This window comes from Eublepharis macularius, chromosome 13 (genome assembly GCF_028583425.1).
Source record: "Eublepharis macularius isolate TG4126 chromosome 13, MPM_Emac_v1.0, whole genome shotgun sequence".
In the NCBI taxonomy this organism is placed as follows: domain Eukaryota; kingdom Metazoa; phylum Chordata; class Lepidosauria; order Squamata; family Eublepharidae; genus Eublepharis; species Eublepharis macularius.
The window spans coordinates 52,861,846-53,146,324 of record NC_072802.1 but is presented as its reverse complement, the minus strand read 5'-3'; the positions used below and the strand labels follow the sequence as shown (position 1 = coordinate 53,146,324).

General features: G+C 44.9%; 10 protein-coding genes across 16 annotated transcripts in view; 5 read left to right on the top strand and 5 right to left on the bottom strand.

Annotated features, from left to right (window-relative positions):
* Positions 1–13,654, bottom strand: part of LOC129340865 (serine dehydratase-like) — a 14,465-nt gene extending 811 nt beyond the window's left edge. Inside the window, exons 1-8 of the mRNA XM_054995717.1 lie at positions 13,597–13,654; positions 11,923–12,108; positions 11,147–11,186; positions 10,118–10,257; positions 8,883–8,971; positions 6,967–7,194; positions 5,388–5,512; positions 1–2,444 (exon numbers count right to left, since the gene is read on the bottom strand). The exon at positions 1–2,444 is cut by the window's left edge and continues 811 nt beyond it. Of these exons, the coding sequence (XP_054851692.1) occupies positions 2,251–2,444; positions 5,388–5,512; positions 6,967–7,194; positions 8,883–8,971; positions 10,118–10,257; positions 11,147–11,186; positions 11,923–12,081 (975 nt within the window). The 5' untranslated portion in view covers positions 12,082–12,108; positions 13,597–13,654 and the 3' untranslated portion in view covers positions 1–2,250. The remainder of the gene's footprint in view (positions 2,445–5,387; positions 5,513–6,966; positions 7,195–8,882; positions 8,972–10,117; positions 10,258–11,146; positions 11,187–11,922; positions 12,109–13,596) is intronic.
* A 14,399-nt stretch (positions 13,655–28,053) lies between these two features.
* Positions 28,054–36,117, top strand: LOC129341637 (L-serine dehydratase/L-threonine deaminase-like). Its single transcript, XM_054996918.1, has 7 exons — positions 28,054–28,209; positions 29,321–29,360; positions 29,593–29,732; positions 30,270–30,361; positions 30,775–31,002; positions 33,526–33,650; positions 35,909–36,117. Exons 1-7 carry the CDS (start codon positions 28,054–28,056, stop codon positions 36,115–36,117), a joined length of 990 nt encoding a protein of 329 aa, XP_054852893.1.
* A 5,260-nt stretch (positions 36,118–41,377) lies between these two features.
* Positions 41,378–60,762, bottom strand: PLBD2 (phospholipase B domain containing 2). Its single transcript, XM_054996659.1, has 12 exons — positions 60,508–60,762; positions 58,085–58,178; positions 57,329–57,487; positions 56,419–56,519; positions 54,683–54,897; positions 53,553–53,647; positions 51,887–52,047; positions 49,847–49,942; positions 48,666–48,737; positions 47,259–47,411; positions 46,855–47,017; positions 41,378–44,085 (listed from the first exon to the last, which is right to left on the bottom strand). The coding sequence occupies exons 1-12, from the start codon at positions 60,723–60,725 to the stop codon at positions 43,918–43,920; spliced, it is 1,695 nt and encodes a 564-aa protein (XP_054852634.1). The 5' UTR covers positions 60,726–60,762; the 3' UTR covers positions 41,378–43,917.
* A 4,536-nt stretch (positions 60,763–65,298) lies between these two features.
* On the top strand, positions 65,299–103,178 carry SLC8B1 (solute carrier family 8 member B1). The gene is made up of 16 exons (XM_054996880.1): positions 65,299–65,377; positions 66,893–67,290; positions 78,470–78,622; positions 82,284–82,336; positions 84,341–84,397; positions 86,185–86,291; positions 87,705–87,872; positions 89,234–89,341; positions 90,072–90,128; positions 90,713–90,843; positions 93,414–93,555; positions 94,985–95,106; positions 95,640–95,793; positions 96,202–96,282; positions 97,347–97,411; positions 98,755–103,178. Exons 2-16 carry the CDS (start codon positions 67,129–67,131, stop codon positions 98,953–98,955), a joined length of 1,761 nt encoding a protein of 586 aa, XP_054852855.1. The 5' UTR covers positions 65,299–65,377; positions 66,893–67,128; the 3' UTR covers positions 98,956–103,178.
* Positions 103,179–103,714: 536 nt separating this feature from the next.
* Positions 103,715–156,267, bottom strand: TPCN1 (two pore segment channel 1). Of its 2 annotated transcripts, XM_054996803.1 has the most exons (28): positions 156,238–156,267; positions 155,120–155,547; positions 142,043–142,167; positions 140,688–140,864; positions 139,082–139,195; positions 133,974–134,104; positions 132,414–132,502; positions 131,339–131,373; positions 130,826–130,884; positions 129,026–129,125; positions 127,327–127,443; positions 125,091–125,215; positions 124,190–124,238; positions 123,922–123,985; positions 122,226–122,270; positions 121,028–121,084; positions 120,887–120,937; positions 119,954–120,026; positions 119,757–119,864; positions 118,544–118,615; positions 117,229–117,318; positions 114,429–114,544; positions 113,115–113,161; positions 111,280–111,348; positions 110,366–110,450; positions 108,520–108,656; positions 107,382–107,462; positions 103,715–106,546 (listed from the first exon to the last, which is right to left on the bottom strand). In XM_054996803.1, the coding sequence occupies exons 2-28, from the start codon at positions 155,214–155,216 to the stop codon at positions 106,424–106,426; spliced, it is 2,436 nt and encodes an 811-aa protein (XP_054852778.1). In that variant the 5' UTR covers positions 155,217–155,547; positions 156,238–156,267; the 3' UTR covers positions 103,715–106,423. The 2 variants fall into 2 exon arrangements, with proteins under 2 accessions (XP_054852778.1, XP_054852779.1); XM_054996804.1 differs by lacking the exons at positions 142,043–142,167; positions 155,120–155,547; positions 156,238–156,267 and having other exon boundaries at positions 139,071–139,195; positions 140,688–140,779.
* A 2,345-nt stretch (positions 156,268–158,612) lies between these two features.
* On the top strand, positions 158,613–166,938 carry IQCD (IQ motif containing D). Of its 3 annotated transcripts, none has more exons than XM_054997017.1 (5): positions 158,613–158,696; positions 160,180–160,992; positions 162,757–162,990; positions 164,699–164,770; positions 166,545–166,938. In XM_054997017.1, the coding sequence occupies exons 2-5, from the start codon at positions 160,282–160,284 to the stop codon at positions 166,815–166,817; spliced, it is 1,290 nt and encodes a 429-aa protein (XP_054852992.1). In that variant the 5' UTR covers positions 158,613–158,696; positions 160,180–160,281; the 3' UTR covers positions 166,818–166,938. The 3 variants fall into 3 exon arrangements, with proteins under 3 accessions (XP_054852992.1, XP_054852993.1, XP_054852991.1); XM_054997018.1 differs by having other exon boundaries at positions 158,628–158,696; positions 160,177–160,992; XM_054997016.1 differs by having other exon boundaries at positions 158,632–158,696; positions 159,854–160,992.
* A 75-nt stretch (positions 166,939–167,013) lies between these two features.
* RITA1 (RBPJ interacting and tubulin associated 1) lies at positions 167,014–171,718 on the bottom strand. 3 transcript variants are annotated; one of them, XM_054997020.1, is made up of 3 exons: positions 171,598–171,718; positions 169,525–169,881; positions 167,014–167,746 (listed from the first exon to the last, which is right to left on the bottom strand). In XM_054997020.1, exons 2-3 carry the CDS (start codon positions 169,812–169,814, stop codon positions 167,215–167,217), a joined length of 822 nt encoding a protein of 273 aa, XP_054852995.1. In that variant the 5' UTR covers positions 169,815–169,881; positions 171,598–171,718; the 3' UTR covers positions 167,014–167,214. The 3 variants fall into 3 exon arrangements, with proteins under 3 accessions (XP_054852995.1, XP_054852997.1, XP_054852994.1); XM_054997022.1 differs by lacking the exon at positions 171,598–171,718 and adding an exon at positions 171,089–171,115; XM_054997019.1 differs by lacking the exon at positions 171,598–171,718 and adding an exon at positions 170,994–171,042.
* Positions 171,719–171,976: 258 nt separating this feature from the next.
* On the top strand, positions 171,977–197,532 carry DDX54 (DEAD-box helicase 54). The gene is made up of 20 exons (XM_054996340.1): positions 171,977–172,154; positions 173,517–173,643; positions 174,203–174,273; positions 174,812–175,000; positions 176,026–176,075; positions 177,069–177,110; positions 181,951–182,046; positions 182,436–182,557; positions 183,241–183,302; positions 184,802–184,933; positions 186,486–186,696; positions 188,557–188,691; positions 189,641–189,862; positions 190,182–190,255; positions 192,047–192,247; positions 192,654–192,796; positions 192,874–192,987; positions 194,535–194,639; positions 195,479–195,576; positions 197,202–197,532. The coding sequence occupies exons 1-20, from the start codon at positions 172,077–172,079 to the stop codon at positions 197,441–197,443; spliced, it is 2,514 nt and encodes an 837-aa protein (XP_054852315.1). The 5' UTR covers positions 171,977–172,076; the 3' UTR covers positions 197,444–197,532.
* A 2,096-nt stretch (positions 197,533–199,628) lies between these two features.
* Positions 199,629–211,957, bottom strand: CFAP73 (cilia and flagella associated protein 73). Of its 2 annotated transcripts, none has more exons than XM_054996861.1 (8): positions 211,877–211,957; positions 209,071–209,176; positions 207,967–208,071; positions 206,900–207,100; positions 205,531–205,752; positions 203,969–204,127; positions 201,298–201,428; positions 199,629–200,014 (listed from the first exon to the last, which is right to left on the bottom strand). In XM_054996861.1, the coding sequence occupies exons 1-8, from the start codon at positions 211,933–211,935 to the stop codon at positions 199,966–199,968; spliced, it is 1,032 nt and encodes a 343-aa protein (XP_054852836.1). In that variant the 5' UTR covers positions 211,936–211,957; the 3' UTR covers positions 199,629–199,965. The 2 variants fall into 2 exon arrangements, with proteins under 2 accessions (XP_054852836.1, XP_054852837.1); XM_054996862.1 differs by having other exon boundaries at positions 205,531–205,746.
* Positions 211,958–233,366: 21,409 nt separating this feature from the next.
* RASAL1 (RAS protein activator like 1) lies at positions 233,367–281,829 on the top strand. The gene is made up of 19 exons (XM_054996239.1): positions 233,367–233,430; positions 238,836–238,897; positions 242,077–242,206; positions 247,520–247,601; positions 249,826–249,963; positions 251,165–251,253; positions 251,586–251,703; positions 252,623–252,779; positions 253,372–253,436; positions 255,287–255,399; positions 259,563–259,755; positions 260,221–260,358; positions 262,536–262,680; positions 263,471–263,646; positions 265,490–265,627; positions 269,041–269,176; positions 273,250–273,370; positions 275,809–275,873; positions 279,441–281,829. Exons 1-19 carry the CDS (start codon positions 233,381–233,383, stop codon positions 279,569–279,571), a joined length of 2,247 nt encoding a protein of 748 aa, XP_054852214.1. The 5' UTR covers positions 233,367–233,380; the 3' UTR covers positions 279,572–281,829.
* Positions 281,830–284,479: the final 2,650 nt, after the last annotated feature.

The window sequence follows — 284,479 nt, the reverse complement described above, 5'->3', positions numbered from 1 at the left end:
GTTGCCGGGAGTGCTGTATTTAGGTCTTTATTCTCTGCTTGGAGGGGATATTCTTATTTATTCATTGGACTATTTATATGCTCGTTTTCTCCTCAAGAAAGACCCAAAGCAGCTTACAAAAACACAATGGAAACAACCAAACAAGAGAAGGTAGAAAAGGCCTACAAATACTAGGGTTGCCAGGTCCAGGCTGGAAAACTCCTGGAGATTTTGGGGGTGGTGCCTGGAGAGGGTGGGGTCTGGGGAGGGGAGGGGCCTCAGCATGGTATAATGCCATAGAGTCCATCCTCCAAAGCCGCCATTTTCTCCAGGGGAACTGATCTCTGTCACCTGGAGATCAGTTTTAATTCCGGGAGATCTCCAGCCACCACCTGGAGGCTGGCAACCCTACAAATACAGAACTCCCCCCACCCAACAGCAGATCTTCCTCCCAGCTCCAAGCGATAACTTCCAAGGCCAAGACCCCTTGGGCTTGTCCCTCTGGGCCAGCTCAAGCTTTATAAAGTTACCTGCAAGAAAGGAGCAGTGCGGGGGCTCTGCTACAAGGCCTTACAGCAGCTGGGAGATGCTCCTTCCAATCCCCTCCCTTCCTTGCATTCCATGATCATGTTGTCTACCTGGTAGGGGTGTACTCCAAAAAAAAAAAAACCATTATAATTTTGGATGTGGAGGTTACTGTGATTGCTGATTTTCAGGTAGGACATTTCTGGTTCAGGATTCAAATTCATGTGGCTTTTCAGGTCCATTATTTTCAAGGGGGGATGTATTTGAGGGTCTGGGGCAGATGTTTATAAAGATAATGGCTTCAAATTTGCACAGGACACAGTCCTCCTTAATTGAAAGATTCCCCAAATTTCAAAAAGATTGAGCATTCGGTTTTACAGACCCTCAGTGTAGGTGCCTTAGTTCTAGGGATCCCAGGTCCCCTGGTGGGGATGGGGGATCCCCAGCTCCTACCCTCCACCACCCCACCACCATTCACCTGGCCAGTAGGTGGAAAGGCAAGGGAACAGGCCTCCCAGGTGTACTCCTGGGGTGGTGTGACGTCACTCCTGGGATGTTTGGAGCCCAAATCAGTCCACTGCAAAGAGCAGGAGGGTTCCCAGGGTCCTGATGATCATATCACTTCCCAGAAGTGACATCATCATGCTGCCCCAGGAGCATGCACGGAAAAAGAAGGTGAGTGCCAGGTGGGAGGGGTAAGGGGACCTGGCAATAGTTCAGGCACACTTCTCTCTACTGATTCCTATGGAGGAAAAATGGCGGTCAAGTGGTGGCCTAGCCGGAGAGTGCTAGCTAGCCACAAACTTTTATATAAAAAACCCCTGCCTGTATCCATTTCATTTTTCTACTGTTATAGTGACTGGCTCACAATTTAAAAAGTTACCTCTCTATGCGCCCTCCTTCCTTGTTGTGGTCTGCTGTTGGTTTGCTTTCACAAAGTGAGCAAGGTTTCCTTTGCAAAGAACCTCTTCATCCTGTCCCATCCAGCAGCTCTGCCATTATTCCTTATGGTAGACTTGGGTATGTGTGGAGTGGTGTTTTTCAGCCAAATGACACCAAAGTTGCTGAGGGGCTGCCTGTCCACTAAAAACTCTCCCGAGTTTCAAGTGCATTGAACCAAGGGGTCCAGTTCTATGGGCCCTTGAACAAGGTGCCCCTGTCCATCCTACTTGCAGTGGAAGAAGGACTCCACCCCCACAAAGGAGGGGGGAAAGGAGAAGGGACAAGCCAGAACCACACCTCTTCCAGGCTCTGCACATGGCTTGCACTGGCTGAGAGCTGCCTTCCCTGGGCCACTGCCAGGGAAATCATTAGAATCAGAGAAAAACAATATGCCTCCTGCACTGCTGATGGTAAGCACCCAAACACAAAAGACAGCACTGATCTTTTTGCAAGGGGGCTTCATAACTCCTAAGCATCTTGGATTTGTGTTACTGTTTAAGAAAATCACAGTAATGACCAGAACTTTTATGTATATCTTATGTATATTTTAGACTTGGGGATTTCATGATCCTTGGTGGAAAGTAGTGGATTAAAGCTTAAGAACTACACCATGTTGGACCTTGATGGCTTGATATTAAGAAAGGATTATTCGTGAATTAGAATTGCAGGGGTGAAATTTCTTCCCAGCCCCAAATATGGCAATAAAACCACTGGGAGCGGCAATTATCTAATCTGTAAGGAGACTGAAGTTTCCTTGCTGGAGAGGTACTTGCCACCTGCTGGCTATTCTAGAGAGTCTGTTCTTCACTTCATCCCCAGCTGGTTCTTCATGTTCCAGAGCCCCTCCATCTGGATACTGCTTCCTCCGCACACAATGACAACAATAGAGTCCAAGGTCCGGCTCAAGCGTCCCTCCTCCTGCAGCCGCTGGATGTGGCCAGAGTACAGCAAGGCCAGAGATGCTCCACAGGCGGGCTCCACGAGCATCCTCTCATCATCTAGGAAAGCCAAGGATGAGAAAGGATCATCATGGTGGCCAGTTAGGAAATGCTATGGCCAGACGTGCTTAATGTAAGAGCCACATAGAATAAATGTCAGATGTTTGACAGCCACAAAACATGATGCATTGAAATGACTTCAGAGGAAGAGGCGGGTTTGGGGGAGTGTCCTGAAAGTGACGTCACAGGAAGGGGTGGGATTTTAGTGCAGTATATGGGAAGTGACATCATTGGAAGGAGTGGGGCTTGGGAACAGCCATCACCTGACCTTTGACCTGGAAGTGACATCACAAAAGTGATGTCAGTCCCTTGCTAGATACAACCCCCAAAGTCTCCTGGCTCCACCCCAAAGTCCTCAAGTATTTTCAGAGTCAGATCTGGCAACCTCAATGTTTTTACTGAAAATATGAAAGACATGGAAAGAAAAAAGGAAAGATAGAATGGGAGGGTGGGAAAGTCATGGAAAGAAAGAAAGAAACTAAAATAAAATAAACTTTAGGGCCACGGCAATGCTCAGAGACCTCCGGGGAGCCACATGATATGTACAGAAGAGCCACAAGCGGCTCCTGAGCCACAGTTTGGCCACCCCTGTGCTAGATCCTGCCTCCCGGAAGTGTTCAGAAGCATCACAGATGAACTATTACTTTTTTAAATAACCATTTATTTGTGTATTCACATCATTTTTAATCAGACTGTCTCCTCTGACAGGCTCAAGTTTATTGTACAAGTCTAAAAAAAACAACACCGAATCAATTAAAACAGTCATCACAGACTAATAATTTGTTGAAAACAACAGTGGTTGACTGAAAAAAAAAGAACTAACAATTCACCAAAAAGGGATTCCTAAAAATTTCTGCCTTAGGCTACTTCTAGCAGTGTAACAAAATAAATGCCTCCCTGACATGTTCAGCGAGGCCATTCCATAAATAAGGAGCAATGATCAGAAAAAAGAGGCTTACCTACAGGAGGGAATAGTGAGAAGGCACTGGCCAAAAGACCTGGCCGCACTGGGAGTGATAGTTCCTAAGTTATGTGGAACCCACGCCAAGAAGGGTTTTAAAGGCAAGCGCCAGCATCCTGAACTGGACCCAGAAACACACACATTACATCGAAGTAGAGTAATCACAGAAATCAGTAACTAAACCAAGAGTCCGATACCACAAATCTAAAAAAGGCTGCCAATTGCCAAAAATCTAAAAAAGGCTGCAAATTGCCAAAGAAGAGAGGCCATTTTGAATGGAAAGGAAATAATTCAGTCACCCTCTGCACCATTTTCTTCCCCCTGTCTGAACCTCTTATCCCATTTTTCATTTTAAAAAATAAACCTTGAGACAGTTCCTATGTCTACCATACAACACTGAGTTTGGTTTGCAGACCTCAACCCAAGTGAAACAAAGTTTAAGGACAATATGCCTGTATCTGCCTCTGTCGATGCCAGGAGGGGGGGAAAAGTCCCATCCTTTTAATGGGATGTTATTTACCAGGGGACATTTACCTCCATGGCACGAGAAGCTTCAGCTGCCCATTTCCCCACATTATTTAAGACACAAGACATATCCCTTTAGGGATGTTGGCAAACCTAGCAAGATTTCTCTTGTTGTTATTCTTCACAAGTCATATTGATCTAGGGAACGTATGTTTATCTAGGGAAGAGTGAATTCCACCCAAAGAGAATCACAACCCCAGATCACACTATTGTTCATTTCTGGAGGAATAAAAAATAAATCAAGACACCCTTGTCATGCAACTGTAGATCTTCAGTTGCAAAGTCTGCAGTTCCCAAAAACAAAACATGAAGTGTGAAGCTGGCCTTTAAAGAGATGAATGCAAGGTACAGACAAGAGCAAGAACCTCCTTTGGCCACTAGGAGGCGTTGTCCACCTGCAGTTGTCAGTTTAGATGGCTTTCTTTCTGCCTGGACTGTATTACCAATACACTTGTGCACTGCCCAGAGATTCTCTAACAATTCAGAGGAAAACCAAAGCCCACTAATTTGCCTCCCCCCTATAACAGAGGGCGTTAAATGGGATATTTCTATGCTCCTCTTCCGAATCCTGCTTGAGATGCCTTGCAAATATCCCCTATAAACAAACAAGCAGTAACTTAATGCAGTTTTGTTGAGATCAGAGTAAGCCTGTGCAATTTATATCCTAAGCAGTAAGGACAAGGCATAGACTGACCTACCCACTCCCAAATGTTTTCAGTACTTTTTCCTCACTCCCTTTGGAACTTCATGAAATACTAAAGCAATCCTGCATTTAGTCGACAGGCAAGATTTCTCTGTTATTTTATGAGGCTCCAGAGGTATGACCGAGTCACTCCTGAAGCAAAGATGCAACAGAGGAGGCTGCCTATTGCAACTCTGTATGGGACACAGCTCTGGACTTTCTAATAAAGGCACACTCTCAGATCAATGGCTTATGACAGAGTAACCCTAAACCTTTCTGAGCTATAAGATGTGCGATTTTAATTCTATGGGGGGGGGTTAATCTATCAGAAATGTAGAGAATACTAGAATAGAAATAGCATTCCTTTAAAAAGTCTGTTGCAATTGATTGCACAACATACAGAAGTGCTTCTCTGCCTTCTACGTCACAAAACAATTTAATGGTGTTTTCCTTGGCCCAGGGAATTCTGGGAGCTGTAGTCCTGTAAAAAGGTCTAAGGAGTTTACACAAAGATTTTTTTGACATCTTCACCAAATATAATTTTCAGGACTAGGAGGTAGGGAAGAAAACCCTTACAGTCACATTAGCATAAAACTAGCCCTTTGGAAACGTAGACATGTTTTTGGACTGGGACAGATTTCTTTTGCCCAAACACAGAACATGCCCAGATTAGCTATGGAATCTATTACGCTTACCTTAAGCGTAATAGATTCCATAGCTAATGCCAATGCCTAGATCACTATTGACCATGCTGCTATAAAAGGAAGAAACTTACCCAGAAACTGCTCCACGGCTTTCACAGCTTCTACATCATCCAACACATGTGAGATGATTGGCCACTCGCTGGCGCATTCCAATGCCCGTTGTGCCACTGTCTTGGCCCCCAAGCACTTTGCCACACTGCATGGATAGTAAATAATGAGCGCATTTGCAGCCATGCCCGGGAGGAAGGCAAGAATTAGTGTAGTTGAGCATCAGTGCCTAGATATTCACTGCAGTCATGATGAAATGAAAAATCTATGGCTCAAATTGGAGTAGACCATGTGGTAAAGGTTTGGTTCACATAGACGTACTTATTACATGGCAACTGAAGTGCCTAAGTAATTACTTGCATGTGTAAATAGGCCAATCACCTATCTTAAACCACAGAGATCTTTATTATCACCACACACACACTGCATCAGATCCAGTGTGTTTCAATTGTAGCAGCTGAAACATCAAATGATGTAGAAACCTGGACAGGTTTGGAGTGAGTGTGTGAATTACGTATACTTTTTTTCATTTTCTATTCCTAAATGCATGCTGAAAAGCGAACCTTGTTACGCTGTTAGGACGAATAGTTCACTAACAGTGTAATCCTAAACAGAGTAATTCCAGTTTAAACCCATTGGAATAATTCTGTTTAGGATTGCACAGTAAATGTTATTATTTGGCTGCCTGTGTGAATTCTAAAGCAAGCATCTGCTTAACTTTCTATCTATTGGGCTAAGGTTCTGCAAAGACTGCTTCTGAGGCCTGATCTGTCTAGCAGCTCAGGTTTATCTTGATTCATTTGCAAAAGAGTTGGAGTCTTGGGAAGAACTCTGATTTGATCTAGCAGCTCAGATTCTACTAGTCTTATTTTAATTAATTAATTTGGAAAGGCCTGAGCTGATTTACAAAGGTTTTGGATCTTATCAAGCATACCCAGGTCTGATTATTTGGGAACACCCAATGCAAAGTCTAGAGGCCAGATGAGATAAGTACTTAAGGAAATGCCTTTGCCCCTAGGAGGTGCTCTATTTGCTGGGGTCACTGAGGCTTGAAAGATGGTGAGAAGGAACATAGTCTTGTGAGTGGTAACCCCCCTTCATTGCTGGAGCTTCCTACACAGTCCATGCATTTTATGGGGGAAATTATGAGCAAGGGAGCACCGAAATAAAGAATTGCAAGTTTGATGTGGTGAAATTCAGGCAGGGATTTCCAGCTCAAAATAAATGGGAAGAATTGTGAAGTCACCCCTGCCAGGGACAGACGAGAAAATATGGAACTGTCCTTGACGAGTAAGGGAACGTATGTCTCACAGCGGAGTGCTGTCTGACTCCTGTTGTGATCTTTTAATGGACGTTTGAAAAGATTCTTCTGTTTTAGAGTGGCTCTGACTATATTGCTACAGCGTTAATCTCCAAATTCCCTCTCTTCCTCTAGGTTTTAACTGCCTTTGGTGTTTATTTTCAATTTGGAAGCCTATTTGGTCATGGCCAGTCTTCTAGTGAATGATAAACAATCTTGCTAGGCAGTGAAAGATCAGCCTCAACATCCAAGAGCTCTCCCTCAATGTAGGAGAACTGCCTGCTCCATCCCAAACAACCCACCTGGTTATATCAGGCAGAGTGACAAGTCGACCGGCCTGGATGGCTGCGCTGAAGCTATCCGCCCCTCTGGTCTCCACAGCAACGATGGGCACATCCAGCCATCCCCCCTCCTGCAGGCCAGACACCACACCAGCCAGCAGTCCGCCTCCTCCCACTGACAGGATGATGGCTCCTGGCTTGGCATCCAGGGAGTCCTTCAGCTCCTTGACGAGGCTGCCATGACCTTTCCTGTGAGAGAAGGAAACATCCTAAATTTTTAAAAAGCTACCTCCTAACTCTCATCTTGGCGCATTTAGGCAGGGCCAGGATCTGCCTGCGGGGCCTACAGCCAACCTCCAGCTGTTTAAGTTTACTGTTTGCTCGGAGCCTTAGAGCAGATACCTGAATGCCTTTTTTTAAAAAAAATATATTGTATTATAAAAGGGTTAGGAAACCAAATGACAGTGGACATTTTGCCCGTGTTTTTAGAAACTTCTGAAATTTCATTAAACCATTAATCAGCCTAACCCAGCATTGTCAGCTGATAGCTGCTTTTCCAGGATCTTAGACTATCTTTCCCCAGCATTCCAACTGGAGATAGCAGAGACTGAATCTCGAATGCATGCAAAGCCAGATTGTCCAGTCCAACTACAATGCTTCAAGGCCTTCTGTTGCGCTGCAACCAGGGACACTTTGGAATTCAGTTTGAAGCATGTGGTCCACTGCTATGACGCTACATTCTACTGAGTCAAACTGTTCATCAATCTCGTCCAGTAATGTCAGCTGTGATAGGCTCTTCCTCATCACTGCTAAGCAAGATCCTTTTAACCAGAAGTGACAGACTAAACCTAGAACTCAGAGCTTATAAAACAGAGGCACTACCAGTGAACTGTGGCCCTTGCCATGTTTTCAGTGTTGGTGGCATATGTGAATCATAATGAAAATGGAAAATGAGAAGGGCTGAATCCACATGAACCGGCATAGTGCTAAACTGTCAGAATGCCAGCATCTTCCTGGCGCGATTTCTGACATCATCGCGCCACGAGAGTGGCATCATGGCGTGATGACATTAGAAATTGCGCTAGGAAGATGCTGGCATCCCAACAGTTTAGCATTATGCCGGTACGTGTGGATTCAGCCAAGGAGGGAAAATACCTCAAGAACTGGAAAGACCACAGGAAATCAAAGTGGCACCCCAACAAGAGCTCTTAAGTTGGCTAGAAGAGAAAGTGTAGGATCGAACCTCCTAGTAAGGAAGAGAATGCATAATAACTTTATGTATGATAGCTCTAAGAGATATAAGAGGAAGTAAAGAGTAACATATAGAGTATAAGTTAAATTGGTTGACTTATAAATGTATTCATCACTTATGAGTACTCAAGTTATGTATAGGGAGGGATAAATTGTTTGTCCCATATTGATGACATTAGAATGAATAAGTTAGAGTACAGGATATTGAGAATATTACCAGTATTATTACTATTGAATAACATGCCAGGAATGTATTAGTTAGTTGATAAGTGAAGGGAAATTGACTTAGCACTGTGTTATAATAGACTAGCTTAGAAGAGTGTGAAAGTATATGTTTAATTGACAAAATAAGTTGAAATGAGTAGGGGAAGAATAGACAAAGGGTTGGAAAACTGTTGGAAGTCAACAAACGGGGGGGGGAAGGGAGGGGGTTAGAACTGGAATATTAAAGTAATTTGATTGTTATAAATGACAAAATATTTCTAATTCCAATAAAAAAAAATTTTTTTTATGTATGATAGCTCATCCACGAAATGTGTTTATTATTAAACACACTTGTTGGGCAGATGCAATGGAGGAATGGAAAACAAAGAGTTTTTGTGTCTCCACCGGGGAGAAAATCAGAACGTAAATACTGAAATCAACTCATCATTGCTTTGTTAAGGAAATGTAACAAAGGTTCTCACCACACTGATGGGTGGTCAAAGGGGTGGATGTTGACCCAGCCACCTTCCTTGGCCAGCGCCAGGGCTCTGTCATTGGCATCATCCCATACCTGCTCAAACAAGAAGCAAGAACACTCTCAAGGAGCTGAAAGTAACTGCTAAACTGCAAACTTGGCACACTGGCAATCATGGCTCAGGCTGAGGAAATCCCACCTCCCCCCCCCCCGGCCATTCCACTGCTTTTTTATATTCCTTTCCATCAACAGTTGCACTTCTCTCTTGTTTTTGTAGATTCATTGGCATATGTTACAATATATCCAGCATTTATATGCACAGCGCATATCAGTGATACATATGAAGTTTAATACTCATTTATTGGATAAGGCCTACATTTTATGGGGAAATTTGGACAAGGGAAACAAAACAGTGTAAAAGGACTCACAATTTATTCAAGGCAGAAAACTAAAATCAAGCAGGAGGGTTTGGCTAAAAAACCCCCCAGCAGTGATGAGAAATGTGAAATCGTCCATCATCGTGGGGTCACACCATAAGACATGTGCAGTCCTTTATATCAACTACCAGTCAATAGGTTGGGATTTCCAGGAGCTATCATGGGCAGCTGAATGTTCTGTTTCACTACAGAGGAAGTTACCTCAGCTTGAGAGCTGTTCTAACCTCTGCCTCCTGGCATGGGGGCTGGTGGCATCGGAGGACTGGAATCCTGGGAACTATAGTTCTGTGAAGGAGCCTGAGAGCCAAGCTACAAGTAAGGAATGACACTTGAACGGCAAGTGAACCGACTCACGTGTATTCCTCCCTGTTCACTTGTGATCAAGTGGAGCGCAAGTGAACAGGGAGGAGTACACATGACATGAGTCTGTTCACTTGCCGTTCAAGTGTCATTCCTCACTTGTAGCTTGGCCCTAAGATTCTCCAGAGAATCAGCATCCATGGCAAACTACAATTCCCAGGATTCTTTGGGGATGCAGTTAAAGTTGTATAAAGTTGAAGCTGTATAATGATGAGCTACCTTTGCAGTACAGCTGTATCCCACATTGGTAGAGACAAGGAAGTGGCAAGGGGAATATTATTTCATATTTAAAACTAAACCATTACTGGAAACAAGTTCTTGGGCAATGATTTGCTTAGCCCTTGCTCTGTGGGCTGGTTGTGTGTAAGTAATATCTTTTTAAGAGGAACACCTCTCGTGCTGTCTCCGATCTATCCTTAATTCCAAGACATTCTTTTCCATTTACCTTCCCAAAGATCTCCACCTCTGCTCCCAGTTTCTCCAGTTTCTTCACTGTGGATGGTGCAGAGCATTCCGGCACAATGATGGTGGCTGGGATACCAAGTTTTTTGGCAGCATATGCAGCCGCAAGGCCAGCATTACCACCTGCAAGGGCCAGATGATGGGAGGAAAAAGCATTTCTCCAAATCTACACAATGGCTCTCCAGTGTCTCCCTCCCACACCCAAAAGTTGCAGGCATCCCTTAAAATGTATCCCTCCCTGTCATGCCTCAGGTAGGGTGAGCTACTGTATGCTGCCACCACTCTGGGATTTAGGGTCCCTTGGGAAGGCCCAGAGTACCCTCCCAAACCTTCTGACCTCAGTAGCTTGACCAACAGGCGTAAGGAACCAGCAGAGTAACAACAAACAAAATAGTTTATTTACAAGGAGGTCAGTTAATATCAAGCAAACAAGAAGCAAGGTGCATTAGCAACAATAGATGGGTGAAAGCGAAATAAACAAAAGGCCCTAGCATGATTGAACTCACTGTCCCTGTCTGCCAGGCCTGCTTCTCACCCTGCCTGGATGAGGGCCTCTCCCCCTAGCAGAAACCTCCTCTGGCCTGCTCCCTGGGAGAAAAAACACAGCCTCTTTTCCCTCCCAGACTTATATAGCACCAGCCCCCTGTGTTCTGATTGGCCAAAAAGAGTGCCAAAGCCCAGGGGCTCCTGGGAATCGTCTGCAGGCCTACTCCCACTGCTAACAGGCTTCTGAGGCCTTGCTAGGCCTTCCTGGCACAGCCAGATCATGACACTCCCTGTCAGCTCTCAAATGATACTGTCTTACCAATCATACTCATAGCAAGCACAGCAGTTTAGAAGAAGGAAGTGGACCAATGCATGCACAAATGTGCCTGGACTTTTATTTGGAGTCAGGTTGTCCATCAGCCAGTATTATACCAGGTAGGTCAGGGAATTATAAATTGCTGGATATTCATCACTTTACTAAGGGGGAAAAAAGAGACAACAAGAAACATTTCAGGTGAGCGTTTACCTGATGAGCAAACCAAGTGCTGACACCCCTTCTTGGCAACCTGAAAAGAGAAACATTTGCATTTCAGGGCTGCCTGTCTAAAATGTCACCTGAACTTGAAGTTCAGGGCCTGATAACCACAATGCAGAAAGTAGTAGCCCCAACCAGAGAGGACTTTGAGGTGATCCCAAAAGAGTTTCCAGGGCAGAAGTTCCTAAACGGCCTGCTGTGAGGGAACTGTGAGCATGAAGCAAGAAACAAATTCATTAAATAATTCATGGTTTCTGGGAGTCCGGAGAATGTAACTATGAAAGATCTTCCTGCTATGTCTCTGCAAAGTTTACTGTTCTGACGTTGCAATCACCCTCTGCTGAATGTGGGTAAATCCACCTCGTCTCTGTATTGGATATGATTAGATGAGTCAATCACACCCAACACAGAGACAGAATAAGTCCCTCTAGGATGAATCAAGCCCTTGCCCTGAATTTTCATCTGTGATTTAGGATTTTTACTAATAGGACAATTGGGAAGGGAAGGTGGTGTGGTATTGCCCAATCTTGTCAGATGTTGGAAGCTAAGCAGACTTGGATGGGGGAACCATGAAAGAAGACTCAGCAGAGGAAGTCAATGGCAAACCATCTCTACTTCTCACTTGCCTTGGAAGCCCCTGTCTGGGGTCGCCATAAGTCACTTGCAACTTGACAGCACATATGTAAGTAATGGGACAATTATTTCTGCATGTATGGGTATCTGCAGGATTCGTTGCTTCTGTTTCTTAGCAAATCTTTACAACTCACCTCCTGACAGAAATAGCCAATGCCTCGGATCTTGAAGGAGCCCGTGGGCTGCACGTTTTCCATCTTCATGTAGACCCTGCTGCCAGCAGCCTGGGACAAAGCCACGCTCTCCAATACAGGAGTAACAACATGGAATGGCCTTTCATGACCAGCAAACATCGTCTCCGTTGATATTTCAGAGACTGCCTAAAAGGCAGTAACATTCCGAAGGTAAGAACAAGCAAATGGGCCATGCAGCCCAGCATCTTGTTTTCAACAGTAGCCAGACAGATGTTTTTAGGACATTTACAAGCAGAGCATGAAGGCAGTAATGTCTCCACTCTCTCTCACACACATAAACACAAACACACATACACATACAACAGTCATGATGATTAATATGTGGAACTCCCTGCTGCAAGATAGGATGATGACCAGTAGCTTAGCTGGCTTTAAATGGGGATTTGACATATTTATGGAGGAGAGTCCATCAATGGTTATTAGCTGTGATAAATGGACAGTATGCTACTAATACGACTTGCTAGGGAGCATTAACAGGGGAAGGCCTCTGTGCCCTGCTAGTGGACTTCTTGGAGCCATCTTGGAAACAAGCCATTGGATGTACATTTGGTTTGATCTAGCATGGCTCCTATTATGTCTGTGTTGCTTCCTCTGCATATGAGGGCTCCATTTAGATATCATGCCAAAGAACAGTCAATAGCCCTATTGTCCATAAATATATCTAATCCATTTTTAAGAGGAACATCAAAGGTACAGCCATCTGAACTAGCGGGCATCAACATGGGCTACATTTTGAGCTCTGCTATATAAAATATATAAAATATAGTGCTGCTGTATAGTATTAAATGCCTTGACCTGGATAGTCCAGAAGAGCCTGATCTCATCAGATCACAGAAGCTAAGGAGAGTCGGCCTTAGTTAGTAATTGGATGGGAGGCCTCCAGCAACCAGAGGGAGGCAGTGGCAAACCACCTCTGGTAGTCTCTTGCCATGAAAACCCCACCAGGGTCTCTGTAAGTTAACTATGACCTGAGGTCAAGATTTCATTTCTATAGTATTAAATATAGTACAGTATATTGGAGCCAATGTGGTGTAGTGGTTAGAAAGTGTTGGTCTAGGATATAGGAGACCAGGTTCAAATTCCCACTCTGTCATGGAAGTTTGATGGGTGAACCTTGGACCAGTTACACACATTCAGCCCAACCTACCTCACAGAGTTGCCGTGAAGATAAAATGGAGGAGAGGAGTATTAAGTAAGCCACCTTAAGTCCCCGCTGGGAGAAAGGCAGGGTATAAATGATGTAAGTAAGTAAATAAAATCAAAGGAAAATTTGATTGAGGGAGAAAAAAAATCACTTGTTATTCAGATATGAGGAAACAAGTCAAAATATAAAATGATCTGCACTAGACAAGAACATCAGACTACCTCTTTGGCTGTTTTTTGTATCTTGTATTTGCCCTGTCAGGAAAAAAGGAGGTCAGCCATTTTTAAGAAAATCAGCCCATACCAGTGTACGTAGCTGAGAATACCAAAGCCCTGTCTTAAGAAATACACAGCCAGTCTACCACCAGAGTTGTCTCCTGGCAGGGTCCTAGAAGCATCATCCATCAAGCAGATGACAGACACAAACACCTCTTTCAGTTCCTGTTTTTGAATTCTTTAAGAAATGGTTACCTCCTCTCTTTCAGCCTCAAGAGCTATCCACCTCTTCCCTGGAAGGCATCTGCAGTTCTCACTACGGAGCAAAGTTTAGAACTGGAGGAGCGAACTGGGAAAATTGCCAAGGAGGATGACGTTAAAAAGAGGGAAGGACTGCCGCTTAGGAAATCATTCTTCAATCTGAATAGCCTTGAAACCTCAATTTCAAGTTGGTTCTCAGAAGACTGTAAAGTTTAAATGAAAGCCAAAGAAAAAGATACACCAGAACGCAACAGCTGGGTCTGCATCTTGTACATTTTAAAGAAAAAAGTTTGTGACAGGCTCCTCTATAAATCAAATGAGAGGACCCACCTAGCCTCAAGATTTTGGAGGGCTGTGCTCTTTTAAAATTAACCCTTCCCCTCCCTTATAAGGTACAGTTGGGGTAGCAGGTGTAGCACTTTGGAAATACAGGCTGCTGGGCCAAGCGATGCAGATATTTAATTTGCATGTTCGGTAGAACATATATAGCTAGTTTGCTCACTGCTGTCGTGGTGGATTGTGGATTATGACAGGTGCTCATTCCTAAATTGAGAGGGAAAACAAGGAGGGAATCCTTTTAGAAGTTCTTGTATTTGGTCAAAGTCGTGGCCTTATTATTGAAAGACAGTTCAGCAAAGCTTCTTCTCTGTTATAATAAATATTAGGGGGAGAGATAATCCAGGTATTGAAACAAAGGCAAGTTTAAGGTCTAGAGACTACGTTCTCAAAGCCTCCCTCCCTTTCTACTCACGCACCTTGATTAAAGCAAAACAAAAAATACATTTTTGGCTGCTGAGTGGCTGTATGTCCCATTGTTTTTTGTATGTATTTTATCATATTCTAGAAATGTTGGATGTGTATGATAATAGTAACCAGTTTTACCACATTTTCCCCAACATAAAGTGGGATATTGAGTATAAATAACTTGCAATCTATCTAGTGACAAGGATAATCAATGTAGAAATCTTAAACAGCAATTCATAGATATTTAAAGAGTACAGTGAATGGAGACAAGGATTAATATGGGACTATGTTTTGGGGTTTGAAATAGCACCAAAGTCTTTCCCCCAAGTGTTGACATAATTTCGATTCAATTTCCATTGATAAGAATATAACATTTTGCAAAATTCTATGTAGCTTAAATATATAGAGATGATTTTTGCTTCTAATTGTAGGAGTATTGAAAAATATATCTGTCTGTATGGGAACCATGAGATATTATGATTTCCCCTTTTCAGTAGCAGACAGATTTTCATTTCTGCCTATGGTTTAAAAGAACCTGAATGCCAGTAATGGTAGAAAGTGCTTGTAGCTTTTCAGGTTGACTCATTTGAAGTTAATAAGCTCCAGTTCAGATTTCATTTTCTGTATCAAGTGGGTACCACAACAGGTGTCAACTAGAAATACAGAAATCATTCTCAGTATTAATTTCGAGCCCAGGACTGCTCAGCTAGTGAAAATACCTGATATGTATAAAACAAATAGAAAATCATGGTTGCCAGCAACTCAGGAAAAACTCTATAACAAATTTGTTCTCATGCCCTTCAAGGTTGCTTAACACTGGCTGATATAGCTGGAGGGAGATCCAGACACTTTGATTCCTTTGTGCAAAATCAAATCTGTTCTGTTCAGTTCAGCTGAGACACTAGATGGTGCCAAATGGCCACCAGTCAGAATATTGTGGGTTTTTTTTTAAAGAACAGCAACTCCCACAGAGTTGGGTGCTAGAAAAGTACAAGCTGTGTACCATAAAAAATGTATTCAGTACTCTGGCTGTACTTCTATGCAGTTTGCTTCCTCGGCCTTTACACTTTCTAATCAGTCTCTGATGAGATCACATAATTCTGTTGAGACTACACAGCATGTATTTAGACCATTCAATTTCTCCTAATCCTCAGACACAGAAGAATTCCTTGATTACCAGAAAATTCCAGAGGGTAGTCGTGTTAGTCTGTTGTAACAAAACAAAACAGAGATCCAGTGGCACCCTAAAGATGTGGGCCTTTTTTGCACAGGTGATCTTTGCCACTTTTGGCCCCATACTTCTTTGGGTTTTCTTCTGAATTCAGCTTTGCGCAGGCAGAAAATTTGGAAGAGAACCCTTAAAACACCACACTGAAATCTGAAGGAGGAGTTAAGCATTTGGAATTCAGAAGAAAACCCAAAGAGGTATGTGGCCAAAAGTGCAAAAATTGTGTGCGCAAAAAAGGCCTAACAACATTTATTCCAGAATGAGTTTTGACTCATGAAAGCTCAGACTGGAATAAATGTTGTTGTTAATATGTGTCTGGACTTCTGTTTTGTTTTGCCTCCTGGAGGCTGCCTGTTGCATCTCTTTATGAGTCACTGCTCTGAGCCGAGATTAATAAATCATTCTTAAACATGGGAGGAGAAAGCTCCTTTGAGAATGATACGTTTATACACTTTCAAAATATTTTTCCCTGAAATAATAAAGAATGTCTTAAATTTTATTGACAAGTCTGCCTCAAACTAGATGTTACTCGTATCTTTCTTACTGTGTGAGAGAGGCAGTGGGGGTGTGGGGGGTTATTTTATCTGTCTATACAGTTTTCTCCCACCTTTCCCCTAAGGAGCTCAGAATAGCATAGATGGTTTTAACACACACTTTATCCTCACAACACTCCTATGAAGTAGATTGGGCTTAGAGAGTGACTGGCCAGAATCACCCAGTGAGTTCTATTACTGAGTGTGGATTTGAACTCAGGATTTTCTTTAGTCTAACACTCTAACCACCACACTTTTGCAGAAAAAGAAAAATTCTTGGCAAGCAGCACAGAGCCAGGCCACTAAAAGCATTGAAACTGGGGTGTCTGGTTTGGATAGAAAAAGACCTGTGATAAAAAAAAGATGCAGTGCAGTATAGTGGTTAGCAGGGCTTTTTTTCAGCAGGAATGCAGTGGAACGGAGTTCCGGAACCTCTTGAAAACAGTCATGTGTCCAGTGACCCCGCCCCCTGATCTCCAGATGGAGATCAGTTCCCCTGGAGGAAATGGCCATTTTGGAAGGGGGACTTGGAAGAGGGTGTGCAAGTTTAAAAGTTAAATCATCCCTTTCTGCTCAACTTGGAAGCTACACGGAAAGAAGCACATTAAACCCTCATGGCTTGCTTCAGCTGACAGGAGGCTCCCTGCTGAAGCAAGTGTGGGGATTTTAAAGCTAAAGTGCCCCTTTCCCCGCAGCTTGCAAGCTTTAACTTTTAAACTTGCACATCTCCTTCCAATTACCCTTCCAAAATGGCCATTTCTTCCAGGGGAAGTGATCTCTGCAAGATGCATCGGGTGAAGCCGACGGCAGGACATTTGAAACTGAAAGCGCCCATTCTTCTGCCACTCACGAGCAGCAGGAAAAGGGAGGGCTTTAAAAAAAAAAACACTGCACCGGCTTCACCCAGTGCATCGGATGTGTTTCTTCCTCATTTGAGAGTTCCCCCTTCTCTTTTCCCAGAAAAAAAGCCCTGGTGGTTGGAGTATCAGATTAGGATCTGGGAGACCCAAGTACAAATCCCCATTATGGCAGGAAAGTTCACTGGGTTACCTAGGGTTCCCAGTCCCCCAGTGGGAGCTGGGGTTCTCCTCTCTGCCTCCCACCACCTCTTACCTGGCCGGCAGGGAGAATAAGGTGAGAGAATGGGCCTGGGAGCTCACTTCCATCAAAAGCATTCACCTCTCCTCATTTTGAACCCCTCCTCCTATCCCTATGCTGTCTTTCTCTCCCCTCTTATAAGACCAAATCTCTCTTCTCAAGAAACCCAAGGAATTATACTGCAGGTGAGAGTTGCCAACCTATAAGTGGAGCCTGGAGATCTCCAGGAATTACAATTGATCTTCAGACTACAGTGATTGGTTTCTCCATGGGAAATGGCCGGTATGGAGAGTAGACTCTATGGTATTATACCCTGCTGAAGTCTCTTTCTTCCCCAAACACTGCCGTCCCCATGCTCTCCACCCAAATCTCCAGAAATTTCCCAACCTATAGTTGGCAACCCTAGGCAGGGGTAGGGCTCTCTAAGGAGTGAAATAACAGTACTGCATCAAACTACAGTTCCCATGATTCTTTAGAGAAGGCCATGACTGTCCAAGTGGCATTAAACCAATATAAGTTTTGAGAGTACAGAAAGAGTACACAAAGGCCTACGAAGAGTTTAAAGTTTTAATTGCATCAGAAATGCCTTGTTTGCTTTGTTTAATGTGTGCTGCTTAGAGCTTTAAAAACGCAAAATTACCAAAAAAGCCCTCTTCTAAATAAATAAATCACTCTAAAAACGTCACAAAGACACACACACCCTGCCTATACACTATTCAACCATTGTGGAAACATTTGGCAGGGATTCCCGTATCCCAGGGTCAGCAAAAGGATAGTCTGTTGTGCCATGTCACGTTTCAGCCCAATTGCCCATGTGGTGTGCCTGCTTATGCAATCCATCAAAAAGTAATTAAGCGGGCTTTGCATTTGTAAATGTTACCATCTTGTTAGGCCTTTAAAGGGAGGATTTCCAAAGACCCGGAGTGTTTGTTCATTGGCATGCTGTCCCCAACTTCTTAGGGTTGCAATTTGCCAGTCTCACCATTTTCCAATTTATTTCCAAGGCTATACAGCACAGAGCCCTAAAAACTCTCTGTAGAGATACATTGAAAAATGACCAAAGTATATCTTAAAACTCCCAAAAGAATCCAAGCAGCCTCCAAATTAAACCAGGAACGCAGAGTAAGCACTCGTCTTTTTTGGTTTTTTCTTTTCATCTCTGAGTTTGAACTTGGCAAATCTTCCAAGACAACATGAAAGGTTCAACCCCACATTTAAGGCTGCTGAAGACTTGGCTCAGATTTTGCTGTGCTGAAGATGTGGTGCTCAATAACTCCTCACATCCAATGCCCAGCATTGCACTCTGCTCTGGGGAAAGCTACACGATACGTTCTGCACGTGAATGAACACGAATTCTTACCTACATATGTTCCCCCTGTTCATGCAGACACAAAGCCACACAGCTGTCACTCACGTGCTCAGAGGAACATGAGTTGTTTTGTTTTTTCTCTGAGTCTGCAATCACTATCCCCTGGTGCGCTCAGATTTTGAGCTTGAGCAAAGTATTTTAAATGAAAATAAGTCCTTTTCCATTTGTTTTATGATGAACACCAGATGGCGCTCAAACTTTCTTTGTGCTGCCACAGGAGACTCAGACACTTGCATGAACTCAAGTTCTCCCGTATTGTGTAGTGAGGCCCTCTGGCACACTGCATACTTTTAGTGGAGAGTAAATCAGGACACTGGTTTCAATCCAGATTCAGTAAGACCAGGCATAAAAGTTTTTCCTGGAGTGTACCATGAATGCTCCTTCATGAAAATGTCCCTGCTCATAGCAAAATCCAGAAGAATACTGGGATGTGCATGTCCCTGATAGGTTACTTTTTGCGTGCAGAGAAGTTCTTTGAAGAATATATCTGTCCTCTTCCACTGTTTCTCTCCTTTAACAGGCTTCTTCCTTCTGCTATTTTATCCTTTTGCACAGTGCAAGGCTGATAGTATGTGCTGATGACCTTCATTCAGTCTTTCTTTTTTTTAAAAAAAATCAGGTATGTATTTGCTAAGTTTGCCAACCTCCAGGTGATGGCTGGAGATTTCCCAGAATTGCAAGTAAGCTCCAGACCACAGAGATCAGTTCCCCTGAAGAAAACAGGTGCTTTGGAGAGTGGACTCAATAGCTTTATAACCTACTAAAATCTCTCCCCTCTCCAAATCCTGCCCTCCAGGCTCCATGCCCCAAATCTCCCAACCTGCAGTTGTCTACCCTAAGGTTAATCAGGTATGCTGTTTAGAATGTTTAGCTTAAGTAGGCCTGAGAATCTTCTTTTTACTTTCTGTGCAAAATAGCAAGCACAGAATCTCAGCCCTGGAGATTCAGAATCTCAGCCCTGGCTAGGCAGCTCACAGACCAATAAGAACTAGACCTTCTGTTTCATTTTAGAAACTTGTTTAATGTTGCATTGAGTTAATAGCTGGATTTATGCCTAGAAAAATCTCAGGATGGACAGAATGAAGTTTGCTACATGCATTCAGTTGGGAAAGTATCACTGTATGTTCTGAGGAACATCACATCACACTTTTGGAGGGTATGAATTAGAAGGTTCAATAAAGTTGTGTAGTTGTGCATGTAATTGTGTCTATAACCACTCCGTATAACCTCTGAATTACTCAAAGCTGGAAGTTAGTGAGACTACTTTTATCTTTTCTACAATGGTAAATCTTAGAAATTACCATTTGTTTTGAATTCAGTTTACATAGAACAGGAAATTACAGACATGTTTTTAATTTCACTGACCTATGCTAGGGTTTTCTGTACATTCGTGATTCTTGTTTATGTAATTATATTGAGAATAATTAGATTGAAGTTAAGTTTTCACTAAATCACTGAATGACTTTTAGCAGGAGATCTAAGGTTTTCGTTCTAAACCTGAAATAAATAAAGTTCTGATATCCTTGGTCAAAAGGCTAGGACATGTTAAAAGGCTGATAATCATTAGAAGTCATAATCATATCTCAATGCAAAGCCTTTAAAAGAACTCATTCATAGCTATGGAACTGGATACCATCAACATGCGGATGACACCCAGCTCTATATCTCACTATCCAAATCACTGCAGGATGCAGTAGAAATCTTGAGTCACTGCCTGACAAATGGCTGAAAGCAAACAAATTGAAATTGAACCGAGACAAAGATAGAAATGATGCTTGTTGGGAAGGCAGAGATATTGGAGAACATTGTGCTCCCCACTTTCTATGGAGTTCTTCTGACCCTTGCAGACTCAGTACAGAGTGTAGGGGTTATACTGGATCTAGAAAAGCAAGTTAAGTCAGCTGCAAAAAAAAAAAATGATTTCTACAACCTTAGTCTAGCCTGGAAGATGGCACCTTACCTCAACATGGCCAGTATGACCACCGGAATCCATGCCATGGTAACATCATGACTTGACTACTGTAATTCATTACACATAGGTCTCTCCCTGAGTTAATTTGGAGAATCCAGTTGGTGCAGAACTCTGCAGGTCAGTTATTATCAGGTGCTAGCAGGAACATGAATATTATTCCCATTCTGCAGTCGCTCCACTGGCTACCTGTCACTTACTGGCCTCAATTCAAGGTATTGGCTATCACATACAAAGCTATCAAATACAAGAGGGATTTTTACCCAGAGAGGAGGGCTGTACTGTAAAGAAGCAGTCTCAAAGAGATGCAGCAGTAAAGAGATAGGGACCATAGGATTTACTGCCATGTGCTACTATGTACTATCTGTTGCTTTAAGTACAATCCTGCTGGGTAGTTCTATGTTGTTTAATATGTCAGTCCTAGAATTGCTTATGATCTGTGTGAGCAGTTCTTCAACTCTGTATTGGATTTCTGCTAGTTTTAAATCTTGAAAATTTGCATTTATATATCCTATTACAGTTTATTTGAAATATCACTGAAATTGACTCAGAGTCAAACTAAAAGTGACGTCTTACACAGGTTGCACACTAGTCGGCTTCCCTCAAGTTTTGATGGGAAATGTAGGCATCCTGGTCTTGCAGCTGTAATGGAGAGCCAAGCTGTAAAACCAGGACGCCTACATTTCCCATCAAAACTTGAGGGAAGCCAACTAGTGTCCAACCTGTGTAAGACGTCACTTGTAGTTTGGCTCTCACACTGTATGATCTGCCTTCAGTCCTAGTGAGAAAGGCAGACTATAAATAATGTAAATAAATGAAAATAAATATCCTACACAGTGCTGTGGTTAAGGGCCAAACTAGACATGAGGCTGTTCATGGGTCCTGTGGATGCTGCCTCCATTTTAAAGTGATTTAAAAATGCCACAGGGGCCTACAGCGGGGCCGGCTGATGCACTCTTGCTCCCCCCCCCACATGCCTTTTCAAGTGCCAGAACAGCTGGCTAGATGTGCATTTGGAAGGAAGTAAGCTGGAAACTGTAACGTCTACAGAGACTATTGCTACCTCCTCTGAGAATGAGGGCATCTGTTGCATCTCTGCTTCAAGAGTGTTCAATGCAGAGGAAGGACAGTTGCCTGCCCTTAGCATAGACTGGTTGGAAGAAGGTTGCCCAAGAGTGATGACTCAGGCAGAGATGCAGCAGGCAGCCTCCTCTGTGGGCTGATGGAACCTTGAATTTTTATGTAATTGATTTACTTCTGATAGCACTCTAGAAGTTCACCATCTGTCTCACACCATCTTCCTCTATGTTGTTGCTGCAGAAAACTGAGAAGCTAGAAAGAGCTGGGTAAAGAAAGCCTCTAGTGCCAAAAGAAATGTAGGGCCTTACAGCAGGCTGGACCAGTCTTCGAATTAGTCAAAAGGCATGAGATGAAGAAGAGGCTGGGAAGGCACAGCCATTCCCAGAGTCCTGGGAACAAAGAGGTAATTCTCCCTGGGCAGGCAAGCAGAAGCAGTGTTTGCTCTGTGCCCATGGGTGGAAAGCCCTGCCATTTCTCCCCTTCATTCCCCTCTCGGCAGCCCAGCAGCTCTTCAGAGTTTATCTGGTCCAGAAAAGAGAACTCGAGGGGCCCCAGTGCATTCCATTTGGATGAAATCAAAGAGCAGGATAATCATGCTTGGCATTTGATCGTCACTGCCACCCTATTCAAGAGGCCTTTGATCGTAAAAGTTTTACATGGTTAAATCTGCATATACTGGCACACAGATAAAACAATAGCTCTGGAGCCATACAGATGTTGCTCAGGTATTGCAGAGGAATATCTTATGGCCAAACTATACAGGACATTCAAGTTGCAAGGATGGGATTACTTCCATTTGGGGTGCCTTAAAGAAGCAACTGCAAGCTGGGATGGGGGAGCAGATATGATAGGGTTGCCATTGCCAACACCCAGGGAACGGCTGGAAATCTTCCAGAATTATGACTCATCTCCAGGCCACAGAGATCAGTTCCCTTGGAGGAAATGGTTGCTTTAGAGGGTGGACTTTATGGCGGTATATCCCTCTGAGTATACCCTGTCCTCCTCAAACGCCACCCTACCCAGTCTCCACTCCAAAATCTCCAGGAATTTCCCAACCTGGAGTTGGCAGTCCTAAATATGGATCAGGGCCACACTTGAACATTTTCTCTGACTGAAAATGCCCACACGTTGAAGTCCCTTAAAGCCCTGGTAGAGCAAAAAGACAGGAACTTGTTTTGTGTAGCTCTTCTTTTTCTACCAGCTTTAAAGTCAGGCTTTTAGTCAGGGAAACAACAGATAGGGGAAGAGTTCCCCCATTTCCTCAGTGTCACAGTCCTGATTCAAACTGGATCACCCCACACTCATACACACAGAGAGTTTTTTAAGGGTCAAATATCCGGAATTGCAGTCATGGAACTCTAACATCATCAGGTGTCTTATGGTCAGTTCAGACATAATACCAAATGATGTTTCGGTCGGTGCACCATGAACAAACCTTGCACTCACGCTCTTCCTCCTCCCCTCATGTGCTCAAGGTCACTGGTTCCCGGTTCAGCAGCTCATCAGCTAAAATGGCAAATCAGTTTGCGTTGATCCTCCAAACCAGGATTGCAAACCAGTTTGAGCTTGCCTTATAAAGGTGCTTCAAAGAGCAAACTGCAGTTTGCTAGAGCGAAAGTAACTTTCAAAATGTAGCTTCTGAAATAATGGCATTCTGCATACTCTCAGAAGCACCATTGCCTAAGAATGTCATTCTCTGTGCATGTTCAGAAACATTCTACCCAGTTGAAATAGCAACTGTAAATGGCATTCCCCACACTCAATAGGGCATCCATTGCGCTGCAGCATGCCAATATGGAAGTGTGGGCAATTATTGTTTATTGTGGCCTCTAAATGATGTTGTTAGCAGCCTAGCATATTGCGTGGAGCCATGCATGGAAAAATAAACATGCCAAAAATCAGGGCTTTTTCATGGGGAACATGGTGGAACGGAGTTCCAGAACCTCTAAAAAATACTTGGTAATAGTGCTTGAAAATAATATTTCAAAGAATCCCGTGTATTTCTTCCTCATTTCCCTCTTGAGAGTTCTACCACCTCTTTTTCCAGAAAAAAAACCCTGCCAAAAATAATATAATATTAGCCACAATAGCTAAGTTGAACCTCCATGTTCAAGGGCAGTATACCTGTTTTCAGGGTGCTGGGGGCTAGAAATAGGATGTCAGAAACTTTCTTTGCCCCACTTCCCCTCCATACATGATTTGCAGGGTTTAGTTCTCTCAATGGCTATTAGCTATGATAAAACATATAACTTCCATATTCAGGGTTAATGCATTTAATCCTGGGGGCAAGGAAGAGGTGTTGGCCGTCTCTGAGCACCCCAATACCATCTGGCCACAAAAATGCTAACCGTGGAGTGGGCAATTTTAAAAGCCCGATTGAAGCCCCTTCAACTTCTTTCCCAGTGAAGCTGTTGCATGCTTCATCTCGAAAAGAAAGTCAGATAGTGGAGAAATGAAAAAGCAACATGGAAAATGACAGGCCTGGTAGGGCAAGAGGCAGCCCCCACCTGCTCAATCTCTTTATCTAGCTGGGGTAGACGTTTGCTTCCTTCCTTGCCTCATCATCATTCCAGACTCAGCTCTCCAACCTGGTTTGAGCCAGTTCTGAACCGTCAGAATGAAAGGCCCTTTGTCTGAGACTGTTGCCCCTGCCTCTCCCCAGCCAGCTCGCCCATCTCTCCTTTTGGTATCAGAGGGACTGAAATAGGTCCTTTCCCTTTTGCAATGCATCTGCTCCCCGCCTCCCTCTTGCAAACCCCTTCCCTTTTGGTATCGCCGCTGTTACTTTCCCTTTAGTTGGAATCTTTGGTTGAAGCAGAAGGGGGGATGACATCAGAGCCGGGGTGGTGGTAGTGACAAGGAGTGCCCCATTCCCTACTCCAATTGGCCACTAAGCCAAGACCACTAGCCTATAAAGTCCAGTTGAGAGAGTCCAGCATCTTCCAAAGAGACAGTGATTCCAAAGATCAGTTTAGCCAGGGACCACCCCCCAGAAGAAGCAAAGTTCTATCACAATAGATCGCTTCCACTGCTCTGCACTCTGAGGTCTCCATTCAGGCATTCAGAGGTAAGTGTGCATTTTTCAGTATCTCATGAAAGGTAACTTTGTTAGCATCATGCTGTATATCTTTGCTGTTTTGATCAACAGGATTACAGGTGAACTTGGATAATCGGGAAATTCCAATAATTTAGGTTCAAGGAGGGTTTAATTGCCTCTATGAATTATTAATGGTATTTTGTTTGAGAAGACACTGGAGCTACATATACAACTGGTACATGCATGTGTGTGCCATCAAGTCAAACCCGACTTATAGCAACCCCCTCAAGGGGCTTTCAAGGCAAGAGATGAGTGGAGGCGCTTTGCCACTGCCTTCCTCTGCGGAGCAACTCCAGCCTTCCTCAGTGGTCTTCCATCCAAGTACTAACCCTGCTTAGCTTCTGAGAGCTGATGAGATCTAGCTATACCATGCCATTCTACCACCCATGTACAACTGCTATATACTGTGTCAAATTGCCACTGGTCCATCCTGCCTAAACAGGCTAGTACCAACTCTTTGGAGTTCCAGGCAGATATCTTTCTGAGATATTGTCAAAGGCTTTCACGACCGGAGAACGTTAGTTGTTGTAGATTTTCCAGGCTGTATGGCCATGGTCTTGGCATTGTAGTTCCTGATGTTTTGCCAGCAGCTGTGACTGGCATCTTCAGAGGCACCGAAAGACAGAGATCTTTGTCTTTTGGTGCTACACCTCTGAAGATGCCAGCCACAGCTGCTGGCGAAACATCAGGAACTACAATGCCAAGACCATGGCCATACAGCCTGGAAAATCTACAACAACTAACTATCTTTCTGAGACTTGCTACCCAAGTTTCTATTTAAATTGTTAGACACCAGCCAAGAATTCCCAGGTTCGGTCAAACTCCAGCAGACTCTCACTGGGCATGTAGTTGACATTGCAAGGAATCCCATGGAAATGCTTCTGCTTGTTCTTCCAGACTGATAAGAAATTGCCATAGCTGGACGAGTATGAGGGTTTAGTCCAGCATTCGTTCTCCCAGTAGGGGCCACTCACGGGACTTGAGAAGCTTACAAAGAGATAGCTGGCCCCTGTTGCTTGTCTCTCAGCATCTAGTAATTGGAGATACACTGCATTTGAATATGGAAGTTCCATTTTAGTTATAGTCGTTGATAGCCCTGTCATTCAAGAATGACATCTAGAAGAGAAAAGGGACAATGAGATAAGTCACATTTGCACAGGTTTGTGAGTTAGGTACATCTAATCCCTACAGAGGGGGAGAGACTGAGAGTTTGTGGCGGTGGGAGGGGAGTGATTCAGCCAGTACTGATCTATGTCACCCATGAACTATGTCACCCTATGTCACTCCACTGGCACTTTCCCATAGTGTGTAGGCTGCTGGACTGAAACCCAGAAACGAATGTTGGACTTCCAATGCAGAAGGGCAGACACAGAGCAATTGGAGTTCTCTGTGTGTTTGTGTTTTAGAAAAAGCAAAAATGCCACCACCAACTGTTCGATGGTGCAGGGGGGAATCTTGCTTTCTGCTCCCCCTCCCCAAACATCTAAGAGGAAGAATTTCAGCTTTGTTTAATGGGCTGCGCATCGTAGATGCAAAGCTCCAGCTGTTAGATCAGAAAGGGGGATTGTGTGCGAAATACCTGCCATTGGCTACTTTTGCCTGCATATAGCAGCCTGCAGCTCATGGGTCTTCAGCCAGTGGGGTTGGGACCATGAAGGGGGTACTGGAAGCCTACGGTTGCTGACAAGCTTGGAGAAAAATGTCCTGCATCTTTAAAAGAATATTAATGTAGAGAAATGGGCAGATGAAGCTTTTCAGGGCATGAAGGTAAATAACATCACCTGGTAAATAACATCTCTATTAAAGCTTCTACTAAAGGGGCAGGACATTTTTCTTCAAGCAGCTGGCAACTCTGTGACCTGGCCAAAGGTGAGCCACAGCAATGGGACTACTCAGCACTGCTTTCCTTTCCAGGGCCTATTATTTGTTTTGACAACAGAGGAAAGCAAAGATAAGAAAAGGAGAATAAGTAAAGCAAACAGAAGAGAAGATCAGGGCACATATAATAGAAAAAATTAGCTTGAACCTACTTAAATGGAAATCAGCCCCCCACCCCACCCCGGAATGCAATGGAACTTACTTCCAAATGATTGCTGATCTATGATCCTTTTGTAACAAATAAACTGAAACTTCCAAATGAACCTGCCTATGAGGGGGCTGCCCAAGTAGGTCTCAAGTTGCAAGCTGGGATACAAAGTGAATCTCAGGACCTATACAGTCAGACTACCGCTCTAGATGAATCTGGGAATTCACCTGAATTTGGGCAGCTCATTGGGAGATTTAGCAACCACTGCTTTAGCTGCCAGTTTTTCCTCTGGTCTTTTTGTCCACTACCTCTCATCCAGCACTACGCAGGCAGCGCTCCCGGTACGCCACAAAGCATGCAGAGTGAACAGCTGCAGCGTGACAATCTTAACCATACCAGCGGTACACACTTTCTCCAAGAGTGTTTCCCCTGAGCCTGGTAGTGTCTCAGGCTTAGCCGCTTCCATCCATCCGTCCACCTTTCTGCCTGTTGTCCATTTCGCTCCCAGACTCATTAGCAGATGGGGAATTCTGATGAGAAGAGGGAAATGGTGTACATCAATGCTTTTTATGAGCCCCTCGAAACCAATGCAGCCTTTTATCCCAGCTGTCCAGCCAAAATGTAGGCTAATGAGTTTGGCAGGAACCATCATCTAATTGTAAGATGCTGCATTTGCATGAAGAGCCTGGGGTCAAAGGAAGGAGGGATGTTATCATCCCAGAGGAGATGGTGGTTAAGATAGAGATGCAGGCAGCTGGAAGAAAGGATTAGGGCGCCCGTGTAAGGAGGGCATGAAAAGCAAGTTGCTATTAGTAGACAGTGAGTTCCAATAAGCCAGGGGCAGGAAGGAAGGATATTTCAACCTGGTTGGGGGGGATGGATTCTGCTGAAGAGTCACACACAGTTGGAGGGATGGAGTGAGGAGCTGGGCTGAGAGAAGTGGCTTCCCCAAGGCCACCTGCTGAGTTCATGGCAGTAGTGAGAGCTGAACTAGCAGAGTGCTGATTCGCAGCCCAGTCACTTAACCACTAAATAAGCATTTCAAATGCCAAGAAAATGTAATATTCACACAGAATATTTCTTGAGAGAAGAAATCTGGATTACCTGCAAAGATTTAATAACAAATAGAGAACTGTTGTGTGAGAGAAAGGCTCAGATTATGTGACATCAAAAAGGTGCCACCGAACTCACTGCTGATCAAAAATCTGAGCATCTCCCAAACTGCTGACTGAAAAAGCTATATAGTATTTTCTCCCTTGCCTCCAGTTATTTAGACTGAGTAATTGCCCTTCTACCCTCAGCCCTCAATGATGACCACTGCCCAAAGCCTCCATGTCAACACTCCGCTGCGAGAAAGCATCCCCCTCTCCAAAGTGGCTGGCACCAAGGTCTACTTGAAGCTGGACAACGCACAGCCCAGTGGCTCTTTTAAGATACGAGGCATTGGACATTTCTGTAAAACGGTAGGAGAGGGGAAAAGCTGCATGGGATGCAAGAGGATGAGTATCTGTTGGCAGGGAAGAAAACTTGTGCACGAAGGGTATTGTTTCCACTACAAACTTAAACTGGTTCCAGATCTGTGCAACAATCATGGCTTCCTCTCCCAAAGAACCTTGGGAACTGTAGTTCTAAGAAGGAGCTTGCATTCTCTAACAAAGAATTCCAGCACCTTCATCCCAAAGGGAAATTCCCAAACATTCTTCAGGGAAGGCAGGAGAATAAAAATGAGCTTGAAACTGATTCCAAAGTGGTCTATATTTGTAGTATAGATCTACTCAAGGATGTCACCCACTTCTGAAGAAGCAAGGTACATGTCCCAAGACGCACCTGGATTTCCTTTTCAGTTCTCTGAGATATGAAATCCAGAATTTTCTGTGGGGCAACTTGTATATTATTGAGGTATCTTCAGTATAGCGTGCAGTGATTAACATTTCTAGTAACAAATAAGGGAAATGAGCTCATTTAGCTATTATTAAATCTCTAATCTATTTAACTTGATTTGGCTACACGATTGATTCTATATTCTCATGATGCTTCCAATTGTAATGAAGCACAGTTTTGGAAATGTATACATCTTTCTACAAATATGTGACTGTGAAGTCACAGTGGCTTACCACTCAAAGAATATTAGTAGGTAGCCTTAGAGTTTAATAACACAGATTTTTTAAAAAAGACTCTGATTATTAATCAACACCAAAATAACATTTTGCTTAAGGAAATGTATACTTCCATACTAACTACATTAAAATGATGCAACAGTGCAACCCAGATTTTGCAGAAAGCTGGATTACCTGATCCGCATAAATTATACTAATTGAATATATGCGCATAATTTCTCTTTTGCTTAATACATGCTTTGGAAGGTGGACTCTATGACATTATAGCCCACTAAGGTCCCTCCCATCCCCAAACCCAACCCTCCAGGCTCCACCCCCCCCCCCCAAATCTCCAAGAATTTCCTAACCCAGAGCTGGGAACTCTACAAGTTGGCCTTGAACTGCCTGCTGAGACCTAATCTTTCTCGGAGTTCAGAGGAGCTCTTCCTAACTCATTCCTCTTCTTTTGTCTTTGCAGTGGGCTGAACGAGGCTGCAAGCACTTTGTGTGCTCCTCAGGTAAGGGACTTCACTGTGGATACCTAGAGCTCTGGGGCTGAGGGCTGGGAGGGAGACATAACCAGCCGTGGCTTATCCACGCCAACTCTTCTTGTACATTTATGCAGCATCATGCTGGGGTTCGTTGTGCATCCATCTCTCTCACAGGCATGGTCAGTAGGGAGAAGATGAGCAGGGGAAGCTGTCTTCATGAGGTCTAGTGTCATGTAATGCTGAACAGGCTTACTTTCAGGAGGAAATGCTGGCCTTGCTGCTGCTTATGCTGCCAGAATGCTGGGCATCCCTGCTACCATCCTTGTGCCCACTTCCACACCAGCCTTTACCATAGAGCGTCTGAAAGATGAGGGGAGCACTGTGTGCATTGTGGGAGAGGTAGGTATCTAGAAAGGAAGGGGGTGCCAAAGAGACCTCCAGATCTGCTTTTCCTTGCAATCCTTTTGATTGCTCTTGTTCTTTTACCAGTTGGCATATGTATATTGTTATTTATCTCTATGTATGATTTGGTTCTTGATTGATGGTTGTTTTAACTGTATTGTATTACTTGGGTATTGAGAATTGCAGGACTTATATTTTGCACTTTGCTGTTTAAAAAAATTGTTAAAGATTTTGGATAGATACTTAAATTGTGTATACATTTTTGGTTCTACTGCTTTGATTTTGTAGTTTCCTTTTCCTGAGATCACAGCAAAATTCAGATGGCCTTGCTCTGCATATGAATCTAATAAAATGGTTTCCAGGGTATGGCAGGGAGATATATGATGTAGCAGCCTTGCTAAATTTAAGCTGGGCTATATCTGTGCCTCAGTGGGAGATCTCTTGTGAGCCCTATGTGGCCGCTTTGAGTTCAGTGCTGCAAAGAAGGGGAGGCAGAAACACAATAGTAAATAAATCATTTTCCCTTCTCCCCAGATGTTGGATGAGAGCATCGAGCAAGCCAAGGAGCTTGCGAAGAACAACCCAGGATGGGTCTATGTGCCCCCCTTTGATGACCCTCTCATCTGGTAGGTAACCTAAAAGAATGAAGTAAGGTGAAGCAGAGTAAGAGGGCCCTTTTTTGCAAGAGACACTTTAAAAATAACTATACAACTCTCACACCAACCTGAATTAAGATTTTTTAAAAAAAAAAATTAACATTGGCCTAGTTAACAAGAAAAGGACTGCAATTTTTCCAGGATTTTACCGTTTGAAACAAATGCACACTCTTATATCCCTCTTGAATGCCAATTTTAAATCTTTACAAACACGGCTAATACAACATACTACACCCAGGAAACAGTGCTTTTTTCCCTAGCAATGTTCTCTTGATGTGTAATTTAAAGAATTTGGTGTATGTCCTTGTTCTAGCATTCTTCCCCCATTACTCTTGTCTCTTTGGTTCTGATACTGACCTGCTGGCCTCCCCTTCTTCCTACAGGGAAGGGCACATGTCTCTGGTCAAAGAGTTGAAGGAACAGATGCCTTCCAAGCCTGGGGCTCTGGCTCTCTCGGTAGGAGGAGGGGGGATGCTGTGTGGGGTGATTCGGGGCCTCCGTGCAGTGGGCTGGGGCGATGTGCCCATTATTGCTCTGGAGACCAAGGGAGCCCACAGTCTGAATGCTGCCATAACATCGGGGAAGCTGGTGACACTCCTAGAAATTACTAGGTGAGTGTGAGAAACAGGTTTGTGTGGCAGATTTACAAAGCATTGCTCAGCTCTGGGATGAAAACCACATCAGTGTACAACTGGCATTAAGACCATTGATGTGGATTCTCCCTGCCATTCAGAAAACTCAAATGGTGCCTCCGTAGTGCTGCTTGGAAGATCAGCCCCCTCTTTGATACACAATTTTTTAAAAACCCTTTTCTTGAAAGATTGCATCAGTAATTGAATCAGGGCTTTTTTTCAGCAGGAACGCGGTGGAACGGAGTTCCAGCACCTCTTGAAAATGGTCACATGGCTGGTGGCTCCGCCTCCTGATCTCCAGACAGAAGGGAGTTTAGATTGCCCTCCGTGCAGTGGCGCAGAGGGCAATCTAAACTCCCCTCTGTCTGGAGATCAGGGTGCGGGACCACCAGCCATGTGACCATTTTCGCTGAGGGCAATTTAAACTTTAAAAAACTCCCCCCTTGTTCCAGCTTACCCAAAGTGACGTCATTGTGCGGTCCTGAGTTCCATCACTGAGTTCCACCACCTCTTTTCCCAGAAAAAAAGCCCTGAATAGAATAATCTATTCTGCAATTTTTTACCCATAAAGAAGCAGAACTTTGCATAGTAAACTTTTCTCACAATGGCTTTTAAAAGAAAATCTCATTGATATTAACTTAATGATCTCATAAGACCCATAAACGCAGGAAGCTGCCTTATACAAAGTCAGGTTGTTGTTCTATCAAAGTCTGTATTGTCTACTCTGACTGGCTGCATCTCTTCAGGGTTTCAAGTAGAGATCTGCCACATTTCCTACTTCCTGATCATTTTCACTGGCCATGCCAAGGATTGAATCTGAGACTGCTGCATGTCAGCAGATGCTTTACCACTAAACTCTGGTCTCACTCATACACTGGACATCATCGCTATGGCCTGAATTTTGTCTAATATAACTGTCAACTTGATACCATCACCATTTCTCTAAAAGTTTTTCTCAAACTCATTTTTAGCCATCTGTGACTACTGGGAGCATTTCCCAAAACCAGGGCTTTTTTTCTGGGAAAACAGACGGTGGAACTCAGGAGGTTGCCCTCGGAGAAAATGGTCACATGGCTGGTGGCTCCACTCCCTGATCTCCAGGCAGAGGGCAATCTCAACTCCCCTCTGTCTGGAGATCAGGGGACAGGGCCACCAGCCATGTGACCATTTTCAAGAGGTTCCGGAACTCCGTTCCACTGCGTTCTGGCTGGAAAAAAGCCCTGCCTATAACGTATAAAGCCACTCATTTTTGAAGGGCTTAGAGGTAGCTTTCTGATACCTACCATATTTTTTAAAAAAACCATCATAACGCTCAAGGCAGAATGATATGGCACAGAGAACACAGGACTGCAGCTGAAAACGACAGTCATATGTCAAATCTACTTTTCCCATCCCATAATGTCTATTTGTGTTCTGAAAGCATTTACACTAAACATTTCACTACCCATGCCCGTTTGAAACAATTGTGGGGTGTGGCCAGAGGAGATACAACATAATGATATCAGGACACAAGACAGGAGTCCACAAGTTTCCTAATCAGCTCATCAGGAACGAACTTTTCCTTCTTTCCTTCCTTCCGAGTCTGGATGTGAGTGGAAGGGGAGGTGCCCCACCAGGCACTCTGGGCTTGCAGTTGCTTAGGAGAGAAGACATGGTTGATGGCACAAATATTGGCTGCCTATCAAGATCAACCTAAAATCTGTGCGCCCCTGGCCTGGGGTCAATTGAACTAAATGCTAAAGGGATTAGGGAAATAATTCAATCCCAGGCTACTAATTTTTGCAACAGCCTCATGTTCTCTGCAGGAGGTATCCTAGTAAATTTAAAGGTGTCTCCTGGTAAGCAATATCTGAGTAGTTGCCGGTTGGTATCTTCCTCTTTCAGATAGTCAAACAGCTGTACCGAAAGCTCATATGGCATTATTAACTTTCAGCACATTCTGTATCTCGCTAATTTCCATTTTCCTACATACAAAACTACAGTCTTGTCTGTGCATACTTTGTGATAGATAACTAGATCAGGAAATTGCTATTTGTATATGCTAAATATTTGGATATAATGGCATACTTCACATGGCTCAACCTGCTTCAGATGGACAGAGCAGAGGGACAAAGAGCTCTGTAGAGTGCTTAAACACCTTGGTCTGTTTTTTCAAGTGTGCTCTCTCTTTTTTAGAATTATTCTTGTCATAACGTATCTCACAGACATTTATATGGAAAGGTGTGGTACAAAGCTTTCAAACAAATAAAACCACATACACACTCTCACACCCACACACTCTGCTTTGTCAGGTACTGGCTCATGAGGACTGGAAACTTGTGTATTTAAGTAGTGAGACTACAAGGATGCATGCTTGCCAGATTCCTTGCTCGCTCTACAGACCAAATTTTATATGAATAGGTGGGACTTGTTACTGCCACCTAGCATGTGGATGACCTGAGCAGATTTGTTTTAAAAGGGGGTGATCAGTGGATAATTTTATTTTTTTTCTTATGAATCCAGCGTTGCTAAAACCCTTGGGGCGAAGACTGTGGGAGCAGAGACTTTGAAACTAGCTCAAGAGTACCCTGTCTTTTCAGAGGTCATCACAGACCAGGAGGCAGTGGTAGCTGTTGAGAAGTTTGTGGGTATGTTGTACAGCTGTCATTTGCACTAAATATATGTTTGGTCATGCTCAGGGCTTTTTTTCTGGGAAAAGAGGTGGTGGAACTCAGTGGGTTGCCCTCAGAGAAAATGGTCACATGGCTGGTGGGCCCGCCCCCTGATCTCCAGACAGAGGGGAGTTGAGATTGCCCTCCACGCCGCTCGGCGGCATGGAGGGCAATATCAACTCCCCTCTGTCTGGAGATCAGGGGGCGGGCCCACCAGCCATGTGACCATTTTCAAGAGGTTCCGGAACTACCTTCCCCTGCATTCCCCCTGAAAAAAAGCCCTGGTCATGCTAGTGGTAATAATAGAAGCAAGAAATATTCACCCTATCTCATATAGCCAAAGGAAAGTCTTACTTATATCCCTTTCTGATATTGATTTGGATTTAAACACACTGTAGAGGCCATAGAGTATTGGAGAAATAAATTCATATGTAGTAGATTCCAAAACTTTGGAAGTATAACCTGCTATGAACCCGAGAGTAAAACCCTACCAAACTGCATGACCCAGGAATGCATGCATCAACTGATGAACTGCTAAAATTTTACCCCTAATCAATTGACATTGCTTGCAAAACTCTCTTGGTCTTTTAGAGCAGGGGAGGACATGGACCACAGGCCAATTTCAGTGCCTGCTAGCTGCTCCAAGTCTTGTAAATCCTGGACTGGGTGGACCTTGATCTGACCTAATAAAGCAATTTACATTTCAGATCACTTCCCTTGAGAAATGCCGAATGTGCATTCTTGCTTTGTCAATTTAAAATTTGGCAAAGGATAATGGAGATGGTAGCAATAAACAGCAGTAGACCATGCAATAGTGAAGCCATCCTACTCCTCTTTAAAGGAACTAGAACCATCAAGGTTGCTAGGTTTAAATTCAAAGGCGTTGCATATGGATGTAAAATGTCCCAATACAACAGCCAACACTGTCTCATTCCTTCACAGATACCTTTAATTACTCTTCTACACTGCTTACTGACTGCAAGGCAAAACATAAGAAGCTTCTTGTTGGATCATATCAAAAGTCTCGCTAGTCCAGCATCCTAAGTCCCACAATGGCCAACCAGCTGCCACTGGGAATCCTGCAAGCAGGACCGAAAAGCCACCATTTCCCCCACTCATTTGCTCTGAAGTACAGGGTATTTTGTATGGGTTCCTATGAATCTCCCTACACAAGATATGTACGAGGACGCTCAAATGTAGGGAGATGCAATGTTAGCCTGGAAACCTAATTTAAAAAGACAGAGCCAAAGGGTCTGTCAATTTCATCTCTCTACACAGCAGGCCAAGAAAGCTCCTCAGACGTTTTGTTAATTTCATCTTCCCCTCCCCAAAATGGGAGGTGAAATTGACAGAGCTGTCAAGCAAGCTAAAAAAATGTACATGTGATCTAGCCATATTTATCCATGGAGTTACAAATTACTTATAAATTACTTGACCTATGGCTTGTAGGCTGTTAAGTTACAGGGAAAGGAAATTGACAGAGGCTTCTGGGAGGTGAAGATGAAATTAACAAACCCTCTGAGGAGTGATCTCTGTCAGCTCTGTGTAGAGAGGTGAAATTGACAGAGCCTTTGGTTCTATCTTTTTTAAACTATGTTTCCCGGCTAACATTGTGTTTCCCTACACTTGAGCTTCCTCGTGTAAGATGTCTCGTGTAGAGAGGCACACAGGAACACTCAAGTGAAAGATCTTACACTTGTTCTCCCATTGTGGATACACATGCACTGCTAAGGAGACAGAGTACGCTTGAATATAAGACCACACAGAAAGTAAGTCATTTAAGTAAGTCCCCGTGTAAGATGTCTTGTGAGGGAGACTCTGAGACTAACAGCTGTTGAAAGACCTCCCCTTCATTAATTTATCTAATCCCCTTTTAAAACCATCCAACCCAGTGGCAATAACTGCATCTGTCAACATATTCTGCACTCAGGGTGAGCAAAGGGACTGGTAAAAGAACTGGACAGGAGACAGAGCAGCTCTGCATTCACACACAGCTGCACCAATGTTACCAAACTGTTCCTTGCAGCAAATGCATGAAGCATGATGGGCTAGCACACATTTCTAGCACTTGGGTGTTCAGCAGTATTTGATCACAAGCTGACCCATACAGTTTGTGGACTGTGGATAAAAAGGGATAAAACAGTGCAGAACTTGATCCCTCTTTCCTCCCTGACACTATCAAGCAGTGGTATAACTAGCTGCATTTCCCCTCCCCCGTCCTCTTTCTCTTACAGATGACGAGAAGATCTTGGTGGAACCAGCATGTGGGGCCGCCTTGACAGCAGCCTACAATGGGGTAGCACAAAGGCTTAAAGCAGAGGGCAAGCTTAGCCCCCAGCCAGACTCTTTGGTGGTTATTGTGTGCGGCGGCAACAACATCACATTGGCACAGTTACACCGCCTGAAGGAGCAGTTGGGTATCCAGAATATCATGGCTGCTTAAACAGACTGGGCTATGACTGAAGGGAACTTCATAGTACTTAGGCAGAGATAGATACAGCTTATGTGGTGCTCCAGGCAACACTGGTGTTTTATCTTTGGCGCTTCTCCAAGTCTGTAGGGCAAATACCCTGGGCTTCTTAAAACATAAGCATCTTCGCCTCCCTCACTCCAAGCTCTGTGACATGCATGGGTGCGAGAGCAGGAACAAAAAAAGAGGGGGGACAATAATGTATGCCCTGTCACCTCAGGACTTGGCAATCACTGGCAGATAAGAATCACTGGATCCCTGGTTTAATCCCAGTCAAAGAGATCTAAGGCTACAATAGCAGTGATCAGATCTCCAGGATATTTTATCTTTGTTACTAGCAGCTGTGTGAGGCTTTTGTGTGGATGAGAACTGTTGCATGAGGGGGGAGGGCAGAATAAGTTTTGCCTCTGGCGTCATTTTCTTGGCCTCAAAGGCCCTAACCCCGAAGGCATCGCTGTTATTTGTCTCATTGGAAGAAGCATGCAGGTTGCCTTTATGTTTTGCCCAGTTTTACCAGGTATTTTTTTATTTAAAATATATTTTTTTAAAAGTGGAACGTCTTTTTCCTTGATCAAAAGATGGCTCATTGGATTAAACTAAGCTATTTATCAATAGTACATTACATTTTTCAAAGGAGCTGTGGTTTGAACAAAGCAAGGGCCAAAAAACAAAACAAAAAATTAGCTTTGCCCACTGACTCCCACAGAAGACAGGGAACTTTTCACTCCATACTCCTTCCTAATATGGAGGATTGGGTTGTGTTTCCCTTTTAGGCATCTTCGCTTCTGTTACCCACCCCCCTTTCTAGTGTGTTTTTACCTCATCTTTCCTTGAAGGAGCTCGGGTGCATACAAGTTTCTGTCCTCCCTCATATTTTCCTCACAGTAAATGAGAGTAACTGGTCCAGGGTCACCCATCGAATTTTATGGTAGACAGGGGTTTGAACTCAGGTCTCTCTGGTTCTAGCCTGGGCCACTAACTACTCCACCTTACTAGCTGTCTAAATTGTTCTTCATGTACCATACTGGCTCTGAGCTGGGATGATTTCAAGAGTCTCAACTCTGTTCTTTTGACTCCAAAATCCACAGTTTGATTTTGCTTCTCCCTTGTGCAAACTGAACCTGTGATTCTTTATTTTTGTGCTATTTACATGTTTTATGTATTGAAAAATGCACACATTTTATGAGAAAAGTTCAGTTTTGTGCATCAATAAACAATTATTATATGTATATTGTGCAAACAAATTGTGTACACTGTAGTGTAAATATAGTTTTAACTGTACATATCAAAACATACAATATGCCTGCACAATAGAAACAAATCCATAAAACCATACAGCAAAAACTACCAAACTGAAACCGGTGAGAAGAGTATGAACAAATATTTTTTAAAAATTAAATCTGGAACATTCACTTACCTCTAGATCTGAGGAACATGTTAAGGGACAAGCTTCATCTAAATATACGAATATTATGTTTTATCATTTTTGCGCTTGCTAATGTTATGTATGATGGGTGACATTTTTAGTGTTTGTCAATGTTTCATCTGTTGCGGGGAGGTGTATATTTTTGTTATATTGTACAGAAATTGTTTGCTTGTAAACTTTGCTTTGGAAAAAATCAACATGAAGAAATATTCAAACAGGCAAATTATTGCTGTTTAGACAGGGAAGGGGATAAGACTTCTGTCCGAGGATCATCTCACAAGAGAGACAACAGCTGAAGAGCACTAGGCATGATCCTTGGGATCAGGGGCTATGGACGGAAGTTCCCAAGAACTATTTTTGGATTAACATAAGAACAACCTTTCCGCATCAGACCAAAGTCCATCTAGTACTGCAAAAGTAGACGGTGAATGATTCCACATGGGGATTTTTCCTCAGGTGGAATACAATATCTCAGTCATGCTCTTTCCCATGGCTTTCCTCTTTAAATTGGAGCAAAGAAAAATCTTCTTTGCACCCACTTAAAGGGGGAAGTGGCATGTCTGAGCCCCATCCATGCCAATGTGAATGATCCTTCTGTGCCGAACCACTGTATCCTGCTGTAACTCAATGTCATTTTACCAATAAAATGACATTGAGTTACAGCATAAGGATGTCATGATGTCATTCCTATCAAAATGTCAGGCTATGGATGACAGGATATGGCAGATAGATCCCTGGACCATTGCAGCAAGACACAGGTTCTTGGTTAAATGGTTTTTATTCAGAAATCAGATCATTTCCATATATATGTCCATAGGACTACTCAGAAGCAAGGTAAGCATCTGAGCAGCAAGAGCAGAAGTTGATAGGAATGACATAATGTGAGAGAGACTTCTCTTTTAACATTCAAGTCTGCTCTTTCCCCCCTTCCCAATCATAAACAAGGTTTTGGCGCTCTCTTGGTGTGAGAACGTTCCACATATTTGTAATATTAAAGTGAGTCACTAAGAAGCAAGACGTAGCAAAGGCTGAGAATACAAGGTCATAAGCACTGGAAGCTGTTACAGTCCATTAGATAAACACCTGTGGAAGCCTGTAAGAGAAATAGTTATAACACTGGTAAAATGACATTGAGTTACAGCAGGATACAGTGGTTCAGCACAGAAGGATTGTGCCACATTGGCATGGGTGGGGCTCAGACATGGCAGAAATGGCAGGATGACTGTAGACAGAGCCTCCATATGGAAGGTCTAACTGCAGCCAGTCCTTGTAGGGGGGCAGAACTAAGCTCCAGAATGTTGAAGCTAAACTCTGCTTTTGTCTTCTGTGCCCCGCCTTTTATTATGAAAGCTCTGTTTCATCATCACAGCTAACCGCTATCATATATTTTTTTGTCAAATCTCTTGTTTTATCCTCAAAATGCTGCAAACTCCTTTATAGACATAAATAAAAACCAAAGGAGGAAGTGGAGGAGGAGTCAGGGAAAAGGAACAGTATTGTCTCCTGAAAACAGTCCTCTTCAGCCTAAAGTGGGTGGGTATGGGATGAGAAGACCATGAACTAAGCAGTCAGTATAAGCAGCTCCTATGGCCGGCGGCTTCTCTGCATTGTAATTGCTGAAGAATACCATGAAAAGGGGAAACGGAGCCCTGTGGCAAATCTAAGGATGAACATTCCAGTTATATAAAGACTAAAGAAATCCTGTTTCCCTCATACTGTCTAGTTCAGCCATTGTTTCATGGACAATTCCGTCCAACAGAAACCAAGGTCAGGCCGTGGATAGGAATGCCTGGGTATCATGCAACCAAGCAGTCCAAATGCAGTTTTGAATGGCAACTTTTTAAACTCTCGTTTTCATTAGGCAAACTTTGCCAAAGCAAAAAAAAAGACAACGTTCTTGTGGAGTGCAAAATGCCCTACAACTCTCCTTTTATTATTTTGTCATAGCTATTCACAGCCACAGCATTCCCTTTTCCTCTGGAAATGTTTCATCTCCTTTGTTTTCGGATTATTCTAGCCAATCAAGGATTGTACAATGAATGAAATACTGGATGACATAGTTAATCAGGTTGGCTGCATATTGGTGTGACAAGAGGGAGCACTGAGTGGTTGTTTAGGGAACTGCCAACTTCAGGATAGCCCTGACCTGGACAGCCTAGATGAGCCTGACCTGATCAGAACTCAGAAACTAAGCAGGGTCGGCCTTAGTTAGTAATTGGATGGGAGACCTCCATCGAAGCCCAGGGTTGCAGAGGCAAGCAATGGCAAACCACCTCTGTTAGACTCTTGCCATGAAAACACCAACAGGGGTTGCCGTAAGTCAGCTGTGACTTGAGGGCACTATCCACCACCGCCAACTCCAGGATGGGGAAATTCCTTCAGATTTGTAGATGGTGTCTAGGGAGGGTAGACTCTGGAGATGGAAGGGAACTGAATGGAGATGTGACTCCATATAACCCATCCCCTGAAGCTGCCATTTCCTCCAAGGGAGCTGATCTCTTCTACCTGGAGATGTAATTCCAGGGGAACTCCATAGTCCACCTTAGAACTGGATGACATGGCCTCTTGCCATGTTTGCAGAACATGAAGAGAGCTTTCCTGGTGGCCTAAGGACCACTATCACATGGGTGAACTGTCTAGACAGAACAGAAACGCAGACAGGCATGGGACAAAGGAGATAACTCCCTCCCCCAAGAAACAGCCCATCTGCTCCAATCCAGTCCTTTCAAGGACCCAATTAACAGCAGGCTCACTGGAGAATGAAAATATGGTTTTGAACTGAGATCCATGGCCAAGCACAGATCCTCAGGAACCCCTTGCCATATTCTTAGAAAACATCTATTTCCAAAACTTCTGATAGAGGAGGCACTTTAAAAAAAAAAAGGAAGCAAATTCATACTTGCAGCCAAGCAGTTTGACTTTTAGAGAGGCTATTTTCACATCAATCCCTGTTTGTGGAAACAATCAAACAGAGCTAACAGGTAACTTCTAAAGGTAGAAAATATATCCAATCAAATCCATCAAAAACACAGCATCAAGATGTTTACAACTAGACTCAACAAATAAAATCAAGAATTATCAGCCCCTGCCCCAAATGGCTTGCAGCAAATAAAAAAACAAATTCATTTGTTAAAATAGAATTTTTACGAAGTCTCAGACTGAGGGCCAAACTACAAGTGATGAATGACACAGGTTGGACACTTGCCAGCTTCCCTCAAGTTTTGATGGGAAATGAAGGCAGCTTGGCGGAATGTTGGACAAGTGACAGTTGAAAAATCCATTGGACAGCAGTCGGAGAGCCAAGCTGCAAGACCAGGATGCCTACATTTCCCATCAAAACTTGAGGGAAGCTGACAAGTGTCCAACCTGTGTCATTCGTCATTGTAGCTTGGCCCTGAGGAAGAATGCCTGGCTACTTCTGGCCTCACCTATTCAGTGTACTTCTTGTCCCGCTTTTCACCCCTATGGGAGCCCAAAGTAGCTTACAAAAAAAAAAAAAAAGGAAGCTCTCAACTGGAGGTAGGTCCAGACATGATGGAAGGATGTCAGGCCGCTGTTTCTCCTCTTACCAGCTTTTATACTTCAGTTCTTTGGAAACAATGGTCCTGAGAGTCAGTCAGCCACAAATAAACAGAACCAGGGTTTTTTTTCTGGGCTGATGTCCCTGTTTCAACAGATAGCATTGGCTTTATATTCAACAACTCTTTTTGTTAAAAAATGAAATCAAATCCAGGAAATTTAGATTATCCCAAGAAAATCCTTTAACTGAAGAGAGAAAATACAGTTTAGAAGCACAACTCACATAGGCAAGTTTGTTTAGATATTTATTAAGGGGAAAAAATCAAGTGTTCTTTGATTTTTTTTTAACATGAGAGACAGAAATTCCTTCATACAGCTAATGAACCCATACCCTGATTTACAAGGAAGGTCCTGGGCTGCCACCAGCCGGATCCATTTCCCTTTGACCGGAGGCAGGCGGAAGACACAAACAGCCCACATAATTGCACACATTTTGAATAAATGCTTTCTTGCATTTCTCCTTCCAACAATTAGAATATAAAACCCACACTGGCTAAAGCATTTGATCAAGTGAAAATTGGCCCTTTTCTGTTCTGCACTCACATCCTCCACCTGCATATGCAAGTAGACCCAAAAAGGTTCAAAAGGTGCTCTAAGCAGGTCTGATTCACACATTCTAAAGAGGCAAATCCCAGAATATTGCTAAACATATGATTAAGAGGGAGCTTTAGCCAACCCTGGCCCTTTAACGTGGATATCCTGCTTATATAACCTGCTTGCCAGAAAACCTCTCTCCCTCCTTCAGCTTTTAGTGACACATTTTAAAATAACGCAGGTGTACTACTGAAGCAGCCTTTGTTAAGTGTCATGAATAAAAATGCCTTAACAAAATGACAGCATGGTCTTCCCTCTACAGACCACAGGAAATGATCCTTCTCAGAGGGCTTACAGTCTGCACTGGACAGATAAGACAGGAGCTCAGCGGGAGAGAAAGAAGCGAGGAAGGGGTTGGGATAGAGAGGGTATCTTAAAGGGCAGGCAAAGCGAGCCCAGGTTCCTCCATATATTAAAGATGAGAACAACGGGAACTGCCAAGCGGCCTTCAGTTTAGCTGAATTTCCTTTTAAATTTGCTTTGCCCCAGAAATCAGCAAAGGACCACAAGACTCTGTGAGCACTCTGAGAAGTTTCCTGCCAATGTCAGGAATTGATAGAAACTGACATCATCATCAGTGGAACATTCCTTCCAAACCCATACCCTGAGGTCTTACAGAATGACCTTAGCCAACAATTCAATTTTTTTAAAAAGATGCTGGCATCCAGATCTACCTAACAAAGCTAGAATATGGTTTCATCCAGACACTCTGCCTATTGACCCCAGATATTTCGAGGGGACGCTATTCAGAATTGCTAGAAAGGCACTCTGCACATGCTTAGTACAACATTTAAAATTAAACTCAGACACTCAACAGGGACAATAAACGCAACTCTAATACGAGGCAAAATAATTTCTAGAAAGGGCAAATATTTCTTTCAAGCCTAGAGATTGCTTTTCAGGTGAACAGGAAAATTTGTTTGTTTTCATACATGCACAAATGCAGAGAAGCATAACTCACACACAACAATCAAAGAGGAAACGTTACGTGAAGATATGAGGAAGAATTAAACAGGTCAGGAAAAACTAAATGGAGGAAAAGATGGACTTATCTGCACTAGAAATAGAAAACTAACTCTTATGGTTTTTTTCATAAGTATTCTGGAAAATTTGGTACCTGTGTGTGCACTGTGCATTTCTAAATGGAGGATTCCTGAAGCCATGACATTTAAGCCAACTTAAAATTAGTTTAAGTTTGCATCATATATGGACTCAAATCTTTGGTTAATCACATTCAAGAGAGAATTCCCTAGCTTGGAATCTCCAAGGCTTCTCGTGACCTTAAATCTGCATACCTTGCTACAACAGGGCTTCTTGTGCGATTAAATCCGCATACTTTACTACAATACAATTATAGGAGTTGCAACAAGATTACTCCTTCGGGGGCAAGAAATTGATTTGAAATCTTGAATGGATGCCACTTTCAGGGATATTGCTGGAGCTTCTTAAGTTCAGGACCAGTAGCAGAGCCAAACAGGAAAAGCAAAGACAGAAAGTGTCGTCTTGTTCTCTTTTATCAGGAAAGAGAAAGGAGAAGAGAACATCTCTCATTGGTAACAATTTTTTTTATGTACCATATTTGATCTAAGTAGTATTAAAATTCTGCATCAAGCAATGCTGAATTCAGTGATTTGTGTAGGTTATGCTAACCAGTAGGATTCTTCTCATTTGCAGTGCAACCCTAAATTACACTTTTCTACGTCTGCTGATTTCAATGGACTTTGAAGGGTGTAACTCTGCCCAGAACTCTGATCAGGTTTGGTAGAAATAGGGAACAACAAAGGGGTAGATGGGTGATGTAGCTCCACACCCTGGGAATCTTATTCAGCCACCTCTCTAGTTTCTGAGATCTTCATTTGCCAACAAATTATCAATCTTATCTTTGTAGTCAATACAGGCTAGAAACTTGTCCTTTAAAAAAAAGCTAAGATTCTCAGGCATTCTGCACCCTCAAACCACATTCTGCATTACTTTCCCTGTACATAGCAAACCCTGATTATGTCCCATCGTTATCAAATGCTCTCACCCTTTCAAGAATAAAAAACAGTGCATCCATTATTCCTTCAACGAGAGCCAGTCAAGGGTGCAGCACCCACTTCTCCGCTACACCACAACAGCTCGTATTGCACTCATAGAGCCCGGAGTAATGAGTAAAGTCCAACCCCAGCAGGGCATCAGCCCCAGCGGACTTGGATGGGGGAGAATTTCCACTGGTCAGGATGACCCATGTGTAGCAGATTGATGAAGGGGGAGGTGCTCCACTGGAATGGAGGGAGGTAATCCCAGGTGGGCCCACTGGTGGCGATGAAGCTGTAGTTCTTAGCCATCTCAAAGGAAGTGACCTGAGGGAGAAGAGAAAGAGGGGGGGGGTCACCAACAAACACAGGCCTACTGCTTCCTGTCTCGGAAGAATTTAACCCCTTGATCCACAGAGGTGGAAACCAAAGGGAAGCCAGAACATGGATGAGTGTTCCGGCTTGGCAAGACAAATGGTGAGGAACATAGCCATGTTTTACTTCTCATTAGGTCTCCAAGGTACTCTGTGCTGCACATGTGGCTCTCCCTTACACCATTTTACTCTCATAACTACCCTGTGAGGTAAGAGTGATTGGACCAGAGTCACAGCCACCCTAGACAAAGGTGGGGCTCCAACTAGCTATTTCTCTCCGTTTCTCTCATGGCTTTTGCGCTCATTACAGAGGCCTTCTGTCCATGTAGATACCACAACCCACAGCATAATCTTTGGTGGTCAAAAGGGACCATTCCTTCCTTTTTCATTAGAAGACCTGGTTGGATCCACTCTATGTAACACTAACCAATATATCATATACTGGCTCTCCTTTTGAACCTCAGAAAGCTGCAAAACCAAACAGTTCTGTTTAACTCCTGAACTGAAACACTCTCAATATTCTTGCCTGATTTGTTGTGAATATCATACAGTCTTCCTCCTCTTGAGTCCCCCCTCCTCCGCCCCACATACACACACTTATGAGAAAATGACAAAGAAGAAGAACTGTTGTGTTTAGGGCCTTTCAAGGTTTGCCTCTTGTTTGCTGTTCAGAAGATTGGTGCTGCCCTCTTTCTCCCCTGGACTGCACAGACCTAAGCAGGTCAGGGAGAAACCTGTCAAACAAGAGACACTGGGTATTGGAGGCAAGAAAAGCAATCAGATAGGCAGGGCTGTGCGTTTGCCACATTACTGCCACAGAATTCTGCCTCAGCTTCCGCCAGAGTAATTGCAGCTTTTGTTTAGAAAACAAGGCCCTCGGAGCTGCAAAGATAACCTTGAAAACACAAGAAAACACTTCATGGGATCTAAAAAATGTATGTTTCAAGGACTCTAAAAGATTGGAATGCTGCTGAAGATGGAGACTTGCATTGTTTTCCTGGCTGTCTCATCTCCAGACCCAACATAATTAGCCACCTATCCAAGCCACCAAAGTAAACTGTCTTCAACATCAGCATGACAATAGCCTCGTTCCTCAGCATTAATTAACCACATGCTTGAGAATATACCTGTTTTTTGAAGGTTGATAATGGGCTCAGTTCACACAAAACCAATGGGTTGAGTGTAGCAAACTTTTCCTGTTAGTGAAAGAAAGGGAAGAGAAGATCCCCTCTCCAGTCAAAAGGCCATGCTGGGCATCATGGGATCTGCTTGAACAAAAGCCATGTATGATGTGGGCTGCAGCAAGGTAGGGAATTACCTGAGGTTCAGTGGGAAAAGCTGGATGGGTCCAACCTATGGTTTATTGATAGTTTGTGAAACCAGGATTCTGCTCACAGTCAATCACTCCAATGCCCATTTGCTTCAACGAATGATATGGGGGGGATGTCAGGAAAGAAGCCAGGATTAAACTGAGAATTTTGAGTTCCTGCACCATGCAAAAGTGCAGTGAAACTAATGATGGTTAATCAACTCCAGGTCTTGGTTTGACAGACCCAAATACTGCCCCGTGGCGCGGAGTGGTAAGCTGCAGTACTGCAGCCCAAGCTCTGCTCACGACCTGAGTTCGATCCCGGCGGAAGATAGGTTCAGGTAGCCAGCTCAAGGTTGACTCAGCCTTCCATCCTTCTGAGGTCGGTAAAATGAGTACTCAGTTTCCTGGGGGTAAAGTGTAGATGACTGGGGAAGGCAATGGCAAACCACCCCGTAAAAAGTCTGCCAAGAAAACGTCGTGGTGCGACGTCCCCCATGGGTCAGTAATGACTCGGTGCTTGCACAGGTGCTTGCACCTTTACCTACCTTTACTTAAGTAAGCTTATTATTTCTCCCTTATGGAAGGCAATTTTCAGAGGACTAAGTCCTCTGCCCACTGTTTGGAAGCAGGCTGGATGAAGGGGGGCATGTGATTGTTGTCCCCGTGTGATGACATCACTTCCGGTGCAAACCGGAAGTGACAGCATCATACCAGGACTGATTCTTTAGCACTCAACCCGAAATACAGCGTTGAAATGAATAGGCTTAGAAGAGCATAACTCTGCCTATGATGGCATTATTAACTAAACATAGGTAGTGGGGCAGCTTGCATTCCGACAATCACACTAAGTATAGTTAGCATTCCATGGTTTTGTGCAATGTTAGAATTCGGTCAGAGGGTTGAAGATGGTTTAAATGAGGGATGGCACAGATCAGGGTTTGTACAACTGTCCCACTTTGCCTCTGTTAAACAGAGCGGGCAAGGGTAGTGTTTCAAAAACCTTTCCAACAGGGCAGCAACAGGGCACAAAAAAGAAGTCAGGGGAATTGAAAGCACTCTCAAAGGGTCTACAATCAGATGTGCCAGATCATAGCAAAACGTTTACAATAAAAAGAATTTAAAACCACCATACTAAATGAATTAACAGCAATCCTAAAACCTAACATTATCAAAAGCAACAGTGCAGTATTTTAAAAAACCCTCACCCTTGCAAGACAAGTAACATTTCTTCAGAAGGCAAGAATAAAGAAGGCATGAGATGCCTCAAGCAGCAGGCAAAAGGCTAATAGTAAACTGTTGTCCATTTCCAGCCAGAGAACCTGCTCAACACTGAAACTGACTTCTCCCAACACAAAATCTGCCTGCAATTCTAAGGTTATCTCTCATGAACACACATGCATGGTCCCTTACCTTCATGTCGGTGCCCCCGTGCGGTCTCTGGCGCAAGGCCCCAAAGGGATATGTGCCATTGGCAGGGTTAAGATCCGAGCGGGCAGCAATCGAGTTCTCCCCGTTTTGTTGTGGGTAGCACTCTTGGCACCGGGACAGCGGATCCATTAAAAAGTTGTTGAATCTACATGGAGATAAAAAAGAGGACGTGAATGGAGAAAGAGGGTGCTGTTCCTCACGCAACTGTGAATTTGTGGCCACAATTAAATGCTAAATGAACACCTAATCTCTTGGTCCAAGGAGGCATTGCCCCACTCACCGTACTTGCACCTCACCCAGCCTTCTAAAATCAAGAAAAGAATGGGAGAGGGGGACATTCTCTCCACAAGTAAAGCCCAACCCACAGCAGACAGTAAATATCTCACCTCATGAGACGGATCATAGAGTCCATGTCTGTTATGAGAGTCTGGTTGCGACGGAAGATCTGGGCTCTGGGGTTTTTATCATAGGTGAACCAGTCGCCATACTTCTTCACCAGCTCAGGAAGGCCGCTGGCATTGAAAATCTCTTTAAAATACCTACAGGTGGAGAAATAAGTCACTCAGATATGGCTGGAGGACTTCCATTCCACTTTAGCGGAGGTCGGAATTGCTGAGGCTGGAATCTGAATGTGGCATGCAGCAGCTATCCATAGAACAAAACACCCAAATATGCATGCATTCATAGGTGGGCTCAGACATATCCACCAGCATTTTTGGAAGGATTTGATGCTAAAGTACTCTGCGGAAAGCCATCTGAGATAGCAAGCGAAGCACGAAACTACCACCAAGCCTTGCAGGGACAGTTTTTCTCCTTCCTCATCAAGAAATAGAGACTGAGGGAAAATGGCAAAACTTTGCAAAACTGGGCAAGAGGAAATGAGGAGGACTTCCAGTTCCCATTCTGCCCCATCCCCTTTGCCTATGAGACAATCACTGTGTGGTAGAAAGCAACCTCCAGACCAGTGATCTAAGCCCCATTCTCAGAAAATAAATGTGCATGTAAGAAAGCCTCAGCCCATGTATCTGCTCTCACATTTTTGAGTAAAACATCCAACAGACTGAAATGTCTGTGATGTTCTGGTGTGAAGAATAAGGACTGGAAGACTGACAGCATGCTCTGAGAGGATGGACGCGGCAGGAAAAGGGAACGTGGTGTAACAGAAAAGGAGATGAAATAAGCTTTGGTAGAAATTATCACCACAAAATATTGCCATGGCCACCATCTTTGAAGATGGATTTTCATCCTCTATTTATGCTTGCTAGCTATAACAGCAGTAACATGGAACCTCCATATTTGGCAGCAGTTTAACTCTGGATGCTGGTGCTGGTGACAAACAAGATGGGGTGGTTTGTTCAATCAGATTTTGGTTAACACTGTAATCCTGAGAAGATTTATAGCCTTTTAAGGGAGCCAGACAACTAACTCCGTTTAGGATTGTACTGTAAATCTGGTCCAAACTTCCAACCCCAGATGAAAAGGTATGATATCTATTATATTTTCTTATCCACGTCCAGCATTGTACACTTGTCATTTGATTTGGCATTTCAGTGAAATCGTGAGCATCCCAGGGACACCTGCTGAAGATGCCACTGCATGAGACCAAACTTTGGCAGAGAGAACAGGGCAGGACGGGGAAAGGCTGCTGACCTCCAAAGCCTGTTTCACAGCTCTTGCGCTGCCCCTGTGGCCCTCCATCCCAGAAAGCAAAGGTGATTTTTCCTTCTGAGAAAGCTGAAGAGGCAACATTCAATGGAAGGGGCTGGGATGGTGAGGGCTAAGGAGATGCTTACGGCACATTGTAGCTTGCCCAGTAACCCTGCTGATATAGCTCCCGAGTCTTGTCATCTGCAATCATCATCCCACTAGAGAGAGAGAAAAAGAAAAACGGGGGAAATGATTTGGGTTTCAGTACAATTTTTTAAACAGCCATTTTAAAAAAAATTAGAAATTTTTTGGCATACACATCTGAGTGCTGTGGCAAAGCCCAACCTCCCCACAGATGGAGAGTCAGGAAGTATCTGATTGGAGCTGAAATGGCTTGGGGTCCCACCATTCTGCACTGCATGACCTCGAGGCAATTCGGTGTCTACTGAAGAGTTGATGTGTGTCTTTTTGGAGCAGCATTTTGTAGAGGAGCTGACATTATTATTATTATTATTAATTTTTCATGTGTCGTAATGTTGCAGAGTTGGAGCCCATCCCCCCATCCCTGTATTTACTGATTGGGCTGATTGGCCTGTCCTGTGCCCACTGGAGAGGCAATTGGTGGTGGAGTTCTTGGGAAAAAATGTACTTTTCACGCTTGTTCCACTCTCATTTTTTTAAAGCCAAGCCAGGAAAGGGTTAAAATGCTGCTGCTTCATTCCCTCCCGGCAACCATTTAACCCTTTCCTGGCTTTTAAAGCCAGCAGGGAATAAGCAGCAACAATAGGACTAGTTCCTGGCTTTGAAAAAAAGAGTGTGTGTGCATACTTGGGATGAGGGAAGTGAATGCAGAAACAGCCTTATGACCCTTACCTCACTTTACTGATAAAAATGGCAGAAAAAGAGTTCAAAGAGCTGAGGGGGGTAGGAGTGGTTACTGGCAGACAGACCAATCAGCTCCTGGGGGAAAGGAAGAGGGAAGAAGAGGGAGGCACGAAAAGCAGAATGGGAGTTTTTGATTCTGCATGGACATAACACACTCCAGTAGTGACTGGGCAATGGCTTCAAAAAAGTTGAAGAATGTGTGCAGGGGAAAAAATGGGGAAAAGATGGACAAAATTCGTTTCTGCTTCCCATGACATCCTTGCATGTGCAGAACTCTGGGGAATATGGGAAGCAGAATAGATTCTGAAACACTGTAAAGCGACTGTACGGAAAACACCATTATCAAAGCAAAAACTCTGCAAGAGGGACCAAGGTCTTAAAGGGGTGGGTGGGGGAACAAAGTAGGCCATTTTGCAAAGCAGATCTCTTTCATATCACTCACGGGATCTGTTCCAGGACAGTCAGCACGCCCTCCTGGAGACTGGACTTGCCTGGGATGAAAGACTTATAGTCCACAATCATCCACTGGTTATTGTATCTGCACCAAAAAAATGACAACAGGTGAATAACTCGGAAGCACAATGTATTCAAATTAGGAGTCGGCAGCTAAGATAATGTCATTCTGAGCAGCTCCTAACCCCAGCCCAAAGTCCCCAAACCAGATGCCAGGCATGAGATGTGTGGAGGCTGAACTAGACATGGCATCTGTTTGGTCTGCGGTGTGGGGGGGCACAGCCAAATTTTACTATCATGAAAAAAAGTCTACTAGTGCATCATGGCCCGATTCAGATCATGTCTAGTACAAGCCCGAGAATAATATGTCAGATGTTATGATATGTACTAGATTTGTTACTGACCTGAAATAAAGTTTGCTTGTGTGCCAGGACTTGATTCAGATCATATCTAGTTCAGTCAAAGGATTCAATATGCCAGCTGTTATAATATGTATTAGATTTGTGTATGTTGCTCTTACCTGATATCTGGCATCTTATTTCTTCTCTTTCTTTTAGTTTTTCATTCTTAGTAGAAATGTCTATTTCAGTTTCTCTTTAGAGTTTTCAGTGCAGAAATACACCCAGGCATCCAGTGGTACTGAAATTCATCACCCCCACCCCCACCCTGGCCAAATATACAAGAATCATCTGTTTACTTCTACTGGAAAAGCCACTCTGCAATTTGCACGTATCTCCCATTTCTGATCTGCCTATGTTCTAAGCCGGGATTTGGCAGCAAGTTACAGCCCACTCCTATTCCATTTCCTTTCCAGCAAACTACCTGCTGATCAGAGATTGAAATACTACAGTATGATAAGTGACAGGCAAGGCAAGGCATATTTCATGATTCTGCAGGAGAGCAAGAAAATGCAGAATGCACTTCTAAGGGCATTCAGTTTCATGAGGAACCCTTTTCTTTCCCAGTTTTGACAGCTGAGAAGATGCACTTGAAAGCATATGAATAAGATCCACTTACATGTAGGAAGCCACAGGGATGGTTAGAGGGAAAGGTTCAAAGCCTCCTAGAGCTCCCTGATCTTCCCCACAACTAGCAAAACCAGCTTAGGCAAAACAGGGAGCATTGCAGAATTATGCAAAATAAAAGCTACGCAAATTTGTGTAATCTAGATGGAGGTTGGATCCAGACTAAATTTTCTGCTAATGGAAGGGGTGGAATAATTTCCACCAATTTCCCTTTTCTCTTGAAGGTCCCTCTCATGCTGCTCCTGGGGATTCCCTGTTCCCCAGGGGCAGCATTTTGGGGAGATCACTGGGTCACAACGGGAGTGGGGTGGCAAGAACATTCTGTTCCACCAACAGAAGCGCCTTACATGTGCTGAAAACTGTGTCTGAATCAACTCAAGATGCAGAACTCAGCTTTTCTATGTGCAGAAGTTTGGACCGGACTGGGGAAAAATATTTCTCAGCATAGAATGGACACAGCCTTCGTTATAGGCTGCATGGCATATGCAAATACTGTGCGGGACCTTGACGGCAACAAAGGGTGAAGCTTAAGATAACAGTCACAAGACCACAGAATTCCAACGCCTTCTAACCTGTGCTACTCAGCAGAAGGGGCAGCTCACCATGCAAGAGAGCCAAGCAGCTGCCTGGGGCACAAAAACTGGTAGAGGGCAGCAGTGAAAGGGGTGGCAAGGGGTGTGGCTCATCGTCCATTGCCCCCATTACATCACCTGGACCCAGGTCAAAAGGGGGTTGCTTGGGGTTGCCTCCAGAGTCTATCTTGGACCCCACCAGGATGACACAGGACAGGGCACTTGGGAGAGACAAAATGTGTTGGACTGCCCCTGTGTGGCTGCCTGTGAAAAAGCGACCATTAAAAAAAAAGCTTCAGGCTGGTCTAAAGCCATCTTATGGTTCTTCAGCAGAGGCCCTAAAGAGTCACTTTGTGTTTCTCTCTCTCTCTCTCTCACACACACACAGTTACCAATGCACACACATACATACATGTGTAACACTTCACTCACGTGCCGCTGTTGAACTGCTTGAAGAGGAGTACCCATTCTGCTCCGCTTGTGGCCAGTCGATTGGCCACTATGTTGCGTAGCCATTCCAAAACACTGCCTGAGGGCTGGATATACTTCCACAAATCATTGTTGCTGTTCCCAATTGTGGTTTCCAGAGCCACCTGCCGAGAAGAAAGTTCTAAGCAGGTTGTGGCATTTCCTCCACAAGCAGGGCCATCTGTTGGCCTTCAGGCATCTGGTCAAAACAATTCTACCTCAGAGGGCTCTTGACAAGCACCAGGGTGTTAGAGTTTAGGTTTTCTATGCTTGGCTGGACATTACCAGCCTTTTATGTGGTGGCACCCCACTTATGGAATACCCTCCCCGGAAATATTTACTTGGCGTTAATTCATACTTTTTAAGTACCAAGTACAACTCTTGAATTTTTAAAGCATTTCATGGATACAAATATGGTTCTTTGTAGTTTCCTGTTGTGTCTGGTATTTAGTGTAGCTTTGGTTTAGTTCTCATTTTTCTTTTTCTTTGAGTGAATTGGGATTTTACTGTTAACATATTTTTATCATCTATAAGCCACTGAGGCTGGGAAACAAAATAAGTGTTTTAAAGAAACAAGTGTGACCAGTTGGTTTCTCTCTGCAACGCTCTAGCAAAGAGGGAATTCAGCGGAAATACATGGAGGAGTCCTGGGCTCAGACTACTGACAGTAGGTCGATGCCTTCCACATTTTTCAATGGGAAAATATTTTGGTGAGGTGAAAAGGTCAAAACAATTCTACCTCAGATTGGCAGAATTAACGCCTGGATGACAGACCACAAAACCCGGGGGCTGAAGCTCTGCTTCCTTGAGTCCTGGTGACTTGACCAGTCCACGTTCATGTTATAAAGACCCTGTAGAGGTGCTGCACCATCATTCAGTGGAAATTTATTCTCCCCTGTCCAAAAGAACTATGGACTCCTGAGGGAGCAATCTGGGACTACTTTCCCCCCTGGCCAACACACTATCAGTGGAAATGACAGTTTCCCTGTAGAATCAACTGGAACATGAACCAGGAAGGCCTCAGTTCAAATCTCACCTCAGTCCAGAACGCACTAAACAATCACTGTCTTGGCTGCCTCAGAATCATATCTATGAGCCAAGCTACAAGTGACGCCTGACACAGGTTGGACACTTGTCAGCTTCCCTCAAGATTTGATGGGAAATGTAGGCATCCTGGTCTTGCAGCTTGGCTCTCTGACTGCTGTCCAATGGACTTTTCAACTGTCTCTTGTCCAACATTCCACCAAGCTGCCTACATTTCCCATCAAAACTTGAGGGAAGCTCACAAGTGTCCAACCTGTGTCAGGCGTCACTTGTAGTTTGGCTCTAAGTGACCAAGGTGGTTTATCCTTCCAACCCCAAAGGCTGTTGTCTTGGTAAACTTTAAAGTGTACATGAACCAGCAAGTACTAAGTTCTATTATTATTAGGCACTGACTCTTTTTACAGGAATTTTAGCAGAAGAAAAGCAAAAGCCTTGGAGGCCAGAGATGTAGGCCCCAGAATAAGGCTCAGCAGATGGTCCTCTAATTCAGCCTGAGTTCAATGCCGACTGCAAACCCAAGGGACAAGCCTCTCCAAAGCCCATCCAAGACAGTACACAAAGGGAGGCAAGGAAAGACGCCACTCACCAAGTTACTACTCAAGATGTAGAAATCATCTCCAGAGAAAATGGCACCTGGATATGAGGAGAAAGCCTGGGTGTAGCCGGGAATCACAGTGTCACCTGCAAGGTCCAATTCGAAATTGCCATTAGCAGCCATCTGGTAACGAGACACATTCCCTGCTCCTGCCTCAAAGGATGGGATGAAATCTCTATTGTCCCAGCTTTTACCCCAGTACATGAGATCCATGAAGCACCTTGAAAACTGCCAGTGGTATGCACACAGAAATTTTATTAGCAAGAATCAAAAAAGAAATGTAGGTACGCTAGGGTTGCCAGGTCCAGGTTGGGAAATTCCTGGAGATTTTGGGGGTGGAGCCTGGAGAGGATGGGGCTTGGGGAGGGGAGGGACCTCAGCAAGGTGTAATGCCATAGAGTTCACCATTCATAGTAGCCATTTTCTCCAGGGGAACTGATCCCTGTTGCCTGGAGATCAGTTGTAATTCCGGGAGATCTCCAGCTACCACCCGGAGGCTGGCAACCCTAAGGCACACCCAATGTGATTTCTGACTTTTTCCTCTTTTAAAAAGCAACCCTCCCCCAAGACTTCAGATAACAAACTGCTTTTGAAAGTCTCTTCAGCTTCCAAAGCGATTCGCGATGGAGCACTGCAGCATCATTCTTAGGATTTATTTATCCATTTAGCACATTATTATCCTGCCCTTCACACAGGGTAACAGACACAATTCTCTCCCAACCTCCATTTTACCCTCAGAACAACCCTGTAACGTAGGGGTAGACTGAGAGAGAACGGCTAAACCAAAGTCACCCAGTGAGTTTCATAGCAAGTGTGGATTTGAACCTAGGCCTTTGTGGGCCTAGTCTAGCACTCAAACTACTATACCACACTGGCTCCCTGGATTCCAGCCGTCACTACTAGTGGCAACACAATCCGGCTCCACAAGCTTTCATTAGGTTCAAGATTATCAGATTAAACTTTCCTTTCAGGTATCACCATCTTTTTGCAAATGTGAGGAGGAAACTTCAACCTGTCTAGACCTTCCTACTGCCTCTGGATTAAGGATCTTTGGCCTTGACTTCTATTCTCCATTGGAAAAGGACCAACTTCCCCACCCTGCTCCTCTTCCTGCTACTCACTCTGAGCAGAAGTCCGGAATGGCAAGGTATACTTTTTGATGATGCGCAGCATGGACTGGTAGTTGTTCCACGTGTCATGGGAGACTAGGAGGTCCTGGTTGCCGGGTAAGAGCTTGATCAGGGCAGAGCAGGAGCCAGAACCAAGGACACGCTGGCTGTCGGATTTATTGAAGGCCGCTTCCAGGTCTTCCAAATCGCCCCCCAACTGGAACAAACTAGTGGAAGAGAGCCAAAGGCTTTGAGTAAGAGACCTACCCTCTTCCTCAACAATAAAGCTTCTCTCCCATCACACACTGGTGGGATATATTGATGTTGACTATTCTCTTGACCAGAGATAGACAGATTCTGCAATCTCAAAGGCTTCTCTTAAGAAGCAAGTTATAAAAAATAGTATGTATAGTGGTTACAGTATCAGACTAGGATTTGAGAGAGATATGTCATGTGAAGGGCTACTCTCTACCAATAATTAAATACTCATAGATGTGGCTATTTAGGTAGTCTGAGTTTTCTGGAAACTCGGTGGGAGGGGGAGAGTGCCTTTTGGCTATGCACAGAGTTTGCAGCCCAATCCTTCTAATCAAAGGAAAGGTAAGCCATAAGCTCATTGTGTAGGAATCTCAGGGCCAAGCTACAAGTGACGAATGACACTTGAACAGCAAGTGTATTTCTCCCTGTTCACTTGCCCTCCACTCAATCCACTTGCCGTTCAAGTGTCATTCGTCATGTGTAGCTTGGCCCACAGATGACACCATAAAATGGGGGGGACAGGCCAGACACACATGAAATTTGGCTGGCATACAAACTCCACTAGCACAGAAACTCGATCACTCCCTTCTTTGCCTACATTCAAACTGCCCAATTCCTTTTGCTCTAGGTGAGAAATCTTCTTCCACCTAATGCTCAGGAAGGTTACTTAAAATTCCTAAAAGACACAAACAGCTAGTCCAGTAGAAATATAAATCCAAAAGCAACAGCAGCATTGGTCCTTTTTTATGGCCAGCTAATCACCACAAAGTAGTGGGCAAGCTTTCAAGTTCCACAGATGTCTTCTTCAGGCTGGATATTCTGTTTGAAAATGGGGACAGGGCTTACAAAAATATGTTTCAAGGTATATGTATTTGCTTTATTCATACGCTGCCTTTCTCCCCAGTGGAGATCCAAAGCAGCTTACACCATTTTCCTGTTCTTCATTTTATCCTCATAACAACTCTGAGAGATAGATTAGATAGTGTGTGTCCGGCCCAAATTCACCCAGCAAGCTTCCACAGCAGAGTGGGGATTCGAACCCTGGTCCTCCCAGATCCTAATCTGACACTCTAACCACACTGGCTCTCTAAGGCATCGTGTGGGTGCTTCTCCTTCATAATCTAAAACATATTCTTCACATTCCCTCCCCCACTTTTTCCACTCAGAGGGACTCAAAAGTTGGCAATGCTTTGTTATATTTTAGTACCGCCACAAAGCATTCATTCCTGCTGCTTTTGAATTTAATTTTTTTTCATTCTTAGATGCCAGTAATCAAAGTTGAGTAGCCCGAGAGCCATTTCAAAAATCGTGCAGCAACCATCCCAAATTAGCTACCAAACATAACCTCTACAGGGAGCTGCAGCCCACCCCAGCTCTGAGGAATATATGATGCACTTCTTTGACCCGTTCACAAAGTACATTTACAGTGAACATCATCCCCATGTGGCCAAGCACCTGTGAATTTTCTTCTCACTAAGAAGGGGACTCACAGAAAGCCAAAGGGGGCGATGGAGAACTTGCCAGAAGGGAAGGCCACACGTCCGTTGTAACCATCCTCAAGACCTTTCAATTGCAGCAAGGCAAGACGAATCTGAAAGCGTGGATGGACATATAGGAGCACTTACAGATCCAAACATTAAAGATGGCAGAGAGCGCCCTCACAGGACTGACCCAGGCCACTGGTGCCAGAGACAGACAATCCAAATTGTTCCCCCACTGATAAGCATGCTCCAGAAAGTTCAACTCTCAGTGAAATGAATGGAACTGCATAAGCATGCTGCATCCTGTGCTTAGCTGATTAATAATGCTTGCAGTCTTATTCATTCAACCAAAATATGTATTTTAAATTGCCCATTTCCCATCATTAAGCTCTTAATTGAACATTATGTTTTCCTTAGGGATGTTCTTGGGCTGAGTGGAGAGGCACCAAGTTCCATGCTTCCCAGGCACACGGGGGATCCTGATTTGGATCGAGGCCACAGAGTGTGGAGAGATGGCGTTTAGACACAGGTGAAGGACTGCCTCTTTTCATAGGAGCCCGCACACCTTTCAAAATCAACTGAGCAATCTTGACAGGTGATCCTGACTGCCAAGTTAGATCAGTGACTAAAAAACAGGTCTTTTTGATGATTGCACCTGCCTTATGAAATCAGCTGGCTGTAGAAATGAGGCAAGCGATTTGGTTTTGTCAGGATAGCAAAGGTATTTTCTTTTTAATTAAGCTTTTGAATGTTTGAATGGAGTGGCACAATGTTTATGGAGAAGGCTTCTGAAGTAGTGTTGAACTTTCTCTGGACATGTTGATACTTCTTAAAATGTTAAGTTTTTATTAGATTTATCTTGCATGAGGATGTGAGCCAACAAATGAACAGACACATAGCAGAATCTCCTCCTGCTCACCTGATGCCAGAATGCCGAATCTTGCTGGGTCTCCATCTGCTGCTCCATCCAGGCCAGGTTAGCTTCAATATAGCTCTTCAGTTTCTCACAGTAGTCAGTTTGGTACGTGAAGGGGCCACAATAGCCCACCATGGTGTTCATCCAGTGCATGTATATGAGCTGGAATGTACAGGGCAGGGAGGGAAGTTAATGAAGCTGCTTTGTAAAAATGCAAAAGTATTTTAAGAAATGGAGGAAATCCTTGGGTTAAGATATAGTCCCAGGGTTTGGTCCTATCTATGTTCATCTTCTTTTTCTGTGTGCACTCTTTTTAAGCATAATAAGTTGCAACCACAGAAAGATAATGACAAATTAGGCTGAAGGAAACTTATGTATTGTTAAAATTAACAGCGTTGCAAAAATCTCAAGATATGCCCTCAAATCTTTTCCAGTTGTGGCTCACCACTAGCGATCTGTTCTGATGCACTTGTATCTTATCCAGAGCAGTAAACAAAGACTCTGCACTGCTCTAGTGAACAGGGACTGTCTCTCTGCACATGTTCAGAGACCATTTTACATTTCTTAGTCCTTAATAAGTTTCACCACTGAAAACCAAGTCTGTGGCCTGTATCATGTCCTAAGATTTTCTCTTCTCCTACATGTGGCTGAAGTAACAGGAAAGGAACAGCTGGGGAAAGTTCAAATGCAGGGAGAAAAGGGGAGGAGAGCCAAGGTTCTTGCAATAGACTGGTTCTTATGCTGTGTCCTGACCCGTACCTGCTCAGACACTGCAGCTTCAGCCACCCCTGCTGCATAGGCCTGGAGACTGTCATTATACTTCTCACTGGTGGCCAGTTCCAAGAAGGACCATCTGCCGAAAAGAGCAGAGGGCAAACAAAAAGAGGCCCAGTCAAAAAGGCACACACCAGTTATCCCCCAACACTAGGGCTTTCTTATCAAGCTTGCATATTACTTTTTAATCAGTGTTATTTGATTTTAATAAAGGAAAATACATATCAAAGGGAAGTGCTACAACGAAGTTGTTCTTTAAATGCATTTCAAACAAACTCACATAATTCAAACAAATGATTGTACAAGATTCTTCTAATTTCAAATACGCAACAAACTTTTTTCTGTAACATGCTTGTCCTATTTAATCTCATGCTTACATCAGTTTTATGTTTCTAGTCCTCAGTATAAAAGTTTCTAATCATCCCCATAATTCCATATCTGTGCATGCTCAGATTTACCAACATAACTAGACAATTTACCAGGCTGTGCCTGGAAACTGAAATTATTACTTAATGTTCAAATTGAGCCCAGAGACTGGAGCAGAAAGACAGGAACCCAGCCCACGGTGGGCAAGAACTCAGTTGCACCCCCCGTTTTATTATGCAGAATCAGCTGCTGTGATATTACAACCATATAAATACAGGCAGGCTTTCTGAACACCCAGTTGACATGGAAGTGCTGGGTCATAAAAAATTGCAGAAAATATACTGGCTTAACTGGGCACCCTTTCCATCAGATCTGCCTTTGAACTAGAGCTCAGAACCAGTTTTTCAACATCAGAGGTTAATCCTAGGGCATGAAAATATTAATAAGCTTTGGGAACAGAGATAGGTGTTCCTCCTGGTCTCAGATGGTTCTGAAAACTGCAGTGCAAGACAATGAAGGTTGCATTTCTATACATATTTACCTGGGAGAAAACCCTATTTGACTGAGTGATTTACTTCCATGTAAAGAGGCTCAGACATCATCTGCCTGAGCTGGAAGAAAGAAGTTCTCAGTTCAAACCTTGCCTCTGCTATGAATTTGCTAGGCATTCTTAGAAAAGTGATTTTAAGTTTCCCCATCTGCAGTACGGGAGTAATACTGACCTACCTTACAAGGCTGTTGTGAGGATTACAGTGATAATATACATGAAGTTCTCTAAACACTAATAAATGTTATATAAATACTGTACTATTAGTAATTTCAGTCACATGCTCATATTAGTCTGCAGCAGCAGAATAAAGCTAGGGTCCAGTGGCACCTTAGAGACTTAACAAAATTTATTGATTCCCGCATAAGATTTCATTAGCCAAAGCTCACTTCATCAGATGTATTAGGAATACGACCAGCAGACCAATTTATACACATGACAAAAGGGGTGGTGGTACAAAAAAGCTGGTTCAAAACAAGATCCAATACAAAAAATTCAGCATGTAAGACACAACTGTTGTTAGGCAAAACATAAAAACCTAACACAAGACGAAACAAGCTGTGCCTCAATGTGCTTTACATCCTAAAGATGCCAGGTTCAACCCCTGGCATCCCCTCTTTAAAAAGATTAGGTCGTAGGTCCTGGATGACCCAGGCTAACCTGTTCTCGTCAGAACTGGAAGCTGAGCATAGTCAACCCCAGTTGGTACTTGGATGAGACATGACCTAGGAAGTCCACGTTGTGGCTGGCAATGGCAAACCACCTCTGTCTTTTGCCTTGAAAACTCCTCTTGGGTTGTCATACGTCAATTGTGACTTGACAGCACCTTCACTTACACAGTACATGATAACGAAAGACGTCTATCCGAGCTGCAACCAAACCTTATAACTTAAGTAATTGACATTAATGAAGTAATCACTCCTTTCAGATGTTAATGACTTAAGTTATAACTTTCTATCGTATCTCAGGTCATCCCATACTGTATTTTACATTTTGCCAATCCAAAAACAGGAGTATCTCGTTTACACTCTGAGTGAACTGATTTACTCTTTGGACTGGATCTTGTTTTGAACTATCCTGTGTTTGTCACATCCCCTCCATTCTGTGGCACATGTGATGAGTGTACTTCTCATAAATCTGATGAAAGGAGCTTTGAAACATGAAAGTTTATGCTTTGGTTCTAAGTGCCTCTGTTCATAAAAGGCTTGCTCTCAAGGAAGTGTGGTAGGATTGCCAACTCGGGGTTGGGAAATACCTGGAGATTTTTAAGGGTGGTGCCTGGGGAGGGCAAGGTTGGCACGGAGAGGGACCACAGGGGGGGGGTATAATGCCACTGAATCCATCCTCTGAAGCAGCCATTTCCTCTAGGGGAGCGGATCTCTTTCGCTTGGAGATCCATTCTAATTCCGTGAGGTCTCCGTGTCTCGCCTGGAGGCTGGCAACCTATCCGAGGCCCTGCCACCCCGAGTTGCGCAATCCCCCACCCTCCACCTACCCAGTGCTCCGAATGCTGTCAGTGAGGTTGGCCTGAGCGACCGCTGCGGGATCCCAGCCGTTTTCCACCCTCAGCTGCCCCGAGACCGGGTCCAGCAACACCGAGCAGCTGTGCGTGGGCTCCGAGCCGGCGCTCGGGAAGGGAAGCGAGAGCACAGCCGGCAAGAAGCCCGGCAAGGCGAGCAACAGCAGCCGCGGGAGCAGCGACGCCGCCGCCATGGAAGCTGCAAGCGCCCGGCGGGTCCAACCAGGACTGCTGACCGTCCAGCCTCCGCTGAGGACCCACGTGAGGCGCTGATGCAGCCGGAGGAGGAGCCCGGGCGAGGCGGTTGCTGCGCAGGCGACGTCCCCGAGAGGGAGTCCCGGCCTCCTGCACAGCCTTTGCTTACATACAACAGAGCAACGTTTACGGTCTCGCTTGATGAATCGGATCCGGCTTGCCATCCTCCAGGTGGGGAATTACAGCTGATCTCCAGACACAGAGATCAGTTCCCCTGGACAAAATGGCTGCTTTGGAGGGTTGACTGTATGGCATTACAGCTCACTGAACTCCCTCCGTTTTTCAAACCTTGCCCTCCCTAGGCTCCGCCCCTCAAATCTCCAGGAATTTTTCAACCCGGAGTTGGCAAGCCTGGCTGGCCCTTCAAGTCTAGCCATTTCTGCAGCAGAGCCTTTTCTTTGCAACACGCCAGCCAAAGGCATCCTTCCCAGATCTGAAAGTTACCAAGGTAACTTTCCTTGCCTGCCCGTGTAGCATTTGGTCTGCGGAGATATACTGTCCCTGTGCATGGAGGATCCATTACTAACGATCGCTAGTGTCTAAGAATGCAAAAATCAAAATGCGGCCTGCTGGATTTAACTGCTTGGCAGGTCCTTTTTGTGGCCTTCCTTAACTGTTTGTTGTTGGGTTAGATAGGCTTTTGGATTTCATCCGGGGTGGCTACTCTTATGTCCCCTATCTGCTCCAACAAACCGTTTTCAAGAACACCTGGCTAGATGCCTCTCTGAGCAGTCACAAGGAGGGCATGAAAGTGAAGAGAAGCATCCTCCTCTGTCAATTCCCCCCCCCCTGGACTTCAGAGGTATATTGTCTTTGTACATGGAGGTTTGATTTCTTTATCATTTTTTCTCATAAGAAATGCCTTTCAGGGTCTGGCTGAGCAAATTCACCTAGGACTGTATTTTGTTTTTAAAAACAAGGGCCAGATGTTTCTGGATGGCCATTGTACCTCTTGAAGTAAGGACGAAGGAATGCTGGCCATCTTTCACAGGGTTTGGGCCTCAGCAGAGGTACATCTTCAGAGATACATCATCTCTTTACATGGATGCTGCATTCTTAACAATTGTGGCAAATATCAGGACTTTCTGGATCTGACCCAGCAGGTCCACCGACGCCAACAGCCTGTTTTCAGTATCTGCCAACCATGATCACAAACAAGGCAAGGCTGGGAGGTTTGTCTGTCTCCAGCATTTAGACTTCAGGGTGTGTAACTTTTATGTGGCTTGCAAGGATATTTGCCTTGGCGTTGGCAGGCACCACCTGCTGATTGACATCTCTCCAAACAAAATACACTGAGAGACCACAGTGTATAAACGAAAGCAAAAAAAAAGTTAAATAACTTATAAATCCAACATTTCTTATACAATGATAAAAAATAATAATATAAAAATCTTTATAATAGTGAAGCTATCATAATACATCACATCAGAAACATAATTTTTAAGCCATTGTTATACATAACTAACAAATTCAATTATACACACAGAAAACATCAAGAAATTTTCTGAAAATTGTCTGAATAAAGTGGTTTTGAGGTAGTGACTATACACACACACACACACACACACAGAGAAAAGAATTTGTCAAGGCTGGCATCAGCACATGGCAAGGTGGGGCAGCTGCCAGGACCTGTGGCTTCTGATGGGCCCCACTGCTGCTGACCCTACTCATGTACTTCCTCTGGTGCCTGCACGTCCACTGCCTGCTTGTGAGTGCCTTGTCACCTCTGGTCCCAGCTGCATAAGCTGCCAGTGCTGCTGGAGAGTGGGCATGTGGGTGGTGCAAAAAGCACTGCCATGGCAGCAGCATTCTTAGCTGCACCCACCACCTGGCACCATTGGGGAAAAGACGTGCAGGCACTGTGTGAGCAGCTGTGACTGCAGGTGGTAGAAGTTGGCAAAGGAAGGCGGCACAGGCAGGTGGAAGGGCAAGAAGGGAAGCCTAGTAGTAGACATGGGAGTCCCTGAGCACGGTCTGCCCAGGGCCCCCTAAACCTGGAGCCAGTCCTGATATTTGGCAACAGTGACCATACCCCATGGAAAGAGTTTTAAGAAAGAAGTGCCTTTTCTTCAAGGGCCAGGCATGCAGCTTGTAGAGAGAGATTTCTTGACCCACCCAAGTTTTGATGTCCCCATGCAGGGAGCAAACAATGTGGCTTTCAAAGGACAGCTGCACTTGCAGACCCTGCCTTGATCCTGCCAAAGGACTTTTTGTTTATTTGCTACACAGCTCCTGAGCCATCGAGAGGCCTCGTCTGCTCCTCCAGCGAATCGGTCTTGAAGTTTCCTGAACACAACAAGCGATTCTCTACGGCATGAACCCAACGCCCTCGGTGGCTGGGTTCAGTCTCAGCACATGACAACTGGAGAGCAATTTAACAAGATGCTGTATTGACCCGTTAATCTCTTAAGTCTCTTATGTCAGGAGCCAAGTGATAAGCCCCTGCTGTCCCACAAGTGCTGTTATGCCGTCAGAGAGGGGTGCAGAATGGAAAAGGGACTGGCAAAACACAACTGGATAACTTTTTTTTGTACAGGAGCCTGGCCTCCTTATTTGGGTCATTGTTGTTAAGTATTTATATAGCACTCTGTAGGTTGAAAGTATTTCACAAACCATCATCTGGTGGTGCTCACAACAGCCCTGGAAAGCAGGGCAGTTTTATTATCTCCATATTGCAAAGCAATGCGAGGAGGAACAGTCTGAGACAGAATGGCTTGCCTTAGGCCATCGAGTGAGTTTGAACAGGAGACCACCCTGATTGTAGCTTGTTCTCTTAGCCAAATGCCAAATATCTTCCAAGACTGAATATACAAAGCTGCCTCAGACCGAGGGCTGTTTTGGTGGGGGGAGGGAATGAAGGAGAAGGTACTACTTTGACCACATTCTTACCAGTTCTCTAGCAAGTAACCAACTAACTTTCACTCAATGTTCTCTTACAGTGACTGGTAGTGGCTTTCCTGGGGACAATGGGAGTGACTTATGAATCATGAAGCTATCTCAAGAGATAGGGGTACTGCATTGCTATGCAAAACACACATGAAAAAAAGATTCAATCAAAAGAATCCCATCAGACTGGTTGTGGACCATTCCATTTGGTGATACATTGGTACAGCCAGCAGAATAGTGTGCATTTCTTAATTTCTTTAGCAGACTAACTACTCCCAGTGTCTATAGAGCCTAACAGAGCAATAGGAGAGTTATATTCTTTGAAGCACATTGATTTCAATGGTCTAGCTTGCTTCTAGCCTGAGAACTGTTTTTGGAGACAAATTTGCTCAGTGTTTTATGCTCTAGCTGGGATTTTTTTTAAAAAAACATTGTTAACAAGTGTTATAGTGTTTTGTTTTATTATTATGTTTGGCAACAGTGACCATAACTCATGGAAAGTGTATGAATGTAATCCGCCCTGAGCCTGCTAGTGCAGGGAGGGTGGAATAGAAATTGAAGATGATGATGATGATAGATAGATAGACAGATACTTGGTAATGCCCCTTGAATCAGGTATCTGGAGAGGCAGCATAGACATTTTGTAAATAAATAAATAATCTGCAGATGAATCTCAGCAGCTTCATGCTATGGACTCTCTTGGAAACTCCTTTGTTCAAATATAAGTAGCCTTTAAGATTCTTGCTTATTATCCAAGGAGAGTGAAAAACTCCCCTATTGGGTTTTTTTTTTTTTAAGAACAAGCACTTGTTTGGGGGTACATTTCTGGTTTAAAAGGAAGAATGGATCAGGCTGAATCCTCCCTGACCAAGCTGGGGAATCTCTAGATCGTTTTTATCACTCTTTTTCTTCCTGGGAGCACAAAGCAATGTACATGCTTCCCCTTCCACATCTGAGCCCCCTAAGAACCCTGTGAAGTAGCTGACATGGAGAGAGTCCTGGTGGTCCAAGGTCTCCCAGTAAGCTTCATGGTAGAGTGAGGGCAAGACTGATGTCACAGTGTTCCCCATGTACACCTAAAGGTTGGATGAGGAGGGTCTGCTTCTGCTTGGAAATCGGACCCCTCCCTTGAGAGGAATACTAGCCACAGCCTTGCTTGGGCCTGGCCTCCCTCCCTCCCCGATTCACTTGGCGCTTCCTCGTCGGTCTGCATTGCAACCGGCCGCTGCCACATCTTGCTTCCAGCGTGTTTCTCTTCCTGTGAGTCCATGCAAAACAGATGTGCGATTCTTCAAAATGTCCCGGGAGATCTACATCATCAGAGCCAAGAAGAACATGCTTGCGAATGACTGGCTCGCGTTTATCGTTGCGTCATGTTCTCTAGAAATGGCAAATTCCAGAGGAGCCGCCACGGGAGGCTGTTGCAGAACCGGCGTCTTCGCGTGGCACCTTGGAGACACAGGGCAGGTCGGAAGGATTTCATTTGTTGCAATGAAGGAGGAACTTTTAAAGGCGGTACAAATCAGAGCCGCAGGCCTGCTCAGGGAAATGGCACGGTGGCCCTTTAAGCCGCTGTAGCGGGAAGGGGCTGAGCTGGCAAGCGAAGGCGGAGTTGTGACTTCTTCGACCGGCTGGAGGGAGCAGATCAGGCGAGCTGGGTTGGGAGTTGTTTATGCTGCGGGCGAGTGGCTTGAGGAGCGCACAGGTGCGGGATGGCCTACGGCTCGGGAGGGGGCTGCGGGTCGTGGCTGGGTAGGAGTTCCAGCCGATCGTCCACCCACCTGGAGTTCAGTCCAGGATCGCAGGCAGCTCCTCGCGTGTTCGAGCCGGGGTGGAGAGACAGTTCCACGAGGCGGTGCCTCCGTGCGCCACTGGGCTGGGTGGGGGACAGCGGCGCCCCACAGTCACCCTGAGTGGCAATGCTGGAAGCCGGGGCGGGGGGGAAGCTCTTCGCCCCTTCTTGGCAGGAGATCGAGCCAGGGCAGTGTCTCCTGCTATTGTCGGGTAACAGCATTGCAGGACGGCGTTTGGCCTACCGAGGCAGTGAATAAGGGCAGAGGAATTGCTTTGTCTGGATCGGAATAAAGGGGCCAGCAGCATCCCGTTTCCTTCGAAACCAGATGCCTCCGGAAGGTTACGGCAGGGCATGGGAGCTTCCCTTGTTTGCCTCTTGCGGTCAAAGGTATACTGCCTCTGTCGAGGAGGTTCTGCTAATGCCTGTTGGTATTCATGCATGTATTTGAGAGATTTGTATGCAGGGAGATAATAAAGGAAAACATCTGAAAGTGTAGAGGATATGGAGTCTTTGCTGGGTTGGACAAAGACCTGCTTAGTCCAGTATCCTGTTTCAAACAGCAGACAATCAAATGACTCTGGGAAGCTCCGGCCAGGCCATCCTAGTGATTCTCATCCTCTTTTGTTCTCCCCGCCCTCCCCACCCCTAGCTTCAAAGGTACACTGCCCCTGTGTGTGAAGGTTCCATTTAATTATAGTTGCTAATCACTGTTCACAGATCTGTCCTGTGTGAACATGTCTAATTCTCCTTATAAAAACTACCTGAACAGCCCTTGCTACCTCTTGTGGTAGCAATTTTCATACATTAATTGTGTGTTGTGGGAGGCAAAGTTGTGCCTTTCCTGAACCTAAAATACTGGAGTCTTAACTGAACCTACAGTACTGGGGAATGCATTGCTGTGATAACACCCTCTCAAGTTCTCAGACTTTTGCTTTGCCAGGACTTTTGCTCTTGGACTTTTGCTCTCATTAACTAAAAAAATTTGCCAAATCCTGAGTTTCTGGTATTCAGCTCATTTTCCCACACTACGGCTGTCAAAAAAGGATTAAGTTTATTTAGATGACAATCTCCTTTTGGTTTACAATCAGAGTATCAGTTGACCTAGGCTGGAGTAACTCAGCATAGGGTGACACTGTAAATTTGTTACTTTTTAAATAAATTTTTGGGTTTCCTTTTAAGTTGTTAAAGGAAATAAAAGGTAACTCCTAATTTAATCAGAGAAACCCTTTTGTAACTATTAGAAGAGCACAGTAGGTTCAGAATCACCTCAGTAATAAAATAAGCATGATCTTCACTTCTTTGTTTCACCAAATTTAAAACTGGCCCTTACTGACTGTAGTTGGGACCCTCCTAATTAATTACTAAGCTATTTAATCTGCCAATTCAGGTCTTCCATCTCTACTTTCCCCATTTGCTCCTTTGCAGGTTAAACCTCCTTGCGGAAGAAGCCATCGCAAAGAATTCTCCACCTTTCTTCAGGAGGGAGACCACTTCTCTATTTCCACCAACGGCTGAAATTTGCGAAACTTCCTAGTGGTTTCATGCAAGGGGCTTCTTCCCCTCCCCCCATATCTTTACCTCCAGATAGGCAATGCCGTGACAAGCAGATGGTCTAAGGGTCTGGCCTCTTTGGGCTTGCAGGGACTCTTTGGCCGAGTGTTATGTGGACTTTCTGGGTCTTTGGTGTGACCTGGATGCTGGTTGGGGAGGTCAATGCTGTTGGAGCCTTCATTGGGCCATGGAATGCCATGATGCCAGCCCCACTCCACTTGGAAATCTGGGAGCAGCCCAACAGGACCCAGGGCTCTGGCCGCAGTGTGGATGTGAGTAATGGATTCAGGGATTGTTCTATAATGACAGTTTATTGTATTTTATATCCTGTCTGCCTTCCATCATCAAACTCAAGATGGTGCATATGGGGTTCCAAGGAAATCTCCCATCCAGGCACTGGAGAGACCCAAACTCGTTTATCTTCAGTAAAATTCATGCACCTTCATCCCATGTCTATACCCCAAGTTTGTTATTCAAGGATAATTTGTTTAAAAGTGAGCATTTAGTCTTTGACTGATCACTGGTTCTTCTAGGGCATACCTGTGCTACAGACTTAGACCAGTTTATCAAATCTTCCTTCTTTCCAGGGATTTCTGGAACTGTAGCTTTGTCAGATAAAGAGCTAAAGAATTCTCACCATCTTCACCAAATTATAATTCCAAGGATTCCAAGGTGAGGGTGGGGGGAGACCATGTCTCAGATCCACCGGTAATTTCCATGGATGGAAGGAATTTCTGTCATCAAAGTTTGACTTTCTTGCCTCCCACTTCTTCCTGCAGTCCAAAATGGTCCCCGAATTGCTGACAGGTAGTTAAAAATTCTTCTCCTGAAGGGGGGAAATCAGCAAATATTGCCTCCCTTTCATCTCTGGAAATCCTCTGTTGAAGCCAAGCCTATGAATATTAAATTGCTATAAAACTGATGTTAGTTTGCAGAACAGACGAAACAGAAAAATTGATAACCCTCCCCCTTGAAACTGTTAAATGGGTCCTTTATTATCATTTGAGGCTAAAACTAGATCCTAGGCCCACAAACTTATAGTTTGCAACTCTTTCCAAACTCCTTCCCACACAAATACTTTCAAAGAGATCTAGTCTTAATATTTGAGATTTATTATTTGTTGTATTAAAACGTATGTTCTATGCTCTTTGGGGCCTGGTTTTAGGTTTGCCTATTGAGATTTTTAAGAGTTTAATCTGTTAGAGCAGTGTGTTTAGATGCCTGTTCCTTACCGACAAGCTTTAATATGATGAAGTTGTATGATGATCTCTTTTAGAGATGGGTGGGATTTTTTTAAGACGCAGGTTGACAGAGTTTTGATGCTTATTTTCAACCACATGATGTGTGCTGTCAATTTGCAACTAACTGATGGCGACCCTACCAAGGGGCTTTCAAGGCCAGTGAGGAGAAGAGGTGATTTGCCAGTGCTGTCTCGCTGCAGAGCACCCCCAACCGTCCTTGGTACTCTCCCATCTAAGTACTGACTGGAGTTGACCCTACTTAGCTGAGATCTGATGAGATCAGACTATACCATGCTGCTTTCTCTCCTAACAACACGATCCAAGCAAAAGCAGCTTCTCAAACAAGCTTAGGAAAAAGCTCAAGCAAGCAGGGAGGGTTTTTAAAAAAATCTGAATATTTGAAAGACGAGGCACCAAGTGAAGAGGTTTTGGAAGGGAATTCCAAAAATGAGGGCCACTACAGAAAAGGCCCTGGCCCTCATTATCTCCCACTGTATCTCCAAGGGTGGAGACATGAATATGAGTGCCTTTGCCAAAGATTCAATTAATGGGCAGGCTAAAATACAGGTTTTCAATTCTTCAGGCATCAATTCATGTAAGCCTTTAAAGCGCTGTTTAATGTGTGCTCAGAAACAAATAGGCAGCCCAATATAAATCCTGCAATTGAAGAGAGACTTTGTGTGATAACTGAAGCTTCTGAATAGACTTCAAAGACACGGCCCATTGCAGAAGTCTAGTCTAGATGTGATCAGAGTGTGGGTAGCTGTGGCCAGGTCTTGCTTCTCAAGGAACAGCCACGACTGACACATTGGCAAAAGACATCATGTGCCTCAGGAGTAACCTGCACCTCCAACTCTAAGCACAGATATCACATGGTCCCCCAAGCTCTGAATCTGCTCCTTACTGAGGAGTTCAGCCATCAGTGTTAATATGTTGTGGCAGAATCTTTTGTGAGCTCGAGCTGATTCATCAAATAGTTCTCTGCTGATTATGCCCAGGTCTGTGCGGGAGGCAGTGTGCGGGGGAGCAGTGGGACCCAAGCACCATGAAATGCAAAGGTTACAATCTGTGACATTTCTCTGTAAATTTATTCAAGATCAGCCTGGTGATCTTTTGCTGCAGCAGTAACTGGTGACAACAGTCGTTGGAAGAATGTAAGATCAGCTGTGAGTGTTCCAATCCATCAAGGCTCATGCCACAGGTCAAAGTAGCTGAGGCACCAGGTGACCTATGATAGGATCTCCCAAGCATTTTAAACTGGTAACCAGGTGCTTGTGGGGAGCGGAGTTTGGGTCTGAGCAGCATCAGCTTATCTCTTCCCCAACAGGTTTTTTTCCAAAATTCAAACAGCTGCCTGCTGTTGCCATTTGCCCTGGGGCAGGAGCGGAGAAGTACAAGTGGTAGCTGTGGGGGGAGAGGTTTGAGTTTGAGAAAATGGCAGTGGAAGGGACCAACCATCTTACCCCTGCTACACCTGATAAGCATCATAGCCACTCTCGGCAGATATTCTTTTGCTGAGATGAAATATTTACATTTATATCTTAGGTTTTTAGTCAATGAAAACTGCTTAAGAGAGCGATCGCAGGATCACCTGTAGTTTGGCCATCAATTGGTTAAGTCTGTACAGTGCCAAAATAATCCCTATGGTGTCGATTCTTGCGGGTGTGTTTATTACCTCTACCTGCCCTGCTTTGTTTCCCTCCTCTGGGCCATGTTCTCCTGAATTCCTTTTGCTGATTCACCGTAGACTGTCACAGAACCATGCACTAGGCTATGAGCCATTGTGGTCACTGGATTTAATGTTTGAACCAGGGAAAAAAAGACCCCAGAAATTTCATAAATAGCATATAATGAGTGCAAAAATTACTTGATATTTCACTGATGTATTATCATTAGTAAGATTAAGCCATGAATCAAGGATTTAAGATAATCAAATAGTAATTCTATATGCTAGATACATACATTGAAAAAACACGATTATAATATGAATGTAATAAACCTTGCCATGAACTTGGATATTATTTTGCGTTGAAAGAGGATTATCTTAAAAATGTTTACAAATAGTTTCTTTTCAATAGATTAAATTTCTTTAAGGATCATTTAAGTACCACTGGAGCCTGACCTGGATAGCTCAGGCAAGCCCTGTCTCGTCAGATCTTGGAAACTAAGTAGAGTCAGCTTTGGTTGGTAATTAGATGGGAGACCACCAAGGAAGACCAGGGTTGCAGAGACAGGCAATTGCAAACCACCACTGTTAGTCTCTTGCCATGAAAATCATACCAGGGGTCACCATAAGTTGGTTATGACTTGATGGCATTCTCCACTGCCAAGTATCATTGGAGATACCCCAATCCAAGAGTCTCCCACAAATCAACTACGGAAGTAAACTTATCAAGAATATAGCTGGATGTTTTCCATCACACTCATAAAAGGCAGCTAGACCCAAGAGCCTCTTTTAGGATCCAGCATCTAAAGCAAACATCTCAAGGATATAGCTGAGTGCTTCCAGTAGACAAACTTACTAGCATTTCCTGGTATTAAAAGCGTCAGAGAGAAAAAATACAGTCATAGATTATTTCAGGGGATTCAGACGAGAATATCTAAAAAACCATCTTTCTAGTGGCTCCATCACAAAGCCTGCTTTGTATATTGTAAACCTTTCTGTCCCTTTGAGTAAGTACATTGCTATTGTAGTGGCAGAATGTACAATTTAGAGAGATTCCTTTATATGCGAAGGAATTGGTAATCTCTAGATTAGCCCTTAGAACAGATGACCTTATTTTGTTCTAGAGTCAGGCTTAGAAATTGCTGAACAAGATGTTTTTATAGTACTATCCTCTGCAGAGTTACTCTAGTCTCGGTCCATTGAAGTCAGTGGACGTAGAAGTACATAACCCTGTTTAGGATTGCACTGCCATTTGCTCTTCATATGTTTAATCTTATTTCAAGTCTTTCCTCATTCTGGAAGTCAATAAACCCAGAAATATTACATAGTGTCAGAAGTGGAGAAAGGGGAGTGTAGTAGAGCAGGGCTGCCAAAACATCTTACTATTGGCCCCATCACAAGCCCTAGTTTCTGTACTGTAATCGTTTCTGTATTCCTCTAAGGTAGTATACTGTTATTATACCCATATTACAGGTGGAACAGAGAGGCAAAGAATAACCATACTGGCCCACCTAACGGTAGCTATTCAGTTGTTCAGAAATTTGGTTAATTGGCTAGGCAAATATCTATCTAGTAGTTTTGAAGAATTTACTGTATTAAAAAGATACTTTAATGATGAACATGTTTGATACACTGCTTGCAAAAACAAATCATTTTGCTGTTACCATGAAATGACGAAATTAACCTGAAAAAAATCGTTAAATATTAGGTGAGGCTTCTATAAATGTGATTTATTGAACAGTTTCTTTGGCTTTCATGTTGGAACACCCAGACCAGTGAAGTGTCAGCATTTTAAAAAAGATGTCAAAAGAAATAAAGTAAAATAGTTTTCAAAAGCAGTTGTTCTAAGGAGGTGGCAAGCCAGCACTTCCTGTTTGGAGATGCCTGCGCTTAGGGCAGGAGGCCAATATGAGAACCTTTGGCATTGCATCACATTTGGATTTGGTTCGTTGTGGCAGTCTCTAGATTAGATGCAGCCATTTTTTTCCTGTCCGTCTCATCTAATTCTCCTCCTTACAGCAGCTTTTGTCCATGCAGGTTCCACGACTCTAGCTTTTGGTAGTCAAAGGTAAACCCTCCCCCCTTTAGGGGTGATTTTTTTGAGCCAGCTCTCTGATTATTTGGGAAATATCTGAATATAAGCAATGAAAAGAGGGAGGAAGATCATAAGGGGGGGAACTGTGCATATAGTGTCCCCTCCCCTAACACGCATACTGGCTCATTGACTCTTACTCATTGACTCTTTACTGTGTCATCTAAAGTTTTATTTATTTTTTCATTTATCACCCATGTTTCTCAATGAGACTTAAGATGGATTACTCAACTAAAAACTATGTAATAAGGACAGTATTACACATTAACAATGCAATGAAACCAAATTGCAAGACTAAGCCTCCCACGCTTGAAACAGTATAGAATACAAGCAGGGGACCTGCAAAGACATCTCATTTTCCATTCCCTCAAAATTTCCTCCTTCCCTTTCCTGAAGGCCCCCCATAAGATCTACTCTTCTCCTGCTTTCTTCTCTTCTTCGCATCCACCTTTAACTGCCCCCCAGTCTTCAGCTTTCCCTCTTCCCCCGACAGCTTTTCCCCAGGGGAAAAGGGCCAGCAACTGGGCTGGGTCCAGTTGCATACTGGGGGACCTGCAAGGACTCTGGGGAGCATCTCACGTTCCCTTTTATCCCCCTTCCTACATTATTTCTTTTCTGTCCTCTTGGCAGTCCCTATATTCTCAGATTTCCCTTTCCTGCTCTTCACCCACCTGCCCAGATTTTGCGGCAGTGGTTAGTCTGCTCCTGCCTGCTACAAGGCTAGGAGGTAAGCAGTTTTCACGCCTGCCCTTACTCATGAACGACATTATCATTAAATAAAAAGAGAAGCTGCCACCTAAACAGGAGCATTCTTGGTTTCAAGGAATATTAATGAATATTTGCCCCAATCAGTTGATGAGCATGCCAGCCTTAGGCAGGCATCACAAATGAGACGAAAGTTGGTTCCCGGTTCTTTATTTGCAGTTCCTAGAGGAAGACCCCAAATGAGATGGCTTGTCTTAATAAAGGAAGCCACATCCTCCATTTTGCAAGATCTGAGAAAGTCTGTTAATGATAAGACATTTTGGAGGTTTTTCATTCATAGGGTTGCCATAATTCGGAAGTGACTTAATAGCACTTAACACATGCACACTTCCTTATTTGCAAACCTGGTAATACATATTGTGTATGTCACCTTGCAGGGAACATTCCCCAGAGTCTGGGGAAGTGGTGATTCAAGGTGGTCCAGTGTTTATTTTGGGGAGCAGATGCCTGAGAGTTTTTCATTTCCTTCCTAGGGACCCCTACACTTTGAAGCACAGCACTAAAACCAGGCTCTGGACTGAGGAACAACAAAGAGTAGAGTTCCCAGTCTCTGGGGTTGTATGATTTGTCAGAGCTTATTTGGGATATGGAAGTGTTTGAATTTCATCATATTTGTGGTTGGGCTGGCAAATTAGGAACTGGGAACAAACTTTAGGCTCACGTGCAGCTAGCTACAACTGCTGTTTGATTCCAAACTGGCATATACTTATGGAGGATTGGGAGATTTAGAAGATAACATGGAAGGGGGACTGAATCCATGAACCTCCACTCCAAAAACTGGTTTAAAACAACCCACCCGGAGAAAACCAATTAGTAAGAAGTGATGTTGGTGGAAAGAAAGCATGGGGGAAAGATTCTATTTCCCTTTTCCATGCTGTGATTTTAATCAAGCCCAACCTGCTCCTGCTGTATAGGGAATTGGGGTTGGACCAGAAATGGACCTGTATTAAGTTGTGTCTAAATTGTCCCTAAGGTCACCTGGTGAGTGTATGGCAGAGGTAAAGTTGGAACCTGGATAAGTTTCTTGGAGATCTCCTGAACCAGTCTGCTTCCTGTCTTGGCTTCTTGGAATGAGAGCCAATGTGCTGGTCTAGTTTTAAATTTGCAGCAAGACTGAAGAAATTTTGGTTCAAATACCTACTCTGTTAGGAGCCTTGCTGGGTGAATGTGGGCCAGTTATTTCCCTAATCTACTTAACAGAGCTGTGGTGTGTGTGGGGGGGGGGCACCATGTATGGCACTCCTTGGAGGACTGGCAGGATAAAAATGCTATATAAATTTTAGAGGAGATTAGAAGTCTTTGATTACAGGCAGGGCTTTTTTCTGGGAAAAGAGGTTGTGGAACTAAGTGGGTTGCCCTTGGAGAAAATGGTCATATGGCTGGTGGCCCCGCCCCCTGATCTCCAGACAGAGGGGAGTTTAGATTGCCCTCCGTGCTGGCACGGAGGGCAATCTAAACTCCCCTCTGTCTGGAGATATGGAGGCGGGGCCACCAGCCATGTGACCATTTTTAAATGGTGCTGGAACTGCGTTCCACCGCATTCCTGCTGAAAAAAAGCCCCGATTACAGGATTTCCTTCAAGTTTGTAAAAATCCTTTCAGGATTCACTAAATTTTCCAAGTCTTTTCTATTATTACCTTGCCTTTTCCAGTTTACTATTATTTCAAGTGGGCTTATTTCTGAACAGCTGAAATGCTTTGGCCTCACTGCAGAAGTAGTGGGTGTGGCTGGTATCAACCCAAGAATGTTTCAGAAAGTCAGCTTGCTTAGCAAACTGCTGATGAATGACACACCCAGTTATTTCAGTAGGGAAGGAGAAGCTGTCCAGTGCACAGCCAACGTATGATGAGGCAATGCTGAGCAATGGTTAGTGTCAGGCTTGGACTAGGGGGAAGAGTTCTAATCCCTATTCAGCCATCAAACTCTATGGTTGACATTTATTTATTTACTTTATCTATACACCCCTTTCCTCCCAGTGGGGACCCACAGTGATGTACAACATTCTCCTTTTCTCCATTTTATTGACTTTGAGTCCCCTCCCTTCTCTCTCGCTCCCTAACCTACCTCACAAGGTTGTTGTGATGATAAAACTGAAGAGGTGGAGAAAACCATGTCTGCATCCATAGCTCCTTGGAGGAAAGATAGGATTGTGACAGATATCCTCACCATTTCATCCACCCTTATTTTGGGTTATGACTTCTGCAGGGCACAGATCTGGATTAATTCGGACCCTTCCTCCTTGACACTGAGGGTAACGTCTCTCTTGCCTGCCTCTCCTCTCTCCACATTTTCCTGCTTTCAATGTCATGCTTGCTGCAGAGGCACTGGCATTCCATGCAGTGAACAAAGTGTGAAGAAGAAACCTGTATTTTCAAGTGCATTTTCACACACACTTCGGGGAGGGGGACATGTGCTACGGTGCTTCATGGGTGCATGACTATTCGTTCCACTTTGCATGTTTGCTGCAGGACATGCGTGTGAAGCTGCTAAACTGAGCAAGTTTCTGCTTGAAGTTGTGTGAATGCTGCAGCTGTAACTTGCTTGTCCACAGTTGATGCTGCTGATGGGAGTGATAGTGAAGAGCTCTTATAGTCTGCTAGTAGTAAGCTTTTATGTAGTACTGTCCATATTCACAGTGCTTTATGTGCACTGTCTTATTAGCAGCAGTACACCAAGCCTGCAAAGTAGGCCAGTATTATCACTGAGAGTGAACAACAGCCAACAATCCCCTAATGAGTTTGTGGCAGAAGTGACATCAGAACCAGGGATCCTTCTGGATCATAGCTCATTCTTAGCCATGGATCATAGCTCATTCTTAGCCTCTTCTCAAACATTAAGATGGCATTTAATGAGAGCTAGGGTGAATGCCTTCAGTGTGTTCTCTCAACCAGCCCATTATTTGTGGTCACCTTTTCTCCATTTCTTTAAGAAGTGCAGCAAATCATACATGGTATTTGTTTGATCCGTCTCTTTCACCTTCAACAGCCCTGAGAGGCAGGAAATAGTGGATGACTCAAGGTCCCCCTGGAAGCTGCGTGGCTGAGTGAAGATTTGAAAACAGGTTTTCCCAGCCCCTACTCTGTCCTCTCTGAATGGGATTGCTGGTTAGCTAGTAACCTTCTTTTGCAGTGGCAGAAATATAATTTTTTAAAAAAACCTTAAAGCACCTCATTTTCAGCCTGATAACAGCCTGCTGACTATCCTTCATGCCTCTGTCAATGTGGAGCTAGGCTGCTATAACATATCCTATTGTCCTACTGGGGACTGTCCTTGAAGATTGTTCAGAAGCTTCCGTTGGTGCAGAATGTAGCAGCTCGCCTCACAATGGGGAGAGTCTGCTGGAAGCCCACAATGCCTGCACTCCGCTGTCCTGTCCTGGGCAAAATTCAAGGTTCTGATTATAACCTGCAAATAGAGAACCGCTTGCAGTTGCCATCGATTGCAGAAGGCTGGAAAGAGAGGCAGGATCTTCTCTAAAATATGCTGGAGTTTGGAGAAGACAAGAAATTCGTCTCCATGCAGTGAGAAAGATGTGCTTTTTAACCTTCTCTTCCACTCGCTGAGAACTTGGGAAAGAGCTCTGTGCCATCATGTATTTTATTTGTCAGAGGTATACTCACTTTTGGTGAGAGGATTTCTAGGGCCCTGCCTACAAAGCTCTAAATGGCTGAGATCTCCCATGATTAGATCAATGGTCTTCAACCTATGGTCTGGGACCCTCAGATGTGTCACGCAGCATCACCTGCTGGGCTGTGAGACCTAAAGCCACAACTTTTTTTCTGGGTCTTAGAAGAACCTGCTGCTGACATGCACGCATAAAGTGCAAGGGCTGCATGCCTCCTGCTTTCCTCGGCACCCACACTAAGAGAATTAGCATGACGGCAAGGTGAGTCCCTCAGCAGTACAAAGGACCCATTTTTAACACAAACAAGTTCAGAGAAATCTCCGCTGTCTGTGGAGCCTCTCTCTTAATTCCACTCACTCTGGCCACCCACCAGCTGGGTCTCAGGTTTACATTGCAGAATAAGGTATAATTTGGGTGGCTCTACTTCCTGTCACATGACTTTCTGTGACCGATCACATGTTTGCTATTTAGGGATGCAGCTAGGTTTGCCAACTGGCCAGGAGAAAAAATGTCTCTTTAGTAGAGGTTTAATGTGCAGAAATCCACAGCTGAAACATTTCATGATGTGGCATCCTGATAGTTGCTGCAGATCAAAACTGATATTAAAGAGACAACTAGAAGACTAGTTTACAAGCTGGCAACCCTAGATAAACCTTTTTATGTTGGGGTAGAAATGCATTTTTATGTACTTCTGCTATTCTTTTCCATAAGGGCATTTTATTATCAAATAAATCAGAAGGCACTAAAGAGGTTTCAAAATGAGTGTGTGCGACCTTTTAAATTTTGAGAAGAAAAGTAGCTATGAGGAGACAAATGGCTGGAAGGAAAAGGGTTTAACAATCTTTTCTCTGTACCGGAATACTGCTTAACCTGAAGCCCTCTGCATCTGTTCTTGTGGTAGGGCACAAGGAAAAATCTGAAGGCTTTACTATTTATTTGTTTGTTTGTTTGTTTATTTAAAACTAGCTTGATACCCATGCTTCACTACAGTATTTAAATACTTTAAAACCAGTTATAATACTTATGGGTATGTAACAGTTTCTGGTTTGTGTGTGTGTGTGTTTTTTAGTTGGTTGTGTAGTATAATAGCATAGTACCCAAAGGTGTTTGAATAAAGCAAAGCATCTTATCCCTATTCAGGAGTCTTGTACTGTCTTTCTTCAACTGTCTGCGGTTTCCCTTACCTGATGTTTACCTCAGAACACAAAGTTCCACAGCTGGCCAATCAGAGAGAGGGCGGTACAAGCAGGCAGGAGCCTGCCAGCCACAAAGAAAAGCCAGGCCCCACAGGGAGACTGGCAACCCTAGTGAATTTTTAGGGGAAGACTAGGAGGTGCATTTTACCTTAGGACACATTCAGTGACTCCCAATAGCAACTGCATACTGTTCAGAATGTGGGGGGTGAGGACCAATCAGGCTGCATATGCAAATGACCTCTGTGTTCCAGCTGTGTGTGTGGGGGTGAGGTGTGGAATGATGTGAGCCCCAATCAGCCAGCATATGTAAATGACCTTGAAAGGCTGGCCCAAATCAGAGAAGAGTGGTCGAGCTGGCAGTAGGCAGAAGTGCAAGCAGGCAGCAGTTTGCCAGCCACACAGGGAAGCTGTAGCCCTTTGGGAAAACATATTTTACCCCTTTTTACCCCCTTAGGGGGCAGATTTCTTAAAAGCCCTTCTTAGTGGGTGTTTACATCATGAAAGGAATGTTCTCCCCAATTTTCATATTTCTAGGTTCAGGGGTTTGGGCTGGATGTTGATGAGTCAATCAGGACACTTGTCTTTATATAGAGAGATGTATCTAACCTTTCCTCTTTAGCTCAAAGTAGCTTGTGAACATGACCAGTGGCCAGATGCAGTTGAAACAGTATAAAATTACCAAGTAAAAAACAAGAAACTCACAAATCTCCCAAAGAGAGCAACTTGAGTGATTGCTTGCCAAAAAAAAGTGAGTTGGTTCTACTGGGGGCTTCCTGGCCATCTCTATCTTTGTTCTGTAATAGGTGGGCAGTTGACCCACTTGGTTGGTGTTTCTGGTCTCTGGCATTTTTCCTTTTGTCTTCTAGTGCAGGGAGGTGAGGCAGCAGAACGTCTCCAAACGCTGCTCTTTCGTTCAGACCAACCCAGATTGCCAGATGGACGGCGGGTTTCTCAGCTACCTCAGCGGAGTCTTTTGCGTCTTCCCAGCAGATCTACAACCTCTCGCAATCACCCTCTATGTAAGGATTGAAATGGTGGGGTTAGAGGTGGGCTGGATATCTTCAGTGTTCTTTTTTGGTGGTTACTAGGGTTGCCACCAAGTGGTGGCTGGAGATCTCCCAGAATCACAACTGATCTCCAGGCAATAGGAATCAGTTCCTCTGGGAAAAAATGGCTATCTTGGAAGGTGGATTCTATGGCATTATACCCAGCTAAGTTCCCTCCACTCCTCAAATTTTGCCCTCCCCAGGCTCCACCCCCGCTCCAAATCTCCAGGAATTTCCCAACCTGGACCTGACAACCCTATTGGCTTCAGGGTCTGGAATATGTTAGGCAATCTCTGATGGCGGAGAGTGAAAGAGTGATGATCAGAGAGTCAAAAGTCAACTTTTGGGCCTTAGTTGTCAAAGCTTTCAGGCCAAACCACAGATGATGGCTCTGGGAATTCTAACCATGGAGATCTCAGTAGTTTTTTTTCTTTAGTAGCAGGCCAATTTGTATTGTAAAACTATGAAAAGCTTAAAGCCTCCTTTCCTTGATCTATATCTGGACTACAAGCATCCTCTATTTAAAGGGGTGGGGAACACCACAGCAGGGCCGTGGCTCAGTGATGGAGCATCTGCTTTTCATAATGACAGTTCCAGGTTAATTTCCTTATCATCTCCAGTTAAAAATGATCAGGTAGTAAGTGATGAGAAAGATCTCTACCTGACACCTGGGAGAGCTGCTGCTAGTCAAAGTATGACCTTAAGAAACCTTAATAAAGCAATGTTCTATCTCTGTCTGAGATTTAAACATTTCTAGTACTTGTGTTTTTCTGTGGAACATTTTCCATTTCTGAAGATTGCTTCATAAAATTTATACCAATGAATGGATGCAATTGTCAATACAATATTGGAATCTACTAATCCCTAGGAATTATGTGGCAGAGTATATGTATGTTTTATTGATTGTAAGGGTGGATAATACATATAACAACAATTTTTTAAAAAAGTAATTAATTCACCTGACAGACAGGTTATGCAGGTCAAATCAAGACTAAAGCTAAAATTCTGATTTTATCTCTGACTAAAAGTAAAAACAAAATCAGAACAGATTAATTTCTGTCTCACTTTCAACAAACACACTGAGTAATGACTCATTTTTTCCTTGTGCTGGGAAAGTGTTTGCTTTTTGGTGACTGAGGAGTACGGCGTGACATCATTATAATAAAATCAGTGTAGGAAGGAAATTGTTAGGTGGAGATATTGCAGGCAAAAGCATGCTAACAATAACAACACAAGAATGAAGAAACATTAACGAGAAACATGATGGGCTGTGTGCGTATCTACATTATATATAGAAGAGCAAGATTTGAGTCGTTAAACACCAACAAGATTTTCCTGTTTATAGGAAGAGAGTTTATACAATGTAGCAGTGATTAAGTTGTGAATCCGGCGGTCCCGGATTCAGAACTCTTTCTTCTGCTATGAATCCTCTGGTTGGCATAAGGCAAGCCAGGCTCAGATTTATAATTGCGTAATAATAATACTGCTTACTTTACGGGACTGCTATAGGAGTTGTAGCAAGATAATATGTTGAAAGTGCTTTGAATAACTAAGTGCTTTTAAATGTTATGCTGTTGTTGTTTTTCTTACTGTACTAGAATTCTTTTCTCCTCTGGGTGTATTATATTTTATAGAATGAGATTATTTAAGAATGAATTTTAAAGCATAACTAGTGATACAAAGCCTGTGCAGTCTTAGAACATAAGGGGAACCTTGCTGCATCAGACCAGTGATTTATTAACCCAACATCCTCTTTCATGTAGGGGCCAACCAAGGTCAGTCTTCCTCTAATGTTGCTTCCTAACAGTGATATTTGATGCTTTACTGCCTCTAAATATGGAGTTTCTCTTTGGTCGGGAGTAGCCTTTGATGGACCTACCTTTCTAGACTTTTGGGGGAGTTTGGTCATTGTTGGTTGTTGCTAGACAATAATATATATTAGCAGGCATTTCTGGTATCTATCCACAAGGCAGAGCTCATACTTGCGGTGTAGGGAGTATCATGTTGCCTCGCCACTCAAAATGCCACACATCAATTCTGAGGAAAACACGATTACACCCAGGGCTTTTCTTCTGGGAAAAGAGGTGGTGGAACTCAGTGGGTTGCCCTCGAAGAAAATGGTCACATGGCTGGTGGCCCCGCCCCCTGATCTTCAAACAGAGGGGAGTTTAGATTGCCCTCTCAACTCCCCTCTGTCTGGAGATCAGGGGGCAGGGCCACCAGCCATGTGACCATTTTCAAGAGGTTCTGGAACTCCGTTCCCCCTGAAAAAAAGCCCTGATTACACCCTTGCTGATCTTCACTTCCATATCGCTAAATAAAGTGGATGCTATGTGCTACATGGCTGTGTGCATCTTGGGGTACCTATTGAGTGGTGCCTGTGTGACCTCATTTGTGATGAGTGTCTCTCATGTGTTCCCACTTTCTGAAGCCCTTTTTAGGAAACATTTAAGAGATTTGGAAAAGAAAAAAAATAGTAAGGAATTGGGCTTATAGCACATGTGCGATGTGCTCCTGTAGTGCTTGATAAAAGCACCTTTTACCTTCACAGCATTGTCCTGCCTGTCTTTTTAATATTTTCTCCCCCTCTTTTCATTCTTTGCTGAGTGTTTCCCTTTTCAAAGAAGAGCACCCATGTCTAATTTTGGTTTAAAAAGTAACAAAAGGAATGCAGTCTACAGTCTGGGCAACTGTTTAGCATCCATTGCAAGAAGGTCATCCTCCTTCCACCTCTGTCCTCACATATGCCAAAGCTATCCCTTCCCACAAACTGCTAGTCCTTTCTTCCTTTCCTATATGTGGGGGCAGGGTAATGCACAGCCAATGACAGCTCTAGGGATCCTTAAACAAAACACTCTTTGTGGGCATCACTGTTCCTATCACACTCTTTTTCAACAATCAGGGGACCAACTGGTTGACGATGGTGGAGAGATACAGCAGGGAATTGTGGTGTGCCTGTCTGGGGTCTCCGAATCAGCTGAAGGATGCTAGCGTGGCATCACACAGCAGCAGTAGCATGCATATTTTGCAAAAGGAGCAGAAAAATCTTTTTTGTTTGCAAAGACACACATCCACTGAATTCAATGGATTTAGAAGACTGTACCTCTGCTAGGATTGCACTCTAAGCATTGCCTGCTGGCTGTGTGGAACACTCGTTGTTTCCTGCTTAGGGGAAAGGAGTAGTTCAGGGGGATGACTATGACAAGACAGCTTAACCCAAGATTAGCCCATTGAGGGGAATTGGCTCAGGCCCTTGTTGTCCCAGATGAGCAACAGCCTTGTCTGGTGAGGAAGTGATGGCGTCTGACTAATGGTGTTTCTTGGTTGATGGCAGAAGCAGTGAGCTGGGTGGTGCAGCAATTTGGCTACCTTCGCTTTTTTTGTTTGAGGCAATTCTGTTTTGTAGTTTTTGCTCTTCCACCTTTGTTCACTTGATGTGCACCAAGACAGAATCTATCTTGGAGATGGAAGCTATCCCAGTTCACCCATAATGAACCTATAGATTTGCCTCGGCATGGCCCATTTTGCTCATTGTCGGCTTTAGGATGCCCAGGTGGAATGGGACTTCTTGCAGGGAGAGGGAAGTATCATGCCCCAGCAGATGATGCTCTGACTTGCCTTTGGTCTCTTACAGGTTCTGTGGTTGTTCTACCTGTTTGTTATCCTTGGCGTCACAGCTGAGAAATTGTAAGTAATAGCTCTGGAGGTCTCAGTGCTGCACTCGGAGGTAGCTCTCAGAGTCATATTGTTTCTTCTTGCCTATATTCTGATGAGAAGCCATATTCCCAACAGCAAATATGATTGTTCAGGGTGTTACGCTTTTTTTACTAGATGTGTACCATAAAGTTTGCACGTGTGTGTTTGATGTGTATTTGGTCAACTTTAAGTGCACTTTCAGGTCTTGATTTGGCTGAAAGGTAGGATATAAACATTATAAATAAAATAAATGTAAATCATATCATGTGTGCTGACCCATTTCTGTGAAAGAGTAGCACACCAGCATTTGGTGACTTGAGCTAATTTTCTGGGTGTGCAGGGAGGGTTTTTCTTAATATGAGAAACAGTTAAAACATGCTATTACTGTTGTAAGTCCACTACTGGTGTGATGATGTTGTATACAGATAGGCCAGTGCGCATGGTAAGTATATTTAAATACTTGACCCACATATCCTGTATAAATCCAGCCCAACTCCGTGGCCTGTATCCAACCATGCTACAAAAACTTAAGGATACTTCTGTTTTCATAAGAGTGGGTGGTGACTTCTGTTGATTTTTCCTTCCCCTCCCATTACAGACCCCTATTATGCTGTTCTTAGGGGTCTGCTGAGCCCCCAGGAGCAAAATCTGAGTAGGTTCAATGAGCTGCAGGGAGAACTGGAAGAAACCAACACCTCCTTTTAAGGAAAACACAAGGGCAAAAAGTTTTCTTAACTGTGTGATTGGCTATGGGCTCATGCCCCTAAAGAGCAACTCCTTTCCCCTTGGCCTTCTCTGATCCTACCCTTTAGGAACATAGGCACAGCATTTCCAGATAAGACCAAAAGGCCATGTGGACAGTTTCCAAAAGAAGCCAACCAGGAAGGGCATGGTCAGAATGGCCATCCTCTTAGATAACCCAGAATGACACGCTGAAGACTGGAGAAGGCTCAGAATGACTTCCATTGTATTCTGTTGGATAGAGTATGTGCGTTTGTAACTTACACGAAGCTGCCTTATACCATGTCTCACCATTGCTTCATCTACCTCGTTGTTTGTGCTGACTGGCAGCAGCTCTCCAAGAGCTTTCCAGCATCTGAGATGCTTTTAACTAGAGATGCCAGACACTGAACTCAGGACCCCTACCACTAACACAAGGCAGCTCTCTGAGTCATGGAGCCTAAGACATCATAGGCCAAGGGGAGAGGGCTACAAAAACTTGCCCCAGGGACAGAGAGTGCTGCTTTGGATCCCATCTGGGGTTGCCAGGGTCCCCAGGGGCCCAAGTGGCGGTGCTGGAGGCTGGGAGCAGGGGACAGCAGGGGTTTCCTTCAGCCCGTTGGGAAACTCCTTCCTCCATCACGCTCATTTTCCAATGGGACAAAGGAAGGAGCCATAACTCGTGCGCGCTGAAAGTGAAAAGTGCCTCCAAAGGGGCAGTTTTCACTCAGAGTGCACCAGGATTCCTCTGTGGAGGGGGAGCACATGCACACACTTCTCCCCATTCCCATACTTCCTGCCAGCCAGGTGAGCGGGACTGGGGGGCAGCCAGAGGATCCCCCTCCCCGGGTGGGGGGATGGCAAGCCTGGTTCCAGCCCAGTGATGTTCCTGGGTGCACATCTTTATTTACGCCTATAGAAGTGAATGGCATACCCATGGAGAAAGTAGTAGGTTCCACCTTTGTGGACACAGGTCCCCTGACCAAGGTGTACACTCACGTACTGTGCCTTGAAGACCTCCAAAATACATATCTTCCCTCTGCATGCAATCCAGCCTATCATAGTGCCAAGCATTTTGCTTTTAAGTAATAGCCATCTCCCCGTCATTTGCTTTGTCACTCTCAAGCAAGGCTATCCTGATAGAGAAAACTGAGGCCAGGAAGCTGGCTTCAGGAAAGAAGGGGAGTGGAATTGGCTTTAGGAGGTGTGTATGTGTGTGGGGAGGGAGGAATGACAAAGCAAGGCATTGAAGACCTCCTGCTTTTCTTTCTACAGCTTCTGCCCTAATTTATCTGCGATTTCCACCAAGTTGAAGCTGGCCCACAATGTAGCAGTATCCTTTTATGAACTCATTTACTGTCTGGTCCTCCTGGCAGGGAGGGTTTGGGATCCTTTACACTCTAGTGCCTACCCTTCAAGGTAACCTAAAATTAAGATTGTTAGGTGCAGTCTCAGCAGCTCCTCCTTTATTGAGGATCAGGGATCCTGCATGCACATGTGTTGGCATGAGTCTTTGGGCATTTGGGCTTGTAAAGTAAGAAGCCCACCTGGAAGCATAAGCCTCGAATCCCAGATATGCAAGAGCTGAGGATTTAGTCTACGTATGCAGTAAAGTAGATTGTAGCATTCTGGCCAGCGAATGCAGTATGCCACTTTAATTTCTTTGTTTCATTTATACAGACATTTCTATTCTGCTTTTCTCTCTAGGGTTTCCAGGTCCCCCAGAGCTCAAACTGGGGAATGGGGAGGTTTGGGAGGGCGCGCACATTTGGAGGACTTGCCATGCACACAGCTCACAGGCTGTCTGGAGCACTTCCTTGTCACACTGGGAATGACGATCCTTATTTCTCTCTAATGGGGACCTAATATAGCTTACAACTCTCCCTTCCACCATTTTCTCTTCACAAGAACCACTCTGTGAACTATGTTAGGCTGAAAGACTGGTCCAAGGTTGCCTGTCAAGCTTGTATGGCAGAGTGGGGACATGAACCTGTATCTCCCAGATCCTAGTCTCACACAGTAACCTCTACACCAAAAACATCCCAGAAATAGAAAACCAGCACCGCAGTCAGTGCTAGGGTAGAATCCCCATAATGTACTCCTCACTTGGAGTGCAGTGTTCAGTGTTGAGCACTACCATTTGTACAGGGGACGGATTGAACTAGATGGCCCTTAGAGTCACTTCCGGCTTTATGTTTCCATGAATTTTCTGTTTACAAGCATTTTTTAAAATGTGGAAGAACATTAAAAAATGGTATTGCAACCCCCCCCCCCCCCCGTAGTCCTAAATGGTACCACCTATCACCTCAATCTTTTACCACATCAGTCTGCTACACATGTGTTGACCCAGCCTCGCTTTGTATTGGGCATAATGCACTTTGCATATTCTCAGAGTCATTGTATTTTATTATGTGTTTTCAGTGTTCTGGACTCGGTGCTTGTTCCTTGGCTCATATAAAATTCTGGGACTTCTGATCTGCCTCTAAAAAGTTTTTTTTTAAACCCTCTATTAAAAAAGATACAGATTCTGTTCCAAGGAAAGCCAGCCTCTGCAATCTAAATAAATAATTCAGCTATACGTGTTGCATAATTTATTTTGGTTTCAGTAGCTGTGGGCAGGAGGATGAAGCTAATGCATAACGGAGGTCTTTGTTCTCTATCCTGCTGCACTCCCTTGCTGGTTTCTGAGATTTCCCCGGGCCTATGGGTTGTCAAGACACATCTTTGGCCAAAATGGAATATAAATGTATATGAACTGAAGATTCTTGGGTAGCTAAATTCTTTGTCAGACATTAGCTATATACTTGTGTGGGGTGGTTTGTGGACCCTAAAGACAAAAGTGTATGAGAAGACCTAGAGAAAGCTAAAAGGGACACTTCTGCAGAGAGAAAATCTGCAGCATAGAGTTGTAAGACCCTTGTAAAGAAATCCCAAAAGCTTGTGGGGGTTAGGAAGCACAAGACAAGCTTCCTGATCTGCCCATATCCCCTAGCATGGAACTTACTTTTAATGGTTCAGTGACTCTGATGGGCCTAGTTGTATGTATGCCTGCCTTGGTGGACCCCCTGATGTGGTACTCCTCGAGGGACAAGCTGTTTCTTCCTTAGCACCTCTCTCCATGGTGTTACCTTTCTAGCCTTCGGGAATGGTGCACCAGATGTCTTCAGTGCTGTGGTGGCATTCTCTGACCCACGGACAGCTGGCCTAGCCGTTGGAGCCCTCTTTGGTATGGACAGCCAACCTGTTGTGATTTCTGTTTGTTTTATTTGTGTTCTCTGCTTTGCCCTTCCTCCAAGGAGTTCAAGGTGGTGTACATGATTCATTTTATCTTCAAAACAGCCCTGTGAGGTAAGTTAAGTGGGGAGTGATTGACAGGCTCAAGGCTGCTGCTAGAGTGGGGATTTGAACCTGGTTTTCCCCAGTTCTAGTCCAGCCCTCATAACCACTATGCCACATTGGCTCTGCTATCCTGCCTTTTGCTGCCTGCTTGGGTAGGACTCTGTTCCATCAGCCTTTTCTAGGAAAATTATTGGCTTGCTTTCTACTGATGTCGGAGAAATCCATCTGCACCATAGCTCATTCTTTTGTCTCCCTGGTCTCTTGCATCCACCAAGTAGCTGAGCCCTTCCCTTGTCTGCTTCAGTTTTCTTGTATGTGCCTAAGTTAAAGCTTAAGCTTTAAGTAGGGCTTCTCTCTTAACCTTTTGACTTGATTCCCTTTATGTATTTTTCTTAGGCATACATAATACAAGAATGTGACAAACATGTATTGTCCAGGTATAATTGTCAGGGGGTTTGTATTTGCTCTGTGTTTCTGAAAATGCATTCCAGAAAATGTTATGTTACAAGACCCTTTTTCTATGAGCCTGTCTGCCACCTGAGACCTTCAGCAGAGGTCCTTCTCTGTGTACCTTTTACCTGGAGAGGAGCAGAGGGTGTCCTTTTCTGCAGTGGCACCTCCCTTCCACACAGCTTATTCACTTGGCATCTGTTTTGTTTCTGCCGTCAAGTGAAAACTTCCATTTAGACATTTGTTTTTTTTAAAGACTTGTTCTGTCTGGTCTGTGTGTATTCTTTTGTGCGTGTTGGGGTAGGATTACTATTCAGGTTCCCTTGCCTATGAATTACTGTTTTAATGAGATGTTAATTGTTTTTAACTGGGACTTAATAAAAATGACTGTTTTATTTTGCAAGCCAACTTAGAAGCTACACAGAGTTCATGTGGGATGTAAGAACCTGTATAGTGGATAGACTAAGATGAAGAGAGACCTGGGTTCAAGTCCCCACTCAACCATGATGCACCCTGGGTATCCTTGGGCCAGGCACTCTTCCTCAGTCTACCTCACAAGGTTGCTAGAGGGAATAACATATATGCCACCCTGAACTCCTCAGATGAGGGACGGGATAGAGATGGATGAGTAATTGGATGGGTATTTTTTAAAACTCATATATATATATATACTTAATAAATACTCAGTCTGCAGCATTTTATCTGTGCTGGGGCCTGGGTCAGATTTCTCCCCTTTCTTTGTAATTGTTTGACTGCCCCTTTTTACCAGACTTCTTTGCTGGTGGGGCACAGGGAAGGTGAAAGATGGTTGTTTTCTGGGTTTAACCTTTTCTTCTCCCCTACTCCGCAGGTGCTGGCATCTTTGTCACCACCGTAGTGGCTGGAGGTATAGCCTTGGTGAGACCCTTCACCGCAGCCTCCAGGCCGTTCCTCAGGGATGCCATCTTCTATATGGTGGCTGTGTTTTTGACCTTTGTAGCGCTCTACTTTGAGGAGGTTACCCTGGCAGAAGCCCTGAGTAAGTAACCAGAGGGGCCTAAGAAAAGCCCTTTGGGATCCTGTCTTCTCTGGCATCCTGTTGCCAGCAGTGGCCAGTCAGAAGCCTCCAGGTAGTGCAAAGGCAGCACATGAAGTCCTCAGCAGATATTCACAGATATACTGTTTCTGTACATGGAGGCTTCATTTAGCTCATAGGTGTTGCTAGACTTATTCATAAGTCTGGGGAGTCTCCTCTTGAAAATCAATCTAAGCAAGGCATTAGGGCAGTAATCAGCAAAATCACTGTGTATGACTTCCTGGATTGTGCCACTTCAGGCAACTGGTGGGGGAACAGTATGACTGAATGTTCCCCCATATTTAAAAAGAAAAACCTCCCTGAACATAGAAAACAAGCATGTTGGATCTCCCCTGCCACACCCTTACTCCCAGTAGAAAAGCTCCTTTAATGTAATGTAATTTATTAGATTTGTATTCCGCCCTCCCCACGACAGCAGGCTCAGGGTGGATCACAAATTTACACACAAAGTTAAAATTACATCAGATAGTTCATACCATTTAAGACCATAAATTAAAAACATCCAAAGATTAAAATGCATAATTATAGCGGCACAGTAAAATGCACTATACATAGGCACAGGGCACAACCCTTTAGCACCGGAGCATTAGGAAGTATTCAACAGATGGAGATGTCACCATTTTTTACACCAGTGGGGAGGGAACAGCCCGTACTCAACCAGATAGGGGGGCTTTGCCTAGCATCAACCATATGCCTGGCAGAACAGCTCTGTCTTACAGGCCTGGTGGAAAGATAAGTCCTGCTGGGCCCTAGTCTCATTAGACAGAGCGTTCCACCAGGCTGGGGCCAGGACTGAAAAGGCCCTGGCTCTGGTTTATGCTAGGCAGGCTTCCCTAGGGCCAGGGACCTCCAACAGATGTTTACTAGTGGAGCAAAGAGTCCTCCGGGGTTCATATGGGGAGAGGCGGTCCCGTAGATACAGAAGTCCTTAAAGCATTGAAAGTATTTGAGTAAGAAAATAAACTGACTAATAAAATGTCTTTTTCTGTAAGTTTCCCCCTTTTAAAACCTGGCAAAGTGCATGAGGGGCTGGCATTAGTTAATCCCTTTTTAGCAGTGGGGCAGGAAATGAATATGAAACTATTTGCCCTACCGACTTGAAAATTTCTGGGGACACGTGTTCCAAAGAACAAGAAGGGGCAGAAAAAAACCATTCAAAATAAACATTTTGACAAGTTCCCCTGGAGACTGCAGTTTGCATGTGAACTAGGGACAAAGAGAGGTGGCAGTGAAGGTGGGTGGGGAGGGGGGGCAGGTGGGCATGAGCAGTTATGAAATAATATCTCTCTTCCCCATTCTGGCAGGTTACATTGGGCTGTACATCTTCTACGTCTTGACAGTGGTGATCAGTACGTGGCTCCACAAGAGACAGCGCAGGGAGAGGCTGGCCGCTTCCGTTCCTACAGAACCAGGTGAGAGTGCCGGCAGTATGCATCTCAAACATTCATAGGCACATATCCCAATCAGGCTGGAGGACTGCTTCTGTCATCAGTCCTGCCCCCTTAGATTCTGCCCAGTGAAGGATGAGGTGGCTGAATTCTGAAGGGGTAGAATGGGTGGACCAGTTCAGACGACACCGTTTAGAACTCCCCTCCATGTTAAAAACTTCCTACAAATACAAAACTAGGACAGCAAACTAAAAGAGAGGGAGTGGAACCCTAGAATCATAGGGTTGGAAGGGATCTCCAGGGTCATCTAGTCCAACCCCTTGCACAATTCAGGAAGGTTACATCTACCTCCCCTTCTCCCACACACACCTAGTGACCCCTGCTCCATGCCCAGAAGATGGCAAAACACTATCAGGATCCCCAGCCGAACTGGCCTGACCCCAAGGTGGTGATTGGCATTACGCTGGGCATGTAAGAAGGGGCTACAAGACCTAAGCACTGATGTAACACTTCCTGCCCTCCCTCTCATGATCTGCCTAGGTTCATAGAATCAGCATTGTTGTCAGATGGCCATCTGGCCTCTGCTTAAATCTTTCCTTCCTGTTAAGCTTGATTTCTATTTGGATGGAGTTTTGTAAAGCCAAGGAACCTTCAAAGGACTTCACCATCTGTACTCTGAAGGAGAGCAGGCCACTCTACTGCTGCCACCCCCTGCTTGTTTGCACCAGGGCTTTACTCCTCTGTCTTTCTGCAGAACTTCCAAGAGACTCTGAAGATGGAGATTCCTCAAGCTTCAGTGGAGGAGACTACAGTAAGACCGCAGTTCCTTGCAAAACACCAAATGGCCTATCCGAAGGAGTTGTACAAGAGCATCTCCTGCATTTATTATTCAGGGGTTTTTTTTTTACTCTGACCATTACAAAAGCACATGAATTTTACAATACAGTAAATTAACAGTAAAAAGTTAAAAGCAAAACAGAGACACAGAAAAGATGAGATAAAAGGACAACTGAGTGCTGAACCAGAAAAGATTAATGACATATTTAGAAAAAAACAATCAGCACTGTAATTGCTGAAGTACAAGCTGGGGATCTTTTTTGGGGGGTGGGGGTGGATTTGGAAATTTCACCAGTTGTCTAAACTCTCCAAAGCATGCTGTTGAAAAATGCAGCAAGACACAACACAACATGCAGATTTATTTAAATTTAGTTCTGAGTTGATTAAGAGACAGGTGATACAAATGTTTCTAATTGGTTGTCATCCTGCAATTTTTTCCTTGAGGGTAAACTTAAGACTAGACAATGCATCACTTACACTCTCCACTCGCCTGGAAGGATTAGATAAGGTTCCAGGAAGCTCAGATGGCCTTACTGATGTTTGCTGTCCCTTCTTCAGGAGAAGAATACCAGCCCTTGCTGCCCTCGGAGGAAAGTACGTTCCAGATCCTGAAGCACTCCATGAATCCCCTGGATTACAGGAAGTGGCGGAGGAAACCCTGCTACTGGCGTGTCCTCAAGGTCTTCAAGGTAATGGCTTTTGCATCCTTGGACAGCTCCCCTCAGTAATGTGTGGCTCTGCCCTAGAGGCTGATGTACTTCTGGATCTTTGCATGGCTTTCAAGCCTCCTATGATCTGACTGGCAGAACTACAATAACAATCAGCATCTGTTTAAAACTTTTTGCATAAAAGGTTTAATTTTTAAAATCCGTAGTTTTTAATTGGGGTGAGCTTGTATGGATTTGAAATCAAAAGGGCTGTAGAAGGGAAAGGGTGAGGAGAGCTTGAGGGAGTCTCATGGAGTTGTGTGTGTAAATTATCTGGAAATAATTCTGCTGGCTGACAAGTGTGTACTAAAATGAATACAGGGCAAATTAAAATAATTTCTTTTTCATCTTCACAGTGTGCCACATGCTCAGTTCTCAATAATCCTTGCAATATGACTGTATCATGAGTCAGTGTTGTGATCCTTGTGTTAAGGGGCTATGGGTGACTTGGCAGACAGTGCAAACCTAAGAAAACTTACGCCCTTCTAAGCCCAGTGGACTTAGAAGGAAGCGAGTCTGCTAAGGATTACATTGCAAGAATAGCCAGGACTGGGGATGCTATGCAACATACTGAGTGACCTCGGTCTGGTCATTTTCTCTCAGCCTAACCTACCTCACAGGATAGCTGTAGGAATAAAATGGAGGAGGGGAGAACCACGTATCTTACCCTAAGCTTCTCGGATGAAGGGCAGGATAAGAATTTGCTGAATAAATAAAAGTTGTTTGCCTAAATTCTTGGCATAGGCAAGATTTGAGCCAGGAATTCATATGAAACTGTTTTATATCAAGGGAAACCATTGGTCTATCTAGTGTGGACCGTTCTTGACTGTCAGCAGCGCTCCTGGGTCTCAGACAGAGAAAGGCCTTTCCCCACACTTGTTACCAGAGAGCCTTTAACTGGAGTTGCCAGGGACTGAACATGGGATCCACTGTTGCTGAGATTCAGCCCACCCCTTCACTTCACAGTTTCCATGTGTAGCCCTTATGCTAAGCCAGCTATGTTTGTGACTGGCTTGGATACTGGCACCCTCTCATTGTACCCCGTAGTCCTGTGAGGAAAGGCCTGTAACCTTCTCTTTACTGTCTTCTCAGCTGTTCATGGGGAGTTCCTTCTGGCTGGCCCCAGGTCGCTTTCTGAGAAGATTGCCATCTTGTAAACTGGAGGGTGTGGGGGGAGAGTCTGTTCTGCTAAGGACTGGATGTAGAGCCAGTGGTGTGGTGTCTGTCTCTGAATGTGGGCCGCTGTTTATCTCACACTGTGACTACAGCTGTCATGCCACACTGTGGCCTGACTGTAAAAGTTTCATCACTGAAAGATTCACTAAAACATGTCTCCCCCGCCTGCCCCCCATACACATACACACACACACACTTCTGTGCACTCTTGAGGCAATGGAAAGCCCAGTTTCACACAATTCGTTTGAAGTGTTTAAAGTCCAAAGGAAGTGTCGTGACCACTTCACTTTTCTCAGTGAAGCAGAGGGGGAATACTCTTGGTGAAATAGCCCTTGTGTCAGTTACCAGTATGTATGTTCCCTCATGGAGGTAGTATTTTGGGTTTTCCCCCCACAAATGTTCCTCACAAGTGTTGAAAAAGAAGAGGCCGAGTCATTGCTGTGCAGATATGACTGCCTCGGATACAAAACTTGGGTAGACTGGTTAACCATTGACCATTTCTTGAGGTGATAAGTTTTCTTCCCATTGTCAGCTACTGTCTCCTGAAGAGATGGCCAGTCAGGGACAGGCTGTTGTTTGACAACTGCAGTCATTTTGAATGGCCTTAATCTACTCTTAATGTAGTTGCAGCCTTGAGGGGAGGGAGAGATTTATCATGGTTTTAATTTGGAATTTTAAAAATCATTTTGTAAGTTGCCTTGAACTATGTGGAAAGGCAAGTTATAAATGTTTTAATAAATAAATAAATTCTCATAAAATATTGGAGCTGCAGCTGGGATTGATCCAAAATACTTTTGTATGTGTGGCTTGCACTTGTTTTAATAAGACGTATGGAAGAGAAAATCTCTAGGTCTTCCCTAAGGGTCAGAGGTGTCTGTCTTCCCCTCTGCTACTATTATTGATGTTCAGAATTAGACCCAATGTGGTATGTTGGGGAGACCTGGGGTTCAGATCTCTATTTTGCCATGAAGGTATCTGGGTGACCTTGGGCCAGTCTCTCTCACTTGGCCTAACTTACATTACAAGGTGGATGTGAGGGAAAAATGGGAAGAGGAGAACCAGAGAATACCACCCTGAACTCTGTGGAGGGAAAGACCAGCTGAAAATGTAATAAATACTACGTAAAAACAGATGCTATGCAGTTAGGGTTGTCTCCACTTGTAGGCACTATTATAAATAATGGGTGGGAAGGTGGTTTTATGAATTTGGTCTCTATATTGTAATGTCTGAATAGGTTTTTTTGTGAGTTCTTGAACCCTAATTCTTCAAAGGTATGAGACACTGAAGTATCTTGTCACTAGATTGCCCTGCAGAAGTTCTCAAGGGAACTGCCTCCCTCTGTGCTCCATGGATAGCTCTCACCTTTGTTTCCTCAGTTGCCGGTGGAGGTGGTGCTGCTGCTGACGGTTCCAGTCGTGGACCCTGACAGGGAGGACCAAAACTGGAAGCGACCTCTGAACTGCCTGCACTTGGTCACTGGCCCCCTTATCTGTATTCTCACACTGAAGTCTGGAGAATGTGAGTACCTGCCATTTTCTTCCAGAGCAGCCTCCTGCTAACAATGTGGCTTACTGTGTGACGCAGCATCTACTGTCATAGCCAGCAAATCAAGAATATTCGATCCCTTGCTCTATTGTCCCTCTCCCTAGAAGAAATAATGCCTTTCCGCAAAATATAGGTGTTTCAAAATGGCTTGCAGGTACAACCTTCCTCTTTTATTTTCTCATGGGAAAGAGGAAAGATCGTGGTGTGGTGGCTTTGAAGCCTCTAGCCCCTCCCCGCTGGTTCCCTTGTGCCCTTTGGCAACTCAAGGCAAAAGAATGCTCTGAAACAAAGACCTCATTTGTTGTGCGTAGCTAGGGAAAGACGGTCTTGTGGTAGAAGTAGATAATAATAATAACAACAACAACAACAATATTCAGTTTATATAATGTCCTTCAGGACAACTTAACACCCACTCAGAGCGGTTTACAAAGTATGTCATTATTATCCCCACAACAAACACCCTGTGAGGTAGGTGGGGCTGAGAGAGCTCCGAGAGAGTTGTGACACACCCAAGGTCACCCAGCTGGCTTCAAGTGGAGGAGTGGGGAATCAAACCCGGTTCTCCAGATTAGAGTCCCGTGCTCTTAACCACTATACCAAACTGGCTCTCATTCCCACTCCAATACCGTGACTGTCTACAGATTGCTGCTGTTCTTTCTCATCTCCCATTTCAGTTTGAGGCTTGATCACCACTCCTGAGTGATGGACAGCCCATCACCAAAATACCTGGTATCTCTGCTGGATCAGGGTTCATCTAGTCCAGCATCCTATTTCCTGTAGCAGCTGACTAGATCAGGGGTCCCCAACGCGGTGGTGCCCATGGGCACCATTATACCCACCAACACTTTTCCTGGTGCCTGCCAAGTGTTTCTAGAAAGTGGGTGTGGCTAGGTGGTGCTTTTGCCAAGCTTGGCTTCTAATTGACTATTGAAGATTTGATTGGCCATGCAGGTTTTTAAAAATACTGCTTTGGCAGAAGCTGTGTCTGCAGCACAAGAATCTTCACTGTGTGACTGAAAGTAAGCTGTGACAGCCATTTTGTGGCACCCATTTTGTTGCTGTGCCAACCATACTGTGTCAAAGCTCCGTATGTGCCTGCAGGCTCAAAAAGGTTGGGGACCCCTGAACTAGATGACTGGGCAGGCTGATAAGCAAGAGCTCAGAGGCCAAAGTCTCTCCCTTGTTCTTGCTCCCCAGCAATGGAAATCAGAAGCTCACAGTCTTTGAACATGGACGGTTCATTAAGCCATCACAGTTCATAGCCTTCAATGGGACTGTCCTCTATGCATTTATCTTTCTAAAGTGATATAAGAAGAGCTCTCCTAACTTTTCTCTTAACACAAGGAGTTTCACCCTCTTTGATGGTTGGCTTCATTCCTCTCTTTTGCTGTGTCTTTTGCAGACGGCTTTTACAAGATCCAGGCTGTCTTTCCAGTGTGGGGCGTGGTGATCCTTGCAGGGGCTGTCTTGGCTATGATTGTCTTCTGCACTACAAGGAATGAAGAACCACCCCGATATCACATTGTGAGCATGGGACCTGCCACTACTGCTTGTCTGCTCTGGCTTTCTGGCAGCAGTGGTCAAAATGTGGGATGTGTGTATTTAGGACCGCTTCACCATCTAGTCCATAGAACCTGTCCTGTGTGTATTTATGCATGTAGGTTTCTATGTTCAATCAAAGGTATCTCTAGTAAAAAGGATCCCATTTTTTTAAAAAAACCCTGCAGATCTGCTGGCATTGAGAACGCTAGCTTCGGTTAGGATCGATGATGTTACTTTCATCAGATTCATCAATTTAAGTATTCGATTTTTTGAATGAATGGGCATGGGCCCTGTCAGCCTTTTTGGTCTCCTTAAGTTGATTGAAGGCTTTGACTGTGTGATCCCCAAAATATGAGCATGTGTGTGACAGTGAGAGCATCGTTATGCTGTCTTTCCCCATGTGTCATAGCCTGGTAGTGATTGGCTACCCCGCCACTTCTAGCCAAAGGAACTTGAAGTTGCTAATTCTGTACTGATATTTCTTTACCTGCCTTGTCTGTTTTCTATTGCCATAGATTTTTGCTTTCCTGGGTTTCTTGGTCAGTGCCATGTGGATCAATGCTGCTGCCACAGAAGTGGTGAACATCTTGAGGACTTTGGGTGTGATCTTCCGTCTGAGCAACACCGTTCTTGGGCTGACGCTGCTAGCTTGGGGGAATAGTATAGGCGGTAAGCATTGTGGGGATAGCAGCGTAGGCAAGTTGAGGGGTGGTGGGCTTCTGCAAGAAGGGAAGATCAGTAGAAACAGTCCTCCTCCCACACAAGCTATTTCTTGAATTGGGCAAGAGGGGGGTGACTTCTGCCTAATGTCCCTTTGAGCTGCATTGTACCCTGTTCCAAACGTCCCTTGACCCTCAAGGGCAGTTCTTCAGAGGGCCTATGGAGAAAAGGAGAGATCCATTTGCTAAACTTGCTCATGGGATCCAGTGTTTTGTATGTGAAGTGCTTTGAATATTCAGAAAGCATTGCTAAGTATTATCATATCACCCTGCCCTTTATCCTGTACAAAAGTCTGTATCAGCAGATCTGTATAATAGAGGCACTACTGATTTTTTTTCTCCTTCCTCTTTTTTGCAGACACTTTCTCTGACCTCACCATGGCTCGGCAGGGATACCCACGTATGGCCTTTTCTGCTTGCTTTGGAGGCATTATCTTCAGTATCCTTCAATGATTTGGGGGCAGGTCAGAGCATGTAAGAGGGCTTCTTCATCCACATCTGTCTGTGCTCTGTGCAAAAGAACAGAATCACAAGAAGCTGTAGCTCGAACGCATAGTATCTGTTTTGCATGCAGAAGGTCCCAGGTTCAATCCCCGGTACCTCCAGTTAAAAGGGTCAGGTTGTACATGATAGGAAAGACCTCTAGCCAAGATATTGGATAGCAACTGCCAGTCTGAATAGAATATTGATCTTGATGGAGCAATGGTCTGATTCATTATAAAGCATTCATGTGTCCTTCACACTCTGCATTTTAAAAATGCTGTCACCCAAATAGTTGATAGTTGATTATATGAGGGACTGAAGAAACCTGCGTATATTTTCATATGAGTTAAAACATAGTTCTCTATGAAAAACAATTTTTTATTTTTGGATGATGCATATAGTGATACATAGGAAAGTTTTAGAAACCATCACCGTAGAAGAAGTATCCCTTTGTGCGTGGGAGAGAAAAGAGAATGCCTCTTTTGATTATTCTTTCCTGATTATTTTATAATTATATTAAAAATAAGTATTTTTTCTTTAAAAATCTGCTGATTAATGGGGAGCACCTTCTTAATCAAAAGAATAGTTATTCAACTGCTCAGTTGAGTAAATGTTGCAGCCATAAAGAAGAAAATACAAAGATGTTTATTTACCATTTCATTGTTGTGCATAATGGGGAGCCTATTTTTTGTCTCATCCATTTTGGGGAAGCTTTTTTCTCATTTTACTTTCTCTTGCACCATTTTTATGCAATTGATGCAAAAAGAGGCATCAGTTTTAGCTGATTAATTACCAGTATCTGGTGTTCAGAGGAAGACATCTGTTTTCTGTTAACTATCATGAATTTGTCTAATCCTCTTTAAAGTTGCTTGGTTCTGCTCTGCTATACCTTCAAGGGCACTGGTAAGTTCTTTTGTTGAGTTTTGGGGCTGGGGCCTTGCCCTTGAAGGCCCCGTCAAGCCACCCTCCTTGACTTCATTCCACTTCTGGTCGAGTTATATTTCTTGAACTTGCCTACAGATATGCTTGTTGGAGTTGGTCTCGGTTGCCTGCTGCAGATGACAAATGCCAAACTGGTAGTGAAGGTAAACACTGTTCTTGACACCCAACACCTCCTCCCCCAGCTTCTATAGAAAGTGATGAAAGGAGAAAGCACTGGGAAACCAAATTGACTCCTAGAGGTTTTCCTGTCTTGCCACTGGAGCTTTGTCAGAAATGCTGCTCCTTGGACAGATTTGTGTTTAAATGCCTGAGAATGAGCGTAGAGCCTCACTCTTGCTAATAATCAACCCATTTGCCCCTGTTCAAGGTATTCAGACCCAGCTTTTTATTTTAAATTCCAGGACATAGCCCTAGAATATTTGAAATAATTAATTCTCCTGGCAAGGCACAGAGTGCATTTTCCTTGCCACCTGGTAAATTGAGAGTTCCTACACTGCAGGGATTAGGGGAGGAACTGCTAACTCATGAGTGTGTGTGTGCTTTAAGAGCACTGAAATGCTCTAGGTGCTGTTTGTATGCAAAAGTGGCTTTTGTGAGAGATGCAACCATCCTGACACTAACAGAAACTCAGTTCATGGATTTGGCCCCACTAGATCCAGTGAAGCAGGCTTTCTCCTACCAAAGCTATTAACGTAGTAAGGCTTGATGTTCTTCTTTGTTTTAGTCCAGGAAAAGCATCCCCTTCCTAGAAGTTAGGCATTGGCTCATGCAGAGGTTAGTTAGGTCTTTGAACGTCTGGCAGGTGGACCTGAGTCCCTGTACCTGTTGTTCCAGAAATGTTTAAAGGGAGTAGGTGAAAGTAGGTGCATGACTGAGAGGTGATATGATAACTATCTTCAAGTACTTGAAGGGTTGTCATATAGAGGATGGTGTCAAGTTGTTTTCTGTTGCCCCAGAAAGTTGGACCAGAACCAGTGGGTTGAAATTAAATTAAAAGAGTTTTCAGCTAAATATTATGAAGAACTTCCTGACAGAGTGGTCCCTCAGTGGAACAGACTTCCTTGGAAGGTGATGGGCTCTCCTTTTTGGGAGGTTTTCAAGCAGAGGCTAGATGGTTATCTGACAGCAATGCTGATTCTGTGAACCTTGGCAGATCATGAGAGGGAGAGCAGGAAGGGTTACACCAATGTTTATTTTTCATGGTCCTTTCTTACATGCCCAAGGTAATGCTGATTGCTACTTTGGGGTCAGGAAGCAATTTTCTCCAGGCCAGTTTGGCGAGGGATCCTGGTGGTGCTTTGCCATCTTCTGGGCATGGAGCGGGGGTCACTGGGTGTGTGAGGGAGGAAGTAGTTGTGAATTTCTGCATTGTGCAGGGGGGTGGACTAAATGACCCCTGGAGGTACCTTCCAACCCTATGATTTTATGAAAGAAGAAGGCAGTGCTGACTCTTGGTCTCTTTTTTCCCTCCTGTCTGCCTTTACAGCTAGAGCCAGATGGTCTCCTGGTGTGGATCTTAGCCGGAGCGCTGGGTCTTAGCCTGGTGTTCTCGTTCCTCGCGGTGCCTGCCCAGTGCTTCCGTCTGAGCCGAGGGTACGGCTTTTGCCTCATTGTCTACTACCTGGCGTTCTTGACTATTGCGCTGCTGACCGAGTTCAGGGTAATCCGGCTCTCCACCTTCTCATAAAGAGGTCTCTTGCCTTGGATCTTGTTTATGCTGCCGTTGGACAATGGAGACAGGGTCAACAAACCCCCTCTTGATCAGAATACCCACTTGACAGTGCCTTGAAGCAGAAACGGTCAGTACTGCTGGCATATATGGAACAGGCTTGCTAATCAAAATTGACTGTTACTGCCAAGGGAAGGAGACGAATTCAAGTCTCAAAAAAGCATAAGCAGAGCCCTTTGAACGCCAACACAAAGTTAACGTGGGACGAAGGCATGACAATCCTAGCTGCTCTGTTGTGGCTTTTAGAACCTGGGGTAAGTGGGCTAAATTGTGCTCCAAAGCTCTTAGGAAGTCATCAGGCCTAATCAGTGTTAAGTTTTATATCAAGAGGCATTATTTTAGATTTGGAATAGTGATGTGGTGGTGTGTTTTGGGGTTTTTGTTGTTGTTCTTTAAACCATTTTTACAAAAGAGATTGGAGAATGGGTTACTAAATGTGGTTTTTAGATCCTCTCTTAACAAGCTGGAGATGGAGAACATATTTTCAGTGCTGAAAGTGGCAAGGCCTCTATGAACTCTTGTAATGTTTCAAAACCCTGCCTCATGGAGTAGATTAAATGGCACTTGGAATACTTCTCCACCACTTTCAACACCTCTGGGAAAAATGAATGTCTTCAACCTCAACAGTATGCTGTTTCTAGTTTCCCATAAAGTCTTGCTTTAGAGGCTACAGAGGCCAGTTCTTAAAATCTGTTTTAGTGTTTTTACTAAATTTGTTTCCTTTTTTCTCCCCCACAATTGCTTTTGGATAAGCAATTTTAATGCATTCAAATTTTAATGCATTCAAGGTATGGGTTGTTCCCACAACTTTCTAGCTTTTGATAATTTCCGTTAAAAATGGTATCTAGGCAAAGTACATCATCTATTCATTCCTTTCTGCCTTTTGTAACTTGGACTCATCCAGAGCTGTGGTTCTAAGCTAGAGCCGGGATCCCTAACATTTTTGAGCCTGCAGGGGCACCGTTGGAATTCTGACACAAAATGGCTGCTGCAGGAAATGGAACCTGCCATACAATGGCTGCTGCAGCCTACCTTTAGCCACACAGGGAAGATCCTTGTGCTGTGGTGGCAGGCACTGCCAAAGCAACACTTTAAAAAACCTGCACAGCCAATCAAATCTCCAGTGGCCAATCAGAACAGAAGCCTTGCTGGGCAATAGCCTCACCTGGGCCCTCCCACTTGGTGAGCACCAGGAAAGGTGTCAGTAGGCACCATGGTGCCCACAGTACCTTGTTGAAGACCCTTGAGCTAGAATGAGTCCATCCAATTGTTCCTGCCGATGGTGACAGAAGGCCAAAAGCAATGTTTGAAGGCAATAGGCTTGCCTGCTCTTGGCCCCTGGGAACCGAAATTGAGAACACTGCCACTGACCAGGGATGTTCCATTTAGGCATCATGGCCAGTAATTTGATGCGAAGACATCGGCACAGGGCTGCTGTTTTGCTCCTTACCAGAATCCCATGCATCTCACTGAGTTCTTGGGGTGTTGCTCTGCAGAATGGTAAAACTGCAGGGCAGAGGAATTGTGGCTGAAGCATCATGTATGCGTAACTTGTGATTTACAAAGGCCTGGGGGCAGAGTGTATGCAAGCAGAACTCACGGGGTCTCTTCTGCTGAGAAATGGCAGATAGCTGGATTGGCTGCTGACTTACAGGAGCAAGGTTATCATTGAGGAACTTGTGTCTCCGATCCTGAAGCATGACAAAGCATTTTTATTCCTTGGTCAGCACTTTCCAGAGTGATCACAAGTTTTAGCCATCTGTGTTGGGCAACCGAGAGTCAGCCTTGCAAAATTATATTGGCTAACCTACTCAGACAGTGTGCTGAAATGAGGCAAACCAAAAGGCTTGTACTGTACCCTCATTTTTACACGGTTGAGCAGTTCTCTGCTTCTGTGGAACAGAGCCTCAGCTATGCAAACTAACCTGAAGCAGCCGACTCTTCTCCCACGCCCATCCACCCCAGCCTGATCCTATAATGCCTGGTGCATGATGACCCAATGTCAGAGCCGCTCAGAAGTGATCAGCAAGGCAAGTTAGTACATCTTTGGATGGAAAACTGTAACTCGAAATTGGCTTTTAACTGTTAGTTTGGAAGCAACCCAAAGAGCTGTTTAGTCATTGGATAGGACTAACATACAGACTCAAGAGGATGATTTTTTTAAAAATGTAGTTTAACACAGTTGGGATTAGACAGGAATGCTTAGAAAATTACCTTCCAGTTGTTTCACTATGAAGCCAACTCCTGACTATTGTGATAGTTTTAAACATCTTGGGAATAAAAAAATTCTGCATAGGCTTTGTTTTTTTCATTCCCCCTTTGCATGCACATGCTGCAAGTCGTGTCCTATACTGAAACATTTTTTTTTTATTTAAAAAGGATTTTGCACATTGGCAGTCGGTCCAAACATATAAAGTTACCTTCAGCTGCAGCACTCCGGTTGCTTTGCTTGCCCCATTGTCGTTAAAGGGACATTTAATGGAGGAATTTGGTACAGAAAAAGGAGGTACCCTTGACTCCATTGGGCCTTGGTACTGAGCAACAGGGTTGGATCCTGTCATCGCTTAAAATATTGTCATTTTGACCAGTTCAGTTTGTGACAGCTTCTCTTGCACTAGAGACTGTTGAAAGGTACCTGTGGATGCAACTAGTTCAAACCTCTCTGCCCAACACCAGATTCCTTAGACGAGTGGTTTTCGAACTGTATTCTGTGCCATCTTTGAAATCATAACAGAGGTTCCTCAATATGGAATGTATCCTAGCATCTTCTGCAATGGGGGGAGGGTTTTTTCCCCCCAACAGTCAAGTCCATGCTGAAAGAGTTCCCTACAAGCTAGGACTTTGAAACCCTCTAAGACCGTAGATTTTCAAATCCTTCAGGAGAACCCTTTCCACTTGGACTTGTTTGGCAAGGACTCCCTTGTTGCCCAGTAAATCTTACATTGGATGGTCATTTGTAAGAATAGAGCCAGCATGGCATAAGTGGTTAAGAGTGTTGGACTGTGGAGACCCCATTTAAAACTGCACTTTGCCATGAAACGCCATCGTGCCAAATGGTTTGTCTAACCTATCTAACTGGCCTGTTGTGAGAAAAAGATGGAGGAAAGAACTTCTGTCTTCCTAAGCTTCTTGGATCAAGGATGGGGTAGCAATGTATTTAGAGAGGCTTTTGCATCTCTGTGTTAGCTTGAAAGAGATGGGGTAAAAGACTTGACTACTTTCAATTTCAGGCTGACTGAGACAAGGTCCTAAACTTACCACCTGGAAAAATCCCAAAGTTAGCAGCAGAACCAGAATAGGAAGATTCTTTTTTATTCTTCTAAGTGTTTGCTGTATGCAAATGCAGTCAAGATTAGAGGGCACATTTTAGATATGAAGATGTACAAAGGCCTACATCACAGAACACGTCTTTTATCTGCCAATAGCCAAGTGAGGTGGGATGGGGGCAGGAGGGTCCAGATTTTATTTTTTTTGCCACAAAAATGTATGGTGCAATAAATTTGTCAGGTTTTAAGGCTTTTGATTTTTTTTCCATTTACAATTAAGCTCCCAGGGTAGCCCTGGGTAAATTAAATCTCAGTTTAATCTACCTCAGAAGGGTAAAATATTAAGTATCACTGGCTTTGAGCTCATGCTGTGGGGGGTGGGAACAATCTAAATAAAGTAAAAAAGGTGTTAAATGCTGTTGTATGCTTTGCTAATCAGAATTCAAGATGCTTAGCTATTTGAAGCAACCGAACTGGAATTCTTGAATACTTTTTTTCTTCCTTAGCAGTAGGAATACTGGGCTGACAGATTCTCCAGTCTGATTTTCATGGATTTTTACTGCTGGGGAACTTGAACTAGAGGGGCAGGGAGAAATTAAGGTGACTTGATGGTCAGGAACTTCTGAAATTCATAGTTTGACTATGAAATTGGACCGGCATGATGTGTTCATCTTTTGATATCCAATTTCTGCCTTGGCCTCCTTCGTCCAGGTTGTTGAAGACAGTAGCAGGAAATAGCAGCCTGTGCTTTCTAAATGTTGTTTACTTGAGCTGTTTCTTCCGGAAATTCAAACAACCTTCACCTGACTGCGGTTAGAGCAGTCAAATCAATATTTATGCAGCTCCCTCCCGCCTTGTCTTAAACCCTTTCCCCATACTTTGAACACAGTGATGTATTTCTTGTGTTAATAAAGGCATTACAAGCAAAGTGTGTATCTTGTCTTCAATAGGGAACATGTTTTGGGGTTTCAACTCACTCTCCTGAGTTTAGGAGAGGATTGAGTCAGCAAACAGGTAGAAAAGCAGAGACAAGGGATTGGATCGAGATTGAGTTGGGAATTTCCACCCATTTCCCCCTCCTTTCTGTAGAAGGCCCCCCCCATGTCATTCCTAATTAGGAACAGCATTTCACGGAGATCAGTGGGATGCAGAAAAGTTCCATTCTGCTGATGGAAAATTTAGTCTGGCTCTAACCCGAGAAGAGCTTCAGCCTCAGGAAATGTTTTCTATGCAGTGTAAAATGTGGGCAAAGCGCATGCAGAGGGGCATTTAAAGTATTGCACCTGCATCTTTTATGGGCTATATATGCCACACATGCATATGTAATGGTCACACACAAGGCTCCTCTGTGAGGATGGGCCTACATTCTACCACTTCAAACAGAACCCCTGCAAGATTGCAATCAGTGACTGACCACAGATGAGTTTTTAAGTCAATGAAGCAAAAAAAAATTCATGTTTTAAAAAGGTTTATTTCAGTGTGTCTGGAAATATAATACTGTGTCAGACATTATCGTTACAATCTCCATACAAACTGCCACTATAAGAAACCCTGCATGTGCCTCCTCCCTTGTAATGATTGTCTCTGAAGTCAAGTGTGTCAACAGAATACCAAAGAGAGGATAGTTAGAAGGGGATGCCCCATACTCCAAAAATTATTTTCCTTCCACCCTATAAGAAGTTTGGAAGAAAGTAGCTTCTGGCCTTATCATTAGCTTATTAAAACCAAATTCCCTTCAAAAAGTTACAGTACTAATTGAAGGACAGACTGCCTTATCAGCAGTCCATCCCAACAATTGCATCTACTCCAAAGCATACATCTGGGGTGGACTGCAAAGTGGAAGCAGCTCTGCAGTAAGTTGAGGTGCTACAAGCTAGTGGTGCCAACGACGGGCACTGAGTCTCCCATTGATTCCTCCCACAACCTGATGGCAATGCAGGAGAAAGTAACTTGTGAGATGACATTGATCAATGTTGCCAATGAAGGATCCAAGCCGTGTTGCTAGCGCCTGAGTCTGCTTGCTCCTGGACCCCAGTGGGCCACTAGGAAATTTCCCTAAAAATTAAATGGCCAGTCCAGTCCACCCCTGCATACAGCCAAATCCTGTTACAGTGTTGGGTGTTTTTAAAAGCCACTTGACTGCTTTCTGCACATTAAGTTTCCAGTTGTACTTCTGCTTTGTAGAACAAACTCTGAAATTGCACTCAGCTGTTAGGGAATACACTTTTAAGAACTGAACTCAGCCCAGTGAATCACTGGCACAAATCCAACCCTGAAGTTCCTCTGTCCAAAAGGCATTTCTATTTACAGAAGAGGGAGCAGTGCCTTCTGCCAACATTCCATCTTCCAGTACAGACCTCCATTTTGCCCCCTTGGGGGGTTCTTGAGAATCCACTGACCCTCAGGAATGAATTTCAAGGGCAGCAAGAGGGAGAAGCAGGGAAGTCCATGAACAGTTGGATAAACACGACTCACTTGAGAGATGCTCTCTCTATGTTTGCTCCTTTGGTTAGTGGTTTAGATAAGTAAAGGTTACAGGGTAGCCACGTGGGCCCAAAGCAAGACCCAAGAACAAAAACCCTATGATACCTTCTATTAAGGACCAACCAAAACAACACACAACCAATGTGCACACGTTTGAGTACTCAAAAACTCTATATCCGTCTAGACTTTTAAAAAATCCAAGCAGATTATTAATTCTCCACTACTCAAAAGCCCACACACTATGTTGTGATTGGTCTTCATAAAAGACATTTTAGGGCTTTTTGTTTTAAGTCAAGAAGGAGAAACTTCACTTTCACCACAGTAAGGTCAGAACAAATTTTCCATTAGCAAATAAAAATGCAGAAGAAAAGGTGAGGTGTGGTCCCTTGAAAATTGATGTTTTTTACGGGGTTATGCCCATGCCCTAATGAGATCAGGGAGACACCTTTGTGTCTCCCTGATCTCAAGACCCTGCTTGTCCAGCTAAGCAAATTCATGAATTCCTTTCTCTTACATATTGGAAGGGATACTCAAAACAGCAAAATGCAAATGGAAGGGAATCACAAAGTAGGAAGGAATGTCCTCCATAAACAGGTAGCTGTTTGGGGCTTCAGTGATGGCCTGAAGACAGGTGCTACTCTATTCTGCCAGCAATATTGATCAGAAGGCAACTTTCCAGTATTTTCAGAGACTAATAAGGGATATGGCATGCAAACACACACAGTCAAGATGGCTCGCTTGTTACTTTCCCCTTATTATGAGAGCACCTGAGACTAACAAAAGGCTTGAGATTTTTCCGCAAAATACAAGTTATCACACCCAACCAAAGGGCCCTGTGCAATGACTCCAAGTCTGGCCATTTCTCCTTTTATTGCTTTAAAACCTGCCATGGCCAAGGCAGCTTCAGCAACATTATACATTTATCTCTGGGGTTGTAATAGCAAGGTGATGGATTTTTGTATACCATCGATACCACAAGGGATGAGAAAATTTCCCCTTAGAGGAGAATCCTGGCATATCAATTTCCAAACTGGGGTAAAGTTGAAAAGCAAGTGGTTTATGCCTATCAGGAAACAAACCTTGTTAGGAGACCAAGTGCTCCACAGCTTATTGAAGCCAGGAGCTCAATTCATCTATGGGAGCAGTTAAAGGACAGAAGTAGTCCTATTACAAACCAAACAGCCTTGCTCCATTTATGTCAATGCGAATAAATTCAGGAACTGTCAATGCTAGTGGTCTTTCCAGAATACTGATGGCAGCCAGCCACTCCTAGGAAGGCAACCTCATTTAGGTACTTTAGCCATCCACACACAGTGGACTGCCTATGGGGAATTAGCAAAATGAAGCTCCTTGCTTGCATGATACAAATCCCACAAGTATACATGATCAATACCCCTCCTCATAACGGGTTAAGTAGTACCACGCCACCCTCGTGTTTGAGCCAGTCTGCTAAACAGGTTTCAGGATGTACCTTGGAGCCCCCCACTCTGGTCCAAAATGCCTGACAGTCTCTAGCCCGTCCGTGGGCTTTTTGCTCCTGGTCCCCCTTAACCAAAAGAACCCCAGAAGAAGTCTTGCTTCCACTCTACGCTATGCATTAATTCAGTACATACATTGGAAGGTAAGGAACATGAAATGGCTAATGCGTAGGTCGAAGCAGCTGGGGCTAGCCTGGCCTAGATAACAGTTTGAGCACGCTGCCGGAGGCCAGGGGGCTGCAAGGGCTGGTTGAGCAGCTGCTCATCTTCTGGCCATAGAAGCTGGCTTTCTTCTTTCCGGGCATGCTCTTCATACCATTCCTGTGCATGGAGAGAAGACAGGGAGGTCCTTTCACTAATTGCCGCAGAGTACAGCCTCAAAGTGCCCTAACCTGGATAGTCCAGGTGAGCCTTATCTCAGAAGCTAAGCAGGGTCGGCCTTGGTTAGTAGCTGGATGGGAGACCTCCAACAAAGACCAGGTTTGCAGAGGCAGGCAATGGCAAATCACCTCTGGTTAGTCTCTTGCCTTGAAAATCCTACCAGGGGTTGCCGTAACTCAGCCATGACTTCAGGGCACTCTCCACCATGCAGCCTCAAAGCAACACCCTGCCCTTCTCCATAGGCTCTGCTTTATGGATCCAGCTGCTAGGAGTCAAAACAAGGCCCTTCCTCCTTCTGAGCCCCCCCCCGCCCGAATATGCAGCACAGAAATGGTCTGGAAGGCATTTTTAGAAAGGAATTAGAATGGTACTATAATGGAAAAGGCAAGATCACTTCTATATGGGAAACAGATTGCATTCTATTGTACAGTGTACTGTACATCGTCACTTCTCCTTTTTTACTGCAGTTGCCCCTCTACCTTTTCAACCCCCTTTCTTCATTATGGTGGTATTTATTTCGTTAATTTATAACCCACTTTCCTTCCCAATGAGAACCCAAGGTGGCAATTCTCCTCCATTTTATTCTCACCAGCCCTGTGAGGTAGGTTAGGCTGAGTGTGTATGACTGGTTCAAGGTCACCCAGCAAGCTGGCAGAGCCCTCTATAACAGTGCCCTCTTAAGATTATTAGTAAACATTCCACCATAATACTTGACAGTGAGCAGGGTACTGTGAGTCTATTTCTGGGATTCTGTTTGTACAGACTTGCATCCTACCTGTATCTCTTCCTCGTACATTCTCATACTCAAGTCGCTTTTAGTCCTTGATCTCCGTCCCAGGAACAACATGGATGTTTGCTAAGGCAACAGGAGACAAAGGGAAGAGAAAGGAACCTGCCCGTGAGTGATGCCAGAAATGAGAACTAACTGAAAGGGTTATAGATCCAGAGGAGTTAGCCGTGTTAGTCTGTAGCAGCAAAATAGTAAAGAGTCCAGTAGCACCTTTAAGACTAACCAACTTTACTGTAGCATAAGCTACATCTGACGAAGAGAACTGTGGTTCTTGAAAGCTTATGCTACAGTAAAATTGGTTAGTCTTAAAGGTGCTACTGGACTCTTTACTATTTAACTGAAATGGCTGCAGCATCTGCCTCTCAATAGATGGGCTGGCTTCAGTTTTCTGGGAAGCTTCGGCAACTGGAACTAGCAAGCTAAACAGGGTGAATACATACATGGGGCAGATGGATTTGGGCATGAGAGGAACTATGAAGACAGTCATGTGTGAACATGACAGTCCTACTGACCTGCATTCTGTCATAAGTCATGGGAAATTGCTACAACCTTTGGCTTCCTAATGTGTGAACTTGTGGTAAAATATTTCGTCCTATACCTGCATAGGGAAAGTGTTACCCACAAAGCAGGTGAGAAGCACTGTAACAGTGGCATTTAGTTTGTTCTGTAAGGAACATTGGCCTTTGACATTCACATATGGAGTCAGGGGGACATTACCTCATCTGTCAACCGGTATGAGGCCAGCCATAAGAACACAAGAACAGCCCTGCTGGATTAGACCAGTGGTCCATCTAGTTCAGCATCCTGTGTCACACAGTGGCTAACCTGTTACTCTGGTGGGCCAACAACAGGGCAAAAAGGCCGAGGCCTTCCCTCCTAGCACCAGTATAACAGAAGTTTTGTGCGTCTGAACAGGGAGATCTCCTTTAGTCACCAGGACTAGCAGCCACTGATGGACCTCTTCTCCATGAATTTGTACAGTCTCCTTTTTAAAATCATCTATGCTTGACTACATCCTCTGGCAGTGATCCTTTATTCAGCCATCATGAATAAAGGAGGAAGGGGAAGAGAGAGGAGAAAGCTGTGAGCAACAGATGCTGGATCCTGGGTCTCCCTTACTCACTCGGTGCCTGTCCATCTGGGAAATGACCTTCAGCAGCTGGCTGGCAGCTGAGGCAGCAGAATTCCTCCCATACAGCTCTGCAACTGCAATAATTTCTTCCTTGGAGACCTCCCTCTCGAATACAATACCACTGTCTTCTGCAAGAAGAAAAAAAAACCCACACACGACTGGTTATTGCAGAGTGCTGGGGAAAAGAATGGTCTTGGCTGCGGAAGATCTTTAGTGGGCTGCAGGAAGGGCTTCATACAAAAGGTGCTCAGTCTGGTCTCCCCCAAATGGGCAAGAGAAATGGAATTAGCATTTCAAAAACCACAACAAAGCATCTCTAAATACCATGAGGCTGCATTTTGGCCACTGGCTGTGGGTTGACAAAATGGAGGGGAACAGTTTGGGTAGAGTTTGTGGGCACCTTCCCCCACACACCCCTTTTTTCTTCTTTGTTGACAAAATGGAGCCCAGTCCTACAGTGATATGTACTGATCAAAGGGTTGCCTCAGGCTCGTGCACATGCAATCACATTCATGGGGGTGGCCAAGATAGAATACAGACTGCAGCAGACATAGGTTACATTTTCTTCACTCACCCCCTGACAATACTGCTGATACTCTTATCACAAGATAACAAAGCTGAGCAAGTTTTCCTTACAAAGGGCAATGAAAGTTAAGAAACATCCTTGGGGGAATGGGGGTGGGACGATGAGAAATACTTCTCTATTTTGGCACAGTGAGTGGCAGAAGTAGGTCTAAAAGCTTCGCATGTGCAAGATACTGGCCTTAGTGGAGAATCAGAGTGGCTGATGTGCACAAGATGATAATTTCCACAGAGCTCCTTGCTTCACAGCGGTAACCCAGCATCATTGCGCATAAGAGCCTGTCTCTGAAGACCAATTCACATGTTACAAAGTCAATGCAGCAGACACATGGCCTGTCAACAGATGTGCACCCAGAGTTCTGTGCTGGGAGTTCCAATTCCCAGGCTTACAAGGCCTCCTTTAGATAAAGACCATGGCTTACACCTTCCCCCTTCAACCCAACCCAAAATGGTCTTGGGAGCTATTTGCTCCAATGGGGAAACTTGAATGTAGCTATGGGGTATATATTTTCCCAGTGGGGCAGACAGTGGCTCCTCAGAGACATTTTAGGTTGGAAAACAGTGTGGGGGGAAGCTTAAACACCTTCTCTCCACTGCAGGCTTCATCCAAAGTGGACACCCGGGAATTAAGTTCCTAACATGGAATGCCAAGCATGTCTGATTCTAAGTCCTCCTGGTGGCCATGTGTCTAATGCATGGCCTTTGCAATCTGTGTGAATTGGCCCTATGTCAGACCATTGACCCATCTAGGTCAGTATTATCCAGCAGATTTCAAAATGCAGCAATTGAACCTGAGAACTCATGCATATGAAGTATGCATTGTATTGCTGAAATTCAAGATGTTCTTGTACCTGATAATGGAAAAGCTCTCAGATGGTCTATATTAAACAGAAATTTATCTAAAAACCACTGGATTCCTGGAGAAATGGTTCCCATTTCTTGAACACATATCAAAAAATGATACACAACCCCAGGACCCGATTTATCTGAAATTACTATACCTATAAATCTTACACTATTAAAAACACTTAACAATTCTACAATGTTCTTATTTCTGTTGCGTGTAGTGTTCAGCCGTGAAGTACCTAATGACTTAATTGAAAGATTTAAATGTTTGTCCTATATGCATTTGCAATTTATTATGTTGCTAAAGAAAGACTTGTTTACCCAATTCTCATGTTAAAACTTGATGTCTATATTTCTTCAACATAGATATAAAAGGGCATATGGTATAGCTGGATGGAAACCCACAGACCTTCTGAATCACGGTTCTTCCGGGTATAGTTCATGCGAAACACAAAGGCATCCAATATAAAGGCTACAATTATGGTCATCACCACCTGGGGAAGAAGGAAAGAATGAATTAAAAAGTTAATGATTGTTCTTCCATATTCATATGCCACCTCTTTCACCAAGGAGCTCAAGGTAGCATATGAGGATTCTCTCATGTGATCCTTACAACAACTCTCCAACATAAGTGAGACCAAGGGGGAGGAAGGAGGAGAAGAAAGAGAGAGAGATAGAGAGAGAGATTGTCCCAAGATTGCCCAATGTATATTATGCCTAAGCAGAGTTGTGGATCTGAGTCTTTCTGATTCTAAGTCCAACACTCTAGCCATCCATAGCCAACTGGTGTCCTTGTTGAAAGACTTCACCCTGACCCTAAAGTATCCCATCAGGGTAAAAGAAGAGGAAAAGGGGGCGAAGGGGAAGAAATGAAAGCTGAAGAGAAAACAGAAGATAAACTATTCTGGGAGTGCTAGAAGAACAGAGCTTCCCCAAAATCCCAGCACTCCTTGCCAAGGCAGGAAAAGAACTGTTCAGGGAGGAGGTGGGCACCTCTCACCAGCACAGACAGAAAGCTATCCTCGCCTCCTAACTGGGTGAGAAGAGTCACCCATCAGTCAAGGATGCCCCCCTCCTCTAAACATGAATGAGAGTTCATTCATCTATTTGGGGAATTTATGGACACATCCCACTCTAGCCCTTGGGATGGGACAGGCTATAAATAAAGCAACAAACATGAAGAAATTGGGCAGAATAGAAGATGACAGCTTCAGTAGAAGCATACAAACAGGAACACTGGCAAACACTATTATCTGCCATCAATAATACATCACGCATCACACACGACATTGTTTTGCAAAATATCGTGGCATCTCTGCTTACCATGGTCACGATGTAGAAAATCATGAAATAGAGGCGGCTCCAATGAGAGGTCTCTGATGTCACCCCTTCCTAGCAAGGGATGGAAAAAGGTTTAGAGGCATGCAAACAAACCCTATGTGAACAGCTTGAGAGGGGGAATGATACAGAACATAGCTCATGTATGAACATCATGAGCTCATCTGGCCCTTTCCTCCAGCCTCATATTGTAGGATTTAACATTTCACATTACGAGATTTTTTAATACCATTCTGAAAAAAGCCAGGCGATCCCGATGTAAGAACCTGGGATAACGCAGGATCTTGCATCATAAAGACATAACTCTAACACAAAGACCAAGGTGCAGTTTCTGCTTTCTCATCCACCATGCCCCGCTGGACTCCCAAGTTCATTCAGTTCAACAGTGCAAAGTCTATTTATTTATTTAAGACACTTTTATCCTGCCCTTAGAGCTCAGGGCAAATAACAACAAGAGACTACAACCTCATTTCAAGAATAAAACCTAAAACCTCAACCTGTTGTAAAATAACTAAGTTAAATTCACCCACGTTGAAACTTCACCAATCCGCCACACACTGCAGTTTAAGAATATTACAGGTTTGAGACCCAGCAGCCCAGCGAACATTTTAACAGAAAGCCTTCTGAAACAGCCACTCTTTCCAAAAAGCTAGGAGGGAAAGGATCTGGTATAGGCTATCAAGGAGGACCCTCAACCTCCCTTTTGCATTAGCAGTGCTGTAAAGAAAAGCAGTCGCTTCACAGAGAAGGGAACCCAATATGAACTTCTGTGTTTGAAAAGAACGTTTCCAAAAACATTATCTCCCTTCCAGAGTCATTTGGAGTCTTATGGCCTTTGGCTGTCACACCTGAACTTGTTCACCTCTATGCAACACTCTGGTGGCAATAGTGTTCGCCTCTCTTATCATACAGAGCATGTGACGTTCCTCCTTAAATCCCTGCAATGACTTCTGGTGCACTCCCAGATCTAGCACAAAACCCTCATCCAATTTTCAAAAGCCTTTCATAATCTTGGCCCCTGTTACCTCTGTGTTCTCATATCCCAGTCTACCCTTGCCTGTGACCTTCGCTCCTCCGGTCCCCCTACCCTCAGCCAATACCATTCTGCCTCTTCAAATGACTCCACCCTTTCTCCCTCGTTGCCCCTTATGCCTGGAGCTCCCTCCCAGAATACGTGCATTATGCCACCTCTCACTTCCTTCAAATATTGACTACAAACCTACCTTTTCTATGAAGCCCCTGATATAACCCCTCCTCCCTACTGAAACAAAGCCCACAAAATTTGAAATGAACATCTATTCTTATTAAAGAGCATAAACACAAGTACCTAAGAAGAACCCACCCTGCTGAATCAGATCAGCGGTTCATCGAGTCCAGTATCCTGTTTCACACTGTGGCCATCAAACAGAATCCATCTCCATCTCCTCCCCTTGATGTTACCTCTTAGCACTGGTATTCAGAGATTTACTGCCTATGGGTGTAGATGTTCCCTTTAGTCATCATGGCTAGTAGCCACTGATGGACAAACCCTCATTTATGGAACTTTCCCCAATTTTACCTCCCTCTGTTTTATGGCGAATTTTGTATTGGCAGCTCTTCCAGGCACAGAAGGCCTGACTTCTTGTAGTCTGTAAAAGGCCATGTACTCTGGTGATGTTATATAAATAATACTGCCTGTGATGTTCAGAAATCAAAGAACCAACAGCAAAACAGCTGGTGGCAGGCATAGCTATAAAGGAGCCAAGAAGCACTTAATAAAGAGGCTAACCGCTAGCAGACAGACCCCTCTCCCATCTCCTGGGTCCCAGAGTGCTACTTACCATGATGATGTACCAGTCATTGACGACTGTCAGCTCGAACAGCGTAACTGCATAGGGGAGGTGGGGAGAACAGAAGGAAAAAACTCACATGGTCACCACTGTGGCTCAGTATGCCCCTCCCCATATATAAACGTGAAGCTGCCTTCTATTGAGTCACACTATTGGTTTGTCAAGGTCAGCACAGTCTACTCTAGAGGTCCTCAACTTGGTGCCCGTGGGCATCATGGCACATGCTGAAGCCTTTTCTGGCCAAGTGTTTTTAGAAAATGGGCAGGGTTTTGCCCAGCAGGGCTTCTGATTGGCTGTGCAGAACTTTTAAAAAATGCTTTGGCAGCAGGTATCACCGCAGCACAAAGATCTGCGTGACTGAAAGTAACTTGCCTGTAAGCAAAAATGGCTTTTCAAAGGCATCTTGTTAAGCAGAGCTTCTGCTTGAAATACTGAAGAGTTGCTATTAGAATGATGTATAAACTCACTCCTTGACATTTTGTTTTTGCTCTGTCTCCTGTGGAAGTCATTTTGTGGTTGCGCCCATCACCCTGTATCAGAATTCCAAAGGCGCCTGCAGGCTCAAAACGGTTGGGGATCTACTCTGACTGGCAGTGGCTCTCCAAGGTCTCAAGAAGAGATTTTTCACATCCCCCATCACTTTCAGTGTCATGTAAACTTCATCAACAACCACAGAGGTCTCCACACTGGACTTGCTACATGGGAAACATGTTTATTTTCAAAATTCCTTCTCACACAGTGCTTCTGCATAGGAAATACTGGACATTTCTTTGCAGAGGTCAAATTCAGGATTGGGTAAAAATTTTCAGGCACTTTTATCGTTGTGAGGCAAAGGTCGTTTCCACATGGAACTATTGGTCAGCATTCTCCTCAGCCTGCAGCATTCTTTTACAGTTTTGGCTGCTGAATGACACTGTGCATTCACCCTCCTTCTGGGCTTCTCCCAGCCCTTCTGCAGGTTTCCCCAACCTTGCTTTAGTATGATCTTTCAGGAAAGATCATACTCAAAGCAGATATGGAGAAAATGTGAACGGGAAGGTGTGGATTTCAATGCCTCCTTGCCCCTCCTTGAAACAGCCAGCGCTATTCCCCCTTACGTATGCCATTTTCTGCCACCTTGAGCCAGTGGGAGTTTTGCTGTTTTTTTTAAATTACTGATAGTGCATTTGTTGCTATCGTTGATTGGGGAGGGGTTTGAATGAGAAAGGAATATGAGCAGGAAGCTGATGGTCCCTCACTTGCTTCTCTACCCGAGTTCCAAGTTTCTCTTCTATGGTAGTAGGTTTATGGGATTTTTGTCATTACCAAAACTGTTCAAAACGTTGTCAAAGTTGTTGAGATAATAGTAGCCTTCTTCCACCACTGTCCTGTTCCCAACGGTGCGGTTCACCCAGCGATATGCATCTGCCACTGTGCTGCTGCTGCATGGAGAAGCAGGAAGGAAATGGCAAACAGTGAGAGGGAAAGCAGCGACTGCACATGCAATACCGGCTGATCCGGATAAACTTAATCTTGACCAAACAGAGGTGCTACTGGCGGAGGGAAGGTCAGACCTAGGGACAGGGATATCTCCTCTTCTGGATAGGGTTGCACTCCCTCCTAATGGGGGTGCTGCTGGACCGAGGCCTCCTGTTGAATAAACAGGCAGCAGCAGTGGTCAGGAGTCAACTGCTGCCCTTGCTGGGCAGGAAAGAAATTGTCACTGTGGTGCATGACCTGGTAACGTCTAGATTAGCGCAATGCGCTCTATGTGGGGGCTTGTCCTTGAAGACTGTCTGGAAGATACAGCTGATACAGAATGCTGCAGTCAGAACACTGACTGGAGTAGGTTGTAAGGTCATATCACTCCAGTCTTGTTCCATCTACACTGACTCTCAATTGGCTTCTGGTCCCAATTCAGGCGCTGGTATTGATCTTTAAAGCCAGCATAGGAGCGCCTATTCCCATATAGGCCTACCCATCTACTCCAGTCATCTTTGGAGGCTTTGCTTCAGGCACCCCAGCCATCTGAAACTAGGCAGGTGGCAACCCAAGCAAAGGCCTTCTCAGGTTTGCCACAAGAACTTCTGAACTCCCTCTCCAGGGAGATTCACCTGTCTCCCTCTATGGCTGTCTTCTGCCAGCAGATGAAGACTTTTGTTTGGTTTGGGGTTCCCTCACTTACTAGCCCTCCTCAGGTTGTGTGTGTATATCATTTGTTATGTGTTTATATTATGTTTTAGCATTTTAGATATTTTATGCATATTTGTATTTTAATGTATTTAATTTTTTAAAAAATGTTCGCCACCCTGGGGTCCCTAAATAGGATGAAAAGGAGACACAGAAATGTTTTAAATATATAAATATCAAAGGTTAATTCCTGTTGGCCCCAGGTTTATCCTAAGTGTTTCATTAATAAAAATTTTCTAACGGCTTGGGTGTTAAGCAGTGTGAGCGGAACCACACTAGTGGGAAGGCAACTTCCTCACCGCCCCTGTGCCCTCTGCAGTCGTGCTCCTGGGAGTCAGTGGACCCCAAGGAACAGTCTAAGTGGAGCAAAGCGGGGGACTGCAGTGGGACGGGCGATCTGGCAGTAAGTAGCCCTCCTGTGCTCTGCCAAAGGAAATGCCTTTCTGTCGACAGAGCGTCTCTCATCCTGTCAGAATTGCAACTTAGAATCCAAGCCATTATGATTTACCTATTAGAATTGCCAGGTTCAGCCTCTCCTTCCCTCTGTGTTTTATCAAGATCTATAAATTTCTTCTGCATTCTTGAGGGCAAGATAACTTTTTTATGAAGGGGGCTTGCAACTCTCAAAAGAGTCCTACACTGTGGTAAAAAGGTCATCCTAGACTTAAATGTGACTTTTCCAAACATCGGTGCAGCTGACCTTCCAGTCTAATGAGAAGGATGTGAAGCGGCAAATTCCATCTGTGACTTCTCACTTCAGAAAAAGGAGCAGAGCGATCCAAATCCCACCCTGAACAATACAACTCCAACAGAACCAACCACAAGGTGGAAATGGATGAGAGGCTAGTGGTTGGCTGTACTCCTCCGAACGCAAGTCCTTCAGATGTTCTTGAGCAGCAAAGGGCGTCTGCGGCACCATGCTTCTTGAAGGAGAGAGAGCCAGCCACTCTTGTGCAACCATGCGGCTGCCTTGCACAAACAACAGTGCTGAAATACAGCCACTTCCAGACACTGGAGTGTCCTTTCTCTAAAACCCTGCTATGTGGACGACGCAAGCAACTCTGGCTGCCTCTGTGCCTTTCATATTATGCTGACTCAGCAGTGCCCCCTGTGGCTGCTGCAAAGACACAGCAGGAGCTACTGAGATAGGCTCTGCACTGGTGCATAATGGAAGACGACTGGGAGGTACAAAAAGAAAGAGGAGGGTCTGAATCTTTTTTCTCTAGGGATAATTTACTGAATTCTCTCCTGCTCCAAGTCCCCATCCAGTGGCCATTTCCTTACCTGTCTAGAACATCTGCTTCTGAAAAATGCAAGGAAATTAAATCTTGCAATTTTATTACTACTACTACTACATGTAAAGGATGTTCAGGTGGCTGGGCAACAAATAAAATCCTAAAATACTTATAACTGGACTAAAACGTTGAAGCTCAGAGTTGGAAGCCACCAAAATATTTCAAATTTTCAGTGGGAATCAAGTATTATTCAGATATTCAGAGATCTTAGATATGTGTCAGGAAGTGACACAGAGAAGCAATGGGAACCAAAGACATTTCAGGTAACAAAGTAGCTAGAAAGTTGTTTAGTACACCACTGGTTCAGGGCTACAAGTTGTTTGGTACACCACTGGTTCAGGGCTACAAGTTGTTTGGTACACCACTGGTTCAGGGCTACAAGTTGTTTGGTACATCACTGGTTCAGGGCTACAAACCCTTTAAGGCATTATCTAGGAGAACTTTCTGACACTGTGTTTTGATAGGGTTTTTTCCCCTGGCAACCATATGGAATATCATATCCCACCCCCCTGCCCAAGTATTCCACGTTCTATGCCAGATTCCACACTAAAGAACAAACTTTCACAAGGTTCGTAACTCTGGACATTGCCTCTGGACAGCACACATTCTTTCCAGGAGACACACAAATGCTGGGTACTCACTTGCAACAATTTGGGTAAAGTTTTCCTGAGAAGAATTCCATGCCAATGATGGCAAAACAATAATAGAAGATAAGCAAGGTTAAGCCTAGGCTGGAGAAAAGAAAACCAAGCATTAGCAAGACAAAATCATTAGCTGCACAGTTATCACAGATTTTATTGTACAGAATAGGAACTCACACCAAATCTTCTCAGCCAAAATATACACAGTTCAAAATTGTCAACATCAGAGAGATCATTTAAGCCTCCTGGAAATTACCCATCCTAGACAAGGTCTTCCTAACACTGTACAATATGAAAAGGGCATTCACAATTTGTTCCAAGAGAAGCACCATTCAAACATATATCCTGTTCTAGAGGAGGTTGCATTCCATTAGATCCATGCCTATAGATGGTTATACAGGGTCCATCCTATCCAACTTCCGTTGGTCCGCCAGCTGTAGTCCTTTCTTGAGAAACAAGATCTAACCACAGTTATCACTTCTCTGATCTCATTCAGGTTACATTATAGCAATGCACCATAAACAGAGCTGGCCTTTGTTCAGAAACCTCAAATGGTTTAACAAGGTTGCTCAGTGGTGTCGATTACAGGAAACACCGTTAGTCAAGCTTGGAGGAATTCCACAGTTTTGCAATATTGGTTGAGGGGTGCTATTCAAAGAATGTTTCTTATTATACTGGGGTATCTAAAAGACCAATTGCTACCCAAAGAGACCCCACAGTTAAGACCAACCTCAGAGACCACAGTGTTTCATTTGGAGAGCTGTTTATATTCATAGTTTACTTTGATTGTTTTTGCTTTAATTTTTGCAAGCTGTTTAGCCCAGAGCATGGGGAAAAGGTGTTGAAAATAAATAAATACAGCCAAGGTGAATACAAAGCCAAGCCTGGATGAGAGAAAAAGGGTGCCAATGTGGACAGTTAAGATAATCTTTCTGAGTAGGATTCTGCACACCTCTTAACAAAAAGGAAAAGGTGGTACGTGGATGTCCCATGCCAGCGAAGCATGATCAGTTTATCTATTAGATCTATTTTTTTCTATAAGGCACAACATTTCCAGAATGTGCAAATCAGCTGCTACCCTGAAGCTGCAGCAGAAGGCCAAAGACCGATCACAACTGAATGGGGACTTTTCCTGCAATACCAATAAAAGCAGCTTCTCAGAAAATACAAAAAGAATCACAAAGGCTGGAGACAGGGAAAAGTGTTAGAGGCCAATTATACTGGGAAATAAAGGGTGGGGTGGTCTGTGCCTTGCTTCTCTCTCCAATGCCAGTCAAACCTGGCTCAGGACATTCCCTTCATTCATCTGCAGTACCTGGCCATCCTTGGAAGGAGCTCAAACATGGTATCCAAAACATTCCTGTAGCGTTTCTTCAGTTTGAACAGCCTGCAGCAAAAAAGGAGAGGGGAGAGAATGAGCTGTGCTACTTCTGACGATGTCATTTGCTTCTGATCTTTCAATGCATTATTAATCTGAGGCAGCCTAACAGGAACACGATGCAAGCCATGTCAGGACAAAGGTGGCCGCAACATCACCTCTTCACCCATTATAATGGATTGGAAGAAGAGCAAATTTCTCTCTGTGAATTTTTAGCATAAAGCAGGACAGACACATAGTCCCATAAAGGACAGGTAGGGGTGAGAAAAAAAGACCCAGCAATGTCCAGGAAGCCAATTGCCAAAAAATCTCAGTTTCTCTACTGCAGGACTAAGTGGCCCACTGGGCAAGTGGGATATGAGACAGCCTACCTTTTGCAAACATGCATACACAGATAGCGCATGCATTTTCCAGGACAATGCCTTAACGCACTGGCTAACTAGAGCATGAAATGATGCCCCAGTATAGCCTGTCACAACCACCCTGTAAAGCAAATCAGTAAGATTATGCCCATATTGAAGGTAGAAACACAGAGACTGGGAAAACAGCAGCTTGCTGAAGACCAGCTATCTATTTAAAATATTTGTTAAGTCGCTTTCTCTATCTCAAAAAATCAAAACCCACAGAAGGTGGCTCATAACAATGTAAGACAAATATCTGGAGCTTAAAACTTGACAAAACTAAGGCACCAATAAAAGTTTCAGGTAAAGCTTCCTGTTCAAACAGCAGCAGAGTCAAAACAACATCACAAATCCACCAAAATCAAATAAAACCCAGTTTGTGTCTCTTAGTTCAGCCTCTCAACCACCTTCTACAACAGCTGTAAGCTTTTCATGCTTGGAAAGGAGCTCTCTGGTGTGATGGCTTGGAAGAAGTCAAATCAAGGGAAGTTTTATGGGCTCTCCAGGGTTTGAAGCAAAGGCTCAGCCCTGCGTCTGCAGATCCTTCTTAAATGAGGATGCTGGAGACTGAACCTTCTGTGCACATGGTCTACTCCAGAGTTAGGGCCTGCACCTGATCAGCAGCCAGAGGGGTTTCTCCACCCCCTCCTGACCTCTCTCCACCTGAGAATGCCCACGAATCAAGCCCATCTTCAATAACTCTGCCCCTTCCGCTTGGCCATTCTCTCCATATTCTCCCTCCTACTCACCGCAGCAACTGCAATGGCCGCAGAACTACAATGAAGTAGAAGGGTTTCATGTCAAATGCCAGTGCCAGGAGACCCAAGAAGGCAAAGAGGGTGACTGAAAAATCAAAGCTGAAAGAGAGCAAAAATATATCCTTCAGCCGGGAATGGGTGAGCCAAGACCCCTTGAAAGTGACAGTGGTCCCCTTCACAGCACTTACAAATTCCAGCCCGAGGACAGGTACTCTATAGGCCCCAATCCAGTGATCTTCAGCAGCACCTCTACCCCATAGACTGTTGGCATAAGAGAGCATGACATCACAAAAATGTTACAGCCGTTCAACTAGACGAGATTTCCCATAGCGAAGTCTGGCATCACGTATTCACACTGCTTAGGAAAACATCTGTAAGTGACGTGACCTGGCAGGAGGAAAATGCTTTCTCAATCAGGAACAATTGCAGCTTGTTTAATCAGCCAGCCACTCCCTCCTAGGCTGCCAAAAATATATTAATTAATACACTTCCAAAACAAATAAGGAGCCCAAGAGCTGCAACAAGGTCTGGTTCACGGGGAGAGCAGTAGTAGTACATCACATCCCAACTCCCACCTCTCTCAAACAAAGTTAGGAGGTTCCTTTCCTGTGGGTTGTTTGATTTCAGAGAGAGGCACTTGACAGCATTTTATATTTTCAACTGGGTTTTATATTTTTGCTCTTCTTAGACAGCCAGAAGTATAACCTGTTACCACTGGCACCTAGCATCATTCTGTGCATTGAGATCTGCAGAGCAGAGTACGTAAAATCAGAGCGTTGAACATTTCTCCTCCTCCTCCTTTTTAAAACATCCAGGCTAACGAACAGTTCTAAAGTTTGCAATTTGTGTTATTTTGGTGAAGTCTTTTATTTTGGACAAAGGATGAATGCTCTGTTAACAGGAAAAAGCTCTCAATTTTGAGTAAGATTAAACTTCCTTGGATGGTCTCACATCAAAGCAGCAAACTGTGTGCTTTACCCATGCAAGTGCTTACCACTAGAAACAACAGTCTTCAGCTCAACACAAGCAATGCAACAACTAGAGGCTTAATGAATTATTCAGGTACAGCCTTCCAGTGTAGTTAATGAAAATGTATGACACCTGGGAGCATCAAGACTTACTTGTAAGGAAGACAATGTAACTCCATGGGACATCTCGAGAAAAGATTCCATCTGGAAAAACAGAGAGGGCACCATCATAAAGGGGCAGCGAAACCCAGTAGCAGGGGGTCAGAGCCCAGAAGGGAGTTGTATGCCCCATACCTCGCAGCATGAAGGTCTCCACTAAGATCCAAAGGCCGTTCACTGCCACCAGAGTATCTAGGAAACAGATGGAAGATGACAGTTTGCCTTTCAAGCTCAGGCCCAGCAACCAAGTCATCATGTGCATGAAAATGGTTAAGATGTTACGCTTGGGGTGCTGCTCATAAGAACCAAACATTGCGGCTGAATCCCTGCTCGATCAGTTGATGCTCGATGTATTTGTCTTTTTTTTCCTCTGGGAAGTTCCTTCCCAACTGAGAGTTCTTTAGTCCTGTTAGTTTGGTGTAGTGGTTAAGAGCACGGGACTCTAATCTGGAGAGCCAGGTTTGATTCCCCACTCCTCCACGAAGCCAGCTGGGTGACCTTGGGCGAGTCACAGTTCTCTGGAGCTCTCTCAGCCCCACCCACCTCACAGGGTGATTGTTGTGGGGTAATAATAACACTTTGTAAACCGCTCTGAGTGGGCATTAAGTTGTCCTGAAGGGTGGTATATAAATCAAATGTTATTATTATTATTATTATTCTGAACAGAGGTCCAACAGGTAATGTTGCCACTGAGTTATAATCACAAATGTATTCAAAGACCTTGCCTTTATTACTTTGGCATCTATCTGAATCACAGTTTCAGGTGGGTAGTTGTGTTGGTCTGTACTAGAAGAGCAAGATTCAGCTCCGGGTAACACCTTAAAGACCAACAAGATTTCCTTGGCATGCGCTTTCGAGAGGCAGAACTCCCTTCAAAAGGAAATCTAGCTGGTCTCTAAGATGCTACTGGACTTGAATCTTGCTCTTCTATCTGAATCGCAGTTATAGAACTCTTGATGTATGAAGAAAATATTGAAAACACACTACCTGTGCTGAAGGGGCATTCAGGGGATGAGCCAAGTTCCCTCCCTCATCTTAGAATGGGAGAGGAATAGGTTTTATCTTTAAAGGAGCAGGTCATCTCCTTGGACATTTTTTCTTGCCTTTTTCTTGCAAGACAACTCTTGCATTAGTGCAGCAATTCTTCTTAAAAATAAAAGCACAACATTTGTCATGTCCTTTGGTAGTTTCCTACTGACTCAGTCCCTCAAGCTACAGCAAGACCCAGATTTTAAATTGTCTTGGATGATAGCACTGTAAGGTATTAAGCAAACAAATTTGAGAACAGTAGCTAAGCAGACTCAGTTACTGGCATTTTGGATCAGGCACTTACACATGGTATACTGGAAGGTTCGGGAATTCACCAGTATGTTAATGCCTGTTGAAAGGAAGGATATACATGTTAACAGAAGAAAGTTTAAAATCTTAATTTTAGACCCTTCCATCCTTTCACTACACAGCAGAACATTTCCCTATTCCGTAAGTAAGCAGGACATCTTCTGAAGTTTAGTCTGCAACACTTGTCAAATTGAGTTTGCTTCCAAGTCTGAAGCTTTAACCAGTCCTCAACAATTTCATTAGTTACTTATTTATTTCCAAGATACTGGCTTTAATTTTTCAAGCTCTACATGGTCTAGGGATATAATACCCGAGAAAGTGTTCGTTCCCAAATATAACCTCCCACTTGTTCAGAACTACTAGTGAAATCCTGTTCTGGATACTATCAAGTGGGATGGTATCTAGAGTCTTCCAGGAGCAGGGTATTAGTTGGCCATACAATATGGAACAGCCTCCATTTGAAGGCCCAGGTAGCTTCATCTCTCCCATCTTTTAGGGTGCAGAGAAAAAAATTATTTAGTTAGTTTATAAAGCGTTTATTAGCCACCTTTCCTCTAAAGATGCTCAAGATGGCTTACAAAGTAAAATATAAACATAAATATATCAACAAACAACAGCTAAAAAGAGAGTTAAAATATGTATGTTTAAATATGTAAGTTAATCTGGTGACTTTTATTGACTTTTTAAAAAAAATATGATGGCTTTTATATTCAGCTGGGTAAATTTGGGCCATTTCTATTATTGCATTGATTACTTTAATGTGGTTTTTTTGTCTCATAAATTAGAGTTAGTTTTAATATAGGTGGTCTAGAAATACAGTAACTAAATAAATAAATGCATATAAACAATAGGGATTTTCTGAAGGCTGAGAGGATACCTGAACAGAGGAGTTTAAGCCTTAGGGCTAATAAACAGTTATCAGGAATATCATGAGGTCTGCAAGTAAGTTTGTGCAAACTTACCGGCTGACTGGAATACACCCGCAACAGCACTTTGGCACTAGTGCAGAAGCAGGAGGAAGATTTGTACCTTTCCACCTTTCTAACCAGCAGCCAAGTTCAGAGCTGGCACTTTGCCACATCCGGAGTAACAGCGCCACCGAGAGAGGAAGTGCTACAGAAACCAGCTGCATTGTTACACACACTCAAGAGCAGTTGCTCAAATCACAAACACACCAAGAGCTAAATTTACGCCATAGTTCCCTATTCATACTGTTCACAGAGGATACAAACGTTATCAAAATACACAAGAGCATAAAGGACAGGACAGGGCAACTGCAGGCCCTCTAGTGCTCTAATCACAACCTTTGTTCTTCTCCCATCGCATTGTGCTATGGCCGTTCAAAGATCAAGTTTCCCTAGGAGGCTGAAAAAGTAGCCCATAAGAAATTGCTCTAAGAAGACCTTGGCAGTGCCCAGCTGTGTCAAGAAGACACAGTTTGCTCTATCGACTTCTCCTTCCCTTGTAAGCAAACTGATGGGTGCCTATCACAAGCGATGGAGAGCTGATTTCTATTTAATGAATCAGAAGCAGCCTGAGTTTGAAACAGAACCATTCAGCACACAGCCTTCCCAAATAAGCAAACAGTTTCCACTGCTTTTAATGCTCATATTTGCAGCAAGGGAAAGACGAACACTCCCTGAAGATGAGTGTTTTGGGATACAACAGAGCCCTCAACTGAAGAACGCTACCTTTAAAAATGAAGAATGCTGTTCGTGGAAGGTCATCAAACCAGTGTTCACGGTTCCTTTTTGCCTGGAAACAGACCACACATCAGCATTTAGGACCTAACTAATTGCAAAGATTAGTAAAAGAGAAAAAAAACTCTCTTCCAGGAGTTCTTCCTCTTTCCCCCGCAATGCATCCTTTCTTTTGTTAGCATCTCATATGTCCTTCTTATCTGCCCCCTGCCCCCATCTGAACACCTCCAATCAAAGAACTATACAAAAAAGACCTTACCTTCCATTTTAAGCCAACAACTTCATAGAAATTATACATATCCTTTAGACTGAAAGAAAAGGTTGAGCTGTATTAGAGCTGGGTTTTGCAATAAGCACGTCACCTGTGTGAAGTCACATTTACATATTGTACTAAGTCCACAGATTCTGAGATCTGCCAGGACTCTTGGACAAAGCTGTCATTCAGTTCTTGTTGTGGCTCTGTTAATATAAAGTGCCCCCCTTTGGGCTTTAGACAGTTTTCTACATGACCTCCTCAAGCAGGTCATTGCACAGGGGAGCAGCCACCACAGAGAATGCACATGTACAGGCAGCTACTGATTTCGTCCATGTGCAGGGTGGCATCTACAGGAGACCGTGTTCAGATGAGCAAAGCTGCCAGGGAGGAACATAGGGAGAGAGGCAGGCCATAGGCAGGACTTTTTTTCAGCTGGAATGCGGTGGAACGGAGTTCTGGAACCTCTTGAAAATGGTCACATGGCTGGTGGCCCCGCCCCCTGATCTCCAGATAGAGGGGAGTTTAGATTGCCTTCTGCGCCGCTGAGCAGCACGGAGGGCAATCTAAACTCCCCTCTGTCTGGAAATCAGGGGGTGGGGACATCAGCCATGTGACCATTTTCTTCAAGGGCAACCCACTGAGTTCCACCACCTCTTTTCCCAGAAAAAAAGCCCTGCCCATAGGTATGCTGGATCCTTCTTCTTCTGAATTCCCCCAAATGTCTCCAATAGTATACTTTAAACCTGTATCACCTCAGCTGTTAACACAGCTCTCCAAATCCCTGTTCTAGAATTCTGCATTTTGTTGCTCTTGAATTCTTTGCACAGAATTCTTTACCATTTACTCCTACACACTCCCACCTTTCCAACCCCCGCCCCAGGGTAAAACAAGATCAAGTTCTCACCTGACTAAAGGGGTATTGCTTTGATTCAGTGCTTTGAAAGTAAGGTAACGATCTCTGGAGCTCATCCGAGGTTTATAAAATTGCATCAGCCCATCAAACTGCTTAAAGGAGATTCCAGAAGGTCTCTAGAAACAAGAAAAGGATTTCCCTAAGATGTAATGTGACATAGAGAACCCATATAGGCTACCACAGAAGCATGTCAACCTTCATTCTTTCTGCAACCCAGGAAAAAAACTGCTGGGTAATTGCCAAAGGCCTCCACAATCATAATCCAATCTGAATAGTAATCCCCAATGCCATGGGAGATAAATAAATACGCTGTATCACTGCTGTACTATAAAGGACACATTTCTCTAATAGGTGATGGGGCTCCTTGATCACTGAACGTGCTAAAAGGATAACTGCATTGCTAGACCCACAGAGCAAAATCCATTGCTGCACATTTCAATAAGGAACACATGGAAAAGTGACACCCTGAGAAGCTGAGCAATGCAAATGAGGGCCTCAATGGTAAAGTCTGATGCATGCAATGGAAAGATGCAGCAGCATTAGATCTGAGGATGATGTGCGCTCTCTTACTCGAGATGAAATGCTGGAACAAAATTTCTTCAGAATCAAAGACTTTTAAAAGGGGGACCAGTCTGTTTACAATAATAATGCTGGATTTTTATTAAATGCTTATTATGCAACCACAGAACTTAATTCAGTATTGCAAATATGTATGGGATGAGCACACCTACTCCATCATTTGCTCTCTCCTTTCTTTATCCCTCGTCTCCTCAGGCTGTCCTGGCTGGCTATTCCAGAGGTTCAAGCGAGAGGCAGTGCAGTTGTTAGAACCACCCCAGACAGGGTGTCTGCACAACCATCTCTTCCAGCTTTACAGGATAAAAAGAAACAGCAGCCAGAGCACTTGTGCAGCTACCAGAGCACTTGTTCTGTTTTTCCCTCTGGACATGAGCAGCAGGAGGGGGCTATGCATGCTGTCTGGCCCAGCCTCAAATTGACAGGCAGCAGCAGGGACAGTCCATGTTCATCCTTTTAGGTGGAGGCTGTCACATTCGGTGTAGTGGAAAAGAGCAAGAGTCCAGGAGCACCTATAAGACTAACACAATTAGTGGTAGGGTATGAGCTTTTGTGAGCCACAGCTCACTTCTTCAGATACTAGCTCATATCTGAAGAATATCTGAAGAAGTGAGCTGTGGCTCACGAAAGCGCGTACTAATTTTGTTAGTCTTATAGGTGCAACTGGACACCACTGCTACAGACTAACATGGCTACCCATCTTGATCTGCATTTGGTGTAGTGGGAATGGCCAGGAGTTGCAGGACTTTAGGGATCTCAGACTCCAAAGGGACCTGGAGGAGCCCCCCTCAGTGTCCATTCACCATGTCAGCATCACAGAAAATGACTTTAAGGCAACAGTGACTGGCTCTAAATGGCCCACTGCCTGACAATCAACTGAGAGGCAGCCTTGGGACAGGGGTGGGGAAACAAGAGGATGAGTCACAGCTGAGCTGTGAAAGCGCCAGCTTCTCTAAGGTGCTGCTCCAGTCCCAGGGGAATTCCAGGTGGGTGAAGCCACCAAGGGGCCAGGCCCTTCATAAGGCAGAAGAAGAACAGCTGAGGAGGACACGCTGGCTGAAAGGGAACAGGGGCAAGGGGGAAGGAGGGGACACGGGTGAATAAACCCTACCCTCAGTATGAGGCCTATGCGACGTCCCCCCCGAGTAATGACTCGGTGCTTGCACAGGGGACTACCTTTACCTACCTTTGCTGTCAAGTGCAGGTGGGTCTCTTAGTAGATAGGCAAGCTGACAGGGTTACTGGGAATAGAGACTGTGCTATGAAAGAACAGAACTGCTACTAAATTTCTTGCAGGGGTTGATTACTTAATGTACACTTCTGTTGTGTGGCCCACTTAATCCTCTACCTGGTACTTTTTATGTACTGATCTCCCATGCTCAACCTTGTTCAGCATTCCTTTACAAGGATATCCAGTATTAAGGGACTTGGAACAGGGACCCACAGAGCTCTGGGTGATTGGGGGGCTTCATATGTATGCAATAGCATTCAGCACAGGGAAAGGAGATTTGCTCATGCCAAATTCTTGCATGTGCTTTGAGCACCAGCTTCTCGTAATGACTGCACAAAATTGCTACATGTTTGATAACTTAGTTCCAGGGACAAGGTGTGGCTAAATCCCGTAAATGTACACGCTCTCAGAGGCTCATACCTGTTTGCTGACAAGTAGTCGATAGGCATGCTGTATGGCTGTGCGCTTGTGAAGCAGCAGCGACCTGAACTTCATCTTTTCAATATCGTTGAAGGTATCAAACACCACAGCAAGTAGCTAAAGCAACGAGAAAAGGAGATCTGACTCTTGTCTTTGCCACCAGCAACTTTCAGTTCCACACAGTATCAAGATGTAGAGTAAGAGAAGGGAGATTTTTTGCCATTTAGCAGTGCCGAGAAGTTACTCGACACAGAAGGCACTCCAAGCATAGGACAAAAGATTAAAATCACAGGGAACAGGATTTGGAGCCAGACCCGTTCTGAAGAAAGATAGACATACTCCAATTCCAAGGCAGCAGGCTCAGGAGGGAGCTAGCAGACTGCAAGAACCGTCCCCCACCAGACAGTCTTGCCTTTCTGTTTGAATATCCACAACTGAGATCTGCTTGCAAAGCCTATTCATGTCTAATATTGCCATGAGGGCTGCCACGTTTCTCCATCCCACACATAATCCAGCATATGGAAGAGAGCTCTCAATGCTTTCATGCCCTGTACTATCATGAATAAGGGAATACCAATCCGTGCAATGCTAAACCTTGCTGGGGCATTCCCCGCTCCATTAATAATAACGATGTCGCAGAGAGGGAAAATGAACACTCAAGGAGGCAAAATTCCAAATGCAGCCGTTTCACATATCCTATTAACGCACAAGAACAAATTACCATAAAACCAGTCACTAATTTTTAACTCTCTATTTTGAAGTAACATTGGTACAAAAGTGTAGGAACCAAAGAGACTAAAGAATAACTAACTAACATCACAGGATAAGTTGCATGGATATATCATATATGTGATGCATAGGTTCACGACAATGAGAATAATGTACAATTTTTATAATGTCAGGGTGTCTCTGCTAAATCCAAGGAAGGCTGGAATTTTGTCATGAAAAATCAAGAAAATAAAATGGGCTGTTGTTTAAAAAGAAAAGGTGTTTGAAAAAAAGAGATGCATAACCAGGAAACTGGCTTTGATTGATTTAAAAGGGAATCGGACAGATTTATGGAGGAGCGAGTTATTGTTGGCTATTATTAATGACAAGGGGGGGCTCATAAGCCTTGATGGGGGAAGAAAATACCACCACCCCCACACACACACTTGCCAACCAGGCAAGTCCCTTGGTGGGCAGCCCACTCATTGGCAATGCCACTACCACCATCCCCCTCTACCCCCACCCAGCTCACCCACCCACTCACTGGCTCCCAGCAGGCAGTGGAGGTTTTGGTGGCTCCTTCCTTGTCCACTCACCTGCATTGCCACCCCTCCATGGCTTGGACAGTAGAAGGATTGACAGCTCCTTCCTCTGCCACCTGTCTGCATTGCTGCCCCTTCAGGGGTTACAAAGCAGCAGTGGAAGTGGGGGCACTTCCTGTCCTCTTTCCCACTGCTTGGTGGTGTGGGGGCAGAAGCAGCAGTAGCTCCTAGTTCCCCTCCACCACACGACCACTTCAACTGCTGCCTCAATGGTGGGGGGGCGGGGGGGGCCAGCAGAGGTTGCTCCTGCCCCCTCTCCCTGCCTGCCTGGATAAAGTGGAGTGTGACACCAGTGGTTCCTACTTCTTCCCATTCACAGTGCCACCGCCTGTGGGGGTGACTTCCGTTCCTCCCAGTCAGCCTCCAGGAGAGAGGCAGTGAGGACTTACCAAATTCATAATGAAGTACAGTTCAATGGAAAGGTACACAATAAAGAAGACACAGGACCAAGGATTTCGGGAGTACGATGGCATCATCACATCAGGGAAACTGCACCCAAAGAGAGAGAGGGAGATTAGTGAGTTAGCTACAGTCCTTTAAACGTGGATTACATGTGTATCTACAAATGGGGCATTTGTGAGGAATCAGAGAAATAACCCTGCCTTCTCATGCTATACGAGTGTTGTTGGGGGAATGTGTGTGCAATTTGGGTTGGGGAATGCACACAGCACACACATCTAATCCTAATTTTACCCCTACCCCTTCTAAGTTACTAAGAACTATTTGTTTGGGGGTCTACGTAATTAGGACTGGAGTATATGATTTTCCTCATCCCTAATTAATATTAATTAATTAATATTAATTAATTCTTTCTGAATGCCCCCCAAGCAAAAAATGTGACATAAAACACACTCCAAACAAGGCACCTCCTTTTTAATAGGCACATTTGTGATTATACATGTACATGAACCTCATCTCTCAGGCATGCATTCAATGACAAGTGTTGTGCCAAGTGACTAATCAGCCAACTCGGAAACATTTGGTTGGATTTCTATTTGCAGTGTGCCAGATTTTTAATGGCCTGGGGGATAAATCTAGGATTGGGGATTTTATCTGCAGGGTGGGCTATTATTAATGATAAGGGGTGCCCAGTATAAAAAAATACAATGCTCCTCTGATGGCTGAAAGAACCCACTGCAAGCAGGGAGAAAGCACTGTGTAAAATTCTACATAGCCCTATTTGTCCCTCAAAGTTCTGAATGCCCCTTTGCCACAGATTTTTATATTGCCCCCTGTGTCAGTTGTATAGCTCCAGTTAAAAACCACTGCTAAAGTACACTAAATTGTGAGGGGTTCTATAAGTGCTCCCAATATTCTATGGCTCCTAGAGGACAATGAGTGTGACTCAGTGCCCGCTCACTCATTTTGGAGCTTATTTATTCCTTCTTTCTTTAAAAGTACAAATACTCATCTGTATACCTGGGGAATCCTCCAACTGTGCACAAAACTGACCTCGTCTGTGTGCGGCCTTATTTTACAGCCATTCAGATGAGCCAAGTTTGCTATTAGGAGTGATCTTCCCATCATTCCTTCTGGAATGATGTTCTGATTCAAGTTGAATCAGTTCTGATTCAAACACTGACCACCTTTAGGGCTGCTGAACAATTTCAAAGTTGGGCTAGTTTCTTGGCCCCGAGAACTACTCTGCTTCATGTGGTGGAGAGTGCCCTCAAGTCATAGGTTGACTTCTGGTGACTTCTGGTGGGGTTTTCATGGCAAGAGACTAACAGAGGCGGTTTGCCATTACCTGCCTCTGCAACCCTGGCCTTCGTTGGAGGTCTCCCATCCAATTACTAACCAAGGCTGACCCTGCTTAGCTTCTGAGATCTGACGCGATCAGGATCACCTGGGCTCTCCAGGTCAGGGCCCTCTGCCTCATAGACAAGTCCAAACACTCTAGGTTTCTTCAGCCAGCTTGGCACTCTTGCTAAAGCATGCCAAACCTCAGCCCACCACTTTATGAACTTATTTTAATTTATATCCTGGTTTTCTCTCAACCGGCAAGGGATGCAGCCATCATTTTGGCTGCAATACTGCACTTACTTACTAGCAAACCAAGTCTAACCCACTGGGATTTGCTTTTGAGTAAACATGTTGAAGACTGGGCAGTTTAAACGGTTCACTTTTATAGCCCCCCCCCTCTCCCAATGGTTCATCTTGGAAACTTTTCTCAAGCAAAAAGGGCTTACTTTGCAGTAGTCAGAAGAACAAAGAGATTCACAAGGCTGTTCTCCAGGGTGTTGAAGTACTGCAAAGCAAAAGCATCTATGAGACAACGGAGCCATTGCCAATTGTCACACGCTGAGGAACCGCGGCAACACAAGTGTCACATTAGCTGCTCTCTTTGCAGCTAACTGCTTGCTAGCCTTATAATCGAGAATTCTAAAGACACCACATTGGCATTCATTCCTACTAGGTCTGGCTTTTGTATCAAGCTGCAGGGAAACTCCCTTCGCAAGTGCAGACTCAGCAGTGAAAGCCTTCCCCTGATCGGCAGAGCCTCTAGCAGCAAAAACTGTTGCTGCCGCTATCATCAAGCCATAGGCAGCAAAAGAGCTTCAAGAGAAGCCTATTCTCGCTCTCTCTTCCCTGTTTGGACTCTGCCCAAGAGCAACAGAAAGAAGCCACTTCAAAGTTATCCACATTATGATTTTCAAAGCAGCTTCCAATAGTAGATATTCAAGAATATAGGGTTTACTTACAGGGTCCGATTTGTTAGGAGAGAACAAATAAAAACCTAGAGAGATGGGAGGAAGGGGGGGGGAACAAATTTTGAGCAACAAAATCATTCAAAGGTCTTCTTTCCACAAAGGGAGCCATCCAGTTTAATTCAGCCACTGACAGACAGAAGCAATGCAGAGATGTAGCTGTACAATCTGCTCCACGTTGGATCTGGCCGGAAAATGGCCCATGCAATTTTTGGACTAGACACATCCTGTCTTCAACCCACCCACCCCCGTCCAAACCCTTTTTAAATCCTGGCAATGTCTAACACTGTTTGTGAAGAGGCTGTTCAGAAGTGCGTGCCTTTCTCTGCGGGATAACTAAAAAACATGCAGACTTAACCTAATTCCATTCTACTTGGGGATGGAATTTCTTAGCCAGCTGTCTGCACACAGGAATACACTTCCTGCAAAGAATATCAAATGAAGACACAAGAAGCAAAGTTATCCCAGACATTTTTCCCTGCTCTGCTTTTTTACAGAACAGGCAGAAGCAGAGGAAGAGGCATCCTGGAAATATGGAGAAGAGGTGACAAGCATGCAGTTTCTGGAGCAGAAGCAGGGCTTTTTTCTGGGAAAAGAGGTGGTGGAACTCAGTGGGTTGCCCGCGGAGAAAATGGTCACATGGCCGGTGGCCCCGCCCCCTGATCTCCAGACAGAGGGGAGTTTAGATTGCCCTCTGCACCGTTCCAGAGGCACGGAAGGCAATCTAAACTCCCCTCTGTCAGGAGATCAGGGGGCGGGGCCACCGGCCATGTGACCATTATCAAGAGGTTCCGGAACTCCGTTCCACCGCGTTCCTGCTAAAAAAAACCCTGAGCAGAAGCATATATATTTTTTAAAATAATGCTTAGTTTTTATATAAGGTTTTTTGAGCATCCAGAGCAAAAGCATTTTACACCTATCATCTGAGTCATGTTAATAACTTAGAGAGGTGTCTGTGCTTTCAGTCTACCATGGCTGTGCCACACACAGTGTTTGAGGAAAATTTATGGCTGTTGCACAATACGAGACAAAAAAATGTTCACACAGAAGAAGCTCCAATGATACATACCAAGGATTGCAAAGATGACCATGAAGAAAAGTAAGAGAAGAAGAATGTCAATGAATGGAGGAAGAGACTGAAAGATCTGTCGTAGGTTTCTGAAAGAAAATATTTATTTAATATTAGTTACCTGAAGGGACACTTTCTCCCTTATGACCATATGAAGCTGCTTATCGTTGAGTGAAACCACTGGTCCATCTAGATCAGTTTTGCCAGCAAGAACTGGCAGTAGTTTTGCATGGTCTCAAACAAAAAGTTTTCTCAATACCTATTACCTGCGATCCTCCTAAACTAGAAAGATGAGGGACCTAACCTGGAACCTTCTGTGTGAAAAGCGGAGCTTGGATCCAAACAAGCCATTTCCATGGGGGGCGGTCAAGATTTCTGCCCATAAAGTGATAGAACATTGATAGAGAATAATTAATGATAAGGTTTAAACATGAGGATTGAGTAAATAACAATATTTTCTTTCTTTGATAAGATTTATATGCACCAAACTGAATGTACAGAAGAGTTAAATTGATTGATTATGCGAGGAGTTATATAGAATTACCATAAAAAGTTGAAATGAGTAATATATAGAGAACAAATCAAATTGTTTGATTTAAATGTGGGAAATTTTTATGGTTTATGATATATAGGTTTATATAGAAATATTCAAAACTGGAAAATGGGATAAATTGTTTATCTAAAGACGTATAGTTTGGGTGTATAATAAGTAAAGGAGTTAAAGATGTACTGCTTAATATAATGGAGAATGTATATCTGTTTTAGACAGAGGAATTTAATAGAAGTAAGGGAAAAGGGACAGAGGGTGGGAAAGCTGTTGGAAGTCAACAAAAGGGGGGGAAAGGGAGGGGGTTAGAAACGAAAAATTAGGGGAAAATTGACGGTAATGTAAAAATAAAAATGTTCTAACCCAATAAAAAATTTTTCAAAAAAAAAAAGATTTCTGCCCATAAAGCATGATTTTCCCACCTCCCCTCTTCAGTGGAAGCCTGAAATCCCGCCCCCAATCCTGTTCTGGGGAAAAGGGAACTCCCAGGAACAGAATTTCATGGGGCATTACTGCTTGCTTCAAGTAAATGTGGCGCTGTACATTTGATAATCTATGGATTAAACAGTTGCTACATTTTTTATTACCTATGAAGGAAATATCTGTGCCCCTTAAAAAGCTGATGTTCATGATTTCATTGCATATACCTGCCTATGAGAAATGGCCAACGGTGACTTTATCTGTGTTCCCTGTTTATTCATAGTATCTAAAATCTCTGCCTTTGTGCTTATCTGCATATTTGTTCATTCATGGAGAATCAATCAGTACCAAGTTTAAGTCCTGCCCCTCCCAGGACTTCAAGAATGCCTCATCCTTCACTTTTCTGGCATGTCCTGAACACATCATAATTCTGAAATTAGGCTACTCCGTTCCCCAAATTATCTTATTCCACAGCAAGTATCAAGGGGGAGGAATTTGCTCCCTACTGCTTTTGTGAACGGGAAACTGAGACAGAACCTCAGTGGAGGTGCTGGGACAACAGTATAGTGCCTGAAGGCAAGGCAGCCCAATACCTTCTGACACCTCCGCAGTAACGACAGTCCACCAGGAAGATACAACGCAAGGCTCTCGTGATCCGGACATGTGAAGTCTGGCGCACCAACACCACTATCGCCTCAATAAACTGCAGCAATAGCACACAGGTCTGCCAAGAACAGAAGGCACAGAAGAGGACAATCAGGACTTCCAAGGCACGCCTTTATCAGACTGCCAACACAGGAGCTCTACAAAAATTGTGCCTTGTCTTTAAGATCATGGGTAGGGAGAGGGGTGAATTGAAGCAAGCCATCTTGTAAAAATATTAAGTTTGTCATTATGGGATTAGAAGGAGTATGTTGTGGAGTGGTATATAAGGCAAGCACAGAAATTGATAATGGGTGCAATTTTCAGTATCTTGAGCACTCCAGTTTTAATTATGAAACAAAACGTTCAAATGGCTAATTCTTGTGCTCGTGGAGCTGGACTTCAAAATTTGCAAGGAATGGTTGACAAATCTGTAGAAGCCGACGAGTAAGTGGGAAGAGAAGAAGATTGTGCTGAATTTCCAGAGATCAAGGCTTCCGTGCTTTCCATAGCGCTTCACCTCTTCTCACGAGAAGCCCAATAATATGCATACCTTTAAATTGCATGATGTATATATAGGTCACGGAATGCTCCCTTTTCTTGACGGAGAATTTTTAACTTTTCAGCATAGGCTGCATAAAGCCCAAAATACAATTAGTGCAACAGGGTATCTTGGCTGAAGGGGAACATGACCATGTGCCTCCCCTCCAATTAAGAGTATACTGAGGATTATCAAGACAAGATACAACTAGGGATGTGCATTTCGGCTTTATGAAAGCCGAAAGAAAGCCGAAACAAAAGTGTTTCGGCTTCTTTCAGGTTAGCCGAAACGTTTCAGGCTAAGCCGAAACGTTTCGGCTAGCCGAAAGAAAAACAGCCGAAACGTTTCGGCTTTAGGCTTTTTCAATGGGAAAATGCCTCCGGCGTCTTCCTGGACGTCTGGGGGAGGCATTTTCCCACCGAATCAGCCCAAAATTGGTGGGGACCTTCCTCTAACCCCTCTCTACAAACCCTCCAAGTTTCAGACCGATTGGACTTTGGGGGGCCATGTTATGGCCCCCCAAAGCAGGTCCCCCTATCCTCGCATAAGAAAGCGAAGGAGCAGCATATTGTTAGCATGCTGCTGCTCATCTTCTTCATTATTTCCTATGGGGAAAAATGAAGAAGCAGGCTTCCTTTGCCAGGGGTGGCATTTTGCATGCAAAATGCCCCCTCACCCTCAGGGGCCCTTCTCCCACCCCTCCTCCCACCCCCCACCAAGGCTCAGACTGCTCCCACTTGGGGGGGGCATTTCATGGCCTCCCCAAGTAGGTGCTCTCATCTCTACCACTGACAGCTGGGGGAGGCTTGTCTTGCCAGGGGTGGCATTTTGCATGCAAAATGCCCCCCAGCCCTCTGGGGCCCTTCTCCCACCCTTCCTCCCACCCCCCACCAAGGCTCAGACTGCTCCCACTTGGGGGGGCCATTTCATGGCCTCCCCAAGTAGGTGCTCTCAGCCCCTAAAGTCCACCCCCTACAGCCCCACACAAACCCAATTCCCCCCCAGCTGCCACACACAGACCCAAATCCCCACATTAGCCCCTCACAGACCCAAATCCACCCCCACCTGCCCCACACCCATAACCCCAGGAACAGGCTGGCAAAGGCCAGCCCTCTCCCTTTGTTCCCTATGCTGGGAACTTCTAAACTCTCTTTCCCTGGGCAATTCTGCACAGCCCAGGGGTGCCACAATGGTGGGCACACTTCTGAGTGCCAGCTGGTCCCTGTGAAAGAGCACCTGAACCACAGACACCCTCCCTCAAATTCCCCCACCACCTACAGTGATGGCTGGCCAGCCAGCCCCATTGTTCCCTATGATGGGAACCAACTGCACAACAAAGAATAAAACAAGAACAACACAAAATAAAGTTTTTTAAAAATTATTTTCTCCCTTCCAAAGTACAAGTAGGCAAAGCATAATGACACATTACACCAGCAGTCCCCCACACAGAAAAATAACACAACTCACTTAACATCAGAGAATCACAAAGCACGATTCCTGTCAAAAACACTTTATTTCTTGAACAGCTTTAGGTTACACAGCAGGGGGGAACACCAAAGGGCATGGAAGCAGTATCTTACACAAAAATAACACAACTCACTTCACATTAAAGAATCACCTCAAAAAATTGCTGTCAAAAGCACTTTATTTCTGTAACTGCTTTAGGTCACACAGTAGGAAGGCACAACAGAGCAGGAAAGCAGTGTACTACACAAAAATAACACAACTCACTTCACATCAGAGAATCACACAAACACAATTGCTGTCAAAAACGGTGAAGTGGGTTGTATTATTTTGTGTAGTACATTGCTATCATGCCCTGTTGTGCCCTCCTACTGTGTAACCTAAAGCTGTTCAAGAAATAAAGTGTTTTTGCCAGGAATTGTGCTTTTGTGATTCTCTGATGTTAAGTGAGTTGTGTTATTTTTGTGTAAGATAGTGCTGCCATGCCCTTTGGTGTTCCCCCCTGCTGTGTAACCTAAAGCTGTTCAAGAAATAAAGTGTTTTTGACAGGAATCGTGCTTTGTGATTCTCTGATGTTAAGTGAGTTGTGTTATTTTTCTGTGTGGGGGACTGCTGGTGTAATGTGTCATAATGCTTTGCCTACTTGTACTTTGGAAGGGAGAAAATAATTTTTTAAAAACTTTATTTTGTGTTGTTCTTGTTTTATTCTTTGTTGTGCAGTTGGTTCCCATCATAGGGAACAATGGGGCTGGCTGGCCAGCCATCACTGTAGGTGGTGGGGGAATTTGAGGGAGGGTGTCTGTGGTTCAGGTGCTCTTTCACAGGGACCAGCTGGCACTCAGAAGTGTGCCCACCATTGTGGTACCCCTGGGCTGTGCAGAATTGCCCAGGGAAAGAGAGTTTAGAAGTTCCCAGCATAGGGAACAAAGGGAGAGGGCTGGCCTTTGCCAGCCTGTTCCTGGGGTTATGGGTGTGGGGCAGGTGGGGGTGGATTTGGGTCTGTGAGGGGCTAATGTGGGGATTTGGGTCTGTGTGTGGCAGCTGGGGGGGAATTGGGTTTGTGTGGGGCTGTAGGGGGTGGACTTTAGGGGCTGAGAGGACCTACTTGGGGAGGCCATGAAATGCCCCCCCCCAAGTGGGAGCAGGCTGAGCCTTGGTGGGGGGTGGGAGGAAGGGTGGGAGAAGGGCCCCAGAGGGTTGGGGGGCATTTTGCATGCAAAATGCCACCCCTGGCAAGACAAGCCTCCCCCAGCTGTCAGTGGTAGAGATGAGAGCACCTACTTGGGGAGGCCATGAAATGCCCCCCCAAGTGGGAGCAGTCTGAGCCTTGGTGGGGGGTGGGAGGAAGGGTGGGAGAAGGGTCCCAGAGGGCTGGGGGGCATTTTGCATGCAAAATGCCACCCCTGGCAAGACAAGCCTCCCCCAGCTGTCAGTGGTAGAGATTAGAGCACCTACTTGGGGAGGCCATGAAATGCCCCCCCCCCCAAGTGGGAGCAGGCTGAGCCTTGGTGGGGGTGGGAGAAGGGCCCCAGAGGGTTGGGGGGCATTTTGCATGCAAAATGCCACCCCTGGCAAGACAAGCCTCCCCCAGCTGTCAGTGGTAGAGATGAGAGCAGAGCATCTACTTGGGGAGGCCATGAAATGGCCCCCCCAAGTGGGAGCAGGCTGAGCCTTGGTGGGGGGTGGGAGGAAGGGTGGGAGAAGGGCCCCTGAGGGTAAGGGGGCATTTTGCATGCAAAATGCCACCCCTGGCAAAGGAAGCCTGCTTTTCCCCATAGGAAATAATGAAGAAGATGAGCAGCAGCATGCTAACAATATGCTGCTCCTTCGCTTTCTTATGGGAGGATAGGGGGACCTGCTTTGGGGGGCCATAACATGCCCCCCCAAAGTCCAATCGGTCTGAAACTTGGAGGGTTTGTAGAGAGGTGTTAGAGGAAGGTCCCCACCAATTTTGGGCTGATTCGGTGGGAAAATGCCTCCCCCAGACGTCCGGGAAGACGCCGGAGGCATTTTCCCATTGAAAAAGCCGAAAGCCGAAAGCCGAATGTAAGCCGAAAGCCGAAACGGCTGGCCATTTTGGCTTTCGGCTTATACGAAAGAGAATCCTCTTTCGGCTTTCTGCTTTAGCCGAAAATTTTTGGCTTGCACACCCCTAGATACAACTATTCTAGAAAGATGTTAAACTATCTTGAAGATATGGTGCAAAAACAGACAGAGTGATCACACTCTTTAAAAGAAGATTAGACAAGTTTATGGGGGGGGGGGTTACACCTGTCAACAGCTATTAGCCATGATAGATAACTGGAACCTCCATATACAGAGGCAGTATACCTCTGACTATCACACTGGAAGGCAAACAACAAGGTGAGGAAAACTACCTCCTGCAAGCTTCCAGGAGGCATCTGGGGGCGGGGGGAAATGATGAAAAAAGAACACTAAACTAGATGAAATTTTGATCTGAATGAATGGGGGCTTTTCTTATGTCTTCTGCAAACTTGTTCTTTTAGAACACTCCACCTTTTGAGAAAAAGCCTTCCTGACATTTTGCTTTCAAAGAATGCTCTCAATTTACCTTGATGGCAGATATATTAAACCTCCTGTAAATTTATGCCGGTGTGTCTATGGTTAGAAGGCAGCAAAGATTATTATCCATAATGTATTGTATGCCTCCCCCAGGAAAAGATTCATTAGCGGCTTTTATGATAGAGTTGCCAAATCAAATGGTTAATCCCGGCAAGCCACTTTTTAAAGTCAAGAAGAAAACAAAAGTCTCTCAGAACATTTCATCAGCTCATCCACACATCAAAGCCACAATTGGCTCAAAATAGTAAAGATGCATCTGATGAAGAGAGCTGTGGTTCTCAAAAGCTTATGCTACAATAAAGTTGGTTAGTCTTAAAGGTGCTACTGGACTCTTTACTATTTTGCGACTACTGACTAACACAGCTAACTCCTCTGGATAAATGGCTCAGACAGTACAGATAGATTGAGTCTATTTCTTTGGTTCCTGCAACAGACCAAATCAAATAGGCAAGAGGGTTACCAGCAGTTCACCTTGACCATGGTCCTTTTGTGTCGAATATAGGTGTGGAAGCCCAACCATCTCATTTTCATGGACAGTTCAAACACTACTATTGCCAAGGCGAGCAGCTCCAGGGTTGCGTGGATCTGGAATCAAACAAGCAACAGGGTCAAATGCTTATTGTTCTTATTTCACCAACGGAGTTCACAAAAACTTAAAAGTTTAGACAATGGTTTAGCAATCTAAGGAGGGAGGGGGGAAATCTGTCCACCCCAGCAGAGGGAGAAGACATGAATAGACTAGCTAAACAGCGAACCATCCTTTCCAAATTAAGTGTTTAAGGGTGCTGTTTTAAAGATATGAACAGGAGTGAAACTGGATTAAGAAGACTCAGCAATCTTCCAAACAGAGCGGCAATATTAGGTGACTGTTTTTATGATGGCCTCGTGTCACAAGTGTACGTTAGCCAAAAGCCTACTGTGAAATACTCATAGTTCATAGCATTTCTTGTCATTGGTAGGAAGCCAAGATGTCTGAACACTTCTGGCCTTGTGGAAAATAACAGAGAGTCTAAACTCCTTTGTGATTCCTCCCTGGGACAAAGTGGCTTGTCTGCGAACCTAACAGAATCAAGACTGTGGGGTTTTATGTTGTTGTTGTGGCCTCTTCCTTGAAAAAGAGGGAACATTTGGATTCTAAACTCAGAGGGACTTCAGCAGCTTGACTGGGCTTATAATTTTTGAATCTCCCATTCCTTGATTATTAATAAAAATATTAGAAATAAGCATGATGCTCGAAAACTCAATAGTTTTAGTGTCTCTGAAAATGTTCTCAATGAACATCTCTCCTTTTCGTACATCAACGGGCTTTCAGCATGTTCAGGCAGGGCTTTTTTTCCTGGGAAAAGAGGTGGTGGAACTCAGTGGGTTGCCCTCAGAGAAAATGGTCACATGGCTGGTGGCCCCGCCCCCTGATCTGCAGACAGAGGGGAGTTTAGATTGCCCTCCATGCCACAGTGCAGAGGGCAATCTAAACTCCCCTCTGTCTGGAGATCAGGAGGCGGGGCCACCAGCCATGTGACCATTTTCAAGAGGTTCTGGAACTCCGTTCCACTGCGTTCCTGCTGAAAAAAAGCCCTGTGTTCAGGTAATCAGACACAGGGCTTGCCCGAGTGTCCTTAGGTCTAACTGCTTGGGCCTCCATTAAAAGCGCAAGTCTGTGACACTAGCTCTCCATTACTTTGGAAAATAACTTCTTAGAGCCAAACTAGACACGACGGAGTTCTCATGGCTGCCACCACCATTTTAAGACGATCAAAAAAAGCTGCAAGGGCCTGATCCAGCCAGGAACACAGTACTTGTTTCCCCTCACACATGACTTTTCAAGTGCTGAAACAGTGGGGGGCGGGGGCGGCCATTCTGACACTTGGCATGGGAGGACACCTCAGCCTGCTGCACTATGTGGCATTTTTAAATCCCTTTTAAATGGCAGTAGCATCTCCATAGTGGCCACAAGGCTCCCATCTCATCTAGTGTGGCCCTTAGCTCCAGTAATCTATCTATCCCATGATGGTGCCACCCTTCCATCCTGCCCACGTCCCCCTAGGCCCAGAGTCCGTGCTGTTCCCAAGGTACATACATAGATGCCGAGGCGAAGCATGGGCACCGCGGGCGCCTCGCAGAGGGACAGCAGCAGGAGCAGCAGTGCCGTAGACAGCTCCATTAGATAGAAGAGATGATTGTGGACAAAGAGGTAGGCTGCCAGAGCTTGGGCATCCTTGGGGTGTGTGAAGAATTTGTCATTGTTTTCTCCTTCCTAATATAAAAAAAGCAAAGAAACCCCCACACATAGGAATGCGATAGACACGTAACCCCAATAACTTCTTTTATTCCTGTTGAGAAGTAAATTGGCTTTTTGTTCAAAAAACCAGTAAGAGACTCCAGAGGGGAAAGAGAGAGTACCATCTGGGAGCTGCATACATTTTTTTGTGTCAGGGGAGAAAGGACTATGACTCATTTGATCCATATTGTGCTCTTTATTTTAATGTTCATTTAAAATGCCTTTTATTTTAAGCTGCCTTGGGTCCTGCTTGGTGGCAGAAGAAAGGCAGAGTAGAAGTAGTCAAAAATAAATGAACTACAGTGAAATTCTAAGCAGAGTTACTCAGGTCTAAGCCCACTGATCAATGGACTTAGACTGGAGTAACTCTACATAGGATTTCACTGCTAGTACAGGAGACAGTCGGTGACATTCTAATTCAAATCACACTATCCTAAGTACATTGACTTCAACAGATATAAAAGTTTAACTCTGTTTAGGATGGCACTTCATGTCCCATTCTAATACATTCTTATACAAAAGGAAAGGAGAGAAGACAAGCCAAATCCTCCACCATCATTAGGAAACCTACATTTATTTTGTAAGTCACCTCAAGTAGGTTCTCCGGAGAGGAGCCATTGAAAAATCCAAAATAAAGAAATTAAATCTGAATTTGTAGCCCACTTTTCTGTAACAGCCTCCTGAAGTCAGTGCCGTTTGAAACCTTAGTTAAATATTAAGAATAATGTCCTAGGATAAAACGACAGACACAACACAACACAGACATCTTCCTTGATGAAATAAAGGAGAAGTAACATATCCGGTTTCCAAAGACAGCTTACAATGCTAACATTTGTGGGCAGGGCTTTTTTTCTGGGAAAAGAGGTGGTGGAACTCAGTGGGTTGCCCTCGGAGAAAATGGTCACATGGCTGGTGGCCCCGCCCCCTGATCTCCAGCGGCACGGAGGGCAATTTCAACTCCTCTCTGTCTGGAGATCAGGGGGCGGGGCCACCAGCCATGTGACCATTTTCAAGAGGTTCCGGAACTCCGTTCCCCCGCGTTCCTGCTGAAAAAAGCCCTGTTTGTGGGACATAAATTCCCAGCTACCAGCACGATTTTACTTCCCGTTCTTTCCCTTCCAGTGTACTTCTGTACTGTAAACAAGAGAGCTCACCTGGAGGTAGATGGCTGCCTCTTGGTAGTTCATTTCCCAGTTGTGCCTCATGCACCTTCGTTGAGGGTAGCAGTCCCCAGCAGCTGGACTGGGGACATCATTGATCAAGTCATAGCTGCCGCCATCTGCACAAAAAAGAGAAATGAGTGAGAGAAAAGGCCTCATTTATCTGCATCTTCTGCTGAAGCGGAGCTTAAATGCCCAATAAGTGAACTGACAGCATATTCCTCCTCCATTACCCTCACCTCCATTTAGTATATTAATTTACTTCCTCTCCATTAAAGATGCCCAAGGCAGCTTACAGTAGGGTCAATTGTCAAAAAACATAAAAACCAACTGATATATCAACGATATGCTAAAAACGGCAACAGAGCCCTAATAGCAACACAAATAAATGTAAAGAACAAGTGCATAATTAACCTTCCTTCCTTTGCTAAACTTTTATGCTGTTTTATAATTTTATTGTGTTTCATCTTGTGCGCTTCTTCAAGCATGTCTCAGGAGAGGTGGCATATAAATTTTATAAACAAATAAATAATACTGGTTTGTGATACTGAAATCTTCCATAGGCGTTAATGGCATAATCATAACCAGGGACTGGTACGGACCGCTGCTGAATGGACTGTTTACTCTTCTGACTGGATCTTATTTTCTTCTGTGCTCTGCAACAGAATGTACCATACCTATGCCCTGGGAAACTAGGCCTTCTGGACCCTCTTTGAAATAATCTCCCACTTTTCTGCTGTTTGTAACTCGGTACAGCTTTCTCTGCCAACTGAATGTAAAACTTCACATAATTGACAAAGTGGGTTCAAGCTCATGAATTCATGCCACAATAAGTCTTTAAGGTGTCACAAGGCTCTGTTACACTGGATATACAATTTCCAGAGTCACCCATTATGACTATGGTAAAAATAGGATGTACTTAGCAGTATACTATACAGGTTTGGGACATCTGAGTATTCTGATAGGTGCCAATTTAAGTTGGTATCTGGTATCATATCCCTTCATTTTGAATGCAAAGGGGAAAAAAACAGAGAAAGAGGCTCAGGATGTACCATCTTGCCTGGAAGATAGAAGGCCTTCCAGTAAAACAGTGATCAATTCTTACTTGTCCTCTTTGATAGCAACTATTCACTTAACAGTATCATGTAGGCCAGCACACACAGACAAGGAGAACCTTCTGGGCTTTCGGTAGCATTTGAGCCACAGCTGTATTCTTGCCACGCAATCCTCCAAGGAGTTTCAATCAATTTCATTACATTTACTCCTTCGCACACTGGGCTTTTGCCCAATTTCTTTGCCTGTATTGCAAGCTAATTTGACAGCCGTGAAAGACATCCTTTCGGACTCCTGTCTTTCACTACCGTGTCCTCTAATATTTCAGGAACAGCCAGTAAACTTTGTAATAGTAAAAAAATAATACAATACTGCCCTAAATTAGAAAATAGGTACTACACCACCACTGCATTAGGAGGAAAGTTCAGCTTTACAAACTGATTCTTTATTCACCCACCATAATTTTAAGACAGCTTCACCCCTTCCCCCGAAAATTTATATCAATAATCTCTTCCTTATATTACAAGCAAGAGCACAAAAACTTCTCCAAAAGTTCCTTTTTACTGAGATATGTTTACCTTGCTTTTCTTCTCAGTGGGAATGCAAAGCAGCTTACAAAATTCAATTTGAACAAAAAACTAGGGGGAAAACCCAGTACAACACACCAAATCCTGGGCTAGTCCTGGGTCCGGTGGCTGAGGGCATTCGGGGCTACAAGTCAAAAGCTCTTTGGTTCACACCAAAAGGCTGGTACCTCTGGCTAAGGTGGCCATCAAGTCACAGCCAGCTTATGGCGACCCTGTAAGGTTTTCAAGGCAAGAGATGAACACAGGTGGTTTGCCACTGCCTGCCTCTGTGTGGCAACCCCAGACTTCCTTAGTGGTCTCCCATCCAAGTGCTAACCAGAGTCAACCCTGCTTAGCTCCTGAGATATGATAAGATTGGGCTAGTGAACAGAAACAGAAATTCAACCTAGATGTTCTGCAGTTGGTAGAAATGGTCCCACTCAGCTGTCTACTGCTATAACCACATGGTAACCACAGCCACCCACTCACATCAGTGGCTTTTTACAAACCATGATCTCTTAAGCCTCATCATGCAATACTGGGACAACACTGATTCCCTTTTCAAGGATGTATTAAGGATTACCAAGATAATGCATGTGAAACACCATGAATACTCTAAAGTGCTACCAATACGAATAATACATAGACCCTAGAAAGACTGGCTGTCAATAAATTGATTGCAAACCAACAAACAAAATTATGAGAGGCTACAAATCAGGCTGCATACTACTTCTAGTGCTCAAAACGGCTTTATGATCTACAGGAGCCAATATGACACTGTGGTTAGGTGTTGAATTAGGCCTAGAGAGATCTGGGTTCAACTCCCCGCATGGCCATAAACCTTAATGTGGGATCTCGGGCCAGTGACTCTCAAACTTGAATTACTTATTTTGGATACAAAAAGGACCGATCGCTTTGCTTTGCCAAATGCACAAATGAAAGTCCATTTCTATTTTAAGGGAAACCACAGTTTTAAGGAAGTAGCATCAGCAGCCACTGACCAGCATAATGCTTTTGAAAAGCCTCCCCAGAAGCACTTGGTGTAGCAATGCAAGGGGGAGCTACCAACAGGGTGATCCCTTGGACAGATGGCAACGCTGCTTTCACACCGCTGCGACTTATCCCAAGAGCTCCATCCAGGCCAGCTGTCCTGCTTACACAAGGCCTCTGGAATGACAGTTCAGGGAAGCAAGCTCTTCCATTTATTGGGAGTGCTGGAAGCTGTTCTGGCAGGCCTCTAAATAGATACAGATTCCATATGCCATCATAAAAAGAGGAGAACGCAAATGTTTACTCACTTATGATATTCTGCCTGTTGACAGGTTTTTGAGATTCGAGGAAATGTTATTCCCTCAATTTAGATTCCAAGCCACACAATAAAAATCTGTCCATCTGACAGAGCCCAAGACATGACAGAGGACAAGAAAGATCAGTGGAGGAGAAACACAAATTATCAGGCAAGGAATCAATGCAGGGTGAACTCCTGCGCAAAATCCTCTGGTCTTCTGAGAGGCATGTATTCACAATTTCCAACAGCCTCATTGCGCTCTACTGAGCCTTCATATTTCATTAATAGATCAAAATCTTTTTGTTTTTTGCACAAAAGATTAAGTAAGGCAAAACCAGCAGCTGGAGACTAAACTTCTGTGACGCCTGCCATATTTCCATGATAATCCTTCCAGTGTCTCAATGACAAACAGTTATAAAAACATAAACCTTAATGTGGAGGAAAGGATATACAAATGAAGTTAGCTGCTTACATCACTTAGTTATAATAACCAGCTGCCTCAATTTAAACAACCAAGGTAAACATGAATTTTTCAAGCCTATGCAGAAACAGTTGCCAAACAAAAAATAAAGTTTTGTCTGCCTCCCTGATGCTGTCATATGGAATGTACTCGACAGCTACAGTCTCTACCCACCCAGTACAAAAAGGTCAAGTTTGGGTGTGGCTGTCAAAGAGATCACACAATAGCCTTGTAGTCCCTGTTTAGGGAAAGCTTTTCTGAACAAACAGCTAAGAAAAGCATCTGGTCCTCTATTCCTGCCTGTTTGCTTCTGCACCATACCATGTTTGCTTCTGCACTGAGAGCCAAGCTACAAGTGACGCCTGACACAGGTTGGACACTTGTCAGCTTCCCTCAAGTTTTGATGGGAAATGTAGGCATCCTGGTCTTGCAGCTGTAATGGAGAGCCAAGCTGTAAAACCAGGATGCCTACATTTCCCATCAAAACTTGAGGGAAGCTGACAAGTGTCCAACCTGTGTCAGGCGTCACTTGTAGCTTGGCTCTCAGTGGTATTTGCATTTTTTTAAAAATTGCTGTATCACAGGGTTCTACTACCCTTCTAGGCTTCTAGTCTCTTATTCTTGTTGATTTTGTAATATTTATCTGTTTGGTTGGGCTATAGAATACCCATGTTTTCAGTTTTCTAGCTCCTGAGAAGTTGTTTCAAAATTGCAGGGTTTCTCCCCAAACAGTACAGCAGATATTTATGCCCTTTAAATTCCTGCATTTTATCCAGTAACACAGCTTTGAAGCCTGGGTACTGGCTTGAATCCTCCTTTTGACTCCTCTGCCTTCCTAGAGCCCATTCTAAGAGATTTCCAAGGTTGTTTGCAATCCTCCGGAATATATGAGCAGTGTGGAATTGAGCGATAGTGTTTCTTTCATTTAAGAAATCTTGTAAAACAGTATTTCAGAAAGCAATTGTGGATGGTGGATATGGGCTGCTTTTTTAAGCAGCTGACGATCTAGATGGTTTTACTGTTGTATGAAGGCTTGGACCATACCCTAAGCCTCTTTGGGAAAGGTGGGCTATAAATATTTCAAATAAAAAACGATGTTAATATCCTAGCTGCAACTGTAAATCCTCAATCTATATTCTTACTTAGCCTCATTTAAAGAACGTTTGCAGATACAAGCCACTTACAGCCCAATCCTATGCATGTTTACTCCCAATTAGAGCCTGCTGTGTTCAATGGGGCTTGCTCCCAGGTTAGACTGCAGCCTTCATTTGCCATGTATATTTACTTCTCTTACTGGGAGCCTAATTTAAATTCTTGTGAAGCAACCCACTTAATATTCTATACCTGGTCTTTGGAAAGACGCTCCCCAATGATTCAGTACACGCATTGAGTTTATAGCTTTATTAAAAAGGGATCTATGCCTTACAAAAGCAATGCCTGCAGTAACTATGTACAACCGCTGCACAGCACGATATATCATAACTTCACAGGGTCCTAGCTATGAATTAATTAAAAACTTTTCAAACTCAACAGGCAAGCAAAAGTAAGTTCATTATATGCAGACATTATCATTCCCCTTTCTGGTAGAACAATATCCTACTGTTGCTACCAATCCACTGGTTTCAGACATGCCAGTTATTTCTCTCCCTCTCTAGTACCAGACATTCAAGTTCTGCCATGTTTCTTTTCAAGCAGCAAACATTTGTCTGCGCAGAAGGAATGGAGAATATTCATTGGCCATAATCCAACAAAGATAGGTTCTAAGAAGCAGTTCAGTTCTTGGTCAGGGAAAGCCAGTTCGCTTCCCCAGGGACCCAAGTCTTCCCTTACTGAGATCTTTTGCCTTAAAGATGCCTCCTCCACAGGAGGAGATAGCAGGCTATGATTTGCACTTGCCCTCCTCTCGTGTCCAGGTGCTACCTGGTGGCCAAGGTGAGGAGGGGGTTGTTCCGGGATCAGGTAATTTCCATTTAAGTGATTTATTTATCCTTCTTCATGACAATTGCTTATCTGTTCAAACTTCTGACCTCTCTTATCATTCATTATGAGTAACTGCTAATACTGGGAATTTATGACAAGGTTCAAATTTCATCTTTCTACCTTTACTCCTCCCCTTCTCCTTTACATTGAGACTTTACATGTGAAAGATTCATAGCAAAATTCACACTGATCCTCTCTGCTCCCCTGCATGCAGTTTCCCATGAGAAGTATGTGTTTTCCTTCAAATATCCATCTGTAGAAGTAAGCTGTGATTCACAAAACCTTATATTGAAATAAATGTTGTTACAGCTACACTTGATCTTAGCCAAAAGACTGAGATGTGATATAACAGTTGCTAGTCTTTAAGGTGCCACTGGACGTTTGTTTAATTTCTCTGCAGCCCCCTTAGATCCTGCAGGAAGGGGGAAGCAGGAGGGAGGGCAGAAAGGGAAGAGGGGACTTGGGCAGCTAAAGAACTTGAGCCAGCCTTGGATTAAGCAGCCAGCTCCATTTAAAGGAATGCCATTAGTCTTTGTCACAACTAACTTTTGTCCAATGTGGTCTTTGAGCCACACCTCATCCACCTGGCTTTGTGTTACGATGGCCTTGATCCATCTTTTCCACTGTCTGCCCTACTTTAGTTAGCAGCGTAAATGAGCAGGGAGTGATCTAACTCTGTTCTGCTGTGTGCTACCCTGTTATTTATTTATATTTTTATTCCACCCTAACTGCAATACAATACTCCGGTAAGGCAGGTTAGATTGCAAAAGAATGACTGGCCTAAAAGGCTGCCTAGTGAGTTACCTTAGTGGAGTAGGTTTTTGAAAGCAGGTCTACCCAGTCCTAATTAGACATTGTAACTACTAGACTTGACTACACTTGGGTTTAGGGAGAGACCCATTATTCCAGAATGACATCTTCTCTTTCACATTTTTGTCCATTTTTGTCCAAATTAAGGAGAACGCACACATACTGCAAATACATTTTGTAATAAAGAAGATCAGAAAGCCGTTGAGAAGCACCAAGCTACAGAACAACACTTTGAGAAAATATAATAAGACTTATCAAGGAATCAGTACAGAAACTGGGTCCTGAGGTATTAGCAGGGCTTTTTTTCAGCGGGAACGTGGTAGAACGGAGTTCCAGCACCTCTTGAAAATGGTCACATGGCCAGTGGCCCTGCCCCCTGATCTCCAGACAGAGGGGAGTTTGCCGAGGGCAATTTGAACTTTAAAAAACTCTCCCCTTGTTCCAGCTGACCCAAAGTGACATCATTGTGCAGTCCTGAGTTCAACCACCTCTTTTCCCAGAAAAAAAGCCCTGGGTATTAGAGATACTTGGATAAGTGCATGGGTGCTCTGGACCAGTCTTCAGACACCCACACAGTTTAAAAGACACACCCAGACTATAAATGGCATGTCACAAGCTATGGAATCCACTCAAAGTTTTATACGAATAGGTAAAGGAACTCTGCTCCTGCATTTTTCAAAGTTGTACCTCATTAACATAGAACAAACCACTTTATGTTTTTTCGGTAAATATGTACTTTTCTCTTCCAGGAACTGTGGTCTAAGGCCTTTTTTAAAAAAAGGACAATCCACTCAACTGCACCCTGATATTCTTCTTCCAATAAACTGGGTATGTTTTGACAAATAAAGGTGCATGTATACATGTGCTTAAGACAAGAATGAAACAATCAGTCAAAAAAACCATGTTTAGCTCTCACAAAAAAGGTAGCAGATAAAAATTATATTCTAGAACGAAAGGGTGCAGTGGCACATTTCACTGTTTTTTTAAGGTTGATGATAATGAAAAGGGAGGGAAAGGGGGGGGCATGGCATACATCAAGCACACAAGAGTTTGTACCGCTTAAATAAGTGGTGTGTACACAGTGACAAAGGATTGCATCGCATCTTCACTAACTTCTGAAAGGTACCTACCACTAATATTAGATTGCAGTCAGGCTAACAGAGAACTCATCTGAGGGGTATCCATCAGATGCGTAAACGTGAAGGGAGAGCTGGACGCAACACTAACTACCCAGACCGACCAACCAAATTCCACATTCCCCTGTTAAAAAGCACAGAAATGGAGTGTTCTGGCTCATAAGCTCTATTCAGAGAAGAGTTTGAGCTTGGAACCCCTCAGGCAGTGAAGGGAAAAAGGCAATCAGCAATGGCTCTAACCACTGCACAGATGTTTTTGTTTAGTTTCTACAGTACCGCTTATGGAACGAAGATGGGTAAAATGAGATTTCAAAGCAGGGGGGCTGACAGCATCAGGAAGAATCCCTCACTGGAGAGATCTGGGGCAAAGGAGTTTCTCACAAGCATCAGCCTGGCGAAGATGACTCAACTCAGCAGGCCCACCTTTTGTTTGCGTTCATCTGTGACTAAAAAGGCCTGGCCATATCCCACATTTTTAAATCCAAAATGCCCTAAACATTCGCAAGAACCACAAAAATAATAGTAAAACCTTGCCAAACGGATGTGTTCCCTAGGAGGCCATGAAAATCTAATCGCTGTTTGTTTCCAACAGTTGTTCCGCTTTGTGCGTCAAATGTTCCGAGTCAGCTACAATGAGCAAAATGCAACCAGACGCAGTTGAAAACTTTGGCATTTCAGAACTGCAGTTTGAACGTCTCCTAGTGCTTTAAAAATCTTTTATGGCCCCATAGCCACCTGTTCCCATAACAAAACAGTTTAATGACAGCATGCATATAGTCACAACTCCTATCCCTCAATGCAAAACAGCAAAGGGGAAATGTCTTATCTGCTTTTAGTTTCAGCTAGAGCAAAGAAAATACAGCACTCTGAAACCACCAGAATCAATCTGACTCTTCATCTCATTCATATATTCTAGACAAAATCTTCAAGGAAAGCTGGAATATTTTTTAAAAATGGTCTCCTACCCCACACCAGCAGTCTAGTCCATCGCAGGCAGCTAGCAGAAACCCAAGAACACATGACCTTTATTCTGACAGCAAGGTTCTATATAACTTTTCTAAGCTCCAAAATATAATACTTTGTACCCCAAAGGCTGTGCTGAAAGAAAGCTATCTACTTTAATTGTGCAATGTTGTTGGCACAATGATGATATTTAGTTTTAAAAGCCGTTCATACTGGTACGATACACACTAAATCTTACAAACAACATATTTGGTTGGATTCATATACCCTGCATTTATAAACTGTCGTCTTCTCCTTGCTTACATATTTCAAATGCAAACACTCCCCCTGCCACTGCAGAAAGCACACACAGGTTTGTCAAAGCGACAAGAAAGGCAAGAACATTGTTACTTCCACCAACAGGCAGCTGTTTCAATGTCGGATATGAGTCTATGCATGTAGAATTTCATCTACAAACATTTGTGCAGTGTACATTACACAGACAACAACTGAAGGATAGGGATAACATGTGTAAATGCTACCCCATCTGAGCAAAAAAAGGAGCCATCAAAGCCATCTGTAAATAAGAGCACAGGATTTTGAAAAAGGCTCTCTCCATTTGCAAGGAAAAGTGGGTCCAGAACACAATGGCTATCCAAGTGACAGACCGAACCAAATACAATGGTAGTAGCCACATTTGACATGTCCCATGTTCACATATATAGCAACAGTAGAGAGAAAGTCTTATCCTGGCACTAAAAAGAAGTATGTGGGCAAAAGAGTTTGAAGCCTACCCTAAATTACTTTTCTGCAAACCAGCACACAGATTCCTTTTTCTCCCCAGCCTGGCTCCCATTCCATAAGTGAGTCCAGCAAGGAGAAAAGTGCCTGGGCAACAGAATGCAAGGAGGTAAGGCAGGTACAGATTTGGGCTCCTTTTTCACACCCCGCTCCCTTATAGAACTGTATGGCTAGTGCAATGACCAGAAGAAACATATAGAGCAGAACCACAAGTGACAAAAGGCACAGATTGGACACTTGTCAGCTTCCCTCAAGTTTTAATGGGAAATGTAGGCAGCTTGGTGGAATGTTGGACAAGTGACAGTTGAAAAGTCCATTGGACAGCAGTCAGAGAGTGAAGCTGCAAGACTAGGATGCCTACAATTCCCATCAAAACTTGAGGGAAGCTGACAAGTATCCAATCTGTGCCTTTTGTCACTTGTGGTTCTGCTCATAGTCACTACTGCTTGGTTCCATACAACAGAAGAGTTCCATCGGTATAGTTTCTTGAGAAGGAGACAGAAGGTCCTCTTCACACTTGATAGTAGCCGCCGTTCCAGAAAACAAAAGGGCTGGTTCCCCCAAAATCTGACGTGTGAAGTTGGCAAGGATGTTGCACTGTATCTAGAGCACAGCACAGTTCCTCCAAAACCAGGGCATTTCTTTCACCCCTTAGTGACACACACCCAGCTTTTATTCCATGTAGCTGGGAGCCAGGAAGTCTAGACAGTTCCAGTCCGGGTAAAACTTATTATTTAAGGCATGTCTGCTGGCAGCTGTGACCATAAGAAATCTGTTCTCTGCAGCAAGATTATTTCCCTTTAGGTCTTAGTTCTTTTTCACTGTTCCATATTGTTCTGATCTATGACAGGTTTGGGTTCAGCTGTACCCTCACTTGTTTCTATAAAGACTTATCCTTGGGACATTTCCATGGCAAGTCCAAAGAGTAATATTTCCATGTAGGAACATATACAAGCAATCAAAAGGAGCCAGCATGGTCCAAGTTTGATAGCAATCTCCCAAACTGGCACTTCATGGTTCGTTTTTGCTGTCCATCTTCCCTCCCTTCTTCAATATTCATTCTCAACTTTCTCTTCCTTATCTCCAAGGAGATCCACCCTTTCCTCTCTATAATTGCTGTCAAAACATTCCAGCCCTTCATACTATTACAATCGGCCCTTTTGCTTGTCTCTTCTCCCTTTTGCATACTATACACTTTAAAATGCTGTCTAACAAAATAATCTAATATCAGGTCAACTCTGACCTTTCCCATAGCAAAGTGTTTCCAACAAATCAGTTTGGGGGGCGGGGCAGTAACAGAAGAAGTAGGCCTGATTCTCTTGGCTATTTTATGGGTTAGCAGTTTTAAAGGGCTGAGTAGCTAACACAGGATGCCAAGCAACAACAGGTTTTGGTCGACATTATGCTGTGCAGAACAGCTACTTAAATCACACTGCCTGGATATCATTATACCCAGCACAGCTGAGAAATACAAGAGCTCTCTCTTTCCTCAGTGGCATTACTATATACTGGAGCAAACGTTTATACAAAAGATGTCTACTGTTCTTCTAGAACAGTGTTCTGATTATAGAACCCAGCACGCGGGCATTGTGCAAGGGGCGAGCAGTGACACCATGCTAAACAAACTGTTGGTGCTTGCTTGCAGCCGCATCAACAGGATCCTGTTAACTCAGATTTGGAACAGACTGGATTACTTTACATGGTTAAAGCCTTGCCCCAAAACACAAGGTTCTTTGGCTAATCAGGAAAAAAAGATTAAAGTATCAAGTCCAAAGAATAATTTTGCTGAGACCATCTCATCTCCTCAAGTACAAGGAAGCCAAGCACTTTCTCCCAGATGTTGATAAAGCAGTGCACAAAGGCTTACTTTTCTGTTTGGGGACATTCACATATCCATTTTCAGGGGCTAGTTCCTGTAACCAAAGCCTCTGTGGAAAGATCCATACAAAACAGATGACTCAAGCCAGCTAGACACGTCACACACTACAGAAGATGGTTAGCCACAAGGGCCCTGAGAACGTAAGTACGGTACTGCTGAATCAGTTGGCGTTTTCTAGCATTTGCATATAAACACTTTCTCTTAACATTCTTATTACACAGATTTTTCCCTATAACTTTTTGGTCCCTTTAAATGGCTGCCAATTTGTTTCACGTGTTCACCGCCAAGTTCCAGCCAGTCCCCACTTAAACGGCTTGTTCTATAGTATCTGTTTGTTTTCCCTTCAGAGTTAGCTTAAAAGCTGCGCTGCCATCTTTTTGATATCAAATGCCAGCCAACTGGTTTTATTTTGGTTCAACTGATCCTTCTTTCTTTTGTATAATTCTGGCATGTGCCAAAACGCTCCTAAGTGCCTACAAATTAAGCCCTTCCTCCCACCACCAGTTCTCTACCTGTCTAGGTGGGCCTGCTCATGGAACAAGTAGAATTTCTGAAAATGAGGCCTCTCATTCTCTTGGAAAATTGGCTGATGACGATGTCGCTGCTTAGAAGCTGGGAATTCATACAGGTATCTCTTTTCTCCCAGTCTTGTAGTTAATAAACTGACAACCAAAATACTCAAATTTATTCTTTTTGGATTTAATGGAACTAAACCAGCTGAAAGCATTTCACTGCATAAATAAGTTTGGCATTTGCCCGCCTACAAGTGAAGCTTGTGGGTCCAGAAGTGGCTTGATTTACTTCATTAGCAAGGGTAGAAAGACTTTGCCACAGAAGTGCATCTTAATGCTGGAGCGTCCAGCAGGGATTTAACAGATAATTTGAGAAGCATCTTCAAGAGTTGTAGAACTTTCACATGTATAGCAAGTACCCAGCTTGACTACTGTGATGTTATAAAGACTGATGTCTTTGGCTATTCCGCCCCCCCCACACACCTCTCGTCCCTACTGGAGTCCTAGAGTCAAAGTGTATATTATTACAGGATATCTGTGAATTATCTCCTAGTATGATTTTTCCCCCTAAATGCATCTTGTAAATTTTTGAGCACATACTAGTTTGATTAGGGAAACAATGCAGGTCCTGGGGGTGTTTAACCCTTTTCCCCATGCCATTTTCCAGATCTAAATTTCCTCCCCCAGTTACTATTTGATCTATGGAAAAATATACACAGCATTTTATCCTGGCAGTATTTTTCCTTATACAAAGCAAATGGCAGCTTATGGGAAAAGAAGATGAAGGGGAACTGATTAAACATCCCAAGCACCAACATCACTTCTCCAATCAAAATATTATCCCACACAACACACACTTTAAAAAAAAAATCAGAAAATCAATCAAGCATCCCTGACCTAATGTGAAAGCTGGACCTTTAAGAGCAAGTACAAAAAAGTATCTTTGGGATCACTTCTGTTTTCAGGAGTAGCTGAACAATTTATCAACTTAATCCTCCATGGAGCTTGCAGGGTACACTTCAGTACATTTCAACGGTATTAAACAGCCCTGAAAAATGAGTTCAGCAAGACAAAAGGTGTAGGTCATATTTTAAACAGAAGCACATGACACTGTTTTAACTTGTTTATTATGTGAGCACATATAAAATGATTTGTTTTTTAGCATGTGATCCCCATTGCTTTCAACAGATATACAGACTCATCTGTGAAGTCTTACAAGGAATTATGGGACAGCAGCAGAGGATTCTGGGATTCTTCACTTCATCTCCCCAAATCTAAACCACCCACCTTGTAGTATGAAATACTGTGTGATATTCACAATCAGCAGGAACATAAAATGTTGCTTCATAGATTTTTGTAGATAAAGATATATTTTAAAACCTACGAACAAGCATGCACACACACACTTTAACCTATCACTCACATACAAACACTTTGAGAGCTGGGATTAGCTACGGCTCCCCTGACTATGTGCACCAACAGATAATGGCCTCAATTTAAAGTGTGAAGCGGCCCTTGAGCATGCTGCCACCAAATGTCACTTTCTCCCGTTTGCAGGAACACAGATCTTTAACAAGCAAAATAATGTTGCAAAGAAATGCAAACTGGCATACAGATAAAAAAGGAACGAGACGCTCATCTTACTTTCACTGGGGAACTCCTCCGGTGCAGAGACTTGGCCTCTGCTTTCATCCAAGGTGAGAATAAGGGGGACGTCATCATCTTCCACGTTCACAGCCATGGCACCAATGCCCAAGTATTCTGGTTGGGGGGTTTTGGTCCTGGATACGTTTTAAGCAGAGGCTTTCGACACCACTTGGTCAGAGATCGGGGACATCTTCCCCACTTGAAACAGTCCAGAAAGACATCTCATTCATATCCTTGGAACTCTGGTCCCTGCTAGAGCAAACACCCTGGGGACGCCTGGGCGACGAAGGATCAAAAATTGTGGTGAGCAGAGTAAAACTCTGGCGGATGCTGGCACGCACTTTTGAAAGGGCAAACCCAGGTTGCTGCTGCTGCTGCTGCTTTCCAAACTGGTCCGACAGCGTCCGTCTCTGACCTCAGCAGCCCTTAGGACGAGGAGGAAAGGGAGGCGGGGAAAGGAGGGAGGGGAGAATTTAAAAAGAGAAAATTGCATTGAGCTTTCATGTACACCCATGATGCGATGTTGCTACCTGCCTAGGAAAAGCATGCAGCTCTATTTGTATACACAGACGCAATCTATCCAACTCTGGTATAAATGGGGAAGGGGGCTCTTTGGTAGTTCCTGATTGCTTTGATCTTGCAACCAGTATAAAGGTTTTTAGAAGCAGCTTTTCAAAACAAAGCACTAAACTGCATTATAAAAGGCAGGGCCTCTGAGTGCTTACAGAGTTCCTCCCCACCTAAGGTTGCCAATCTCCAGGTGGCGGCTGTTGCTCTCCCAACATTACAGCTGCTCTTCAGATCGCAGGGATCTATTCCCCTAGAGAAAATGTCACGGGGGGGGGCAGACTCTACGGCATAAAATCCCTTTAACCTCCCCTCAAAAATCAATGGAGTTGGCCACCCTCTGCCCACCCACGCTTACAGCGAGGCGCCCAGCCTGAGCGCCCGGCCCCGGTGCTCAGAATGCAAAGCCTCCTAAGGCAGCCCGGCTTTGGAGAGGGGATACGCTAATACGAGTCGGCTTAGGGCCGGCCCGCTCCGTACCCTGCACTTTCCACACTGAGGGGAGAGAAAGGCCGAACGTTTTCGTTCCCCCCACCCCTAGCACCAACCACAGCCGCTGGCTGGGGGCGGCTTTCCCGTCCCGCTACCGGCGGAAGCGATTCCCGGGCGGGTCATAAGGGAGGAGAAGCCGCCTGGCAGGAGAGGGGCGCGAAAGGCCGTTTTCTCCACATGGGGAAGGGTTGGGGGGGGGGTGTCTCTTCTCCCTCCCCTTCAGGGCGGACTGAGGGGAAGTGAAGAGGGTGGGCTCTGAGGGAGTCTCTCGCCCCCCCCTCACCCCAGCCTCTGGGACGGAAGGACAGGAGGCCGGTTGGGGGGGAGAAGGCCACACAGCGACCCCAAGGCGTGCCCTCTTCAGCTCATGAGGAGGGGCGTTCCTCAGGCTCAGTGAAATTGTATTGCTGCAGTCGGAGGAGGAAAGCGAGTCAACGTACAGGAGAGGCGGATGCGTTTTAAATTTGGGTGCCGTCTGCTCAGCAGGACACGCCAAAGGGGCATACTCCCGGAAAAGTGTCTTTACGGATTGAAAATTTACAGCGCAATCCTATGCCGAGTTACTCTAGTACAAGCCCATTGTGGTCAATGGGTTTAAGCTGCAGTAACTCGGCACAGGATTGCATTGTAGGTCGTACCCACTACTCCCTCAGCCCGGAGCAGCACACTAATGGAAACCCGAAGTGTAGATAACATACACACATCCTTTATCTGCCTGCTCTTTGGGCGGAGGGACGCCAACGTGCTTGCGTATTCGTTCAGTGCGCACTAGCGACCGTCATCTTTTGTCTCAAGGAGCGACTTCATGGTTCTTTTTCGACGCAACAGTTCTTGCAAGGTTCCTTGCAAAGGCAGGGAAATAGCAAGGGGCTGTATGACCGCTGGTATACGCAAAAGAAGCACCCTTTCTCCAACGAACAGGACACTCTTCACGCATCACGCAAGATTCTGCTACGCAACTCCTCTTCAGAACGTTGTACGACTTCAGAACATGCTTGCCTAAGATTGCGCTGAACTACAGTCTCCCCTCCTTGCAATAATTCGCACTACAGCCAACAACCACTCTGAGCGCCTATTGCTTCTGGATGGGTGACATGTATGGTTGGGATTTAGTTTCAGGGCGTAGCCGCAAGAGTCGAGTCCAGGAGCACTTTAAAGACCAAATAGATTTCCACGGTATTTCCAGGTTGGACTTCGAAACTGAAGTCCAGCGTGTATAACACGCTAGTCCGTTTCTGTGTATGAGAGTAAATAAAACTGCGCGCTTGCACGCGTATCTCTTTAACCTTTTCCAATCGCATGAAAACCATAGAGAGCAAAATATAGTGTCTCACTTCGGGTTCCATTTAAACGCCTCCATTTGCGGGGCAAGAAGCGTTGAGCTGGTTTCCCGCCTCCCATCTCTAGGAATGCAAAATGGGAGAACCACTCACCCATTTTGTACACAAGAGTTGGTTTTTTTTAAAAAAAAATATGGTACGTATTTTTAAATATATTGGTTGACACCAGCGAAATAGAAAAGTGCAAGAGAAGTCAGTTGGCTTCGATCACAGGTGGTTTTCGGTAGAAAAGAGCAAAAGTCCAGTAGCACCTATAAGACTAACAACAATTTGTGATAGGGTATGAGCTTTCGTGAGTCAACAGCTCACGTCTTCCGCTAGAATTTGAGTCCAGGAGTCCTTATATCTTGGAGAGTGGAGTGATTTCAGATGCTGAATGACAATAGCAGGCGTGATTAGATAGGGTGGGGTGTGCAGAGGGGTAATGGGTGTGGAGAAATCAGCATTGGTAATGAGACAGGAAGCCCAGGTCTTGATTCAATCCAGGTGGATGCATTGTCTTGAGTTTCGTTGGCTTTCAGTTAACATGATGAAACTAGAACCCAAGCGCATACCCTGGAAATCTTGTTGGTATCTAAGGTGCAACTGGACTCGAATTTTGCATTATTTTTTTAAATAACCAAACATTATAGGTAGCTTTAGAACCAGATTCGAGTCCAGTAACCCCTTAAACACCAACCAGATTTCCAGGACATGCGCTTTCGAGAGTCAGAGCTCCCTTTGTACGTAGCTTTGTCACAGTAGGGTAACATTTTATTGTCACCAGCTAAGAAGTTACACAGCTGTTATTTTCTGCTTCTAAGAGCCTGCCCCTGCAACTGTATGGCAGCCCCCGTAAGAACCTATTGGGAACCGGAAACTTAGGTCTAGTTTTGTGGTAATCCCCTTTGATATAAGAGTTCTAAAGTAAAGAAGGCAGGCAAGAATTTTCTCCCTTAAAACATTCTAAGCGATTTTTATTGGACAAGCTTTTCTATGACGAAAGGGCCGAAGTGCGTTGGAGGTTTTGATTGGTGGCTTGAGCAACTAAGACCCTCCCCTTCCAGAGTTCGAAGCTTGCTCTCCTTTCATAGTTACAAAAGGTTGCTAAGCAGCAAGCAACGAGACTGTCTTTGCAACAGAGAACCGGTCTCGTGTTGTTGATTTCTCTCTTTTTTCGCAGGGCTTCTTTTGGGGTAAGTCTATCAACAGGATCAAAGAGCTAGAACAGCTTCCATAGGTAGAGATGTAGTTCTTTTAAAACAATTGGTAAAAGATGGTATGATAGAGTCAAGAATTTTCTCCCTAGCCCCATAATATTAGAATTTGGGATCCTCCAGTGAAATGAACAGACTGTATACTCAGGGACTGGAGCCTCCATGTTCAAAGGCAGTGTACCTCTTTATTGTATCTGTGGGTTCACTATAAGCCTCAAGAACTAAATTGGCTGATATACACTATTTAAATAACAATGCAAGCCTAGGCATGCCTACTCACAAGTAAATCCTACCATTAAGTTCAATAGGAGTTACTTCCTAGTAAGAATGCTTAAGATTGCAGATCATTTCAAGGTAGGATTAGGGACAGTCCTGGAGAAAAACATCCTGTCCTTTGAAAAGAGGCTTGGAAATGGGCAGGTGAGGTTTTTCACAGTATGGAAATAAATAACACCATTTGGAATTAAGGCTATGTTAAAGGGACAGGGCATCTTTTTTTTTATCCAGACAGTTAGCTACCCTGTTTAGGATTGTCAGTTGTCTGGAGAAAGAAAAGTCCTGACCTTCTAATAGAAGCTTAATGGTTATTTACCAGGATTGGATATTTCTTTACCTCCATGCCATGAAAAGCTTTACCTTATCATTTCAAAGGACAAGACCTTTTGGCAATTCCAGGCCACACCTTGGTACATGTGGTGGAGCATGAGCCTAGGACTGCATGCACTCTCCATGGCAAATAGAAAGAAACGAGTCCGCCCCTTGTATAATTATATATGTCATTCACTCATTTGAAAGACCCACAGGAAATTAACTCTTACATGGGCCTAAGCTCCACTGTAGACTGTCAGTCCAAACTGGTCCATGCAGGCCCTTACACACAAACATCAATGCGGTCATTACCTTCCTTATCCACTAAGCCGTACGAACAAAAACAATATAATTCTGCCTGCTTTCACAAAAGTGATCTGACATTCCTTGCTAAGAACAAAATCAGTGCAGCATCGCAGGCGTCTGGTTGTCTTACCCTATTCCATAAGTATTACCCCACCCATGAACCCCAAGCCATTCCTCAATCAGAGCTCACCTCTTTTCCCATCCTTCTACGCAGCTTCTGCCTTTTCTCCTCCACTCCCCAGCTGCCACTGACGATATCTGCCCTCTCTCCGGTCCAGCCTGTGTGTCCTCATTCCACCTTTGATTACAAGAGCAGGAGCTACTTTCGTGCACCAGTTTATCATTCAAGCATCTCCTCGTCATTTTAGACTCTCTAGCGCTACTGAACTGCATTTCTGTTCTGACTCTGACGAAGAGAACTCTGGTTCTCGAAAACGTATGCTACGGTAAAGTTGGTTAGTTTTAATGGTGCTACTGGATTCTTTACTATTTTGCTACTACAGACTAACACGGCTACTGCCTCTGGATCTATGTTCTGACTCTGCCACTTGAATTGCTTTATTAGCAGATTCGCTCGTGGATGCCGGAAGTGTCAAAGCATCTGGAAATCTTGGTCTATAAGACCCCAACTGCTTAAAAGCGCATATTGTGACCCTACTCGGTTGACAGCATGGCAACCCAAGTGCTGTCTTCATCCTTCGATGCTATGGAGCAGAGTTCCAAAAGCAGGTCCCCGGTGAACCTTAGTTCCCAAAAGATGACTGTCAAAACACCATTAAAGATCCTGGATCCTGGTCGAGCAAAATTGACAACCGTAGAGACCAAGAGGATCATATCCGTCTTGGATGATACCATCCTGAAAGTAGAGTTGGTCACTATGTTCTTACATGTTATGGAGAACCTTGAAGATTTCAGCACAGCATTGGGACCAGAACTTTCGGAGGCGTTTAAGGAACATCTGCAGCTTTCCAACGCTATGAAAGCCACACTCGCTCAAGTCGAGGAAGAAGGGCTTCTGCTCAAGGGCATCGCGAAAGGGGAACTCTTTGCCGCAGCGGATCAAAGCGGCCAACTTCAACCGCACATCAAAGGCTTAAAAAGCTCAGTCCGAAATATTGTGCGCTTATTCTATATGAACCCCATAGCTTGTCGGGCAGTGAGAGATGCCGCTTTTGCCAGGAGTCCAACTGCTGACGTCTTGCTTAGAGGCCTGGAAGGGCTCAGGAGATTTCTGTTCGAGATGCTTCTTATCACGCCATTGGAAGAAAAAGAAAAAATGAGGTTTATGCAAGAAATCGCTCTTCGAGATAAGAAAAACATGGAGGCAATTGCGGCTTTGGAGGCTGAACTGGCATCAGCAATTCACAACCGGAATGAGGAGGTACTGGGAAGGGGAATAAGGATACAATTAGGCATCTGACAGGACAAAGCACTTTATTTATTTAAAGTATCTTTGGGCCATCTGTCCATTACTAACACTTGAGTCAGCTTACTGCATTTAAAAACAAGATTCAAAGCCAAACGATTAACTGGTATGAACAACAGTAAAAGCACAGAACAAAACCAGCATTTAAAAGAAGCCATACGAGTTGCTAAAGAAGCAACGCACAAGATTGTTTTAAAACTCAGATAAATTAACAATGTCCAGGCAGAGAAAACTTAACAAACTAGCAGCCAGCCAGACAACAGTCAAGGTGTTACCAAGGTGCTACTCCAGTCTGCCCATCTTACCTTGGGAAGAGGAGACATAAAGTAGGGACCAGTGTTGACCTTTTATCATTAGTGTGAACCAGTTTCTGACCAGACACTTGATGGAAGAACATAGATGCCCTGTACACACACTATAGTGAACACACATACATCCCACCTGTGTGTATGTCTGTTTGTAAGAAAAGTCAACATGCATTCACTTTACAAATAAAACTGGGACCCAGTAGCTGGATAAATGTCGAGTTTCAGTCACATGTTCAGCTGTACATTCATTGAATGTAACATGAGAATTACTCAGGGCACATATAAAGAAGAATCAAGGGTACAGTGTACACTGATTGTACATGCCTTCACAGTAACGTGTGAACGAGACTCATTTTGTTGAGTCAATAGGAGAGCAGGCAAGAAACAGACAGGGGGGTGTCTACTGGTTTGGCTCCTCTTCCTGAGCTGAGTGGGGAGGGCTGTTAACTCTCTTTGTTTCTCTCCAGCTTTTGGCTCAGCATTTTGGCAGACTGCAGAATGACTAAGCAGTTCCTGTATGGTAAAGGCCAGAGCTGCTGTTAAATGAGCCAGCCTTCCCCAAGGGTGCCCTCAACCTCCCCCTCTTCCTGTCCAGTACATTTTGAAAAGAAGAACAAGAGCAGTTGGGAGCAGTTGGTGACAGCATCAGGCCTTGGTGCCTTTAAGCCAAATGGCCTCTCCATAAAAGCCTGTGCTCTGCCACTTCAGGGTTGGCCAGAATGGAGAAAACACCCCAAGAGTGTACTTTAGCTTTTGACGCTGTTGCTGGGTCTGCAAAGCATCCTTATTCCTTTGATGGTAAATCAGGTAGAAGACTGGTTCATTAAGGAACCTAGACCAGGGAAGAGAACCAGGCACATTAGACAAATATGTGAAAGAACAGGGCTAGCAGCGCTGATCATTTATGAGAATTAAGAGATCAAACGTTGTTTTCGACTGCGGCTGCTACTTTGCTCATCAAAATGGCCAAGCAAATAAACTTTGACTGGGGCAGAATAGCTAAATGATGTACAAGTAGAGTGTTGGACCAAGACTGGAGAGACCTGTGTTTAATTCTTCACTCATCCATGAAGTTCAATGGATTATCTTGGGCCAGTCACGCTCTCGTACTCTCGGCTACCTTACAACATTGTTGTGAGGTCAAATGGAAGTAAGTGTACCATGTTACTCTCCTGCCAGAGCTCCGAGATCCTTGGAGAAAGGCTGGAATCAAAAACTGATGGATAGAAGCGCCCTGGCAGGAGAGTTGTGGCTGGTTGGCTTAGGCGAGGCCTATGGCCTTCAGCAAATGGGTTGGGACTGTCGCATGTGTTGTTGATTCCCAGTTGCTGAGTTGCAAGCCCCTATAGAACTATTGGGCATGCGTTCATCTGTCTTTGCATGTTTAATGAGAGTCCTGCATACTGTTCAGATTTCCAAGCAGAATGCCTGCATCAAGGATCTGAAAACCCACTTGCACAACCTATCCAAGATCTCTGAAAACCAAATCCAGCGTACCAGAACTGAAGCGGAGAAGCAACAGAAGGGGGAATTGCGTGGCTCTCAGGCCAAGTGTGCCAAGACGCTGCAGGAGATACAACAGTTACGGGCCCAGCTTAATGCCCTTGTTGCGGAAAACCGAGAGTCGGAGTTCGCTCTCCGCAAGGTAAGTTCAGGGGAATCTCAAGGACTTGCGTCCAAGATAAGAGTAACAGTACAACCTTGTGCAGCTTAACAGATGCTAAGCCAAGCAAACCCAGGCCAGAGCTTGATACATTTCCTGGCTTTGCAAGAATAGAAGTGTACTTGGCAAACCACATTACATGGCTTTGTAGATGTGGGGTGGGGGGAACGCTGCTGTGTTTGGGCGGTGGTGGCATTGCATGTCATACCTATGTGTCCCTGTTCTGACCTGTGAAATGATGAACGGCACTAGAACACAAATTACAATGGGATGTCAGGACTGGTGGACTGTGCTTGGCTTTGTGGGTCACTCACAAGTTGTCCTAGCCTGAGTTAGCTCCATAAGGCTAGTCCAAACCCCTTCTCCAAGGAGGACCAGACATTCCCTGGCTTCCCTCAGATCATGGTACATAACCCAGATCAAAGTGTGTCACAAGAAGCCACGTGGCAGAAAAAACATTTTGGGAGGAACACTTTGAAAACTAACCAACTTTATTGTAGCATAAGCTTTCGAGAATCACAACTATGTTTGTCTGATGCATGTATTTGACGAGGACATCTATCGTTCTCAAAAGCTTACGCTACAATAAAGTTAGTCTTAAAAGTGCTACTGAACTCTTGACTGTTTTGCAACTACAGACTACCATGGCTAACTCCTCTGGATCTATCCCCAGAGGACCACCGTTACTGTCAGATGCCCCATTCAACAAACCAAGGTTGAGCCAAACAGCAGAATGCTGAAAAAGATCAACCCCTGAATTAAGAAAATGCCTTGATAGTGTCCAGTCGTCTAGCCCAATGGTCTTCAGCACGTAGGCTGGAACCCTCACGAGGGTTGAGAGCCCTTCTACAGCTGTTGTTTTTTGCTGCCTTTTGGAAAGAGCTGGTAGCGGGGCACATGTGCAGAGAATAACGGCTCCACAGCTCCTGCTCCTCTTTGTAAGCACACTGAAAAGAGCAGCAAGACAAGGCCATTTGGTGGGAGTGAAAATTCCTCCTTGGCTCTTCCCTCACCTTCTGGTACTGTGTTCCTTTGCCCCGATTTCATAACTCTGGCACCTGCCCCTCCTTGTTGAAGGTTGAAGACCACTATCCTAGCCCATTGTGGAAATGGCAGTGTATTTATGACTGCTAAACAAGAATGGCTTTGTTACTTAATGCCTATTTATTTTGGAGTGAGCTGGGAGTGGACTGTCCAGATTATTTTAATCTGGATATTGAGCGGTTGTCCTCTCCTGTCCCCACCCCATTTCCAGGAAAAGAATACCTCCTACTGGAACAGCAGAACTCTTCAGTGGTACCAATTCTGTTATGGAGTCTGTACCCAAGTCAATTTAGGTTACAAAATGTATTTTCAACCTGCCCGCCCCCCCATGCCTGGAGAACAAAGCCCATCCCCGATACAAGTTGTAGGTAGGTGTACACTGCAGCTATTTGGGGGGAAGAAAGTCAGCTGATTGTCACCTCTACAGCAAATGATTTTGTGACTAGATCCTGGCCAGAAGTTGTGATTGTAGACCCACAATGTCACATCCCTTAAAGCTAGTGTGAAATTGCTTGCACAGGGCTCTTCCCAACCTAGGAGACGTTCGTTACCCAGTATTGGGGCTGTCCTGGCTATGTGCTTCAACCCTAGAAAAGAGCCTCTGATTTCTAACGGGAGATGCTTTTTTGCGTGTTCTTTATTTTAGAAGAAATACAAAGTGGAGATCGAAATAGAGAACTGGGTCCAGAAGTATGACATGGAGATGATAGAAAAACAGGTACTCCTTATTATCAAAAACACTTGCTTTGAGCCTTTTTCTGTTGCAGGAATTTTCTCGTTTCAAAAACATGAGCAGGCCAAATCATTCAAGGTTCTGAGGTGGGATGCCTCTCCTACAGGAAATCATTTCTTACCTCAGGATCCTAAAACCAAGCTTTCTTTTCGTCTCCTAAATAGAGGGAACAGCTGTGCTGGGGTTGAACTGAGCATTTGCATCAGTGGCCTGCAATTCAATAAGCTTGTACAGATGACCTCACTACCCCAAGGTTAGTTCTGACACCCTGGTGTAGTTTGGTCAACTGTACCGTCCTGTCCAGTCAGCAGGAGAATCAGGAACAGAAAATGGCAAAACGAGATGACAGGAAGGGTAAAAAGCGATGCTGAGAAGCGGGTTGTGGAGAGGGAATAAAGGAGGCCCAAGCCAGAGCTCTGGCAGCACAAGAACGCAGCAATACCTCTTTCTATACCTGGGGATGATTAGGGACTCCCTTTAGGACCCTTGATTAAGGAGAAGTAACTAAAGGCTCCTACCATATGAACGTAGCAGCCCTATACACTCAACCCCTCCATGCACTGATGTCAGCACAGTGCGTCTGCATGGAGGCAGTGCCCCCATGTATGCTCCCTTCCTGCAATTGGGGACACTGCTTTCCAAACATGGAAACATATGTGCGGACACTGCCTTTGTACAAGGGCACTGTGCTCACAAGTTGCGATCATCCGGAGGTGGGGCCAGCGCGCTCACAGCTTGCTCTCCCTTTACATGCATTTAGTTAATGTGTAGAAGGGTTCTGTGTGGTGGGCTAGAAAGTGGCCCTACGCTGTGTACTTCAATGTTGGTATGACAGCAACTCCCAGGCAAAGACCTTTCCAAATCCTGCTACCTAAGAAGCTTTTGGCTGACTATGCCAGGAACTGAACTGTGACCTTCTGCTCTTAATGCTGATCTATGTCCTTTCTTGTAATATCTATGAAGTTATCTTATACCAAGATGACAACTTACTCTTCATCTAGCCCAATGCTGTCAATTCTGACTCTCTCTCTATGGTCCCAGGCTTCCCCCATCGCAACACCTGCCACCTGGAATCCAACCAGAGAGGATAAAGGGTGAATCCCAGGCCTTGGGCATGCACAGCATGAGCTCTGCATCTGAGCTATAACCTTTCCCCCGCGTAGCCCCAAGTGCCAATGATGAACACCCCCCTTCCAGCAAGCACACTCTGCCTTAGGTCTAGCCTTGCAGTTCTGAAGACTTAATGCAGCTTCTGTCTTTAGTGATGGTGACTTCTGCCAATTGTCTCCTCCCACTACAGATGCCTACTTTCTCCCTGCTTCACCCTTTCGGTTGTTTGTTTCGGTCTGCTGATCCCCAAGGATAAAGGGGGGGGGAGGTTGCACAGTGGCCTGCAGCAAGGCAGGGAAGTGAGAGAGAGCAGCTCTGGTTGGATACAGGCTGCAATTACGTACTTCACCTTCTTTCTCCCAAACTGATACATAACTGGACTTTTTAACCCTCCTCTTCAATGCAAACCAAACCTCTCAGATAATTGGCACTTTAGGAAGTTTCTCAATGACAAGTTTTATTAAATCCACTTTTGCTAATTAAACCTTTTCCCCAACGTAAAGAGCCCTGGGTGGACAGAGCCACCCTGGCTGTCACTCCCGTCCCATTCAAAATGTGGCTGCCGACCAGGACCGTCGATGATAATGGGGCAAGGCCACGCCTCTGAGTACTGTTTCCTTAATTAGCTGTGCTTTCCCTATCCTATCAGGCCGAGTTAGAGGAGATTAATGTGGTCTACACGGTGGAGAAGGCCCAGCTGGAAGAGCTGAGAGAGAAGTTTGACGTACTTGATGAAGAGTTCTGCCAGATCCAAGAAGAAAGACAGCAGAAACAGGAGCAGAGGGAGAAAGCTGAGAAAGAGCTGGCGATTCTGGTCCGAGCCGCCACACTCATCCAGGCCTTGTGGAAGGGCTACCTGGTGAGGTCACTGCTGAGAAGCAAGAGGAGGAAGAAAGGCAAAGGGAAGAAGGCCAAGAAATAAACGCTGGCCCTCTCTTGCCTCTCCGAAACAGGCAGCTGTGCCAGCCCTAGATAAGCTTGAATTATAGATTTTAAACAGTAGATATGAGGTTGTTCCTTAATAAATGTTACCATGCAGACTTCTTCAGGAGCTCTTTCCCCTTCTCTCTCTCTCTCTCTCTCTCTCTCTCTCTCTCTCTCTCTCTCTCTCTCTCTCTCTCTCTCTCTGGGTTTCAATGCTTTGCAAGAGGAATACAAGACAAGCCTTAGATCTCATTTTAGATCTTGGCCCAGTGACTCAGCTAGCAACCGCCTTATACTAAGGAAAGGGTTAAAGACTGCCGTGGTTCAATTGGCCAGAAAATCAGTCTACTTCATACATATCCCCATTGTTCAGCTGACGCTTTAGATCGGTAGTTCTATTTCCAAGGAGGCCTAGGTTTGCATGAGCCTGTAGCTCTTGATAACCTGCCAGACAGTGACCCTGATATGCCCTTTGAGCATGGCCTGGATACTGGGGGAGCCATGGAGGCATCTGGGAGGTGGCGAACCTGCTGCCTATTTGTCCTTGAACCAGTCACTGGTGGCTGGAATGTATCAGAGGCACTATACACCCGGCTAATGGGCCAATTCCCTGCCCAGTCTAGGGCACTCAGTTTGCCGTCCTCTGAATTATTCTCAAGATGTTTCCAAAAAGAGCATTCTCTGTCTTGTGCCTCAAACCGTTCCGTCTCCTGGGATCTGGGCATTTCTCGATGAACCGCTCTCAATGGTTTCTCTTTTTGACGAGAAGAAAGATTTGAATGGTTTCTGGAAGCAGTGGGCGGAGTCCAAAGCAGTGGGTGGAGTTTAGCTGCATCCTCCTTCATCCAGGGAATGGCCCCATCCTGTCCTCCTGACTTTGTGCCGAACAGTGTCTCATCACAATAGGATGGGGTGCGACTTTTTAATCTTCAGAGAGAAATAAGGAGAAGGCAGAAATGTTTATTCCCGAAGGAACATGAATCTACATCTAACACTTGGAGGGAAACCATTGCAAATACCACGAAGATAAGGTACGAGCTTAGGACAACACCATTTATTTGCTTAGATTTACAGGCTGACTCCTCTCAAAAGTTTGAGGGTGAATAGCCATTGAAACATCACAGTAAAGAATCATTAGAGATCTCCCTCTTCTTCATCAGTTGCTCTCTGAACCCCAGTAGAAAACCTACAGCAACTTTTCCTAACCGTACAATTTTATCTTGAATACAAATCTGGGATGCACTATTCAAGCTGATCCATCAGTTACTCAATTAAAAACAGAGCAGAAAGATTGACCCATTGAACTGGGCAACATATATTATTTTTTAAATGAATTTTTAATACACGCTCTGATGAACAACATCACTTTAGAAGAGGCATTCTTTCCTGTGATGTGGGAGGGAAGGTGGAATGCCTCTTCCGAGATGATCCTGCTTCTGACACCTAAAATATCACCTAAAAACAAAGTATACTTTATTCCTTGAGGACCATTGCCTCATATACATTTAATTGACTAAAACAGGGGTCCCCAATCCTCGGTCCGTGGACCGGTACCAGTCCGTGGCCTGTTAGCAACCGGGCCGCACAGGAGGTGAGTGGTAGGCAGGGTGAAGCAGGGTTTTCTGCAGTGACAGCAACCAAAACTAGACTGGGCATAAGCAACACACTTTGGGTGTCACTGTCTCCTATCACCCCCAGATGGGACTGTCTAGTTGCAGGAAAACAAGCTCCGGGCTCCCACTGATTCTGCATTGTGGTGAGTTGTATAATTATTTCATTATATATTATAATGTAATAATAGAAATAAAGTGCACAATTGTATCATCCCAAAACCACCACCCCCTGGTCCATGGAAAAATTGTCTTCCACAAAACCGGTCCCTGGTGCCAAAAAGGTTGGGGTCCGCTGGACTAAAATGCATATGATTAATCAACTCATTGGCTGACGACCTGAATAGAAATGCCAAAAAGGATATGCCAAACTAAGCATAATCCTGTAGCCCCCAAGGCTGTTAAACGGTCATGCAAACATTTCCTTGACTCAGTCCCGCCTGTGTCCTCATCTGCAAACTGGAATCATGCAAACCAGTGTGGTGTCGTGGTTACAAGGGACAGATGAGAACAAGGGAAACACCAAATTCACGCTTAGTGATGAGGCTTTGGAGCCAGTTATACTGTCTCAGCCTAATCTTCTTTACAGGTAGGATAAAAACGTACAGATAGAAGCCAGCCTTCATTTAGTTTCATCTTCGGGGTGTTTGTTTGGGGGGAGGAGGATAATGATCAGGATTATGGCACTGGGGGACAGTTTTAAAACTTGGTCTCTGTGCCACTTCCCTAATCAAAAATGGCCCCAGTACAGAAAATAATATACAGCTGGAAGGAGCACTTTCAATAGGGTGTGTGCCTGTATGTTAATTCTCTTCTCCCCCACACGCAGCAGCTCAGCCCTGCTCCAAATCTCCCTCCATGGTTGCTGCTGACAGCCAAAAACTACTCTGAGATCTCTAGCCAAGGAACTGCAACATCCTATGCACCCAAGTGATTTCCTCGTTCTACAGCCAGGTTGCCAAATTTGGGAGATCTTTTTATTGCCTGGCTGCTCTGGCTAACGCCAGAAGTCACATAAGGCCAACGCTTGGGGGAGGTCTTTGCAGAATGTGCCATCACTGCTGGCAAAGGGATCCCCACCTAAACTCCCCATACCTGTACTTGTTTTTCTTTCTTGGAGTGCTGAGCGGTGCAGGGGCTTTTGAGGGGCCACCATTGTCCTCCCATCGTGTTGCTGCAGGGCTCCACAACAGGGGTCTCCCAGATCCAGGTTCCTTCTCCACCCATGGCGGATCAAACTGCATAACCATCGTCTGGTGCCCTGCATGGCTGCCAAAGAGTGTTTCATCCACGTAGGAGGGTTTGGCCCTGTAGCTGTTTCTGCCCCTGCGGTGCAACTGAAGGGCCTGGATCCCTGTCACTGCCATGTCTACGGAGGTCTTCATGGATCCAGCAGAACCAAGAAGCAGGAAGTGCCATCCAAGGCTGCAGCTAGGAGCCCGGAGCCAAGATCTGTAAGAACAACGACACACTGGTGAATGGAGACCATGTGATACAGCTGCAGTTATGTCTGACAGACTGTTTGCTTTATTTACTGAAATGTTTATTTATGCCACTGTTTTTATTCTCCATTTCACACAACAGCCTTTCACACATACACAATCAGATGCTGGCAACATGGAATGTTTAATACAGACTTGCCGATGCCTTGAATGCCAGGGAGACAATTTGAATGCTGGTTTTGGTTCAAGGATGAATTTGGGGGTGCAAAATTCTTTTTTTCTGTGAGAGAAAGCTTTTGGTAAGCAGTCTGTGAACTGCCTAATCGGGATATGAACATGAACTCAACATTTTGAGCACAGAGAAAGCACAGAGGGCTCTTCCATGACTCATCACAAAGTATGAGCAGTAGTCCACCTTTCTCACTGAGACTCAAGGTGGATTACACCAGGTAAGGCAATACAGTCAACAGGATGGGGCATCCAATAAAACTGTACCACGGGGTTTGGAATGCAGAAATCCGAAAACAAGCAGAAATCTGAAACAGAGCTGAGAGAAGTTTCCGGTGGGTAGCCGTGTTGGTTTGCAGTAGAACAGCAAAATTTGGGTCCAGGCCTTAAAAATCAACTAGATTTCCAGGCATGATTTTTCAGCCCTTCTCTGCACTATGCCAGACAACTCAGTTCAGCATAGCTTGAGGGTGAAAGCCTAAGCTGCAATTCAGAACACAATTCCCGGGAGTAAGCCCCGTTGGATAAAATGGGACTTACTTCTGAGAAGGCCTGCTAATTCAAAAATCAAACAGCATCACTCGGGCTTTCTTCCACTTTAGCATGCGGGCTGAAATCCGTCGCACGGGCGCGTGAGCAAACAGGCCGAGGGGCAAACCGTAAAAACTGCAATTTCGTCGCGATTTCCCGTTAAACACGCAAGAGACTCGGGCTACACAACAAATCTCACGTCGGCGTGTTTGTTTCTGAATTGTTTGCATCCCTAGGAGACTCGGGCAGGGCGCGCTGCACTGAATAGAAAAAAGGGTGCTGCAGCTACAGACGTAAAAGGGGCCCTTGGGCACACAGAGGACCCCCCCCTTCCCCACTCCGCAGGGTCCCCTCCCCTCTTACGCAGCTGCAGTTTCTGCTCTGCCCCGGGCGATCGTTGCTTTCCCCGAGCAAGTCCAAGAACCCCAAAGAAAGGCATAACCGAGAGTTCCACACACCCGTCTGTTCCGGTTCCCGCTTGTGGTTGCAAGAATGCGGACCCCAAGTGGTGGAAGAAGAAGCCCACTGCCCAACATACAAAGAGAGAATCACGGGAACGAACCAGTATAAAAATAACAGCGCAACGTATGTTAAAAGAGAAAACAACAAACCAATTTCATTACAAAACGAAGTCAAGTCGCCTCCGACCTATGGCGACCCTACGAAGGAAAGACTTCCAAAACGTCCTATCGTTAACAGACTTGATCAGATTCCAAACATTATTAATACAGAATAAACACTCACGTACTCAAATTTTGTGAAACAATTTATACATTGAAATAAATTCAAAACAATGGATCAAAAGAAATGCTCCTTAACAGCAAGCTGTAGTTCGATTTCACGGTTGCACTGTTAGTTTTATACTATTTCCAACTGCCAGATAAGATGCATCGGACTCCGGCTGTTGAATTTCTGCCCTGCCGTGAGGACACGGCGGCCTTGCAAAGGAAAAAAAATAATAAGTCACCTTTCTGTAAGCTTCTTTTCGGGAAGTAGAGGGTGCGATTCTTTCAAAGCACTCGCCCTTTTTTAAAATATATATATTTTTCTCAGTGGCGGCTGGCGAGGTTTGGAGCTGCTAGGGCAGGTTTCTGTTGCTCATAGGAAGAACTTGGGCCGTTCGATTGAGAACCTGAAGTGTCTTTAAAACACCATGGAGATCGTTCTCCTTTGAACGAGGAGAAACCGGAGTGGACGAAACCATTCTTCGGAGAGGGTTAAAACCGCACGAGAAGTCCTCGAGCGTTGAGTGACAGGGCAGCCTGGGAAAGCGCCAAGGGGCGGGGTCAATTGAAAGAGCCACCCGATATCCCCCTTACTCTAGCGGTGGTTGAGTCCGAGTTCAGCCTGCCGGACGCACGTGGCTGCGTCGCCTTCCTGGTTTTTGGTCGGATTTTTGGGTTTGGGGGGCCGCAGCTGGTTGGTGTTGGGAGCCGGAACGTTTTTATGGCTCCAGCTCAGGCTTCGGGACGGAGGAGGAAAAGACAGCGGCGGTGTAAGGATCATGATTTGGATCCGCAAGAGGTGATGAGAAAACCAATGTTTTAAAATTATTTTGTTGTTGTTTTTCTGTTTTATTATTCGCAAAAAGAGAAGTACCGGCGCTCCAACCAACTCAATAAGCTGATTTTAGGGGGATGGGCATGGGCCTTTGATCTGAAAGTGATTTACTCTGCAGTAAGCCTCATTGAATGTAACTGGACTTGCTTCCAACTAACAGCGTAGTTGCAAACTCTTATGTACGTTAGTGCAGAAATAAGCCTCCCCTCTTGTATTCCGCGGGGTTTATTTCCAAGTAATGGCTTCATGGATTAGAAGCCGTTCTTTGAGAAGTTTTCCTTGCCTTTCTCTAAAATGGCTTGGAAAATGGGCTGGTGACGGTGGCGAGTGCTGTCAAGCCATAGTTGACTTATAGCGACCCCTAGTGCAGTTCTCATGGTTAGAGTCTGGCAAAGGTGGTTTGCCATTGCCTGTTTTGCTGCCCTGGTCTTGTTTAGAGGTCTCCCATCCAGTTACTCAGCAAGGCTGACCCTGTTTTCGCTCAGAGATCTGAGGAGATCAGGCTTGCCGGGGCTGTCCAGGTCAAGGGTAGAACCCTGACAATTAACAGCAAAAATGGGTTAAAACCCAAACATGTACCGATGGTGAATCCATAGTTTGGTCTCTGGTTTGCTCATAAACACACAGTGGGAATTCAACTACCGCCCAGGACAGAATGCAAGCCTTTTGTTACCATCTTTGAGTAGTGAGGCCCCTCAGTCTATGCATAATTGATTTGTGACTAGTATTTGAAGCTTCCTTTTTTAATAACTCATTTACAACCTGCCTGGCCTGAAAAAGAAATATTTTTCTACTGATAAAGTTATAGTTTTGTGTGTGTGCGTGTGTGTGTGTGTGAGAGAGAGAGAGAGCATCATTGTGACCCTGAAGAAGACTCCCAGGGCCAAACCGCAGTTGGTCCTGGGACCAGTATTGTGATTGGTGTATGTATACCATGATCTGAGTTTTTAATGATATTTCATATGTGTTTTCAATCCTATGATGCTGTGCACTGTGTAATGAATACGTGCATTTATTTTATTTTCTGGTTGCTCAACCTTCTGGTTTCTATACCCATAGGAGTGTTTACACAATCCAAGAGAGGTTTGTTTGGCAGATCTCAGATCTTGGGCTCATCTGTAGAGTTAGTGTCTGAAAACGACTCAGATGTAGAAATTATAATAATTTTTGAAGTCTTTAAAAATTGCGTTTTTAGTCACTTTTTTAAAAGACGTGTTAACCTTTGTTTTTGTGAATATTCTGGCAGTATAACAGGATGATTCTATTTCTTATTACTCCATATCTGAACGATGGATGCGCGTTCTTCTTTTTTTATTTTGTTCAAAGGACTATGAGATGCCAGTGCCGACATTCCCCACGGCTGATTGTGCTTCTGATGTTGAGCCAGACACCCGGGAAATGGTTCGCGCCCAGAACAAGAAAAAGAAGAAGTCAGGGGGTTTCCAGTCCATGGGTGAGTGAGGGACTGCTGCAGGTCTGTCTCTCAGTCATTTTGTGTTGGTTGAACTGGGACAGGGGGACACGTAGGGCCTTTCCTAGGGAAATAAATAGACTGCATTTTCCAAGTTGTTCCAAAATCTGCTCTTGGTCTCAGGTGATACGTTGAGGTTACTTTTCCCAGTTATGGCCTCTTCGTTGGGGGCTCAGCCTTCGCTATAAATCCTTGTGCCATTTGTGGGTAACCATCTAGCCCCCTATATATTGAAAGGGAGTGTAGGAATCTTCCCTTATAGAGGATTGCTGTATGCATGACTGTTACCCATGATGGCTTGGTGGAAACTCTGTGTTCAGAGGGAGTACACTTCTGAATGCCTGGGGCTGGGGGCGGGGGATGATGGGAATGCTTTGATCTTCATCTTGAAGATTATGGACCTTGCAGGGCTTCGGTTGGCTAATGCAGGCAACAGGATCCTGCACTGGAATGATCCACTGGTCTGAGTCAGGTGGAATGATCCACTGGTCTGAGCCAGGTGGTCTCTGCTGGTGATCTTACAAACTGTCTTCTCTGCCAGGGTTGAGTTATCCAGTGTTCAAAGGGATAATGAAGAAAGGATACAAAGTGCCTACCCCAATCCAGAGGAAGGTGAGTGACTGGCAAACCTTGTGTTTCAGGTTGCTGCATTGCATTGAAGTTACAGAGGCAGTTTCTGAAGCAGTGCTGCTGTGGTGGGGAGGGGGCAAATAAAGGGGAGGGGCAGCATCAGAGTGTGAGGACAAAGGGAAAAATGTGTTTGTGTGTGTAGCCAGTCCCTAAAACAATGGTTTATTGATGCATGTTAAGAAATGTTTGCTGCTGTTACAATATCCCTGAGCCCAGTCACGAGGACTGAATCGGCCTCTGGGTGCTGAAATTAATCCTTCTTTGGCTTCTGGAGTAAGAAGGAACTGTGTTATCCACCTTGGGTCTCGGTGAGAAAGGCATCCTATAAGTAAAGTGAAATAAAAAAGAAGTGGAGTTGACCTATGTTGTTACAGGAGGCAATCTTTAGTCGGAAATGGTAGGGTTAAGAAAAGTACCCTCTTTGATTTTTGCTGGTTGTATGAACTGTTTCTCATTCGCAGAGCTAAACATAGAGGCTTAAGCTGCTAGGTTTCTCATTTGGGGCTGCCTTGTCTTGCAGGCTATTCCTCCGATCCTGGACGGAAAGGATGTCGTTGCCATGGCAAGAACGGGGAGTGGGAAGACGGCCTGTTTCCTCATTCCCATGTTTGAGAAGCTGAAGGCGCACAGCGCAAAGACTGGCGCCCGGGCCCTCATCCTGTCACCCACTCGGGAACTTGCCCTGCAGACTCTGAAGTTCACCAAAGAGGTACTGCAGATGTGGAAGACGTTTGGAACTGGAGGCTAGCGAAAAAGAAAGTGCTTGTCAACCCTGAGTCTCTTTCCTGAGACTCTAGAGAACCATGGATGAATCATGTACTGTTGACTGGTGGAACATACTGCTGCTTGATTTCTGTTAAGTGCTTAACAAGATTCAAGACAGGCATATGATACCATATCTAATGTGTATCCACGATCCTGAGGATGTCTAACTCAATGACTTTGCAGCACAACTGTGCAATCGTATATCAATATAGTGAAAGTTGCAAACAGCAGTGATTTCTAAGAGAGCCTGTAAGATGCAGTCTCCCTCCAGTGACCTAAGTCCTTTCTTGAACAAGGAAATGTTTACCAGACTTCTGAAAGTTGGCAGTGAGTTGGATTGTTTTCCCAGGGTAGGGAGTTCCATAGGACTGTCAAGATCCTGCATGCAATTTGTGGTAGGACCTCTAGATTAGGATTGAAGGTCACAGTGGCAATATCCAGTTAAAGAATTGCCGATTGCAGGGCTGTAGTGACCTCGGCCAGAGATGCTGGGCCGTTACTGTCCGATAAAGTAACCAATTCTGCTCTAGTTGGACCAGTGGTCCAACTCCGTGTACTTACAGCAGGAGGCCCTGGGTAGAGTAGGCAGTTGCTAGATTGCCAGTAGCTTGAGGGGCACAAAGTAAAGCTTCTCCCGTGCTCCTGTTGGCATAACTACTTGCTTCACTCTGGTGACTTGGGGTGGGGGAGGGATAATTGAGTATTAAGATTTCTGAAAATGCCACCTTTTCAGATGCACATTTATTATTTATTGTTTATTATTGTAGGATGTCTTCTGAGGTTTGGGGGCTGCAAACTCATGCCGGTGAATTATGGAGTAAAGCTGTAGCAACTTTAAAAAAATCTCAGTAACATTTTGGAGGGAGGGGGAGTGGATAGTGAAGGCTAGGAGTGGGAGGTGTGAATTTGCATGTATAGCAACAAAGTTCCCAAGATACTAGACTAACTGTCCTTCGTCTGGCATTGCAGCTTGGCCGGTTCACAGGCCTGAAGACTGCCTTGATTCTTGGAGGAGACAAGTAAGTTTTTTTGTGTGTGTTTAGATTTCTGGCCTGCCCCATCCTTGAGGACTTGCATTGCTTAAGGCTATAGAAAGAGCTATGCTGGATGAGACCAAAGGTCCACCTTGCCCAGTATCCTGCAGTGGTCAGCCAGTTACCCTGAGTAGGGCATGAAGTCAATCAGCTCTCTCTCCTCCTATTTAATTGTAGAATCTAGAAATCAGGAGTCTACTGCCCCTGAACACAGATGCCCACTTCAGCTGTCATGGCTAGTTACCACTGAGAGACCTGTCTAGCATGATCTTAATTTGAAGTCTGAAACTGCTAGATTAATGTTGCAGTCCTAAGAAGGGTAACTCCAGTCTAAGCCTATTGAAATCAGTGGGCTTAGATTGGAGTAACTCTTCTTAGGATTGCACTGTAAGAGTCTCAGGAACTGGAAGCGTCGCATGCTTCCCCCCCCCCCGCCAAATACCAGGCACAGAGGCGGGGGAACTTTTTTTGGCAGCAGCTTTCTGTCGCCTTGCTTTTGGGGCTGGGGTTTGAGGCACTGGTTCTTCTGAGAAAGCTCATTGCTGATCTGGAAAGCAGAGCAATATGTAAATGCTGTAGAATCAAAAATGCGACCCAAACACATGTGGAAAATGAAGGAAGTAGCAGGATTCTGGGATGGTAGAATAAACTGCAGCATTTCAAACTCCAAGTGGAGTGTTCCATTTTGGAATGTTCCCTTTCATGAAATAAAATCCTGGCAAGTAGAAAACTAGCAAAGAGACTTTTCTCCTTGCTGTATTAGTTTTCTGGTTGCCCTGAATGTTTATACCAAGGAACACTCAGAGCTGGGATCCAGCACCATGCACTGTGAAATGATGGAACTCAATCTGCCACCTGTTTCTTCTGCAGGTCTGATCAGGCCCAGGTATAATTGTGGCTTTCCTGTTGAGGGGAAGTGCTATCGCTGAATCCCTTCAAATGCTTGCTTTGCCTGATTTAGTATTTTCTTTTTTTCAGGATGGAAGACCAGTTTGCAGCGCTGCATGAAAACCCTGATATGTGAGTCAGAAAATTCCAGCCAAAGTGTGCTGAGTAGGGGTGTGCAAGGAAAAAACTTTCGGCTTTCTTGTTTCGGGATTACCCGAAACAAGATTCTCTACCGTTAAAGCCGAAAGCCGAAACAAGAATCTCTTTCGGGATTCGGGATTCTTTCGGCATTCTTTCGGCATTCTTTCGGGTTTTTTTTTTGGGGAAAATGCCTCCGTCTTTCAGGACGCCTGGAGGAGGCATTTTCCCACCTAATAAGCCCAAAATTGGTGGGGACCTTCCTCTAACCCTTCTCTAACAACCACCCAAGTTTCAGAGAGATTGGACTTTGGGGGGCCATGTTATGGCCCCCCAAAGCAGGTCCCCCATCCTCCCATAAGAAAGCGAAGGAGCAGCATATTGTTAGCATGCTGCTGCTGATCTTTCTTCATTATTTCCTATGGGGAAAAAATGAAGAGGCAGGCTTCCTTTGCCAGGGGTGGCATTTTGCATGCAAAATGCCCCCCTACCCTCAGGGGCCCTTCTCCCACCCCTCCTCCCACCCCCCACCAAGGCTCAGCCTGCTCCCACTTGGGGGGCATTTCATGGCCTCCCCAAGTAGATGCTCTGCTCTAATCTCTACCACTGACAGCTGGGGGAGGCTTGTGTTGCCAGGGGTGGCATTTTGCATGCAAAATGCCCCCCAACCCTCTGGGGCCCTTCTCCCACCCCTCCTCCCACCCCCCACCAAGGCTCAGCCTGCTCCCACTTGGGGGGCATTTCATGGCCTCCCCAAGTAGATGCTCTGCTCTCATCTCTACCACTGACAGCTGGGGGAGGCTTGTGTTGCCAGGGGTGGCATTTTGCATGCAAAATGCCCCCCAGCCCTCTGGGGCCCTTCTCCCACCCTTCCTCCCACCCCCCACCAAGGCTCAGACTGCTCCCACTTGGGGGGGGCATTTCATGGCCTCCCCAAGTAGGTCCTCTCAGCCCCTAAAGTCCACCCCTTACAGCCCCACACAAACCCAATTCCCCCCCCCAGCTGCCACACACAGACCCAAATCCCCACATTAGCCCCTCACAGACCCAAATCCACCCCCACCTGCCCTACACCCATAACCCCAGGAACAGGCTGGCAAAGGCCAGCCCTCTCCCTTTGTTCCCTATGCTGGGAACTTCTAAACTCTCTTTCCCTGGGCAATTCTGCACAGCCCAGGGGTGCCACAATGGTGGGCACACTTCTGAGTGCCAGCTGGTCCCTGTGAAAGAGCACCTGAACCACAGACACCCTCCCTCAAATTCCCCCACCACCTACAGAGATGGCTGGCCAGCCAGCCCCATTGTTCCCTATGATGGGAACCAACTGCACAACAAAGAATAAAACAAGAACAACACAAAATAAAGTTTTAAAAAAATTATATTCTCCCTTCCAAAGTACAAGTAGGCAAAGCATTATGACACATTACACCAGCAGTCCCCCACACAGAAAAATTAACACAACTCACTTAACATCAGAGAATCACAAAGCATGATTCCTGTCAAAAACACTTTATTTCTTGAACAGCTTTAGGTTACACAGAAGGGGGGCACACCAAAGGGCATGGCAGCAGTATCTTACACAAAAATAACACAACTCACTTAACATCAGAGAATCACAAAACACGATTCCTGTCAAAAACACTTTATTTCTTGAACAGCTTTAGGTTACACAGCAGGGGGGGACACCAAAGGGCATGGCAGCACTATCTTACACAAAAATAACACAACTCACTTAACATCAGAGAATCACAAAAACACAATTCCTGGCAAAAACACTTTATTTCTTGAACAGCTTTAGGTTACACAGCAGGGGGGAACACCAAAGGGCATGGAAGCAGTATCTTACACAAAAATAACACAACTCACTTCACATTAAAGACTCACCCCAAAAAATTGCTGTCAAAAGAACTTTATTTCTGTAACTGCTTTAGGTCACACAGTTGGAAGGCACAACAGAGCAGGAAAGCAGTGTACTACACAAAAATAACACAACTCACTCCACATCAGAGAATCACACAAACACAATTGCTGCCAAAAACGGTGAAGTGGGTTGTATTATTTTTTGTAGTACGTTGCTATCATGCCCTGTTGTGCCCTCCTACTGTGTAACCTAAAGCTGTTCAAGAAATAAAGTGTTTTTGCCAGGAATTGTGTTTTTGTGATTCTCTGATGTTAAGTGAGTTGTGTTATTTTTGTGTAAGATAGTGCTGCCATGCCCTTTGGTGTCCCCCCCTGCTGTGTAACCTAAAGCTGTTCAAGAAATAAAATGTTTTTGACAGGAATCGTGTTTTGTGATTCTCTGATGTTAAGTGAGTTGTGTTAATTTTTCTGTGTGGGGGACTGCTGGTGTAATGTGTCATAATGCTTTGCCTACTTGTACTTTGGAAGGGAGAAAATAATTTTTTTAAAACTTTATTTTGTGTTGTTCTTGTTTTATTCTTTGTTGTGCAGTTGGTTCCCATCATAGGGAACAATGGGGCTGGCTGGCCAGCCATCTCTGTAGGTGGTGGGGGAATTTGAGGGAGGGTGTCTGTGGTTCAGGTGCTCTTTCACAGGGACCAGCTGGCACTCAGAAGTGTGCCCACCATTGTGGCACCCCTGGGCTGTGCAGAATTGCCCAGGGAAAGAGAGTTTAGAAGTTCCCAGCACAGGGAACAAAGGGAGAGGGCTGGCCTTTGCCAGCCTGTTCCTGGGGTTATGGGTGTGGGGCAGGTGGGGGTGGATTTGGGTCTGTGAGGGGCTAATGTGGGGATTTGGGTCTGTGTGTGGCAGCTGGGGGGGAATTGGGTTTGTGTGGGGCTGTAAGGGGTGGACTTTAGGGGCTGAGAGGACCTACTTGGGGAGGCCATGAAATGGCCCCCCAAGTGGGAGCAGTCTGAGCCTTGGTGGGGGGTGGGAGGAAGGGTGGGAGAAGGGCCCCAGAGGGCTGGGGGGCATTTTGCATGCAAAATGCCACCCCTGGCAACACAAGCCTCCCCCAGCTGTCAGTGGTAGAGATTAGAGCACCTACTTGGGGAGGCCATGAAATGGCCCCCCCAAGTGGGAGCAGGCTGAGCCTTGGTGGGGGGTGGGAGGAAGGGTGGGAGAAGGGCCCCAGAGGGCTGGGGGGCATTTTGCATGCAAAATGCCACCCCTGGCAACACAAGCCTCCCCCAGCTGTCAGTGGTAGAGATTAGAGCACCTACTTGGGGAGGCCATGAAATGGCCCCCCCAAGTGGGAGCAGGCTGAGCCTTGGTGGGGGGTGGGAGGAAGGGTGGGAGAAGGGCCCCAGAGGGCTGGGGGGCATTTTGCATGCAAAATGCCACCCCTGGCAACACAAGCCTCCCCCAGCTGTCAGTGGTAGAGATTAGAGCACCTACTTGGGGAGGCCATGAAATGGCCCCCCCAAGTGGGAGCAGGCTGAGCCTTGGTGGGGGGTGGGAGGAGGGGTGGGAGAAGGGCCCCTGAGGGCTGGGGGGCATTTTGCATGCAAAATGCCACCCCTGGCAAAGGAAGCCTGCCTCTTCATTTTTTCCCCATAGGAAATAATGAAGAAAGATCAGCAGCAGCATGCTAACAATATGCTGCTCCTTCGCTTTCTTATGGGAGGATGGGGGACCTGCTTTGGGGGGCCATAACATGGCCCCCCAAAGTCCAATCTGTCTGAAACTTGGGTGGTTGTTAGAGAAGGGTTAGAGGAAGGTCCCCACCAATTTTGGGCTTATTCGGTGGGAAAATGCCTCCTCCAGACGTCCTGGAAGACGGAGGCATTTTCCTATAGAAAAGCCGAAAGAAAGCCGAAAGAATCCCGAAACGTTTCGGCTTTTTTCTTTCGGCTACCCGAAACGTTTCGGCATTCCCCGAAACGTTTCGGCATTCCCCGAAAGAAGCCGAAACACTTTTGTTTCGGCATTCTTTCGGCATTCTGAATGCCGAAACGCACATCCCTAGTGCTGAGCGTGAATGCGTGTGTGGCTGATGGGGAGGAGTTTCTCTTTCCGGTCTCTGGGTGCAAACAAGTCACTTAGTCTCAGGCCTCGTTTAGGTGGATGGGGCTACCTTGAGAGCCACCTATGTTAAAATCTCCATCTAGGAAAGGATGAGGGTTACTCCTTGTATCTGTCGCAGGATTTGAACCTGGTTATTGTTATGACACACTGGCTTACGATCTGTCCCTGCCTTTCTGGTTTAGATCGATTTGCTTCTGCTGTGACTTGCATTTTACTACTACCACTTCTGAAAGCTGATCCTGCCTTTGCATGGGTGCAGAAAGGGTGCCTCTAGCAGCAACTGCAGGCTTTGTGTCTGTTATAAAAGCATAAGTGTATGTCCAGTTCAGACAATACTTGGTGCCCAGGTACCAATTCAGAGGCTGCTTCTTTGACAGGCCTCCTATCCTGATGTCTCTCCAACAGTAGATAAGATTCTAGTTTTTACTGAGAACAAGATAATAAAGGCCATTAGTGATCCATAAAGTGTAATCTTGCCTCAGAAAGCTTCTCTGAGGTGGGGTGGACATTTAACTCTTCCCCTCCCCTTTTTCTCATCTGCTTTTACCTGTGGTAGAAGCGTTTGCTTTTTCCCCTACAGGGGATGAAGACAGCCAGGGGAATAAGGCGTTTCTTATCTGGTGTTAATCCCTCCAGTGTGCCACAGCCCCAAACTGTCCCCTGCAGGTTTGGGGTCACCTGGAAGGACCATGCCATTGTGATTCTCCACCTCCCAGCTCTGGATGCATCTTGGGATTAATTCTGTTAGGCAGAAATCAGGAGAGAGAGAGAGAGAGAGAGAGCTCCTTTCCCCCTTGCCACCAGCATTCACTGTGTCTGTTGCCATTTGCTTCCCCCCTTGCAGAATCATCGCCACTCCTGGCCGCCTGGTTCATGTGGCCGTGGAGATGAAACTCAAGCTACAGAGCATGGAATACGTGGTGTTTGATGAAGCGGACAGGTTGGTTTGGGTGCTGTTGTCCAGATAAGTTCCTGAACAAGCCCAAGCAGCCATTGTGTCAATGGGCATTAGAAGGAAACCTGGCCAGGATGTCTGGGGCCCTACCAGGTCTATAACATTTTACAGTGCACCCTTATATGGAGGGACCCCATTCTATGCCCATTGAAATCAGCATGCTTAGACTGGGGTATCTTTGTGTAGCAGGACACTAGAAGGACACCCTACCTCTTCCCTCAAAGCAATGAGCAATGCAAAATACGGCTGACTTCTAAAGCTGTCTGAAATGTGTATTGAAAGTTGCCGTCGCTCTTGCTCCAAGGGAATCCTCCATTGCCTTTCTCTTCCATTCCTGCCACTTGCCGAGTTTTTTGTGCCATTTACCTCACCAGGCTCTTTGAGATGGGCTTCGCAGAGCAGTTGCAGGAGATCATTGGCCGACTCCCAGAGAGCCGCCAGACGGTGTTGTTCTCTGCCACCTTGCCGAAACTTCTGGTGGAGTTTGCCCGAGCTGGTAAGTGGGCAGGCCTGGTGACGGGGGAAGGTGGAGAATGTGTTCATATCGGCATACCCGTGGGGCAGTGTTTGTTTCATTCCTGCCATCCTGCACTCCCTCATACTGAGTCAGGCTATTGACCTATCCGGCCCAGTATGGTGTTCTCTGCCCAGTATGGCTATCTCCAGGGTTCCCAGCAGAGAGAGACTTTCTCAACACCTGTTAATTGTGATTCTTTCAAACTGGAGTTGCCAGGGATTGACTTTTTGTACACAAAACAAGATACTCTAGCTCTGAGGCACAGCCCTTCTTCTTATGCCCTGTGTTGAAATTGGGCGAGTGCAACAGGGTCTAACCCAGCTGGTATTTAGAAAGAGACATTTGCAAGAATGGGGAACCATGTATGACGCAATGTTTGTCTCTTTTGATAAGGGTCTTAGCCCTCTTAGTTGGGAATCCCCCACACACACTTTTTTTTCTCCCCCAGAACACCCTTCTTCCTCTATTTGGGAAATCAACCGTGCACACAGTCCGAACAGCTGTGCAGGCAGAGGAGGGGTGCCAGAGCAGAATGAACTTCTCAGCCTGTTTTTGGGCTTTGGCACTCACCTCTCTTTCTTTAATAGCCTTTCATCCCTGCCCCAGAGTCTTCAGAGAGGGAGGAAATACTCAGCTTGTCTTTTTCCCTTCCTCTTTCTCAGGCCTTACAGAGCCAGTGTTGATCCGCCTGGATGTGGAGTCTAAGCTCAGCGAACAGCTGAAGGTGGGGAAGTCATGAAATTCATGGAAAGTTGTTTGTGGGTGGGGGGTGGGTGGGTATCTCTTGAAACTGGGGGTGGGCAGCATGGCAGTGTTCTTACACGGCACTGCTTTTGTGTTGGGCAAGGTGGCCTTTGCTCCTCTAGAGCTAGTCTGGGGCAGAGGCTAGGGTGGCTGAACCCCTCAGGTAGCTGGCATGGCAGGAGGCCAGCTTGGTGAAGTAGGGCCTCAGAGAACATCCTATATTTGCCCTCAGGAATGCTTCTTACGTAGTCTGTGGGACACAAGCAGAAGCCATTTGTGTTAATTACTATATATCTAGTTGTTCATTGCTGCTGTTCAACTATTGGTTTAAAGGTGTGTGGGGGGGTGAGATCCGGTAGAGGCTTACTGTGGACAGGAGGTGGGGCACAATTTTTGCTTATTTTCCTCCTCCTGTTGCAGATCTCTGACTCCTCTCCTTGTTCTGTTCTGGGGGAGGCTCTCTGTGCCACTAGAGCAGCATTTGAGGGGCTTTGGGGGCTTCAGCTGGAGAAGGAAGGCATGGAGGGGAGCCCTTTCTGTCTGTGAAATTACCAGTGGAACCCTTTTCACAACCCTGTGAGATAAACTAGGTTGATAAAAGGGGTGAGCGGCTCAGGTTTCCCAGGGAGGCTGATCAAGTAGGGATTTGAACATACGTCTCCCCACCCAGTCCTACTCTGGCACCCTGATCATGACACCACACTTGTCAGTGAACTGTCTCTCAGAGGAGGAGGCCTGACCTGCCTGTCCTAGCTCTGGTCAGGCTGTTGAGTCTCCCACCATAGCATAGGTGCGTCTGAGGCACTGCAGATTTAGGTAGACTACACAAGGGAGGAGGCTTACTGAACAGGCCTCTCTTCTCAGTTAAGCTTTTCCGGGTGTTTCTTGTTTTGTTTCCAGCAGAGAGTGTGGGATGTGAAAGGAGCAGGCATGTTCCTAGTTCAACGGTCCTGCTACTGTTGGGGATGTACCCCTGGCAGGCTGCCACAGATTCCTCCATTCACTGCAGCTTGCCTTTCCAATGGGAAGGGGCAGAGAGGGTCTTGTTGTAGGTCAGCTTGTGTGGACTGCAAGGGGTTGTTGTTGTTGTTGTTGTTGTTGTTACAGTTGTTTATTGCTCTTATGGACAGTGCCCAACCAGAATGGTTAACAAAATCAGTGTTATTATCCCCACAATGCAGCTGGGGAACGGAGGCTGAGGAGTGGCTTACCCAAGGCCACTTGGTGAGCGCAAGGCATTAGTGAGACTTGAACCATACTTAACCAGTGTGCTGCACAAAGCGTTAAGTGCACATCTTCCTATTCAGAACAATGGCTTGATGTATTTGGTGTAGTTTGTGTGCCTTTCTTGTCTATTTGTGTAAAACTTCTCATAAGAGGATGAAGTTGCGTATGAAACCCTTTTGGATTGGAGGGCCTTTTGTCGTTCTGTACAGTCCCAGGCATATGCAATAAATTTCTGCTGACTTTAATCTCCAGCTCGCCTTCTTCCACGTCCGTGCAGATGACAAGCCTGCACTGCTGTTGTATCTACTCAGGACTGTAGTAAGACCCCAAGACCAGACCATTGTGTTTGTGGCCACCAAACACCACACGGAGTATCTTAAAGAGGTACGTGTGTGTCACTGGGGAGTGGGGGGGCATTGCAGCCACTTTGCCCCCTCTTGATGTCTGTGCAGTGCTGTGATTTCTCCCTCCTTCCTCATAGCTCTTTCCACTGAACTCTTATTTCATGCTGGAACTGAAACAAAGCCCAAGTATATAACCGTGCTTGGTCAGATTCATTCCTTGCTACATTTCAGTTATTTTCTCTTTATCTCCACATCAACCCTGTCAGGTAGGTTAGTCTAAGAGAGAGTGACTGGGTTATGGTTCTCAGCTTCCTGACTAAGTAGGGACTTGAACTCTGGTCTAGCCACTACCGCACGCTGTCTTCACTACTATGGTCTCCCCCCCACCCCTCCCAAATTCCATTCCTAGCTGCCAAAATGTACTTTGTAAGATCCTTGGGGCCAAGACTTCTCATTCTTACTCCCTGACACGGTATGTACATTGGTAATAATAATCTCCCCAAGCAGAGCCAGGATGTAGAATCTCCTGCGTGCTTCACGCATGCTGGAGAATGAGGAGTCAGTAGACCGAGATGCCAAAATGGATTGTACCACTGCAGATGGATCCTTCTAGCTCAGAATGTTCCTTTGCATAAAATGCTCCATGCAAATAGGGAACTAGTACAGTTCCCCTCCCTTTGCATACTGGGTTGTCCTCCCTATTTCCCCCCACCCCCAATTTTCATGGAGTTTTTAACGTAAAGGAGCAGTCCAAAACGGACTCCTACCCTTACTGTTGAAAGTGGTGTAGTCCATGCTTCCGCCTCAGGTCTCAGCTGTCTCCTTCCCATGAATGCGGGGCTCAGACTGTGAACCCTTTCTTTTCTACCTCTAATAGGCTGGACCATGTAGATGGAAATACAGTAGCTGGTCAGCCTGTAGAAAGGAAAGCTAGCTGAGAGGAATTTCCTCCCTTCTCCCTCAGCTGCTGAACCTGCTCTTCCTATGCTTCCTCTTTCGGAGGATGACCATATGGCAGCAGCCTCGTGGGTCTAGTTCTTGCAGAGTGGATGGGCATACCTGTTTTCTGGCATGTGCCACTTTAGATTACAGGTGGGGTCTTGTGGGATGGATTGCTTCTAGGGTGCAAGCCACTGGTTGCATATGCAATCATGAGGCACACCTGCCGGCTCAAATTGTACCACTTCATCTTTTATATGTAGGAACCTAAAGCCTTATTAAATCTTTTAGAGAATGGAGTTCCTTGTGTTGTGAACCAGTTCAGAAATCAAATATTTGCACCTGCGCTCTGCATCTTACCTTTAAACATTTCATGCACAAAACAGCATCATCGGAATAGCTTTGAAGGATTCCTTGCAAACTTAGTCCATAACTTGCCAAAGACTGGTGGGCCATGCTTCTAAAACTATTATTATTCTGTACATCCCTAAGAACTAAAAACATACCTTTTTTAAAAAAAGGGGGAGAGAATGAAAAGGTAAATTTCAGTTCCGTCATACGTTGTTTCCATGGAGGGCTGAGAAACACGAGCTTTGATGCGCTTGCTTCAGTGGTGGGAAGTCTGTTCCGTGGTCTTTCTGCTCTCTCTGCAGCTGTTGACGGCACAGGGTGTGGAATGCTCGCACATCTACAGCTCTCTGGACCAGACAGCTCGCAAGATTAACATCGGCAAATTCACCCATGGCAAATGCTCAGTGCTGATTGTCACTGACTTGGCTGCCCGTGGGATTGACATCCCCTTGCTGGACAATGTGATCAACTACAGCTTTCCTGCCAAGCCCAAGCTCTTCCTGCATCGTGTGGGTGAGTTCTAGGGGCCTTGTCCTAAGTCTGGTGCCTTATGTATTTGAATCTATGGGGCTGCTTTGTGCCATCAGACTAGCCCCATGTTTCCTTGTCTCGACTAACAGTGACATCGTGTTCTTGGGCAGAGGATTTTTCCAGTACCCGTTTCCACTGGAGACACATAGAATGGAAAGGACTTTCTGCTTGCAAATTATGCAGGATGTTGAGAGGGGCTATTGAGGGATTGCATGATATTGAGGAAGGGCATGTGGCACAGCCATGTTTCGGACACCAGCCGACATCACTGCTCATAATTCTTTTGTACTTTCTTCTGATCATACTGCAATCACAGAATGATGATTATGAACTTAGACTTTGGCTGGCTAGAAACTAAAAAGCAGTGCTTAAGCCTCCCTCCTCTCCCCCATCAATGACAGCTGATACTTTATAGTTGAGATGTGAATGTAAGATCTGGCTGGAAAGAAACGGGAAGCTCAAGAATCTGAGAAGGGAAATGTAAAGGTTCATTAGCTCTGAGAAACCTAAGTAGCCCTTTGAACATTGCTCACCATGGGTAGCTTGGTGCTTCAATAGTATTTTAAGTCTTTTTTTAAAAAAAAATTGTCACAAATAAAAGGGGGCAGGTGCAACAGCCTGAAAGACAGCACAGAACTCTGAAAAGGCAACAGATTGGCTCTGACATCCAGATTATCTGTAGAAATGGAATGAACACCTCCATTTGTGGAAGCATCCTTGGCTGCCTGTCGTGAAGAAGGCTCACAGCCAGGCCCTGAAATTTCAGGAGTTGTGTGTGGGGGTGGGGGATAGGAGTCAGGTTAAAAAAACCTGTTTTTTTAAGAATCCTAAACACGCACACAGCAGTGAGCTAATGCAACTTGGAAGTTGCTCAAAAGCCTCCTGGGGACTTGCGATGTAGAGCATTGTTGTAGACATAACTATGGCATATGGCTGGAAAAGACCGATCTAGTTCAGTGACAGACTTTGGTAGGACCAACACTGTGGCTGTGGCTGACTTTAAGTCATAAGAGCATAAGAGAAGCCATGTTGGATCAGGCCAATGGCCTATCCAGTCCAACACTCTGTGTCACACAGTGGCCAAAAAACCCCAGGTGTCATCAGGAGGTCTGCCAGTGGGGAAGGGCCACCAGAAGTCTTCCCACTGATTGCCTCCCCCCCCAAACACCAAGAATACAGAGCATCACTGCCCTAGACAGAGTGTTCCATCTATACCTTGTGGCTAATAGCCACTGATGGACCTCTGCTCCATATGTTTATCCAATCCCCTGTTGAAGCTGTCTCATCCTCCCTGTATTTTTGCCAGTGTCCAAATAACATAGTTTGTCCAGCCACGCATGAGCAGATCTGATTTGAAGTATCGTTTTCCAAGAGCTGCCCCGTGAAATGGATTAAACAGTACATGTTCAACCCATTGCTACCCCACCTGAATCCTGGATCCGGAAGGTAGCCAGGTGATGCAAAGATACTATTGATTTCTCTATGCAAGGCCCTTTGAGCTTTTCTTTTTTAAAGTTGGAGCGTACTTGATTAGTTATGTGATTTATTGTCTGCCTTTTTCATTGGTGCTTCAAGACACATTACAGAGTTCCAAGAACAACGCACAAAAGACCATATGACAAATAGCGCAATGACTCTAAGTTATGCAGTTAACCGAGAGTGGAGTAAAAACAGTGCCATCAGGATCCAATGAACTGGATATCAGAATTGGGGGGAAATGAAATTAAAACCGTATAATACCTCCAACAAAAATGGAAGAGGAAAGGTGGAGGAAAAGAGCTACCTTAAATTTCCACAATCTCATTAGGCATTTGACATTTTCTTTTTTTATTACTTACCTAGGCAGAGTGGCACGTGCTGGAAGGAGTGGCACAGCGTATTCTTTGGTGGCGCCAGATGAGACTCCCTACGTCTTTGATTTGCACCTCTTTCTAGGCCGTCCCCTTGTGCTTGCCAGTCCCCACAAGAAACCCTCAGGTAGGTAATCCACTATTCAGGGGGGCTGGCTGGTGGGGATGACCATCTTTCCAGAAGTGTGGGATGGAAGGAAGGGAGGGAGTCATCATCAGGAAAGGTACATGATAAGCATGTGAACTATGGCTTGGCTATAGCACATAATAATTACTCCCGGCAAGGGGACTTTGGAGAAGGGTTTTTTTCCCCAGTCCATTGGTGATTGGTGGTGACTCTGGGCTAGCAACAAAAAAAAATGTTTGTGAGACTGCAAGGTTACTGTATGGCATCTAGGTGTTCCCCCAAGTCTGGCAGTAATGGAAATGGCAGCATAGTGAGATGGTTGGAACGAGGCTTCCTGGCTGACTGTAGCAGCTTTTGTAACCAATAGCTGCTGCAGTCCACTGGAGGCTTCTAGTCGTGCAGGTTGTTAAGCGTCCTGTGTGACCTGGGGTTAGTAGACTTGCAGAGCCCAGGGCAGGTCCATTTATGCTTCGTGATAGAAATTTGAAACTGAGGAAAAATGAATTCTGCATTCTCTCTTAATGCAGAATAAATAAACTTTCCTGAATTTCCCTATTCACTAGTGATTCCTGCTATTCATATAGGGAGCTGTGGGGTAAGGACCCTCTTGCTTTAAAGATTTCACCATACTTAGCTTGTGTATTTTTTTAAGCTTAAACTTTCAGCCCTAAGAACTAGACACATGAACACACATACTACATGAAATCTTCAGATTGCAGGACTCCAGCTGGCATACAAGTTGGCACATTCTTAGTCATAGGTTGCCCACTGGTGTTCTGCCACCAAGGCCATTCCCTCAAGACTCCCTCAAGCCCTGGCATTACTTCTTGTTGGTGGTGCCCCTGTGCCCCCAAGGCTAGATACTTGGCTGCGTTCTGCCTGGGAGAATTCTCTGTCGCTCCCCCCCCCCCATTCTCTCCACTCATGGGCTCTATTTCCCCCATTTCAGATACAGATGGTGTCTTTGGTCGCACCCCTCAGAACATCATTGATGACGAGGAGAGCCTGCTGCAGACAGACCATGAACGTTCGCTGGACCTGCAGAGCCTGCGCCGAGTGTCTGACAATGCTCAGAAGCAATACGTGAAGTCACGGCCCGGTCCGTCTCCAGAATCCATCAAGAGGGTCAAAGAAATGGACTGCTCCCTTCTGGGCATTCATCCTCTATTCAGTGAGTGTTCTCTACATAGAATGAGAAAAATCTGTGGGTGGGCCTGGTTAAGTGGCAGGGGTTTGGTAACTTGGCTTCGGTGGCCCTTTCTGTGGCCGAATGGCTTGCGGCTCTGCAGCATGTGGAATGCTGGACTGCACTGTAGCGGATCATGGGAAGTTGACATGTTTGAATATCCTGCCCCTCCTGTAGAAAAAACTCCCTGCATATAGTCAATCTGCCCATCAGCATTTAGCATAAGCCTCTCCCATGTTCTCACGGAGCAATTTTTGTTTGGCCTAGAATATGCAATGACCTCCTTTGCTTGGTGTCTCTTAAGGTTTGCGCTTTGAGGGGGATGAAATTGAGCGGCTGAAATTCGTGGACAGCATTAAAACCTACCGTTCCAAGGCGGTAAGTGTAGCAGAGAGCCCCTGTTGTCAGTCAGCCCCTGCCAGTTTTCCTGCTCTCAGTGTCAGATTTCTTATGCTTTCTTTTTTTTTAACGGGTAAAATTCAAGTCCAGTTGCACCTTAAAGACCAACAAGATTTCCACCTTATAAGCTTTTGAGAGTGAAAGCTCCCTTTGTCAGATATCTTTGACACTCTCAGCTTTATAGCCTGGAAATTTTGTTGGTCCTTAAGGTGTTACTGGACTCGAACCTTGCTCTTCCACTGCAGACCAACATGGCTACCACACCTGAAACTATTTTAAGGGTGTTGACATAAATTAATGATGCCTCCTTCCTTGGTGTCTTCATTATTTACTAGCAGACTGGCCATCGTATTAATAGAAGGTGTGCAAGTGCTTGCATGCACGCCTGTGGCATGATCTAGTCTCAGTGGATGCTGGGCCTCTCAGTCATCATTGGGCTAGGTAGTTGCATTTTTGGTCTTAAATACAGTGTTCTGGGTTTAAATTCAAATAGGCTAGGAATGAATGGCTGACCCTCCTTTGTACAGATGACCGTAAGAGGGGGTGGTATTGGGAACCTAGTGGAATGGAGGCATAGATCTGCAGGCACGGTGACCCCTTTCATTAAGAACCAAGCCTGACCCTATCTGCATGGTTTGTTTCTGGATTTAGTCACAATAAAGCGTAACCATGTAAGGAAAGCCAGTGTGGAGGTGAGAATATCATCCAAGGTCATGGAGATTACCCAGTATCATAAGATCCTTGCTGGATCAGACTACTGGTCCACCTAGTCCAGTGCCCTGTCCTCATACAGAGCACAACCAGCTGCCCTGGAGGACCAACAAACATGCCATAGAAGCCCTGACATTACTCCTCTAGCAGAGAGGTTTACTGCGTCTAGAAGTGCAGGTACCCTTTGATCAACACAGTTAGTAGCCATTGAAGGTCCTTTCTTCCATTCATGACTCCCCCTTTAAAGCTGCCTATATTCATAATCATCGCTGCATCCACAGGCAGTGAATTCTACAGTTTAATTACCTTTAAATATCCCAACTGACCGTGAAACTCATTGAGTGACCTTGAGCTAGGCTTACTCTCTCGGCCTAGCCTACCTTACAGAGTTGTGGTGAGCATAAAATAGGTGAAGATAATACTATATAATCCACTATGAGCTTCTTGAAGGATCTCAATCAGTGATTGTTGTGGGGGTGGGGTGGGGAGGGGGTGTGGTCATGAAGCTGTTTGAAACTAAGGATTGCAGGGCAGGAGGTATTAATTCATATAGTCTGGATCTTGGCCGTTCAGGGATTTATAAGTCTAAGCCAGGAAACACAGACTTCCAGTCCAATTTGAGCAAGAGATGTTTGCCACAGTTTTGAACACTTGAATATGACTCTTCCAAGTCACTGTTTTAAGTGTCCTCCAGATGTACTAATAAAAAATACTGAATTGAAATAAGGCAAGTCGATCTTTGACTGAACTGAGCTGAGACTGACAGATGCCTCTGGAAAGTTCTCCCGTGGTGGATCACCTGCTATCTGGTTGGGAAATGAACTTACAACTCTGGTGCACATTTACAGTGCAATCCTATGCAGAGTTACTCCAGTCTAAATCAATTGAAGTCAGTGGGCTTAGACTGGAGTAACTCTCCATAGGATCAAAAAGAGTCCAGTAGCACCATTAAGACTAACCATTGCACTGTTAGTCGTAGATAGGTCTCCTCTGCTTCCACCATTCCCTGACAGATGTCACTCATGTGCTACTGGGATTTTGTTTATTATCATGCATTAGACTATCTTTGAAATCAATGCCACCAACAAGACGCCGGCTAGCGACGTCATGCGAGCCAAACGAAGCCACGACCGGCAGCTCATCGACCGGCACCAAAGGAAGCAGCAAGAAAGATTATCCTTGCTGGCAGAGAAGGTTCAAGATCCAGCTGTGCCAGTCGCTGCTGAGCAAGACTCTGAGGAGGGGGAAGAAAACCTTCAGGTAAGGCTCTGGATCCTTCAGATTATGAGAAAGGCTGTGTTAGCTTGTGCTTAACACTAATGAACCAAGATGCTGAAAATTCTGCAATGCTAAAAACTGAATTCTGTGACTTGCATAAATTAAGCAGACCCATTTTCAAGAAGCTTAATTTTGTGGTCACTAGCCCTTTCAGCAGCACTTCCGGAGGTCTGGAAAATCAGGACCCATGCCCAGTCCCAGTTAGGAACTACTGCTGTTCTTTGCAGCTCTTTCCAGGATGACCCACTGTAAGCATGAAGACGCATTGTGTCAAACAAGGATGCCGTAAGGCGGGGTAGAGGGGCAGGCGCCTATAAATTCAGCAGAGCTGGTTCATGTTCCTTACAGGGGGAGAGTCACTCACTGGTCTTAACCTCTTCTCCCCCAGGCTGTCTTCTCCACGGTGATCGGACGGAAGAGGAAGCAGACTCAGCTGGGAGAAGGCACCAGGAAAAAGAGGAAACGGGCGATGCAGAGAGATGATGAGTTCTACGTCCCTTACCGGCCAAAGGACTTTGCTTCCGAGCGTGGGTATGCGGAGGGCTGTGAGGCAGGGAGGCCTCGGGCTGAGTAGAGGGAGTTTTTCTGACCTTGTCCTCTGTGACCAGGCTCAGCATCGGTGGGGAAGGCAACGCTTTCGAGCAACAGGCTTCTGGTGCCGTCCTCGACCTGATGGGTGACGAAAATCGGAGCATGAACACCAACAAACAGCTCCTGAAGTGGTGAGTGCCGAGTTCAAGGCAGGCAAAGGCTAGTTGATCAATCAGTTGAATGAGGTGGGATGTGGATGTGGAAGGGGAAAAACTATTTGAAAATCTCCCCCCTCTGAGATGTTGCAGCTGGTGGAATTCCACCACCTCCTCACCCCCTTTTTCCCCCTTTTCATTGAGTCTATATATTAAAAATGCAGTCCCTTCTGGACTATTCAGTCCTCACAAAATGCGTTTTTAGGCCATCCTTTAAAAAAAAAAATAGAGGCCTATATTATTCTGAATGCTGGGGAAGTCTGAGAAGGTTAGCTTTCCTGTGCTGGTTTCCTTTTCCTCGTGGTACCCAGCTAGTTTAATATGGGCTATTGTGAAGAGCATTTTGTAAAATGTAAAGTGCTTATAAAAGCCACAAAGAGCTGGCGCCTTCTTAGACGAGGCATTTCTCACAGGAAGGAATGCTTTTTCTGAGATGGTACCTGCTGCACTTGGCACACACCATCTAAGAAAAGTTTGCATTGTTTTTTAAAAATTCTCCTTTCATTTGCAAGCTTCTGCAGATTTAATTAATTGAGCAATGAAAAGACCTATTTCTAACTGAAGTTACTATCCATGGGATACAGCCTGGGACATTTATCCAACTTCAGAGACCTTTAGCATTAACATGTAGACCAGGGATAGAAAACCCCAACACATGTGCCAAACAGCACACAAGAGCATTTTGCTCAACCTGTGGATCTCTGCCTGAGCAACTGAGGTGAGCCCCTGGGGCCAGAGTCCTAGGAGAATGGAACAGACATAGTTTACATTCATCACTGCCTCTTGGACCCACACAGCAGCCAGCTGGGCCAAGGCAAACCTCCTGAGATGCTGATGTGGGAAACTGCATGGCTGATACCCATCTTTGCAAAAAAAAAAAAAAAGTTGCAAACAGCCCTATTGGCCCACACAAAATCCAAAACGAGAAAACAAATACGTGTAATAACTTTTTATTAGAACCATCCAAAATGACACAGAACCCTTCATCAGGTAAATGTTACAAAAAATAAATCATGCCAGCTCTGGTAGTATTAGATGCTGACAGGTACACAGGTTGGTTCAGTTGCCATAAGTGTTAAATTCCAGTACTTGCATCATGTTGCCTGCTATACCTATTGCCTTGAGGAACTGAAAGCACTCCCAGGGCTGAGTCTGACCAAGTACAACCCTTATTTCTCTCTCCTCCTTCTCCTACCTCTTGGTTTGCCAGCGTACCAACTCTTTCACAGGTAGATGTTGCATTTTTTGTTCCACACTCGAGGCAAAAATGTTGTCTTACTGTGTAAAACTGTTTTGATTATTTGATTTCCCCCCCCCCCCCCATCAAATGACATTCTGGACAAATGCTTTATCATGTAGCAGTTGACGTACCGTCCCTTAGAGTTCCTTTTCTACAGCCCTTCAAAAGAATAGGGACGTGACCTAAAAAGCTGCCATTGTGTAGAGTCAAAGGGCAAACAAAATACACCGTGGAGTTTTCTGGTTTCTGCAAACCCTCCTGTAACCTCTTCGTCGTGTTTCAGGGATCGGAAGAGAAAGCGGTTTGTGGGGCAAATGGGCCAGGAGAACAAGAAGAAAATCCGAACAGAGAGTGGCAAATACATCAGCAGCTCGTACAAAAGCAACCTGTATCCTTCCGCCAGTTTGAGGATGTTAATTGTTAATAAAAGTACTTGTTCAGAGTTCCAGGCAGCAACAGTTTTTAGGAGAGGCATTTCCTCTTTTGTTGTGACGCAAGATGTCTTTTGAGGCTGTGACACCTGCCACACCTCATCTTGAAAACAAAGAGTGTTTTTGTTTCCTCAGAACAACTTTTTGATACATGTGCAGATTTTAGCTAATTAAAACGTATAGAATTTCTTCCGAAGTGTGACAGCCCTTCTGAGCTTGGCTTCATGCGTCTTCTCTTCAGTCCCAGCACACCAAAAGCCCCCAGTCACAAGTAGAAAGTCGGTTATCAAAGAAGTACCCACAGCAATGGCTTGTACACTGCTGAGGTAACATAACCTGTGTGGTAAGGGATGGCACACAGCTTCTTTCTTGATGCCTGGGGAGCGGGGGCGGGGGGGCTACTTACAGAGAAGACTACAGCCCCCCTCTCTGCTTCACACACAGAGCCTCAATTGGCTATGTGGGGGCTGAAGAGAGACCAGCCTCCTTTACCATTCCTTTTGAAGACATGAAGCTGTCTTCACGGCACTGATCCATTCACTCAGTGTTGTCCATTTTAACTAGAGTGGCTCTCCAGGGTCATAAGGGGAGAAAGGCCTTTTCCCATACCTCCTGTCCTTTCTAAATGGAGATGCCGGGGATTGAACCTGAGGACTTCAGCATGAGAGTCACATGCTCTGCTGTCTCCAAAGACATTTTAAATGAGATTAAAAGATGCCAGGGCAAGTCTTAATGAGCTATCAGTGCTGCTCAAGAAGGCTCTGGAATGTTAAGCTTCCTGAACAGGCTGCCACAGCTATGAGAAGTGGAAAAAGAAAAACAAGATCGATGAACGGGATTCTGACTCGGAGGCCGGAGGAGAGCACAGGGGTGGAAAGAGACAGAAAGGCAAAGGTGAGTGGGCTGCACAGGCCGAATCTCACAGGTTCTCTCTGTGGCTCAGTTCTAGCATCTAGAGTATGTTATGAAGCTGAGGCTAGTCTGGACTCTACCACTTTAAATGTCTCCCTGATTGAGATTCTGTGCTTCATAGCCTGTATTCCGTCATGCATTCCAAAAGCATTTAAGCTTTTGTAACAGGGAGTGTCAGTTCTCACCATGACCACACAAGTTGCAGACTCCTTACTCTGCCCCCGATGCTGTTTCTGAAGGTTCTCTGATCCACAGGAAAAATGTGGCTAGGGTGGGGGTGCTGAACGCACTTAAGTTTTTTGAATTGCACAGCTGGATACAGGCTTGTGTTCCTTGCAAATAGCTCTGTGGTGGCAGAGGGAGGAAGCTATGCATGGGTGATAAGAAACCGAGGTGGCTGGTGAGTTCAGTGGTTTTTCAGTCTGTCTTCAGGGAATCCATTCTGCACCAGTTTGCATGTTGGAGGGAACCCAGCATGTATACTGGAGAGCACAGCAGAGAATTTTGCACTGTTTATAGATCCAGAGGCATTAGCCATGTTAGTCTGTAGTAGCAAAATAGTAAAGAGTTCAGTAGCACCTTTAAGACTAACCAACTTTACTGTAGCATAAGCTTTCGAGAACCACAGCTCTCTTTGTCAGATGCATGGAGGGTAAGAATGCATGGAAGGTATATATAACTGGCCAGTTTCTTCTTACCCTCCATGCATCTGATGAAGAGAACTGTGGTTCTCGAAAGCTTATGCTACAGTAAAGTTGGTTAGTCTTAAAGGTGCTACTGGACTCTTTACTATTTTGCACTGTTTATGTGTCTCTTTGCCCAAGTTTGTTGGGCCTCACCACCGTGCCAGGATCTGTGTCCTTGAATGCACCCCCCATTTTCCTGCCACTCTGTGTGGTCGGGGAAGTTTCATAACCATGAGCCCAGCTGTCTTTCAATAAGGTTTCTCTTGCATTGATGTTTTCATTGAGGCACCCCAGAACTCAGTATGAAATCCCCTGGCTTCTGGGACACTGACTGGAAGTGTGTGTTTGCGTGTCTACACCATGAATTTCAGTATCTTGAGAACCTTTCTTTTTTCTCTAGAGGAGAAAAAAATTAAAAGACCATTTGGTTGCAGAGAGATACTTGAATCTTCAGTGTTAGGGGCAGGGTTGTGTATGTTTGGGGGTCCAAGGCTTGTTAACTTGTCCTCACATTTAGCATATTTTTAAAAAATACTTTCTACAGGACCCTCTTATGTCTGTATACAAGCATCTGTTTAGTTTTCAAAATGTATGCAGCTAGCTGAATGTGGCTTCTTAAGGGTACCTAAGATGTCTCTGATTAGGACCATGTTGGACGCATCCCCCCTGAAAACTAGGACCTCTACAGCTGTATTTCTTCAAATGCCTCCCTGCCACGATGAGCCCTAAAAAATGGTTTTGCTTTCTGAAAGGCAGCATTCACAGGTTGTGAATTCCTTAGCAGGCCCTAAATTCTCTGTTTTTATGAGGGACACATTCAGGCCAAGCAGACGACCAGTAGCTCTATTCTCTCAGGGACAGAGTTGACCTAGAAAAGAGGAGGGGACACTTTGTAACAGGACTGTGTGGCTTCCCTTGTAGGGGCACGCCCTCTGCCTTCCTCACAAGGCCGCCATGGCTCCCAGCCAGCCCAGGCACGCTCTGAGCTGAGAACCAAGCAACAGATCCTCAAACAGCGGAAGAAAGTGGCAAAGCAGCGCTTTCTGCAGAGCGGAGCTCTCAAGCGGTTAAAGTCCCGCAACCGCCGGCACGTCCACGACCTCCGCCAGAGTGCTTTTGGGCGCGGAACCGTCAAGAAGGGCAAGCTGCGGAAGAGGATGTAAGAGTATGAGAAGACAGCTGGCTTTCTGCACCTGCCTCCTAATGTTCAAACCCTGCATTTGGAAGGAGACCATTAAATGTTTTGAATATCTTTGTTTATGGCTGAAGTGTCTGAAATGGTTCTCCTGATCCATCAGGCCCCCTGTATATCTTTGAGGACTGCCTGCATCTCCTGTCCTTGTGCTAATCTGTTTGGAATAATATTTTCCCCTCAGTGTTTGGTCTTTATTTTCTGACCTGGATTTAGAACAAACCTGTACAGCTTTGATCTCGGCCTAGCCAAACACATCTTGCCAATTGAATGTTGAGGCTAGCAATGTACTTGACCCACATGCAATTTTTGCAGCAAAAACAAGAGGCTTAGAGAGGTTTTTGGTGGACTTTCACCATGTGTCGCTGGAGGGCCAGTTTGGGCTTTGCAAAATCACAAGTGCAGGCCAGTGATAGCATATTAAGCATACAATAATATATTAAGAGAGCATTAATGTGATAGCATATGAAGGGGGCACTAAAGTTGGTGAAGCAGGTGTGCAGGCAAAGTAATATAGTAGGCCGTTGCAGTCTTACTGGCTGCCTAGACTAGCTCTAGAAGTGGGGAGCAGTAGGATAGCCAAGGTGTTTTCACTTTGAGTTACCTGCTAAATGCACCGCCCACTTTCCTGCTCCGATCTTCCTTCATCCTTATGTACACCTGATCTCCACCTCCAAGGCTTCTGAGGAGGCGCTAAAGGGTATCGGAACAGCTATTTAGTTTTCTCCAGCACTACTCAGTGGAAATGGGAGGCTGCCCCACAGGCTGTGTATGATGGTTGAGGGGGCCTCTGGAGTAATCTTATTTCTCGGTGAGAGAACATGGGTAAAAAGTGTCTGTGCAATGGTGAGGATTATCTCTGCTAATGTCCTATTGCACTGATCCCTGTCCTGAACAAGTTACGTGGGGGGGGGGGGGAGAATTGGAGGCAATGCCTCCCCCCCCAACAATGGTTTGCAGCTGTGAGCACTCCTATAGGTTCAGCCAGCTGGGGTCAGTGGTCCTAGTACAGTTCTCCCTTTTATAAATTTGCAGAATGAAAGCACTTCTTAGGCCACTGACGCACCCCCTTTGATCCCCGGGGAAAACTTCTAGTATGGTGCCTTTGGTGATCTTGATTCAGGCTTTCTCTCTTTCACCATGAGGAAGTGACCTATATAGTATAAGCAGGGGAGTGGGGTACAAAATGGTTGTCTGTACTCAGGAAGCACCCTAGCATCTTAATGATCAATTTTAGCACAAATTCTGTTTGCCACACTGTTCTCTCCCCTGTCCCCCAGCCCTGTACAGAGATGTCGTCGACATGCTGGGTCCACCAGAAGCTTTTTCGTTAGCTGTTCTTTCTTTTAAACTGAATGATACTTCAGGGATAAAGCATCCAGAATAACAGCACGTTTTGTCAAGGGAATCCCAAATAGCTGGAGCAAAGTAGAAAAACAGGTCATCTGATGGGGTGGGGGTGGCACATTTTTGTAGCTGAAAGGCTCTGTTGAACGGAGAAGCCAACCTCACAGCCGCTTCATCCAACCACACTGCTTGTGTATCCCCTGAAATCCCTCCTGTCTTGCTCTCCTGGGCTGGTCATTGTTGCCCCCCCTTTGCCTTCCGTTCTGCTGTTTCTTTCTTCCTCAGCAGAGTGAGGCTATCCTTCATATGGCCCGGACCCAAAAGTAACTAAAAGTTTGAGATTCTAAAATAAGGAGAGTAGATCTGAAAGGCCTGGCTCCTGAGTTCTTTCAAATTCGTATGCTACCTTTTGTGGGTAACTGCTTCCATTTGGTCCTCTGCCGCTGGTAAAATATGGAAGCAGGGAAGCCTGTGAAGTGTCATGTATTACTTCTTACTTTTTATACTGCCTCCACTTGCTTTTCCTCCAAGGAGCTTGGGGTGATTTCCTCCTTATTTAATCTTTGCAACAGCCCTGTGGAGTAGATAGGGTTACGGGCCTGGCCACTGTCACACAGACATGAGCTTCATGTCTGAATGGGGAGATGTGAACCTGTGTCTCCCCAGCTCTACACCACAGTAATAATTCCTAGTGCCGACTGAGGCTATGAAATGCCTGGCTAATCACCGACCAACCCAATAAAGAGATGAAGTGGGCCTCAATTTCACATCTGTCTCTTTAATAAATGTATACGCTACCTTTCTTCTCAATAGCCCCCTCCCCTAGAGACAGCAAACTTTTAAAAATACAAATATTTTAAAAACAGCCATTATAAAACATTGGATTCTATAACATATTTGGTAAAAAAGTGTATTCAACATAAGCCCAGTGAACATCCATAATCATAGTCCTACATGATCACAACAGTACTCCTAGTTCTAGATTGACTAAGAGGGTGAAATATGCCTAGTTTTTATTCAAGCCCCAGTGAATAGAATAACACTTCCTGATCATTTCTAATTCAGTAGTTGGCAGGAGTGTAACGGTGGGTCCTGGAAGGTCAAAAATGGTTCTCCCAATGGTTTCTAAATGTTTCCATTTTTATGTCAGGTTGGTATCCGTTTATTTTTTAGTGTAGAGAGTGATGTGTTTGTCCTGTGGGGAAAGCAGAAAGACGTTGGTGGCAGATCTTACATAACATGGTTGCTTAAAAACACAAGTAGCTGCTTAAATTTCATGTTTGTCTCCACCTCAAGTGTGAACATTAAAATGCCTTGCTTGTGTTACCAGAAGACACCTGACCTGCTGGAGAAAGGATCCTCAGAGTGGTCTGAATAGAATTTATTCAAGGTTGCCCACTGGTCATTTCTTCCCTGTGAAGAGAGTCATAACCGTTCTGCCTACTGTGAGAACTGATCATTTATTCCTTCCCTAAAACCTCCCCTCTCATCCCACGGCTACTAAGTTTACTCAGAAGCCTTTGATGAGGGTCTTTTAAAAACCATAGTGGGAGCTCATTTATAATGTCTGCTGGCTCATCCTTATTCACATATTTTTGAGTAAACGTTCTTGAAGAACTCCAAAAGTTTGGTAAGGTAACTCTTTGCAGAAACCATGCCAATACTTCTTCCGCAGGGCTTGTTCTTCTGTATCTTAAAATGTTCCCACCAAGTTACTGGGAACCAATATCATACTAACTGGCCTGTAGTTTCTCAGATCTCCCCCCGACCTCCGCCTCCAATTTAAAATCTGCATTACTTTTGCTCCTTTCCAATCTTGTGGTACAAAGAAGTTGTTTATAGCCATACTGGTCCAAAAGCAATTTCAAAACCAAGGATACCTTTTATTAGCACCAACCAACTGACATAAAACATTGACTTCACTCTTCATCAAGCTGGATGTTATAAAAAAAAATGAAAAAGTGAAGGATGGGGGAGATTTGATTTATATGCCCTCCTCCACCATTAGCTCCCAGAATGGTGAACTATCTAATAATAAAAATATGAAATAACTATTCAGTCATTAACCTGAGGAGAGTTGAGACTGCCCATTATTACAAGACATTCTCCTCTGATTGCTCCCCTTATTTGTCTTTTCAAGATTACCTCTTGAGTCTGGATCAGGAAAACAACAACATTGCTCTCAGTTTTAAGAAGTTACTTCTTTTGAAATCAAATGTAACCATGTTGTACTTTGATGGCAACCATCAAGATAAAGGCTGGCATTTCTTAAAAGCATAATCCTTAGTCTTTTTGTGCTACAGAACATTTCCCTATTCACAGCTGTACCAGTAACTACACAGCCTTTCAAACTAGGTCTTCCCTGGCCACTTATAATTTGGCGGGGGGGGGGGGACAGACTGAGGGAACAATTGGCTGCTGTTTCGTGTCGAGATGACCAGCATACTGGATAGGGAAACAGCTGATGTGTCTACTCACCCAGATGTTGGATATGGCTTGCTGAGTTCAGACTGAGGAGTTACTGTCAGCTCAGGCTGAGGGACTGATGGTGGATACCCATGACGGAAGTCAGCTAGAATGTCAATCAAGTCTACCGTGCAGAACTGGACCTGGTGGAATTGAAGTAAAATGCATTTGTACATTTATGCTGTCCGGGTGGAATCTAAGTCCGTTTCCAACATGTAACCAGCATGTGGACTGATGGTTCAATGTATTTGACCCAAGAGCCCCAGGTTCAAATACCAACTATGAAGGTAGCTTTGGGTCAGTCACTCTCCTCCACAATCCATTCTCCATTTGTCAGATGGGAATAGTACCACCTACAAACCCTGAACAAACAGAATCCTTTGCCTGGACAGGTGAGGCAGTTAGTGAATGGAGATGAGGCTTTTTGGGTGACAGAACCTTATTTTCCAAAACCATAGTAGGAGCCCATTTATAACGTCTGCTGGCTCATCCTTATTCACATGTTTGTGGGTAAACATTCTTGATGAACTCCAAAAGGTTGGTGAGGTAGCTCTTTGCAGAAGCCATGCCAATTCTTCTTTGGTAGGGCTTGTTTGGCAAGGCTTGTTCTTCTGTTCCTCTCCCTTGAGACTCATCCGGTGCTTACCCTACTCTCTTTTAGGCACTACACCAAAATATTTCTTTTTAATTAAGGAGTTGCCATTTTAGAATTGTTTTTACAATCTGCACCTAGTCCAATGACTGTTACAAGGATCATTTAAGCGGCTATATGTTTTTATGTTCTGGGTGCTTTTCTTTGCTGTGGGAGTTTATGTGCTTTTGCACTCTGGGTTTTTGTTGGCTGAGTTTTTTAAACTTGTTTGCTAATTTTATTGATCATATAATCATTAAAAAATTATAATCATTATAATCATTTTTTTAAAAAATGATTTTATCTTGTTTTATTTTGTGAGCCACCTTTAGCAGGCATCTGAAGAGGCAGCATATGCACTTGCTAATTCTCCAGCCTCCAGTTATGGGGACACTCATAGATACCAAGTACAGGTCTTGGATCTTAAAAAATATGCATTCTTGTAAAAACATATGAAGATTCTTCACACCAAGTCAGACAACTGGCCAGTTTGGTGTAGTGGTTAAGAGCGTGGGACTCTAATCTGGAGAGCCAGGTTTGATTCCCCACTCCTCCACTTGAAGCCAGCCGGGTGACTGTGGGTCAGTCACAGCTCTCTCAGAGCTCTCTCAGCCCCACCCACCTCACAGGGTGTTTTGTTCTGGAGATAATAATGACATACTTTATAAACCGCTCTGAGTGGACATTAAGTTGTCCTGAAGGGCAGTATATAAATCAAATATTATTATTATGTTATTATTCATCTACAGTAGAGTATCCATTAGGCTATTAAGGTTCTCTGCTCTCCATTTTATCCTCACTACAATGCTGTCAGGCTATGCTGAGAGAGACTGGCCCAAGGTCACCCATAAGAATCAGCCTGGGTATCACAGATGTTGGGAGGGCATTCTAATCATCTGGGCTCTGAAGAGATCAGTGCTGTCTGTTCTAAGTGGTGGCAGTTCTCTAAAAGTCTCTCTACACATTACTAAGCACTTAGGAATGCTCAAGTGAAGGATGGTACCTGTAGTCCTCGATTCACATGCAGGCTGTTCTTACTCTGCACATGTGAATGCCACTTTTGTGGGAGCGCCCTTTGAGTGATCGCATCTGCACTTGATTCCACAGAGCAAAGTGCCAATTCAGCTCTTGTTTTCACTGCCCTAGGCTCCTTTGAATTGCCAATTTGCATTTCTTTTAAGATGTGAGAAAGTGTCAAGATCTGTATTTCAATGAATAATGTGAGGGAAACTGGGATACTTTTAGCAGTTGAGATGGAACTGATAACAAACTTGTGTATGTATTCACGCAGAGCAAATTGAAGTGTGACTGTGGGAGCGAGCGCATGGAAAGTTGGAGGAGGGACACTGTGAAATGAGGTTCACTTGAGCATCTCTAGGTACTTAGTAACATGCAGAGAGACTCTAAGCCTCTCAAGCAATCCTGGGGACTGAACCTGGGACCTTCTATATTCAAAGCAGGTTTTACCACTGAGCCACAGCCCATTCTAAATAAAAAGAATGCAAATATGCCTAGAAGCGAATGGTCTATGTCTGATTTATTCTCAAAATCTGGAAGAGTGTCTGAATGCAATCTTCCCCTGGTTTGAAATATGATTTGGTGCCCTGAATAGCATTTCCGCCCATGCTTAACAAAAGCAGAGTAAATTACACAAAATGTTTGTGCAAACCTGCTCATTGTAAAGAATTAATACAGGTTGCAGAATCTGGATTATCAAGGTGCATAAATTAGGGAGCTTTGCAGCACGAGATGCATAGAGCTCTCTGGAGATGTCTGTGAGAGTAATTGAGAGGCAGATCTTGCATACATGAAACTGCCATACACCGAGCCAAACTATGGATCCATCTCGATACTATTGACCGGTAACAGCTGTCTAGCATCTGAGGCTGGGATCTCTTCCAGCTCCACTTCTCGAAATCCTTTTAGACTGTTAATTTTTGTAATGAAGTAGATGTCGACTGGAGAGGATTGAACACGGAACCTTCTGGGTACAAAGCCTACGCTCTACTCTCTGAACAATGGTCCCTCTTGCAGAGTATGATTGACACTGACCGCATCCAGCTGAGCTTCTGTGTCCTCTTGGGCCACATCACCCGGCAGTTTCCTGTGCTTGGCCACCATCTGAAAGAGGTTCAAAGCTGCCAGCTTGATCTGCCCCACCTCCAAGGTCTTCTGGGCAGCTGTGTTCTGGATTCTGTTCCAGATGGACTCCTGCAGTGAAGATTCAGTTACAGAACAAGGAGTCCAGTAAGAACACTGCCACTCGCAATGTACCCCCTGGAGTGCATCCTAGTTTGCCCAAAGCTGCTGCATTGTTTTTTTAGATACAGAGGATCTGTGCCACCAATAACTCCCACGCAGGTAAAAAGCAACTGATGAAGCCTTAAGAGTTAGCAAGGGGAGAGACTATAATAGCTGTTGGCCTGTGCCTGCAGCATAGTTTTTAAAGAAACAAAAGCTCCATCAACAAGCACCCATCTTAAGACTCCCCACACACTAGAAGCCAGCAATGAGCATCGTTTTCAGCCTGAGGGCCACATCTGCGTCTTCCCTGCAGACTGCCAGCCTTGGGAACAAAGAGGAAGAGGTACCGTTCAGCTCAAAGATCTCACAAGCAAGAGAGACCCAGCCATGAGCCTCTCCCATACTGTGATGGCCCTTTGCCCCCAAGCTGCTTGGTCTGGGGAGCAACTGAAACAGTCCAGCAGGCCAATGCCCCTAACAGCCAGCATGAGGGCTGAATGAAAAGCTCTGGCAGGTTGGATGTGGACCAACCCCAGGCTTTCATTCCCCACCCCCCCTGCCCCTGCTCCAGACCCAGGCAGGGTCTGTGTGCCCCATAGCACAATTTCCTAGGTTGCTGGCCCATTGATACTTCTGGAGAAGCCGTCTTTTCTCAGTCTAGCTTCTTGATCATGGCAATAAATTGTGGTAACGTTATTCTGCTGTAGCAACCTAGCAATTGTTAATTTTTATTCTTTTAAAAACTAGAAAAAGCCCTGCGGTGGCACAGGGCAAGGAAAATGGTGACAAAGTGAGAGGGACCTTCAAAACATGCCTCTGTCTGTCTACACAACGTGCAAAGGTGTGATCTTTCCAAAAAGATCATATCAAACCAAGTTGGGGAAAGATCACAGCATAGCGGGGGGGGGGGGTGGACATGGGAAGAAGATGATTAAGCAAGGTTGCCAGATGCTTAGTGCCAGCAGGAGACACCCCCCCTCCTCAGTACTTCTTGTTCCCCCACCAGTGCTTAAGAGAGGTGAGAGGGGAATGAAGGGGGAACTGTGTCAAGAGACACTGTGATGTCACTTCCAGCTAGGAATATGGAAGTGACATTGCCATGTTGTGTGACACTCTAGGGATTTCCCGGATCTTTATGATTTTTACAGGAGAGCTTCAGGGAAACGCTATACAGTTGTGAGTGGCAATGCCATTCCTACCTGTCTCCACTCCCCTGAGCCTCCTGCCAGATGTCAGCCCAGAGCCAAAGTCTGGCAACCCTATCATTAGGGGACAATATTGTACAGATGCTCAAAAAACCCCACTGCAGCTTGGATGATAGGCTGGAGCAAAAGTTCAATGCAGACACAAACTAAGCTGAGTCCTCTTACCCCTTCATGCACCCTGATCTGGGCCTCTTCCAGCTGGGCCTGCAGCTGCGCGATCTGGTTCTTTTGCCGCAAGATCTGGTTGCTGCTCTCTTCTACGTACTTCTGCAGACAGGCATGTTCCTCTTCCAAAGCTTCACGGGTCACAACCTCCCTCTGTGCCAACTTGGCCTGGGTGGCAGTTAGGGTTTGGAAACGGCTTATGAGCTCCGATATTTCCTGAAACTTGGGATGAGGAAGCAAAAATAAAACAGATGGCAAGTACATGATCATTCCCCTGAGATAACAGATACCGATCTCTGGAATCCACTTTAGCCTGTGACCGCCCGAAAGCTACAGCGAACAAGACTTTAAACATGTACCAAAGAGGTTCACTACCACTGAACTTGGCTGGCACTTCTTTCATTTCTCAGAAGGGTCACCTAGAAGAAAGTAATGTTGCCAGCTCCAGGTTGGAAAATTCCTAGAGATTTGAGGGGGTGGAACCTGGAGAGGCCAGTGTTTGGGGAGGGGAGGAGCCTCAGGTGGTAATAATACCAGAAAGTCCACCTGCCAAAGCTCCCATTTTTTCCAGGGGAAGCGATCTCTAAGACCTGGAGATTGGTTGCGATTCTGGAAGATCACCAGCCATCACCTGGAGGTTGCCATCTCTCTAAGAAAGTGGTACCATCCCTTGGAACCTGGTGTGGGCAGAAACGCACTGCACACCTTCCCTCCAGGCGCTCCTCTTTTTCGGAAGCGAGAGGCTGCGTGACGAGTGAATGAATGCATTGGTCCAGGGTAGGCAATGTGCTGAACAGTGACACACTAGGCCATTCTGCTCATCACTGAAGCAAGCCACTGAGGCACTGGGCAGTGCTGCTGGGTCCGGTGGTATGGGAGACGGGAACACAGAATGGGTCACGCAGCTCCAGTGAGCTAAACCAGTGATGCTTGAGCAGGAATTCGCTCAGAGGACTACAGCCTCTGTTACTACGAGTTGCTAAAGAAAGGCGGGGAAATAGGTGCTCTTATTATTAACATTACTTTCACACATATTGCATAATGCACTTTCTGTGCCCTTTAGTAATCCTTTGCAAGTAGATTTTCCTGTTTTGCACAGAAGAATCAAGCTGCAAACGATTGCTAAAGATTATTGAAAAGGCATTATCCAGCTCGTGTGAAGAGGCAGCAATGGAGACACCAGGGCTGCTCCTGTAGTACTCTATAGGTTGCAGGCCAGCGATACATTTGCTATGAGAATTAAGGAGTAAAAAGGCGTAAAAAGGCCCATCTGCTCCAAAGTTCCTGGCTGCAGACCTTGGCTTGCACTAAAAAAAATATTTCAGGGTTTCCTTCTGGCATTTTAGGCCACCCCACTTAGCCTTCTCACCTGCTCTGCCTTTTCTAGAACCTTTTGCAGGTATTCAGGAAAGGCCTTGTGGACCTCCAGGCGCTGCTGCAGCTTCTTCTTCACAGAGAGCAGGTGGGCAATTTCCTGCCGAAGATGCTCCACTTCTGCTGTTCGCTGCACCGCTTGTTGCTGCTCTTCCCCAGCTTTCCGCAGGGCCCGGCTGCGTTTGGCATCATTTTCCTACAGATCCAGAGGAGTTAGCCGTGTTAGTCTGTAGTAGCAAAATCGAAAAGAGTCCAGTAGCACCTTTAAGACGAACCAACTTTACTGTAGCATAAGCTTTCGAGAGCCAAAGCTCTCTTCGTCAGATGCATGCATCTTCATCAGAGGTTGATTCCGCACACGTTGGATAATGCACTTTCAATGCATTTTATCAATCGTTTGAGGTGGATTTTTTGTTCCGCACACAAAAAAATCAGTTCCAAATGATCTATAAAGAGGATTGGAAGTGCATTATCCAACATGTGCGGAATCACTCAGTTTCATACATCTGACAAAGAGAACTGTGATTCTCAAAAGCTTATGCTACAGTAAAGTTGGTTAGTCTTAAAGGTGCGACTGGACTCTTTTTGATTGTCCTACAGGAGAGGGGACAGGGCTCAAGCCACATTCCCCCTTACCCCTCTGCACAGTGGTTCAGCAATTCAAGCCATGGCTTCCTATGAACTGATGGTTAGCCAGTTCATCAAAACAAGAGTCATTGAATCACATCGAATAGTGGTGGGTTCAGTAGGCCATATCCTCTCACATCTTGCTCAGGAAGCAGTTTTCTAGCATTCCTCTCTGTTCCTGCAGCCCCTTCTGGCCTCAAGATAGATAACTTCAAGCACTGTGGGACTCATGGGGTGGAATAGCTGCACGGCTGGGTTATTCTTCTATTGCAGTAATTTAATCAATTTATTAAAGTGAGTGTACAGCTTTTAGACTACTTTAGACTCAACTGAAGTTAAAAAAATCTCTCTCACACACACACATACACACCCAACCTCAGTGCAAGAATCCTTAATCCCCCCATAGAATATCTGGCAATATCTGGGTCTCCAGACCTTCAGGAACTTGTCAAACTTCACGACCGCCTTTTTGAGCTCTTTTTCCTTGCTTTCCAGCTCCTGCCGACGATGCTGCAAGTTCTCCATCTTCATTTGAAACTCCTGCAAAAGGAACATCAAGCTGTGGCGTGGAGGCTATGTACTTTCCAACACACACACACCCAAATCGTACGTACGTTTTGCACTAGCAGAATAGCTATCCTTTCAGCTTTCTGATGTAGCTGCACTTTTAACCACAGCATGAGAACTGGTCTATGACAGAGGCTAAGGATGCAATCCTGAGCACGCTTACTAGAGAGTAAGTCCTACTTAATTCAGTGGTACGGTTTTGTGTATACATGCTTACAATTGCATGCTGATAGACTGACCACTCTAAAGGGCAATAGAGATTTCTAACTGAATTGTCAGCAACTTCACCAGACTACAGTTCCATGGATTCGTTGCAGGAAGCCAGGGCAACCTTGCTCTAGTGAAAACTTAAGATAATGGGTTTGCAGAAAGAATTAGGGCAGAGTTCTGACAATGCAGAAGATCTTGAGCCTTGGCCAGAGACCCTTGATTTCTGTACTTGTATTTATTTATTTATTTATTTTTAACATGCCCTCCCCCGCAAGCAGGCTCAGGGCGAGGTACAACATTGATTAAAATACAACTTAAAATCAATTATAAAAACAGATAAAATACTGTGCCCCTTTCAGGGCAACCAGCAGGAGTGGACTCTCCATACCCCTTGTAGAGGGAGACCGGTGGAAGGCTTGGCAATGATGGGCTGAAATTAGCCACCACCATATGCCTGGCGGAACATCTCTGTCTTACAGGCCCGCCTAAATGATACAAAATCCTAGCGGGTCCTCAGACAGAGAGTTCCACCAGGTTGGGACCAGGACCAAAAAGGCCCTGGCCCTGGTAGAGGCCACCCGAGCCTCCCTAGGGCCAGGGACCACCAGTAGATGTTTTCCGGTTGAACGAAGTGCTCTCTGGGGCACATAAAGGGAAACAGCTTGTACAAGAATTCATGCACATCCATCAACAATGTAATCCAGCATCGTAGACCTCTCTCATCCTAGTTTGTTTAGCAAGCTCATACAGCAATGTAATTACCTCCTTCTGGGCTAACAGAGCTTGTTCCACCTCTGCCAATTCTCTCTGTTTCTCTAACAGGCAACAAGCAGGGGGCAAAAAGTCATTTTCTCTTGCAGGGGTTTTCCTGGAATAAACATACAGGGATCACATCGACCTTATCTTTGCTGTGCATTTTTGGAGATAATTGCTGTGAATGTACAACCCCTTAAACTCAAATTGGGCATTCTTCAGCTAAATCCGATCATGCAGTTTAAGAGAGAGCCTGTGCCTCAGAGGCAGAGCACAGAACTGACCTGTTGAACTCACTGCTGTGGGATTATAGTAGTGGCCGCTAGCTTAGACAGCCTTTAAAGAGGATTGGACAAGTTCATGGAAGATAGGTCCATCAATGGCTACTAGCCATTGGGTACTCCTCATTCAGAGAGGCAGTTGGTAGCAACAGAGGGAGAATGCTGGCTTCTGTACCCCTCCTGTGAGCCTTTTGGGGAATCTAAGTGGCACACAGGAAGCCAGACTACACGGACTATCAGAGTCATATATCAGCTCTTTTCTTATGCTTTGAAAGTTCAAAGTCCTAAATTCAGTCCTAGATATACTCAGCTACAGGCTCTCCCACTGCAGGTGCTGGGAAAAATATTCCTTGGCTTCAAACCCAAAAGAGTCACTGCTAATCTATGTTGAGCCATATGTACTGTTGGTCTGTATCAGTATATAACAACTTTATATGTTCACACATGTCATGATGATTTGCACATATGAATAGTCTGTCCCAGGTCTAACACTACAAATAGAACTTCCATATAATCTCCTATGCACTGCTTCTCAGTGAAGTCCGGTCACCTGTTCGGCTACCCAATCATCACTTCCTGGGAAATCAGCTGATATACACTAATGTGTGAGCCAGCACTCATGTGCATGCGTGCACAGACACATACAAATCATACAAGACTGATGTTAAAAGAGACACACCCAGCATATTAGTGGGAGCCATGATACACTACGTTAATTGCTTCAAAGAAACACACTCACATGTTCTCAATAGAACTTACAACAATGTTTTTAGGTAGGACAGACAAAATGCAATTAATTTATGATATTTCTTGCCATCATATATGACGGTGCTTGAGAGATCTTTGAAAAGGGGGATTAAACAAGTGAATGGATGCCTATCAACAGCTATGCAGCAGAATCGAGAAATGGAACTTCAGCGTTCAGAGGCAGCATGCCAATGAATTCCAGCTGCTGAAAAGCAACAACTGGAGAAAGCAGTTGCCTGTATGTCCTGCTTATGGGCTTCCTGGAAAAATATGTTGGCTACTCTGGAATGCTAAGTCGCGTCCATGCGTTTTCAGTTTCATGTCTAAACTGAAGCAGGGTTTTTTCCTTTCTTTTTAGCATACACACAACTTTGTGCCCTAATCGTCCACTAGCCAGGTTTTCTGCTGTTTTTCTCCAATCATTCCCAAATCTGCCTTATACAATCTTTTGGAAAAGATCACAAAGCATGTTGTGTGGAGCGGAAAATGCACATTTTCCGGTGCAGGTGTCACCGGAAAAGGTGCCCTTTGCCTTGCACTAGTATCCTACGCCTGCCATTTTCAGGTGCACACTGGGGAGTGGAAATGGCAGCCATGGGGCCTGAGTCAAGCAAAGTACAGGGGAAACCACTGGTCACTCCTCCGCCTTCACAGTGGCAATGAAAGCTGCACAGAAAAATTCCAGCTGTGTGGAATCCTAGCCTACTTGGATCTTTGATCTTATCCAGTGGGCTCTTCTTAAATATGGGACACACATTGTCCAAAAAAGTCTGATGAATCTGAAAGCCAAACTATCTTCAAGGTTAAAGCATAGGCTCTGCTGTTAGCCTTACAACTGAAGCCAGTATGCCTACAGAAGACAGCAAGCCAGTCTGCACCTGGAATGGTCTTGTCGGCCTATGACATTTGCAAGAACTTAAGAAACAGGCTTACATGAGTCAAGCCATAGGTCCATCCGGCTCAGTATAAATTACAGCTCTTCAGGGTACACCTCAGCATCCAATATCTTTTTTAAGCTGAAGAGTCAAGGCACGGCCTTCCTCCCTGTAAAAAAGCTATTCTGCTATGAAGTCTACGAAGCTGCCTCTAGCCCATGAAAGCTTCTGCCGCAATGAATCTGTTTGTCTTTGAGATGCCATAAGATTCCTTTTTTAATTTTTGCTGGCGCAGTCTTAATGCCGCTAACCCACTGGAATCAGATGGTTGGTCGACTGACGGGCAACAGCTCTTTGGATTCTTTGGTACTGCCTAAAAATCCTTTGAAACTGACAGATGCCTGGGCATAAACCCTGGACTTTCTGCATGGATTCACCATCCCATCCCTGCTGCTGCTGCATTCATGCATGCTAGAAATAAACTTCATTGAACAGCACTTTGAAAGCTGTTGCTAGACACATATTGTAAAATAAAGCCACATATTGTGGATTAATATGCATTCGGCGCATAACTGTGGGGGAGAGTGGAAGGGTAGGGACATTTTGCTGGGGGAAAGGCCTGCAAGCATGTTACCCTGATAATTATGATTATTTATATCATTTCAGAAATCCTTCAGATTCCCCCCCCCCCCCCTTTATAACTCATGACAAGATCTGAATTGGACGGCATCATGCGTCTTCAGCGCCTAACGATTATGCACTTCAAGCTTGTTCCGGGCCCAGAGAGAGGATGCTGGGGCCCCGCATGAGCGCGATCGCTCTGATAGGCCACTTACTCACCCAAGCACCCCTGCTTGCAGAGGTTTCTCCCCACCCCGCACTGCAGCCCTGTTGCCCTCTCCCCAATCTTACACCGGCAACAGTTTGTCCCGGAAAGCCGCCCTCACTCGCTCCTCTAAATCCGAAGCCATCGTTCAGCAGCCAAAGCACCACCTCATCTCCAGCGGCCCCCCCCTCCCCCACCGCTCGCCGTCGAGGTTGTTGCAAAGGTCCGAGGAAGCCGACAGCTTGCAAACCTTTTCCCCAGAAGCTGCGCGAGCCCCGCCTGCCCGTTGCCATGGAGACCAGCAGCACAACGTTCTGTTGCCATGATCACGCGTCCGCGAGGCTGTTCGAGCGCCGGAAAGTTTTTCTTCTTACGCCATGCATAGGACGGCTGGATGGAGAATCGGGATGTCGCTGTAGAATACGTTTTCACGTTATTTCTCCATCGAAGAGGGTGGGTGGAGCTGGACGGGTCGCAAGAACCCCTGAGAATTGGGGGAGAGGAGTTCATTATCAAGTATAGTATTCCCCTACCATTGCAACTGGAGCACTGCACACTGAAGCCTTACAAAGAAACTGCATGAGGAGGTTAACTTGTTTCTTGCTGGAGGGTAGAAATTTATACCCCATCGGATTTAGAAGCCATTTTTAAAAGCACCAACAATAAAATGCAAATAAAAACCAAACAACTAAAATCAGGAAATAAGCACAATAAGCAGGAGATAAACATCATAAAATAGTTTCAAAGGCTGCCAAATAGCTGGGGATGTAATTTATATCACACACAGTTCATGGTCTTCTTCTCTGGATTAAGTCATAAAGTACAGGATTAACATTCTGATGTGTGATTTGAAAAATATTGGTTCAATGAACGGATGGGACTGGTAACTCAGGGGGGTGGGACCCACCAAACTCGAAGAAATTATACCGAATGGACACCTCCAGTACTTTCTGGTTGGGAATCCTAGCTGAAATCAGTACCAGTCTGTGTAAAGATGTGTCTTGTCTCCTAACATGAAAATGAGGGCTAGACTTTCTAATGCTAATCAGAAGCTCCAAAAGCACCACTGCCAAATCCCCCTCTCCTATTGCTGTACGTGGACCATATTGCAGTGAACTACCAGTTACCAATGCTAATCTCATCTTTGGAGCTACGGTCAGAAAAAACAATCTTTGAGATTATGTATATAGGGTTGCTAACAGACCTGAAGAAAAAAATATCCTGTCCCTTTTAAAGAGATCTAAATGGATGTTATTTACCTCCATATTATCTATTTACAATATTTATAGTCTACCTTTCTCTGTGCAAATCAAGGCAGATTAAACAGTGTAATTCAATGCGATCAACAGCTGGGTATAGATAGCAGAAATGTGAAAACAAGCAGAAATCTCATATGGAGCTGAAACCATGTTGACAACAGTAACTGACAGTGCGCAGTAGTAGCATAATTCTTAGGATAATTCTTATCCCTTTATCAAGGCATCTCTTTTAACCATTTACTTACAGTATAGTCCTATTACCTGTATAGTCCTATTACCTGTGTAAGAAAGTCCCCCTGTGTAAGAAAGTCCCCCACGTTGCAGATAGCCAGGAGAGTGGGAGCCGTTCCATAAGATGAGGACCACTACCGAGAATGTGTGTGTATGGGCAGCTGTTTGCCCATTTGCAGAGTTGCACCCGGCCGAAGACCCTGTTCAGATGCACAGTAAAGCACAGGGAGAGAGGCGCTCCCCATAGATATGAGGGACCAAGGCCATAAAGGGCTTTGTATGTGACAGTCAAAACCTTGAACTGAGCCTGGTAACTGATGGACAGCCAATGGAGTGACTGCAGAATGAGAGTAATATGCATACTCTGCCTAGCTCCTGAGAATAGTCGAGCTGCAGCATTCTGCACCAACTGGAGCCTCCGAGTTGACTTAATAGGAGACCTACGCATAGTGCATTACCATGGTCTAGTCTCGATGTTACCATGCCCTGGATCCAGGTGGCCAGATCAGCCGAGTCATGTTAGGGGCCATCTTTTCATTTAGACTGAGTTTGAGGATGGCATTTTTTGCAACCGTATTAACTTGCTCCTCTAGCAGCAGCGCTAGGTCCATTATAACTTCTAGGCTCTTAACAAAGTCTGCAAGGGTCATCTGAACCCCACTTAAAGGTAGAGTAACATGGGGGATAAGATTGCACCCTGTGGTCATGCCAATGAAAATCTTCACCTGCCTATTTCCACACATTAAGCTTCTATTAAAAGAACAGGGCATTTTTCTCCAGGCCTGCTGGCAATCTTTTGTGTGTGTAGCCAATCATATTTCAATTTTGTCGGTATCAGAGTCAACCATGACTGCATCTTCCAAAAATGTGGGCATAAAGAGAGAGGGGAAAGCTGAAAGAATATAGAACAAGAACTATCTGCCTGTAATCATAATGAAGTGGCAGGTGAACAGATAAAAAATATCAATTTAATTGCAGAACACTGAAAAAAATCAACATGCTGTAAACATACAGGGAGTTCCAAAAGGCATAATATCAAAAATTTGAGCCGAGGTAACCCAAATGGTGTTGATTTTTTTTGGTTGATCCTTGTAGCAAAAACTGTACCTACTATTTTCTTTTTTTTATTATTCTGTGGTTTTTACTAGTCCATATAATTCATTCTGCTTTGGTTGATCAAGGGGAGTTATATAATTCTATATAACCACTAAACATCTTATTCAACAACTACTGTAGTTTTAAAGAATTCTCTGAGCATCATCTACAAATTTCCCAGACAGATTTTTCCACAGCCGTACTGGCTAGAAGCTAGTTTTCTGGGGGGGGGGGGTTATTTATTTTATTACTTTGATTTATAAACCGCCCATCCTCTGGGGCTCTGGGCGGTGAACATCAGTTAAAATCAATAAAAACAAAAAAATAATTCTAAAATCAACATACAATAAAAATAACAAAATTAATTAACCAAATACATTTAGAACGAAAGTTGAGATTCTTAGGCACCTGGATTCTTCTGCCAACACTGCCATTGCCTGTCTTTTCTGAACTCTGGCAAAATTGCAGTATAGGCACAGCCTTTGTCGCTTTGACTTGTCAGGTTCACACCCCAGCTGGCAATCAGAGTGCCTTCTTGCAACACTGCACTTTACTTACGCAACAAGGTTTGGCTTTTAGAAAAAGTGAGGATTTAAATCCTGCTTACACCCAGTTCCACATTTGGCCCTGTGATGGTTACACAGGAGGAGGAAAGGAGGTGGCGAGCATCCTGTTTGTTCTCCAGACGGTATCCATTTTTCACTCATTGTCCGTGGCACTCTTAATTGTAGTGGGTGGCTGCCAAACTTTAGGAAACACATCCAGGCTTTGGAATCTAAAAGAAGACTGGCCCACTTCTTACAAGGCATATGTCTTGAAGTGCTAGAGCTCTGATGTGTCTTGTCCTAACATCTCCGGTGGCTTAAGACAGAAACATTATTGTTCATTTTACAATTTTGCATTAAAAATATCATTGTCCAATAACATCAAAACTATAGTTTAAATAAAGAAAATTCTACTCCAAAAATGTCACTGTCCCAAACTGCCAACTCAAGATGAAAGAATAGCAATTTGCTAATACCTACTTCTTCTTAAATCACACTAAAGGTGTCAATAACATACAGTCATAAGAAGGACATTATCGCGCTGTCAAACTACACCTTAAATGGCAGATCTGTTCTTAGGGCGTCCAGATGGGTAGCCATGTTGGCAGAAGACCAAGATTTGAGTCCAGTGGCACCCTTAAAGACCAACAAGATTTCCATGGCATAAGCTATCTAGAGTCAAAGCTCTTTGACTAAGGGAGTTTAAACCTTTGAGAGCTTATATCATTATCAGGGCTGCAGTCTTATTATACACACTTAACATAGGAGTCAGATCCATTGAACTCAGTGGGAGCTTCCAGGTAAACATGATGCACTTCAAATTTCTTTTTCACTTAAAAGATCCTGGGGAGGGAGAATCCTTCAAATGGGGTTGCCAACAGACCTCAGGAAAATGTCCCGTCCCTTAGAAAAATGGTTTAATGTGTAGGAAAGGGCAGTTGAGGTTTTTCCTCCTCTTGGGTGAAAAAAAGTAGAGATATAAGTCAATGATGAAGAATGTCACAGTATGACCCTTTCTTCATTGTCCTTCAGAAGGCAGTTCAAGACTGTCCTTTCTTTCGGTCTGCTCTGCTTTGAGTTGCTGATTTGTTAAGATTGTCATATCCTCCAGCATCTGCAGGACTGTGTTTTCTGCTGTTTGTATTTGGTTGTGTTTTCATTGGATTCTTTCTATTGCTTTCAACTGCAAATTCCTATGAGAATTTCAATTAGAGAGCAGAATTGAAATGTTTTATGTAGGTAAAATAAGCATGCCCTAGCAGCAATCCCAAACACCATGTCCTATTTTGCTATCCACTTTCCTACCTGCAACTCCCCCCTCCCCTGCAATAAATTTAAACAGCCTAGAGCATCACCTGCTGTCTTTAGAGGACACATCCAGTTGCTTTTGAAGAAACGTTTGTTAGATTTTCACAAGGAATATTTGTGGATTCCCAGTCCCTTTCTTGCTTCATCCCCAGTTTCAAAAGACTGAAATGTAAATAGCTTTTTGCAATGTCTCCAAAAGCAGGCTTTGATGGGGTCTTCATTAAGGAACAGTCAATAGTTGCTCACAGACACAGAAAATTCCCCAACACCCTCCTTTGTACCTTCATCTTTATGCTTCCAAATACAAAGGGACAAAAGTACATCCTCTGAGGTTTTGTATGAGTCACTGTTCTGGGCTTCTCTCCTGACTAGAATGAGACATGCCCATGGCAGTGACTCATCCAGAGACTCAGTAGGCAACCCCCTCTGCAAATAGGTTCTTTGGGCTTTAATTGGGAGACTTTAATTGACTTACTTTTTCTGGCACACAGTTTGGAAACTGCTGCCTTAAAACATGCTTGGGGAGTAACTGTCTGTTCTGTGTCCCTTTCCCTTCTAATGAGTAAGAGTTACAGGCCTAGCAAAGACTATTTGCTTTGATAACTACATGTATCCTCCATGCTTAGAGGCAGTGCGCCTGCATTATCAAATGGTGAGGATACACAACAAGAGAAGACTTTACACATATATCTTCCTTGTGAGTTTCTCACTGTTGGAAACACTGAATTGGATGCAGCCCAAATGTGTGTGTATGTGCAGTTAAGTCACAACTGACCTATAGCAACCTCAGCAAGGGGTTTTCAAGGCAAGTAAGAAGCAGAAGTGGTTTGCCAGTGCCTTCCTCTGCAGAGTTTTCCTTGTTCTCCCATCCGAGCACTGACCCTGCTTAGCTTCCGAGATGAGAGTGGGCTATGCCATGCTGCCTTCTCGCCCAGGGCAAACTAAAGAAGACATTGGAGATCTATCACTGAATCTTCCATCTTTCTGAGCTTCTTTTGAAGGGTGGAGAACCAAAAGCAGGTCTTCATGCTGGGGACAAGGAAATGGCTAGTGGTGTCACACAAACACTGCTTTGTGGGCTAGCAACTGAAATTGCACCAGCCCTGCTCGGCAGGACAAACTCACACAATAACATCACTACCCAGGCTAGCACAGAAGCTGTCCTATGTCCTGTTGAACCAGCAAAGATAAGACGCTAACAGAGTTTCTGAAGACTTGTTGGCCTCACCCTTCCTGCTTACTCCAGCCCTGGAGTCCTGCAAAACTCAGAATTCAGCCGGCTAGCATCCCTACCCAGTGGCAGAGCAACTACTTTGTATGCCGAAGGACCCTTGATCAATTCCCAGCCAGTCCAGTTAAAAGAATCAGGCAGTGGGTGATGCAAAAGACACTAATGGAGACCCTGAACAGCCACTGCCAGTCAGAGTAACTGACCTTGTTGCATGGAACCAGCGTAGAGGGATTAGGCTCTGGGAAGTGCAGGGTCAAATCCCCACACTGCCAAGGATAACCTTGTGATAGTCACATTCTCACTTGAACCCACTTCAACAGGAAATTGCGAGGATAAAAACTGGGGTAAGAAAGGATTATTTTGCAAATGCTTTTGGGTCCCCACTGGGGAGAAAATTTTTACTTACTTATAGTCCACCTTTCTTACTGAGACTCAAGGCAGATTACGTAGCGTGAGATTAGTACTATCAAGGATATTTCCATCAACAACGCCACAGGATAAATAAATACAAGTTTACAAACACATATAGCATTAGCAAGGATCCAATACAGTATTGAAGAAAGGCTGAAACAGAACATAATCAATTCTAGGACTGACATTAGACAACTGAAGCACAGGTAGTATATAGAAGTACATATTTAAAGCAATAGGTGATATGTAATGTAACATAGTGGTGAGGTATATGATCCCTAACTCATTAGCGAAGCATCTGAGACCCCCTACCTACAATACCGCCCTCCTATCTGAGTACAAAGTCTTTTTGAATAATTCCGTTTTGCATTGTTTGCAGAAAGTCAGGAGAGTGGAGGTGGGTGTCTCCTGACCTCCTCAGGCAGGCCGTTCCACAGGGTAGGGGCCACCACAGAGAAAGCCGTTTACGGGCTGCTGTTGATTTCACCCCTGTGCAGGCTGGCACCTGCAAGAGACCCTGTTCAGATGAGCGAAGCTGGGCACCAACGAATAAATAAGGTATGCGCTTTTCGCACAGGTCGTTCTGAGAGCGCATCGCATCCCGTTCTAGTTTAACCACCATGGCCTTCCTCCGAAGTATCCTGGGAACTGCAGGTCGGGGAGGCTGCCGAGGCCTCTGTTAGAGCCACCCGCGTCGACGGACAGGCGTTGATGGAGACTGACAAGCGTGGCCGGAACCGGGGCGGTTCCCCCTGCGGCCGCTAGGAGGCGGCCCGACTCCACTGCTCCGCCCGGGCAACCTGTAGCAGCCGCCGCCGCAGAGCCCAGCGAGCCGGGCAGATTGACTCCGCGAAGATCGCCACCTGGGCAGACCGGTTCGCCCGCGTGCCTGCCTGCCTGCCTGCCGCGTTGGAGACGTTTCTGGCTTGGGATCCGCAAAAGCAGCCGAGCCCGCCGGAGCCCTTCGAAGCCGCGGCCGCGAAGGGAGGACGGAAGGAGGCAGCGGTGGCGTCCCCGGCTGCTCGGCTGCCCGCCAGCCGTCGAGGATCTCGGTCGCATGAAGCCCGCGGACCGCCGATGAGCGCGGCCGGCCGGCCGCCCTCGCTCTCCGCCGGCATGGCCAGGAACACCTCGCTGCACTTCCGCGTGGTGGAGGGAAGGGACCTGCCCGCCAAGGACGTGTGAGTGCTGCGGCTGCTCGGACACACGCGGGTTCGCGCGCCGGGCTCCATCCCCTTCCCAGAGGCAGCGCGTCCCGGCAGGACCGACGGGGCGGTGCCTCTTTCTTCCCGGGCTCCCTCCATAGCATCCCCACAGCGGGGGGGGGGGGGGTCTCCTGGGTCCGATCCAGTCCAGTCCCCCCAGTTGTAGGGGGCCGACCTGGTTTAAAGCGCTACCCTAACCAGAGCGTCACCTTTCTGTGCTCATGGACTTCAATGGATTCTGCTTAGGGGTTGCGCTGTTAGAGTTCCAGGTGAAGATGGGTAGCCGTGTTGGTCTGTCTGTAGCAATAAAAAAGAGCGAGAATCCAGTAGCACCTATACGACTAACACAACACTTGTGGTAGGGTGAGCTGTGGCTCACGAAAGCTCATATTCTACCATAAAGGTTGTTAGTCTTATAGGTGCTACTGGACTCTCGCTCTTTTCTAGAGTTTCAGGTGGGCAGCCGTGTTGGACTGCAGTAGAAGAGCGAGATTTGGGTCCAGTAGCAACTAGATTTCCACAGAATGAACTTTCCAGGGAGCTTTGACTCCGGAAAGCTTAGACACTATTAGAGTAGAGCAAGATTGGTATCCAGTGGGACTTTAAAGATCACCAAGATTTCCAGAGTATAAGCTTTGGAGAGCCAAAGCTCCCTTGGTCAGATACAAGTTGGAGAAGAGGAGAGCCAGAGCTCCATCATAGGGCCACCCTCCCTATCACACAGGAGTCCTGTTAGTGGCCCCATTGTGGCTGGGCCCCCCACTCCAGCGCAGGGAGCTTGTCTTTGCATCATCCCTGTTAGCTCAGGAATGTCCCTTCTCCCCATACAGCCTACCTAGAATTTTCAAGCGGGTGGAGTACCTTCCCAGTAAGAAAGCTTGAAGGGCAGGGGGCTTTTTAGTTTGGAAAAAAAGGATGATGGGGTGGGGGGAGAGCACTACATAGAGCTCTAAAACTATACATGGGGTGGAGAAAGCAGAGAGAGAACTCTTTTTCCCTCACCCCTAATACTAGAACGCTGGAGGGTCTGATGAAGTTGATGGGGTAGTAAAGTCGAGAAGTGCTTTTTCACACGATGCATATTTTAAAGGTTTTAACTTACAGAACCTTTTGCCATCACATCTGGCCGTAACCTCTGACTTGCTAGTGGAGAGTGCCCTCAAGTCATAGTTGACTTTTGGTGACCCCTGGTGGGGTTTTCATGGCAAGAGATTAACAGAGGTGGTTTGCCATTGCCTGCCTCTGCAACCTTGATCTTCATTAGAGGTCTCCCATCCAATTACTAACCAAGGCCAATCCTGCTTGGCTTCTGAGATCTGACAAGATCAAGGTAACCTGAGCTACCCAGGTCAGGATGGCCTCTGAGATTCTCTCTGTACAAGACATCTTCCATGGGGACTTATTCAAGTGACTTACTTTCTGTGTGGTCTTATATTCCAGCGTACTCTGTCTCCCTAGCAGTGCAGGTCTATCCGCAACGGGAGATCAAGTGTAAGATCTTTCACTTGAGCGTCCCCATCTAAGATGACTTGTGTAGAGAGACTCTGACTTAGACAGCTTGATTTATGGAGGTGAAATCTATCGACAGCTATTGGCTGTAGTTGGCTACGTCAGTGGAACCTCCCTGTGGAGGGGCAGTATTTCTGAATACCAGATACTGTGGGCAAATAAATAAGTAAAGATGAAAGAAGGTTCTTACCTTCTTGTCCAGCTTCCCAGAAGTCCTTTTCAGAAGGGAGCTGACAGAGCGGAAGCAATTCTTTCTTCATTATATTTCTTCTACACGGTGAAACTCAGAGCCAAGTTACAAGTGACGCCTGACACAGGTTGGACCCTTGTCAGCTTCCCTCAAGTTTTGATGGGAAAAGTAGGCAGCCTGTTCTTGCAGCTGTAATGGAGAGCCAAGCTGTAAAACCAGGATGCCTACATTTCCCATCAAAACCTGAGGTAAGCTGACAAGTGTCCAACCTGTGTAAGGCGCCACTTGTAGCTTGGCTCTCAAAGAAGCCTAAATGTGTCTCCCCTGATGTCTCCCAACCAGGCCCTGACCAGACATGCGTAGGTACAGTGAGGTGACTGTGTCATCTGCACTTGAAATAAAGGTGTCAAACTAGAGCTGGGGAGATCTGGGTTCCAATCTATTCCTTCCTGGATAAGAGGCTCTCTGAATGACTTTTGGCCAGTCACCGTTTCTCATCCTAAACTACGTTTCAGGGTTGTTGTGAAGCTAAAATGGAGGAGAGGAAAAGCATGTGATAAACATGTAGTGGAAAGAATTTGGCTCAAGATGGTTGGAAACAGGATGTTGGTCTAGAAGGTCTGATCCTGGTCTGCTCTTATGGTCTGGTGCTGGAAGGGCAGCGTCAAGACAGGGAAAGAATGTTTTCCACTGAGCTGGGAAAACCTGGAATCCAAACTATTCTCTAAGCCACAATGCCTCACCAAGGTGCCCTTTGGTTACTTTTTCTCAGTCTAGCCCGCCTCATAAGGTTGTTGTGAAGATCCGAATGGCATAAACTTTGTGTATCCCCTCCTTTGTCCCTTTGAAGAAGAACAGGAATAAAATGTAATGCTAATATGAAAACAGGAGCATTGCAGCCTAATCCCAGAGAGTTTTGTGGCTTCCTGGGGATGATTGTTGTTTATAAAAGCAGTTAAAATAATTTACTCACTGCACAAAAAATTGAAAGACAAGCCCCTCCTTGAATGGCCACAGGGCCAAATGATCCATGATGTTGGGGGTCCAGATTTGGACCCCCGGATGTGTAACTGAGCTGTAAACAGTGTGTGTGTGGGGGGGGAGGGTCCAATATAGATCAGGGCTCTGGCTGTAGGGAAAAGGATGTTTAACTTTTTCCTTACCCGCATATTGTTTCCCATATCAGAAATGCAACACATACACTAATCCACACACACACCTGGAGCAAAGGATGTGTGAGTATCTGTTTTTTTCTCCCCTCTTGGAGCAGTGGGGTGGGTGAGAGGGATTTACAGTCATGGGAATAGCACTGGTGGGAACATAAGAAGTGCCCTGTTGGATTGGACCAGTGGTCCATCTATTCTGGCATCCTTTATCAACAGCAGCCAATCAGCTGTCCTGAAAGGCCATCAACAGAGGATAGGGGCCTTCCCTTTAGTTACCATGGCTACTAGTAGCCATTGAAGGACCTGTCCTCTATGAGTCTGTCTAATCTATATTGCCCAATGCCTTTTGCAGTTGCTTTTAATTACACATCTGTAATTGCATAACCACTAAGATTGCTGACATAGGGACACTTGCTTGGGAGCCAGCCCCACAGAACTCAGTGTACCTTACATCTGAGTAGACATGCATAGGATGGAACTGCATGGATTGGTCCAATGCAAGAGAGGAAAGGTGGGATGGGGAAATAGCAAGGAGGATTTAAAGGTTTCCTCAATAAGGCACTGCTTTTTTAGTATTATTATTACACAACATTCTAATACCAGATGGAGTAGCCAAGTTAGTCTTATGAGAGTCCAGTGGCACCTTAAAGATGGAACAAATTGTATTCCTGCAGATATGTTTATGAGTCACAGCTTGGTTCATTGGATGCATGGGAAAGTCCCAGCCAAAGAGCCCAATTTTTAAAAGCCTTTAAAGGGCCATTGGGTTCCTGTTTCACACACAATTGTTGCCGAAGAACTATGTAATGGAGCTGTGAGCCCAAAGTTTTACAACTCCCCCCCCCCTCAGCAGCAGTTCCCCCACACCACATGGCCAGCTGTTTTGGAAAGCGCAGCCACCAAATTACTTTGTAGTATGGCATGGGTGTAAGCGTGTGTATCTCTGCAGTTCTAAGACAACAATTTTCTTAACTCCACTAGGCTACTGCAAGTTCCTAATGTGAGCCCAAGATGTTCTTTGCATCAGAGGTTAATATAATAATACTTTATATGTAAATAATGCCCTGACCTGGATAGCCTAGGCAAGCCTGATCTTGTCAGATCTTAGAAGCTAACTAAGTAGGGTTGACCTTGGTTAGTAATCGAATGGAAGACCTCCAAAGAAGACCAGGGTTGCAGAGCCAGGCAATGGCAAACCACCTCTGTTAGTCTATTGCCATGAAAAAACCCCATAAGTCAGCCACCATATGTTAATAATATGTATTCTGTGGGTTTTTATGAAGTCCCAGATCATTTCACGTGCAGTATATTTGGAGTGCAGGGGTGGGATTTGAAAAGTTTTAACTGATTTACTTGAATTGCTTCAACAACCTTTTGCCTTCCAGTGGAGAGAGTTCCCATAGTAAGTAAATAAACCAACAATTCTTACCATAACCCTGTAATGTAGCACAGCAGGTTAACAATACTGGAATGAATGAGGCTGTGTGCAAACTACATGTGATGTTGCAGTTCTGAGATTAGAACTCCAGATAGGTTCTTTGTCATTGGTGTTATGGTACAGAGTAGGAAGTGAGTTGGTTCCTTGTGCCATTTTCCTAATTGGAAACAGAAAAAGATGGACACCCATATTGTGCCTGTCTTTTTTCCTTCCTAGGATTGGGTGGAGGACATTTCCAATCACAGAAATGGCCCCACAGCCCTGATCCATATCACTGCTCTTTGTCCCAACTTTTAAAAAAAATACAGCCAAAAAACATGCCTGACATTTTAATTGTGTGTAGTTTGGCCACAATGCTGGGGATGGAGAAAAAAAGAGAAAGGCCATCATCCTTATCGTTTACCTATGAGTTTTCCAAAGGTATCTACCTGGTCGATGTTGTTAAAGTGAAGCTTATTTTTGCATGTTTGGGCAGAATTTGAACCCAGATCTTGGATGGGCCCAACAGTAAAAGGGACACATGGTTCATCTTTAGTACATCGAGGCTTTCTCCTGGGTCAGATTCCATGGAAAGCTGAAGGATGGATATTTCTGTTTTCGAGCTGAGTCTGGCTTGTGGCATTTTGCCGTTTCCATGGATGTGGTGACGGCTCTTCACACTGCTAGTTTCAGAGGCTGGCTAACAAGATTGCAGGAGGCAGGGGTGGAGGGGGGAGTGCTTGATAGTGAGGAGGACAGACCATTAAATGGTGACACCAAAATTAACAGAAGGCTGGGACCTACAGAATTCTGTCTAACGCACTTGACTGCACAGTATTATTACTCTTGTTGGCCTCATGCCCATTAGTAGGACAAGAAAACCGGTCCACTTACAAATAATGGGGTTCTACATACTTGGAAGATTCCTTGAGTGTGCAGAAAAATAGTTAAACACGCGTACCTCCATACCCCGAAAAAACCAGTCTGATGAGCCGCAGAATGTCATGAACCATAGAACAGCAAGCAATTAAAGAGGACAAGAAGGCAATCAGAGAAGGGCTTCTCAAGTAGCTTCTAGTATCTTAGAGGAGGATATTAGGATTTGGGGATGCACCACTTACACCATACATCCCCTAGTCCTCCTAAGTCTCTTAGGTCTAGTCCAGGATGCTGTATTTAAGGGCTCTGCTCTGTCTGAAGCAGGGCTTTTTTTCAGCAAGAATGCAGTGTAAAGGAGTTCCGGCACCTCATAAAAATGGTCACATGGCTGGTGGCCCTGCCCCCTGATCTCTAGACAGAGGGGAGTTTAGCGGCACGGAGGGCAATCTAGACTCCCCTATGTCTGGAGATCAGGGGGCGGGGCCACTGGCCATGTGACCATTTTCGCCGAGGGCAATTTAAACTTTAAAAAACTCCCCCCTTGTTCCAGCTGACCCAAAGTGACGTCATTGTGCGGTCTTGAGTTCCACCACTGAGTTCCACCACCTCTTTTCCCAGAAAAAAAGCCCTGGTCTGAAGTATTAATTGGGACCCAAACAAAAACACTTCCTCCAGTCTAAATTAATCACACCCTTCCAAGCATCTTTCTACCTGTGAATTCCTGAAGAGACTATTCTGAAATTAGTGTGTGTGTCCAAAATTAGGGTCAGGGGATGAGTTCTGGGAGGGATACATTTCCTAACTCCAATTCCACACTCCTGTTACAAATAGATACAAACTAGGATGAGGTAAACATCCTCAACTTCTGTGTTGTCCTGCTCCGATTCAGATAAGAAGCTTTCTTAGCTGTTTATCTCAACCCGCCCCCCCCCCAGCGGTGACTCTTTGTGAAGCCCCAATTTGTTCCCAGTTTTGAACCGTGATGTGGCAGCACCGTGAGAGGGACGTTCCAAGTCCATCCAGTTAGAGTCCAATAGACTGAATCACTGGCTCAAGTTACTGTTATTACTTATTGAGTTACTATCCAGGCTGATATTAATCTATAAATAATAGAGGTGGGTTGGACATAATAACATGTTTCAGAGGGATGCCAGCTGGTGAGAACTCAGCCACGCTTGAGGCAGGGAGCAGAAGGAAAGGGGGGTTATTTTTTCCCATTTATATCTCTGGTCCCTTGGTCACACTTGAGATAAATTAAAACTCAGGGTCAAACTGGACAGGATGGGGAGTTCTGTCTTTCATTTTCCTCAAGCATTTTTTTTAATCCTCAAGGATTTTTAAATGAAAAGCATTCTTTGAAAGGCTACATTTGGGAATGGAAGAGCATTCCTTCCCTTATTTTTTCCTCTCATGGGTGGGAAAGCAGCTTGGAAACACCTGTTTTGAGGTGACAAATGGCAGGGAAGGAAATGGTTAAGGACCCCCCCTTCTCCAGCCATTGTTCCACTCCCCAGTTCTGCTTACAAAGATGGGCAGTGTGTTCATTTTTAACCTTTTAAAAAAATTCAACTCTTATATAGGTATAGCAATATGAGCAATGCACAAAACATTAAACATTAAAGGGAGTGGTGCTGTGATGTCACTTATGGCAACTGCACCTACAATTGAAAATCCAGGGCCCTTTTCACACTGCTTACCTGCTGCCGGAACATCGTGAAATATCGCGCAAAAACCACGGAAGATAGTGTCTTCTCGCGAGAGTTTTGCCCGATGTCGCGCAAAACTCTCGCGAGAAGATGCTATCTTCCGCAGTTTTTGCGCAATATTTTGCGACGTTCCGGCAGCAGGTAAGCAGTGTGAAAAGGGCCCTGGTTATTTAAGGCACATGCAGAAGAAAATAAACTGACTCCACAACTGTAAAATGTAGACAGAGGGCAGACGTATGGAAGAACCATGCCCAAACCCATTCCAAGCCTGTGTATCAACTGCCAAGAAAATCAGGAATAAGTGTGAGTGTGCAGAAAAGCCAAGTGTTACAGCCTCTGCGGCTGCTTTCCAGTAAACCACCAAGAAAAAGGAACATGTGACTGCACGTAACGTGTGGTTGGCTCTTGGAGACCATCAGCTTGAGAGCCAGACTGCCCATATGAAATTGGGGAAGGGTGTCTGGATCCTCTGGTGTGTAATTGCAGATTCCGCAGGGCAGAGGATAGGTCATCTAAATTAATTAATGAAACCCAGAGCTGAGTTCAGCCTTGCTAGAGATAAAAAAAAGCACTGGTATCCCTATTATGCCTGACTTTATCCCTGCTTTAGGTGGGTAGCCATGTTGGTCTGCAGTAGAACAGCAGGAACTGAGTCCAGCACCACCAAGATTTTCAAGATTTCAGCTTTCAAGAGTCAGAGCTCTCTTCTTCAGATACCTGCCGGAGCTAAAAGGAGTGCTAGGGGTGGAGGTTCTGGTTGGGGGAACGGCCTATGAGGGAAGAGTTGACTCTTCCTTTCTCAGTCAGCCCTATGAACCTGCTCCATATCAGCCCCTGTCCAAAGCTGCATTTTGAGGCTACGTTACACATTGGAGAATTCCGCTACAGAAGAGTTCCTAGGTCCCTATCCGCACCCAGCAGGAGGTGAGGGACCCAGGACTTACCTTCCAAGGCCCCTATTCAAAACTGGGACTTACCTTCCAAGGTGCATGCACTCCTGGGTGTGTGTGTGATGACATCACTTCCTGGAAGTTACATCACAGTGCCTGCCACAGGTGTGCTCCCATGCTTTGCACAGGGCTAATTCTGGCCCATTTGGGAGCTAAATTGGCCCCATTGAAGCATGGGAGGATGCCTCTGACCTGCACAATAAGTCACTTCAGGAAGTGACATCATAGTGCCACCTGGTAGTGCATCCGGTGCGTGCTTTGCTGCTGGTGGCAAGTGATTGCCAGGGGGTTTCCTAGCTCCAACCCAGTGGTGGGCAACCCAGCAAACCCCTGGGAGAATGCCCACCACCTGCGGGCAACTGGTAAGCCTACCTGAAATGCACCTGACAGTTGGAAGTCGAAGAAAGGTCAATTGTAGCAAATTGCTTACGAACCGAGACAAGGAATTCAATCAATAGGAAAGCCAAACTGTGGTGTTGTGAGCCAACGTTAAATATTGACGTGCCTGATGAGGAGCCTAGTAAGGAGACAAATAACATGCTCCTCCCCTGCAGGCCAGGACTTTGATGCTACTCAAGGGACCAACCACCATTACCACTAAAAGAGGCCTTGAAATTTCTTCTCTGTTGCCATAATCGCATTTTCAGAAACTGATATAAAGCTAGTCTCTTAGTGCATTTAAAGAGACCTTTTCAATACCCTCAAGTTCCCACCACAAGGTTGTACCCCAAACTTTCCAACAGGATCTTCACAATTTGAATCATAGTCTTACGCTGCCCAGAGCATTTTGCATGTTCCTCTTCCCATCAATCATTCCCCTAAAGGGTAGGAAGATATAGTGCTCTGAATACCACTATGGTTTATGCAGTTGCATTGGCTTGATGTCCATATTTTGTGCTATTGTGGCATTTTGGCAAAGAAACACATAACAAGAAGCAAGTGCTTTGCATGTAGTGGTGCAGTCTTTTAAAAGTGTTATGGGAGGGTCTTAAGGGCACTTTATGCATTTCTTTATTTAATATGTTCATATATTGCTGTCTCCGCTTCAAAATGTTTTTTTGCCAAATAATATCGCACAATCCAATAAGAACAGCAGCACAAAAGAGCAAGAAAATACAGAAAAATGCACAAAAGGCCCTAAAAAGTAGTGTATATAGTGTGAACAGGATAAAGTGCAGCATGTATTTAAAGCATGGTAAATTAAAACCAACAGCAAGACATCAGATAAGATAACAGAACTGAAAATTGTATGAAATGGAATTAACTTATAGTTTTATATCAAAGCAAGTAAATCAACAATGCCTGCAGTTGTCCAAAATGTTCTCGATCAACTACATCTAGCATGCAAATGTTTCCCCTATTTGAGGACTGCTTACTTGGCCAGGCTGATTTGTGCAATAGTAACCTCAAGGAGAGACTTCTGTAATAAAATTTAGGTGGGGCTGCCCTTGAAGATGATTCTGAATCTATAATTGGTATAAAATATGTTTGTTGTGAGGGCTAACTGCAGAGATCACATTAAGGCTCATGATGATCATTGCATTGGCAGCCTATTTGCTTCTGAGTCCAATTCAAGATGCTGGTGCTGTTCTATATAGGTTTTCACCATCCGGGGCCTCCATGCCGGAAGGACCGACTCTCCTAGTATGAGCCCATGCTCAGCTCAGCAACACCTATTGGTTATTCCAACCTGTGAGGATGAGCTCAGTTGCCATTCCTTTATGGGTTTTTCAGTGGCCATTCCAGCACTATGGAACAGCCTCCCATGAGAAATCTGGAGATCATCAGTTGCAGTTCTATGTAAGCTGCAAAATGGAATATTTTAGTGGTGTGTTTGATGTCTGGGGATGATTTTTATGGCTTGTTGGATTTTATTGCTGGCAGTCTCTTATGGATATTATCTTTAAGGCTGTTTATTTTATTGTGATTTAGATTATTTGTGGCGGATGGTTTTATTTCTGTGACTTGCCTGGGGTCACAGTCATCTGGGGCAAAGATGAGCTTATAAATGTTTTAGATAAAAGAAACAATATATGAAATGCACAAAGGGGGATTTTATTAACTGTTGGAAACTTAATCCAGATTTTGTTAAACTTGGAAGAATTTTTTTTCTGATATAACGTGGAATTTGAATTATTGTATTTCTTATTTTTGGAGTACCATACATTTGTCCCCCCCCCACTCCTGAGTTAATGTACAGAAAATGTTTTCATTCATTTTTTTAATGCCTGAGTACATAATGAAAGCTCATCCCAGTTTCTTTGGCTCCCCAAGGTCCGGCACCAGCGATCCTTACTGCATCATCAAGGTGGATAACGAGGTGGTGGCCAGGTACATAAATCTTACATCTTCTGGGTGTGGGATTTCTCCATCTCTCCAATTCATCTGTCACTGACTGTTGGTTGGACATACATATGATCATAGCAATGTGAAATAGTGTCTCTCTTTATTGACATAAGTTGCTTTGGGAGATGGTTGTCAACAAAGTGGGATATCTGTATCAGAACCTAACGACTGAAGTCATGTCTGTTGCCTCCTCTCTCTTCTTCTTTCATTTTGCACAGGCTCTTGGTTTCTCTCTCCTCCTCCACCTCCTGTCAACGGTTTTTCTGCTTCATTGCTCCTCTGGTCTAAACGAATTCCTCAACCCTCTCTTCGTTCTTCAACCCCCTCCGCAAGACTAATTTCTTTTCCAAAGCCTTTTATTATTATTTTAATAACCCCTCTAAGGGGGTTATTAGTCCCTCTTTTGTTCCCTGTTGGAGCTAGCAGTAATTTAGGGCAGTCCGTTTCTATCTAGGAAAAGACAAGAGGAAAGGGTTATCACACACATCCCTGCGCAACCCCAATCCATAGTCCTGCTCTGTGCAGCTACGTTTTTAAAAAGTTAAGGCAACAGGAGGACTGATTGTGGATGTCTTCTGTCTTCTCTAGTTGGACCCTCGAGGCTCAAACAAATAATACGCAGGCTCTTACAAACTGCATTTGCCTCAGAGGAAATTTAACCCCTCAGCCTGACCTCGGTTTTGATAATTAAACTTAGCCCCCCTCTCTTCTACTAGCATTTTAAGGGGGGAAACACACACTCTCTTTGCAATATTAAAATAAGGCAGGGATTGCAGGTTCCTTTAGAGAAATCCTGTGGAGGTTGAAGAGCTAAAGCCCCTCTTTTCCTTCCTTGGCCCTAAGGCAATTGAGGCGGCACAAGCCTGCCCTTTGAATGTTATAGATGGACCCTGATAGTCATCTTACCTGAGTTATTTCCCCCCTCAGTGAGGTGGTTGATCTTTATTTGGGTGGGACTATTTCAAACTGCAGATGGGAGGGTTGATATGACTGAATTCCATACCCTAAAAAAGTTTCCCTCACACAGAAAATAAGTTTGCTAGGAATAGCATAGGGTAGTTTTCTATGCAGTGAATAAGTTTTTGTATAGGGAGCATTCAGTCATGTGAGTCCCCTCCCATCTAAAGTGGTACAGTCCAGATATAGGTTGGCCATTTCAGTAAGAAGTAGTTTTAACAGGCATCTGGGAAATCATACTTCATTAATTTCTTCCATAAGGCTTCCAGGGAAGAGGGCATGCTTTAGGTTTGCCAGCTGCAGTTTGTAAAATTCCTGGAGATTTGGGGGCAGAGCCTGGGGAGGCACCTCAGTAGGGTATAATGCCATGGGGTCCATCTTCCAAAGTAGCCATTTTCTCCAGGGGAACTGATCTCTGTGGTCTGAAGATCAGCTGTAATTTCGGGAGATCACCCGTGTGGAAGTCGGTAACCTTCAGGGCTTTTTTTCAGCTGGAATGTGGTGGAACGGAGTTCCGGAACCTCTTGAAAATGGTCACATGGCTGGTGGCCCCACCCCCTGATCTTGCGGCATGGAGGGCAATCTAAACTCCCCTCTGTCTGGAGATCAGGGGGCGGGGCAACCAGCCATGTGACCATTTTCTCCGAGGGCAACCCACTGAGTTCCACCACCTCTTTTCCCAGAAAAAAGCCCTGGTAACCTTAAACTGATTCCATGGCAAATGCACCGCCCATGAGTTTCCCCCAGACGATTCTGGGAGTGAGCCCCACAAGCATAGTGCCACTTTCTTCTGAGTAGACATGCCTAAGCTTGCACTGTTAGAGAGTCAGAACCTTGACTGCACCATTAGCATTGCCAAGCAAATGGTCCTTCTTACCAGGTTCCAGTTCCAGTATTTGCATGTGACATGCACCAATGAACCCCTTGAACCAAACATTAGACTCACTTCGGCAGGGACTGTGAAAAACCAGTTATTGAACATATTGATTTAGGCATCCCCATGGCAGTTTGGACTGACTGACAGAGCTGCATTGCCCCCTGAGACGCAGCCATCAGAGAAATTTAGATCTACAGGTAAAAAGAAAGTACTAATATCTGCACGAAATATTGGAACAGTGATGCTGGGGAAGAGGGAATTAGTTCTTTGCCCAGTGACCAAAAGGGCTGCATTGGGCAGCTTTCAGTCCCAACAGAGAAAAAAGACAAGTGCTTGTCTTTTTTTCTTTACCACAGCAGCAAATCTGTGAGAGGCCAGCGCCCCCTTTCCCTTTTCAAATAATATGGTGTAGTGACTAGAGTGTTAGACTAGAATCTGGGAGACCCAAGTTTGAATCTCCGCTCTGTAATTAAGATTGCTGGGTGACCTTGAGCCAGTCACATACTCTCAGAGTAACCTGCCTCGCAGGGTTATTGTGAGGGGGGAAATGGATGTGGACAAAAGGATGTGGACAAAATCGAGAGGCAGTTTTCAAGAAGAGGCTGGATGAATATTTGTCAGGGATGCTTTAGGCTGATCCTGCACTGGGCAGGGGGTTGGACTAGATGGTCTGTATGGCCCCTTCCAACTCTATGATTCTATGATTCTAAAGGCAAATGATGTATCCCCATTGGGGAGAAAGGCGGGGCATAGATTAAGTAAATAAATAAGGAGATGTTTGTATGATGTAGCCCTAGTCCATATTGGCCTCCTCACCTATAGCAGCCAAATTGGACATTGGGAGTGCAGGTGAAATCCTGTCCTGAGCTACTAACGTCATGTGTGGGTTGGCCCTTCCCTAAGACCCGAACTGTTTTCAGTCTGAGAGATTTATTCAATAAATAGTAAAGAGTCCAGTAGCACCTTTAAGACTAACCAACTTTATCATGGCATAAGCTTTCGAGAGCCACAGCTCTCTTTGTCATGCACCTGATGAACAGAGCTGTGGCTCTCGAAAGCTTATGCTACAGTAAAGTTGGTTAGTCATAAAGATGCTACTGGACTCTTTACTATTTTGCTATTACAGGTTAACACGGCTAATTCCTCTGATTCAACAAATAGATTTTTCAGTTCAAGGTCAAATTCCTTTCCGGGAATGGGAATGCTTTCCCTCTTTTTTTCCCTTTCTTGGAAATGGGTACCATTTCACCAGCAGCTTGGCAACAGTCTGGCATTGCCAAGAGCCCAAGGCATAATAAAGAGTCTTGATCCTCTTCCTGTGATCATGTTAAGCTAGTAAAATCTTCTTGTGCCATGGCCTTCACCATGGTGACGCTCCTCAACCCAAAGTGACACTCACCTTGACACTCCCTTCTCACCATCAAATATTTGCTCAAAGTTAATGACATTTTAAGGGGCTTGAAGAAAGCAGAATATTGAGCTGTAAAGATTTATCTTGGAATTAGTAAGCGATTATACCAGTGTGTGAGAGAGGTAGGGACGAAGGCGTACGGTGCCTTGTCCAATTTACAGCCCCCAGCTGTGTTGGGATCGCTGCCAGCATTCTTTCTTGTGGGTTCATTCATTCTTGAGGATACAAGAGGAGGTTTCAGAATGCTGCCTTTTTAGACCCAGAGAACTGTCTAGCATCCAGTTTCCATTGCAATATTTTAGAGTTTGGTTCACACATGCAGGAGAATGAAGGGTCAGAATGGATTGTACCACTTCAGGTTGCAGAAAGAGAATGCCATTTTGAAATGCGGCCTTCAGTTAACCGTCTCCTCCTCCAAAAAGAAAAAAAAGCACCACAAACAGAGAGAGTTATTAGAACTTTTTGCCCCATTCTTCTTGTTTTCTATTTGTAGGGAATTTTTTTAATATGAAGCAGCCTTCAGAGCTGATATCCACCCCCTCCAGCCTGAACTGCTGCAGGCCCGTTCCAACCGCCTCCACATTTAGCCCCCTCGTTCTCTTGCATGTGTGAACCAGGCATTATTGGCTAGTATCCGGGATCTTGTGCCTTGAACTCTGAGGCCTAAAAGTGAAGAAAGGAATAAGGTTGTGCAACATTGGTTCCTGCAACTGGCGCACAGTCTGGTGCCTCTGGATTGGTCAAGCTTGGTATCAGAGATAGGCACCTTCTGCCAACACAAAACACTTCTATCATCTGGGCACTGAAATTTTTCATATGCATCTTCTTTTCAGGACTGCAACTGTGTGGAAAAATCTGAACCCTTTTTGGGGGGAGGAGTATACCCTCCACCTCCCCATGGGCTTCCACAACCTCTCTTTCTATATGCTTGATGAAGATACCATTGGGTAAGTCGGGAAGAGAGAGGGGGAAGGTTATTTGTCTGTCTGTCTATTTGTCAGACTGAATTTCTTGAAGGTCTCATATCTCCAGACAGCATGACATTTGTTAAAATCAACATGCCCCATGCTTACTTATGACCATTGGTCATGATGTGTAAGGACTCAGAGTCTATGCACGTAGAAAGTGCATGTACCTAGAAGTCATTCTTTTTGCTTTTTCTAGGACAAATCATATGCATGCACACTTCCCACATTCCTAGACTTTGTTCTCAGGAGCAATCGGTCATGCATTAGCAGGGGCGGGGGCAGTGTGCTCATGTTCACCCCCCCACACACACACACAATGTGTGTTGATTTCTGTGATTTCAATCTGTGTAATGCCATTTGTGTTGTGACCTGGATGGTCCAGGTAGCCTGATCTTGTCAAATCTCAGAAGCTAAGCAGGGTTGGCCCTGGCCAGTTTGAGGATGAAACCACTAAGGAAGGCTGGGGTTGCTAGAAAGCCAGTTTGTGCTGTGGTTAAGAGCAGCAGGACTCTAATCTGGAGAACCGGGTTTGCTTCTGCACTCCTCTGCTTGAAGCCAGCTGGGTGACCTTGGGTCAGTCACAGCTCTCTCAGAGCTCTCTCAGCCCCACCCACCCGGGATCTGCTGCACTTACCTCTAGGGGGGACCTGGCACTTACCTCGAGGATATCTTCGTGCGCACGTGCTCCCATTGTGGCATTAAAAGGGTCAATTCTGGGAGTGACATCATCGTGGAGTTCTCCTGGGCTTCGTGCTCAGCCAATTTGGACCTCCCAATGGGTCAATTTGGCCTGGCATGAAGCCCAGGAGCACTCCCAGGGTCTGTATGATGACACCACTCTGGGAGAGATGCTGTACCAGAATCGTGTCCAAGGAGACCTGTTCCCATACCTTTCCCCCCTCCCGCCAGGTGAGTGGTGGCAGGGGGAGGACTCTGGGAGCGGGGGATCCCTCACCCCCACTGGGGGACTGGCAACCCTAGAACCAACCCAAGTTCTATGCCTAATTAACATGATACCAAGTCCTCAGGTTGCATCCAGGTTACCATGTCAATCAGACATGAGTCATAAGTTACTGGGATCAGGTCCTTTCCCAGGTGCAGAAGGGCCCCATTTGGACTGGAACTGCAGCAAACAGGGAGAATGTGTTTAGGCTTTCCCCCCATCCCTGCATTATGTTCCCCATCTGAAATGGCCCCAGGGGTATGCTGCTTGTCAATTTATTTATTACAAGCATTTCTATGCCATCTTTCCACCCACATAGGATCCCCAAGGTGGCAAACATCAAGACACCAAAACATTTCAACATTAAAACAACATTCAAAATTAAAAAAAATAGAAAACAATTCAGTAAAAATGCATACCACAGAAACTAGGGAGAAAAGCCAATAGCAGTTATTGGGGGCATGCCAAACAAAACAAAAATCTTCACTCACTGGTGAAAGACAATTGAGGGAGACAGGAGAGGAAGTTCCAAAGTTTTGTTGCCATGACCAAGAAGACCCTTTCCCCAGGTTGCCACCCATCCAGCCTCAGAGGGTGGGGGCATCCAAAGCAGGGCCTCTGAAGATGACTGTAGAGGTCAGGTAGGTTTATATGGGACAAGGCGATCCTTAATGTATGCTGGCTATATAGGGCCAGTATCAGCACCTTGAACAGGGCTCCTTCCTTTATTTTATTCTGAGAAAGAGCACGACCCTGGCTTGAGGTCACCTAGTCGCTGAGTGGGAATTTGAACCCTTGTTTCCCCAATCAGGCATTCTAACCATTACACTGCAGTGGCTGTCACAGACATGGGCCTAATCCCTCAGCCATAGAGGTCTACAGGAAGCTGTGGTTGTTATACAGGGCCATCACTGTATAAAAGAACTGAGAATAATGCAAGAAAAAGGACTGGTCCCTGCCCCACGGTCTATACAATCTAAATGTAGATAGTGGGGAGGGGAGAGAGACAATAGAGGGAGGTAAAGGAGTGTTTTTAGTATAGATGATGGGAAGCAAATGCAGTTACATGTACATAAATTATCATCAGCTGCTTTGGTGTGTTCATTTTCATGAGGTTGATTTATTTAGATGCATTCATAATGCTGTACAGAACTATAGGGGGACAGCAAAACCCCAGTGTACAAATTTGGCAGTCTGGCCCTGATCAGGTCCTTCCCTGGAATTGCCTCCAGCCTGGCTGTTATGTTAATCTGTCTGATTTTTTTTTGGCAAGTTCAATTGTTTCAGTTGTTCCAGGCAGGCAAGATGGAGGAGGTTTTCGTGTGTGCTGGAGGGGTTGTCAGGAAGGTAATCCTATTATACGAGCAGGAAATCACGTTGCTTATTTGCAGTGCAAACCTGCGTAAAAAATAACGTTGGAAGAAACTGTGATTCAATACAGCCCCAGGCAAGTTTAATTTGGAAGTAAGGCCCATTGTGTGCAGTGGGAGGACAAGAGTGCATAGGATTGCAGCTGTGGACATACTTTATCCCCTCATTCCAGTTGCTTATCTTTGAACACACAAAGCTGCCTTATGCTGAAATAGACTGAGTAGTTCATTTCACTAACAAGCCCTTTCTACTCTGACTCACAGCTGCTCTCCAAGGTCTCCAGCAAAGGTCTTTCCCCCACGCCTGGTGTCCTTTTGAGCTGGAGATGCTGCAGATGGAACCTGGGTGCCTGCTTCAAGCACATCATGTTCTCCTCCACCAAGCTAGTGGCTTTCCCCAAGTCCCTTCTGCACATGAGGAGTTTGGAAGAGTGGGAGTTGACATTTGCTGGACATAAAGGCACTAGCCATGAATACTGTACCAACTGTAGCTTCCACACAGTCTTCAAGGGCAGCCCCACATACATCACATTGCAGTAAACTAATCAAGATGTTTTGAGGGCATGCCCCACAGTGGCAAGATTTCCCCTGGAAGGGCTGCAGCAATACTGATGAATGTAGGTCCGTCAGGCATTCTGGACCTGCATGTTTTCAGGGTCAGATCTCAGTGCCTAGAAAAGGATGTGGGTGGCCTGTAGCAGAGGAGGCAGGCACAGGTGGAGTCTACAGCCTTATGGCCAAGGAGGACAGAAGTGAGTCTTGAGAAAAAGTGTAGGTGAAAGATTGCTCTGTGGCTGGAGAGGAGGTGCGTTTTCTCTCCTCCACTGCCAGAGCCTACTTCTTACCTCGATTTTCTGGCCAAACTGTGAATCGTTCCTCTGTGGTAGTGTTTCTGGGGAAGAAGAATTTTTTTAAAGGCAGGAGGATTTTTTTTTCATTTGCAAAAGCGAAGAGGAGGAGGAACCCAGCCCAGCCCCTCTATGCATTAGCTAAAGGGTCAGAGGCAGCAGAGATGCCCGGTGCCATTACTGCTTGAGGAAGTGGGCAAGCTGGTTTTGGGGAATGTGGCAACTCCGCACGTCCTCCACCTTTCTTAAGGTGAAGTTCTTGATGATGATGTGGTAAGGAAAAGGAAGGGGGTGCTAAGGAGGCTGAGTTTTCCCTGCCACTCTGTCACACCCTGTTTCATACGAGTTCCAAGCAACAACGAAGGGCTCTGGGATGAAGAAACAGATTCCAAATGGACAATGCAGCAGTGCCATCTGATGAGTGGAGGGATTGGATGCTTCACCTGTAGAGGTCCTGGGTTGAGTGCCATAGCACCTGGAAAGCGCCTACAGTCAGGGCTTTTTTTCTGGGAAAAGAGGTGGTGAAACTCAGTGGGTTGCCAGCACAGGGGGCAACTCCTGGTGGGAGGTGGTGCCTTGGTACCACATGCGCATGCACAAAGTGTGCACATGCTTCCAGGACCATGCAATGGCGTCACTTTGGATCAGCTGGAACAAGGGGGGAGTTTTTTAAAGTTTAAATCGCCCTCAGTGAAAATGGCCACATGGCCGGTGGCCCCACCCCCTGATCTCCAGACAGAGGGAAGTTTAGATCGCCCTCCACACCACGGTGCGGAGGGCAATCTAAACTCCCCTCTGTCTGGAGATCAGGGGGCGGGGCCACCGGCCATGTGGCCATTTTCAAGAGGTGCCGGAACTCCGTTCCACCACCTTCCAGCTGAAAAAAAGCCCTGCCTACAGTAGATATTTTCAACTCAAGATAAAATATATTGGCACTTCTCTGAACCCTACGCTTGGAGGCCAGGAGGGTTAACCGTTCATACTCCAATTCTGTCCATTTTATATTCCTTGATATGTCCTACATCTTCCATAGATAAAGAGCATATCAGATGCCAAAGCCAACAGAGGAGGCAGCAGAATCCAGATGGAGGCTTGGAGCTTGCAAACTCAGCATCTCCTTTAAAGTCCTTTCTTATGGAGGGGATCGCTGAATCAGACGCAGGAAGATGCCAAGGATTTCTCTCCACATAGAGGCCAGCTGTTGCTTCCATATGCCCTGCAGAACTCTTTCAGAGGCCTAACTGCACATTATGCTGTCTTCCCCCTGTCCCCCCCCCATTTCATCAACCAGCCTTGTGCTGTGAGTTCTGCACTCACAACCCAATTCCCAGACAATCACTGGTCCAGTTAACACGTGGGGAGAGGTGACTTAATTCTTCTCACTGTACCATTTTCCTGACCTCAGTTGACCGAGGAGGGGGGGCACTGCTGGCCCAATTACTGAAGCTAACGTAGACTGATGGGGTATATATAAGTTCCTGCAGTGGGGCAAATAACAGTTCCCTAGGTCTTCTTGTCAGGAAAACAGCACAGGTTTAATTCTCCTCTCTCCACAACCGCAGTCCAAATAAATCCCTCATGTGCCTGGGAATTAAGTTTCAGTACAAAACTCCCAGCTCATATCTGGTCTACAGGACTCAGGTGGATGGGTGGAGGGGAGAGGTGGAGAATCGAGGACATCTGCTCAGTGTGTGGGGAGCCACTACTGGAGAGGAAAGTGCATTGCACTAGAAGTAGAGACGTGACCAAGAGACATGCCAGGAGACTGACTCTGTGTGTATTTGTTTCAGTTGAGTCATACATTTGGAATATCTCATTGCAGTTTCATTCTGCACTTTATTTAGCAATAGTAATCTACCTGTAGTTTATGCGGAAAACTTGTTCTTTGGCATATAGGAGATGCCTCCAATGTGCCGTTAAGTTTTCTACAATCCAAACCTCGTGCATGAACGCATGTGATTCCGCCTTATACTAAGTCAGAATTATGACCTACCAGTATTATCTGCTTTGACTGGCAGCATGTTTTCAGCATCTCTGGTAGAAGTCTTTTGAATTACATACTGATCATTCTAAGAGGAGATGCTGGGCATTGAACCTTTGACAGTCTGCATGCAAATCAGAGGCTCTTCCAGTGAGACCCACCTCGGATCCTTGGCTGTCACTAGCTCAGACCTTTCCTTCTATCTCATTGTGTGCCATCTCTCTTTTTGATTTTGTTTGCAGGCATGATGATGTCATTGGCAAAGTCTCGCTCAGTAAAGAGTACATCTCATCTCACCCACGGGGTAGGTGCTGGTGGCCAGGGGACCTTCCATGCAGCAGGAGGCAGCAAACCATCTGCTCCAGCTTAGAACCAGTGCGATGTAGTGTTGGACTAAGATCTAGGAGACTCATTTTCAAATTCTCACTCTGCCTCGGAAGCTTGCTGGGTGACCTTGGGCCCAGTCCGTTACACACTCTCAGCCTAACCTACCTCACAGGGTTGTTGTGAGGATAAAATGGAGGAGAGGAGAGTGATGTAAGACACTTTTGAGTCCCCATTGGGGGATGTAAATAAACTTGTGATTTGCAGGAAGGAGGGGCAGGAAGTGTGAGGCAGAATTTTAGCCTCCTACAACGGAGGAGACACACAGCATACACACTGAGAGTCTCTGCATGAGACATCTGACACGTGAAGAATACATGTCAGGAGATTCAATGTTAGCCAGGAAGGGTAGTTTAAAAAGACAGAGCTGTAGACAGGGCAAAGGCTTTGCTATACACCAGAGCTGTGTGAAGGGGCTGTGAAATGCCAGAAAGGAAACTTAAGCACTTTAAAATCTCTCCAGGTCACACCCGACTCTGGAAGGCAGCTCCAGCCCATTTCCATTCTTCGCTGCCCTCTGGTTGCAATCCCACACAGTTTAAAATTAGAGAGGTGAAATTGACAGAGCCTTTTGGGAGGCAAAGATGAAATTAGCAAACCCTCTGAGGAGTGATCTCCATCGTTCTGTCTTTTTAAACTACGCTTCCCAGCTAATATTGGGTCTCCCTACACTTGACGAACACACGGCGAAGTGTCTCGTGTAGAGAGACTTGCAGTGACATGCCAGTTTTAAACATGGGCCGATTCCAGACGGCCCCCCGCCTCGCGAAACGTCGCGCGTTGTCGCGCGTCGTTGCGCAGAAAACGCGAAATATCGCGTTTTCTCGCGCGAGTTTTGCGCGACGTCGCGTTTTCTGCGCGACGTCGCGTTTTCTGCGCGACGTCGTGTGACGACGCGCGACGTTTCGCGAGGCGGGGGCCGTCTGGAATCGGCCATGGTCAAAACCAGGAAAACATTACAATAAAGTGTTTTTTTAAAAAGTGTCATGGCAGTTCTACTGGAGTCTAGTGTCCCCTAGTGTTGCAATGGAGTAATGCTTTGGGCTGGGAACAGTGCTCTTAGCTTTTATGTCCACTATATTTTTGTTTTTGAAGTGGGCGGCCCTTCTAAACTTACTGTATTTTGGAGGATCATCTAGAGACACTTTGGGACCTACCTGCAAAATACTTCCATTCTACGTCCTTCTCAGTGTAAAATGCAGGAATTTCACAGGAGTCCCACAACAATTAACACTGAATAAGTTTGTGTTTTAGGGCCACACACACATAAAAACATACACACACACACAGAGCGGTAGGCTATATTTTATGGTCCTTTGGCACATTATGCAGATGCGAATCCAAATTTGCCATCAAACCCCTTTTTCCAACTTTTCTTCCTCCTCCTTCCTGGCTTCATGCATCACCTGAGAGAAAGTCAAAACCCGCTTCTGGGTTTTGATTTACAGCTGGAGATAGGGTATTCAACCTCCAGGTCGCATTTTAAAGGCATTTTTATCTCTCTTCTTCCCTTTCCATTTTAACTAAGGCTCTCTGTGTATTTTGAAGAGTGTTTCATGGATAGGCCTTTGTTGGGATGGCAATTTATATCTCTCTCTCCTTTTTTATCTCATTCTTCTTCCGAAGATCTCAGTACAGTTCTCATGTTTCCAGGGCTTTTTTTCTGGGAAAAGAGGGGGTATAACTCAGTGGGTTGCCCTCGGAGAAAATGGTCACATGGCTGGTGGCCCCGCCCCCTGATCTCCAGACAGAGGGGAGTTTAGATTGCCCTCCGCGCTGCTCAGCAGTGCGGAGGGCAATCTAAACTCCTCTCTGTCTGGAGATCAGGGGGCGGGGCCACCAATCATGTGACCATTTTCAAGAGGTGCCGGAACGCCGTTCCACTGCGTTCCTGCTGAAAAAAAGCCCTGCATGTCTCTCTCCTTTCATATTTTATATCTTCATAACCCTGTGAAGTAGATCTGGTTGGGAGAGAGTGACTGGCCCTAAGTCACCTGGTGAGCTTCATGGGGGCTTGAACTCAGATCTTTTGGGCTATAATAATCCAACACTCCAACTGCTACACCACACTGTCTCTGCCTATCTATGTTGTGTTACTTTGGGTGGCTTAATAGACATGAGTGGGAAGGTGGTGAGGTTAAGATAGGCTTGCCAGCTCCAGGTTGAGAAATTCCTGGAGATTTGGGGGGCGGAGTCTGGAGAGGGCAGGGATTAAGAAGGGGAGGAGCTTGTTAAGGGTATAATGTTTACAGTCCACCTTCCTAATCAGCCATTTTCTCCAGGGGAACTGATCCCTTTGTCACCTGGAAATCAGTTGTAATTCTGGGAGATCTCCAGCCACCACTTGCAAGTTCAAGAAACAAAGTGGAAACAAACCACCCAGGATTGAAAAATAGTAATCTAATTAAAGTGCTAGTACTCCCAAATTCCTATGCATTAAATAGCACACAATATATACAATTATTACAGTGAACACTCATTAAGTACAACGTACTGAAAAGTAAATAGAGGACTACTCCTTTCCCTCCCGTATGTTCATGAGAAGCAGGATACCAACTCCAAAATGCAGGTAAATTCTGCGTGTCTTTCACGAGAGGGGAAGGAGTAGTCCTCTATTTACTTTTCAGTACGTTGTACTTAATGAGTGTTCACTGTAATAATTGTATATATTGTGTGCTATTTAATGCATAGGAATTTGGGAGTACTAGCACTTTAATTAGATTACTATTTTTCAATCCCGGGTGGTTTGTTTCCACTTTGTTTCTTGAGCTGTTACTCCGGGATTTGCCTGTGTTTGCTTACCACTTGCAAGACGGCAACCCTAGTTGAGATTCTGCAGAGTTTCGCAGCATTTTACGTCCTGCTGGGTCAGACCACGGGCCCGCCATGCAGATTTCTGTCGGCTACCATAGCCTACCTATCTCATGCCTGTGGCAGCCTACAAGTAAGGCATAGAAGCCAAAGCTCTCCTCCAGCAGCTGCAGTCACAGGTATACTGCCTGTAAAAAGGGACGCTCCATTGTGGTGGTGGAATGAGGAACGGTGGCCAGCTTTGGGCCAGCTTGAACGCTATTCTGGCATGTTTCCTCCCTGTTGCAGGAATCGACAGCTGGATCAACCTGAGCCGCGTGGACCCCAATGAGGAGGTGCAGGGAGAGATCTCTTTGGAGCTTCAGGTTTTGAAGGAGGCCCACAGACAGGTGCTTTGCTGCCACATCATTGAAGCCAGGTAGGAGACCGTTGTTGTGCTGTTTTTCTTCCTCTTCTCCTTCTTTTAGAGGGAGCTACGGCACTCTCAGTGCTAGAAGGGACCCTTGAGCTGTTCCTGTTGAGGGTAAGTGAAAAAAGGGAGTACGGCTTCACCTAATTCACTTACAGAATTCACTGTCATGTGATGTGGTGATGGTTGCTCACTTAAAGGGCTTTAGAAGGGATTTATACATGGAGGGTAGATCCAGCAAATGATACTAGCCATGATGGCTGGGATCAGGGCTCATTTCAAGGGGGAACGCGCAGGAGCGCAGTTCCGGCAGTTCCCCAAAGAGGTCACATGACAGGTGGCCCTGCCCACCTGACTCTCAGTCATTTGGGGCCCGTTTCAGCCTGGATTGGGCCAAAACAGCCTGGATCGGGCCTCTGACGGGTGATGGATCACTCTCCCGCTCAGCAGCGGCCCGATCCTGACCATTTTGGGCCCCCTTTCAGCCATTTTCAGCCCCTTTTTGCCATTTTGGGCCCAATTTCGGCCCTGAATGGCCAGGATTGGGTCCAAAACAGCCATGATAGGTGATGTCAGGGGGTGTGGCATATGAAAATCAGTTATGCTAATGACACACTTCTGGTGCTGGCAAGGAGCATGGCATATGCTAATAAGTTATGCTAATGAGTTCCTCCAGCTCTTTTTCTACTAAATGACCCCTGGCTGGGAGCCTCACGATGCCAGTTGCTGAACAGGAGGCTTTGGCATTGGTGCCCTTCTTATAGGCCTGCCAGGGCTTCTGGATGGCCACTGGTGGAAACAGGAAGCTGAGTTACACGGACTTTGGTCTGATTCAGCAGGACTCTTTTTATGTTCTTGCTTATGGTATTGCTCAGCCTTTGAGCCATCATCGCTACACAAAGCAGTTACTGCAGTCCAAGCCTATTGAAATCTATGGTGTCACACCTTCTTGGTTTGCACAGTGAACAAAGCAAAAAAAAAAGTCACAAACACAGTGAGGCTTTAGTGTGGGGCAGCTTCACTGACATTTGCCGTTTCTTCTTTTTAAATAGACAGAGCACTTGGAAGTTCTCACTTCCCTATGTGCGAACAGAAAGGGTGCTGTAGTAAAAAAGTGTTTGTGGGTGTTGAAAGGGGAGTGTGAATTCTCTTGCCCTCATCTTCCCCCTCTTCAGAGTCCTTTGGAAAGTGAGATAATTAACAGCTCATAAAAAAAGGAACACCAAATTGTGAAAAGCTTGCAATGGGGGCTGGGGCGAATGTTCCTGGATGTCCTTGTTATTAGCTTAACTTTCTCTCCAGGTAAGGCTTTGTTTGTCATGACAAAATATATTTTCAACCCTGTAGGTATGTATGTAGGTATGTAAGTATGTATATAGGTAAGTATTTACTGTGTTTATTATCCGCCTTTCTCACTGACTCAAAGTGAGATTACACAGTGTATGTCAATAAACAGTCCATATAAAGAGACCTCTAATAAAGCAAAAAGTAGGTTGATACAATCTTTCTTTCTCGCTTGCTTGCTTGCTTGCTTTCCTCTTTCCTTCTTTCTTGCTTTCCTTCCTTTTAAAATCTATTCTTCTGACCTATGAGTCTTAAGTAGTGTTCATCATAACTGAAAATATGAGGAAGAAAGGAAGAATTCAGGCCAGAGAGGGTTAAGGTTGATACAATCAGTATGAGGAGACACCTAATACACAGCCTATTTGGATGGCCCAAATCTGAATGAGTATAGCATATTAGGCATGATACAGAGTATGGAGTGTGAAGAATAATGGTGTTACATTGGTAGAAAACAATAAAGTGACAATAAGGTAATATGTGCAGCAAATTGATAATACGCCCTATACAGTGGTATAATCCTTTATGAAGCGCCTTCCTGAACCATTCTGTTATAGTGTGGCCCTATTACATTTCTAGAAAAGCTTTCCTGCACAACTCCGCTTTCCATAATTTGCAGAATGACAGGAGCATGGGAGCCTTCCGGATTGCCTCAGGAATGCTGTTCCAAAAGCTGGGGGCTGCAATGGCGCGAGCACGTTTATGGGCAGCTGTTGATTTTGTCCATTTGCAGGATGGCAACTGCAGAGCTGAGGGTCCGAGGCTATGCAGGGCTTTGTGTATGATAATCAGTACCTTGAACCTTGTAACTGGTGGGCAACCAGTGGAGTGACTGCAGAATGGGTACAATGTGCGTGCCCTATTTAGCCTGACAATAACTGAGCTGTGACATTCGATGGGCAAGACTGATAATTGCCCTGAAAGAGCAGCAGAATAGAATCCTTAATCGGGATGCAACAAAATATCACAAACTTGTCTGCAAAGTCTCTAGGTTGCTTCCTCAGGCTCCATGCTTAAGACAAAAACGGGGTGGGCGGCAACAACAGAGAAGTATTTGGTTTGCCTTGCTTGTAAGCCTGCTGAAGGCATCTGGCAGTCCACTGTGAGAAATGGATGCTGAACACAGAAACTACTCAGTAGGATCATACGTACATTAACAGGCAGTACATAGCAAAAAAGTCTATAGTCCCTTATCTCTTTACTGATGCAACAAATACCATTACCTGGCAAGCTAGGTACCATCTTTCCTCCAGCATCCCTTATGGCTCATAACATAAGAGCTCTGCTGGATCACACCAATGGTCCATCGAATTCAGCATCCATTTCCCACAGTGGACAGAAATGCTGAAACAGAAATGCTGAAACAGAGCATAAGCAGTTTTAAGACTGCTTATGTTAATACTTGCTCTGTTTCAGCATTTCTTCAACTCTGTATTGGATTTCTGCTGGTTTTAAACCTTTGCAAATTTGCATTTATATTCCCTATTACAGTGTTTATTGAAATGTCTTTGAGACTGACTGTAGTGACTCATACTGTGTAATCCACCTTGAGTCTCAGTGAGAAAGGTATACTATAAACGGCATAAATTAATAAACAAAGATCTCTCTCTCTCTCTCTCTCTCTCTCTCTCTCTCTCTCTCTCTCTCTCTCTCAGCAGTAAGTTTTCCAGATCAGTTGAGAAACTTTGAGAAAGGCATACAGCAAAATGAAGTGTCAGGAACCTCTCTAGTTGAGATGTCCCTCTCTGCTGTGCTTTGCTAGTATAATGCTGCAAGAAGCTGAAGTTGGTTCCCCGTTCCTTATTTGCAGTTCCTAGTTCCTTATTTGGAAAGCCAAACACAAATATTAGGGGAAATTGAAAAGCTCTGCACCCCAAAATAAAGTTTGAAGGGGCATATATCATTTATTTATTTTATTAGATTTATATTCCGCCCTCCCCACGCCAGCAGGCTCAGGGCGGATCACAATTTACACACAAATTTAAAATCACATCAGATAATTTGTGCAGTTTAAAACTATAAATTATAAAACATCCAAAGATTAAACCTCCAGAGTCATAATCTCCAGATTCAGCAGACTCAGCCCTCTAAGTGGACCTATGCTGGATCACCCTACAAAGCCCAGTTCTTGAATTAACACCTTCAAAGTGGGGTGCCCCCAGAACAAATCAATAGAAAGGGGGACAGCCACTGTTAACTCAAGAACTGGGCTTTGTAGGGTGATCCAGTGTGGCTCCACTTAGAGGACTGAAATCGAAAAGAGTCCAGTAGCACCTTTAAGACTAACCAACTTTACTGTAGCATAAGCTTTCGAGAATCACAGTTCTCTTCATCAGATGCATGCTACAGTAAAGTTGGTTAGTCTTAAAGGTGCTACTGGACTCTTTTAGATTTTGCTGCTGCAGACTAACATGGCTAACTCCTCTGGATCTTAGAGGACTGAGTCTGCTGAATATGGAGGTGTGTGATATGTGCCCCTACAAACTTTATTTTGGAGTGCAGAGCTTTTCAAGTTCCCCTAATATTTATGTTTTGCTTTGCGAATAAGGAACTAGGAACTGTGAATAAGGAACTGGGAACTGGGAACCAACTTCAGCTTCGTGCAAGAAGGCTTCGTGGGGAGGATAGGGAAAATTACTCCGTCCTGGTCTTATGCCATGTCTCACCAGAGAGACAGTTCATCAGAGCTGAGAAAGCATCCTGCTTCCCTGGAAACAGAAATGGGCGCCTAGGCAACCAGATGGCCAATGGAAGAAGGGTAGATGGCAGTGTGTATGTGTGTGCGGGGACTCGGGGAGCAGCTGTCGTGAGTGAGCTGTATGGTCAGATATGGTATGCCAACATAAGGTTTAGCTGGGGCTACTGGTATCCCTCCATAAACTTTACAAATCCGATTCCCTATGTTTGTTTTGGGGCTCTGTTCTCAAGATAGGTTAAAGCATTTTGAAATATGAATTCCTCAGGCTATCGAGGAAATGACTGCTTTACAATTTATGATGTTTGAATGTATTACTGGTAGTAAGGCAGTTCTGGTTTGTGATAAGAAATTGTTTGTGTGATAGCTACTTGGAGACAGTTTTGGAAGGCAAATGTTTGTCTACCCCACCAGTCCCAGAGTAGGAAATCACTAGCATGTCAGAATTAACAAGTTACAGCAAAAGAATAGAAGGAATAAACACACTGGATGTTGTTTAAAATTTGGGTTTCTTTTATCAACAGTCAAGTTGAGACATATGTGTGTGTGAAATGTGCCTGTTTCTTATTTTTATATTCTTCCTTTCTTCCATTATGAAACTTAAGGCAGAAAATTTAGAGATCTCAATTTCAAGTCAGATCCAGACCTGCTTATCTTCAGTAACATGGTTGCATGTTGCACCCTCCAGAAACCAATCCCTGGGACCACAGTAGCCCTGTTCACACATTACACTAAATGCCTGTACATCCTCCATGCATGTGTCTGCATTGCTTTGTAAGAAGGAGCCAATGCACATTTGCTTTACAAATGAAAGTGGAGACCAGTACCTGGATGGATGTGGGTTTTAAATAATCCATTCACCTGTACATGTGTTGCACGCAACATGAGAAAATGCACACGGAAAGCAAAATCAATGATACAGTGTACACAGATTGCATGCGCTGTTGCTGGTAAAACAGGGCTGATGTGATTCTGGGCTCAAAGAGCACAAGAAGAGATTGTGCCTCACAGACACACACACTCTCTCTCATGCACAGAAACAAACCAGTGGTTCCTGACAGCATTCAGACCCCTCTTTCCACTAAGAGCCTTTCACAAAGTTGGGTTTATTAGAAAATAAAGAAGGATGGAGGACAACTGGAACACACATCCTTTTAGGATTTATGTTCAAGTGCCTTCGGAGGCTGAAATAATCCCCCCTCCCAAGGTATTACATCTCTTTCCTAGATATTGCATGGAGCATGTAGAATGCTCCCAGCTCGCATCTGCCTTCTTCTTCCCCTTAGAGATCTTGCACCACGTGATATTTCGGGCACCTCGGATCCCTTTGCCCGTGTACTGTGGAACGGGCAAGTCCTGGAAACAGCTGTGAGTATAATCCCAAGCCATTCTTTCCTCCCTTTTCACCCCTGTTCTGAGGTGCTAAACCTCTTGATAGTCTTTCCTCCACTTAATGGCCTGAGAGCTCTGCTAGCTGCCATCTTACTGTGTGTTAGCAGTGGGAATGGTCAAGTTCCTAGAAGCTGGTAATGGGTGAATGATGAGGAGTTAGGGTTGCCAGCAACAGCTGGTAACCAACAAGGAGTTGGCTGCATGGGGGTGCTGTCATAGCAACAGTATGATGTCACATCTCTCTAGGATTCAGCAGAAGCTCTGTGAGTTTACCATAGAGTTTCCACAGAATCCTAGAGTGGAATGATGTCACTCCCAGGTTTGGCCTGGAAATGATGGCATGTTGCCATCATTTAAAAATTATTTAAAAATTATTTTTACTCCTAATTTTACTCCTAATAATTTAAATTTTTTTTTTACTCCTGCCCAGTATTGGCAGGCGTTAACAGCTTGCAACAGGAGGTCTCTTGCTATAGGACACTTAGCAAGCCTATGATGGGTCCAGGTCTTGAACTGGGAACTTCACAGCTGAAGGTCAGAATCTAACCCAGTGACCTGGGGGGATCATACATGTTCAGATTTCACAACCCCTTAAGGGACAGAGAAGGGTGGGCCACCTCAGTCTCTGTGACCGACCCTTAGAAGGAGGCCTCTAGATTGGGTGGACTCTGGTAAAAATACAAGGAGCCTAGCCTGTCTTTGGGTGTTTCCCTATCCCCATATATTTTTACACCCCTGCTGGGGTTAAAACAGCGAAGGGGCTTGTTCTAGGGAGATTAAAGGGTTAAAGTTTTCCCCTCTCCTCACAAAAGTCTTCTCCTTGTAAAGCAATCCTTGGAACCAGGGCTTTTTTTCTGGGGAAAGAGGTGGTGGAACTCAGTGGGTTGCCCTCGGAGAAAATGGTCACGTGGCTGGTGGCCCTGCCCCCTGATCTCCAGACAGAGGGGAGTTGGGATTGCCCTCAGCGTCGCTTTGGTGGCGCAGAGGGCAATCTCAACTCCCCTCTGTCTGGAGATCAGGGCGCGGGGCCACCAGCCACGTGACCATTTTCAAGAGGTTCCGGAACTCCATTCCACTGCGTTCCTGCTGAAAAAAAGCCCTGCTTGGAACTAAATTTGCAAAGGAAAAAAGGGTTATTTAAAATAAGCACAGCCAAAACCATAATGTATAGTTGAGCCCACATGAAATCAACCATCTGCTCAAATTTGCCAAGTGAATAGATTCTAGTTTGGGATCCTCACAGTGTGAATGGTGTAGCTGTATTTTGGAATTCATTGCATTTATTTAAATATTTATACCCCACTTTTTCTCCCCAGCGAGGATCCAAAGCATCTTACAGCAATATTCTCCCCTCTTCAATTCATCCTCAATGATAACCCTGTGAGGGAGGTTAGACTGAAAGAGTGACTGGTGCAAAGGTGGGCTGTGGCCTTCCTAACATGCAACAGGTCACTTCTGCAGGATTCCAAGGAACTCTGCTTTCCCCTCTAAAGGGTTCTAGTCCTTTGGATGCAGACAATTTTCTGTAAATATATCATGATAGTAGTGGAAAATGCCATCAAGTCATAGATGACTCATGGCAACCCCTGGTGGGATTTTCAAAAGACTCACAGAGGTGGTTTGCCATTGCCTGCTTCTGCTCAGAGGTCCTGGTCTTCCTTGGAGGTCTCCCATCCAATTACTAACCAAAGTCGACCCTGCTTGGCTTTCAAGATCTGATGAGATCAGGCTCACCTGGGCTATCCAAGTCAGGGTGCCTTTAAGGGGTGCTGAGGTGGGATTTGAGAGGGGAGGGAGAGAGAGGACACCACATATATGTCTCAGGGGCAGGGGTCTCCAGGGAGTGTTGATGGGAGTGCCCTCAAGTCATAGCTGACTTATGGTAACCTCTGATAGGGTTTTCATGGCAACCAAGGCTGACCCTGCTTAGCTTCTGAGATCTGATGAGATCAGGCTTGCCTGGGCTAGCCAGGTCAGGGCCAAATACATCATAGTTTGGAAGAACCTGGGCAGATTTCTCTGTCCCCCATTAAGCTAGTATTCCTCAAACGGTGCTTGAATCCTGATCTTCTTCCTCTGATCTTTGTTCCTTTCTCAACACGTGCGCCCTCCATCAAAGGAGAAAGTTAAAGGAAATGGTTGGGCTCTGTGTAGGGCAGGGGAGAGAATGGGTGTCTCACACCTTTTCTTGCCTCTACAGATTATCAAGAAAACCCGCTTCCCACACTGGGATGAGATGCTTGAGTTCGTCCTGGAGGAGGAGACTATAGCAGGAGCTCCCATTGCTGTGGAAGTCTGGGACTGGGATATGGTGGGCAAGAATGACTTCCTGGGGCGGGTAAGTGGTGAGGGAGGAGTGGACAAAAGCCTGCAGGAAAGTGACACAGTGGGGCGGAATCTAGGTTCAGTGAGTAGCCAATGCAGCTTCCGGATAGCGGAAGTGGGGCTCCAGTGCATGTTCTAACAGAATATGGTGGGGCCTGAGATTAACTGAGCGCCTAAATGATGATGCAGACCTGTTGCGTGCTCGGTTTGTTTGTTTGCTTTCATTTATAGTCCACCTTCCCCACTAGACCTCATGGGGGATTACACGTATGATAGAACTATTCAGTAAATCAGTAAGCAGATATGAAAATATGATAACATTTGAAAGTAACAACAAAAATTCCTAGTAAAACAACGCAATGCAGTGGGACTGGGGTTGAAGAACTAGAAGGGAAAACATGTTATACCTAACAGAGGTCACCTCTCGGGCTGATACATTACACCACAGCTCTGCAAAACAATAGGAGAATGGGGGCTAGGGTTGTCAACCTCTAGGTGTGACCTGGAAATCTCCTGAAATTACAACTGATCACCAAATGACAGAGATCAGTTCCCCTGGAGAAAACACCCACCTTGGAGGGTGGACTGTGTGGCATTATACGCCTCTGACATCCCTTCCCCTCCTCAAACCCTGCACTCCCCAGGATCTATCGCCAAGTCTCTAGGAGTGTCCCAATCTAGAGTTTGCAGCCCTAGTGGGGGCCTTCCTAACATCCTCAGCGCGACCATTCCTTAATGTGGGAGCCACCAAACAGAATGTGTGAGAGCAGGCAGTTGCCAATTTTATCTGTCTGCAGCGTGGCATTTTCAAAAGGCTTTGCTCTGATGAGCAAAGCTGTTGTGGCAGAGCAGAGCAGGTGCCTCAGTACAGTGTCATTAAGGGCATTGTAAGTGATAGAACCTTGAATTGAGCCTGGTAATTGATGGGAATTGAGCCTGAAGTATCTGGAGAGTTGCCCTCCTGTCGCTGAAAGTTTGCAGGAAATTGAGGCAGAGCCTTGCCTTGGAGTCTCACTCTGCAGTGCTGCTGATCATCCGCCAGGTATGTTCCCCCTCTTCAGTGCAAGAAGATTATACCAGAGTAAGGATCCCGGATTGGTTATGGAAGTGATGGAGTTGTGTGTCTTCTAATGCCATTGTTCACCGCTTACCTTTGCAGCCACTAGCTCCTTTGGGCCTCTCCTCTAATCCTCCTCTGTCTTTGATCCATGCAGGTCGAGTTCTCTTTGGATGCCCTGCAGAAAGCCCCTCTCAAAGGCTGGTTCCGTCTGCTGCCTTTCCCCAGCACAGAGGAGGATGCTGGGTAAATGTGGGACATCTGATGTTTTCGCATCATAGGGTTGCAGGGGACTAAGAGGCCCATCTGTTCCAACTCTACATCCAAAAAGCAGGACCGCCCTGCCCCATTTCAGAACTGCGTGCAATTTTTGTAGGGCAGTAATGAGGGGAAGCTTATGGGGTGGGGTCACATTTAAGGATATGTCACTCCAGGTCTGCTCCTTGGAGAGCCCTATCATTTTGCCCCCTTACCTGCAACTTTTCCAAGTTTACACATAACAGCACAACTCTGCAAGTCATCCTTTACAACCTATACGTTGGGGTTTTGTGTGTGCTGTGACTGTATTCTGGTTCCAGGGGAAAGCTGGGAGCGCTGAGGCTGCGAGTTCGTCTTGCTGAGGATAGGATCCTGCCCTCCAGGTACTACCAGCCTCTCATAGACCTGCTGGTGGAATCCATCTTGTGCCCGCCAGAGGTGGGTACTTGGCCAGACACTAGCTGGACAAAATTGTGGTGGGTTTTACTCATGTTGTTGGAGGAGTGCAAGGTTAAGAGAGAAAAAATTGGAAGGGGGTGGATCAAGAATGGATGTATATTCAGGTCTTTTTTTCTGCCAGAACGCTCTGTAACGGCGTTCTGGCAGTTCTCAAAACTGCCCACCTCCTGGCCGTTTCAGGCCCGAAATGGGCCCCAAACGACCAGGATTGGGCCCAAATTGGCCTGGAATGGGCCACTGCTGGGCGGGGGAACACTTCCCTGCCCAGCAGCAGCCCAATCCTGGCTGTTTCGGACCCAAAATGGCCGAAACGGGCCTGAAATGGCCCAGATCAGGCCCAAATTGGCTCGGGGTGGGGAGGTGAGTGGACTTGAATTGTGGGAGTGCTCCCGTGGGTGGCCACGCCCTGTGCGATGACACCACTTCCTGGAAGTGACATCATTGCATGGTTCCAGGAGTGTGCGTGCACGCGCTTTGCACATGCACATATGGTACCACTGAGTTCCATCACCTCTTTTCCCAGAAAAAAGACCTGTGTATACTAAATTGTAGAAACACAGAAAAGAATGTCTTTTCTAGTTAGGTTGGCATTAGGCAGCCATTGCTGGTAGGTCCAGGCAGCCAGATTAAGATACTGCAGGATTTTTTTGGAGAGTTCCTTAGAATGGCAGGAGTTGCTCCTGCAAAGTCCATAGGTCAGCAGAGTCTGGATGTTCCCAAGCAAGTCTGATGACAACCAGAGCCTTCTCCTTGCACAAAAAAACCCAAACACATCAAATTATTTATACACATTGTTCCAGTACTCCAATCTGCATCCAAGTCTATTTTTGGCACTGAAGGACGGCAACCTTTAAATATATATTGACGTCTTACTTGGGGATGCTGTGCTGCACTGCAGGAGAAGGATGATGTCACGCCCCTGGCCATGCTGGAAGAGGTATGCTCGGTGGAGAGTCGTCAAGATGTGGCCACCAAACTAGTCAAGATCTTCCTTGGACAAGGCCTGGTGGTACCCTTTTTGGACTACCTGAATCTCCATGAAGTTTCCAGAACCAGTAAGCGCTCTGCATTCAGGCATCGGTTGTATTTGAACCTGGTTCCCAGATCACTAACACAACCAGAAAGATCATATGATTAGGTCTGGTTTTGTCTGTGTTGCAATTCTATAGGAAAGAAGAAAGCTGCAGGAAGTGGGGCTGGGCACAGAACCTAGGTTTCTGAGAATCTGTTTTCACTTTAAAATGACTGAGTTTTTAGCCCATACGGATGTGAATGGGTAACCCGTGCGAAACTTGCAAAGCCAGAAGGTGCTATATAAGATTTCCAGTGATTAGAGGACAGGGCTTCAGTGTCCTGCATCATTCCTTACCCAGTAGTAGAAGCAGAATAAATTACGTGAAAAAATAAGTGCAGTTTTCCTTTATGGAGGTCCAAAATTTAGCTTTCTGTTGACGCAGAATTCAGGTTATCTCTGTGCAGTAATCTGGTAGAAAGAGGTTGAAAGGAAAGGGGCTTGTCTAATGAATTCAAGGCAGAGACGGGATTTGAACTGGGGACTCTACAGCTCGTATTATGCTTGTAAGATTGGTCTTTTTAAGGGCCTGGTTTGCAACACACACCAACTCCAGTTTCTTTCTGTCCTTCCAGCCGATCCAAACACACTCTTTCGCTCGAACTCTCTGGCCTCCAAATCCATGGAGCAATTCATGAAGGTGAGAGAGAGGCAGGGGATCAAGTTGCTACTCTTGGAGAGTAGCATATGGACCTACCCCAAGGTGCTAGGAAATAGTCTTTAGTAAGAAGCGCCCCATGTGTTTCAGGTAGTGCTATGCCAGATATTTACGGGGTTCAGTTTTTTGCACAAAAGTTGCTATTGTGTATGGGGGGTGAAAACAAAGTTCCCACCAGAAGAGAATCCTCCCTTTATGAAATAAGACTTTGCAACGGCAATGGCTCCTACTCTCTGCAAAGGAGGGGGAGAGGTTTCCACTATACATTGTGTAACAGATTATTTTTTCTAATAGTAAAACAAGATATGGGGACCGTCTCTCCCCATATACTCTCTGGAGGACACTCCAATCAGGGGACAAACAGCTGCTGGTGGTCCCTGGCCCCAAGGAGGCCTGCCTAGCCTTGACTAGAGCCAGGGCCTTTTCGGTCCTGGCTCCCACCTGATGGAACACTCTGCTGAAATCAGGGCCTGGCAGGACTTACTATCCTTCCGCCGAGCAAGACAGAGTTGTTCCGCCAGGCATATGGCTGAGGCTGGGCCTCCACCAGCCCGAAAAAAGGGGTGTATAAAATCTTAACCCTCCCTGTGAAGGCTGTCCACCATCCTGTTTTAAATGTGTATGGATTTTATTGTATTTTAATATGTTGTTTTTATTGTATGCCCTGAGCCCACTTGTGGGGAGGGTGAAATAGAAATTTGAAATAAAAAACAAATAAAATAAAGATACTAACACAAAATAAATACCTAAATTATCTTAAATATAATAAAGTATATGTAATTTAAAAAGCTAACAGTAGGGAAGATATATGAATTTAAAATACATATGTGCATGCAAAATCCAGATAATGTCAATCTAATCAGTTATTTCATGCACTGCTAAATCTTGACATTCTCGATGAACCGTTAATAAAGTTTCATAATTTGGGGGTGGGGTGGGGGATGGAATCAAAGGATACTAATTTTCCGGACAACAGTTATTTTACTACTATATGGATAAATTCAGTGATATTATATTGATAATACTAGCAAGTACCTGGCCCTGAGTGATAGCTTTTAGAATTTTTCCAAGATGTTATGTGTAGCATTTTTTTTCTTTTGAATTCTGATATTCCCAACTCTCAAAAAATTATGAAACTTTCTTAAATAAAAAAGACCAAATTCTTCTGACAATTCGGAGTTGGGATCTGGCCATTTTTTTCCAGACTGCCTTTTTCAAAGGGGTTGCTGCCACTTCAAAAGAAGAGCTATCCAATGCCATTCCCCCCCTCCCCGTTCAAAGTGTTTGACTAGGGACGGTGATGGATTCTAGATTGTCTACTTCGAAGCAGTAGCTGTCACTTTAAAGGAAGTAGATATTTCCGTGCTTGTTCACCTGTGCCTATGGGATCTTTCGTAGATATGTAGGTCCTTGCAGGCTTAAAACAATTTGGGTGATTCATAGTAAAAACTTCCTTATAGGCTCTTCATTTCAGCTGCCATCTGGTGGTCTGGACTGGGGTAAGAGCTGGGCAAGCTGAAGCCATCAAAATACTTAAGGTGTATGAACACCAAAAATTTGACATAGTCACCCCTTCTCCCCAGAGAACTCTGGGAACTGTAGTTCCCAAGGTGGGCTTAGGGATGGCTAACAGAATCTTATCCTTACGACCAAACTGTTCTTCCCAAAGTTTTTCCGCAGAAAGCCATGCCTTAAAAAGCAATATAGTTGTGTAGAGTGGATATGCCCTTTATACAAGAGGCATTTCCCCCCTCATCCTCTTCCTTCCTCTCTCATTTCATGTGTCTTTTCCCCCCTTCCTATATCCACTTGTTCTCTCTGCACCCATCTAGGTTGTGGGAATGCCATATCTCCATGAGGTGCTGAAGCTCATCATTAACCGGATCTTCGAGGAGAAGAAGTATGTAGAACTAGATCCCTGCAAGATTGAGCCAAGCCGGACCAGGTGAGGGCAAGTGTTGGGGTGCATCATGAAATAGGGGCTGCAGTATGCTTGGATTAGGCTGGGGGTCTGTCTTAAGAACTTTCCAGAATGTCAGGAGAGTGAATTCAGGTCTATTTCGACGAGAGCCAGAAAAATAGGTCTATTGCAGAGGCGCTGGAGAGAGAGTTGCCAGGTGTCCAGTTTTGGCCCAGACAGTCCAGTATTTTGGAGGACTGTTTGGGAAAAACAGTCCCTCAAATACTGGACACCTGGCCTGGGCCCAGGCCCTCCCCCTCCCCTGTCAGTTGCCCAGCCCAGCCGCCTCCTGAGGCTGCGTGGCACTGCTGCCAAGCCAGAAGTGGCTTGCCACTCTGGGTGCTTGGGTAGCCTCCTGTGTTGGTGCCGCACTCCCCAGGAGCAGACAGCTAGCCTGGCCAGAAGTGGAGTGGTTGGTGGGATGACGTCTCCTACAGGCCCATTTTCCCAAGTCCCAAGTGGAGTCTTGGCCTGTTGTCAAGTTTTGTTGGGAGAGAGGTATCGGGGTTTAAGCCATCCATGGAAATGGTGTGTTTTGAAGAGGATAAGTGGGAAGAAAAGTCTAATGTGGGTTTTCTGGGAGGGAATTCCAGGTATAGGGGGAAGTGAGGGAAGTATGTACCCTGTTGTTTAAGGATCTGCCAACAAGTTCTGCGGGTTTGTATAAATTGGCTGTGAAATAGGGACAGACATGGTGCCTACTGGGCAGAGGACCAAGGGTGGTCTTAACCAATGAGCAATATGGGCAGCTGCCCTGGGCCCCCCGCTTCGGGGGCCACCAACTGCCCACAGCCCTTTCCTCTCCAAGGAGGGGGGAAAGAAGCAGGATCCTGCCACCATTTACACTTGCCATGCCTTGGGCTCAAGCAGCTGGCTTCTGGCAGCAGAAGCGGCTCCAACCCAGCTTGCATGGGGTGAGGGCCACTTCTTTCCAGGCTTTGGCGGCAGGAGAGGGTGGCACTGTTTTGGGGGTCCCATCCTAGATTTTTGCCCAGACTTTGGCCTGTAGGAGAAGAATCTTCGTCATCTTTCACAACAAGGGCTAGCCCATCATGCTGAGCCCCCTCCACATGAGCGCATGGCACAAGGGACTTGTGGGCAACAGGAACCACCATGTGTTCAGTGGGCAAGTGAAGCAACGCTGTATATCCCTGTACCTACACGATGTTGCCCACCATGTCATCTCAAAGCGGGTGTGAACTGAGCAAAGAAGACCACAGTCCCAAGGGAATCACATAACAGCATCCAGCATGTAGCTGAGGGCGGAGGAGAGACACCTTATATTGTGTGTATGAAAGGGGACAGCAGAGAAGACTGCTTTGGATGACGAGTGGGGACAGGGTGGAAAATTCAAGGAGAAATCGTTAAAACAGTGGCACTTAGAAAAGGGTGTCATTCACAGGTAGCTTTTCTCACTCCTCAGTGCTAATTAAAGCAGAATGGTGAAGCTCGGCCTGGGTGGATGATTTATGGCTCTAAAAATAATTAGGCAGAACAATGCGCTGGCCAAGATAAACAACTCTTCAGGGTCTAATTTGTGAGCAGGAACGTCAGGATTTGTAGGAAAGGGGCAGAAGTCCAGCGGGGAAAGAGGGTTTGATGAGCTGCCCGGTTCTGGCTTCTATACTGGGAGGAATCAAGCAGCTCTTGCCCTGTAGCGGTAACATGCAAAGTGGTGCTGGGGGGAGCTATTGCACTCGCATGCCAGATTGGGGCCATGTCCTCACGTTGCTCAGCTGGTATATGGCCCATTTTATTTTTTATTGGAATAGTCACTGAGTGCATAAAATCAGTGGGTGGACAAAAGGGAAGGGATACTTGCGTGTGGTCTAAAGCAGAGGGACATGGAGGGAATGACATCTCCCTGTCCTCTGTAAATCAGTTCCTGAGGGATAACAATCCAAGTTGTTTTAATTGTTTTTAATTGTCTTCGCTTCTTGTAAACCACTTCGGGCCTCATTCGAGGGAGAAGTGGTATAAAAATCAAATGAATAAGTAAGTGGAATTACCCTCTGCTTTGCATTTTAAGAATCACAAGTCTCTGGAAAATACATCCGAGAACTACATAGGGCCGAACTACAAGTGACGAATGACACAGGTTGGACACTTGTCAGCTTCCCTCAAGTTTTGATGGGAAATGTAGGCAGCTTGGCAGAATGTTGGATAAGTGACAGTTGAGAAGTCCATTGGACAGCAGTCGGAGAACCAAGCTGCAAGAGCAGGATGCCTACATTTCCCATCAAAACTTGAGGGAAGCTGACAAGTGTCCAACCTGTGTCATTCGTCACTTGTAGCTTGGCCCTAATAGTTGCTCAGACTCAACGGGGCCTCTTTGATTTGCCTTTTTTGCCCACCTGTTACATGCTGAATCACCCCGACTGAGACAACTCCTGGTTCAGAATCATAAGCCCAAAGTTCTGACTGTACAATAGGAGATAAAAATATGCATCTGCTGTAGAGTTTTTTACAGGTTTAACAGTTACTCTTTCTTCCCAGGGAATCCTGGGAAATGTAGTTAATTCTATGAAGAAGACCAGGGACTTCTGCCAGAGTATTCAGGCTCCTTGAATTTTGCAGACACACTTGTTTCAGTTAAAAAATCCCTCCCTGTTGCCTTGGGCCAAAATTCAAGTCACCTTTTATCCTCTAACTGTAACAGTAAAACTTGGTGAAAATATTACTGTTAAACTGACTGCCTGTTTTTTGTCAGTTGTGTTAAAATGATGTATATAAAATCCAGTAAAAGAATGCAATTGGGAATACCAGTAATGAATATAGGCAAAACTTTTTAAAAAAACTTGCAATGATCACATATTAAAATGAAAAGAAATGAGATAGGTGTATTTGTATATCCCTAGGGCAAGGCAATGAATATGCCACATCTTAGATTCTATTATCAGACACAGAGTGGTGGCATCTCCTTGACCCTCACAGTGTTTCACCAGGGCTCACCCCTGTGTCTCTGCTGAGTCAGTGGAGGGAGGCAAACCCAGAGCAGTGACTCACACAGAGACAGAAGGGGCAGCCTTCTCTGAGCCTGGGCAATTCTGTTGCTCTTGAATTGATTGAACGTTCACTCACAGAATTATCCACTACCAAGAGAAACCTAATGGGATAAAAGCAAGGCAGTGAGATACAGATGAGAGCAGTTACTCATACAGAGAGGCAGCGAGTGGCCTCCTCCTTCATACAGTCATGCTCCCTTGTCACATCATCGTTCCCAAGTTTCTTTGGGGAAACCATGGGCATTAACCTGATTGCATATCCCTAGTGTATATAGGCCCTACATATCTTTGGGAAATTATGCAACAGGAAACAGCCAGTAGAGAAGGGTGGGGAGGAAGAGAGTTGACTTCACAAAAGAAACAAGTTTTGAAAGTTGGGAAGTACACTGCTACATTACAAGCATGGACAGGAGTGCGCATGTGTGTGTGCATAAGCTTTGGTTTATGTGAGGGATGTTGGCCTCAATCTTGTCTACTGACAGAAGTTCTGCCAGTAGATCTAACAGAACATCAGCACTGAGGACATGTGTTCAGCCCGCTTCAAAGATTTAAGCTGCTCCAAAGATAGCAGCGTTCCTGAGAGAGATGCTCTTTGTGCTGGTTGCTAAGCAACAGCATCTCCAGGATGATGTCAAGGAGAGTATATCAAGCATTGTGCTAGGACTTTCAATGTTGAGTTGAAAGGGTTTGACCACCAGAAAGCATTCCTCCTCACTGCTGATTCACGCAGGACACATTCAGTGGATAAACCCTCAGAGGAGATATGTGGAATCCAAGAATCCCTTAGAAAGGTCCTCAAAGAAGATTTTCTGGGCTAGGTATAAAAGTGCTTACTAAACCATACCCTTCTTTCTTCACACCCTTCCCATGTCCTTATCACAAGTATTCTTCTCTAAGCTCTTTGAGGTCTAATGGAATAAAAATGTATGAAAGAGTTGATGGGGAAGAAACCATTGCCCACGTGTGAACAAGCCATAGCCCAAGTATGTTCTATGCTTCTTCCTTCCTTTGCCATCAAACCACTGCAGCCATCCTGCAGAGACACGAGGGTTAATTGATGGAATTGAAATGCATGTGTAGATTTGGCTGTAATGCAGGCACTCCTTTCTCTTCTCCCCTCTTCTCCCTTCATACTTCTTGAAGGCGAATATCTTTCAAGGGCTCCTTGTCCGAGGCCCAGATACGAGACAGCAGCTTGGAGGTGCTGAAGGGATACCTGCGGGACATCATCGAGGCTATTGTGGGCTCAATGCAGAAGTGTCCCCCTGTCCTGAGGATGGCTTTCAAGCAGCTGCACAGGCGAGTTGAGGACCACTTCCCAGAGGCGGAGAACCAGGTGGGGTGTTTTTGAACTTTTGGCACTCAACCAGCTGAATAGCGAGGCTTGAGATGGTTCTGTATCTCCAACACTTGGTTACGCTTGGGCATGACCGAAGTGACTTCCACATGGCGGTTTTGCACCATGTTGCTGCCCCCCCCATCCCCTGCAGCAGATTTCTAGCATCTTATATGTTTGAGTGCATGGCTTCTGATATGAAGACCTTTAAATCCAATGAATTCGGGTTTTAAAAATCAAGCTTCTCCCTGGCAAATAGAAATGACCAAGGAAGGTTATCACATGACAACATGTTTTGAAAGATTACTTTTATTTTTGCTGATGTTCATGAATTATTGTTGTTATTAGGGTTTCTGCTGTGGATGTTTTGCAACAGGGGAGTTTTTCTAATTATGATAGATTTACTACCTTAACTGCCTTCTGAACAATGTTTGGGTTTTTGGTCTACCTGATTTTCTCTTCAAGGATGCCAAATACATCGCCATCAGCGGGTTCCTCTTCCTCCGATTCTTTGCTCCCGCCATTCTGACCCCAAAGCTGTTCAACCTCCGCGACCAGCATGCAGACACTCAGACCAGCCGCACCCTCTTGCTTTTGGCAAAGGTATCCACCGGCACATGGGAACATGCTTGGGGAAGAAATATGGCTCCATATTAATGCAATTTGACTGAGGAACATCTGTGTGACTGACAGACTTTTTTTTTTTATAAGGAACTCTCACTGTGAAATCTAAGATCCATGGTAAAGGCAACCTCATGTGGAGAAATAAGATATAAAACACTGAAACGCTTTCCTTAATTATCTCACTGTTTGTACCGTCTATTTAAGCCCAGGGCTGTTGTAGGTATCACAGGTAGGTGCCAAAGCCCTGTTTTCCCAAGAAGATCCGTGGGTGACCCCTAACCCGTTGCTGAGTAGAAGGAGCACACAACTGTTCTAGCAGAACAATCCCCTCTCTGTTTGACTATAAGAGGAACTTAGCAAACCAAGGCCGTTTCCCCACGGTCTATAAATAGCGATTTAAAAATCGTGCGAGGAAACCAGCAGCCTTCCGTGAGTCTCGTGCTATTTATAGACCATGGGGAAATGGCCCCAAACTCCATTTCATTAGTTGGGCCATGTTACATAAGCACCAAAGTAGAAAAGAGTCCAGTAGCACCTTTAAGTCTAACCAACTGTATTGTAGCATAAGCTTTTGAGAACCACAGTTCTCTTCATCAGATGCATGTGACTACAGACTAACACAGCTAACTCCTCTGGATCTAAGCACCAAAGGTTTGACATCTCTGGGGAGGAGGAAAATGGTGAGTTCCATCTAAATTTAATAGACAGAAGAACACCCCCCCCCTGCCCACACACACACACACACCTAATTTTGACAGCTCTGGTGCGTGCTTCCCAGGAAACCTTTGCAGTCCACCTTCAAATTCTGCACCCCACTCCTGGTTTAGCATATGACCTTAAAAGCACTGAGTGCAAACCCCACGTGGTCCTGAGGAAAGAGTTCTTTGGTCTTGACCTTTTTGGAAGGAACATTTGCCTACTGCCCCTCTTCTAATTGGTCACAGACAACCTCCCCCTCCTTTCCACTGAACCCCCTAAAATAAGAGATAGCAAAAAAGGGACCCTCACCTTAAAACTCTGACTGTCTCACCTGATGAGAATAAAAACTTTAAATACCAGAAATATTTATAAGTTTTGAATTGGCTTGAAACAATACTTTTTTCTTTTGTTTTCTGAGTTCTCTATTTCCATTTCCTCTTTTTTGTCTCTCTCCGTGTGTGTTTAGAATAAACTTATAAAAATTGGATCATGGCCATGAGATAATCCTTCTATGGTAAACTTCCCCCACAGCAGCTGCTCAGCCTATACCACTTAATCCACAAGGAAGAGGAAGTTGCCTTGCCAGAGGCCAGGAATCCACTAGATTCTCCCCTCTGAGGGGAGAAGGGATGTTCTCCGACTCCCACATTGACTGATGAGACTTACCTAAAGCCCATTCCATTTTGCGAGATCCCCACAGAGCCAGGGAGGACTTCTGCAGCAACAGTGGCTCAGCTTGGGCCCAGCCTACCATATAAAGTTGCCAAATCCGGTTTGGGAAATTCCTGGAGATTTAGGGATGGTGCCTGGGGAGTGTGGAGTTTGGGGAGGGGAAGGAGGCGAGCGGAATTGTGATGACATTGTAGCATCCTTCCTCAGGGGAACTGATATCAGAGGAACAGTCATAATTTCACGAGAATTTCAGATCCTGCCCGGAGATTAGTAACCCTACAAGCATGCCAGTGAAAGTTGGTTTGGGAGGAGGATTTAGGAGCAGCCCCCGCTGGAAAATAACTCAGACCTACCACATTCATAAATTGGACTGGAGGTATGGTCACCAGAGCGGTGCAAGATTTACCGGTGGAGGGGGCCTCCTTGCTGGTGATGTACTGACATCGATAAATGCAATGACATCACTTCCAGCATGACCCAAAGTGACAGCATTGTATTGCTGGTGCTGGTGCTTGCCCCCATTTCTCCTTTCCCATTTTTCTCCCACTGTCCAGTCAAGTGGAGGCAGGAACAGGCAATGGGGGGTGAGAGGTCTCCAGCCAAAGCAGTAGACCTGGCATCCCTAATTTTGGGGCTTTGCATCTTTGCCCAAGAACTCACTAGAAGATGGCCTGAATCCAAACTTCCTGCTGGTCTTTTATCAACTGGGCCTCCAGCCTTCCTCTTCTCTTCTTTTCTCTTCTTCCCTTATGGTCCCTTCTTTCTCTGCTTCTCTTCCCTGTTAGGCAGTGCAAAGCATTGGCAACTTGGGTCTGCAACTGGGTCACGGCAAGGAACAGTGGATGGAGCCTCTTCATCCCTTTATCCTGTCCAGCATTGGGCGAGTCAAGGACTTCTTGGACAGGCTCATTGACGTGGACACTGAGAATGGTGAGTTTCTTTTGAGGCCTTTTGGGGGTTACCAAGTATCCTGCTATAGAAGGAGATCTCCCACCAGCAGCCTCCCCCAGCTCCCACTACTGCTTAATAGGCTAGCAGGGGGGCGGGAATAAGAAAAAAAAATCACTGTCACATTAATGGCATGACAGCATTTCTGGGGTGAACCTGCAAGTGACATCACACATCACTAGGATTCAGGAGAAACTCTATGGAATCCCAGAAGTGGTGTTGTGCCATTGATGCAATGGTGCACCCCCTGTCCCTGCCTCCACTTCTACTGGCTCCCAACCCTTTTGGGGCCTGGGGCTGTTTTCTGGCAGTTAGAACTTCCACTTAGATGGGCTGCAGTTGTCCCTGCCCCTGGCCCAAGTTGTTCCTGCCCCACAAAGAATCAGCTGGCTGGTAGTGGAAAAAATATGTCCTTTAGAGTGAAATGTTGCCAGGGCTGGCCCATCCATTAACTGCACCTTGGTGATTGCCTAGAGTGCCAGAGATGAAGGATTAGGAAACTGTTCACCTAGAGTGCCAGAAATCCTTGGGTTGGCCTTGAATACCATTACTAGATGACAGTATGTCACTGTGCATGTGTTCGTGTGTGTCTTCTAAGCGGCATCAATGCTACAGGAAAAGGAACACATGGTCAAACGGCGTGGAATTCCTTTTGTAACCCTCCCTTCCCTCCATTCAGTATCTAGAAAGCCCAGATTCTCTGTGCCGTACTCTTTGAGCAGAAAAAGAACGATGCTGGACCTTGGAAGTAAAAATTTCCCTTTTCCTATAGAAACAAGTGAGAACCAGTCATGGACACCCTTCCACCCTTCTGCTACCGTCAAGGAGGGATACCTGCACAAACGCAAGGCTGAGGGCCTCCACTTGGTCTCACGATTCACCTTCAAGAAACGTTATTTCTGGCTTAGCAACGAGACTCTGTCCTACTCCAGATCTCCGGAGTGGCAGGTGGGCATCTTTTTGTGGCTCTGGGGGCCATGGAAGGAGATCCGTGCTGACTATGGCAGATTGTTAGTAGAGTTCTTTTATATACGACACATTAAAGAATGCTATAGCTATAAACTGGTTTTCAAAATGTCAAGACACAAAATCTGTTGGGAAATTTCTCCTTCTCAAATCTGGAAGATCTTTTTGGTGCATTGTGCCCATGGCTTCCAGCTAAATAACTTTTGGGAATCATAGCTGAGTACAATGATATTCATGTGGTACATAAAATAGAAGAAAACCATTTTTTCAGTTCCCCACTCCTTTCCCTTTTTGGTTAGCACTAATGCATGGATCAATCTTTGCATTGACCATGGGAAGTTTGAACCAGGGTTTGCAAATTCATTTTAAATGTTGGTTTGCATCAAACCATGGGAGCTAGCTCCAAGAATAGATGCAAGGGTGGAATTTCTTGCACAAGGTAGAAAGTATGCACAACTCAGGGTGCTTTCAATCTCCTAACCATGAGGACTAGCCCCAAAGCGTTGTACTGCTCCAGGGGAATTAAAATTCCATCCATATCCTTGTGTATTTATCAGACACTGAACAGCATAACAACAGCACATTAAATATTATTTATTTAGGAAATAGAAATATTGCCTCTCCAAAGATCTACTTGAAGTGGCTCACAAAATAAACCAATACAATATAATAACAAAAACAACAACGTACAAATTATCTATAATAAACCATTAAAACAAACTGGGGCAACATCTTAAAAATGACATAGCCCTCAGGCTAGAAACAGATCAAGAGCTGGGTCTCATCTCATTTTTATTTCATTTTTAATTCCATCCACCAATGAGCTGCTCAGCAAAATGTATTTGTCTGCACGTGAGTTCACAGAAGAGGTGAGATTCGAACCAAGGACTTGGGTGGACTGGGAAGTTAAAATGGCCCTGAGCAAGCCGAGCTGAGTGGCTCTTGCGGCTCTACAAGCTTACGCTGGAGGACCACTCAACTCACCAGCACCAGCAATGAGCATTGGTTCACCTATTGCCGCCTTCTGCTGGCAGTGTATGGAGCAGATATTTCTTTCTTTCTCACTGAAACTCAAAGCAGATTACACAGTGCAAGTTAATCGGATCAACAGCTGGGACACTCAATAAACAATATAATAGGGTATAGATTGCAGAAATCTGAATATAGTACTGAAACAGTGATGACAAGTAATTCGACATGACATATTAAATGGAACAAAAACAAAACAGTAGGACCATACCTACATCTACAGACAGTACCCAGAAGTATAGCCTACAGTCTCTTTATCACTAGCATCTCTCTGAGCCATTTCCTCACAGCACAGCCCTATTACCTGTGTCAAAAATTCCTCCTGAATAATTCAGTTTTGTATAGTTTGACATTGATTATCATTGCTGCTAAAAGATCTGGGCCAGGTGAGACACTAGCAGTGTTGCTGCGAATGGACTCTGCTTGCCTTGGGCCACCGGTGGCTCTCTAGAGCAGAGGTCCACCAGGAATTTCCCCTCTAAGTTATGTGGCCAGTCCACCCCTGCAAAGACTTTCTGGTATGCAATTCAGTCCCTTAGTCACTATGCCAGGAGGAATGTGATATTTGTCCTTATAGCAATTATTTTAGTACTATGAAAGGCTAATTTTTTTTGTTAATGTTAGAATATGAGAGAAACTTTTGTCCCTTCTGTTCAAAAGCTTCCATTCTCTGTATTCACATATCTTTTGGGAAAGTACTTTCACTTTGCAAAATGGCTTTGGAGAAGCAGTTAAAGGTTAGAAAATTGCATCCGTCCTTACTGACCAGGGCAGGGGGATTATTTTACATATCCAGGTGCGCACATCCATCCCTGTCCAGAGGATCTGTGCGGTGGAGCGTGTGGACGAAAATGCTTTCCAGCAGTCGCACATGATGCAGATTACAACTCGTGACAATGGAGGGCAATTGTCTACCATGTACATCCAGTGTAAGGTAAATCCTGGCTTTGTGTCAGCCCTCGGTTATCAAAGTTCTGTGTCATGCATGTTTGAAGGTGTGTGTGCTATGTGCCACACCTTCAAACTTATGGTGACCCTATGAACAAAAGACCTCCAAAATGTCTGACTGTTAACAGGCTTGCTCAGATCTTGCAAACTGGAGGACGTGGCTTCTTTTATTGAGTCCAGCCATCTTGTCTTTTAGGAAGACCTAAAATGAGATGGCTTGACTCTGTTGAAGGAGGAAGTGCCAATGGTTGCTGATTGAGGTGGTCTCCAAGGTTCAGAACCATCAAAGCAAAACCTTTTTTGCTATACCTAAACTCCGAACAAACAACCACTTCCCAGTTTTGTACTCAGGCTAGTTAATGTGATTGACTGATTCAGGCAGTACAGATTTTCCTGGATTGTACCACATCGGGCTGCAGGCTCTGCATAAATAAACACACCTGCCCAAGGAGAAGAGTTTGTGCCAGTTATTAATGTCCAAGTTGGTTTTTGTTTTTTTATTGGGGGGGGGGTGCAACCCTGGAACTGATTGCCAGTGTGGTGTAGTGGTTGGCGTTGGACTAAGATCTGGGAGACCCAGGTTCGAATTCCCACTCTGCCATGGAAGTTCACTGTTTGACTTCAGGCCAATCACATTCTCTCAACCCAACCTACTTCACAGCATTGTTGCAAGGATAAAACGGAGGAGAGGAGAATGATGTAAGCCCCTTTGGGTCCCTATTGGGGAGGAAAGGCCAGGTATAAATAAAGAAAATAAATACATGAATGAAACTCGTAATCTGAAGTCATACAGTCCAGGAAAGTTTTACAATTGCAGATGGTATAAACTGTCCCTTGCTATTCCAAATATTAATTGATCAATGCCAGTTTTGTGGTGGTACAATTGTGGACTTAGTCTGAGGAAAGCCAGGTTCAAATCCCCACTGTGCCATGAAACTCACTGGGTGAGTTTTGGGCTAGTAATACTTGTTTGTTTGACCACCTCTCCAGACACATGCCTCACCTAACTTAGAGGGTTGATGTGAGGATAAAATAGAGGAGAGGAAAATCATTTATGCTGCCCAAAGCTATTTCAGTTACAGGTGGTATGAAACTGAAACACAGAAATCAAAGTATTTATTTCCCATAAAATCTGTTAAGTATCAGAAAAGGTTCTCTCCAGTTATTATCAGGGCTTTTTTTCAGCAGGAACGCAGTGGAACGGAGTTCCGGAACCTCTTGAAAATGGTCACATGGCTGGTGGCCCCGCCCCCTGATCTCCAGACAGAGGGGAGTTTAGATTGCCCTCCGCGCCGCTCAGTGGTGTGGAGGGCAATCTAAACTCCCCTCTGTCTGGAGATCAGGGGGGGCGGGGCCACCAGCCATGTGACCATTTTCTACGAGGGCAACCCACTGAGTTCCACCACCTCTTTTCCCAGAAAAAAAGCCCTGGTTATTATTATGGATAGGATAAATTCCAGAGGAGTACCCTTCCACATCGTTTGGGCAGCAGGCTTGGTTCTCTCCGCCACTGAATGGCCTCACCTCACCAGTGTCGTACTGTTTCTCCTCTCAGTGTTCATGCCAAGAGAGGCAGGAGGCGTGGTGTCCTTGCGCGCTATGTATGCATGCAAGTGGCGGGTCTTCTAAAAGACAACAAAGAGATGGAAGTTCTATGAGGGCTTGTGACTCAGCATCTAGGGTTTCATTAATCACCTGAGGGTCCCGGCCCTGGCTTGAAGACCGCTGTTCAATATGACATACTTCAGTATCTGACAGAAATGCCCTTCTAAAAACATAGATCCTGAGGAGTTAGCCGTGTTAGTCTGTAGTAGCAAAATCAAAAAGAGTCCAGTAGCACCTTTAAGACTAACCAATTTTATTATAGCATAAGCTTTCGAGAATCAAGTTCTCTTCGTCAGATGCCTGATCAAAACTGGGCAGATACAGAAGAGGAGGGGGACTCTGTCAAGCGGGGACTGAATAGAGACTATGAATGGTTATCACATTACCACAGGTAACAGATTCTCTTTACAGAGGCGTGATCTGGGGGAGCCCAGTGACGCCTGGTGTGAGCTTTCGGGGACCACAGTTCTCTTTGTCAGATGCAACTGGCAGGGAGAGCTGTGGTTACCGAAGGCTTATACTACATAGGAATTGGATACCTTCACTGCTACAAACTGACTGCACACCAAAAGGAAATGTTTACATTTCCAAGCAAAGGAATGTTTTGATTGCCTCTATGCTAATTGCATTCTGCCTTCTTGTGATTTATGCTCCCCTCCTTCCCTCTCTTTCCCCCTCCTCCTCTGTATCTGCCCAGTTTTGATCAGGCATCTGACGAAGAGAACTTGATTCTCGAAAGCTTATGCTATAATAAAATTGGTTAGTCTTAAAGGTGCTACTGGACTCTTTTTGATTTTGCTTCTAAAAACAGTAACACTTAGGTCCCAGCTAAACAAAATGGTGGGAGATCCATGAGTAGATATTATTGCCAAATATCAGCCATATCCCCCCCACCCCTGCTTTAGATCAAATTGCAGAGGGGAAAGAGGGCTTCACTTTCCCCCCTTGACTTCAAGCAGACTCTCAGAGGTCCTTGTGCCCTGCTGGAGGAAACATAGGCTGAATCCACACATGCCAGCATAGCGCTAAACTGTTGGAATGCCAGCATCTTCCTGGTGCAATTTCTGACGCCATTGCACTACGAGAGTGGCATCGTGGTGCGATGACATCAAAAATCGTGCCAGGAAGACACTGGCATTCCAACAGTTTAGCGCTATGCTGGTGCGTGTGGATTCAGCCATACTGTCATCCTACAATTTCCAGTAAATTTCCCAAGTTGGCCAAATAGCAGCTCTGGGTGGACCAGTCAAGATCAAAGAAATAGTACAGGGGGGAAAGGTTAAATAATCCTTCTCTCCTGCACCCACATAAGTTTCCTCCTTAAATCTTAACACCCAGTCTGTTTTTTTTAAACCTAGAAAAATAATCATAGAACTGGTCTCACCATTTCCTGGGAATGGCTACATTAAAGCATGCCTATTGATCTTGCTGCGTCTCATTATCATGGTGGTTACTAGAGCGTTTAAAGAATTTTAACAATTCTCCTACAGGGATGCTTTGTAAATGGAGACAAATCTAACCTAGGTATAGGGATGGCACAAGTATTAGGAAGCTAAGTATCTTAAAGGAAATCTGTGTAATCGTATTTACTATTTATTTTATTTTACTTTGCTATATACCATTAAAGATTAATACCAGTTATCAGATCCTGTTGTTGTGCAGTAATTCTGTGAACCGTACATCCAAACTGCCTGGGTGTATGTATCTGGATTGGAAATCTGCCTAACAGGTCAGGGAATGGGGCGATAGAACCATCACCTGACCTGCTCAGGATCCTATCCTTTCCTTTGGCAGAACGTCAACGAGTTGAACCAGTGGCTCTCGGCCATCCGGAAAGCAACCATTTCTAATGAGTGCATGCTGCCCTTCTGCCACCCAGGAGCCTTCCGCAGCAATCGCTGGACTTGTTGTTTACAAGCTGACCGCATGGGTAACCCAACTGAAGTTCGGCATATATATATAGGTGGGGGTGTGGGCCCCATTTGTGTGATGCAGGCAGGCAAGGAGGTCACTGAACATTAGAGAAATCTTTTGACCTTGAGGTCTGTTTGCACTTTTAAAAGAAAATATCCACATTTGTTTGGCCATGCAATTGAGGCTTATTCCAGACATTTCACTAAACAATAGTTAAGGAAACTTAAACATGGCTGGGTGTGTTGTGCAGATTGCACAACTCTGGTTTTCAGTTCCTTCACTAACCAGAATGAGAAATCAGGGCTTGAAGTGGGTTTGCAAGCTGTGGCTGGAGTTAGCTGTGCTTTGGCATGATGTCCAGATTGACAAATTGTAGCTCTGGCCCTCACTGTGGCAGGATTTAGAAATTACTCCTGTGTCTGGTGCTATGTGTTTGGCCAGACAAACCATAATTTGAAATCCTGGTTTTTAGGGAGGTGCAAAACATCTTTTGCCAGTTCAAATGTGAAGTGGAAATCATTAACTCAAACTGAATGCATGACAGAAGGAGGAAGGAAGGTGAGGGGACAGGGAGTGCAAGAACAGAGAGTTTGTTTACATAGCGTCATTGGTGTAACATCTAACCACACCTCTGTCTTGGGGTGAGTTTCTGAACTGATAAAACAAAACAAATGTGGAGCTCAAAACCATGGCTTGCCTGTTGCATGTTTGGAAGCTCAATCCACGATTTGAGTTCTAAACCATGGTTAGCACAAATTATGGTTTGGAGTGATATCTGAATGCATCTGAAGGGGAAAAGAATGAAGGTTCTCATCCAGTGGTACCTCTTGTGGACATCACCTGTCATCCCATCTTTGTACAATCAGTTGCTTGGGACTGTCTTTGGTTGTGGTCACTGGACATTTGAAACATGGCTTAACAAACTAAGGATGGACTTGGTCCTCCCAGGAGATTTAGATAAGGAAACAGAGCTGGGTGTTGTAAGCATGTCAACGTCCACCAATTTCAAAGTTACACACAAGCTTTACATAGGAGGTTGAATAGAATGGGGCATGGGATTGATTTTGGATGGACACCAAGGGCTCGTTGATGTGATCTTTACATGATTTTAGCAACCAAGATGAGCAAGGTCCCAGCATCCTTCACATGTCCCAGGGTACTGTCAATGTCCATTATGGTTATTGGGTTAAAGTGATCCATAAACAGACTAAAGGATGTATTATACATTTCTTCTAACTGACCCTATGTTACAACCAGCATTTAGATCACAGCATATTCACAATATTTTATCACAACTTGGGTTTTTTTTCAAAAAGAGTCCAGTAGCACCCTTAAGAGTAACCAACTTAATTGTAGCATAAGCTTTCGAGAATCACAGTTCTCGTTGTGGGTTTTTTTAAGTCACAACTTTTTTTTTAGTCAATAAAGGCTCAGATTTAGAAGACAGCAGATGCCAAAATACCTTAGACAACAGGGACGGTTATGAATTAGCTGATGCAAGGGTAGAAGAGAAATAACATTTTTTTGCTACTGCCATCACCCGTTTATGGGTCATCCAGTGAGCTCCATAGCATATTCTGTCAGTTTCAGTGCGAATTTTCCACCAGTGCCATTCTAGCACTCTCCCATCTCTTCAGGTCATCCAACTCTGTGGTAAACTAGGGAGCTGGGTTCAGAACTAAGATTGGAAGAGGTCAATGAATTGCAACTTTATAGCTTTAAGGGGCTTCACATTCCAAGCTGCCACCACGTCCTCAGCAGAGCACATGTTTGAAATCCTAAAATCCCCCAGAGCATTCTAGAATCCAGTAGGATCCATGAGCCTTTGTTGGTAGACCATTTTTAACCAGGCCCCCTTTCCTGCTTACTTTTGGAACCCTGTTCAACCTTGCCGTATGTAGGTAGCGGTCAGTCCATGGTTCAGGCCAAATCTCCAAGCCTGAAACCAGACCTTCCTTCAAGGCTCCAAGGTGTGGCCTCTTCCATGTGTTGGGCCCGTCACAATTTGAGAGAGGCCCAAGGCAGACAAAGAAGCTATAAAATCCTGGGCTAGTCCTAGGGAGGAACCCCCTGCATGAATGTTGAAGCCCCCCCAGAACCATCTGTCTCAGAGCCAAGCTACAAGTGATGCCTTACACAGGTTGGACACTTGTCAGCTTTCCTCAAGTTTTGATGGGAAATGTAGGCGTCCTGGTTTTACAGCTTGGCTCTCCATTACAGCTGCAAGACCAGGATGCCTACATCCTATCAAAACTTGAGGGAAGCTGACAAGTGTCCAACCTGTGTCAGGCATCACTTGTAGCTTGGCTCTCAGTGTCTGCAGGGCCACATCTAAGAACATCTCTGCCTACTCAGGCAAGGTTCTTATTGGGGAACGAGGTGGCTAGTAAATATGCAATATGCCTAACTATCCTTAGTCCTCAATGCCAAAGAGTATACAGTCAATGCCAGTGATAGAAGATTAATGTTTGGAAATTAACAGCTGAAGCTTTATATGGAATGAAGGTAAATAATATCCCATTAAGCATCTACAAAAGGAACAGGACCTTTTTTCCCTCCAGGCAGTTGGCAACTCTGTTCATAGGAGATGTTAAAAGTTAGGCCAATAATAGGTAGTCAATCCATTGGATAGGTTAATTGATTAAAAAGATTTTCATCAGTTTTAAAAGGTACCTACAATTTATTGGGCAACATATTTTCAAAACTATTTTAAATCTATTTAAGCACATACAAAACAGATGGCGGGTGCCATTTTAGAAGAGGCATTCTATCTTGCCTATGAGGGATGCCTCTTCAAAAACAAAGTCTGCTGCAACAAGCAGATGAATAATCTGCAAAACAAAGGGAGGGTTCTTATTTTTTTCAGAATAATTGTTATTTTCAAGTACTAGTCTGTGTTGCTTAAATTGCATGATAGCCTCAGAATGCCCCTCCCCCTTGTGAATATGGATAATGTGACTCATCAGACTGGAGATTGCAGTTGTTGAACTATTATTATTATTATTATTATTATTATTATTATTATTAGTCTGCCTTTCTCACTGAGCTCCAAGGTGGATTACACAGTGCAAGTAAAAATACAATATAATCAACAGCTAGGACATTCATTGAGCAAAGTACAAGAATGAAGAGCAGTTTGGACATCCAGTGAAAGAGATATAATAGGGTGAAAGGAGGTAAAGGGAGTCCCCTGTGCAAGTACCAAGTCATTACTGACTCATGGGGGGACAATAGGGTATGGCAGGGCTTTTTTTCTGGGAAAAGAGGTGGTGGAACTCAGTGGTGGAACTCAAGACCTCACAATGATGTCACCTTGGGTCAGCTGGAACAAGGGAGGAATTTTTTAAAGTTTAAATCACCCTCGGTGAAAATGCTCACATGGCTGGTCGCCCCGCCCCCTGATCTCCAGACAGAGGGGAGTTTAGATTGCCCTCCGCACTGGAGGGCGAGCTAAAGTCTCCTCTGTCTGGAGATCAGGGGGCGGGGCCACCGGCCATGTGACCACTTTTAAGAGGTGCTGGAACTCCGTTCCACCACATTCCTGCTGAAAAAAAGCCCTGGGGTATGGAAGCAACAACAATTTTTTAAAAAGCAAACCATAAAGCCAAGCACAGAGATGAACTCTTTCTGAAACAAAGCATAATGAATGTACATGGCATAATTAGCAATGTAGAAACTTCCTAGTAAGCTCATGACTACATCAGCAGACAGTATAGCAGACAGTGCCCAACAGAGTAGCATATAGTCTCGTGTATAGAAATTGGATTATTTTACCTGGATGGTAGGATGGATGTAACATTTTTCCTGTTTCTGTGAATCATGACCTCAGTTGCATAAGTCACCAGTACTGCCCACCTATGCTCCTGGGTGAAGCCTCTCTTGCACTGGAACAAAAAAATCTGGTATTTTTAAAGGTGTGTAGATGTAATCACTTGGACATGTGCTGTACAAATATACATAAAAGTATAGAAGTCCCTTCTCTTGAGGCTTCTCTTACAATACCAGCCCAAGTCCAGAGCAGACTCTACGCTATGTGGCCATCCGTTCCCTCACCTTACAGGCCCACCCGTGGTTGTGGTTTGGTTACAGTTCGTGGTTGCAGCCGCACCCATTCTGCCGTGACCCTTGGGGACTGGAGCGACCCTCTGGACCCAGACACCGAGGCCCAGATGGTGTACAAGCAGCTTCTGTTTCTGAGAGAGAAACTCAGGTCAGTGGAAAGGGATGTGCAGTGCTGGGCTGAAGGCAAGCAGTGCGTTTGTGCAGCAGTTCACACGGGAGGCAAAGAATCTGTATCCAGAGTGAATGGGAGAGAGCTATATTATGGCGCTGTGCAGATTCCAAAGAAAATGAGCACAGCTTCTTTGTGTTAAGTGGCCCATATCAAACTGCTGCAGTAGCTGTTGTGCAAGCACATAGATAATGCCCTCCTAAAATAACAACAAGCCCAGAATTCTGCACCAAGGGAATCCAAATTCTGTAAAACAAGAGGTTGGGATGATTGATCTTGTTTTGCATAATATATTCTGTTTTTGCTAAAGGAAGGCCACAGAGACCCTGCACTCAGATCTGTGGAAAATAGACAACAGTTCCTCAGATTTCACCCACAAACATTCAATCTCTTTTTGAAGGGTATGCATGGGGCTAGAAACTTACTCTTTAAAAAAAAAAAGGTATGGTCAACTTTGGAAGTTCTGTGGAAGTTGACTTCTTGGCCTAAAGTACATACAGCAATTTTTTCTGTGCCCTCACAGGACAGCAGTGTACATTACATTTGTGCCTTGCCTCAGCTTATTGTTTTGGGGCCGCATATCATGTCCCAGAGCTGCACATTTGTACTCTTTTTCCAGCAGAGGGCCTCATTCCTTAAGGAATTCTTTCTTCACAGGCTCAACGTAAACTAGAGGGGAGGGGGGACCAAGACTTTCTCTGGACTACGTAAAGGCCTCATCTTGAGATTTACATGTTTCTAAATCCTTTTGAAATCCTTTTGAAGGATTAAACTTGCAGGCAAAGCATGGTCTCTCCTACTGAGCCATAGACCCTTCCCACTTTATTTACTCTCTTTTGGCCTTTAATTCACTGGATGCATTGATCTGGTTTTATCTTGGCTTATATCTTTCATAACCCAAATGAGAGGCGTCGTCCGAGTGTAGAACACTCTAAAACAAATTATAAACCTCCAAGGTTATATTTATATATTTAATATATTTTGCAAATTTTTATATTTTTAATTCATACAAATGTGCAAGTGCTCAAATGTGATAAATATTCTACAATAAATATCTAAAATGTACAACTAATAAATATTCATAAATATTCATCAAGCGTCCAACCCTTCCAGTCCTCTTTGAATAATCAATTCCAATTTCCAGAGTTGTAAACTGTATTTTCTTTGTTCTTGTTCTATTTCAAAGCTGTTAATAGCTATGTGGAGCTTGAAAGCTATGAATATCTGTGTGGAGTATCCTCAGGTGACAATATTGCCTAGTGGTTACAGCTGAAATGCTCCAAAATTGGGCTGTGAAAGCCTGTATTAGCTTGCTTTTTGTGCTATTTCAAAGCTGTTAATATCTGTTCGAAGTTTCAGAACTGTTCATATCTGTATGGAATATCTTCAAACGACAACATAGCCTAGTGGTTACAGCTGAAACCATCAAAAATTGGGCTGTAAGAGCCTGATGGGTGTCTACTTTTTACGTTCCCGTCTACTTTCCCGTTTTGACAATGTCTTTTTCAAAGGCTCAAATCAACATACAAATCACTCCAACACCACCACACTCATTTCCTGGAAAATGAAGGGGCCGACGGACCATTGCCGTCGAATATTTATGATTATTTATGAATATTTATTAGTTGTAGATTTTAGATATTTATTGGAGAATATCACATTTGAGCACTTGCACTTTTGTATGAATTAAAAATATAAACATTTACAAAATATATTAAATATATAAATATAACCTTCGAGGTCTGTAATTTATTTGGGAGTGTTATATCTTTCATAAAGCTGGACCTACTCCTGAAGAGAGATGTGCATGGGTCAGTGCGGCGAATGATACATTAAAAGAGATGCACAGCTGAGGGGAGGTAGAGACGCAGAACTGCTGTTTTCAGTGGCAGTCACGAGGCTTCCTTGAATGCACTCTGTTTCAAAAAACAGGCACAGTAATTAAAATAAATGGCCATCTGCCTGGTTCTTGAGTTGAATGACTTACCTATTTGTTCAGGTAACAACAAATAATGGATATTCAGACAACTGACGTGTTCTGGCCTTTGGAATGCCTTTAGAATGGCATTCCTGTTGTGATGCAGCTCTGGATTCAATTTGCTGGACCACTGATGTCATTTATTTGTTCATGAAATGAATGCCAGCAGAGTGCTGTTTAGGCTTGGTTTGATTGTTTGACCCAAAGTGCCGTTTCTCTAATACAAAATTGTAATGCACACACACACATTTTAGGGTTCAGGAGGGGTGTGTGTATATATCTGTGTGGATACTAAGTTCCTTTGCCTCAAACAAAATCATTTCTGGGAGCAGAAAAGGGAATGAAACAGCAATTAAAACGTTAGGTGGTTAACTGCACTGATACATCCGTTTTTATAGCTTGCAGCCCTAGTGCGTATTATCCTTGTCACCTCCACTAGGGAGAAGTGCCTGGAATTCACAAGCAAGGAGACTACGCTGGATGAAGGCAGAGGAGCACAGAAAGGTAGGATTGTCTCTTCCATTGCCTGAATTCTTGATAATCAAAGGCAAAGTAATGTGTGTGTGTGTTTGGGGCGGGAATCCCATGATAACCAGCACCAGGGCTTTTTTTCAGCTGGAATGCGGGGGAACGGAGTTCCGGAACGTCTTGAAAATGGTCACATGGCTGGTGGCCCCACCCCCTGATCTCCAGACAGAGGGGAGTTTAGATTGCCCTCCGCGCCGCTGAGGGGCGCGGAGGGCAATCTAAACTCCCCTCTGTCTGGAGATCAGGGGAGCGGGGCCACCAGCCATGTGACCATTTTCTCCGAGGGCAACCCACTGAGTTCCACCACCTCTTTTCCCAGAAAAAAAGCCCTGACCAGCACAAAGCTGCATGATATTGTTGTCCTAGCAAACGGGCCTTTTTCACTGCCAGTATTTGCAGTTTGTCAGCATTCTGTTACTGGATCTTCTTTCCTGGCACTCAGTGAATGTGTGTCATGATGATTCCACCAGCTGCCAATCACAGCTGGTGATTGTTTGGGATGGGTAGAGTGGAGTGGGAACTCAACTCATAGGTGCTCCAGAGTTTGTACCTTCTTACATGAGAGATTCTGGAAATACATTTTCTGGTTTGCGCTTCTTAAACTACCACTGCTGCTCAAAAATAAATAAATCAGGAAAGATGACATTTCTCCCCCTGCCTAACTTGCCAGCTCCATGAGGTGGTGTGAATTGCTGTCACATGGCCATGACAGCTCTGTATATCCATAACCAACTGCAATGATTCTACCTCCTGGATGGGTGATCAATGTTCATAAGGCTGGAAAACAAGAACACTGAATCTGTAGGAAGGAAGAATAAGAGACCTCTGATGAAGAGGTGAATAGCTGAATGGGCTCAGAAAGGCCAGGTAGTTGCTATAGGATCTCAGCAGGAAGTAAAAATTCCCCAATCTGTCGAAGCCTTCCATAAAAAGTATTTTCTCCCCATTTTAAAATCTGGATTGGCCCATAATGTTAATCTTAGTGTGAGAAAATGGGTCATCACATTATGCAGTGCAGTTCTCTAATTGCAGAAATTGTAGGAGGAACAAGAGCCATTTTAGCATGAGAAAACCCTAATGCACTCCACATAAAGAGGAGAACCATACAAGAAGCCTCCAAAAGAGCCCAGGATGGATAATCCACTTGGGAGGAGCAATCTCAATAATTAGTACAAGTTAATAAGTATGCCCGATGATTTCAATTAAGATCTGGAAAGCCAAATCTTCCTTCATTAAGTGGAAGTTGCATCCTCTTTAGGGAAATCCAAAGCGGTAAGGAGCTCCACATAAATTTCCAAAACAAAGTATTAATTTTATGAATATATCTGCAAGGTATAAAAAGGAATTGCACGCACAAAAATATGTAACTCTAGGTATAATATTTCTTTTGAGTCTTTTTACTTTACCCCATAGTGACAGATTTAAAATTGCCCATCCGCCCAAATCCAGGTATATATTGCAATCAACTTGTTAAAATTCAGCATAATCATATTCTTAATATTTATAGAATCAGTATTCCAAGGAATGTAATGACATTTAGGCACCATCGAAAATGTCCATTAGCAAATGCATTCTGTGATATATTGTCTCCCAGTGGCAGCAATTCAGATTTTGTCCAATTCAGATCTTGTCTAATAGCCGTACTATTAATCACATGCATGTAGTGGCAGTTTAAAAAAAGTAAATAAAGAAAGTAAGTAAAAGTAGTTTTTTTAAAAGACCGCTTTGTCAGCCAGAACATGAAATTGTAACCTCTCATGTCATATGTGACATTTTACAGAACAAAGAAATGTTATAACAAAAGAGAAATGTATTATAATAAACTAGCTCCATTGTTCATTAATACGGGAATGGAAGACTGAGGTTCTGAAATAAACAGTAAAAGATCATCTGCATATAATTTTAAATTCCAAAAGTCATGAATATTACTATTTTGTCTAATGGCACAAGGGTTCCAAACATAGATCAAAAATAAGAGGCTAAAAAGGACAACCTTGTGTAGTACCTCTCTCAGGAGTTCTTCCTCCCTCTGCCGCAACTTTCCAAGCCCGAATGGGTTCAGCTTTATTTTAATAGCCCTTCCCCACAGCTGCTTCGTGGTTGTGGGGAACCTAGATCCAACTCTTTAAAATGAACGTTTAGCCTGGCCCTGAATGTTTGTGGCAGACCTGGCAGACATCTCATTCTAGCCAAGGGCGGGGGGCATGGACTTTAACCAACTAGCTCAGGTCCCCAAGCCACCAGGCCATAATGAGGCATTCACCTCTCCATTTTGATTCTACCATTCCGTAACAGAAATTAGATTCCTTTGGCCACCACCAAAATCTTGTAGAGATGTGCCATTTTAGTCCATCTGGAGACTAAGGTGTGGCTGCTTTCTTGCCTACCTGTGATGGCCGTTAGGTTAACCTAGCAGATCCAGCAGGGAACACGTGTAAGTTCAATCGCGTGGAGAGCACGTGTAAATCGTAACGTCTGTTTTGGCTCTGAGTGTTAATATAACCTCTTTCTGTATGGGTTCTGTTGGGCTAAATTAGGAACCAAACTTGCAACACAAACATAAGTTAAGAAATGTCTACAGGTCAAGGCCTTTCAACAGACAGAACCCTACAACTAGATTTTTATAACGAAACATATAGGTGTAACAGAGAACAGAAACATGGAGCAAATAATATCTTTGAATTCAGTTAGGTAACTGGTTGATACCACTTTGGGATGAATAAAGTCCAACTTTTCTAACAGGTGTGCTAGCTCTCCAACCCCACTTGCCACCCTCCAGCCCCATTCACCCGGCTGGCAGGTGGCATCTGGGGGGAGGAGGGCGCATATGTGCTCCCATGTTCCCCCATCATACTGGAAAATGATGTCCTTTTCTGGCATGATGGAGGTGCTGCAGGTTGTGCTGAAGCCTCCAAACGGGCGATTTTTAATGAATTGGGCTTCAGCGTGACCTGCAGCTCCCCCTTCGCATCAGAAAATGATGTCATTTTCCAATGCAGTGGAGGAATATAGGAGAGTGCTCATGCTTTGTGCGCATGGGGAGTAAGTTACCTGCTGCCTTGTGCCTGTCCCATGGCCCCTGCCCCCTCCCTTTGGCCCCTGAGGGACCTGGCAACCCCTAGGGTTCCCAGTCCCTCAGTGGGAGCAGGAGATCCCCCACTCCAAACCTTCTGTCCCCCACTCCCTCTTACCTGGCCAGTGGCGGGGGGAGGTACAGAGAATGGGAACAGGAGCTCTGGATTCCCAGCACAACAATGAAGGTTCTTGACTGCGTGCACACAAAGTGCAAGTGCTTAGTAAGTTCCTTGCCCCGCGAGCCTCCAACGGCATTCCCCATCCCCCGGATCACACCCCAGGGGACTGGGCAACCCTAAAGCTGGAATTTTCCCATGGATGGTTGACAGACTGGAGACATGCTAGATTTCTCTGTCCCAACATCCCTTCCAGATGGGGCTGCACCCTGCAGCCTTTATACCTAGCCTCGTCTGAGACAGGAATTAACCCTCTGCCTCTTTCCTGCCCCCTCCTTTTCTTCCCATCCAGACAACAAGGGCCAGTGGATGTCAGCAGCTGCCCGCTTGCTAGAAGTCATCCAGGATTTGGAGCAGGCCCACAAAGCCTTTGAGCACCAAGAAGAGGAAGAGGCAGCAGCAGCGAGTACAGCTCATTCCTGAGTGGCTGCCTCCATTCGGGACCCCACTTGTGTTTGCTCTGTAATGTGATGACATGTCTATGTCTGTCAGGGAAGGGCTGGGATGCTTCACCAGTGTTGTGAGCCATGCCTAATTTTGACTTTGGAGAGAGAGAGAGAAGGCACCTGGGAGGAGCTGCAAACGTTTGTTTTCCTTGTGAATTGTGGCTTAGTTGTGAATTGTGGCTTAGTTGTGTTCCAGAGGAAGAAGAGGGGTTCCCAAGGTGGGTCCTTGATTCTGAAGGCCTCCCTTGCTTGCTTAAAAGGCAGGAAATACATCCAGAGCTGTGTGCACACTGTGATTTTCGGAGGGTGCAAAACAACAGCATTGGTCATGGGATCAAGCATCTTGCGGATAGTGTTATCTTTCTTGACAGTGCAAGTTTTGTGGGCAATACCTGCCTGAATCTCAGAGACCAGCAGCTTTGTCAGGTAAGATTTCTGCTGGTCAAAGGATGAGGTTTCAGGACCCTCCTATAGCTTTCCTTCTTCCTCCCTACAAATTAGCAAATGGGTTGCAGGCACAAATTACATGGAACAAGAACCACTATGCCAATAGAGATCGTATCATTCAGTTTTTCTTTGGGAAGAAACTGGATTTTGTACATGGCTAGTTTTAATTTTAAAAGTGCACTTCTCTAGGTAAATCTCATCCCCCAAACTGTACAGTGCCACCTTCCTGTTTGCCAGTCATTCTTGCCACAAGAAAGCTGTCCCGCATAGCTCAGGCCTGAGAAGAGTGGCTGCCCCTGGAGTGCAGCAGGGGAGGAAGCCACAACCGGATGTGTCTGGTTCATGATGATGGAGCCATTGAGCTGTAGTAGGCCATGCCACAGCTACTGGACACAGGGTGAAATGATGTCGGACTTCTCCATGGCCAGACATCCCAGCTTCTCTGCCAAACTTTGTGGCACAAACAAGCTTCAGCTTGTGGCTATCACCGTCTGCTGAAGCGCTGTGGATAATTTTATCCTAAATATGTACTTCCCTATCCTATCTGTACAATGCATGGTCATTAATGTGTTTTTTAAAATCTGTTTATTTATTTGGATGACTTTGATGCTGCCTCCATAGAGCCTGATCAAGGCAGCTTACAAAATAAAGCCTAGTGAAAACTTAACTGCATAGAAGTCATAACAGTTGAAAAACTATTAAAAATCCAAGAAGGGCACAAGAACAGCCTGAAATATTTAACAGCTCCAAAAGAGTCTCATAAAACACTTACCAGGCAGAGCAGACTGTAAAACAAGTCAAAAAGACCAACTATTTAAATTAAAAGCTTGAGTAAAAGATAGTATGGTAGGTGCCAGGCAGTCCTCAAGGGGGAAGGGCATTCCACAGGTAAGAAACTTAGCCTTACCAGATTGCCCGTTGCTCCAGCCCCCCACTTTTGCTCAATGGAGTGACGCAAAGTTTTAATGCGCAACATACCCGTAGCAGGTCAGAGGCAGCAGAGACCACTCCAGTTGAGGTGAACTATGTACAGTTTATTTACAGTTATATATATACAGTCCATCAGCCTTTGCCATTCTGAGTGACAAAGTGCTTCGCATAGCACTGAAACCTTTACAGGCTCACATCATACTGTACAGTGCACACCTTTATACAAATACAGATATCACTCAACCAATCAGCATCTAGCTTTGCACACTGCACATCTGGCTGATGCAACATAGCCAGCCTTGAATAATCATGTGACATAACTGTCAACCTAGATGTGAAAGATCTAACAGGCTTGAATCTTGCCTGAGTTTATTTACATACTCTGACATGGAGCAGCAGTAGCAAAAACCGGGGGTGGTGATGGTGGTATCATGGCATCGGCAACACTCTATGAATTCCCTAATATCTATGGGTTTTACTACAGAGACTGGAGGAATTTCTAGAGCATCATGGATGCCATGATGTTGTTTCTTCTAGTCTCCATCTCCCATTTGCTTCCAGCTGGGCACCCTACAGGTGCCACCACTGAAAAGGCCCTATTTTTGAGTCATCTCATGTTTGTAGGTGAGGTCACAGAGCAAGACTTGTGAAGAGATCTCTGTATTTTATACCATGTTGCATCTGTTGTACAGTCAATGCAGCCATTTTCAAAACAATGAAGAGCTTTTTGACCCAGCGGTGTTTGGAAAAAAACGATCAAGTGTTCTGCCAGATGAACAGTTATCTTTTGAAAACCGTGATGTATTATTGTCTAGGAATTTTGTCTGTGGCAATAGCCTCTAATGAGAAAATTGGTATCAGGCCCATGAAATAAATGTTTAGTAGCTCGAGAAATATGTACCAGTTTGGGGAATAAACATAACCAAATATACAGAAGTTGTAGAATTTGTTAGTGCAACACAAGCACACGTGTGCACATACTGGCATCTGCAGAAATGTCAGTGAATACCCAGAGAACGCTCAAAAGAAGACACAGGGTTGGATAAAGCCAGCTCTTTCACTCCATCTTGCCCATCCCCAGTACAGCTCCTGGCCCTGCAGATCCCATGATCCTTAACATAGCCTTTGGGGTGATCAAAGTTCACCAGTGGAAAAATTGGTTAGGTCTCACCCATGTTACACTAGAGGCTTGAATAAGTGGCAGTCTGGCAGCCAAGGAAGATTGAGAAGCTCGGCTAGGCCAGACCTGGCTATGTTAGCCAACTTGTGCCGCGGCTCACAATTCCCACCGTTCAGCAGGCAAACTACGTTCAGTGTTCCATCAGGCCTTAGTAGCTTGTCAGCCTCTTGAAGCTGGTTATCTGTGCTTCCCAGGTGAGGTTCATGGAAATGCATTGCTAGCTCTTTTCCTGAGGCAGGGATACCATAGAAGCCACCAGCAGATGGAAGATTTATTTATATTTAATTTTATATCCCACTCTTCCTCCAAGAAACTCAAAGCAGTATACATAATCCTTTCTCATATGATCCTCACAACAACCTTGTAAGGTAGGTGAAGTAGAGAGAAAACGCAACTGACCGGCCCAAGGTGACTGAAAGAGAGCTTCATAGTAGACTGGTGGTTTGAACTTCTGCCTCTCAGGAGAGTGGGGCTATCCACCAGTCACATCTCTATTCAACTTCTCAGTGTTGTCAGGACCCAATAGATACTGCAGTATTTGGTGGAAGGCCTTTTCTTGTATGAAACGCAACAATTAACAATTGTCATAGATGTAATCATCCACCTTGAGTGTCAATGAGAAAGGCAGACAAGAAACAAAATGAATTATATAAATAAGTAATGTGAATTCTTAGCTTCTTGAGAGCCCATCTGGCTGGAAAACAGGGTAGCTGAATGAACACATAGGGTAGGAGAGAAGGCAGCCATGACAGGTCTAAGTGTCATCTTGTTGTGTTCTTCACTCACATTGTGAACCCAGCTGTGCATCTTGTGACAGATCAACAAGCAGGATGCTGGATGAACCAGGTACTTGCCATGCACCTTTCTGCACTGGGCAGCTGTCCACTTTTTGGTATTTTATTTGGAACAGTGGGGGTAAAAGTAAATAGTAGAGCTATAATGCCATGAAATGGAAGAGGGAACAGTCTGTGACTTTGGGTTCAAAGGAACATGAGATCAGTGACTACTTCCATCCATCAGCAGTAATAGACAATCGGCAGATGCTAAACTGCTTCAATACCTCTGGGTGCGAAAGAAAACCATAATTGTGATTGAGCCCTAATTGCATGGTGTTCGGCTTTTTGAAAAAAAATCTCATTCAGAAATTTCACAGGGTGATCTCCCTTTGAAGTTCTTTTGTTCACTAATAGCAGCTTTGCGGTCAGTGGCAGGGTGTCCTAGGAGACTGAAATGATTTGTGAATGTTGCCATTTTTTATGTCTGGTTTGAGCCCATTTTGTTTTGGCATTTAAAAACCAACCTGTTTTGTCCTATGTATATAGGAAAAGGGCAGTGTTGGCAGGAGACAGCATCTAGCGCCTCTCAGGCTGAGCAGGTGACTGAGCCCGATAGTGGCAGCTGCTTCCCAGCAATAAAGGGCCACCTGACTGAAGACACCGGCAACAAATCCAGAGAGCAACTCTCTCCCTCTCTCCAATTGGGCAGCACTCTTTCAGGGCTTACAGCCATACCCTCTACATTGGGTTTTGCTTAGAAATGTCACAAAATGTACCCCTTCCATTTCATAGCCCTTTGATTCCACTGTTAAGCATCCTTTTCCTCTGTGCCTAAATAGGCATATCTATAACTTTGCCCGTATAGGACATTCATCACGCAACATCCTCCTAAGCTGCTCTACACAGGAGCCTACTCAAGTTTGTTGAATGGGGCTTACTCTACAGTTAGTGTTTAAGGCCTCACAAGATCCTTTTTGTTTTTGTTGCAATAGGCTAGTACAGCGACATGTCTGGAGTTTTTAAATAATTGGGAGTTAGGATGATGAGGCCAAGGGCCGTAGGCAATAGCCACCTATCCAAGCAGGCTTTTTTGCCGGTTCAACCTAAATCACTCTGAAAATTTGCCAGACTTTTTTTCTTCGTCAGAGTTCCCCCATGTTCTTGATAATGATTCTGTCATACCACGCCCACCACACAAAATATTATGTCTGTCTTTCACTGTTGTGCAGGCAGCTATGACTCATAGAAAGACCAGAATAGGTTTTCCCTGGAGGATGAAGGGCAAGTCAGGACACGCAAACGGAAGCAGGTGTTTGGAGCAGAGCATGGTGTGGCTTGCATGGGCCGGTTTGTTGGCTGCTAGCCCATCTTGATGAAACTCTAGCAAGCTCAGTCCATCTTTCTCTTTCTCTCGCACAAACCCACAGCTGCCCCTCTGCTGGAGAGCTCGCACTTAAAAATGCTGTCAGGCCAGTCTTCTTGTGACCTGGTGGGTGGCTGTTCTCAGCCTGACAGGATGTCAACTTTGCTTCACTAAGCAGGTTTCCTGAGT

What these genes read in the sequence shown, in the direction of transcription:
- LOC129341637 (XM_054996918.1), top strand. Translation starts at nt 28,054, where the DNA reads ATGATGACCACTGCCCAAAGCCTCCATGTCAACACTCCGCTGCGAGAA. An exon ending in GCACTTTGTGTGCTCCTCAG is followed by an intron (nt 29,361 to 29,592) that starts GTAAGGGACTTC and finishes GCTTACTTTCAG; the next exon opens with GAGGAAATGCTGGCCTTGCT. An exon ending in TTTGATGACCCTCTCATCTG is followed by an intron (nt 30,362 to 30,774) that starts GTAGGTAACCTA and finishes TTCTTCCTACAG; the next exon opens with GGAAGGGCACATGTCTCTGG.
- PLBD2 (XM_054996659.1), bottom strand. Translation starts at nt 60,725, where the DNA reads ATGGCGGCGGCGTCGCTGCTCCCGCGGCTGCTGTTGCTCGCCTTGCCG. An exon ending in GACAGCATTCGGAGCACTGG is followed by an intron (nt 58,179 to 60,507) that starts GTAGGTGGAGGG and finishes TCTTTTCGGCAG; the next exon opens with ATGGTCCTTCTTGGAACTGG. An exon ending in TCTATGATCCGTCTCATGAG is followed by an intron (nt 47,018 to 47,258) that starts GTGAGATATTTA and finishes ATCTCCATGTAG; the next exon opens with ATTCAACAACTTTTTAATGG.
- SLC8B1 (XM_054996880.1), top strand. Translation starts at nt 67,129, where the DNA reads ATGTGGACTTTCTGGGTCTTTGGTGTGACCTGGATGCTGGTTGGGGAG. An exon ending in CTTCAGTGGAGGAGACTACA is followed by an intron (nt 90,129 to 90,712) that starts GTAAGACCGCAG and finishes TCCCTTCTTCAG; the next exon opens with GAGAAGAATACCAGCCCTTG. An exon ending in TTGGGGGAATAGTATAGGCG is followed by an intron (nt 95,794 to 96,201) that starts GTAAGCATTGTG and finishes TCTTTTTTGCAG; the next exon opens with ACACTTTCTCTGACCTCACC.
- TPCN1 (XM_054996803.1), bottom strand. Translation starts at nt 155,216, where the DNA reads ATGGCTGTGAACGTGGAAGATGATGACGTCCCCCTTATTCTCACCTTG. An exon ending in GACTACTTGTCAGCAAACAG is followed by an intron (nt 125,216 to 127,326) that starts GTATGAGCCTCT and finishes TCTTGTTTCTAG; the next exon opens with AGACCTTCTGGAATCTCCTT. An exon ending in GGAGACCTTCATGCTGCGAG is followed by an intron (nt 120,938 to 121,027) that starts GTATGGGGCATA and finishes CTGTTTTTCCAG; the next exon opens with ATGGAATCTTTTCTCGAGAT.
- IQCD (XM_054997017.1), top strand. Translation starts at nt 160,282, where the DNA reads ATGGCAACCCAAGTGCTGTCTTCATCCTTCGATGCTATGGAGCAGAGT. An exon ending in TTCACAACCGGAATGAGGAG is followed by an intron (nt 160,993 to 162,756) that starts GTACTGGGAAGG and finishes CATACTGTTCAG; the next exon opens with ATTTCCAAGCAGAATGCCTG. An exon ending in TGGAGATGATAGAAAAACAG is followed by an intron (nt 164,771 to 166,544) that starts GTACTCCTTATT and finishes CTATCCTATCAG; the next exon opens with GCCGAGTTAGAGGAGATTAA.
- RITA1 (XM_054997020.1), bottom strand. Translation starts at nt 169,814, where the DNA reads ATGAAGACCTCCGTAGACATGGCAGTGACAGGGATCCAGGCCCTTCAG. An exon ending in AGAAAGAAAAACAAGTACAG is followed by an intron (nt 167,747 to 169,524) that starts GTATGGGGAGTT and finishes TTCTCTCTGAAG; the next exon opens with ATTAAAAAGTCGCACCCCAT.
- DDX54 (XM_054996340.1), top strand. Translation starts at nt 172,077, where the DNA reads ATGGCTCCAGCTCAGGCTTCGGGACGGAGGAGGAAAAGACAGCGGCGG. An exon ending in AACAAACAGCTCCTGAAGTG is followed by an intron (nt 192,988 to 194,534) that starts GTGAGTGCCGAG and finishes GTCGTGTTTCAG; the next exon opens with GGATCGGAAGAGAAAGCGGT. An exon ending in AAAGAGACAGAAAGGCAAAG is followed by an intron (nt 195,577 to 197,201) that starts GTGAGTGGGCTG and finishes CTTCCCTTGTAG; the next exon opens with GGGCACGCCCTCTGCCTTCC.
- CFAP73 (XM_054996861.1), bottom strand. Translation starts at nt 211,935, where the DNA reads ATGGCTTCGGATTTAGAGGAGCGAGTGAGGGCGGCTTTCCGGGACAAA. An exon ending in CTCTGTTAGCCCAGAAGGAG is followed by an intron (nt 208,072 to 209,070) that starts GTAATTACATTG and finishes TTCCTTTTGCAG; the next exon opens with GAGTTTCAAATGAAGATGGA. An exon ending in AGATCAGGGTGCATGAAGGG is followed by an intron (nt 204,128 to 205,530) that starts GTAAGAGGACTC and finishes TCTTCACTGCAG; the next exon opens with GAGTCCATCTGGAACAGAAT.
- RASAL1 (XM_054996239.1), top strand. Translation starts at nt 233,381, where the DNA reads ATGGGCTTCCACAACCTCTCTTTCTATATGCTTGATGAAGATACCATT. An exon ending in CCATCTTGTGCCCGCCAGAG is followed by an intron (nt 251,704 to 252,622) that starts GTGGGTACTTGG and finishes GCTGCACTGCAG; the next exon opens with GAGAAGGATGATGTCACGCC. An exon ending in TTTCTGAGAGAGAAACTCAG is followed by an intron (nt 273,371 to 275,808) that starts GTCAGTGGAAAG and finishes CACCTCCACTAG; the next exon opens with GGAGAAGTGCCTGGAATTCA.